Source organism: Carassius auratus, chromosome 12, assembly GCF_003368295.1.
Source record: "Carassius auratus strain Wakin chromosome 12, ASM336829v1, whole genome shotgun sequence".
In the NCBI taxonomy this organism is placed as follows: domain Eukaryota; kingdom Metazoa; phylum Chordata; class Actinopteri; order Cypriniformes; family Cyprinidae; genus Carassius; species Carassius auratus.
In genome coordinates, this window is record NC_039254.1 from 13,546,820 (window position 1) to 13,820,265 (window position 273,446).

At 36.6% G+C, this 273,446-nt stretch overlaps 13 protein-coding genes across 22 annotated transcripts; 8 read left to right on the forward strand and 5 right to left on the reverse strand.

The window, feature by feature from the left end:
* The first annotated feature begins 17,216 nt into the window (after positions 1–17,216).
* On the forward strand, positions 17,217–25,803 carry LOC113111891 (arginase-1). Its single transcript, XM_026277075.1, has 8 exons — positions 17,217–17,468; positions 17,615–17,687; positions 19,542–19,716; positions 19,792–19,951; positions 23,708–23,802; positions 23,892–23,996; positions 24,072–24,208; positions 25,337–25,803. Exons 1-8 carry the CDS (start codon positions 17,352–17,354, stop codon positions 25,498–25,500), a joined length of 1,026 nt encoding a protein of 341 aa, XP_026132860.1. The 5' UTR covers positions 17,217–17,351; the 3' UTR covers positions 25,501–25,803.
* Positions 25,804–26,717: 914 nt separating this feature from the next.
* On the reverse strand, positions 26,718–49,289 carry LOC113111890 (prolyl 4-hydroxylase subunit alpha-1-like). Of its 2 annotated transcripts, none has more exons than XM_026277073.1 (15): positions 49,143–49,289; positions 45,417–45,524; positions 45,103–45,199; positions 43,167–43,318; positions 34,442–34,579; positions 34,103–34,354; positions 33,489–33,682; positions 32,836–33,012; positions 32,186–32,256; positions 29,473–29,572; positions 29,335–29,388; positions 29,164–29,229; positions 29,007–29,075; positions 28,642–28,738; positions 26,718–27,216 (listed from the first exon to the last, which is right to left on the reverse strand). In XM_026277073.1, the coding sequence occupies exons 2-15, from the start codon at positions 45,508–45,510 to the stop codon at positions 27,146–27,148; spliced, it is 1,632 nt and encodes a 543-aa protein (XP_026132858.1). In that variant the 5' UTR covers positions 45,511–45,524; positions 49,143–49,289; the 3' UTR covers positions 26,718–27,145. The 2 variants fall into 2 exon arrangements, with proteins under 2 accessions (XP_026132858.1, XP_026132859.1); XM_026277074.1 differs by lacking the exon at positions 32,186–32,256 and adding an exon at positions 31,362–31,432 and having other exon boundaries at positions 49,143–49,276.
* Positions 49,290–50,257: 968 nt separating this feature from the next.
* Positions 50,258–58,435, forward strand: nudt13 (nudix (nucleoside diphosphate linked moiety X)-type motif 13). Of its 4 annotated transcripts, XM_026277077.1 has the most exons (13): positions 50,258–50,442; positions 50,535–50,589; positions 50,696–50,791; positions 51,141–51,286; positions 51,381–51,488; positions 51,908–52,014; positions 52,512–52,637; positions 54,026–54,137; positions 54,223–54,377; positions 54,964–55,958; positions 56,049–56,208; positions 57,427–57,633; positions 57,981–58,435. In XM_026277077.1, the coding sequence occupies exons 3-10, from the start codon at positions 50,712–50,714 to the stop codon at positions 55,150–55,152; spliced, it is 1,023 nt and encodes a 340-aa protein (XP_026132862.1). In that variant the 5' UTR covers positions 50,258–50,442; positions 50,535–50,589; positions 50,696–50,711; the 3' UTR covers positions 55,153–55,958; positions 56,049–56,208; positions 57,427–57,633; positions 57,981–58,435. The 4 variants fall into 4 exon arrangements, with proteins under 4 accessions (XP_026132862.1, XP_026132861.1, XP_026132863.1 ...); XM_026277076.1 differs by lacking the exon at positions 57,427–57,633; XM_026277078.1 differs by lacking the exons at positions 50,258–50,442; positions 50,535–50,589; positions 50,696–50,791; positions 51,141–51,286; positions 57,427–57,633 and having other exon boundaries at positions 51,379–51,484.
* Positions 58,436–58,522: 87 nt separating this feature from the next.
* On the reverse strand, positions 58,523–62,411 carry LOC113111894 (dnaJ homolog subfamily C member 9-like). Of its 4 annotated transcripts, none has more exons than XM_026277084.1 (6): positions 62,209–62,411; positions 61,737–61,915; positions 60,260–60,400; positions 59,917–60,171; positions 59,743–59,826; positions 58,523–58,971 (listed from the first exon to the last, which is right to left on the reverse strand). In XM_026277084.1, exons 2-6 carry the CDS (start codon positions 61,908–61,910, stop codon positions 58,867–58,869), a joined length of 759 nt encoding a protein of 252 aa, XP_026132869.1. In that variant the 5' UTR covers positions 61,911–61,915; positions 62,209–62,411; the 3' UTR covers positions 58,523–58,866. The 4 variants fall into 4 exon arrangements, with proteins under 4 accessions (XP_026132869.1, XP_026132868.1, XP_026132866.1 ...); XM_026277083.1 differs by having other exon boundaries at positions 62,171–62,410; XM_026277081.1 differs by having other exon boundaries at positions 61,737–61,912; positions 62,171–62,408.
* A 5,312-nt stretch (positions 62,412–67,723) lies between these two features.
* Positions 67,724–81,083, forward strand: LOC113111895 (post-GPI attachment to proteins factor 3). The gene is made up of 8 exons (XM_026277085.1): positions 67,724–68,152; positions 69,291–69,388; positions 69,507–69,659; positions 72,781–72,843; positions 72,982–73,043; positions 73,139–73,275; positions 73,599–73,803; positions 75,966–81,083. The coding sequence occupies exons 1-8, from the start codon at positions 67,972–67,974 to the stop codon at positions 76,027–76,029; spliced, it is 963 nt and encodes a 320-aa protein (XP_026132870.1). The 5' UTR covers positions 67,724–67,971; the 3' UTR covers positions 76,030–81,083.
* Positions 81,084–85,035: 3,952 nt separating this feature from the next.
* LOC113111896 (receptor tyrosine-protein kinase erbB-2-like) lies at positions 85,036–117,176 on the forward strand. The gene is made up of 27 exons (XM_026277086.1): positions 85,036–85,304; positions 96,919–97,070; positions 98,879–99,068; positions 99,830–99,958; positions 100,050–100,121; positions 100,446–100,561; positions 100,646–100,787; positions 100,903–101,031; positions 101,202–101,328; positions 102,177–102,250; positions 102,355–102,445; positions 102,970–103,172; positions 104,589–104,721; positions 104,931–105,021; positions 105,935–106,089; positions 106,197–106,241; positions 106,462–106,600; positions 107,281–107,403; positions 109,537–109,635; positions 109,789–109,974; positions 110,668–110,823; positions 110,936–111,011; positions 111,104–111,250; positions 111,588–111,685; positions 112,602–112,790; positions 113,836–114,187; positions 116,082–117,176. The coding sequence occupies exons 1-27, from the start codon at positions 85,226–85,228 to the stop codon at positions 116,408–116,410; spliced, it is 3,822 nt and encodes a 1,273-aa protein (XP_026132871.1). The 5' UTR covers positions 85,036–85,225; the 3' UTR covers positions 116,411–117,176.
* A 2,928-nt stretch (positions 117,177–120,104) lies between these two features.
* Positions 120,105–139,130, reverse strand: LOC113111897 (potassium voltage-gated channel subfamily H member 6-like; the record flags this gene model as incomplete). The annotated part of the gene is made up of 11 exons (XM_026277087.1): positions 120,105–122,030; positions 122,916–123,123; positions 123,346–123,517; positions 127,076–127,354; positions 127,629–127,725; positions 128,174–128,367; positions 128,492–128,744; positions 128,879–129,078; positions 132,584–132,980; positions 135,952–136,377; positions 138,945–139,130. Coding segments are annotated over 11 exons (2,682 nt in total), but the record flags the coding sequence as incomplete, so codon positions are not given.
* Positions 139,131–141,862: 2,732 nt separating this feature from the next.
* Positions 141,863–147,695, reverse strand: taco1 (translational activator of mitochondrially encoded cytochrome c oxidase I). The gene is made up of 6 exons (XM_026277088.1): positions 147,478–147,695; positions 147,163–147,398; positions 146,886–146,992; positions 144,059–144,189; positions 143,808–143,970; positions 141,863–142,270 (listed from the first exon to the last, which is right to left on the reverse strand). The coding sequence occupies exons 2-6, from the start codon at positions 147,383–147,385 to the stop codon at positions 142,061–142,063; spliced, it is 834 nt and encodes a 277-aa protein (XP_026132873.1). The 5' UTR covers positions 147,386–147,398; positions 147,478–147,695; the 3' UTR covers positions 141,863–142,060.
* Positions 147,696–150,585: 2,890 nt separating this feature from the next.
* Positions 150,586–167,469, forward strand: LOC113111900 (parathyroid hormone/parathyroid hormone-related peptide receptor-like). Its single transcript, XM_026277089.1, has 14 exons — positions 150,586–150,725; positions 150,892–151,112; positions 157,375–157,480; positions 158,164–158,274; positions 158,949–159,070; positions 159,474–159,568; positions 160,030–160,183; positions 160,271–160,424; positions 160,540–160,600; positions 162,007–162,073; positions 162,270–162,364; positions 162,460–162,601; positions 163,110–163,151; positions 165,355–167,469. The coding sequence occupies exons 2-14, from the start codon at positions 151,047–151,049 to the stop codon at positions 165,787–165,789; spliced, it is 1,650 nt and encodes a 549-aa protein (XP_026132874.1). The 5' UTR covers positions 150,586–150,725; positions 150,892–151,046; the 3' UTR covers positions 165,790–167,469.
* A 585-nt stretch (positions 167,470–168,054) lies between these two features.
* LOC113111901 (RUN domain-containing protein 3A) lies at positions 168,055–184,106 on the forward strand. The gene is made up of 12 exons (XM_026277090.1): positions 168,055–168,277; positions 168,453–168,575; positions 170,844–170,959; positions 171,058–171,185; positions 172,138–172,223; positions 172,430–172,519; positions 173,596–173,676; positions 174,745–174,907; positions 175,029–175,186; positions 179,048–179,167; positions 179,326–179,420; positions 182,841–184,106. Exons 1-12 carry the CDS (start codon positions 168,270–168,272, stop codon positions 182,981–182,983), a joined length of 1,311 nt encoding a protein of 436 aa, XP_026132875.1. The 5' UTR covers positions 168,055–168,269; the 3' UTR covers positions 182,984–184,106.
* A 1,934-nt stretch (positions 184,107–186,040) lies between these two features.
* On the forward strand, positions 186,041–195,287 carry LOC113111902 (protein FAM117A-like). Of its 2 annotated transcripts, none has more exons than XM_026277091.1 (8): positions 186,041–186,402; positions 187,249–187,388; positions 187,996–188,115; positions 188,278–188,367; positions 193,425–193,553; positions 193,662–193,809; positions 194,844–194,988; positions 195,091–195,287. In XM_026277091.1, the coding sequence occupies exons 1-8, from the start codon at positions 186,246–186,248 to the stop codon at positions 195,269–195,271; spliced, it is 1,110 nt and encodes a 369-aa protein (XP_026132876.1). In that variant the 5' UTR covers positions 186,041–186,245; the 3' UTR covers positions 195,272–195,287. The 2 variants fall into 2 exon arrangements, with proteins under 2 accessions (XP_026132876.1, XP_026132878.1); XM_026277093.1 differs by having other exon boundaries at positions 194,868–194,988.
* A 2,194-nt stretch (positions 195,288–197,481) lies between these two features.
* On the forward strand, positions 197,482–199,541 carry LOC113112237 (cytochrome c oxidase subunit NDUFA4). Its single transcript, XM_026277667.1, has 4 exons — positions 197,482–197,644; positions 198,777–198,865; positions 198,965–199,025; positions 199,197–199,541. Exons 1-4 carry the CDS (start codon positions 197,603–197,605, stop codon positions 199,251–199,253), a joined length of 249 nt encoding a protein of 82 aa, XP_026133452.1. The 5' UTR covers positions 197,482–197,602; the 3' UTR covers positions 199,254–199,541.
* Positions 199,542–231,694: 32,153 nt separating this feature from the next.
* On the reverse strand, positions 231,695–272,473 carry LOC113111904 (tumor necrosis factor receptor superfamily member 16-like). 2 transcript variants are annotated; one of them, XM_026277097.1, is made up of 6 exons: positions 272,160–272,473; positions 266,754–266,895; positions 260,257–260,616; positions 237,708–237,876; positions 236,888–237,048; positions 231,695–235,407 (listed from the first exon to the last, which is right to left on the reverse strand). In XM_026277097.1, the coding sequence occupies exons 1-6, from the start codon at positions 272,190–272,192 to the stop codon at positions 235,079–235,081; spliced, it is 1,194 nt and encodes a 397-aa protein (XP_026132882.1). In that variant the 5' UTR covers positions 272,193–272,473; the 3' UTR covers positions 231,695–235,078. The 2 variants fall into 2 exon arrangements, with proteins under 2 accessions (XP_026132882.1, XP_026132881.1); XM_026277096.1 differs by having other exon boundaries at positions 237,708–237,984.
* Positions 272,474–273,446: the final 973 nt, after the last annotated feature.

Sequence of the window (273,446 nt, forward strand, 5' to 3'; positions counted from 1 at the left end):
GCAATAAACTAGCATAGCATAGCATAACATGTCCCACATTAGTGTTCTGACTAGTGTTTGTGACAATATTTTTATAGGTGGAACCCAGGCACAAGTAAATATTTTTTTAATCACTTGTTTTACACTACAGCTACATTTCTCCTATATATATATACTATATAACTTGTTACTTTTAATTTAATTTTACATACTTAGGATTTTATTCAAACACACTGCAGTTTATGAATCCCAGTTTGGGAAACCTTAATGTTTAATGCACTTCATGTTGTTAATTACAACTAATGGAATAGTCTATATTTCCTTACAGTTTGTATTGTTATATCAATATGTTACAAGATTGTCTTACTTAAATTATTTTGATAAATGAAATAGGTCAAAAGTCATCTAAAAGTAATAAAAATAGTAGTTTGATTATATTACCTAAAATCTGTAATGTAATGGATTACGTTGCTAATGAGAATTTTGTAATTTGGCATCAGTAACGGATTAAAATTTGGAAGTAATCTACCGATCTCTCACTCTCTCTCTCTCTCTCTCTCTCTCTCTCTCACACACACACACACACACACACACACACACAAACACACACACACTCTCTCTCTATGTGCTACCACCATTTGCCACATATTAAGAATCATTGTTGATATGGGTTAATATTGTTATTTTAAAGATGACAGTTGAAACTGTGGATAGGATATTGAATGTTACAATTCCAAAATAATAGAAAAATAAAGATTTGACAATTAAAAAAAAAAACGTTCCTATATAAAACTATTAAGATAGCAAAGCTATTTGTGTTAAATATGAACGACAATTTAGTAAAATGTATAATTATAGCTTCTGTTTTGCTTGCATGACGCTGTTTTTGTGGGGTTTTAAAATATTTTCTGCTCGCGTTTAATTTACTACTAATCATCCGAGGCACTAGGTGGCAGTATAGCATCAATTGGTTGAGCTGTTACCGAAGGCAGAACAGGGAGGAAAATTGCATTAGGAGACATCTCAGTTACTTATGTAACCATGGTTCCCTGAATAGGGAACGAGATGCTGCGGTGACGTCACCACGTATGGGAACACCTCTGCTGTTACGAATGTCTGAAGCCCTATACAGCATCTCGTTCCCTATTCAGGGAACCATGGTTACATACGTAACCGAGATGTTCCCTATCATAGGTCACTTCGATGCTGCGGTGACGTCACCACGTATGGGAACGATATACCAAAACGCCTGACGTACCTGATAACTGAGATCCGAGGAAGCATCTGCTCAAGCGGAGAGAACCCAGGAGCCAGGAGCCATCCTCACATCTAGACTGTAGGACTTGATAAAAGTGCTCGGTGAGGACCATCCTGCCGCAGCACAGATATCATCCATAGAAGATCCACTGAGAAAAGCTTGAGAAGAAGCCACAGCTCGAGTGGAATGAGCTTTAACTCCTAAGGGCGAAGCGAGTCCGCGCGCCTCATAGGCCAAAGAAATTGCCTCCACCAGCCAATGGGACATGCACTGCTTTGTAACCGCATGGCCCTTACTTTTATGTCCAAAACAGACAAACAGCTGGTCAGATTCACGCCAAGGGGCTGTACGATCCACATAAGTCTTTAAAGCTCTAAAAGGGCAAAGACTTAGATCTCCTGACCCAGCCTCAGCAGGTGAAAAAGCTTCCAGGACCACTTGCTGAAAGCGAAAGGGGTTAGATGCGACCTTAGGAACATAGTTAGGCCTGGGCCGCAGCAGCACCTTCACAGAGCCCGGTGCAAATTCCATGCATGAGGGTGAAACAGAGAGAGCCTGTAAATCCCCAACTCTCTTGAGGGAGGATAAAGCCATGAGAAGAAGTGTCTTCAGTGTCAAGAATTTATCCGATACGGTCTCCAAGGGCTCAAACGGATGCCCTGATAAACCTAGCAACACAATGGATAAATCCCATGAAGGAACTCGCACAGGGCGGAAAGGCCTCAGCCGTCGCGCACCCTGTATGAAACGAGAAACTAGTGGATGACGCCCCACAGAGGCACCGCCTATGTATTCGTGGTAAGCTGAAATGGCTGCCACGTAAACCTTTAAAGTGGCTGGTGTAACGCCATCCGAAAAACGCTCCTGGAGGAACTCCAGCACTGAAGCCACTGGGCAGTAAACTGGATCCACATTATGATTGCCACACCAGGCTGTAAACAGTCTCCACTTGAAAGCATATAAGCGTCTCGTAGAAGCTGCTCTAGAATTCAATATAGTCTCAGTGGTTTCAACAGAAAGACCGGGACATACTAATGCACTCCGCTCAGCGGCCACGCCCACAGTTTCCACAGATCTGGCCTCGGGTGCCAAATCAGCCCCTGTGCTTGTGATAACAAATCCTGTCTGAGGGGAATCTCCCACGGAGAGCCCGCTAGCAGACTGATCAGATCCGCAAACCACGGCTGCGTGTGCCATCGCGGAGCCACCAGCAGCAGCTGTTCCACTCTGTCCAGCCGTATTCTGCATAATACCGCAGGGATCAAATGAATCGGAGGAAAAGCATACAGACTGGTCCTGGGCCAGCTGTGAGCTAACGCATCCACGCCCAGGGGCGATGGGGAGCGTAGGGAGAACCATAGCGGGCAATGCGTAGTCATGCTCGACGCGAATAAATCCACTTTCGCTTTGCCGAATATCCGCCATAAAAGATTCACCGTCTGGGGGTGTAATCGCCATTCTCCCTGTTCCAGAGCCTGTCTGGATAGCAAGTCCGCTCCGAAATTCAATCGTCCGGGGACATGAATGGCCCGGATCGACAGAAATTTGTCCCGAGACCACAGAAGAACATGCCTCGCCAGCCTGCACAGGGGGCGAGAGTGCAATCCTACTTGATGGTTCAGGTAAGACACAACCGCTGTGTTGTCTGATCTGAGCAGCACATGACGGCCGATCAGCAGATCCGTGAAATACTGGAGAGCCAGAAAAACTGGCAGTAATTCCAGTCTGTTTATGTGCCAGCCGCGCTGAGCCGCTGTCCATACTCCGTGGGCTGGGCGCCCTCGACACACAGCTCCCCAACCAGTCAAAGACGCGTCCGTCGTGACAGTCTCTCGGAAAGCATAAATTCCCAGTCGAACTCCTGACAGGAGAAATTCGGTTGACATCCATAATTTTAGCGACATCACACACCGCCGTGTCACCGAAATCGTTCGATGCGGAAGACAACGGGGTGAAATATTCCGCCTTTTTGTCCACCACTGAAAGGGGCGCATGTGAAGCAATCCCAGACGAATCACGGGGGATGCTGCTGCCATTAGACCTAAGAGCCTGAGGCACAATCTCACTGTCACCGTGCGACCCGCTTTGAAGTGCCGCACGCATGACGCAATCGACTGAGCGCACGGGAGAGAAAGCTTTGCTGTCATCGCGCGAGAGTCCAGATCTATTCCCAGAAAAGTTATCCGTTGAGAGGGAGTTAAAACACTTTTCTTGAAATTTGTGCGTAAGCCCAGGTTGTTTAAATGATTCAGCACAAGATCTCGGTGAGAGTGTGCCTGAGTCTGCGATTGCGCTAGCACCAGCCAATCGTCCAAATAATTCAACACACGAACGCCCTGGAGCCGCAACGGGGCCAGAGCTGCGTCCATGCATTTGGAGAAAGTACGGGGCGCTAAAGCCAAGCCAAAGGGAAGAACGCGGTACTGATACGCTTTGCCCTCTAAAGCGAATCTGAGGAACTTCCTGTGTCTCTGGACGATCTGAATATGGAAATACGCATCCTTCAGATCGATCGTAATAAACCAATCGTTTGGTCGGATCTGAGACAGAATAGATTTTACCGTCAACATCTTGAATTTGCTCGGCCTGAGTGCAAGATTCAGACGGCGTAAATCCAGAATGGGCCGTAATCCGCCGTCTTTTTTAGGTACCACGAAATAACGGCTGTAAAAACCTGTCTCCATCTGAGAGGGGTGTACTTCTTCTATAGCTTTCGAAACTGAATGGTGTATCCGTGACAAACCGTGCGTAACACCCATTGAGAAATGCCGGGCAAGCATTCCCACGCGGCCCGAAACAATATTAGCGGTTTCAAAACTTCAACCTCAAGCACCGCCTGTGCGTGATGTAGACCAAGACACACTACGCACCTGTCATGAGTGTCCCCCGCCGTGATGTACCTGGTACATGGCTCCTTGCATTGCGAAAACTCATCGCGTCCGCGAAGAGGAGTTAACACTGCTCGAAGAGATCGCTGGAGAACGCGAGATGATAGGGCACAGATGATTCGCTATTCCTGAAGGAATGAAATCTGAGCGAAATGGCACGCTGCACCCAGGTATATCATGCGTGCGCATGCGTAGGGTGGTGCTATGCGCCATTTGGCCAATAGGATTGGCAGGATGGTATAGGGCTTCAGACATTCGTCACACCGGAGGTGTTCCCATACGTGGTGACGTCACCGCAGCATCGAAGTGACCTATGATAGGGAACATTTGTTTTTGAAAGTTTATGCGAGACTCCACGTGGAAACTGGTGTGATATCTTCAATTAAAGGTATGGGAATATATATATATATATATATAAATATATATATTTATATATATATATATATATATATATATATATATATATATATATATATATATATATATATATATATTTATATATATATATATATATATATATATATATATATATATATATATATATATATATATATATATATATATATATATATATATATATATATATTAGGGGTGTAACGGTTCACAAAATTCACGGTTCGGTTCAATACGATACACTGATGTCACGGTTCGGTTCGGTTCGGTTCGATACGTTTTAGATACAGCAAAATGTAAAAACATCTCAACTTTTCAGAATGCCGCAAGCGCACCGCGGGTCATGTGACAAGAACCAACCAATCAGCTTCATCCTTTCCCGTAACAACGTTGAGAGCTCAGCCAAGATGAAGGATCAGCTGATCATAGTTGTATATGGATTGCAATTTTGAAATAAATTTAGTAGCAGAGCTACTGCAAGCGATTTTTAGAGCTGCAAATCCATTTATCCTTCGCTGAAATTTCCGCGTCTCATGGAGAGAGCACGTCATTGTTGCTTAGCAAAGACAGACGCCTCATGAGCGCTTCTGCCCGAGCGCTTTGGAAAGGAGGAGAAAGACGCGCTTAGCGTTTTCCATGCGTTTTTAGGCACGATATGTGAACGGCCCCTAAGGCGCTCGCTCACTCAGCACGCGCTGAAGGCTCGTTGCAAAATGTCGAATGCATTTAACAGACCAGAAATATAAGATCCTAAAATAACCAACAGGTCTGGTGTTTGGGTTGGATTCCCTGTAAGCTATAGTGTCTAAATGCTGCAGGGATAGTTTGCTGCGTGCATGTTTCTCCTTTTTTTTTCGTCTTTTCCCAGCTAGTACTGACGCATATATCCCAGATATTCCCGCTGGTGTTTTTTTTTTTTTTTTTTTTATTCCCGCTGGTGTACCCTGTCATGTTGCAGATGCGACATACCGTTGTTTTTTTATCCACCACTCTCTTGCCATCACCATTATAGCTTAAAGGGAATCCAAAGTGCACCCAAACACCAGACCTGTTGGTTATTGGAGGATCTTCTCATTTCTAGTCTGTTAAACGCATTGGCTATTTTGCAACGAGCCTTCAGCGCGTACTGAGTGAGCGAGCGCCTGCTGAGTAGCCTAACATAAACATATAAGATGGTGTTTTTTTCTTCTTCGGGAGTGTCAGGGGCGTTGCCTGTTACGTTGTTTGGGTTATTGGGCTACCTTGTTGAACGCATATCATTATATTTCTCTCTCTCTCTTTTTTTTTTTTTTTTTCAAATATAATTAAATACTCCAACGAACCGTTCGGTATACATAATGCGTACCGCGTACCGAACCGAAAGCGTCGTACCAAACGGTTCAATACGAATACGCGTATCGTTACACCCCTAATATATATATATATATATATATATATATATATATATATATATATATATATATATATATATATATATATATATATAGGATCCACCACGTATGCAGACTTTATGTAACGTTTTTCCACGAAATCTGTCAAATCACGTTTTTACCAAAATAATTCAAAATAAACATTTTCAGACTGGTTGTCACTCAATATTGTATTAGTAATGAAGGAATCTAATGAGAACCAAATTTACATTAATAAATGTTAATAAAAAACCTGAAGTAGTGACATTTTTAAAAAAGAGTAACGTTAAATGCGGTATGTTTTTTCTCATGAAAACAATTCATTTATCTTTCAACTACATTTCTTAATGTAAAATGGCATTTATTTTGTGGTCAAATCTGCACAATGGTTAATTGTGAATGAAAACAGTAATTCTCATATGATTATGTTATGTCTCTAGATGACATCATTAGCTGGCTCTGCCGCAGAATGACTCCAGTCTGCTCAGCCAGAGAGTGGTGGCCTCTGTGCTATTTGACCCTAATAAAGATGCTGCCAGCATGGACCGCAGCACCTTCTAAGCACTGGTTAAGTCACATGTCTTCTAGAGCTTTTCCTCCTTTTTTCCTTAAGACACACTGCTCTGTTGAACTTGAACAAGAGATTGTTCCATTGAAAATGCCAAATAATTAATGCACGATTCATAAATGACTTTTGATTTTGTGCAATTATGTTTGCTTTATAATAGCCAAAAAAAGTTACCACTGAAGTGGGTGTGCAATAATAAACAGGTTTTTATACAGGAACCGCCTGTGTGCACAATATCATTTCTGCAGTGTTTTATTTGGTGCAAGCTCATTTGTGTGCATGTATTACTTGCTTCAGTATAAAAAATTGTATGTTGTAGGCAGAATGGCTCATTTTTGTCATTCACAGTGCTTTATGGAAATGATTTGTTGCTGCTGAGCACTTTGTTACAATTTTTATTCCCATGTTAACAGAGACATTTCTAATATAGTGACAACAGTTGGGATGTAAAAAGTCCATTTATTTTATGATTTATAACAATAAATATGATTTTTAACAAAAAACACATTTACCTTTTAAAGACAGTCTTACCAAAAGTTCAGTTTAATCATTCATATATGCATATAATTTTCAACTTATCTTTAAGATATTCATGCAAAAAGCGCTTGCTGGGACCACCCACTCCCATGAAGCACCGCAAAATACATAATTGACTTAGTCTTGCTATGCTTTTAAAATATGTAAATACTTATAAATGTTTGTGTATTTTGAATGTGTATAAACTAGAAATATAGGTAATTGTTTTAGTAGAAATAATCAACAACATTTAATGAAGTCATGTAATGTCATGTTCATTGCTTCATGGCATTGTAGTTTTTTTTTCTTAACTGTGTTTTTTGGATTTTCAAAAACATTTCTGCGTTCAATAAAAGTTTGTAATTTTGTTATTCGCCTTGTTAATATCTGGTTTGTTATATTGCTTAAAATGCTTTAACAAAGACTGTAAATAAAATGGATGAAGAATATGACAAATTTTACTTTTGTAACCAAACTGTTTCTTTCTGGTTAACGCTGACATACAGTTTATTAAAAAATAGATCATGTTGAGCTGTTCATAGGTTGGGTTCGACTTGCAGTCATTGTTTCAAATTGACATTTTTAATTGGTTAGCTTTTACCAGAAGATTTACTTTAATCATTCACCTGTATATAATCATTCATTGCAATGAGTAGTAATAGTCATTTAATATAAATGTCTACTGTTATTGATTATTCTGAACATGCTACACAGGACTTGAGTACTGATGGGTATTGATCCAGCATTCAATGAGTTTCAAGAGACTCTGTCTAGTCAAGCCTCTTTGACTTTAGAGCACAGTGTTCAGACCAAAGAGGTCAACAAGAAGAAACTGGACAAGAGTTTCTCACTCGACTGTTAACTTACTTTCTGCTCAAGCCTGCTCTGAAATGCATTTATTGGCTAATACACAGGTAATCTTAAATAGATTTGCTGTTGTCTCAGATCAGCTGTGTGTCTGAAATTCACTATTTCAGTTTTCAGACTACAGTTTTAGATTGTGATGAACTCATACACCTTATATATTGTAGCGTGGAAACAGTCTTCACTGATACAAGATGGATTTCAGATTCCACATTCATCTGTACAACCAAGACAGCCTGATTGCTTGTGTTTTACCATATCATGAGACTTAAGTGTTGCACTGTGCTTTATAGAAACCTGGTGTTCCCCTGGCCCAAGGAACTCTGCTCACACACTGCTATAAAGATTCAGGCTTCATTGATTTAATTTGTTCTTTGGTCACAGATTCAGTAAAGGTAAGAAACTCTGGGTTTGTCCGGGATTCGAACTGTCCGCAGCTGCATGTGATTTTCTCTTTCTATGCATCCACCATTGTTTCTGTGCTTGATGCATTGAAGAAGATAACTAACTCTATTATTGCCAAACTGCTTCCGTTAGTACAACTGGTAAGACAATAATTCAGTGACATAATGCAGATGTGGTTAAGTTTATAAATGGGAAGTCGTGACCTAGTGGTTAGAGAGTATGATTCCTAACCCTAGGGATGTGGGTTCGAGTCCTGGGCCAGCAATACCATGCCATGACATTAAATCCCAATTAAGTTTTATATTCAGGTTGTAGCCATATTATGAATATGATGTTTATGCATACAGGCATCAGAATATTGATGTATACATTGTTTTGTAGGCATGCTTTTCTATAAATGTTTTTCCTTTCCCAGTTGTTTCTCAGCAGATTGAAGATGTTGCCATACTTTATGCTCATTTGTTATTTTTATTGCTACTTTCCACATTTTAAATTTAATTATCCTTTTCAAATTCAAAAATGCCACACTTCCACTAAATAGTAAAGTTCAGACACTCTGTTCTGAATGAGGGGTTTGAATGCAACAGATTAAAACAGGCTTATTCTAGGGGTGAAAATTGAAATTTGTGGAAACAGAATATTGTCTTATACAGAATATGGCAATCAAATATGGTGTTTACATTAGAGCCCGACAAATATGTTTATGTTGGGGCTGTTATTAGAGAGTAAAAAAAGATATTGATATATCGGCCGATAATCACTCAAATGTGGTGATCAAACACTTATAATGACTTGACAGAGATATGAAATGGAGGCAGGGCATTTAACAATTTAAAAATAAACTTTATGATCCAAAATGAGTCTGACATCAGTGCACTAAACAGTTAAGTTGAAGTTTATTTTAATTCAGTTCTATTCAACTTTATTTCATTTAAGTTTTTTTTTTTTTTTTTTACTTCATTTTTTTTTCATTTTTTTTTTCAGAACATTCATTCACGGATTTGTGCTCCTTTGTCTTCACCCACAGACCAAACTTTCTTGAGAAGTGTAACATAAAATACCTCTGGAAATAAATACAATATAAATTCAACGTCTCGTGCACCACTAATGCCCTTTGAATGTAATGTGTGCATTCCCTTGAAACTGGAATCATGATGGATTTTCATGTGAAGTCCACTTTGCAGGGCACTTGCGGTCGAATAAGACAGCGCTTGAATGCTGCCTGAAAAAGAGACCTCCTTAATGATGTGAAAATTTGGATTGGTATCACTGTCTTGCAAACGCGCCGGTGAATCTCTACAAAATTCAGGGGATACCTTCAGCTAGAGAAGCCACCCTTTTAAGCGTATCAGTAGCCCCCCAGGATTGCTAGATCAGCCAGCACCAGACTGCGAATTTAACCACCCATAACCCCCGAACCACTGGAGACTACTGATGCAGGGGTGATCTCATTCAAAAGAGGGCCTCTAGACATGCACTCGATTTGCGTTCAAGAGGGTTCCTTGAGCTGAAAGAATCCCCCGAATTCGGTGTGGATTCGTAGCACTGTTACGGAGATATGGCTGTTCAAAGTTTCAGTGGTTTTTTTCATAGACTTAAGCTTTAAAGTGTTTCATCCAGGTCGCCAGTAGCAAAAAATGGAGTGGGCCCTGCTGGAAAAATTAAGTAATTACGCTATTTCAAGCATTTTATCTGCATTGTATGTTCTGTAAAAAATATCTTAAGCATATTCGCCAATACCGATATTTCGGCGACAGGCTCATATCAGCCGATAATATTGGAAAACCGATATATTGATCGGGCTTTAGTTTATATGACTAAAAAATGTTACCAAGATTCCATTTAATATAAGACTTTTGCTCTTCATGTAAACATAGTCAATGACTGTGCCCAGTATATCTACAAGTAAACCTAAATAAGTTTCAGATTTTTCCTTCCCGTAATCAGGGCCTGAAATCTAACATTTTAGACTATGAGGCTGCCACTTACATGATCCTGTGTCAGATGACAGTGAAGGTGGTAATGGAGGCTCAGCTGGTGGACTGCGCAGTTGTGCAAATGTCTACGTCGAAGACCTCAGTTGTCCAAAGAGGGATTGAGCTGCATTATCATCCTCTTGCAGAACCAAAAAGAAGGTGTAGTTGGTCCAAAGTGAGTTTTAGTGATTTTAGTTGAATTAGTAGTTATATAAGATGTGTTCCCCAACGTCTTGTTTAGTATGTTTTCTCTCAGATTTTCTGCATTTAAAATGCTATATTGTCTTGTGCCTTTTCCCATTATGGCATTTGGGTACTGTGTGCTATCCTCACTCTGGTGTCCACTCTCCAGAGTATAGCAACAGTCCATGACAAAAGTCCCCTTCTGCGTTATCTGCTACCCCATCTTATTCATTCTGTGAAAACCAAGGATGGTTAGTGTCTATTTGTGAACATTTAAATTCGGTTTATTACAAATTATTTATCTGTGTTCGTTTTTGAAAAAAGAATATGTTGTCTTGTTACATTTAATCACAACAATCCAATCAATTACAAATGGACAAAATCAGGTCCTGCTATACGTTTTATCTCGTTTGAGAATCCATTTCAATAAAGATTTTTATAAAATTATATAATAAAATGAAAACGGAAAGAATAGAAAAAGAATAGAGCAAGCTAGTGTTAGAGGCCTTTTTGCTTTTGTTAACTGTATAATAAATAAAAAGAAAACAAACAGATAGAATACAAAAGGTTTTGAAAAGCTACTGGTAGGTGTTTGTCCAAAAGTCATGTACTGTGTTCCAGGTCTAAGTTTAAATGTCACTTCTCTAAACATTGAAAATAGTTGTAATCAACAACAAATTTCTAATCTGACTCTTATGTAACTCTTTAATGCTGAAATCATTCATGCCTAATAACACAGTGGCAATCGTAGTAAAATTGCTGATATCACATGGTTAATTGCTTTATTTATTGTGTCCCTGTAGATGAGCAGCAGGATGAAAGTTTGTCAGACAGCACTGGTCTATTACACTCCGTGTTTCAGGACCTTCAACTCTCCAGCAACTTGGAGAACACTGCAGCCAAGTAAGTGTGGTTTATATGAGTGAATCTTCACTTTATCCTGCACATTATGTATGATGATCTGATCATGGGTTAGATTTTGAATCTTCTAAAATAATTATTTTGAGCAGGCTACTTCTTTAGGAGTATGTTTCCTGCAGCATTGAGCTTCCCTCAGATAGGATTTCAGCTCTTAATCAGAAAATTCAATCTACTGTACGCCAGTTTGAATCCAGGTAGGTTCTCTTAAGCACATTAGTGCTATAGTATAGCTCTTAAAATGTTATTTCAAGTGTTTTTTTTTTTCATTTTGTTTTATCTTAAAGTGTTCATTTTACTCATAGGCATCCATGTGCACTGGATGTAGCATTGAAAAATCATGTCAAAAATTACCATGAAAAAACCGTGCTTCATCAGTTCATCTCTCTAACTATGAGCTGTGGAAAGTATCAAGTAGGTCTATAAGGTATTTTATTGCTTTAAACAGCTAGTCATTGTTTTAAAGGTGACAAATAATCTACAATATTTACGGTCAGCTAACCTTTATCACAAAATATATTCTGACATAATAATCAGAAGCTGATGTAAAGCTGGAATGAGTGAACATGTGAAACTGGCACAGATGTGTGGTACATCACTTGCCCGTTTCAACGACTGTGAAAAAATGTGCTAATGTAATTGAAGTATTTATTTTATTTGGGTTGTTGTAGTTGTATTAATTACCATTCACATCTATCAATGCCCAAAACAAGACTTTATAATGTTGTTCTTATATGCAGATCCTGCCAGATTCAGACACCTCTTTGATGCTCAGTCTGAATCATCCACTACCTTCTATGAGAAATATGGCTGTAGACTACTTAAAGGAGATCCTCCCCTCAGAACATGTGTATATCGTTTGTGTTCTCTTTTAAATGTTAGCTTATTATTTTCCCCTTTTCATCCGAGAGCGCCACATTAATGATGCTGGTTGTCCATCTGACTGTATATTTTATGGAGCAGAATGGCTTTGATGAGGTCTTTCTGAACACTTCCCACAGTCTGCACATATCAATATGTTTGTATGAAGTTCTGAATAAAAAGAAAAACCCTTCTTGGATTCAGATGATGAGGAGGAAGAGGATTCTGATGATGATGATGATGAAGACAATGTGACAAAGAGCAGCCTGCTACTGCATCATGTTTTGGACTGCCTCCATAAAATCTTCTTCTATGACACACAGCGCTTCCTCAGTAAGGAGAGGGCTGATGCACTCCTAGGCCCCCTGGTGGATCAGGTCAGTATGGCACATGTGTCAAGAACTGCAGTCTATTCCACTCATGTAATTCATGTGCAATAAATTATTACATAAGCAAAGTTATGGGATAATGTGTTAACATATTTTTTAATTCCGATTGAGGATTTCAAGTAAAAAAAAAAAAGACGATGGTGCCGCTTTCCTGAGATCATTAAACGTTAAAAGAAATTGTTAAAAATATATTTTCTTACTAAAGTAATATAGTAGTTTTCCTTGGCAATAAGAAAGTAGAGGTCAGGGCAGTGTGACCAAATGTTTCTCAACCTTGTTCCTGGAGGCACACCAAAAGCTCACATATTGGATGTCTTCCTAATCAAACACACATGATTTATCTCATTAGTAGATATGCCAAAACTTGAAATGGGTCAGGGAGACAATCAAAATGCCTACTGTAAGTGTGCTTCAAGGCCCGGAGTTGGTGTAAACTGGTATAACCAACATGCAGGAACTTGGGGTTGAACAAGTCAATAAGCTTATCTTTTTGTGCAATTTAAAACACAATATTGCATTAAACAATCACTTGTCAAAACTGCCATTATAACAAGAGATAAACTTTAAAACACTTCAGTCACTGTATTAATTAAATATACACTTATTCTTACTTAAGCCACTAGTTCACCCAAAAATGAAAATTAGCCTGTGATTTACTCACCCTTGAGGCATCCTAGGCAGTAGTGGACTGAGACAGTAAATCAGGCCGGGAATCTGACTCCAACCCAGGCCACCTCTGTTGCTGCAGTCACCACCACCCAATTCATGTGTCCACCAGACTGATAAACTCTTTGGTTCTTTCAGTTGTTTGAATTAGGTTATACTTAAAAATAAATCAAAATCCTTAGACTGTGGACGGGCAAAATAATCAAAATAAGTATCAAGAAGTATCAAGGCATTCACTGTCTCTATCATCTTTCCCTTAATCCCCCTCTCTCTCACTCTGCACATTGAGTTTCTCTGTAATATGAAATAAGCACTTTCAATAATCTATATTAATTATGCAGCCATCAATTGTATGTCCCAATGATCACAGTCCTACTACTGATGATCTTATAAATCATAAAAGCACATATTTTTCTAAGAGTATAGCCAGCATGTTTAGTTTTGCTTATAGCTTAAACTTTACTTGAAGGTTTCCTGCTCTAACTCAAAAGCTGAACTGTCCACCCCCTCTTGTTCCACAGCAGGAGCACTGGCAGCACTAGTGCTAAGTAACACTAGTGCTACTGTTGCTTCCTTCGTCACCTTCAAAATAAATAAGCATGTACACTAGGCTACATATTGTAGACAATAAATAGAAAATACATTTCTGGTAAATTTTGGAACTAAAAAAAATTTAAGATGCTCTTTTAAAATACCTATCATTATATACATTTGTTGTATAAATATATAGATATATAGATATAGATATATAGACCAAACATTTGGACACACCTTCTCATTCAAAGAGTTTTCTTTATTTTCATGACTATAAAAATTGCAGAGTCACACTGAAGGCATCAAGGGCTATTTGACCAAGAAGGAGAGTGAAGGGGTGCTGCGCCAGATGACCTGGCCTCCACAGTCACCGGACCTGAACCCAATCGAGATGGTTTAGGGGTGAGCTGGACCGCAGACAGAAGGCAAAAGGGCCAACAAGTGCTAAGCATCTCTCGGGGAACCCCTTCAAGACTGTTGAAGACCATTTCAGGTGACTACCTCTTGAAGCTCATCAAGAGAATGCCAAGAGTGAGCAAAGCAGTAATCAAAGCAAAAGGTGGCTACTTTGAAGAACCTGCAATATGACATATTTTCAGTTGTTTCACACTTTTTTGTTATGTATATAATTCCACATGTGTTAATTCATAGTTTTGATGCCTTCAGTGTGAATCTACAATTTTCATAGTCATGAAGATAAAGAAAACTCTTTGAATGAGAAGGCGTGTCTAAACAAATTAGAATATGGTGACATGCCAATCAGTTAATCATCTCAAAACACCTGCAAAGTTTTCCTGAGCCTTCAAAATGGTCTCGGACAATCACTGACACCCTTCACAAGGAGTGTAAGTAACAAAAATGTATTGCCAATAAGCTGGATGTTCACAGAGTGCTGTATCCAAGCATGTTAACAGAAAGTTGAGTGGAACAAAAAAATTGTGGAAGAAAAAGATACACAACCAACCGAGAGAACTGCTGCCTTATGAGGATTGTCAAGCAAACTGGATTCAAGAATTTTAGAGAATTTCTCAAATAATGGACTGAGTCTGGGGTCAAGGCATCAATGGCCACCACACACAGAAATGTCAAGGAATTTGGCTACAGTTGTTGTATTCCTCTTGTGAAGCCACTCCTGTACCACAGATAGCGTCAAAGATATCTTACGTGGGCTAAGGAGAAAAATAACTGTTTTTTTGCCCAGTGGTCCAAAGTCCTCTTTTCAGATGAGAGCAAGTTTTGTATTTCATTTGGAAACCAAGGTCCTAGAGTCTGGAGGAAGGGTGGAGAAGCTCATAGACCAAGTTTCTTGAAGTCCAGTGTTAAGTTTCCACAGTCTGTGATGATATGGCGTGTAATGTCATCTGCTGGTGTTTGGTCCATTGTGTTTTTTGAAAACCAAAGTCACTGCACCCGTTTACCAATAAATCTTTGAGCACTTCAGGCTTCCTTCTGCTGACTAGCATTTTGAAGATGCTGATTTAATTTTCCAGCAGGATTTGGCACCTGCCCACACTGCCAGAAGTTGGTTAAATGACCATGGTGTTGGTGTGCTTGACTGGCCAGCAAACTCACCAGACCTGAACCCCGTACCTGAACCTGAACTTACAAATTTTTTATTTTTTTAGAGGTCTTATGAAGTATTCTAATTTGTTGAGTGAATTGGTGGGTTTTTGTTAAATGTGTTATATCATCACAATTATAATAACCAAAGACTTAAACTACTTCAGTGTACATTGAATTTATTTACGTTTCACAATTTGAGTTGAATTACTGAAATAACTCCTCAACATTGTAATTTATTGAGAAGCACCTGTACTCTACTGGGTGGTTGCCCTGCATGCTTAATAAACAAACTCCAGTGTAAAATGCAGCAGCAAGAGTTCTCACTAGAACCAGAACATATGACCATATAAGCCCAGTTCTGATAACACATTTTTGGCACCCTATTGAGCATTGCCTAAATATTAAAATCTTTTGAATTACTAACAAATATTTAAACGGTTTATCTCCTCGGTACTTTAGCAAACTGTTATCGCATTGCAGTCCTTCACTTTTCATTGTCAAAATTCTGTCCAGTTGATAAAACCTACAATATCAAAATCATCTGTAGGTGGTAGATCTTTTTCCTGTTGAGCACCAGATTAGATAGTGGACCTGCACCTATTGATGACCACAACAGCCCTGAATTTCAGCGCAGACTATTATTGATTAGTTTGGCACACTTCCTTTTTCAGCAATATTATTAAATTAAAACGACTGTACTTACATTATTCAATAAGAACTGAAGTGAGGTGGATGATGACATTACAAATCTGCTTTACAGCTTAATTTATCTAATTTCATAACTGATCTTACACAAATCTACAATGAACAATTTCTCTCTGTTTGCATCATTGAATCAATTTTTCCTTTTTATCCTTGTAAAGCTGGTTTGAAATTGTGTAATGTTAAATTGCTATGTAAATAAATGTGACTTGACTTCACATGTATCAAAAGTGTGATTGTTCAACCAAGTATTGAGTAAAGAGTAATGAACAAACTTATTTGCCCAAATTTAACAAATAAAATAGTGGGCATGTTTTTGTGACATATCGGGACACAACTCTGTATAATGACATGGGTATGACACAGGTATTGCAGGGAGAGGGTGACTTATGAGGAGATAACCCATGTCCCCATTTTTAAAAACGCTTATAAATAATACAGATTTTTTTTTTTTTTTTTTTTTCTTTGAGAAAGTTGCACAAAGTTTCCTGTGAGGGTTAGGGTTAGATGTAGGGTTGGTGTAGTGCGATAGAATACACAGTTATACAGTATAAAAACCATTACACCTATGGGATGTCCCCACTTTTCACAAAAACGGACAAGAGCGTGCGTGCGTGTGTGTGTGTATATATATATATATATATATAGATAGATAGATAGATAGATAGATAGATAGATAGATAGATAGATAGGGTTTTTACAGTTAACTAAAACCATAACCATAAAATGCAGTTTGTCACTTTAAAGTGAAATAAACCTTAACTGAAATATAAAAATATAAAATCCTTAAACTTATTTTAATTTCAGCTCGTTGCCAAGACATTTCTCATTTTTATTTTTTACACGATGTACTAAAATAACATGAAAATAAACTAAACAAAAATAAAATAAAAATAAAAACCGAAAATATATTAAGAAAAATATACCTAAATATAAATATAATAAAGAGTAAAAAATGGCGAATTAAAGACGAATTAAATATCATATTAGCCTATATAATATAAATATGTATAATTTATTGATCCTTACTAGAAGTTTATATTTTCATACGCTCTTTTTATGATAATTAACCATTTCGTATGCAAATTAGACGATGGCGTCAACTAAAATCAGTTCTTCCCCATTTACTTTTCTTGAACAAAACCGAAAAGAAATCGCAGGTTAAGACAGAAGAGCGCGAGCAATCCAATGACCGTCAGCGGTGCGCGTGTCGTCAGACGTCCTGTAATCTGCTTTGATTTTAGAGCCGCTTACTCCATAGGCTACTGCTGCTGGATTAATGATAACAGTGATGAAGAGCTTCAGCGGATTACGAGCCGCTTTTCACATATTCACAAGAGACCTCCATCATCATCACTGTGTGGGAATAATAGGTGCACCTTTTTCTAAAGGACAGGTGAGATATAAACTCCCTAAGAAACGTCCTATTCTCATTTGAAATACTGAATACAAATATTTAAAAAAGAATATGTTTGTATATAAATCCATACATGGTGCAGTATGGTAGTGGTCCAGTGCTCATGTTATTGACTGTCACTGCAGCAGAGAGATGGTGTGCAGAGAGGAGCAGACCTCATTCGAGCTGCTGGATTGGTGCAGAAACTTAAAGGGCAAGGTACCACTGCTACACCTCCTGATATTTACACCGCTTTTATCAGTGTTTGAGTACAGTATATTCCTTCTAAACTACACTTTATTTTAATTAATCTGGGTCACTGTGTAGTTATAAATTTAAGTACAGAATAAAATATTTATTAATGTTAGGTTAGGTTTATAATTAGGATCTGGTTTAGGGTTGCATATAATTATGTATTATTTCTTGCTATTACTGTAGTAGGTATGTGTAACAAAGACATTGTAAAATAAAGTGTTACTTCATTTATAAAATGGGGTATGGGATGTTTGCATTTTAAAAAGTCGAAATGTAATTAAATGCCTTTTAAAATTGATAAAAAAAAAAAAGTTAAATTGTGACTATGGTTATAGCATGTAAAAAAATATAGACTGTGCTGTATATAAATTCATTTAAACTTTAACCTAAATCTTGACGTAAGAATGGTAATGTGTTATTTGTCAACTAGTCATTATACAATACCTCCAATGGCTGAGGTTTATTTTCAGGTCAGGTGTTGCGCAATCATTACTTATCATTGCCACTTTCGTAAAAAAGTGTCTAGATCTGATCTGATCTGTCTGTTGTTTCACAAATGTTTTATAGAGTAACTTTAAACAAACGGCTAGAGGCACTGATGCCATGCAAGGACCAGTGCTGCCATGTGCGGTTTTTATTTATTTACCAACTGACGTTGCACTAGTCCCCTTATTTTTTGGATCGAGTTCTGTTACTGAATAAGAGTCGAGCGTGTATTTGCACATTTGAACTCAAACAAACCCAGTAATGTTTAAAAACGTGAGCTGTTGGTAGAAGAGAGAACTCTGCAGGTCTGAAAGCTAAACCTGGGACAGACTGTCTAAAATGAGTGACTTATTTAAATATTAATTCCAAGATTTTTACACATTTGAAGGATGCTTTCAACAGTATTCATTTAGTAACAATATAGCACACTTCTGAAACTTCCTTAAGTGAATGTTCAGTCTCCAGCCTTATAGTTACCAGTTTACCTTTGAAATAATATAATTTTTTCTTCTTCACTCAGAGATAATGAATAAAGAAGTGAGATAGAAACACTTTTGCAAACTTTGTGCCCTACTTTTCCAGTTCAGAAGAAATGGATGAAATTAATAATAATAATAATAATAATAATAATAACCTTACTCTAATTATATCATCTGTGTTATTGTAATATGATATTTCATTTTCTTTATATTTTTGGTGTAATAATGCTTAGGCAATATTGTATGTGCACACAACACACAATCATGCCAATAAGTTATTATATTAAAAAGGGAATGGAAACATAATTGGTGACTCAAACCTGACACTGTGCATCAAAACAATATGTTTTCAGTGAATGACTTGACAGCTGAATCTGGTTTTTCAGGATTCTTTGACGAATAGAACGATCCAAAGATCAGCATTTATCTGAAATAAACAGCTTTTGTAACATTATTACACACTATACCGTTTAAAATTTGGAGTCAGTGTGTGTGTGCATATATAAAGGGATGATGAAGACATTTATAATGTTACAAAAGATTTCTGTTTCAGATAAATGCTGCTCTTCCGAACTTTCTTTTCATCAAAATAACCTGAAAACAATCTACTCAGCTGTTTTCAACCTAATGACAGTAAATGTTTTTTTTGAGCAGCTTATCAGAATATTAGAATGATTTCTGAAGGATCATGGGACTGTATGCCAGTCCAATGATGCCAAAAATCAGATAAAAAATCTAGATGGATGGATGGATAGATAGATAGGCCAGTACACTTTTCCTTTTGTGTGTTAAAGCTACAAAATCAAATCAGTTACATGTAAATGATAATAGAAAGCCCTTTGTCCCTCACCAGGTTGTGTAGTGAAGGATTATGGGAATCTGACTTTTGAGGACATCCCCAATGATGAGCCAGTTGGCAGACTGAAGACTCCGAGAGCAGTCGGCCGTGCCAATGAGCTGCTCGCAGGAGCTGTGCAGAAGATCAAGAGCGATGGCAACACTTGTGTGATGCTGGGAGGAGACCACAGGTCATTGTGTGCTTCCAGTTCTGCTCAGTTTAATGTTCGAGCCTATTCTCAGCAAATGTTTGCTGTTTTTTACAGCTTGGCGATTGGTTCGATCTCTGGTCATGCTGCCTCAAGACATGAGCTGAGTGTTTTATGGGTGGATGCACACGCAGATATCAACACACCTTTAACCACACCAACTGGAAACATTCACGGACAACCGCTGTCGTACCTCATCCATGAACTGCACTCAAAGGTGAACGATGGTCTTTAATCATTTCAGCACCTTTGTTAAAGTTTGTGTAATATGTTACACAGTCATTGTGTTACTGTCAGTCTAATCACAGAAAACCTTAAGAGATGTTCGACTTTAACTTCCTGACCATGGCTGACGTGCATTTGTCAGTATCTTTGTCTTTAGCTCACTCATAACTAATAAACATTAACAGCTACCTTAGTGGATAGTTCATAGAAAATTTGATAAAACTCTCAGAAAAACATGTTTATGTCCTTTTTTAGAAAACCATTAGGACTGTTTTGTATTGTGACATTACTGGTGTGCACAAATAACACAAAAAATATTTCTCCTGAAACTCCCATTGACATTAAGTGACATTAGCAGTAATTGCAGTAATTCATGATTCTCATTTTTATTCTAGTGAAGTATATATACAGTATTGTTCAAAATAATAGCAGTACAATGTGACTAACCAGAATAATCAAGGTTTTTCGTATATTTTTTTATTGCTACGTGGCAAACAAGTTACCAGTAGGTTCAGTAGATTCTCAGAAAACAAATGAGACCCAGCATTCATGATATGCACGCTCTTAAGGCTGTGCAATTGGGCAATTAGTTGAATTAGTTGAAAGGGGTGTGTTCAAAAAAATAGCAGTGTGGCATTCAATCACTGAGGTCATCAATTTTGTGAAGAAACAGGTGTGAATCAGGTGGCCCCTATTTAAGGATGAAGCCAACACTTGTTGAACATGCATTTGAAAGCTGAGGAAAATGGGTCGTTCAAGACATTGTTCAGAAGAACAGCGTACTTTGATTAAAAAGTTGATTAGAGAGGGGAAAACCTATAAAGAGGTGCAAAAAATGATAGGCTGTTCAGCTAAAATGATCTCCAATGCCTTAAAATGGAGAGCAAAACCAGAGAGACGTGGAAGAAAACGGAAGACAACCATCAAAATGGATAGAAGAATAACCAGAATGGCAAAGGCTCAGCCAATGATCACCTCCAGGATGATCAAAGACAGTCTGGAGTTACCTGTAAGTACTGTGACAGTTAGAAGACGTCTGTGTGAAGCTAATCTATTTTCAAGAATCCCCCGCAAAGTCCCTCTGTTAAAAAAAAGGCATGTGCAGAAGAGGTTACAATTTGCCAAAGAACACATCAACTGGCCTAAAGAGAAATGGAGGAACATTTTGTGGACTGATGAGAGTAAAATTGTTCTTTTTGGGTCCAAGGGCCACAGGCAGTTTGTGAGACGACCCCCAAACTCTGAATTCAAGCCACAGTACACAGTGAAGACAGTGAAGCATGGAGGTGCAAGCATCATGATATGGGCATGTTTCTCCTACTATGGTGTTGGGCCTATTTATCGCATACCAGGGATCATGGATCAGTTTGCATATGTTAAAATACTTGAAGAGGTCATGTTGCCCTATGCTGAAGAGGACATGCCCTTGAAATGGTTGTTTCAACAAGACAATGACCCAAAACACACTAGTAAACGGGCAAAGTCTTGGTTCCAAACCAACAAAATTAATGTTATGGAGTGGCCAGCCCAATCTCCAGACCTTAATCCAATTGAGAACTTGTGGGGTGATATCAAAAATGCTGTTTCTGAAGCAAAACCAAGAAATGTGAATGAATTGTGGAATGTTGTTAAAGAATCATGGAGTGGAATAACAGCTGAGAGGTGCCACAAGTTGGTTGACTCCATGCCACACAGATGTCAAGCAGTTTTAAAAAACTGTGGTCATACAACTAAATATTAGTTTAGTGATTCACAGGATTGCTAAATCCCAGAAAAAAAAAATTTTGTACAAAATAATTTTGAGTTTGTACAGTCAAAGGTAGACACTGCTATTTTTTTGAACACACCCCTTTCAACTAATTCAACTAATTGCCCAATTGCACAGCCTTAAGAGCGTGCATATCATGAATGCTGGGTCTTGTTTGTTTTCTGACAATCTACTGAACCTACTGGTAACTTGTTTGCCACGTAGCAATAAAAAATATACTAAAAACCTTGATTATTCTGGTTAGTCACATTGTACTGCTATTATTTTGAACAATACTGTACATACATACATATGCATGTTTGCTATATATACACAGTACATTTATATTTAGACACTTAGCAGACATTTTTATCTGTATAGCATGTGTGTAAGACTTAAATTAATTATAATACAACCAAATAATACAAGATCATGCCAAATCATCAACAATCAAATCCAGCTAACTGAGTTAGCGACGTACGAAGAACGGGCCCCTGGTCAGGAGCAGGCTAACTGAATAAAAAGAATAAATAATAGAAATCAGACTCAATCAATTTTAACTGATGTTTTTATTTTTGGACTAAGAATAAAGTCAATTAATTGCATGTGAGACAGTGGTAATATTGATGCGTTCCTATTGGTCAGTGTTAGAGGAGCTCAGCTTAAGTTGCCACAGTGTCTGAGTCTGAGCTATTGTAATTTTGCTTTCAGAAACCAAATCAAGTGGCAATAAGTCAGACTAACTGAAATAAGCCTGGCTTATTTGCTAAACCTGTTTTATGAAACAGCCCCCTGGTCATTTCAGTAGCAGAGGGGGTTGTTAATCAGTTTTAGCTTCTTTGGTGTTAATGAAATTAACAACAGGTGCACTAGATGGGCAACAAAGAGACAACACTCAAAACTAAAATACTAAAAAGAATGGTTTTACAGGTGGAGGCCACTGACAGTTTTCCCCACTCCCCCCTACTCTATTCTGACTGTTTTTCACTAGTTTTGCATTTGGCTAGCTAGGGTCAGTGTCACTACTGGTAGCATGAGGTGATACCTGGACCATACAGAATGACCTCCAGCAGGCAACTGGTGTGAATGTCTCTGACCAATCAGAAACAGACTTCATGAGGGTGGTCTGAGGGCCAGACGTCCTCTAGTGAGCTCTGTGCTCACTGCCCAGCACCGTGGAGCTCGATTGGTATTTGGCACTGAACACCAGAATTGGCAGGTCTGCCACTGGCACCCTGTGCTTTTTACAGAAGACAGCAGGTTAACACATGAGCACATGTGACAGACATGAAAGAGTCTGGAGAGGCCTTGGAGAATGTTACGCTGCCTGTAACATCGTTCAGGATGACTGGTTTGTTGGTGGGTCAGTGATTGTCTGGGGAGTCATATCTATGGAGGGACACACAGACCTCTACAGGCTAGACAATGGCACCCTGACTGCCATTAAGTATCGGGATGAAATCACTGGACCCATTGTCAGATCTGGTGCTGGTGCAGTGGGTCCTGGGTTCCTCCTGGTGCATGACAATGCCCGACCTTGTGTAGCCAGAGTATGCAGGCAGATCCTGGAGGATGAAGGAATTGATACCATTGAACGGCCCCGCCGTTGTCAGACATACATACAAGCACAAGGGTACCATTATGGGTTGCTGCAATGAAAATTCAGCTAAATGGATTACCATGCTACATCATTTTTACACTTTGATTTTCAGGGTGTTTTTGAATTCAGCAATCTGTAGGTTGGTCATTTTCATTTCCATCAAACGATGTGGCATCATTTAGTTCCAAACACATTAACCAGTCCATATCAGTATAGATATCCAGCATGATATTTTTCCCCATTGAGATCTGAGGTGTTTTCAAAGTGTTTCTTAATTTTTTTTTTTTTATTCCTGTTTGAGATTTAAGTGAAATACTACTATTAATAGGGTCCACTCCTTTAGGTTTATTTGAGATGACATTTATGATTTAAAACATTGAAAATTTTGTAATCTTTCTTAGATTCCCATAATTCCAAATTTCTCATGGATAAAGCCTTGTGTCGCAGCTAAGGACATTGTCTACATTGGACTCAGAGATGTGGACCCAGAAGAACAGTAAGTCTATAGATTCTACAAAATAATTCATGCATCATATCACCATTTCATGATTCGTTATGAAGTCCAAATCTCACTTGCATCATCAGTTATATCCTGAAGCACCTTGGAATCAAAACGTTCTCCATGACAGAGGTTGATCGGCTTGGAATAGCAAAAGTAATGGAGCAGACGTGTGATCACATGTTTTCAAAGTAAGTGTGTGACTTATTTTCTAATTTTCATAAGAGTCCATATGTATTGAAGCTTTGCTACTCTTTCTGTATCAGGGTGAAAAAACCCATCCACCTCAGTTTTGACATTGATGCACTGGACCCATCGGTCTCACCTGCAACAGGCACACCTGCAGCGGGAGGACTGACCTACAGAGAGGGCATTTACATCACTGAACACATCTGTCAGACAGGTGAGAACCTGAGGATATCTCGATCTCTAAATTGTAAGAGATTTCTAAAACTTCCAAGCCAACAAACTGGCAGCAATCTGGCTTTTCTGAAATGATAAACAAAAATCCAAGCACACTTGTCTGATGAACAAATGATTTAGCTCCCCCTTGTGTCAGTTTCAAAACAACAGCCCAGTCAATGAATAAATTCATAACATTCTACGTTTTAAAACACACGATTTCACCCAATCTCATATTAATCTTGAGTACCCACAGAGTAGTACTGCATCCTTTATATCTCAAAAAAGTTTTTTTTTTGTCATATTTATAAAATAAAGATAAAAAAATAAAGCTTTATGATTCTCTCTGAAAAAAGCTCCTGGAGGCATGGTGTGGGCGGAGCTAAAGAGTACCAAGCACTTGAGCACCGATTGCCAACAAAACACAGAAATTTGATGCAGTTTCACTTTCCGTCTGCAGTTCTGAATCATGACCGGATCTTTTATAGCTGGGACCACTCCATCTTTTAAGTATCAAATGATGTGTAGATCCAACGCCGAACTGGGCCTTGTTTATAAAAACGTTTGTCAACAAACACACTTGCGAAACTCCATTGCTGCTCCTGAAAACAAACTGCATCCGCTGTTTACATAATGCTTTGTTCTTAGGGAAGCTGAACTAGGTTATCTTTCCCTTACAACCAAAAACACATCTTTTTAGAGACATTCTTCCCGAGTGAGCCCCGTGCAGTGCTGCTGAATGAAGTGCAATGATGGGCACGCTCTTGCTCTCGTTCTGGTCGAGGAGAAATGCCCATTTAAGGAGTTCCACCCTTCATGATGTCAATGTAGAGCCACAATTGAAAAAAACTTTCCGAAACTTGTAAGAAAACCGCACGTGTGTATTTTGCACATAAATTCTCTGTTATAAATCCAAAATCATTTTTTCTTTTATGTTTTCTTTTTTTACTTTGGCCAAGTTAAGCATGAGCATCCAACTCTTTAACAGTGTAAAATCTGAATGCATGAAACAGCATTGAAACCCCCCAACATTTTTCTGCTTAGCTATTGCTAAATGAGCAATTTCATTAACATTCTTGATCTTTCTTTGGCATGTTGAGATGAATGTATGTTTTTGATTTCCCTCCAGGTCTTCTCTCTGCTGTAGACATGGTGGAAGTGAACCCAAAGCAGGGTAAAACAGAGGAGGAAATTAAATCAACAGTAAACGCTGCAGTGGATCTGTTACTGGGCTGCTTCGGACGGGTCCGCGAGGGGTCTCATGAGCCTGATTACCAAATTCCAAATCCATAAATCACAGGCTTTATTTGTTTTTATTTTTATTTTTACTTATTGGCATCATTATTTAGGCCATCTTGCCATTTAAATTGAATTTAAAATGGTAATTTCCATTTATTTTATTCCTGTATAAGTGAATTCCAAAGATATATGCAAATTATACCACAGTATATATATATATGCAGAATTTAAAAAGCTGTATCTGAATATGATTGTTGTTGTTTTTTCAAAGGCAACATAATTTTAACAAAAAAAAAAACATTGTTGCCAGGTTAACCATGTTTAATGCAAGAAATAAAATAATTTTATTGAAAAATATTTTGCTAGTTATGTGTGACATTATAATAAACAGTTACTTTTCTATTATATTGAAAATTGTGTCTCTGACACTCTCGGAGTCACTTGATACCTCCTCAGCTGTCAATCAATCAATGCACTAAAACAAGAGTTTTATATTTTGTTGATTATGTATTGCTTATGTATTAAAAAAAAAAAATTATTGGATAAGCCCCGTCATATGTTCATAACCAAGACTAGCACAGAACATCTTTGGATGGTCTGATATCAACATGTAGTAACACGGTTCAGTTAATGTAGGAACCTGACTAACAATGAGCAGTGTTGGAAAGTGTAATAGGTTACAGATTACAATATACCATATTTAAGATGTAACATTTGTGCAACTATTTCATTTACTTTATTAAAGTAATTAACTGATTACATATGATTACTTTTCTAAATTTCTAACAAATGTTTTCATTTGTTAATCACTGAAACATTTAAAGCAGGCAGGGCTAACCTTAGTACTCAACACTTATTACTGTCAGACTTTCAAAATCCTACTTCATTTGAAATTAACATACTAATAATTTAATTGTAAAGCACAGCCACCACCAAAAAGAATAATAATAACAATAATAATTCTGCGATTAATACAGATTCCAAATCATAACAAGAAACCATTTAATAGCTATATTATTTGAATCAATGTTTTGCATAGCTATGACAGGAAACACTGGCATCTAACAATGGCCTTAAAAAAAATATATTGTAAAATAAAGTGTATACATAAACCGAAAACCAATAAACCGAGAAGAGGAGTGGTTACATCACCAAGAAGCTTCAAGAAACCTACCTGAAAAATTATGACCTGGTGAAAATACTAGTGTTCTAATCATTTTGACTAAAAATGTTAAATAATAAAGGAGAAGGGCAATAGTGAAATAAAAAGATTCATTTTGGAAAAATCATTTTTTATTAGACTTTCCCCTATCATTTTGTGAACATTGCAAACAAGCAGTTTATGTTCTTTCTCATGTTTGTCACTTTGGTCTGGCTGTCAGTCAGAGTAAGTGTTGAAGATATGCTGATATGATGCCATTATACAGCTCAACGGTTAAAGGCCTGTTTGTAAAGGAGTGTTGTCAGGGCTCCATTTTTGAAGCCCTGGTGTGCAATGACAAAAGGCACTAACAGTGGTAATGTAACTGTAGGCTGGCTCACCCACACACACACACGCACACACTCTTCAGTTAAAAATAAATGTGACAGGTCACATGTTGGCTGCTGTGGACACAGTGGACATGAACAGCATGGAGGGTACCGTTCATGTTTTCAGAGTCCAGGAGGAGTGCATGAGGAAGATGGTGGAGGTGTTTGATCAATCTGCCTCTTTCAGGCCACAGGGTCTCCTGAATTCCTGCCCTCTCTCGTGGATCCATTTATTTGACACTAACGGACAAAAAGAGAGAATGTAAAAAACATCAGACAGATTGATTTTTTTAATTTCTATTAAAATCCATTGTGCCATCTCAAGCCAAGTAAAGGCATGGTGAAGCTGCCTTCAGAAAACAAACAGGGTTGAAAATTCATAAAGTCACAGAAGCTTTAGAAGTTAGCATGGATAGTTCAAACAGACATTACTAACTATAAACCAATTAATGAATAAAATAAAAAAATTGATGCAATGATAGCAACAGTTGAGGATTTAAGATTGCGACAAACCAAACACAATAGATATGATAAAGTCATTAAAAATCAGAAGACTTTTATGTGCTCACGTCCTGAAAGGATGATGAAAGTATATACATTTTTTTTGATGGAAAAACTTCATTATTTTTTATAAACAATAATGGTAGCTGTGGCGAGTGGGGCGGGGCTGAGGGACGTGGGAACAAGTGAGGCCGGTGGAGTGATTGGAGATGAGCGACACCTGCGACACTCACAGGTCTCGAGTCCCACGGAGGAGATGGAGGGATATAAAACAGGAGGGACGAAAGTGACGGACGAGAGAGGACCAGGCCTGGGTTTTAATTTATGTTATGGTTTTTATTTGTGCGCATCAGTCGTCCGTGAGGGGCTGGTGCGCTGTTTTGTGTTTATTTTGGATTATTAAAGTTTCATTTTGATTGTCCGCCGGTTCTCGCCTCCTTCTTCCCGATGATTATGGAGTTTTTATTATTACAGTAGCACTTTATTTTACAGTCCTGTTCCTCATGTACATACTATAACTATGTAATAAATAGGTACTAACCCTGAACCAACCTCTAAACCTAACCCTACCCCATGTAGTTACCTTGTATTACCAGAACTTTCTTAGATAAATACACTGCAAGTACACTATAAGTACATGGTGGTAACAGGGGTGACATGATATGCTTTCAAGATGCAAGATGATTTTAAATGCAAGATTCAACTAAAATGTGCTTGCTTGTTAATACAGCAGGAAATACTCAAATAGCACTAAAAGAAAAAAGGGTTGAGCGTTTAATTTAAATACTTGCTCAATTGCATGAATTATTGGAAAAGAAATGTAAAGCATGGTTGACAATTTAAGATGATATATCTAAAACTTTTAATATATTAATCTTAATTTAATATAAATTTTAATATATTAATATTATTAATTTGCTTTTTATTATTTAAGTTATTATTTATGGAATAACAGGTTATTTTCAAGAAGGTATATTTATAATTGTAATGGAGTAATGGGGAAAATAATAATAATTAGTTAAAACTATTGTCAGATAATTGATGTTAAAATCAGTCTGTATACACATTAGGAGGAACACATACAAAGCCATTTTTCATAGAAATACATAACTACTCAAACAAGCATGATACATTCAGAGCGTAAAGAAAATCTGAGACACTCACCCCACTTGTTACCCAACAGTACTGGACAAGCTGCATGTCTCGTGCTGTAATCTCCCTCTCCACTGGGAAACAGATTGTACCAGAATACAGCTGAACCCTGAACACAGACACAAAAAGTGCCAATTATTAATAGAAAAGGCAGCCATGTCATTCAGTCCACACTTAAGAATATTCTTATTCTTTCCACAAGTACTTCGTTTGAAAAGTATGTTAAGGTATACTCCTTTATCATAAATCTTTAGCAAAAAATGTTTCTGTAAAAAAAAAAAATATATATATATATATATATATATATATATATATATATATGATTAATAGAATGATGTACCATTTTTATAAAACCCTCAAACATAAACAAGCAGCACCTTCATTGGCTTTACTGCAGCTCCAACTTCTGTAAAGACTGTGGCGCCCCCTGCAGCTACATCACTCATCTGAAATAAAGCCCATGTTTTCCAGTGAATGAAGTGAGGATGAGAGGAGAAGAACCAATCCTGGCAGGACAGATCAAATTCTACTCACATAGAAGAGCCAGGTTGCAATCCGATTTCCTGTGCCCAGCTCTTTAAAGGCATCTGGTTCATCTTTCTGGTAGAAAAATGTAAAAATGACAGGTTATGAATAAACTGCATGTGTGTGAAAACCCTGCATTCTCGATGTAACAGGGTAACGATTAAAGAACTTTGTATTTACCCGTCCAAAGTCAAAGTGAGGCTCATATTGTCCACCAACACCATAATTTGCCACCTACGGGAGAAAGAAAGTATCAATTTAAAAAAAACGAACCTAACTATTCCCAGTCTTCTGCATTAAATGCCTCATGAACCTTACCTGTAGCTCTTCTGCTGTTTTGACATCGAGGCCTGTGATGTCTTCTATGCGCTGGTTTATGCGATCCACAACTGGATGCTCATAAGCCGCCAACCATGCACTGAGAGAAGAGACAATAACAACATAAGAGTTTCATGTTCCTACTGACATTTTCTTTTCTTTGAATCTGTATAACATTTTATAATGTTTCAAAACAGAACAACACCAGCTGCAGAATTAGACTTCAGCAATAAAGTAAAGTGATGTTTAGTATGTGATTGAACTTTTAGTATTGTTAGTATGCAAACATTCAGGTGATAGATTTAGACAGACTGTGCCCGTGGAGAAGCATCCTTTGAATTAGGTTGATTAGATCAGTCTGTGAGTAAGTGACAGAAACGAGTGTTTGGTTGGTTTCGAACAGGTACGTTTGTGATGAGATGGCCAAGGTTATAGAAATGCTATAAATAATTTACAAAGGTAGCATGACTTTAAATAGTAAAACTGAATTTCTGTCATGAGAGGCATCCGTGCAGTCGCTAGTAATCATTTCAGAAGTTAGGCATGTATCATGAGTTTTATCAAATTTTGCATCAGCGTGTGAAAGCATCCTCATTTTTAATATTTTTAATGCCCGTTTGAAATTTGGTCTCATATTTACATCACATAGTTAAGAAAGTGCAATATCACACGAGTGCAAATGTGATACTCGTCTCATACAACAGTTCATTAAGAAGTTAATTTAATATTGTGTTATTTTAAACTGTTTTGCTCAGTTTTGCCAAACAAGATATCAAGACAAATAAGAACTGTTTATCCCCAAGCAATCCAAAGTAGCATTTCATTTCTTAATCCACGTTTTGAACGAACTAGGTGAACCATTTGGTGCGCTGAACCATTGGTATAGTGCGTTATTTTTCTCCATAATTAATCAATCTAATTAACGCGTTAAATTACCAGCCTATATTAAATATATATATATATATATATATATATATATATATATATATATATATATATATATATATATATAGTGCTGTCAATCAATAAAAAAATTAACTAATCAATCACACATTTTTTTTTCATGAAATTAATCACAATGAATCTCACTTAACATTAAAGTTTTTAAATATGCTTTTATATTGCAATAATTTCCCATTCAATCTTCAAATGAATGATGAAACAACATAAAAAAAGTATATTTTAAATATTTGTTATCACTAAATAAAAGTTATCACCGACACCAATATTACTTAAGTCTCTAGGAAATATATATTTTTCTAATATTAAGCGATCGACTATAGCAATCCAACACTTACAGTATAACTTCTCATTTAAGTGACCTAAAATAATTTTCAGATACAGTAAAGCCATTATTTACCAATGCTCTTCAGCAAGTAGGAACTATACAGAAACTGAATAAAGTCATCAAACACTAAAAACTAAATTAAATGTAGATGATTCCTTAAATCATCATTAAAACGTTATTGATTTCCTCTTTTTTTCTTTTGTTCTTTGATTAAGATAGATCACAGCAGCTTGTTAAGTTATTTGACTGCTATTACTTTCGCCGCAGCTGAAAGTTGCACAGATCTGACAAGTCGTAAACTCATAGTTTCATTCACACTTTAATATGAAATGATACAGGCTACAGGAAGCACCGCCACAATTTTGTGTGTTACAGAGGCACATGTGCTACCAGACCAGTATAATGGCTGACGGGAAGGGAAAAACCATTTTTCTGACATAAGGCCGGACCACATCTCATCTGACTGTTGTTCTACTGTAGTACTAGATTCTAAGAAAATATAACCCTTTTTTTTTGTCTGAAGGACACCAAACTGATATTTGAACATCTGTTTAACAGACTGAGGAGATTTGACCTCTGCCCTTCATCCTTGACCCCTTACCTCTTGGAGACTCTGTACTGGGCAGTGGTGAGTTTGCCAGTTTGTGGGTCATGCACGGTGGCACGCCTGAGCTATAGAGCCAGCACCGAGAAAAAGAGAGGAGATAGAAAGAGTGAGGTGAAAGGTGCTGACACTATTTTCTTTTGTTATACTGAACTACTCCAACTGTGGACTTTGACTGCACATCGGATAGCTTCTGCCAGGGTTGAACTGCTACTGCTACCGAGTTCACCGATTCTGTACCTGTTGTGTGTAAAGAAGTAGTGGAAAAGCAACATTCCCAAGAACAGCAAAACAAATAGGGATATCTATTTATTATGCATATGGGCTGGTGGTTGGTGTGTACTTTGCAATAACAGTAGAATTATGTTGATTATGTCAAAGTATATACAAAAAAAGTATTATTATTAATTACTTATTATTATCAGTGTTTATAAATCGATTTTGCTGCTTAATATTTTTGTGGAAAGCAAATCACCATATTAGAATGGCTTCTAAAAGATAGTGTGACAATGCAGAATGTAATGACTGCTGAAAATTCAAAGAATATTTTTATTTCTCACAATACGGTATATTAAAATAGAAAACAGTTATTTTAATTTGTATTATTATTTTACAGTTTAACTGTTATACTGTATTTTTATCAAATACATGGAAGTCAGCATAAGCGACATCTTTCATTATTCCAACCTTTTGACTTTGGACCACCCACCCATACTATGCATGTGATATAAATCCCCTTTGTCTGGGCTCTAGTTGCTTTTCCAGCATGCAGCAGGGGAAACTGCTGGGTTGGCTGTGCTACAGACCAACAGGAGCCTTACCTTTTACTGATGCGATACTGGGCAGTCTCTAGAACACCAGTTATGGGGTTGGAGATGGTGGCTCTGCGCAGCTGTTGAGCCAACCGGCCGAGAGTACATGAGTTACACAGCAGCTGTAGTGTCAGTGACCGACTACAGACCAACACACTCTTTCTGTTTGTCATGATATCCAACTAACTTGAGCACCAGCATTCAAACTCTAAATGAGCCTTTGATTACACTCTGGAATAACTTTGAATGATGGCCTCTGAATGATGACAGGTCAGAGGCTGTGATACTCTGTGAAGTATTTTTTTAATTGCTTTTTTTAACAAAATTATCCTTATTGATAAACTAATACCAAACAGCTTAAAATGTTGGAACTGGTAAGTTTACACTAGTATAACTTACAATTCAAATTAATTCATCTTCGTCTCATGGGTGGACATCATTTTAAACACATTTGTCCGATTTTAAGAGATGAAAATTTGTTACAGTGGAAAAATACTTGCACACTTTCACTTTCTCTAAAAGTCAATTTGAGCTTCCTCTTCATTATATTTGATATGCTCTATGTATGTGCCTTGATCAGTGTTTATATTCAAATATATCTGTTCATTTTATAAAGTGATCATGTCTCTTCAGGAGACTTGACTACAAGTTGAACTCACCCTTGGTTTGGCCAACTCCTTGACCTTCTCCATTTCTTTCTCTGTTATAATATCATGGTAACGGATGATACGTGGACGATCCCATTCATCCTCTTGTTTCACTGGGCCGATTATGTAAAAAGGATGTCTGTTACTGTTGTAGTAACGGCAGTGCAAACGTCTCTGTCTGCGAGGGCTCTGTAAGATTGAGAATATATATTGGGCATGACAAATAATTAAATAAAATCGTTGGTATTTCATGCTCTTTCACAGCATTACAAGTTGGATTCAATATGATGAACCAGGTAGGTACTATCATGAAAAAAACGAATGTATTGAGCTTTGCTCGACTGAATGGACAAAAATAGAGCTTTGTTTTATGCCAGTATTACCACCTTGGGTGTGCATAAATAATTCAAAATCCTGTCTTTAATAATAAATTACCTAACATACATAAACCACTACTTTATAAATAAGTCAAGTTACATCAATGCAAGGTATTAAAAAAAAAAACTAAAAAAACAACAACTGAAATGGCTGAATTACGAGGCTGAGGAGCTAGATGCACTGAAATATTAAAAATGAATCAGCTAATGCATCAGCATTTAATGCTTAATGTGACATTCTAGTGGATATTTATTTAAATGCAGCCATTACAGTATTTTATTATTTACCATTCTGACTCCATGTCCTCTACATAGCTGCTCATATTTCCTCTTTTCAGGGAGATAGCCGCCGTTCCCAGCTTTCTTTTCTGGTTCTTTCTTGCTCTCTTCCTTGACACTCTGCTCTTTCTCAGCCTCCTTCTGTTTGGCTAGCTGGTAGTCAAAATACTTTAGGTTCCCGAGTGCTCGCTGGTGCTCAGGATCTGTTCAGAAGAGATAAATGTGCTAAACATTTTGTAATAGTTTGGACATCTGTTGAATGTCTCAAATATCTCTAATGGTCAACATTTAGGCAGCAGCCAAGGCACAGTCAATTCCACAGGTATGATATTTTGGTCTCTTTTCTTCAATTGCATGTGCAAACTGTGTTTAAATTAGGGATGCATGACACTGTGAAAAAATCGGACATGTTTTGATAATTCATTTTTCTGTCAAATATATTGGAACTAATTTTTAATGAATTTTTCTGTCAAATATATCGGAATGTGAAAAATGCACCAGATTATTTGAACAGATGTATTTAGAAAAGCATATATTATATAAATCACAGTCTGCCTGATTTGACAGTCACACTAAGACATATTGTGGTAAGATTTACATTGAGTATTGTAGATCAGACTAACCCACACTCAGCAGTCTCTTGGTGTGGTCCAGAGCTCTTTCCAGCTCCCCCTGCTGGTAGACTGAGTAGCTGAGGTAGTCCAGCACTGTCACAACTTCAACGCTGGATTCTTCTCCTTCATCCAGTTGCTTTAGTGCCTGGGCCATCCATAACTCCGTATGGTAGTAGTCTGCATCAGAGTAGGCGATTTTTCCCAGCTCAAAACAATCCTCTACCGTCATGGTGCTTTTAAACGGCAAGCCTTTAGTAACACCTGCAAGAAAACGTGCAATGGGATGTCATACAAATGCAAAAAAGGTATATCTGAAGTATGTTTGGAAAGAGGAGAGTTCATTCTCACCAGGCAAGTCTCCAGAAGAGATGGTCTGTGTGTCCAGTTGATAGGTGTCCTGCAGTCGGAGGAGAGCTTTGGCTGCACCGGTCTGGTCTTCATTATTAGGGAAATACTGACGTTGAATTGTCAGGTTTGAGATAAAACCTAGAAGGAAATATGGTTATCTTTTAATAAGAAAAAAATATATAATAAAAAAGAACATCTTGACTTACAGTCACTATAGGACACATTTCTCAATACATATGTCACATATGTCACTAAAACTCAAACAACTTTAAGCTCGACACAACAAAATATTTTGCATCTAAACTGCACTAAAACTACCATACATGTTTCAAATCAACTCATTCTTCCATAAAACTAGCAAAAAATGTACCTTACAAACACACTTTGTTGATATATATTATACAATGTTTTATTTTTTGTATTTTTTCACAAAACAAGAATGACAGCTATCCGCAGTGTATGTTACTATGGTCCATGTATACATTACAGAATAAAATAATTTCACCCCTTTTTTATTGATGGTTATGAAAGATCACCATCTGTGTAGGTGTTCGTCTACACCTAATCATTTTCACAGTATCTTATTTTTCGATTTGGAATATCTTTAATGTGGTAGAAATGTAGAAAATGTTTTATTATGTTCTAAGTTTTAAACTTGAAAAGTGACATAAGTGCTGAGAAATGAGTGATAGTTGATAGAAATTGTCATCATGTACTCACTCTTGTATTATTTAAAACATTTTGGACTTTTCCATGCAATAAAACTGTATATAAGTGCATGTACAATGACTTCCGGCTTTGCTGGCAGTTCAGCAGATCAGCACAGTGCTCAAACAACAGATTTTTGGCACAAACGCTAAAACTAAAAACATTGGGACTGGATTAATACTACAAAAAGAAGACTTTGTTACTTTCTGGACTTCCAAAACAGACGGAACACTCAGCAGACCGTCGTCGTGAACCCCCTTAGCAAACAGCCAGTGAGTCCCATGAATCTTCTGAATCTCAACAGTTTATACCAAGTGTAGAGGAACAAGCCGAAACTGATCGCCACACTAATCGTTGGCACAAACAGGGAGCGAGACCCAAAGGAACACGAGATATCAGATTGTCACGAGTTTCTCGTATTGCTGCCATAGCTTCCTCTACACCAGATTCGACTATGACAAGGCTTGTAAATACTGGTATTCTACCACCCCCTATACATCTGGAGAACAGATTTGAAGCATTAATAAATGTGGGTGAGGAATCCCCAAATGTGATTAAACATTGACCAGATCAGCCAGCAGCTAACACGGCTACTAACAGACGCTCAAGGACGAGCAGACAGCGGCTTTCAGCTCAGAGGACAGCCGAGCCAAGGACTCTGATAGTGAGTGACTCTGTTATCAGAAACATCCGTAGCAGGACTACAACAAAATGCTGCCTTCCTCAAGCAACAGTCTCTGATGTTGAACAAGGAACTTCAGAACATTCTGATGAAGCACAAGACTGCAAACAAATCATCATCCATGTGGGGAAGAATGATATTCGGAAAGAGCAGTCAGAACTCCTTAAGAAGGACTTCATTGAACTCTTTGAAACACTTTGAAGACTCAAAGTTCAGTCGTTCATCAGTGGACCACTCCCAGCAGGGGGAACAAATATGTTTTCACGGTTGCTTGGGCTGAACACATGGCTACAAAGATCTTGTAATATAAAAGGAGTAAATTTCATCGACAACTTCAATCTTTTCTGGGGCCATAGACAATTGTTTAAACCGGATGGCCTCCACCCAAACAAACTTGGTGCAATTGTTTAAGGACAATATCTACGTCTCCCTTTGTCATCCTTCAGCAGAGTGTGTCAATCCATTCAGCACACACACACCGGGTCCGAGTCTTCATGTGGTTGACATATCCCACAAGGACACTGATAACACCATGCTGCCAAAACAATCACTGCTGATAGACACTATCCCTGCTGAGCCCTGCTCACAGAGCTCCTCACAGACTGACTGTGATGTATCAAAACCGCTACAAGATTCACCACCCAAGTACAACTTTCTGGAAAACAGCCAGGGCATCCAGGACAACACATCACAGCCACCGGAAACACCAGAGACACAGCCTATCTCACCAGACACTTTATCCCTCTCTCCAGCATCTCCACTTCTGTGCTTCTCACAGAAAATGGAGGAATTGGTGTATGTTGGAACTAAACTCTCCCACTCATTTGCTGCTAGCCCGCAGATATCAACAAAAAACCGGCGGGCCCCCCAACCACCAAAGCCTGTGGGCCCTGTTCCTATGAGAGCTCTCCGACCGCTGCCACAACGCCAGGGCCCAAACCCTCTATCTGCTGAAGGTGAACCAAAAACAACTGATAGCAGCTCTCAGTGATATGTGTCGGGTCCCTGCTATAATAGCAGAAACATTCACAAATGCTTACTGAACAAGTGGGAACCCAGTGTGCCTGTAGCTTTCTCTATTTCAGTTTTATCACGTGATAGAAAGTCTAAGGCCTACTCAAGCCGAAGGGCAAACTCATCTAATCTGCGGCCTATTATGCATCAAAATAAGATTGATGTAAAGACACAAAGCACTGCCATCAAGTTATCACTTTTAAACATTCGCTCACTAAAAAATAAATCATTTCTAATCAATGACTTAATAACCACAAACAATCTGGATTTTATGTTTCTAAATGAAACATGGCTAGAAGACAGCTGCAGTGCAACAATCCTAAATGAAGCAACCCCTCCTTACTTCACTTACTTGGATTAAGTCTTTTAATGACCACTATTTGTCTGTTTTAAACATGGTTGCTCCGCTAAAAAGTAAACGCACCTTCCCTAAAAACCCCTGCCCTTGGATAAATGAGGAAATCTTATCTTGCAGGAGAAACTGTCGTAAAATAGAATGTTTGTGGAAATGCACAAGTTTGGAAGTCCACAGACTGCACCTGAAGGACCTCATCGTGTCACTAAATGATAAAATAAAACAGGCCAGATCTGCCTATTTCTCTAATCTTGTTGTTCTGAACAAGAAAAATCCTAAAGTCCTGTTTGACACAATATCAAGAATTGTCTCTCCTTCAGCTCCTCATGTACCAGTCCACTCAAAATCTGACTGCAACAGGTTTTTACATTCCTTTGTGAACAAGGTGCATGATATAAGAGCCTCTATAAACCCATCATCTGTCAACACATCTTGGGGTTTATCTCCTCAGAGCTCTTGGTCCACCTTCTCAAACAACTACAGGCCAATCTCTAAATTGCCTTTTTTATCTAAAACCTTGGAGAGAGTGGTGGCGGAGCAGCTGACTGCGTTTCTTAATGAAAATAATTTTATAGATAAATTTCAGTCAGGCTTCCGAAAATGTCATTCAACTGAGACTGCCCTGCTGAAGATTTCAAGTGACATTATGATGGCGGCTGACTCTGGGCAGTACTCTGTCTTGATCCTACTGGATTTATCGTCTGCTTTTGATACTCTGGACCATAATGTATTGTTAAAGCGTCTGCAAAATGAAACGGGTTTCTCTGGATCAGTTCTAAAGTGGTTTTCTTCCTACCTGAGTGACAGATCATTTTGTGTCTCTATTAACAATATTCTGTCTGAAGTGACCCCTCTGTCATATGGAGTTCCTCAAGGCTCAGTCCTAGGTCCTCTTTTATTTTTATTGTACATTCACCCTCTTGGTGAAATAATTCACCGTTTTAAAAATGTGTCTTATCACTTTTATGCTGATGACATTCAGTTGTACTGTTCTTTTAAAGACTCTGAGTTTCATAAACTTAATGATTTGTTGGACTGCTTGTCTTGCATAAAGAACTGGTTATACAATAACTACCTACAGCTGAATACAAAAAAGACTGAAACTTTAATCTTTGCACCAGACCAAAAAATACCTCAAATCAAACAACACCTTGGTTCCCTGGGTTCTTCCATCCAGTCGAGCCTCAGAAACCTTGGTGTTCTGTTTGACCAATCGATGTCTCTGGACAGTCATTCTAGACAGTTGGTCAAAAACTGTTTTTATCATTTGAGAAATATTTCTAAATTGAGAGTGTTATTGTCTAAAACTGACTTGGAGATGATTATTCATGCTTTTATTTCTACTCGTCTTGATTACTGTAATTCTCTTTTTACTTGTTTGAACAAATTGTCTCTGAGTCGACTACAAATGGTGCAAAATGCTGCAGCCAGGCTTTTAACTGGAACCAACAGAAGGGCGCACATTTCCCCGGTTTTATCTTCATTACATTGGCTTCCAGTCAAATTCAGAATTGATTTTAAAATTTTAGTCTTGACTTTTAGAGCCCTGCATGGACAGGCCCCCCAGTACATCACTGACCTGCTGACCCCTTACTCCTCCTCCCGCGCTCTTCGGTCTTCTGGTCAGAACCTTCTAACGGTCCCCAAAACCCGCTTTAAAACTCGGGGAGACCGGTCTTTCCAAGCAGTCGCCCCTAGACTCTGGAACGCCCTGCCCCTGTCACTGCGAGTGGACGTTTCTGTTGATTCTTTTAAAAAGCAGCTGAAGACACTTTTATTTAAACAAGCTTTTAGTTGATTGGGCTTTTATGTTTTATGTTTTTAATATTTTGTGGTTTTAATTTTTATTCTCTTAGTTTTATTGTTCTTTTATTGCACTTTGTAAAGCACTTTGTGATTTATATCTTTGAAAGGTGTTATATAAATAAAATTTACTTACTACTTACTTACATGAGTGTTTGCAGGACTGTTAGGAGAGGTGGGGGTGTAGCTGCTATATTTAATGATATCATCAATGCAAGCAAGTGTCATTTGGTCAGTACTTGTCTTTCGAATATCTAGGGTTTGTGCTGAAAGGTGCCCCACGCATTCTGTTTATTATTATTTACAGGCATCCAAAATACTCTCCAGCCTTTGTTGAAGAGGTCACAGAAATGTTATCAATAATTTCCTCAGAGTTTGACTGTTTTGCAATTGCAGGAGATTTTAATATTCACAGAGATAATGCAGAAAACAAAACTACAAAAGAAATGATAACGGTTCTAAACACTTTTGACCTGATTCAGCATGTGCATGGACCCACACACAAAGGTGGACACACTCTGGATCTAATCATCAGTAGGGGTCTAAACATTTCATCCATTGTTATTAAGGACGTAGCACTATCTGATCACTTCTGTATTTTCTTTGATATATTGATCTCTGCTACCACTGAATCTAGATCGGTCTCTGTCAGAAGGAGATGCATAAACGAGAACACAAGTGTACTATTTATGGAGGCTATATCTTTAACACCAAGCATTTCTGCAGACTCTGTTGATATTCTCCTTGATTCCTTGAACTCAAAAGTTAAGAATGTTATTGATGATATTGCACCAATAATAGTCAGTAAGAAAACAAACAGACAGAAATCAGTTTGGAGAAGATCAACAGCAGTTCAAACTATGAAAAGACAATGCAGAAAAGCCGAGCGGATGTGGAGGAAGACGAAACTTGAAATTCACTATAGCATCTATAAAGACAGCCTTCATGATTTTAATGTGAAACTAGCCACAGCTAGACAGAACTTCTTCTCAAACCTTATAAACAGTAAACTTAAAGGGGGGGTGAAATGCTCGTTTTCACTCAATATCCTGTTAATCTTGAGTACCTATAGAGTAGTACTGCATCCTTCATAACTCCAAAAAGTCTTTAGTTTTATTATATTCATAAGAGAAAGATAGTCTGTACCGATTTTTCCCGGAAAAACACGACCGGCTGGAGGCGTGACGTGTGGGCGGAGCTAAAGAATCACGAGCGCCAATAGGCTTTTGCGTTGAGAGCGTTTGGAAGTTGTGACATTACCGAGAGGAAAAAAAACCATCATCCAAAACAATCCATGGCTAACAGTCAGATTCAGCGTATATTTATGATCCAGAATCAGATCCCGAGGCTGAAACTGAACGAGAGCAGCAGCAGCAACGACTCGCTCCGAGCGGGGCTCGAACCCGGGTCTCCGGCATGGGCGGACGCACTAATAAGGAGGCAGAGATATTTTAAGCAGTTTTACTCACCGCCTGCGGTTCCAACACACGATCGTGACCCTTTTTCGTTGGGATTGCATCATCCTTAAGAAATAAACGATACGCAAATCCATCGTCAAACTGGGCCTTGTTTGTAAAACAAGCATCTTCGAGATGCAGGGAACAAACAAAAACACTTGCACAACTCCGTTGATGCTCTGTAAAAATAAACTCCATCCACTGGTCCCTTAATGCTGTTTGTTTTTTTGGTAATCTGTGCAGGGTTGTCTTGCCCTGGCAACCAAAAACACACTTCTTTTGTGACTTTTCGCAACGCTCTCGCTCTGATCATGGAAATAAATGTCTGTGCTCAGCCTCTCAGCGCTCTGCTATACGGGAGCACGCGCTCTTCTGGCAGACGTGCCCTTAGCACCCATATAAGGAAATTCCGCTCCATCTAACGTCACACAGAGCCATACTCGAAAAAAACTTTCCGAAACTTGTGACAAACCGGAAGGAGTATTTCTGGAAGACATAGTGCAGCAACTAAAATTTTTATTGTCTTGACACACTTCCCACATCTTTTTTCAAAAGTGTGCTTGACTGCTTAAAAGCAGATCTCTTAGAAGTGGTGAATGCCTCACTTCTTTCTGGGACATTTCCAAACTCCCTAAAAACTGCAGTTGTAAAGCCCCTCCTGAAAAAGACCAATCTTGATAACACAATTTTGAGCAATTTTAGACCAATATCTAATCTTCCTTTTATAGGCAAAATTATAGAAAAGGTAGTTTTTAATCAGCTGAACAAATACTTAAACTCGAATGGAGATCTAGACAATTTTCAATCTGGTTTCCGACCGCATCACAGCACAGAGACAGCACTCATTAAGATAATAAATTGTATTCGCTTAAATTGTGACTCTGGCAAAATATCGGTGCTGGTATTGCTAGATCTCAGTGCTGCATTTGACACTGTCGATCATAACATACTACTAGAGAGACTGGAAAACTGGGTTGGGCTTTCTGGGATGGTACTCAAATGGTTCAGATCATACTTAGAAGGGAGAGGCTATTATGGGAGTATAGGAGAGCATAAGTCTAAGTGGACGTCCATGAAATGCGGAGTCCCACAAGGGTCAATTCTTGCACCGCTCTTGTTTAGCCTGTATATACTTCCACTAAGTCAAATCATGAGAAAGAACCAAATTGCCTATCACAGCTATGCTGATGATACCCAGATTTACCTAGCCTTATCTCCAAATGACTACAGCCCCATTGACTCCCTTTGCCAATGCATTGATGAAATTAATAGTTGGATGTGCCAGAACTTTCTTCAGTTAAACAAGGAAAAAACTGAAGTAATTGCATTTGGAAACAAAGATGAAGTCTTCAAGGTGAATGCATACCTTGACTCTAGGGGTCAAACAGCTAAAAATCAAGTAAGGAATGTTGGTGTGATTCTGGAGACAGACCTTAGTTTCAGTAGTCATGTCAAAGCAGTAACTAAATCAGCATACTATCATTTAAAAAACATTGCAATAATTAGATGTTTTGTTTCCAGTCAAGACTTGGAGAAACTTGTTCATGCCTTTATCACCAGCAGGGTGAACTATTGTAATGGGCTCCTCACTGGCCTTCCCAAAAAGACCATTAGACAGCTGCAGCTTATCCAGAACACTGCTGCCAGGATTCTGACTAGAACCAGAAAATCTGAACATATCACACCAGTCCTCAGGTCCTTACACTGGCTTCCAGTTACATTTAGGATTGATTTTAAAGTACTTTTACTTGTATATAAGTCACTAAATGACCTAGGACCGAAATATATTGCAGATATGTTCACTGAATATAAACCTAACGGAGCACTCAGATCACTAGGATCAAGTCAGTTAGAAATACCAAGGGTTCACACAAAACAAGGGGAGTCTGCCTTTAGTTACTATGCCGCCTGCAGTTGGAATCAGCTTCCAGAAGAGATCAGATGTGCTAAAACACTAGTCACATTTAAATCTAGACTCAAAACGCATCTTTTTAGCTGTGCATTTATTGAATGAGCACTGTGCAATGTCCGAACTGATTGCACTATATTTTCACTGTTTTATTTTTTTTTTTATTTTTTTTTTTTAAATGTTTTAATCATTTTAAAAGTTTTAAAATTGCTTGTTTTATTTTGTTATTATTTTTCTTCATGATTATTTTATTTTCTTTTATGTAAAGCACTTTGAATTACCATTGTGTATGAAATGTGCTATATAAATAAACTTGCCTTGCCTTGCCTTGCCTAAATATAAAGTTTGATGGGAAAAAACAGTGATGTTGACTTAAACAAAATAGTTTAAAAGCTTTCAAAAATGCAGAGAAATGCCAGTAAAAACACAATCCAGGCCATATTAAACCACTTCAGACCGCATTAAACCTCAGTAGTAAAGAAACCACATTAACTACTTCAGACTCTATTATGAGACCCCCTGCCACACCACTCCACCCAGAAAATCAGAAATCAGAAAACCTCATTAGACGTCTCAAGAAGTCTTTTATTGTTTGTAATGAACATTGCAAGGCATTACTTGAATGTTTTTAACATGTTGATTGGTGTTAGAATTTTCTATTATTTTCAGTATTTCTGGGAATAGTCACCTAATTTGGTATTTAAAAGTAAATATCTCATACTATTAATAACAAGTGTATCAGTTGTAAATGCTGAATAAACAGATGTTAGTATGGGTTGAATTACAGTGAAACTAACCGTCAGACATGTCTTTGAGCACGAGGTCCTCCACTTCACCCCACTCCGTGTTTAGTCTCTTCATGAGCTTAAAGGCATTGACAGGGTGACCCAAAAACCCCTCTGGGTCCTGTGTGGCTGTCGCTGTTAAAGCATCCAGTTTCTCAGCCCACCTGACAACACACAGTGTCAGAATGCCTTTACATACAGCTTGTACACAGTAAAACGAAATGTTGCTCCAGGATCATGGTGCTACATATAACAATGCCACATTACAAATGGGGGGGGGGGGCAAAATTTGTCTTGATTAATCACACAAAAAGGGTGCGATTAATTGCATACTCATCATGAAATTAAACATATACCATTTATCTTGCTTAATACGTTTATTTGGTCATTATTTACTATATAACAAAAGGATTGGAGGGTGAATCTCACAAAAAACTCTTCTGTTAACTTACTTAAACATAAATGTCGACATATATTTAAAAAAAGGACACTTGGGGGACTCCAAAAGGACACCAAAGGACCAAATGATATAAAAAGTTTATATAATTGATACATTTGTGCACACTGAATAAACAAAGCAACATACACAACACAAATCAAAACCTTATCCTGAATGTGTGTGGAAACCACGAGACGTGACTTTTCCTTGACTGCAATCCTCAACCATCAAAACTCAAACATCAATAGAAGCTGGTTTGCATATCATACAGTGGTGGGATGTTTTGATGTTACGTTTAGTCTGTAAAGACTAAGACTTCAAGTTCATCTGTAAAGCACATAAAGCTATCATTTGAGTTTATAAACTTCTATTTCATGCATGATTCGTATGGATCTGCTAACTGAATGCAAAGTGTGAGTTCTAGAAGAATGTTTGTGTCTTGATGAGCATGTATCGCTCACTAGGAGACGCTAAATGAACAGCTGCTTGTTTTTTTTTATTATTATTATTTTTTCAACGGAGGATCAGTTGCCTTTATAGTTTAAAATCCCCAAAATGTTTACTTAAGTATTAAATAATAAATGACATCAAAAAAGAGCCGTTTGCGTTATGATGTGGTGGCCCCTATCCAAAAAGCACAATCAGTTGTATTAATAATGTTATCCTGAGTGTGAAGCGTTACCAGAATTTGTTTTAATTAAGGTGAAAAATAAAAGTTTTGTGTTTAATGTATTTGTGTTGATGTTGAAATGGATTTAAAACATATGATATCGAAAAAAGTATCGTTAGGAACCGGTATCGAAACTGAGGTATCGAAATTGGCACCGGATCGAAAGATTTTGAACAATACCCAGTCCTACCCTAACTTAACTTCTGGTAGACTTCCAAATAAAATCAATAACAACAGCCAAGTCCCTCTAAGAGTAGATATTTTTTTGATAACAAACTAAATATGTTTGCTGCATAAATCAGGTGAACTTTGCCAGCAGGAGAGGCTTTAAAGCGCGAGAAATAGATGTTTCCCCAGTAACAGCTGTAAACAAAGCAGAGCTACGCTCACAAACGCTGCTTTATCAGTCTTCCTTCAGAAATACAGTGATATAAAAACATCCGTGCCTCGTTTTGATATTTAAACATGTAAATGTAAGGAATTATTATTATTATAGTATTAAACGTGCAGTACATGCTCATGTTTATTCAACGAAGCCTTTTGGAAAATCGTTTAGTTTTAAAATCGTGGCGAGTCTCCACAAATAAATAAATGTATGGGAAACACATCCCACATCACAACCACCTGAGCCCAACTACAACTGCATTTGTAGACGGCACCGCAGCCAGAACGATATACACAACACAGACCGGAAGATAACTTAGGGCCAGACGTGTGAACCTGATGAAACCATCTATAAATATCTGATTTTTGTTCTGATTAAAAAAAATAATAATACAGATACCAGTTATACATGTTATTTGCATAATGCTGATACTGTATCAACAGATAATACTCACTGTTTCACTTGCTCCAGTTTGCTCTCCTCGGCTTTGATGTAATCTTTCAGTGACGTCACCAGGTCTTTTTCCGTGTTCAGCAAATCTGTCATGTGACCTGCCGGGACAGAACACATGCTCAAATGAGCATCAGCTATTAGTGAATGACTGGTCTAGTTCTCCACAACACCTGTCAGCTGCATCTTCTAATGTTCTGTTAGTGTATAATCAGTAGCAAACATTCATGAACATGGGCTTGGAGGCTTATGTTACCTGCTCGAACCTGCAGGAACATTTCAAACATACATTTACAAAAAGGTGAAAAGGTTGCATACCAATAGATGTGAAGAAGTCATTGTGAGCAGAGGAAGACTTTAGCAGAGAAACCAGTAAAATACAGCATACACTCCTAACTCCCATCTTCACCATTTTCAACAAACAACCTAAAAGAGAAAAACTTTGGTTTAGATTATAAAATTATACATCGCTCTCTACAATACATTGCACTGTTGCAGGGTTATAAATAAAGCTTAGAACTGAATACACTTTGTTCATAAAAAATGTTGCCTTTGCAACTAACTGAAGTAATCACTAAATGACCAACTAAAAAACAAATAAAAACTAAAAATTAAATAAAAATTAAACAAATTTTTTTTTTATTCAAAAAAATTAAAAATAAATTCTGTTTGTACAGGTGGATCAGCATCTGTGCAGCATCATCGCTCTAGGCTTTTTTTTTATTATGCTGTCTTTGTATTAAGTATACGGTGTTTGTTGTTTTATTGTTTGATTTGTTTGCTCTCTTTAGTAAGAGTATTTAAAAGAATGCTTTAAAATATAATAATGCATTGCAAAAAATACAAATGTATTACTGTGTGTGTCAGTAACATATAACCAGAAGAAGTTAGTTCACTTAGATCAGTCGATCAACTCTAGTTGAATAGCAGATTCCCTCAGAAAAATCCTGGCTATGGAAATGGTTAATAGTTTATGTAAATCATGGGCACATTGCATCTGAATGAAGAATCAAAATCATTAAATCTAGATTAAAAATATTAGAGCTGTAAAGTCAAATGTACACACAGCTACAAACACACACCATACCAAAATCAATGTAAATCAGAAAGTGATAAACAAAGTATATCGAGTTCAACAAATCATTTTCTCAAAAAAGGAAGTTTATAACCCACGTTTAAGTTCAACCAAAAATGAAAGTTGATCTCATTTCAAATGTACTGTATTTCTTTCTTCTGCAGGAATAACAGTTTTTAAAGAAAGTTGGGAACCAAAAAGCTCTGACTTCCACTGTCAGGCATGACGAGTAGTTCAGAGCCAGACAGATGTCCACTCAAAACAAATGTTCCCACTGGCACTGTGAAACAAGAAGGAAGCCATCAGCTTGACTGCATTCAGTTAGACTCTAGCTTCAGTTTATAAATAGAGCAGAACTACTGAGCAGATTGCACAAGCTTCTCCCTTCCCTAATGTATTAATGCTAAAGTAAAATAATTCTATAAATTACTATGTTTATACACCAAGGATGCGTTACAAATTGATCATAATTATAAAGAAAATAATAATAGAATAATTTGTAATAATATCTTACATTGTTATTTTTGTTTTACTGTACTTTTTGACTGAACAAATGTAGCCCTTGTCAGCATAAGACTTCTTAAACTTTTGAACAAAACCCTAATTTTAAGTGTAACTCATCCTAGCATCATATGGCTAAGTTAAGATTGCTCATATATTTCAGTTTCGGTTTATCTGGCTAATTTAACATGATCTCTATTCACTTTTGTTTATAAGTGGCTTCAAGGTCAATAGAAACTGCAGCAGTGTATTTAGAACAATTCATTGTGTTTTAGTAGGTTACTCGTACAATGGGTGTCTGGTTAGGTTGAGAGTCACTCATTTTACCTATTCAAAAAACCCCAAAGAGAAACTAGAACCGAACAGCTTTATGTTTCTGATCGTGGGACTATAAGAATACGTGCTTCTTTAAACTTCTTTAAGCCAAAGTTATTGACCGATACAAGGCAAAACAGCTGTTCCTCAATCATTAAAATGCAATCTGGAAAAACTGTGTTCTGACCGTCGCTTGACCTAAACTTCACTTCAGCTTTCTTGGAGTTAGAAAAACTCAAACAGGTTAAAAATGCATTCCCCAGCCGTTTCCATAAACTCAACCATTTGTTAGGAGCAAAAACAGCTGCTAAAACAAGCACTACAGGAAAGTGCACAAGCACAAATATCCCCTGAAAACAGTAGCAAACAAACCGCTTTAGATGCCTCCTGTGAAAACAAGTGCCTGTTAAAAAAAGTTATGCTTCCTAACTCAAAAAGACAAGAATGTGATCAGAACATGTGACTTGACTAAACCTTTGAGGAACTAGTGTTAACTTGCAGAAAAGGCTTGCCTAAAATCCTGCAGTGAATACACTAAAAAAGCAATAGCCTGGGGTGAAGTCAGGCTACTGGATGTGGTCAGCATAACAGAAAAGGACTACACCTTTTGTAGTAAGGCCAATCCTAGCAAGGATTCAGTAAAACCTAACTGGTAAGTGGTTATCATGGAACAATTGTGAAATCTAGTGAAAAATAAACATACTAAAATACTGTGCAATTTTTTTAATCATACTAATCTGGTAAATTGGAACAACTAACTTTGTATTTAATGCACTTTAATTGTGCAGAAGTATTGCTTAAGTCCAACTACAGATTAACTTAAGTATATCTGATTGTGCTAAAGTGGAACTTCAAAGATCATACAATCCTCATCAACAGTGATATTAAAACACATTTTAGGCTTAATATTAAGACATTTTGCACAAGTGATACTCCAAATAAAGTTGAATTACAATTTGTATATCAGTAAGTATTGAGCGATATTTCAGTAAATGTGAATCGATTTAAACTATACTTAGTATGAAATAAATTTATTTTTAATATATTACTCTTTTTCTGGGATATACACCTTGCTTTACATTTGGAATATCATATTGGATTTGATTACTGTGCACTGGAGAAAAAAAAAACTACTTGTTATATAAGATTAAACATGCCTACATGTGGTACAACTAAATTTTCAGTCAGAAATAGGCCTATCATTAAATATGACTGGGTATGCAAACTAACAAATTGACTTTTAGGGCCTAATTTTAAAGGTCAGTCAGACAGAAATACAGTGTCCATAACACTAATAAAAAATTAAAATACAAATATATGTATGTTGTGTTTTGGTCAGTTTTTTTATAATATATAATAAAGTAAAGTAAGTGTACTTGTTAAAACAGAATAGTCTGCTCTGATGTTAACCCGAGTAACAAAAATCTTAACATTATTATAACAACTGTTATTATTACACTGATTTACAGTTAACGGGATATTTGTGAACGGAGGAGGATTGAGTGCCACGTCCATTCCCCTCCCCCAGAACATCTCCTAACACTGTTTCTGTAACTTCTGTACCAACTTCTTACTTCATTGTTAAAGTAAACGTGTTTTTCTGTATCTTTTCACCGCTGCAAATAATATATGAATATATTTAGTCTGTTCATATTATCATAACAGATACAAAGAGAAAAACTCTTGTTTTCTTAAAACCAGTTCATTCTCAAATTAAGCCATAATTAACATTGGTACAATGATTAAAAAAAAAACAACAACACTATATTACATATTGTAAATATCAGTTTATATGTTACACTGCCGTAACAAACAACTATTCTAAAACAATCCGGAATCTAATGTAATGTAATGTTATACCGCAATGTTTTTTTTTTGTTTTTTTTTTGTAAATCAGAACGCAAACTGGTTTTAACAACTGATAAATTCAACGCCCCAAAATCCACCAGACAAAAAAAAAAAATATTTAAGAAAATGTGCTAACAACCCAGCATTTTACACGGAAGGCGAGCAATAGTAACGTTAGCACACGGAACGGGAAAACTATGGAAATATGCGGGGAAATTTCTAGAGTGTCTCGAGTCCGTGATAGTGAGAAGTATGCAAACAACTCTAGATATATTTACTGAAGCGTAATAAACAGGTCAACTTACTGTCCCTCCCTGGAATGCGTCGATATTGCAAAATCGGAAAACGTTGTTTGGTTAGCTCCTCTCTTGCTCCTCAGCGGCTCGTTTGGATCAGAGCTGTGTAGATCATCGCTGCTGAACTGTGGCTAGAGCTTCAGAGCACAAATGATTGAGCTGCAGCGCCATCTACTGACCATCAAGACAAACTGCACTACAGTCTACCAACATGTACTGTACGCTTTTATTACTTTTACCATTGGAACAAATGGTCTCTCGGGTCTATTTAGAAATAATGCTTTTGGTTAACTTAACCCTGTTTGAGGCAAAGATAAAAAATAAAAAAAAGAAGTAATTCATTAAAGTCATTAAAAATCTTAGAGATATTTATTGTATGTGGTACACTGATGATAACTATCATGCCATAAAACGTTGATAAACTTGCGCTTTTGAGTTGAATAATTGTTGATATTATATGCAGTGTACTGTAAGGCTATTTGCACATTTCAAGGTGCTTTCTGTGAATACCAATTAAATGGCCAAAAGGTATATTTTGCATATTAATACTTATCCCTTGTGAAAAAATAGTACACTTTAGCTTATTTAATATATCCGAACTGAATGCTTTCATAGGGTTAACTGCAATTCCATTTAAATATTTATAAAATGTACCCTAAATATAAGTGAATAACATTTAAAAATAATATGAACAGCTAAAATTGTGCTTTTGTGCGTAAGTCAGAACATCAAAATAGCATAAGTGTACTTCTTTCAAGCAAGACAAGAGATTATGACTTAATTACACTTTAAAATAAAACTTCTGATTTAAGATTATTTCAAATACGCTTTTTAAAAAGTGTTCTTAAGTGTGTTTTCATAATCATGAAAGTGTGCTTACTTTATGTAGCATACATTTACGTGCCCTTTTATTGATATTACCTTATCTACAAGCAGCTCACATTTGTTTTTAAATTTGCCTATAAAAAATATGTAAAAACTACAAGTGCACAAATACAATTAAGCACACTTCTTTCAAAAGGACTATACAAAGGCATATCCAAAAAGCAGGTGCTTTTAGTACCATTTGTTAGTGTAATGATGTACAGACATCGCCACTTACAGGAACTACAGCCGCTCTTGATGACGTAGTGACGTCGTGCGTGTTACGCGCAGGCGTCGTTTGCAGGAGTATAAAAACAATCATATTTATTTATGACAGTATATTACTTAGGGTGCTATATGTTATGTAAACTGAAAGCTTGCTGGAGTGGAGAGCGACACAGTTTTACGAAACTCTGAATTATTTGCGGTGTAGTAGCCTACGACGGTATGTTCTGTTATAAAAATATGCTAATAGGCCTGACGTTATGTGTTTTTGTGTCATTCGCCTGACAGTGCCAAATAAACTCTTATTTACAGGAAACCCTGACACTAAAAGAAGCTACTGCACTGCCAGTTTACGTTTGTTTCAAGGGCAAGTTCTCTCTTTCACCGTTCATGACTGTTGAACTATTTAAAGTTCCGTTCAGGTCGATCAAATGTGAATGTTAATGTTAAAACCTTTTGTATTGAACATACAGGCATTACCTTTAAGATATGCTGCAGTCATTCAAGCCTATATTCAGCTGTAACCTGGTGCTATCACGCTCCTTCTCTGGATATGTTTCTCGAATGAGGTCTGTCTTCTTCTTCAAAGTACATGAATTTATAATAAAAAATAAAATACCACTGGAGCATGTCTTATTCAAAGTACATGAATTTATAAATAAAAAAAATAAAATACCACTGGAGTAGGCTGGAAATATTATTTACTAAAGCACTGTAAATCTCTCGAAACCTCTCAAGATCATGTCCAGGTCCTATAAAAACATTTTTTGGAAACATACATTTTTATTATTATTATTATTAATTGATAATAAAAAAGTTGTTATTATTAAGTGTTATCTGTAGTAGTTCCTAGCGCCAACTTTGTACAATTCAAGTGTTTTTCTTTTTTACTTTTTATAATATAATATTTCTGTTTAGGTACCTCATGAGATTAAAGGAGGACGATGAAGCATGTCGAGAGGCGCTGAAGTCTGGGAAGGTTCTACTGTATCATAAGCTTTCTCCTCTTCTGCGAAAGACTAGCAGTGGCAGTGGATACAAATTGGCTTCTCTAAAAACCTCAGGTTTCAATACAGCCTCATTTAAATTCTTCCATTACATAAACACAAAGATTTTGTAAATCATTTTTTTTTTATAATTGTATACTTATTTCTCTAGATTTGGAGCAAATATTGGAAAAGGTTGGAAAGGACAAACACATTGTTAATGAATCTTTTCTTCTGGAATGCACTGACAAGGATGAACCACAGTTCTCACTGGAAGTAGGTCAGTTAATATATCCATTTCTCTACGGTACTATGAAGAAAATGTAGTTTAAAAACAAACATTCTACAGCTGGAAAATGCATCATTATGAAATCTCATTCATACAAACAGTATGGCAAACGCTTTTATCCAGAGCGACCTACATTGTATTCATTGACAGAATTACAGTATTCATTGTTTTGGTGTTGCCATGTCTGTGCTGTACTGTTTGAGCTACAGGAACGTTATAGGAATGGGATATGTGAGAGGTGTTTAATTGTTTCTGGAATGTCTATGACATTTGAAGTTTTGATTCATTTCCAGGAAAACAGTGTTCATATTTCCAGGTGACCATGGGAACCCATACTGTACTACACTGGAAACTGTATATTACTTTATGCACTATATATGTCAGCTCATGGAGATCTTTTCTCACTGTAGGTGATTTAGACCGCAGTGCATTGGAGCAGGAGTGTGGAGGCATGTTTGTGGACCTCAGGAAAGCTTTCTTCATGATACCTGGACCAGAGTCTCCTCTTGCTGCTAAAGTATGTACTTAAGGTTTCTAAATGAATAGCCAAGCTAGTGCATTGTAATCGCTTTGAAATTACATGTTGATTTTGTGCCCAGTTATAACTGATTTAGAAAAACATGCTGTAAGTAAACAGGTTGCGTGTTCATAACATTTAATGAAAGTGATCGATTTTCTACATGCATATTAATGATTAACTGGACCTTCTGGTGAATTGACCGACTTCTTCAGTCATTTGCTTAAACTCCACCACTTTCTTACAACTGGCTGCAAGCTTGCATTCAGATCTGCCTTCATCCAATCAACAGCTGATGCAAAGAACCCAGTCGTTTTTTAAGTAATTAATTTCACTTGGTTGTATATCATAATAAGAAATAAATAATCTGTTGCTGCTTCTGTCACAAAAGAAAAAGCAAAAGTTCTGTTCTATGAATACAGTTGGAGCCGTTTGTATGTAGACCATCTCTAAGAAGTTATTAGTGTAAAAACGGTTTAATTTGGTGTTTGTTTTAGGGACAAGCTCTCCTTCGATGGCATCAGACCAATAGCTTTTGCAGTGCCACGGGGCAGCCTACCGTCAGGAACCAGTCAGGAAGTTACAGAGTGTGTCACAGCAGTGGCATCACATACTACCCCAAAGTAAGCAGGTTCTTCTCACCATGTCAGACACATGCAAGGCATTTGAGAAAGAAAGCATTGTCTGATTTTTTTAAATACTGTATTTCCTTTAATAATTATTTCACTAGTAGCAATTTGTTTAAAGGGGGGGGTAAAATGCTCGTTTTCACTCAATATCCTGTTAATCTTGAGTACCTATAGAGTAGTACTGCATCCTTCATAACTCCAAAAAGTCTTTATTTTTATTATATTTATAAGAGAAAGATAGTCTGTACCGTTTTTTCCCGGAAAAACCGAGCGACTGGAGGCGTGACGTGTGGGCGGAGCTAAAGAATCACGAGCGCGAGTAGGCTTTTGCGTTGAGAGCGTTTGGAAGCTGTGACATTTCCGTTTGGGAAAAAACATCAGCCAGATGAGCAGCAGCGGCAAAGACTACATCAGGACGTCTCTTATGTAGTATGTATTGAAACTGTATATATTTGCTTTAACAGTTTTGGAAAATGACTAAATTCCACTTTATGTCATTTTTTATTTTTTTTTAAGCTGTACATGTGGAAAGTGCAGTTTGATGACAACATTGCATGTTGTTTACTTGATGTGCTTACGCACCGATAGCTAAGTTAACAACACAGAGATATTTGAAGCAGTTTTACTCACCACCTGCGGTTCCAACACACGATCGTGACCCTTTATCGTTGGGACTGCATTATCCTTAAGAAATAAACGATGTGCAAATCCGGCGTCAAACTGGGCCTTGTTTGTAAAACAAGCATCTTCGAAATACAGGGAACAAACACAAACACTTGCACAACTCCGTTGATGCTCTGTACAAATAAACTCCATCCACTGGTCCCTTAATGCTGTTTTTTTTTGGTAATCTGTGCAGGGTTGTCTTGCCCTGGCAACCAAAAACAGACTTCTTTTGTGACTTTTCGCGACGCTCTCGCTCTGATCAGTGAATGTCTGTTGTGCTCTCTCTGCTCTGCTATACGGGAGCGTGCGCTCTTCCGGCAGACGTGCCCTTAGGACCCATATAAGGAAATTCCGCTCCATCTAACGTCACACAGAGCCATACTCGAAAAAAACTTTCCGAAACTTGTGACAAACCGGAAAGAGTATTTTGGGAACAAAAATACTCCTTCAAACGTACAACTTAATTTTTGAAACTTTGTCCATGTTTATCATGGGAATCCAACTCTGTAACAGTGTAAAAAACTCAGTATGCATGAAATAGCATTTCACCCCCCCTTTAATAAATAATGTGATGTTCTACTCAGAAAAATGTGTTAAATAATGGTATATTTCCATTTTCTCGTTGAATATCCTGTTTTGGAGTACAGTTAATTGTGAACTTAAATTACTGTACACTGTGAAAACATTAGTATGAGCTGTTTGTCCTCCACTTGCAGATGGCACCTGTTGTGATCGTGCTGGTGTCTGATGGGAGCCGATGTCTGCTGGCACGCCAGGCCATGTTTCCTAAAGGCATGTACAGCGCGCTCTCTGGCTTCTGTGACATGGGTGAGTCACACTTTATTACAAACTGCTGTGCACACCATATCACCTGAGTTACCTAACAATTTGGCTCTATCAAAACATTGTGCAGGAGAGTCAGTGGAGGAAGCCCTGCTCAGAGAGGTGGCAGAAGAGGTGGGTCTGGAGGTGGAGGACCTTCAGTACTCGGGATCACAGCACTGGCCATTCCCACAAAGCTCCTTTATGTTAGCCTGCCACGCAACTGTAAACCCAGACAAAACACAGGTGAGACTTGGATGATCCCTTAAACTACTTACTATAATAAGACTCTAGAGATTAAAGACTTCAATTACATTATTAAAGAGAACTGTTTGTACACTTGTCAAGCAGGTTTCCAGGTGATTTTTCATTGTAAAATCAAAAGAAAAAATGGTGACTTTTAGTTTAGTGAAAGAAAATAAATGCTATTTTAGCATGTGTATCATTTCTGGGAAATTTCATCAGTTCATATAGTGTTATTTATATGATGTATTTATACATCTTTGTGTTACATTTGTATTGCCTTATAATTTCTGAATATATGATAAAAGTAGTGTAATTTTACCCTATGGGTATTTTTTTTACTGGAAGAAAAGAACGCTTTTGCTTTGACGATCAAATTTTCTTTTCAATACCTTTTAATTAATTTGAACAAATGTATCTACAGTATTTCTCTGTCATTTACAGAATGTGGATGAGAATTGGTTCAGTTATTAAAATGTGAAATAAACCATTGAAGGCATATCAAAATATAGTAATTTTAGCCAATGGCAGCACGATAGAGGCATTGCTGTTGCTACAGCTTTTAATTGCTTTACCTGTTCATGGACAGGTGAATATTGACAAGGCAGAACTTGAAGATGCGCGCTGGTTCACTTATGAAGAAATAACAGAAGCACTACAGAATATGCCACGTGACCCTAGAAGAGAGCCGCCTGTGTTCTGGGTCCCACCTTCTTACGCCATAGCCAATCAGCTCATTCAGGAATGGGCCAATCATCAGCAGCTATCAAGAAAATGACATGGACTCAAATAATCATGCATCTGTTTGCAGTGGGTTACCATTAATATAGGAACCTAAAGATCAAATAGACACGAAAACCTGAACAATATCAGAATACACAAGAAGTGGACTACTTTTGAAGGGATCTACAATGATATTCAAAGCAGGACTTTTATTATACTTGGAGTATGCTTGGACTGGGAAATAAATGTGATTAATTATAATTAAGTGTTGATGGATTGCATCAAGAAGCATTTGAACATTCTTCTCTACCTCAAATAGTACTAATCAACCAGTACACTATTGCATTTGTTGAAGAAATCATTTTAATAAACATATGTTTTTAAAAAAATATATATTTTTAATCATCTTACAATAAAAACAATACCAAGAAACAGTTGTTTAAAATGTTTGTGTTGTTTTGTAAGGATTTACTGTTTCTTTTTTTTTAAACGTATGGCTTCATATTTAATAAAAATGTACATTTGTCATTTACATTCATACTTTGTGTAAGATGAATATATAATATATTTTTAGTTTTTGGTTAGTTGACTGAGGAAACACTCACCGACCAATCAGATTCAGGCCTTTCCTTTCCGTAACCAATCCCGCCTCTCCTCCACACTTGGTGGCGCCGAAGCGCTAAATCCTTTGCTAACGTTAGGTCGTTAGAAGAAGAATGGTAGTCAAGATGGACGCGGAGCTGTTGTTGTTTTTGGTTTCTGAGAACAAGGAGTTATTTGATAAAAACCACAGCGAGTACAAAAACACGAAGCGGAAAGAAGTTCTCTGGCAAGGAATAGCAGACAAAATGGGAGTCGATGGTGAGTTTTATCGGTGTCGCTTGTTGTGTAGCGTTACTGTAAGCGCGCCTCACCACCATCATCAACGTCTGTGTGTTTGTGTAACGTTAGTGGAAGAGGTGAAAGCTAAATGGAAAAATCTAAGAGACACATACACCAGGAAAAAGCGACTGGAGCAGGACGGGAATCGGAGTGGAAGGGCAGCAAAAAAAAAGCAATGGAAATATATGCGAGTGATGGACTTTCTCGATCCCCCCACGGAGCACAGAAGGTATTCGAGTGTGTTTTATTTAAGCCTTTCTATAGATACAAAAAGTTGTACTATTATAACATTGCTTGCAAAATTTAAGAGTTTGAGAAAAAAAAAAATCCCATTTTGATTTCACTGAATATTTGCCATTCAAATTCAACTGACAGCGGTGACGTCATTTGCAACATTTTGTACAAGTGATAATGGTCCTTTAAATTAATATATTTTTAAAACTTTTTTTTTCTTTTTCTGTAAGTTGTAAACCAAGTTATGTGTTTCATTACCTTTTGAGATATTTCTATAAGTTGTGTTCAAAATAGCATATGACCATACTACTAAACTTTTTATGAATCCAATTGACTCGAGCTCCCATTTCTTGTGGGATATATTTTACTAGTTTATTATTTGATTGGGCAGGTAAGTATTAAGACTTTTTTGTATAAAATTTGATTCAATGTTAATAAAAAAATATATTTTTATTTTGGAGATAACAACCGCTGCAGCGAGTAGTTCTCCCAAAAATGAAAATCTAAGGCCATGCAAGATGTAGATGAGTTGGTTCTTCATTGAAACAGATTTAGACAAATTTAGCAGTACATCAATTGCTTATCAATGGATACTCTGTATTCAATGAGTGCTGTCAAAATGAGAGTCCAAACTTCTAATAAAACATCAGAATAATTAAAAAAATAATCGGCGCGACTCCAGTCAATCAGTTAAAAGCCTTGTGGAGTATAAATCTGTTTATGTGTGAGTAATCCATTAAAGGGATAGTTCACCCAAAAATTAACATTTTATCTTTAATTGCTCACCCTCATGTCGTTCCAAACCTGTAAGACCTTAGTTCATGTTCAGAACACAAATCAAGATTTTTTTTGATGCAGTTTTTGATAGAGCTCTCATTTTCGGAACCTTGATCGTGTCTGTGGGGGGGTCAGAGAGAGCTCTTGGAATGCATCAGATATTCTTAATTTGTGTTCCGAAGATGAACAAAGGTCTTACAAGTTTGAAACGACTTGAGGGTGAGTAATTAATGACAGAATTGTCATTTTTGGGTGAACTGCCCCTTTAAGGCATTTTAATATTTAAAACTCGATTCTGTTTAAAATATCTTTAACACTTCATCCTGTGAAAAAGTTGTCCTCTCACTTTAAAGTCCCCTTGCATGTTTGTTAGAACTGTTCTGGACTGTTTTCACTTGTAAACCATGCTTTATCTGTGATTTCTCTCCTGATTCAGACAAGGTGACTGAGACAAGAAAGCAATGTTATGGATAGAGGACTCATTTTAGCAGGAAGCACTGGTTTCAGGTTAAAAACAATGGAATTATTTATTTTACAAACAAGCTGCTTTTTGCTCCACAAGTCTTTAATTGATGGACTAGAGTCGTGTGGATTGTGATGTTTTTCATTCTGACGGCACCCATTCACTGCAGATGATCCATTGGTGAGCAAGTGATGTAAATTTCCAACAGATTTTCATTTAACACAAAATGTTTTGTGTATTGCAACTTGACATTAAACAAAGTGTTTATGTGAACAGATTTTCATTTGATTTTAATCACACCAGTTCCTTTACACCTGCTGCCATGTGCTCATTTTTGTGATATACCAATAAAATTGAAATCTTCTTTAACATTAATCAGGTAGCATCATTTAGTCTTTTTGTAACATAGTGGGAAACTATAATTTCATTTTATATAGATTTTAGCAATAAGTTGTATTATTTATCTGTGCTGTAATAAAGCATATTGAAGCTACTGGTTATTCACAATGGTTTTTATTGTTGTACAGTGTTATATTGGACAGTGTTCCTGGCAAAATCGAGGATGATGAGCCAGATGAAGACAGCGGGGCTGAACCAGCCAGCACCAGTATGGGAACATCCATGACAAGTCCAGGAGTGATCCGGTCTGACATTGTAAAGAGAAGGCGATCAGAGACACTAGAGCTGTTGGAGAGGTATCTGGCATCTAAAGATGTGAGAGACAAAGAGAAAGACGAACAGCAAGATGAAGTCGATTTATTTCTTCGGAGCTTAGCACCTGCATTAAGACGCTTACCTGCTTCAAAGCAGTCTTTGGTGAAGCTTCAGATCCAAAAAATACTTCACGACGCAGAGTTCGGACAGCCCAGCTTTCCTCAGATATCCTCAGTGTCACCGAGTAATCAGTTGTTACTACAGTGTAGTGTTGTAAAACCCAGTTGAAATGCTTTTTTTATTGAAAATAAATGTGACTTTAAAAGAAGTGACTTTGTGCTGGTTGTATTATTTTAAATGGTGAGTGTTCTACAATTTTTATGACCAAAAATAAGTATAAACCACAACTTGCATATTTATTGAATCCAGTTTATTATTAGTCAGAAGCCCATGAATAATACATAAAATAAGGAAACCGGAAAACATATATACAAAAAACTGTTAAACATTTAAAATGTTCTTTTTGCATTTGATCCACAAGCTGGTCTGAACAAGAGCACAGGAAGCAGATTCATACGAATCCATTGTAATAAATGCACGAGAGAGGATGTGTGTCACCTGTTATTAGTCATGTGTCCTTAAACTGGTGTTCTATGCCTAAGGAAGGGTCAGTATCCATTATAAAGCATTCTTTTGATTACTATTCACAAGATGAATTCTATAACATTTGGTAGGAATAGCCCAGTCTGGTGAATCGGTCTACTTTTTCTTGCCCTTTTTTCCAGCTGCTGGTTTCTTGCAATATTTCGCCTCTAGATCCGAGATGAGGGAGTTGAATCCATTTTCTTTGGACTTTTGTCTTTGCTAAATAATAAACAAGAGGCATAAAAAGAAAATTAAGGCTTTTCTGGAAGTGATGACTTGAATGCATCTGATAAAAGCAGAAATAATAATTACCCAAATAAAATGTATTAACAACATTTATGGTAAGAATTTTCCTAATTTGAATGAGATGAGTCTGGCCCACTGATATCTATCTATCTCTCTCTCTCTCTCTCTCTATATATATATATATATATATATATATATATATATATATATATATATATATATATATATAATTTATATTATAGTTAAAATTTATATTTGATAATAATTACAATTATATATATAATTTCTTATTATAGATCAGCGGTCTGGACCCTTTTATTTAAGAAAATACATTAGTTATTAAAAACATTAATTGCCTTTTTGTAAGCAACTTACGGTTATATGCTGATTTCTAATAACAATAAGTTAATGTAGGTCACCTGTCATAACTGTGAATCAATAACTCAAATATTCAAAAAACTTAATCCCATCCAAACTTTTCTGTACATATCTGCAGGCACTACTTTTCAAGGTCAGATTTTAATGCTTCAATTATGTAAAGATGCATTAAATTGATCAAAAGTGCCAGGAAAGCCATTCATATAAAGTTACAAAATTATTTATATTAAAAATAACTGCCTGGAGTAATAGCTGCTGAAAATGTAGCTTTGCCATCACAGGAATAAACTACATTTGAAAATATTTTCAAACGCAACACACATTTGGCAGATTAATACAAGCTCTGTTACATCTTAATGTTTTTACCTTTATCATAGCTACCAGGCTGTCCTCACTGTTCAAGCCCATCTCTTTCTCCATTTCCTCTGCCTCCTTACGCTCTCTGTCCGCCTTGAAAATCAGGGCAATTCATAAAAAAGGCTTGAACCCTATTTTAAAATATATTACATCATATCAAAACAGGATCAAATGAATCGTCACCTTTCTTTTGCGGTTGTTCTTCTTCTTAGCAGTCTCATGAGTGAAGGCTTTGTAGGCCGGCACCTCTTCAGCATCAATGGCTTTCTGAAGTATGTCTTTGACACGAGGCTCATCTTCATGGGTACAGCACAGCGCAGACTCCATGATCAGATCCATGTCACCTTCATGTTGTAGGTACAGTCTCTTCAAGTCTTCCACCTCTTCATCAGAGCCTTTATACTGCTTCTCAAACTCCAAGATGTCTTGCAATGTGATCTAAAGCAGAGACGTTAATTTTAGCAACTACCTTTGAAAAAAACAACATAGGAGAAAAAAAAAAGACATGAAATAAAAAAAATAAAACCTTGGGAAACAATCTTCTCCAGTGCTCTTCCCAATTGCGGTCTTGATCAAGAGTGTCTGACTCTTCGTCCACTATTCCCTGTTCATCATAGACTGCCCTTTGGTCCTTGTCAGCCAACACTGCATAAGCCTTTCCCAGGACCTGTGGACATACTGAAACTTTTAAGTTTAAGAATGTATGTGTATTCAAGTTTTTTGTTTAATGATTTAATCATTTTAAATATAACCCTCTGGTAATCCTTAGGTCACTTCTGCTGTGTGAACACACAAAAATGGCTATGATTCAAAAAGGCTTAAAAAATGTTTTTTAAAACTTTACATTTTACTTCCTGTGGTCAAACATGATTGCTATTGGAAATGAATGGGGTACACAAAATCACAGAACTCCTCTAGTGGTTACTCCATCGAATTATCAGTGTATTTTTCTCCTGCCACCAAATGGATCTTATTTGCCTCTTTGCAATGAGAATTTTTTAAACCTTTTTTACGTCTCTTTTTAACCTTAAAAACTTTTAATTTAAAAATGTATTACATGGAAATAAATAGTAAACAAATATGTAGTTGCATAAAATCCCTTTTAAAATAAAATATTATTGAGCTAAAATATAGTACAATATTTCTCAGTAGCAACCTCTGTTTGTGTTGCTTCAAGACAGCAACCATACTTTTTTTGTGCTAAATTAATTACAATAATTAAATTACTTAGCCTAATCACAAGTTATGTTATTAAATTATTATGTACATGCCCTGCGGTGCGTGTTGTTTAATCTTAGTATTAGTAAAAGGATAAGTTCATCCGAGAATTTCTCCATTTCTCCATATTTTTAATTTTACAGGACAATGTGGGGAAGCAATTATTTTCCATTTCTATTGCTTTGGTATAGTAACATTTGCTGGATTAGTACTGAAGTCCACTCTGGACAAACAAAACCAGCTCAGATTAACCTATAAACCCTGCAGTTATAATAATAATCATTGCCCTGTCTTCTGCTGTCAGATTTCCTTTATCAGCCTTTCAGGCTAACAGAAGGTACAATTTTGGGCACCAGACAAAATACCGTCTCTGTTTGAATCTGGGTATCAGTCAAGACTTGCTGTTAACTACATTAGTCAACATTTGAAGTGGATCAAAACCTTTCATGAAAGTTGTCCTACAACCAAAGTGCGTTCTTGCCTTAGGACAACTTTGATGAACCTTTGATCCACTTCTAACGTTCACTACATTAGCTTTGGATACCAGACAAAGTGGAAACTGGTAAAGAGACTGGATCCAATATTCCTGGTATGCAGATCCAAGCAGTCACTTTGTACTGCTTAGTACAAATGTAACCCATAAGTTATATGTACTTGGGAGGTTAACATTGATTTTGGCTTCATTCAAATTTATTTTGGACCCTTCACCATTAGACAACACCAGACCATTCAAGAAGGTTCTGAAACATGCAGTGTTAGTGTTGCATTAGAAATGCAGTGGTCACCTGGAACTTGGTGGTGGCTAACTCATCACCAGGAGCTCTATCTGGATGAACCTGCAGAGAGACTTTATAATATCCACGTCTGATCTCAGAGTCAGATGCTCCTTTACAAACACCCAGAACTTCATACAGGTCAGAGGTCTTGAAGAGCTCCTCACACTGCTCCAGTAAACCCATGACTGCTTGAGGGAGAAGAAAAAAACACCCAATCATCTATTAATATATTAATTAAAACAACAGAATGCTCAACGTTTAAAACAATGTTTGTCAAAACTGCATTTGATTCTAGCTCTCATATTTATTTATTTTTAATAAACCTTAAATGTTTCGAATACGAATACAGACATAAACAAACTCTCGTACATCTAACGTTAACTTTGCACAAATAACAAGGTTAGTTCATTAACAATGTAATTAAGGTTTATTTACGATCTTACCAGAGAGATATAAACTAAAGATGACAAATGACACTGACCAGAAATTGTTCAAATATGCTTAAACAGAAAATAACATCCCAACGCTTTCAGCACACAACAGCATAGGCTTCCCTTGATGTTAACAGGTCGCGCCAAAAATTTGGCGCTTTGTGTACACGTCACGACCTAGGACAGATGTTAGTTAAATTTAATATTTATAAACATTTTTTTTTAACAAAACGTCCACTTTTTCTGTTGTTCACGAAGTAATTTGAATTTACATTTAGATTATAATTGTAAACTACACTGTACAAAAATAGACAACAATGCACTTTTATTATGCATTCTAGGACCCGGATTATAATTGACGCACGCTGTTTTTCTTCCGTTTGTTGCAACCCACTGTTTCCTGAAGTTTTCTTTTACTGTCTATGGTTTAGCGTCGTGTGCACACTTTAATGAGCTCTCAATGCGGAGTTTTAGTTTTAATTAAATACAGGACAACAGCGTGGTGTGAGTTTTATCTGAGTTGCGTTACGTTACAGACGCATCTATCACCTGGAGTGGAGGCGTTAGTTTATAGTTAGCTGAGTGTGCACATACTAACCATAAAGATCAGTGCGCAGGTGTGAACGCTGCCGCTGCCAAGATAACTTCTTCCACAGTGACAGAATCAATCATTTCTTTTTTAACCTTGCTTTATACACAAAGGCATTGTCATGTTAAAATAGAAAAGGGTCCTGTCCAAACTGTTGTTATAAAATTAGAACCACAGAATTCCCTGTTTATTAGAAGGGGGAGCCACAATACTTTTGGCAAGGTTAGTGTATCAAATATAATTTGTGCTTGATTTTTTTAAAAGCCAACATAGATAATGTAATTTAATAAAAGCAAATAAGAATAAAGTTGGGACTAAATGTAATATTCTTTTCCACAACATTTACTTGAAATCCACTGACCAAGATGTGAAAGATTTTGAAACTTACAAAAGATGAAATGAACTTACCAATAATCTTGAAATTACCACACAAGTGCCTGATTTAGCAACTGGTGTAAGGGTCCAAAACAAGTCATTTGTGATTATTTATTGTTTCAGAAGCAGTTTGCATCCATCTTGGAGGTACTGGCCATTGAGGCTCTTGGGAAAATAATCAAGTTTGTTGATGAAACCAAATTTCTGTTGGATATGGAGTGCAAAACATTTTCAGGCAAGAGATGTGATACTTCAGAAATCATTCTAGTATGATTCTTTGATGCTTAAAAAGGATTTCTTATTACTAGCAAAGTTGAAAACTGTTTTTCCTGGGTAATATGTTTTGTGGAAACTGCGATACACTTTCATTTAAAAGTTTGAGCTTAGTTAACAAAAAGAATGAGCTTAGTAAAAAAATAATTAAAGGAAAGAAAAAAAAATAATGTTTATTCAGCAAAGATATGTTCAGTTAATCAAAAGTGGCAGTAAATATGTTAAAAATGTTACAAAAGATTTATATTTCAAATAAATGCTGTTCTTTGGAACTTTCTATTTATCGAAGAATGTATCAAGATCAAGAAATTAGGTAAAATGTGCAGAATGTACATATATGCCATTAAAGAGCCACACAGATGGGAAATCAAAAATTACCTGTATTACAGTGTATGATGTAGCTGTCCATCAGTGTAAACAATGTGCAAAGTAATTAACCCAAAAAGTACACGATTTATAAAGTTATTGGCTTCTAAAGTAAGGAGTCGACTCTGAATCGCTGAGTACAGTGGGATTTTCAAAGTGTTTGGCCATAAAAGAGGGTTCATTACCAACTTTATTTAGACCAACAAGCATCTCCGAATCACAACGCGAAGTATGATTATGAAGTTATGTGTTTGTTTTCTCCCGAGCGTCTTATCAGTATGTGTGCTGTCTGCAGCCTTTGTCTGCGCTGATTTTCATTTACAAACACGTCATTAAAATTAAGTGTAACAAGTGCTGCTAACAGATATTTTGTGATAAAGTAATCCATATGAAAACAACGCGATGTCCGTTTTTCACGTCTCCCTTCACTATATCTAATGTGACCACACCCCCGCATTGAACGCGCTATTCAGATTCAAACTGAAGCGAGCGGCTTGAATACACCCACACAGAAGAAAAAGCAGCGAGACTGTTCAAGTTTTTTATTTTACTGTTTGCTTCGCGATGAGAGGAATGAGACATACTTCACCCCAAAAAGATGCTAACGCATCGTTTACCGTGGAGGTGTGTGCGGAACAACCAATCAAACCTGACTATGTTAGTTGACCAATCAGAACACAGTATGCTACCGAAAGGTGGGGTTTAAGGAAACTGAATCTTTTGAACAGCTTCGCGCGAACCGTTTGGGGATCTCTGAGAATTGAAGTAATTTTAAAATGATATTTTGCCAAAATGACAATGTTTTTTAACCTTGGATGGATTTAAACCTATTGTACAGGACTTATAAACAGTGATAGGAAGCTTAGAATTTTAATCTTACTGGCTCTTTAAGTTTTATTAAAAATAGGTCCAAATGTAAAAATAAGGGCAAGTGGGTAAGTGAGAATGTGTACTGGGATAGAGTATAATATTTATTCATCTGTGTTTATAGATAAGATTTTTATTAGTCATAAAAAAAACATTTACATTTAACAGGAAATTCAACAAAAAATGTATTAATTAATTTATACCACGGCATTACAGATGATTTTCAACCTCAGTTCAAAGAATTTTAAATACTTTTGCACTATTTTTAACTCGAATAATTAATTAATTGAAAATTATATAAATTATATAATTATATAACCTTTTATTTTATTTATTTAATTTTAAACAGTAAATTGTTCATAATTTAGATATGAATAATAATTAGTACCTAAATACATTTAAAATGCTAAATATAAAAAGAAATTAAATAGTAAATTCATTTCACAAAAATACATTGTGTACACTATTATGGACTCTGGTCTGTTTTGGCCAGTGACAAATCCCAAATAAACAATACCAGAGTTCTACAATGTTGCAGAAGACCTCTATTCCACATAAATTCTGTTATTTTGATCTATCTATTCATATTTCATACACACCTATATATTTTCAATTTATCACTGTTTCCACAAAAATATTAAGCGGCAAATCTGCTTGCAACATTGAAAATATTAAAAACCATTATTCATATTTGAGCACCAAATCAGAACAGCATTGTAGGAATACTCTTGAAAATTCCACTTTTCCATCACAACTATAACATTTTATAATACTGTTCATAAAAGGTGCTGTATGTAAGAGAAATAAAAATACCAGAATATGTTTGCAGATATTTAAGAAACATGGTAAGTTAACATACTTGTTTATCTGAAAAACATTGCTTCAGTAAGTTATTCTCCTTTGAAAATGTGTGTTCCGGGCCGGAATGTCTGTCTCTGTTTTGGTTTGTGAAACCCGCCAACTGCCAAGTTACCCAATTTTATTTCAGCACCCTGGGTTGGCAGTTGACGGAAAACACAGCGTATGTCATTTAATTAATCATCAAGTTCATTTGTTCCTTTTTTGTTTCCATCAATCTGGCAACCATACATGTGTGTCAAGTTAAGGAGGAGGGGCCGGTTGAAAAAAAAACCCTCTCCAATATTTTGAACTTGGACTGCAATACCTAGATCAACCACTCTGTGTAAATCCTACGTACAGCCCCTTTAAAAATTGTAAATATTTTTTACAGAAATACTTTGGCCTTGGTTAGCATAAAATATTTTTTTAAATATGAAAAACATTTTAAAAAAAAAACATGGTCAAATTCCACACTTCTGACCAGTAGAAATAGTCTATGTAAAATAAAGCCAATAAATTGTTTGGCTATTTGATGATTAATTATGTAATTCCTTTATGCCTGCAGTCTGATGGGGCTTCAGAAGACTGTGCAGAATCCCCACTAGTGCTGGATGTGTCGATCAGAGATGAACTTGGAAATGTGAACTTGAATTCCATCACTGCTGGTTTGTGAATGCAATATTAAATTACAAATGAATGACTTTCATGAATCGATCCAAAAGACAAGTTGCAAGTGTACAGAATTTCATGCTGAATCCATCAGAACTTCTGGGAAAGTCCCAAAAGATTTTTTCTGTAATAAACAGAGAATTATTTAATTGCTCTCCTGTCTCTCCTGCTCACCCATTTTTTCCTAGGACTGTTTTGTAAAAGTTACTAGTAATCCATGATGGTGATATGTTTTGATTGATGATGCTATGCTTTGTACCTTTCTTTATTAGTGTGGATTCATGGAAGAGATCATTGTACGACTTTATATATGTTTAATATAACACAAGATAGTTATAAGAAAACAGTATTGCCATAGAGAGTTGGTTTGATATTTAAAATATTGATAGGCATTGATATGATCAAATATTTTATTATTTTTCTTGCCCTGGTTTCTGTCAAAACATTAATATTTGATTTGTATTTGACTGATTTGTACAGTTTGCAATAAAGCATTGTTCTTGTTGTCTGATTATATTAATCTGCTTTAAATGATAAATTATAATACATTGTTACGAGGAGTACAAAAACAGGATATATTTGAAGTGCATTGCCACACTATTACTGTGCATGTTCTGCAACGTTTTTTTGGTATGCATGGAATATGTTTCTGCTATAGTACATTTGCACATATTTTGATTTTGGGCTTATTTGGTGTCATTAAGCACATAAAAAGTTTGACATATTTTCTTATACAGAAATATAATATTTATTTTAAGGTTGTTCAACATGAGGTGTCCTTTCCACGATCCTTTCTTGTGAAAAGAAGTTTTCAAAGATTGCAACCCATATGCTAAGAAAGAGCATTGTTCTGCTATGAAGAAACAATACTGCTATCATCCATCATTTTTCCATTACATTTGTTCTATTTATGAGGGCTTGAAGGCAGTATGAATGTATACATCCACTAGGAAATTCATTTTAAATGCTCCTGCAGTGTGACAAATGTCTGTTTAAAATGCAAATGTTGTGTGTAGTCTCTGTTCATTTAAGATTATAAAGTGCAACCAACCAGCAGTACTGGGTAATTAATTTAATTACTGTTCCCTTGAAAAAGTAAAGTAAGGGATTACTCTTATTTTTTCTGTCATTTAATTTCAGTTACTCGGGATGTAATTGTATTAAATACTGTTTAAACCGTAGAACAAATCTATATGAAACAATAGTGGATTTAAAGTGAAAATGTAACATCTAATGTTAAAATGTATGGTTTTACATGTAACCTTCTCCCTTTAAATACTTTGGCCAGTTCAGTTAAAAAAGTAATTGAGCAATTCAATTCTTTGAAAAACTAGTTAGTTCAGTAATCTGATTACACTGTTGAAGATGTAATAAGATGCACTGTACTTTACCAAGCGCTGCCAAACAATAGGTAGCTAGTAATTTTTTTTCAGCAGAGATACACAATACTATATATTCGATATATAAACAGTTTTTGCATTTATAATAAAGACAGTTTAAAATAACGTAATACTTAGCAATTGGCTTATTCATTCATTCAATTGTGTGTGTTTGTGTGGAAAGAGAAAGCGAGATACGTGCGCATGCGCGCTACGTACATTTACACTTCCGGGTTTTTTGAAATGTATCATTTCGCTTGTGATGTATCGATGAAACTTGTTGCCCGGGCAGAGAATAAAGAGGCGCCTGGCTGTAATTAAAGCGACACTTTGTTTAAATGCAAAAGAAACAGCGGCGGTGAATACTGTCATGCTGTGCGAATGAGACTCTCACTGGACTCGCTCTGATGGACTGATGTTGCTCTGTTGTGCCTCATGACCGGACGAACAGCAGCATGACGCGCCTGATGTTTCTAGCGGCCGCGGTGCTTCTTCTGTCCGCTCCTGCGAGCGCCTCTCAGGGGGACAAAGAGCCCGTCTATCGCGACTGCGTCAAACAATGCGTCCGGACCAACTGCACAGGGGCCCGACTGCGCGGATTCCAGTCCTCTCAGCCTCCATACATGGCACTCACTGGTACTGTACTAACCTATTTGTGCTAGAAACACTACTAACCTAGTATATCATTATGCAAACTGATTTATTTCACAGCTGGCAATAGAGAATATGACCTAATATTATTATCAAATAAATTATTAGGAGAACAAATTTTTTATTTTATTTTAATTTTGATGTACATAGGCTATTAACGAGTATTTATAAAAATTAAGACAAAAATGCAAAGACCTGCACACAAACTTTTTTGTTTATACACTGACATTCATTGTAAAAATATCAACATTATATATTAAATTGATGTCATACATCACTTGCCATAATAACAGCATTGTTTCTTTAAGGTCTTGTTCCTTAAATTTTATCATGAACATTGAACTTTTTTTTTTTTTTTTTTTGGCGTAATATAGTAATTCATTCCGTTTTTGTTTGAAGCAGGCCTGGATGCCATGTTAAATGAATACAGCAATCACTTGATGTGTCATGCTATATACAATTTTATTACATCACCTTGCCATGGTACCATAACAGTACTTTAATATATATATTTAAAGCATTACTTAAACAAAACCCAAGCCCTGCTGAAAAAAGTTCTGAAAGAAAAATTCTCAAAAAAAAAAATCCTTTCTTACAGTATCTGACTTGGCTTGTTTGGTTTGGTGGTTTTAGAGGGGTTTTGGTCACTTTTCAGATTTGGGGAACAGCTGGCCAACCTGCTAAACCAGCTAAACACCAGATACTGGTTAAACCAGCTGACCACCATAGATTGGTTTCACAATGTCACATATGGAAGGATGAAATAATGAATATTCTGGCTTTAGTATCAATGAAACTAAATTGACAGCATTTGTGACTCATCCTTTGTGTTCGAACAGAGGTAAAATTGAGCCATTTTCACTGTAGATTCTCTAAAAACAACTTTAAAAAGTGCATTGAAAGATATTGGACTCCTGTTTGCAGTTTTTCTTTTACTTTCCTTTCTTACAAACAAATAATGAAATTTGTATAGAAATTCACACGTAGACACAACATATATTTAAGCATAAATTCTTTTAATTCTGTGTGAGATTTGGTTAGTATTATAGGTATATTTGCTTTATCAGTGTCAATTAATTTCATAATTTTTGCAATCGATTGTTTGAAATCTGTGATCTTTCAGGCTGGACATGTCGTGATGACTGCAGATATCAGTGCATGTGGACCACCGTGGGTCTGTACCAGGCGGAGGGCTACAGCATACCACAGTTTCATGGGAAGGTTAGTCTTAAACAATGGGGAAAAAGAGACATATTGTAATGAGCATCATCACTTTAGACATTGATGTATTTTCAAACCTGATTCTACATCTTTTTTTTCTATTACTGATTTTGTGTAGTGGCCGTTTGCTCGTTTCCTGTGTTTTGAGGAGCCTGCGTCTGCGCTGGCGTCTCTGCTCAACGGTCTGGCTTGCCTGCTGATGCTGCTGAGATACCGCAGCGCCGTCCCTCGACAGAGCCCCATGTACCATACCATCACCGCCTTCTCACTGGTGAGACAGTGTCTGTCTGCTGTAGTACTGACAACCATTCTTATTCATAACTAGTGTTCTCTTTAAAAAAACAAAAATGCTAGTTTACTTGCAGAGTTGTGGCATATAGCACAAGTTGCCTCATAGGACATTAACTGGCTGTATTAAATGTAACAAGCAGAACAGCTCAATTAAGATTGTTATATTCAAAAAAAATTTTTTCGTGTTTTGAGGTCATGAGTGATTTTTGCAGTGCAGAGGGAGCAAGTGTGCATGGGATTGATTAAGAGAAGCTCTGACTAGGGAAATTTTGTAGAAGTTCAAGCCTAATAGTTCATAGAGGCTTAATGCAAGATAACAGATAAATGTTAAATGAAGAACAAAACAAAACAAAACAGCAGGCCAATATTGCAGACAATTATGCTTAATTAACTGAGAGAAGTATAAATCATGTTTAAGTATGATTAATCGTGCAGCCCTAATACGATTGTACACACACACACACACACACACACATATATATATAATATTTATAATGTTTCTTGCTATTGCAATGTTCTCACTAATTGCACACAAGCAGGGTAATCACAATGGACCACAAAACCAGTCTTAAGTGTAATTTTTTCAAAATTCAGATTTATAAATGATCTGAAAGCTGACTAAATAAGCTTTCCATTGATGTATGTTTTTTTTGTCCGAGATACAACTATTTGAAAATCTGGAATATGAGGGTGCAAAAAAATCTAAATATTGAGAAAATCACCTTTAAATTGTCCAAATTAAGTTCTTAGCAATGTATATTACTAATCACAAATTAAGTTTTTATATATTTACGGTAGGAAATTTACAAAATATATTCAAAGAACATGATCTTTACTTAAAGGGGGGGTGAAATGCTATCTCATGCATACTGAGTTTTTTACACTGTTAAATAGTTGGATTCCCATGCTAAACATGGACAAAGTTTCAAAAATTAAGTTGTACGTTTGAAGGAGTATTTTTTGTTCCAAAAATACCTCTTCCGGTTTGTCACAAGTTTTGGAAAGTTTTTTTCGAGTATGGCTCTGTGTGACATTAGATGGAGCGGAATTTCCTTATATGGGTGCTAAGGGCACTTCTCCCGGAAGAGCGTGCGCTCCCGTATAGCAGCGCACTGAGAGCACAGACATTCACTGATCAGAGCGAGAGCAAAATGTCACAAAAGGAGTGTGTTTTTGGTTGCCAGGGCAAGACAACCCTGCACAGATTACCAAAAAAAAAGACAGTGAATGGAGTTTATTTTTACAGAGCATCAACGGAGTTGTGCAAGTGTTTTTGTTTGTTCCCTGCATTTCGAAGATGCTTGTTTTACAAACAAGGCCCAGTTTGATGCCGGATTTGCACATCGTTTATTTCTTAAGTATAATGCAGTCCCAATGAAAAAGGGTCACGATCGTGTGTTGGAACCGCAGGCGGTGAGTAAAACTGCTTCAAATATCTCTGTGTTGTTAACTTAGCTATCGGTGCGTAAGCACGTCAAGTAAACAACATGCGATGTTGTCATCAAACTGCACTTTCCACATGTACAGCTTAAAAAAATAAAATAATAAATAAATAAAAAAAGATGACATAAAGTGGAACTTAGTCATTTCCCAAAACGGCTAAGCAAATATATACAGTTTCAGTACATACCACATAGAGACTTTGTTGCTGATGCTGCTCTTGTTAAATTTCAGCCTCTGGATCTGATTCTGGATCATAAATATACGGCTGAATCTGACTGTTAGCCATGGTTTGTTTTGGATGATGTTTTTTCACTCACGGTAATGTCACAGCTTCCAAACGCTCTCAACGCAAAAGCCTACTCGCGCTCGTGATTCTTTAGCTCCGCCCACACGTCACACGCCTACAGCCGCTCGTACAGACTATCTTTCTCTTATAAATATAATAAAACTAAATACTTTTTGGAGTTATGAATGTACTGAGTACTACTGCAGTACTACTGTATAGGTACTCAAGATTAACAGGATATTGAGTGAAAACGAGCATTTCACACCTCCCCCCCCCCCTAATATCCTTATGATTCTTGGCATAAAAGATAAAACAATAATTTTGACCCATTTAATGTATTTTTGGCTATTCCTAAAAATATACCCCAGTGACTTAAGACTGGTTTTGTGGTCCAGGATCACATTTGTTCTTCTGCGTTGGATCAATTAATAGGTCATAATGACTTAAATTAAATTAAATGTATGCATTTAGCAGAAGCTTTTATCCAAAGTGACTTACAGTGCATTCAGGCTATCAATTTTTACCGATCATGTGTTCCCAGGGAATCAAACCCCCAACCTTGCGCTAGCTTGCTTGCTAACGCAATGCTCTTCCAGTTGAGCTACAGGAACACTAATAATAAACACTTAATTATCTGGCCTCATGTCAACATCAGTAACTTCGTGGGCAGTGCTTTGACATCATCCTGGCTCGTGGACCTTTCCCGTTCAGTTGTGTCTCATAGAGTTGGACTTGTAACCAGAAGGTTGTGGGTTCGAGTCTCAGGTCCGACATCCAGCACTCTCTCCACCCTCAATACCATAACTGAGTTGAGACCCTTGAGCAAGGCACCGAACCCCCAACTGCTCCCTGGGTGCCACAGCATTGCCTGCCCACTAATCTGGGTGTCTTCACGGTTTGTATGTGTTCACACACAAATTCAGAATATGGGTCACACGTCACTTCACTTTCACTTTCAACATTCTGAAATCATGCTGGATCACATGATCGTCAGTTTTGTTCATAGCATTTCATAGCAAAAAGTTACAAACTACATACTAAGACATTCAGCCGGCAGCCATAACACCCTGCAGGCCAAAACTGGTCGCCTACTGAAACTAAGCAGGGTTGAGCCTGGTCAGTACCTGGATGGGAGACCTCCTGGGAAAACTAGGTTGCTCCTGGAAGAGGAGCTAGTGAGACCAACAGGGGGTCATCTGTGTGGGTCCCATCATCCAGGTGGATGCTGCACACTGGTGGGGGATGAGGAGACCCCCCTCCCCCCCACACACACATACAATGTAAATTGCTTTGAGTGCTTAGAAAAGCGCTATATAAATGTAATTAAGTGTAAATGTAGTTTGTGCTCAAACACATTTGCATCTCTCTGCAGGTTTCCCTGAATGCATGGTTCTGGTCGACAGTGTTTCACACGAGAGACACCTATCTAACAGAGGTAACCTTTCAACCGATAATTCAGAGACAAATTCTAAACATTTTCTTATGTAGTTCTTGGATAAAGAGGAATGATTGTCATGGCAAAAAAAAATGTGACATCAAAATTGTTGATCGAGATTTTCTCTTTGTTTTATAGAAGATGGACTACTTCTGTGCATCAGCAGTCATTCTTTACTCGATCTACTTGTGCTGTGTCAGGTACGTGAACAGGAAATCCTCATAAATTGACCATATATAGTGCTTGTTAAATGTTGTTTATGGTGATGATTTGGGGATTAATATTTGTGTTTCAGGACATTGGGCTTGCGTAGGCCTGCAATCTCCAGTATGATGGGAGCTCTGCTCATTCTGGCCTTCACGTCTCATGTGTCTTATCTGACCTTTGTCAGTTTTGACTATGGGTACAACATGACTGCCAATGCCACCATAGGTAAGAGTTGTGAATATAGCAGTGTGTTTACACACAGTGCCTATGATAATCTGATAATGTGTAAGTTCATGTCAAAATGCCCTAAAAGTTGCTGTATTTACAGTATGAGTATGATTGTATTTACTTAATATTTTTTTAATTCATGTATTTATTTTAATCAGTTTCTGGGTTTCTTATTGTGTAAATTGCATGCATTATTTCAGATAAAAACTGAATTGGTTTCAAAGTCTACTGCAAAAATAAGTCTGACTCTAGAGTTGAATGTCCAATTTTCTAAATCCATCAGATTGTTCCTAATCTGATCTTGGTCATCTCTGTTACAGGCATGATAAACCTGTTGTGGTGGTTGTGCTGGTGTTGGCTGAACCGCAGGATTTTGCCGTACTGGTGGAAGTGTGGGATGGTGGTGCTCTTACTGCATGGCCTTGCCTTGCTGGAGCTGCTGGATTTCCCTCCTCTCTTCTGGGTCCTAGACGCTCATGCCGTCTGGCACCTCAGCACCGTGCCCGTCCACTTCCTCTTTTACAGGTACACATGCACTATATATTTCTATATCTTGTGTCTGCAGCATGTAAATTGGACATATTAATTTAGTTTTTTAGTTTTTACATATTTCTCAATACTTGGGATACATTTTCAAAACTCTTCACACAGTTCTTGTTACTAATTTTCAGCTTGGCACAGCAGGACATTTCACGTCCAAACTGCATTAAAATAATCAAAACACTTTTGTTTCAAATCAGTTCCTTCTGACATAACACATAGCAAGGATTGTCACCAAATAAACACACTTTGTCGCTCAATAAAACAATGACTAACATGTAGCATTATACAGTGTTTTCTTTTGAAAATTCCTTTATAAAACAAGAATGACAGCTCTTTGCTGTTTAGAATTCAGTTTGTTACATGGCCCATGTTTACATTGCAGAACAAAACTATGCTAAAGTTGTCTCCTTTTGTGTAGATAGGCACAAAATTGAAAAAATGAATAATTTTAATATTAAATATTTAGATTTGAAATATATTTAATTACTTTAGAAATGTGAATTCATGCTATATGAAAAATATATATACACACATACTGTGGCCATGAATTGAGATTACTTTCCCTCTTTTGTTTAAATCATGGCTACGATATACTAATTCGTTCCTCAAACAAGGGAAAGAATTAATACAATGCTGCCACGATTTCAATAAAATGAGTGAACAAATTGGAATAATTTAGTTCCTTGTGGGAACGAGTTCATAAAGGGTTACTTTTAACCCTTAATTTTGCCATTAATCACTTACCCCCATGTCATTCCAAACCCATAAAAGCTTTGTTTGTCTTCGGAACACAATTTAAGATATTTTGGATGAAAACCAGGAGGCTTATGACTATCCCATTGATTGGCAAGTAAATTACACTGTCAAGGTCTAGAAAAGTATGAAAGACATCGTCAGAACAGTCCATCTGCCTTCAGTGGTTCAATCTGAATTTTATGAAAGCAACAAGAATACTTTTTGAACGCGAAGAAAACAAAAAATAATGACTTTATTCAACAATTCATCTCCAACGCTGCCTGCATTCAGAGTAAGTTCTCCAGAATGGTACTATGATGAATAAAGTTGTTATTTTTGTTTTCTTCACGTATAAAAAGTATTCTCGTTGTTTCATAAAATTCAGATTGAACCACTGAAGCCAGATGGACTTTTCTGATGATTTATTTTATACTTTTCTGGATCTTGAGAGTATAAAGCCCCTTTCAAACTGCACGTTTGAAACTCAGGAATGAACTCGGAAAATTGCCGGAACATTGCCGGGTCGCCTTCTGTGTGAAAGCAAACACGTCCCGGAATTGATCCCGGGTCGGGGACCTAGTAACATTGCCGGGTTCAGTCCCGGAACGAGCGATGTGTGAACTAAAGCCTGAACTAATGCCGTAAATGCTTTGTCGTAGTGATCACGTTATCACTTGACTTTTTTACCAGGTGTTTTGAAGGCAGATCAACGTTTGGGACAAAAAAATATGGGCAAACTGTAATGAAGCAGAGATCAGTTAGTTCCTAACTTTCTGCGTTGAAGCTGAGATCGTTCGCCAGCTCAAGTGAAATTAATGTGCCTAGTGTTTTCGACTCATACATTACACATCACGTCTTGATGTCCGGTTAATCACAGGCAGTGTGAAAGTGCTAAATCTAGCTACCAGTGAACAATTACCGGGACACATTACCTGTGTATTTTCCGGAATCACAGTGTGAAAGTTTCTTGGCAGTCAATACGACAGTCACAAGCCTCCCGGTTTTCATCCAAAATATCTCAAAATTGTGTTCTGAAGATGAAAGAAGCTTTTGCAGGTTTGGAATGACTCGAGGATAAGTGATTAATGACAAAATTTTCATTTTGGGATGGAGTATTCTTTAATTTGTGGCCACATTATTACATTTTTCTACCACGTGTCATGTGCAAGGTTCCATAGAAATAGAAATTCTGGCACTTGTATTAAAAACTGAAATTTGAATATGATAAATTGGTGTAGGATTTAATTTTAAACCATTTTCCTTAAGAAATTGCTGTTAAATTTCAAATGATTACATAAATAGCATATAACCCATGAAATAAACATGACATTTTTAAATAGAAATCGTCTTTTACAACGTAAAAAAATATTTTGACATTTGTATGTTTTCCTTGCTTTTTTCTCTTATAGTTTTCTGATAGATGACAGCCTTCACCTCCTCAACACAGAGAAGCCTGGAGTGAAACTGGACTAGGAGGAAACCGTCTCAGAACCTCAACCCCTCCTCTGATATCCTTCCCATGTGGGCAAGTGCGAGCCGGACTGAGCCATGTCTCAACCGCAGTGGCTTCCGGCACATGTCCTGGGGCTGAAGTTCAGAATATCATTGTTTTCTTTGTTTTTACAGTTTATTTTTACCATAACTTTTTATTTTTGCATTGTACAGAAAGGGTTGTTGTTTGGGCTGATTTTAAAGATGTGCCACTGTACTGTAGTAGAAACCTGATAGATGTTTGCATTCACTTGAGCTTTGCCTTCAATTAAGAAGTGAATCAGCCTTTATCATCACAGCACTCTTTTAAAAAGGTGCACTGAATAATAACCATCTTTGCAGATGAATATCTTCACATAAGTTGTTCATATCTCCCATTCATATCCGTCTACATTTGTGGTGCTTGATTTAGTGTCCCTGAAGTGAATATATCTCAGAGATATAAGTAGATTGAGCTTTAGTTTTAAACACCCGTTCACTATAAGCGTGCTGAACGTCAAGAGGGGTTATGAGAGAGCAGTGTGCTCGGTTTCTGAGACCTATGGCGGTTACCTCACTAGGGTCAACACCAGTGGCTACCAGCAGAGGGAACGCTTCCATACTGCGGGAAGTCACTTTTCGTTCGCTGTTCTGTGAATTCCCATCATAGATTTGTAATGGATTGAATGCTTTGTTGTTGTAGCAGTACATAATCAAGTTACCCATTTTTCCATAGCCATCACTCACTTTAAAAACTGTATATAGAAATAGTCCACACACAAATGAAAATTAGAGTTGAAAATTAATATAAGGAAAAGTTTAGTAGAATGTTCATATAATAAAAATAAAAGGTGATCATTGACCGACAAGCTTTAAAAATGACAAAAAGTACCATTATATGTGCTCTATAGGCCTATTCACATCAAGAACGATAACTATGAAGTTTGAAAATGTTCTAATTCTGTTAGAATAAGGAAGTTTCCATCATTATAACAATGATGACACAGGAATGATATCATTGGAATCACTTTCATTTGTTTTGATGAAAACATTGACGGCCAATCAGAATTCATCTTGCTTTAAAGCGCTCAAGCATTTTATTGAAAATCAAGTTTTTAATGTTGTTTACATGTCTATCAGGTGTTTTTTATATGCCAAACCATGTGCAAACTCATCAGTCAACACCATTGCAGATCATTTTTTCCTTAAAACTGCGGTGTACCAAAGAAAAATGCAGTCAAAAACATGTAACCAATCCAGTCATCTTGTGGCTTTTTATATTATTATAAAAGCTGTTTTTACCTAAAGATGTAGATTTTAGAATGTAGCTGTCTAAGACGGTGAACAGGAGTGTGGTTTGTGTAACATTAGCGACATTTTATTAACTGTTTGATCATGTAGTCGGATCATAGGCTAATGATATATACTGTTACATGTCTGATGTTTTAGAATGATATGCATAAAATGCATTACCATTCTGATACAGTGTCTTATAAACGGCCCTGTATAATTCATTCTTCCTCCTCTTCTGTGGAATCAGTTTTTGGTTCAGACATATGGCCGAATTAATCCAATATCACTACTGGCCATCGTTTAGCATTTAGAACTTCAGTTAATTGAGTAAAAGTAGAACAGGTATTCAAAAATCATGTGATTGAGTGGAGGTGGGGTCTAATTTGCATATTCTCGGATCCGCATATATTAAATGAGATAAAGGTAGAGTTATGTTCAAGACATTTTAAGTTATGAAGAGAAAATATTTCATGTTATCATTATAGTTATATTTCTTGGTGTGAACAGACCTTATTTCAAGTCTCTGGACCAGATTTACTAACAGCTTGTGTCAGCGCAAACCATCTTTTTGGTGTTTACATAGTACTGTCAGGATTTACTTAAGACGCACAGTGACAAATTAGCACTGAAAAGGCGTGGATGCAGTTATTTTTACACCTTAACTTATTTAATATGCATTTGGATGAGTTTCCCTTTCAGACGCAAAATTGATGGGTGGAAAGTATTCAAATAAATCAAGCAACACGATTTACTAACAATTGCGCTCGTCAAGTTACTGGTATTTGTGCAATTATTTAACACTCCAAAAAGATTGTCTTCAATTATTTTGTGCTTAAAAATGGCTGCAATTGTTGTTGCAAGGAGGAGCCCTCGCAGAGAAGGGAGAGGAGTTTTTTTCCACACATTAATTTATTTGGAATTCCAGAAGAAAATGTTGTCATACATATCGTTTGCAAAGCCATGTTATTTTTTATTTTCTTCAGGAAATTAAAGACAACTTGGAATCCTCAACTAGGAGTCCCACAATACCAGCTCTATCAAATCTTCTTGCAACCCTTAATTTTTTGGCCTATGCTTCTTTTCAACGTACCGTGGCTTCTTTATTTCTTTATTCGTTATTTGTGACTTCACTAATTTGCGCTGCACTTGGTATATTCCGTTGGTCGATGTGTAAATTAGATGATGTGTCTGTTTTCTGTCATTTGCGCATTGTTAGTTAATCACCCACAGAAATTTTCACACCCATCTGCGCTGTTTTGAAATTGCGCTAACACTTTAATTTTCCCTGTTTAGTAAAACCAAAAATTAAAACGTTATTTATCAATAATATTCTACTCAATCTCTTGTCACATGACATGGAAAGTATGATGATAAATGGTGCTTTTACTTTTGGTCACTCTGTGCTTCCATTTCATAGAAAAATACAGCATGAACATTCTGCTAAACTTCTCCTTTTGCATTCCATGAAGGAAAATCTTGAGTAAATGATATTTGGGTCAACTATTAATTTAACGACTCTACTTGGAATGTCTAGTATCAGCACCACAGAGCTACTCATTGCCTGAATATAAATATAAAATACTGAATTGATTCTTATGACATAAAGAGTTAAAGAGTGGCATGATATGTGATAGCTAAGAACTTAATTTTCCTTTTGACTAGGATTTTATATAGCATGTTTTTTTTTCTCTGTTGCTGCTTTATCTTTGGTTTTAACTTCCTTGAACCTTTTGTATATCTGATCACTTTGCGCTTTATTTTGATGTCATTTCCGTTTGATTATTTTCACCAAGAATGCCTTTGCAGTGAAAATATTACAGAGAATTGAGTTTCCACAGAAGGTAATGGAAAAGGGATAAAAAAAAGGATTTGTGTGTGTGTGCGCGTGTGTGTTTAGTTTGTGCAATTTGAGCCGGTAGTGCATCACATTTACACACATTTATTACTATAGCAACCTGACAGCTACCACAGCTTATATCTTTATTAATGTTACTAAGCCCTTTCTCTTCAGAACGCTTGTATTTCTTTGCCTTACATTTTTTAATCTTTTTATTGTTCATACAAGGCTTCTCCATGTGCGAGTATTCACAAATATCTCACCATCCACAAACTCTTATTCACTTGTGCCAGAATATTTCTTGTTTAATTTGAAAGCGAATCCACACTTTTACAGATTCTAGAGTTATTGTGACTTGAGCCAAAATTATATTTGATTGCCTGATATGTCTTTGCTCCATATCATCACTTGTGCACTTTATGTGTGTGTGTGTGTGTGTGTGTGTGTGTGAGAACAAGAGTGCAAGCATGATCAGCCTGGAGGGTAAATATAGCCATTTAGAAAGGCTAAAAGCGGTGTAGAGGGGGAGGGGGCAACAAGGGTATCCAGAACGGTGATGGCGTGGGCCGCTGATCAGACTCAACAATTCACTGCATCTGTCTATTGAGAGTCTTAATGAGCAGAAAGTCAATACTACAGTATTTATATAGCTATGAGGGAGTTTAACCACTAACTACAACTTTTTAAGCTTGTTAATTTAAAACTGTGATCAAACTGAAGAAGTGACCGATATTTCTAATGTGGCGTACATCTGAGTTCAGTGGATTATAGAAAAACGAAAATAAAGTGGGACTTGGTTCTGTTTTTTGGTTGTTGATTGGAATTTGAGATGTGGGTATTGCATTCAACAGTGGAGGCAGATAAATATGAGCTTGGGGTTTAATCGTACTATTATAATAACATTTTCTTCGAAGGTCCATTTTAAAAAAAAATGTAGACGTATGCATGGATTAATATTCATAACACAATCTATAACATGCATTTGAAAAACAGATAGGATGACTTTACAAATTATGCTTTAAAGGAAACTTATATACAGCTCTATAACCAGCATCTGTGGCAAGATGTCCATTACCACAGAAAATGCAACAAATTTCCAAGAGAAATTTCGACATGTAGTATGGTTTGTAAAAACTAAAACATGATGGAAATGTTGATGAAAAATCCCCATAGAGTAGTTGGACTTTTACAATTGACATCTATGGGGTCTCATTGTGCCAAATGCATTTCAAAATATCTAACTCTCGACACAAATTTTGTCTTTGTTTATACAAATTGAGGAAGGAGATAATTTTATTTTTATTTATTTATTTTTTTTGCTTTGGTGATTGACAGATGCTTCTTGAATATTCCAGAAAGTTAATACAATATAACTTTTTCATGGATCACCTGTACTAACTTATTGCTTTTCACCTTCCCTTTTTCTTTGTTTTTAAAGCAGAATGCATCAAAGCATCAAATTAAAACTGTAAAATAACCTGCATGCTGAATGTATACTTGACCGTTTTTTTCATGTTTGAAAACATGAAACTTAAAAGAAAGGGAATGAGATTTACTGTATGCCTGGACTGGAAAATGGTTGTTTTCTGAAGAGCATTTCTTTATTTCTTTTTTGACACTGTTGTCTGTATGTAATGTAACAGAAGGCCAAACACCAGAGGTGACTTCTGGGTATTCTAATTGTTAATGTCCCACAGGATTTCCCTCTTCTTCAGTGGCCAGTTTGACTGTGGCCATCCACAGGCTCAACAAAGACTTGCCCTGTGTATCTCTCTTACCAACAATTTCTCTTCTCACTCTATCTGTCCCTTTCTCTTGCTCTCTTTCTTTGTCTTGGTATTGTATTGCACCTTTCTCCACCAATTGTACACAGGTCCAAATGTGTATAAAGAAACCTCAAAGAAATGAATAAACTGTTGTATATTAACTCTTTTACTGGTTCTTTTACAGAAACTCTTTGGTTGCCAATATTTTTCAAAATATCTTCTCTTTTGTGCTAAGACGAAGAAAGAAACAACGTGTATGAGTAAATTGTGACAATTTTCATTTTTGGGTGAATTACCTCCTTACCATTATTGTCCCGCTAGAAAAGGACTTGGATTCTATTATTATATGGTATTCCCTGCTGTGTGCTCTACTGTATGCTGCAAATTTTGTCAACTTAGCAAAAATAATATTAGTGCAAAAATAATATGGTATATGACATTCTGAGCCTGATGGCCTACTAAAGGAGAATTATAAAGGTGTTTTTCTCATAATCTAGAAACAGCTTTGGTATTAACAAAGTCCCAGTGAGTACATGAAATATTTAGCTATTTGATCACCAGGGAAGTCGTGGCCTAGAGGTTAGAGAGTTTGACTCCTAACCCTAGGGTTGTGGGTTTGAATCTTGGGCTGGCAATACCATGACTGAGGTGCCCTTGAGCAAGGCACCAAACCCCCAACTGCTCCCTGGGCACTGCAGCATAAATGGCTGCCCACTGCTCCAGGTGTGTGTTCATTGCTGTGTGTGTGTGGACTTTGGATGGGTTAAAGGCAGAGCACGAATTCTGAGTATGGGTCACCATACTTGGCTGAATGTCACTTTCACTTTCATATTGAATAAGGTTTACTTAAAAGAAGGCATGCAGGTGACACAATGCTGGATAGTTCTGAATGAAAGAGGTGTATTCTTCCTCCAACTCTTTTTGCCAGTGCCTCCATCTCAGACTCTGAGCCTGGGGTACAAACATGCTCACTATCAATGTGAGAAAAACAGAAACTTTTGGCAATGCATGCCATTCTCTGGAATTGTGCCCAAGTCTATTGACTTTTGAGCCATTTGTAGAGATAACAAAAAAACTCCCCAGATAGCAGTTTGTGAAGAAAAAAAAGAAAAAAACTGAGTTTAATACCCGTCTCGAGAGCCTTTGCCGGTCCCACTCCACTCTCCTTACCTGATTCTTTCCTGCCTGCTCTCTACTATACTAACAAGAAAAGGTCCAAAAATATAACTTTAAAGAAAGAGTTGAAACACCACAAAATGGACTAAATTCGTGAATGAAAATCTGCATGTTTGTAATAAACTAATTCATAATTAAGATTTTCAACTTCAAACTGATACTTTAGTTGTGTGGATTACTGTCATGATTTATCAGCTGTTTGGACTTTCATTCTGATGACATCCATTCACTGCAGATGATTAACCTTCCTGCAAACTTCAGTTACAACAATTAAAATTCAACTTTAAGCTTTTCAAAGCTATTCCAAACCTTCAGACAAGGCTTTCACAAGCCAACTTCAAAGTTCGTCTGCGAACTGTACTTATGTAGTTTCATTGTATAATTGTTTCGTAATTGTTCACATTTTGTTAAAGGGGGGGTGAAATGCTCGTTTTCACTCAATATCCTGTTAATCTTGAGTACCTATAGAGTAGTACTGCATCCTTCATAACTCCAAAAAGTCTTTAGTTTTATTATATTCATAAGAGAAAGATAGTCTGTACCGATTTTTCCCGGAAAAACACGACCGGCTGGAGGCGTGACGTGTGGGCGGAGCTAAAGAATCACGAGCGCCAGTAGGCTTTTGCGTTGAGAGCGTTTGGAAGCTTGAGGACAAAACCAACCAAAACAAACCATCGCTAACAGTCAGATTCAGCGTATATTTGTGATCCAGAATCAGATCCAGAGGCTGAAATTTAACAAGAGCAGCATCAGCAACAACAACAAGTCTCTATGTGGTATGTACTGAAACTGTATATATTTGCTTAGCGGTTTTGGAAAATGACTAAGTTCCACTTTGTCGTCTTTTTTTTTTTTTTAAGCTGTACATGTGGAAAGTGCAGTTTGATGACAACATCGCATGTTGTTTACTTGATGTGCTTACGCGCCGATAGCTAAGTTAACAACACAGAGATATTTGAAGCAGTTTTACTCACCGCATGCGGTTCCAACACACGATCATGACCCTTTTTCGTTGGGACTGCATTATCCTTAAGAAATAAACTATGTGCAAATCCGGCGTCAAACTGGGCCTTGTTTGTAAAACAAGCATCTTCGAAATGCAGGGAACAAACAAAAACACTTGCACAACTCTGTTGATGCTCTGTAAAAATAAACTCCATCCACTGGTCCCTTAATGCTGTTTCTCTTTTGGTAATCTGTGCAGGGTTGTCTTGCCCTGGCAACCAAAAACACACTCCTTTTGTGACATTTCGCGACGCTCTAGCTCTGATCAGTGAATGTCTGTTGTGCTCTCAGTGCTGTGCTATACGGGAGCGCGCGCTCTTCCGGTAGACGTGCCCTCAGGACCCATATAAGGAAATTCCGCTCCATCTAACGTCACACAGAGCCATACTCGAAAAAAACTTTCCGAAACTTGTGACAAAACGGAAGGAGTATTTTTGGAACAGAAATACTCATTCAAACGTACAACTTAATTTTTTTAAACTTTGTCCATGTTTAGCATGGGAATCCAACTCTTTAACAGTGTAAAAAACTCAGTATGCATGAAATAGCATTTCACCCCCCCCCCTTTAAAAAAAAAACTAGGCCTATATCCTTTTTATTTACTAATAGGTTCCTATTGTTCCAACTTACCCCATATAGTAAACAACATGACCCGCACGTGTCTCCACGCTCAAAACAATGGACTTTAGGAGAAACTCGCCCGCACTCCCCCCACTCACCATCATGAACAGCACTGTAACAGTGGAGTCATTCAGGTTCTTGGGCACAACCATCTCTCAGGACCTTAAGTGGGACATAGACTCCATTGCTAAAAAGGCTCAGCAGAGGTTGTACTTCCTTCGCCAGCTGAGGAAATTTAACCTGCCACAGGAGCTCAGCCATCACTGAGTCTGTGCTGTGTTCATAACTGTCTGGTTTGGTTCAGCTACCAAATCAGTGCCCGTACATATTATTTGTAAACATTTAAATTATGATATAAACAGTATTTCAACCGACAGTTTAAATTTGTATTACATGTGTTTTTTACTGTCCCAATTAACCTGAACATGTTAGATAAATTAAATTAAATTAAATTTAAGTTAATAAAAAGATAATACATTGCTTAATATGACACATTATTTTATTTTACAAAAATAAATGTCAATAAACTGTTAGCTGAAGATAGATAAAGAAGAATAGAAATGAGGGAATATTATGTTTTTTTTAAGTGCACTTACTAAACATACAAATATGAAAGCATGTGTTACACAAATACAACATGAGCATGCAAATATGAAAGCATGTGTTAAACACACACATACACACAGTTGGATACAAAAAGTACACACACAGGAACAGGCATAACATTCTTTCAAAAAAAAAAAAATTGTGTTGGTGGAATAGATTTATTTGTATTTAATACAGTTTACCAAAAGTGACCCAATTTTGCTGACTTCACCCTATCTGGACATTCATTTAAACAATGACAAATTTTTCCTTCTACACTTCTTCTTCTGTAGATTATTTAATTATTTATTTTTCTGTTTTTCTTATAGCCTATTAGTATTATATTCCATTTCTACTGTGTTATTCCTGTATGTTTGCTCTATGTCCGTACTTTCTTCTGCACTGGAAGCTTCAGTCGTAAAGTCAGATACCTCCTCCTTAATAAAATCTATTCTGATTCTGATTCAGTGAACAGTATATATTTTTTCTAGGGCTGGAAATGCTTTTTGGTTATCAAGACTTTGAATGTAAATAGGAGAAATATTAACTTCAAAGTCAAAAAGTAAAAAAATATGACAGCTAGCGTTGGTCTTGCCCTTGTTAAAACTGCTCCCGACTCCATAATTGGACTTCATGAATGTTGCAGTAGAGCCGCTGTACTGCTGGAGTCAATCTGTACTGCCACTCCTCCGCGGGAGCGCGCGTATTATGGCACACACACACGCACACACACACACACACTGACTGGAGAGTCAGGCGCACTCCCTCCTGCCAGGAAGTTGTTGGTATTCGGGAAATAACAAAGAGACGAAACCAGGTATTTTAAACGCATCGAAACTACACGAGGGTGGTCCGTGTAACGTATACGGGGTTCTGGTATGAACTGGAGGACTATTAACTAATGGAGGACTAATCGATGGAGGCGGACAGAAGTTTTGGGCTCGTCTGGGTCCTGCTGCTGCTGTTGGGTATTACAGCCACTTCAGGGAGAGAAGGTAGGTCATCTCCACACATTCCCACATGATCCCCAAACTCCCGTATGGTATTACATACCACGTTAATGTGAAGTGACGGACCAGATAGAGAGTTTAACACCGACAACAGCAGCTGAACACATTCTTGTGCAGAAACTCAAGTGGTTGACACCCCATTTACTCGGTTAAATTCGCGACGCGACCGGCGCGCGGGGCCCACTGCATTTTTACGGGACTGTTTCGAGCGTTTGGTTTTGCCACTTTTAATGTTGACGAAATGTGAACCATACGTTGTTTTTATTATAGTAAACAGCTTTACCATTTAAACCTGTATTCGTGTACCTAATTTGGACTAATATAATGTGGATAAATTCAGAAAATCCCATCGGAAAGTTTTTTTTTTCTCACACCGTTGGCGCATTAATCGTAGGTGAAGTATGTCACACAAACTTGATTTGCAACTTCTGCATGACAATAGCGCTGAAACCTGACAGCCCAGAGTTCAGAAGTTTAACAGGCACAACTCCTGATATCTTAGTAAAAATACATAAAAAAAGAGTTTTTAAATGTAATATTAATGACACCAAAATGTGATTCAAAATGTACTACACCCACAACTGTAATAATATGCATCAATCAGACAGTATTAACATTTAACTGGGTCATGATCACAGAACAACAACAAAAACGATAATGACTATGATGCACATGTTGTTATTTAAATACATATTTCATAATATAAAGCATGAATTGGGTCATGAATGCAGGACGACAACAACATAATAATAATAATATGATGATGATGATAATAATATTAATAATATAAGGCAGTTTCAGATATATAATGAGTAATAACCATTCACATGGGACTATAAGTGAGAGAATTACATGATGCTACCATGGAACATGCTCAAAAACACTATACATGAAACATGTTATTTATTATGCATGTTATTAATTTAGTACCAATCCAAAACACCATTGTACCATAGTAATAATATTGTGTTATTATTATATAACATTTGATATATAGGCCTAAAATATGGCAGACACATCAGTATGTAAAACGGTGGACTCAGTGATCTCACAGATTTACAAAATTGTGTTCAACATTTAATTGCTGTTATATTCCAGGGTAAGGGTTTTTTTTTTTTTTTTTTGCATAACACACACACACACACACACACACACAAAATCACTATGTCGTATACAATAATTAGTTTTTGTTCAGGTTTGCAAATTTATACAATTTCTTTTCACTGTTCTGTGTGTACAGTGCATGCACTTATTTGGAGGAAGAATTCATGTTCTTAGAAAATCAAACACTTCTTCCTGCTCGCCGAATGAAGTTATTCCAAAGGTCGTTTCTCTCAAAGTTCTGTGTAACTGTCAGCATCAGATTACACACGTAGCAAAACGAATGTGTCTGAGTGTTTGATGTTTTCATGTCCCCTAAATATTTTCAGCAAACAGTCTGTTGTCTTAAGCATTCTTGATGCTCTCATATTGTCAACAGCCTGGAGGTGCATTCAGTCTTGTTGACAAACAGGATCCATAACCAAAGGCATTGAGACATTTGCATGGGACATTGTTGACATGGGACCTCTATAATGTGACTGCATCTCCCATTCTCAAAACTAATCAAGATCAGTCCCTGCCAGTTTTGCCATCTGACTCTCTATGTGCATAAGTACATGTCATGTGTCCAAATAGTAAACTAACAGTCATTTCATTGCTGTGCTCAGTGGGCTTGTCTTTGTTATCAGTGGGTGCGGGTGTGCAAAGCTGTCTTAGATATGCTTTACATGTTTCATTGTTGAGTGTTTCGGAGCTGGTAATGGTTGCTTTTAGCAATGCTGTTAGGTGAAAGTGTCACCACACGTTTGCAGGTCCTCAGTCTCACATGGAGTATGGACATTTAGTATCAGAGTAGAGGCCTATTCACATCAAAGATAACAACTACAGCTAAAAAGTTTTAATAACTGTTCTAATTCTCTGAGAATAGAGACGTCCACACCACAGTTATAATGATAACAATAACTTGAACATTCTTGGTGGGAATATCCATCTCATCTGCTCGATGAATTGAAGGATACAATGGTAATAACATTAACAGGGACCCTATGACATTTAGTTTTCAGTGACAACAACATTTTATGGGGATTGATATTGTTTTAGAATATGCCTATTATAGAGGTAGGTTATATTATTGGCAAAGAATAAAGAGTTGTGATTAGCTTGCTAAGTTAACCATTTCTTGTATTTTGCTTGTTCACTCTAGCTAGACTATAGTTTTCCATAGCAAACCAAAATATCCCCTTTCCTTTACCTCAAGAAACCGTAGCTAAAGGTAAGCAGGTAATCAACAACAACGTACAATTTCACTCTGTATCACAACATTTACCAATCTTCCTATCACCATTAGCGTGTGTATCGGTGTGTGTGTGTGGGCGGCAGGGTGCATAGCGAGTTCAGACCAAACTGGAGTAACGACGAGACGAGATGAATCCTCCAGTTACTTGCAGCGCTCTGAAAGCTGCTAGTTCACACCAATGCAACGAGACGGTGCGGTGCATCATCTTGATAGCACAATGACTCTTTGTACTTCTGTCCAACTTCTGACTTTTCAGCTATTTTTTGTTGCTGGATATATATCATTTGTTGCGTCTAAATATGAATGAGGATACGGTTGTTGAAAAATCAAATTGTTATTGTTGTTCTTATTATCATTTAGGGGGGCTTAGGAACATTTTGGGATAGCTTCAGCCCCCCTAAAATAGGCCTAATGACGTTTAACTTTTGTTACAGGTTCCCCAGTGGTTCTTAACTAAGGTGGCCTTAGCTTAACTTTCAAGGGGGCCTTAAGATAACTTGAAATTATTTAAAATAAGACAAATTAAGAAATAAGATAAGGTTAAACAACTATACTGTAGATCAATAGATTTCTTTATTTTAATATACTGCCTCAACAATTGTTTTTTTTCTATGAAAAATCAGCATTCACATTAAAGATATTCATTATAACCGGTTAACTGTGAACCGAGAATTTTTGGTCGATTAATACAATCACTTAAATGGTTTAAAATGTTTTTTTTTTTCAGTCATTTATTAAAATATTTAAAAAAGTTTGCTACATGGTTAAAATACGCAACACATAGCATATATAGCAAAAACCGTTGCGTATGAGTCACATTTTATTATTTCATTCAGAAATATGCCTAATGCTGACACAAAATGTTTATAAACATTATAATAAACACTGTAAACATAGCTAGGCTATATATTAGTTCTCCTTACTCAACAACAAAACCTTAAAAAAATAACAGTAGCCTATTTAGAAAAGAACAAGAATTAAAAATGTAAGAAGCTATAAACGACAAGCCAAAACAAATTAATTTAGGCTAAAATGAAACTGAAACCAATGTTGGGTCTCTCATTCGATACAAAATCAAATGTTTCCGTATTCTCAATGTATTTGAATACCAAAATATTATTTATTATGTAGCCTACTTCAATCTCCAATATATATAATTTTTTTTCATATGTTTGACTGACTGTATTTTATTTTGCTAATGAACAGCATTATTGTCAAGGAATATTAATTTTCCTGTCTTGTCAGCCAATATACAGTGCAAGCACAAATGCGGCTGCACACACTGTATACCATTTCATATTAATGCGAAACAGAAATTATGAGCATGAAATGTTGTAGTTTTGTCATCAGTTAAGTCATGAAGTTTTAACAAAGGCGATTAAAACCTAAATATGTAAATATTTGTTATATGTAAATCAGATTTAAGAAGTTTTCCAAACTGTTCGAGAGTACCACAGCACTGTTTCCCTCATATAACATACCCGATTCAACTGCCCAGCCTATTAGTAAAGACTTTAATACCTGAAGGGGATCAAAAATGTGTAGAGTTCTGAGAAAATATGATGCTTATAGGATCTGTGTCATGTTCAGCTACAGCAGCTCTTGAAGTAATAGCAGCAACAACAACAAAAAAACGTATAACCCAACTGCTGTGATGTCTTTTAATCAAAGAACAAAATAAAAAACAGGAAATCAATAACTTTTTAAAATGTTGGGTGGAATTAATCGCCATTAATTACAGAAAAATGGGTGATTTATCTGTTGTTGTTGTTTTATTGATTGACAGCACTACTCTGAACGCATTTGACTTTTTGTCTTTTGTGGAACAGAAAAGAAGATGTTTAGCAGAATGTTCAAGCTGCTCTTTACAATACAATGAAAGTGAATGGTAAATACAGGCTGGTAAGCTACAAAAATGACAAAAAAGCACCATAAAAGTGTCTAAATCTGGAGATGTAATCATTATGGCAGGATCCTGAAAATTAGTGTGATGTGTAATTACAGGATTACTTTATTTGTTTTTATTTGTCTTTATAGAACTCCCATGGACATTCCAAGACAGTTTACAGTCAATATAGACACTCAAGAATGAACCTGGGTAATACTACTGTTATGGACCAGTAATGGAGAATGGTCCCCCAGATGCTTTGGATCAAAAATAATTTCTTCAGTTTTCTTAGTGTTAACAATGAGATGATGGTCTTCACACCACTGTACAAAGTTTTTACATTTACATTTAGTCATTTAGCAGATGCTTTTATCCAAAGCGACTTACAAATGAGGACAATGGAAGCAATCATATATAAGTGCTATAACAAGTCTCAGTTAGCTTAAACACAGTACATGGCTTTTAATTAATATAATAAATAAAAAGAAAACAGATAGAATAAAAAAAGAATAGAGAAAGCTAGTGTTAGAGGTCTGTATATATATATATATATATATATATATATATATATATATATATATATATATATATATATATATATATATATATATATATATATATATATATATATATATATATATATATATATATATTAGATTTGTGAAAAAAAGAGGGGGGGGGGGTGTTTAGAAACATTTTAATTCATAAAAATAAATCATGAGAACATGAACTAAATGAAGTCATGTGCTAATTAGCATATTTATGTCGAAGTGCGTAGTATTGTATTGCCTCCCTATGCTCACATACTGCAATTTAATTTAATTCTCAATAAAACTGTTTTTATTACTATATTTTAATTTTTCTTTTTTCAGACAACGGAATTAATATTATAATAACTGAAACGTGATCCATTAAGACTACATAACCAGCTCTCAAACATTAATTTACACTAATGAAATCAAATACCCATATGATAAAGTCAGTGGTTCTGCTGTGACTGATGTCGGCTATACTGTACTTGCTTGTAAAATAGAGCTAGAAGCAACAGAATATCTTTTTTTTTTTAACTGAAAGTGCTGTTCCTCTCTGCACTCGCTGAACACAACAGAAGCAGAGAGAGAGGCTAGCGCTAGGAAAAAGACCCTTGCGCTCGTGCGGCAGCACCAGGGAGTCTTAGAGACTAAATAATGATTGCCCAAAAAATCGTTAGATTTGTCGCTAGTCACTTTTTTTGTGAAAAAAAGTCACCAAGTTAGCAACTCCACTGCCCAGCAGACCGGCTTCAACCGTCTCGCAAGAGTTGATAGGCTACTCGTGAGGTGTAACCAAACAGATAGCGCCGTGGGCGGGACATTGAGAAAGTCTGACTCTGCAGAGTGGTAAATACAGAGAGGCTGTGCGGCAGACCCAGCCAAAGTAGCGCATTTTAAAATAAAATTGACTTTAATCAAACAACGGATCCGTGATGAGTTTTGTGACCCGTCTCGCCACTAGTGTAGTAGCACTGATCACTTTGAGGGGGGATAAATTTATCCCCACCTGGGGATAAAAATAATTAAGCAGAGGCAGGGATACATTGACCAGAAAGGGGGAACTCCCATGTATATATATATATATATATATATATATATATACACACACATATATATATTATAAATAAATTAATAATTTATTATTCTTATTATTATTTATTTTATTTTTTTTACCTCCAAAAGAAAACTATAAATGTCCATATACATAAGTCCTAAGAAGGCAGTGTCTTTAGAAAACTTAACAATAAAAGTGGTGGGATAACTACTCGTACAATCATTTGTATATAATGTAAACAAAATAGGAGCACTCACACATCCTTGTGGAACACCTGTATTCACAACTTTAGACTCAGATAATGCCTGATTCACTCTGACCTGCTGGGTCTTAGTGATACCACTTCATGATGTATGGATTCACAGACATCTGCCTAAGTTTACTGAGAAGGATGTGTGGCTGCAGAGGGTTAAAGGCAGAGCTGAAGTCCACAAACAGCAGTCTAGCATAGGCCTTGTTTTTTTTTTTTAAGATGTTGTAAAATACAGTGTGTTATAGTTAATAAAGCATTGTCTGTTCCCCGATTGTCTTTGTAGGCAAAATGATACAGATCTAGCTGTCCCTTTATGTTTGACTTCAACTTCCCCACCATTAACTTTTCCAGATATTTAATTATAGTAGAAGTCAGGCTACTGGTCTATAATTATTATTTTCCAGAGGAGTATTATTGCCTTTTTCCAGAGAGATGAAACTGTATATGAATCAACAGACCTTTGAAAGACAGGGACCCAGGCTGATGTGATCCGCTGCGCATGTCTTCAAAAGGAAAGCTGAGACCCCATCAGGGCCAGTTGCCTTATTAATGTTTGCTCTTTTAAAAAGTCTTGTGACTTCCCTGGGACTTATGGTGTTAATGACATTGTCCCGTTCTATCGAGAAGTCACGTGACTCAAACCTACTATAGAAATAATTCAAATAATTTGCCATAATATTATCATCTGTTGTGTGCAGTGTTTTTCTGGTGGGAATCATATTAGTTATAGATTTCATGGGAGCCCACGGTTTCTTTGTAATATTTACATGAAATGCAACAAACAAAGACATGCTTTTAAGGAGACACCACCGGTAAATACAGTATATATTTATTACACATCTGATATTAGGCTATTACATAAATACTATCCCTCACTTTTGATTTTCCCTTTCCCTCCAAAGTAATCACAAAAATAATCTATTAGACATTTCCAATACATTTGAATTGTGGATGTTACCTATAAATACAGATCAAATACAAAAGTACTTAAGCTCCATTAGACTGTCGACTATCACAGTAAATTGTTGATGCATATACTTTGATGACTTTATACTTTTAAAGATCACTATGTTTTCTATACCCATAAATATAAGTATTGAATGTTGCAACATTTTTAGACTTTAAAGAGCTTGAACATTAAAGCGGCAGATGGCATAACTGCAACAAATGCTTAGAATAAACAGAATGTTATTATCTGTTGATGTAGACACTTGCATAGTTATTGTTATAGTTATGGTATGAACACTGGAGGAACCTTTTCCATAGATCCTAGAACTATTGGCGGAAGTTCCCGCTTTTTGGTGTGTTAAGCTCACGCTTCAAAGTAGGGTCTAAAACAGTTCTATGGGAACCTCCAGTGATGTAAGTGCATGCTGATTGGCCAAACACATATGAAACACTGGCTACCTAGCATTTTTAAAAAGCCATGTAAAAATATTTACTCCATGAGCATGGAAAACAGCAATAATGGCTTGTACCTGTTGTCCACAGTGTTGTGTTCTTTTCTCAGCCTCCATGATAACACTGCTAGTTGCCACAGGAGATTTAGTCAGATTTTCACGCTCATTTAATCACATCAGTTGTGAAAGTGAAAGTCGTGACATTTGCCAAGTATGGTAACCCATATTTGGAATTGGTGCTCTGCATTTAACCCATTCAAGTGCACACACACAGCAGCAGTGAGAAGTGAACACACCGTGAACACACACCCAGAGCAGTGGACAGCTATATATCCAGCACCCAGGGATCAACTGGGGGTTCAGTGCCTTGCTCAATGGCAGTTTAGCCATGTGTATTCAGGGTGGAAGAGAGTGCTGTTCATTCACTCCTTCCCACATACAACTCCTGCCAGCACAGAGACTCGAACCTGCGGCCTTTGGTTAACTAGTCCAAGTCTCTAACCATTAGGCCACAGCTGCTCCTGGGCCTAATGGTTAATTGTGCATTTACATTCCATCTCTGTTATCACGAAACCAACGACACACAGATTTTTGATGTATTTACATTCACAGCTTCATGTGACTATAGTCTCTTTAGAAGCTCAAAACCTATAACTAGATTAATATTGAAACTTCAAAAATCCCTTTACCGAAAGGGTTTTACTGTGCAAACTGAACTGTTAAAGCATTGCTAATATCAAAACCCTATAAAAAAAATCTAGATAATCCAGTTGAACTCATTAATGCACTTTCGACTATGGTGCAAGCAATAAAGAATGGTGTAACTGTGGCTTTGCTTACCTGCGGGAAGGTTTCTATAAGTTAAGTATGTGCAAGTTCATTCTCCTGTCAGGAATGCTTGCATGCTTTACTCCAGCATATGCATGCGTGCATCCCATATGTATTAGGTATGCATGTAGCAGTGTGTCAGAACAGACTAATATACACTTCACAAACACAGAGACACAAGGTCTGGTCCAAATCCTGTTCTTCTTGTCGGTTGAGTAATTCTTGTTTGTTGTGTGACTATGTGCAAGAGAGCAAGAATAGAATTTGCACTGATATGTTTTGTTAAAAGCTGAGAAAAAAAGATTAAGTTTTTCTCTGCACCATATTTGTGACTAACACTATTTTGTTTATGCCCTTGATTCAGAAACTGAATTCAAAATCATTATGTGCACTTAAACGTTCCCTTTAGTTGAGTGTTCTTGTCATTACTTTGTTTGTTTTATTGATTTTAATGTACTGGCTAGTCCATTGAGCAGCATTTGAGGTCGTTGACTGAAGGACACAAGCTTAGAGATCCTGATTCTGTGGCCAGGATCATAAGGGACGTTTTTGCGACAAGCTTTGGTGTTTCTCTTATTATAGCTGAGGTCAGGAGTTGGTAGGCAGCACTTGATCTTTGGTCGCCGTAAACGTTCAGCTTCTACTCTGTTGTTTGTATTGTTGTCTGTGAGATCAGTCTCCCTGGCAGCAGCGGTTAACAGAATTTGGCAGCTGAAAACCTATTAAAAGTACATGCTAGCGAAGTACACACTCCACTTCCTGTCTGGCCGCACACCAAGAGTAGGTGTGGTGAATTTGCTCACAGCACAGGTAAAGAGCACTGATTTATATTCAGTCTGTCTCTCCTGTGCTGTGCCTTGTGACACAACAAGTTTCCAATGACACAAGGAATGTCTCTATACTGGTGTGTAAACGATGGTCTCTTGTTTTACTACTACACACATATGGCTCTATGAAATCCTTTTATTTTTTACCCCATATTTTGTTTTATTTTTTTCACATTTTCCTTTTTTTTTCTCTACAACATGAAATATTAGTACTTTAATTTTACAGTTGTACTGAAACAAAGTTATTATTATTACTTTTTTGTCCTGTTTGTAATGACCAAAGGATGTATAATTAACTGAAATAATATAACGGATAACGTGTAACAATAGTTTATTAAAATTTTTAACAAAAATAACATTTAGGGCCCTAAGAAATCTGTTTAATCTTACCCAAATTCCATGTTTTCCATTATCCCATCAGGATTTGTTGACTGATTTTATTACATATATATAGACTTGTAATAAATGTCTATAAATTACATTTATAGACATTTTATAGGAGAACTTTTAATTAACTGAACTTCGCATGTATGCCACATGATGTGTGTCATTGTTGATATCAGTCATATTGAAAGTTCAATGTAGATTTGTATATGTGTGTATACATGCCTTGAACAGACAGGTTTTTTTGTTTGAAGATACACTTAATCTGCAGTCTAAAACCTTTCTGTTAACGCAAAGGATGATTGACAGGGACAGGCTTTCAATCAAGTCTCATTTTGTTAATAGTTTCTATTTGTTTGTAGTTTGTTTTATAACCCTGTTGCAGGGCAGTTAATTGTATATATTTGTAACCAATTAATATATATTTATTACCTATATTCTTAAAGCGTCAAAGAAATGATGTATATTTGAATCAATGAGATTATTTTATCTAGGGCTGCACGATTAATCAGAATAAAACTGAAATCATAATATTAAGTGGAATTAGCAGATTTCAAAGGCTGTGAATGCCAATGTGTAATTATATAGTAAATCCGCTGTGTCTTTCAAAGTGTAGCGCAACACTATGTTCTTTTACACACAAGCAGCTCATGATCCAGTTTTCAGAGTCTCGGAGTGACTCGCATCACATATAATGCTGCTTTACTTTTTTTGTAGATTCTTGGTGTTTTTATGTTGTCTTGTCCCTCTGTTTGTTGTTTATTGTTAAGAATGTCCATGCAGAAGTCTGTTTATAAGACAAGAATTAAAATAACCATATCAGCCAGTTAAATGGCCTGGGTAATATATTGATTTAAACAATTGCATGGAAAAAAATCGAGCAAAATAAGAGGTACTCAGAGCGAGTGTCTGTGTGTGTGTGTGTGTGTGTAAACCTGTTGGTTTGGATGTTATTGGCAATACATTGAGGTGTAAAACAACTGCATTTCAACCAGTCTCAGTCAGGTGCAAGCAGGAGTTAAAAAAAAGATTATGTAGAAACAGAAGTACAATGAGCCAGAAAGAGAAATAGAAAGAGAAAGGGCCCACAGAGACATGGACTAATAGAGTTGTTTTCTAACCATAACCTCCAGCCGCCCCTCACACACTCATGCACACAGATGAGGAATAGTTAGGCTGATGAAAGAGGACCAACGGAACTTGGATAGGAAATGTGAACTGGAGAAAACAGTGACTTGTTATTCAGTCTCCATTTATATGCATTAATATATCGCTTCTGTTAGTAGACAAAAACAGCTCTTTCAGTAATGCTTCAACACGTTAAGGCAATAGCTTATTTAAAATAAAATAAAAAACACACTTATTTGCACTTTTTAATCAGTGCAGCTCTGACATTAAAGAAACATTTCAAATCTGTGTAATAATGTGTGCAGATTCATCAATTATGTACAGGATATCCTGGCATTCACTGACTTTTGTGAAATGTTATCAAACAATCAACAAATGAAGAGTTCAGATTGAGTGCTGTCTGAAACTTTGTTCTAAAATTAGCTCCTATATTTATGTTAAGTTATTTCACTTTAATTGCGTAGAAATGACCTATATTTTGCCATTAGAGTAAAAATACTGAACATAGAAGCCTGACAAGATGCTAATTTCCAGAGAAATTACAGATGGCACTTAGAGGTTTTTGCATCTAAACTCTTCAAACAGACCAGTGAATCTATAGAGAGAATTTGAGAAGTTTTGGTTTACAGTCCAGTACAGTCAAATGTTACCCTGCAGTTTACAGTGCCTTACTTTATAGGCAGTACTCTGAGTTTGATTTCCATTCTTTTATTTTATAGAACACAAGGGGTCAGGAATTAGGGCTGCAACTAGCAGTTATTTTAAAATTTTAACTAATGAAATGTTTATAAACCAAATATTTATGTTCAAATTGGTAACTGGAAACATTTGTGTAATGTTGCTTCTGCACTGCTAGATGTCAGCATGTCTAAGATACCTTCCATATAGGTCAGTGTGACAATAACAAATAATCCATATCATTTTATCCATCCATGCTGATGTGTACATCTTTGTTTTATTTTTCAGTATGTGTTGGGACTGATATGAAGTTGGCTTTACCCTCCAGTCTTGAGAATCATTATGAAATGCTCAGGCTGCTGTACACGGGCTGCCAGGTGGTTCATGGTAACCTGGAGATCACACACCTGCAGGGAAATCCCGATCTCTCCTTCCTGCAGGTACGGGTCTGTTGTGTGTATCTCTACTAGTGTTGGGCGATATGCTCAATTTTCATATCAACATATCATCAACATGTGAGATTGCGATACATTATATTATTGTGCCAATTTATTTAATTATTTATTTCTTAGTTTCATTGCCGGAAAGTGAACCTACTCTAGCATAAGGCTGTCCTCCAGCGTCAGTCATCCTATGACTGGATTTGTATTTAAAGGGTTAGTTCACCCAAAAATGAAAATTAGCCCATAAATTACTCACCCAAAAGTCATTATAGGTGTGACTTTCTTTTTTCAGACAAATACAGTAGGGAGTTATATAAAAAATTGTCCTTGATCTTTCAAGCTGTATCATTGCACTCAGTGGGTGTTGCATGCATCAGTCCAAAAGAAGTTAAATAAAAAGCACCCATCCATAAAAAAAAGTGTTTCACACGGCTCTGAACCAAGGACTTCTATAGCGAATCGATGTGTTTTTGTAAGAAAACTATATAAATATTCAAAATGTAATAATCACTTTAATATAGCTTGCCTTACTGTTGTAAATGGAAGCAGTTCCCGGCAAATGACGTATGAGGTCGGATTTGCACATGTGACGCTCAGAAGTGACGCACACGGAAGCACAGGGGAGAGATCAAATCAACACAACTCACTAATTAGAAGTACATAATGTGTATTTGTAAAGAAGAATGTCGGAAGATTTCAATGTAAGCCAAGAAGAGACTAGTTTTGCTTTGCTTAAGTAAGGAAACTTTGCTTCCTTTGCTCCTGTTAACAAATGTTGGTTTTCATGAGACTTAGCAGCACATGCGCAAAGCCGACCTCATACGTCATCTTCCCGGAGCTGCTTCCTTGTACAACTGTTGGCGCAAGCTAGATTAAAGTGATTATTACGTTTTGAATATGGATATTATTCTTACAAAAATGCATTGATTCGCTACAGGAGACTTTTGTTTACCCCCCCCCCAGAGCCATATGAGACACTTTTTTTAATGGATGGGTGCATTTTATATAACTTCTTTTGGAATGATGCACTGCAACACCCAGTTAATGGATGAGGATGACTTGAGGGTAAGTAATTTATGGGCTAATTTTCATTTTTGGGTGAACTAAACCTTTAACATGATAACAAATTAACAGAAACATTGTAAGTTAAGCTACTAATCATAATGCTTACATTTCCTCGGTTATTCAAAAAGTAGCTACAGAAAACGAGCAAAAGACATCATCATAAGCTCAGTGTAGTGCGAGTTTATGCATTTTAAAAACACTCCAGTTATAATCAGTATAAGCTACACTATATATGATGAATAAATCTCTTATACTTACATCGCACCTACATCTTCACTTTGTTCTTAATGATGAGAGAATTCATGAGTCTGTCTATCATCAATACACGATACTATTGTCTGTTGGCACAACCCTAATCTCTACAGTGCTTTTTATTACACAGCAGATGTAAATTGGAGCAAAACCCTTTCTACATTCCTGTTCAATTTCTTTGCTACTGTGTAAATAATCACAATGTAATTAATAATGTGTATGTGCAAGTTTCTTAAAGTCTACAATACTGTTTAATATAGATGCTTTAAATTATACAGGCACAATAGTATTTTAAAGCTCAAAGGGTTGTGCATTACATGAATGACCCATCTTAACATAGGCCTACTACTTCAAGTAAAAAAACAAAACAAAAACAGATCGGAATAATAGATTGCTATTTATTTAATGAAGTTTCTCGCTTATAATGAGTCTCAATTTCAATCAGATTTTAAAATGAAAATATGTGCTTGTATTTTGTTGGTCTGTAGGGGATTGTGGAGGTTCAGGGGTATGTGCTGATAGCTCACGTCTCAGTGCGTTCAGTTCCTCTGGACAATCTGCGGATAATACGAGGCAGTCAGCTTTATAACTCCAGCTATGCTCTCGCTGTACATAACAACATCCACCACAGTCAGACGGACCTCGGCCTGACACAACTACGCCTTAAGAGTCTTACAGGTAAGGAGTTTGGGTCAAATTTATATTCATTTCAATTTATAGGCTTATACATTTTTTTATATTGCTTACTACTTTAATTTCTTAAGTCACTTGAGATTAAATGGATGATCTAGATGGTCTAGTTATGGGATGCCACAGATAAGTTTGTTTTCTCTGTAAATGAATAAAAAAATTAAGTCATGAAAATTTCAGTTGTGAATATACACTTTTATGGTCAGCTTTAAAAATTAGCTCTTTGTGAGTACTTGTGTATTTAGTAAATCCAGCTCAAATGATATCATCAGACTGTCAGATGAGAGTATCTGCTAGTGTGATTCACTGGGTGACAAATGCTACTAGGTAATAACTACAGAGCACAAAGTGGTGGAAAATTCTCACATTTTCTGTAAGATCTTGTGGGCCAAATGGACCATTGTCTATTGTTAATGATGTAGTGAGGCATGAAGAACTGCTCACGAAGTGGTAACTTTTAAACAAGCAGTTTTATTTTGGTCAAACAGTGAATTTGCTTGACCAAATTGACCCTAATTTGTAATGTACAATGGGAATATTTCCTCCTCACTCAAAACTTCCTATTGCAGATCTTCCAATTGAAATGACTGGATTTAAAATGTGAATTTTCGCAAAGCGAATATAAATGTGAACACACTTTTATGCTCTGTTTAAAAATATTTCAAAATTGAAATTGCTCTTTGTGTGTGCATTTGCTGTTAAATAATTTTAAAAACGTTATGAGTAAAACGATTGCTTATGTTTCACAGAAATCCTGCTTGGCGGGGTTTATATTTGGGGAAATCCTCAACTGTGCTTTCCTCAGAAAATTAACTGGGAAGACACTGTAACTAAAACTGAAAACAAACTACTGCACCTGCAAGAAACGCCAAAGAACTGTGAGTTCACTTCTAGAGAACTATACCACCATACAGTACATCAGAAAAAATGCATCACTGTTATTTCTCAATAATTCTTATCTTTTTTTAGGTCCTAGTTGTTCTCTAGCTTGTCCTCAAGGCCGTGGATGCTGGGGAGAAACGGATCAGGACTGCCAAACATGTGAGTGTCACTGGCATATCAGCATGTTTTTTGAGTTTGTTAACAAAAAATTAGCTTAGAATTGATTCAGTTAAAGTCAATCTTAAATTCTCATATTATATTTTATAAATTAACTTCCATGTCACTGAATTACATAATCATATAATTTTTTCAATATTATAAGTATTTTTTTAGTAGTTAATGAGCATTTTTTAGTGATACATGGCAAAACTAATATCTGTTTTGACTACTGTGTTAATTATTTTGACAATATTACATCTAGTTTATCTGAAATGTAATGAAATTATTTTTTTGTGACAATTACGTGTGCCTCTTTCTCTACAGTGACCTTTGTGCTTTGCTCATCTGGCTGTTTGCGCTGTAAGGGTCCGAAACCCAGCGATTGCTGTCATGTGCAGTGTGCCGCTGGGTGCACGGGGCCAAAAGACACAGACTGTCTGGTGAAAAGATCACAATTATTGCATTATATCATTCATATGTAACTGAAATGAAATAATATCTGTTTTGCCCCATTGCATCTTTAGGCCTGTCGTCACTTCAATGACAGTGGGACATGTAAAGACAACTGCCCCCCACCCACCATCTATGACCCCAACACATTTCAGTCCAAACCCAACAAGGACAAAAAGTTCAACTTTGGAGCCACTTGTGTTAAACAGTGTCCTCGTATGTAAAACTTTTCATTTACTAACAAACTATCACGCTGTAGTGTATGACCACAGGCCTTGATTTTTCTTTCTCTGTGTGTGTATGATATATGTTGCACTTTCTACATCTTTAGATAACTATTTGGCAATGGAAGTGGCGTGTACAATGGTTTGTCCCAAAGCGAACAAAGAAGCCATTACTGTTGAGCCAGATGGCAGTGAAACACAGAAATGTGAAAAATGTGAAGGAGAGTGTCCAAAAGGTTTGTATGTATGAGTGTGCATATGCTTCTACATGATGCTAATGTTCAAGCTGCAATTTAGAATGTGTTATTGAGTTCATAACAGTTAATGTATATATCTTTGCATATGTTAGCATCCTTTCTTCTATACTTATTTTATAATGTTAATTAACATATGTGATGTCTGTTAGTGTGTTATGGACTAGGAATGGGAAACCTTCAAGGGGTGTCAGTGGTGGATGCCACCAACATTGGCATGTTCTTAGGTTGTGAGAAAATCTACGGCAGTTTGGCTTTTCTATCGGACTCCTTCAAAGTGTAAGCAAGGATAGTTGTTCCCCTTAAAATTCCAATACTGGTTCCCATGTTGCTTCTGTGGAACACAAAAGGAAGTTATTAAGAACATTTAGCTACACAAAAAAATACATTCACATGATACATGAACTATATTCATATGATAGATTTGTGTTTGAAACGGACTGAAATGTAAACGTTTTCCCTTCAGCTTTAGCTCTCAAACTGTCGATCTCTTTTATTCGACAAGGAAATGTGCATAAACTCGCCGAAGCATTTACAGAATAAATTGCAAAAAAAACTCACATGACCTTGCCTCGAGATCATGTGATTGAGTAACTGGCCTAACCAGCAGATCAATCCATTGCACACCATCTATTGTTGTCACCATGAAATGCATGAGCCACAGTGATCAAAATGATATCATTATGTCCCAGAACTGTCTCTCATGATTGTGTCACAAAATCAGGCGTTTGCCTTTGAAGGCAAGATAACCTAACAGCATTTGTTATTGCGTTTCGTCTGGTGTGCTCTGAGGTGAAAGTATTGTTTAAGAGTCACAGGCTTACCTGGTTGCAAGATCTTTTTTTATTATTTTATTACTCGTGATTTGTGCCAGATTCCCAGGAAGTGAAGATTTTGTTCTCTTAAACACATCGGATGGAAACAGTGCAATGTGTAAATGTTTGATGCAATGTTCCTTTTGTGTTTCACAGAAGAAATAAAGTCATATGGGTGTGCAATGACATGAGGGGGAATAACTAGCTGACTTTAAATAATTTATTCTAATCTAAATATTTCTATTCATGAGTGTTGTAGTGTTATACCTATTGTTACACTTATTTTATTAAAATCTCGTGTTGTTAATGCAGAAATGCAGCTACCAATTCATCTGGACTTCAGCGGAGCGACCTGGAAAAGTTAAAGACAATAGAAGAAATCACAGGTGAAAATCAGAGTTCATATGGACTTGCATCATAAAGATATAGGTGTTCCAGTCAATCATTAAATGAAATTAGCATTTGTAATAACTATATATTTGTATTTCAGGATATCTGTACATAGATACATGGCCAGATTATTTGCTTGATCTGAATGTTTTTGAGAACTTGAAGGTGATCAGAGGAAGAATGCTTTACAAGCAAGTATATGTGGTTCTTACTCGAAATGTATCTCTTTTTTTGCTTTTTGTTCCTAATTTCCGATTTCCTAATTCTGCCTTCAAACATATGTGACTTGCTAGACTATTTACCCACTTTTCTTTGTTTGTCTAATGTCTAGTTAGACTTTTCAAACCTGCTCTTTCCTGATAGTTGTAAAAGTTAATGATTATCCTGTACACCTGCTGCACGTTTTACCAGGTTTTTTTCCCTTTCATTGCTTCAAGTCAATTCTAACCACAAAGACTGAAAAGGGAATGTATTTAGTTAATTTATGAGAGTGTAGGTCATTTTTCACACTTACTCAAAATAAAGATTGACACACACAAATGAGGCTATGATAGATTAGTAGCTTTACAAACTAAAACCCACCCAGATCAATTCAGCATTATAGCAATTACATTTGCACAAGCAAACTAGTCAGTTTTTCTGCTTCAGTGTATAAATCTAGTAATCTAGTTGGTGATTTAGTTCATGTATTTAAATAATCTTTCTCTCTCTGCAGGGGTGTTTTCTCTTTGGGAGTTCAGTCTTTGCAGATCGAGTCTCTTGGGCTGCGTTCCTTGCGCAGCGTCAGTGGAGGCATAGTACTGATTCATAATAACTCCAGACTGTGCTACACCTCCTCTCTGCCCTGGAACTCACTGCTCCACCCCACACAGGGACCCAACCTCATCAGCAACAACAACCAAGACCAGCAAACATGTGGTTAGAGCCCATTCTTGTGTTTGTCTGACTGGAGCGAGGCATGCTGTACAATACAGTCATTTTAAATACAGTCATGAATACTGTGCATCTTTAAGCATGACACATAGCAGAGCGACTATATGCACATCAGGGCGTTGAGTACCTTGTCGTTTTTTCAAAACAGTTAATAAATAAAATTATTAAATAACATAATTAAAATACTATGTACGCAAATTTCCATTAAATTGTAACCCTGCAATTCCTACTGTATCTAACCAAGGCCTCTGAATGAACTATTATCACGGAAAAACATTGTATACAGTCTTCTACATGCCTTCTGCCACCTTTTGGTACAACTAAATACGCCACCTTCTGGTTGTGTTTTTTTGCAGTATTTCATTTCTCTGTGAAATTTCATTTAATTTAATTTGAATTTTTTTTAAGGAAACGTAAGAATAGCTTTTATATTGTTATAAATATTTTAAAATGAACACTTACTGGGCTGAAGCAGCTTAGGTTTACTTGATTTCCATACATAGTTTTTAGATAAACATCAGGCGATGGTTTAGCGATGTCTAATTATTGGGGGGACTAGCCCCCATCAATGTCTACGTCAATTATCGCCCTGATCAGACATATGCTGTGGCACTATCATCCAGTCTGTAATGATATGACGCTAGCAAATATTAGTGATTTTTTGCTAACATGTCTTTGAGTAACATGACCATTAATATGAACTCAAAATTGAATGTAACATAAAACAAATGATTACTTTTCGTTAAAATCTTTATTTATGCCAAAAAACCCTACATTTATGTGTCTTTTTGTTCGCTGTAGCAGCCATGTTGCAGAGATAATTCATACCCCTTAGTTTGAAGTGTGGTCCTGAAAAATCTTCTTTTGAAGGGCTATCTGGCCCTTCCCCTTTCCTAGGGGAAAGGGGAAGGGCTAAGGGGTAGAATTGGGATTGGGCCTTAGTTTACAACATCAAAACTGTACTAAAATGTTTTTGAAATATGTTTATTTCATGCTAAATATACTACAAATGTATTTACATATTTACGTAATAAATAAAAAAAACTCTGTTCTTAAGGTATATATACAAATATATATACATAATCCCAATATAAGGTTTAATTATATATATTTTTATTAAATTTTATATAGTTTAATTATATTTCTTTTTTATATCTGTAAGTCTTGAGAGATATGTAAGTGAATATGTTCATAGATTTGAACTACTGTATACTTAGTATGAAATACATTTATTTTAAATATATTACTTTTTTACTAGGGTATGCATTGTCTGAATTAATTTTTCAACTTATGTTAAAAAATGTGTTTGTTCCTACTCTTACATTTTCCCATAATGAGTGATATTCCATTACATACTTCACTATGGAATCAAACACAGGACATTCTTCTCTCTGTGTGTAGTTTCAGAGGGGAGAGTATGTGACCCCCTGTGTGCAGATGCAGTCTGCTGGGGGCCGGGACCCAGTCAGTGTGTGTCATGTGTGAATTACAAACGTGGGACGGAGTGTGTGCAGCAGTGTAATGTCCTACAGGGGTGAGTACTGTATGAATAAGCAGATTTTGTTGTGTTTACTTACTAAAGTACATATAATGAACAGGGCTCTTCCATTCAGACTTACATATCAATAACTGCTAATGTCAAACAATAGAAGGATTCATATGCTGTTGTGGTTTTTAAACTCAACTGTTTACTGTTTACTCTACTGTTTACTGTTTTCTGTACTTCAAATGCATTTCCCACAGGTCAGTGCGGGAGTTTGAGGATGGATTAAACTGTGTCCCTTGCCATTCAGAGTGTAAACCAGTCAACGACTCTGCCTCCTGTACAGGCCCAGTAAGATGTTAATGCAGAAACAAATATATTACCCTAACCCTACCTCTAAACCTACCCCTCACACAAAACGTTCTGCATTTTTAAATGTTCAGAAAACATTTAGTATGATTTATAATCTTTTTTCCTCATGGGGACCCAAAAAATGTCCCCACATTTGGTCCCCATAATGTAGGTAATACTAGATAGACACACACACATACACTCACACATATATTTTAAATAATATATAATATGTCACCAAAAATACAAATTTATTTAAATACAAATATATGCATTATATTACTCACCTTAATGTTGTAAAAATAACAAAAAAGTACCATAAATTAAACAAAAATCAAATGTATTGTGATTCGTTGTACAAACCAAATATTATTCAGACACCAGATATCATTTTATATGTATATATATATATATATTACTACTGGGTGGAGGACACTATAGTTAATTTATCTAAGTGAGGAAAAATAAACCGTAATGTATAAAAATTTGAGAGCAAAAATTATTAAGACACTTTGACCGGACCATGTTTTGCTTAAGTGTTTTTTCTTTAAATGCCAATGTTACCTTTTTACACCACAGACTGATTTTGTATAATTTTGCCAGAAAAAGATTAAGAATTTGTATCATTTGTTAATGTAAAATATATTGTGTAATTTAACTTGTGTTTGATTGTTTGCTGGTTTTTAATGTATTTGTTGTACTTAAAAATGCTGAAAGTGTCTGCATAAATTTTGGTTTGTGTATATATTCTTTGGTGTTGCGTTGGAAGATATAGTCATACAGGTAGAACCACATGTAGTTGAGTAAATAATGAATTAGAATTTTTAGCATGTGTTATTTTGACATATAGATTTTTTATATCTTATTTTAACAACTTCTATTAATTAAGGTTTCAATTGTGTTTCTTGTGCAGGGTCCAGAACACTGTAAGGAGTGTTTGCACTTTCAAGATGGAGACGTGTGTGTCGAGCGCTGTCCCAGTGGAGTGAAAGAGGACCAGCACACTGTGTGGAAGTACTCCAATGCTACGAGACACTGTTTGCCATGTGAGACCAACTGCACCATCTCGTGAGTCCCTCGCTGAGCCCATGGACTGTGATCCCAACTTTAAATATCAGCTCATGTGCAACAATTTAAGATTTGATATTAATTTTCTGTTTTGTGTTTACCGTCAGATGTCCACTGGATGATCGAGGGTGCCCCATCCAAAAGAAAACTGGGTAAGCCTTGACTATCACCCACAACTCTAGCAACAATATACAAATCCAACCTCCTAAAACATTTTAGACTTGATGTGATGCACAGGCAAACACCATTCAGATTGCGAAAAAGTCTAGTTAGTAATCTACTGTACTAGTACTGTAGTAAAGTACAGTATATATTTAGCTATACACTGCACAGTCTTGCTTAAATTGAATTGTTTGTTGCAAAACCCTGCAGGCCTGGGACAACAGTCGCGATCACAGTTGGTGGATTATTCCTTTTTCTTATTTTGCTGGCACTTCTGGCATTTTACCTTCGACGACAGAAAAACCACAAAAGGAAAGAAACCAACAGGAGAATTCTACAGGAGCATGAGGTCAGAGCTCTGCAGTGTTTCATTTGCATGTATATTGCTTTTCAATCCTTGTTTTTAAACTAAGAAAACATACTCTTAACTTTATTTAAGCATCTATTGAAACTAAGCGGCAAAAATCACTCATTTTGAACTTGTCCAACTTTCTTTTGTCAAGCAGATCAATGCATTAGGATTTGTCTGCCACCATTTGCACAGCAAAGGGCCTGTTCTATGTTTAGAAACACAGCTGTCTTTGAGTTTGAAGTCAGCATGTTGCAAGCTATCAACTCAATCCTCTAATAGGCATAAATGTAGCACATGCAAATACTGTGTAAAATAGTGCAACTTAATAAGATATTTTTTTGGACAATGGAAATATGGAATTTCCTTTTCATCTAAAGAATGGAAATGGCCAAATAAGACATCTTCCAAGGCAGCAAAATTATGCTGCTTACCCTTTACCCTTTGCAAAATGCCTATGATTTGATAAAAGCCTACAGGACGTGGACTAGGATGTGGGATCTAAAAAATAAGTGTAAGAGTAAAATGTTGAACGGTCTGTCAAACTTTGCAGTTTTCCTGGCCCTATTAAATAAAGTGAATTTTGATTGGTTATTTCTTATGTTTATGCAGTCTGTTTGATTTGACTGCTTCACATGTTGAGTACCATAGTCTTAAGGCATCTTATTTTTTTCCTGAAGCTGGTGGAGCCTCTGACCCCAAGTGGAGCAATGCCAAACCAGGCTCAGATGCGTATTCTCAAGGAGACTGAACTGAAGAAACTCAGAGTGCTGGGTTCTGGAGCCTTCGGCACAGTCTATAAGGTCAGTTATCTGTTACCATTCCTCAACATCTCAATATTAGTTGTTCAGCTGGCACTCATACACCCCGGAAATATGTGACCAGCCTACTGCTATCTTAGCTCATAAACACATTTTTTATCCAGTCACCTGAGCAAAGAATGCAATTTGACTAATGCCTCTGGAGCTGCAGGAAAATGACTTTCATGACAGTGCTGACTGGCTGATGGCACCACAGAAACTCATAGTCTGAATGCTAGTGCATATATAAAGCGGCAGATGGGGAAAATATTAATACTTTTATTCCAAGTTCAACCTCAAATTATCAGTTGTTCCCAAATGTTTTTGTTAGCTTTTTTTAAATAATTTTCACCCGATATTTTCATCTGAACAAATAAGTAAGAAGTCTGCTACTTTTGTTCTGACCAACTGAGGAAAAAGGCATGTTTACAAGATGTGATGTAATGACACAGCAGCATGCTTGAATTTCCTGTGAAAAACTACCAGTACCACTCAAATGAGAAAACATTATTGTAAGATTATCGTTGTGAATCAGGCTTAGGTAAGGATATAGTTTTGAACACTGGTTGGTTATGTACTTGCTAAAATTTATTTCAGAAAATGTTTAACCAAATGAAAGTTACTGATTGCAGCTTTAGCAACACATTTACATGTTCATAGTCCTTTAATGGTGGTTAATGGTCACATGACATGCAAGTAGCTAGATCAAATGTAAAAAAAGTTTAGTAAGGGTTTTAATTTGACTTTGTTGGCAGACTTTAACATGGACTCAAACATATTTTAGTTGTGATAGTGTCTTTGTTTTATTTGATTGTGTTTAATTATTATTATTATTATTATTATTAGTATAACTCTTATGTTAAAAATGACAAGAAGAAGTGATTTGCTGTTTTAAATGACTAGTTTAAAATACTTTAAAATAAAACATGATTTTTACATTAAATTAGTGTTGTCAGGGTACCAAAATTTCAGGATTTGGTACCGATACCAGTGAAAATCCACGGTTCCCGGTACCAATTTCCGTACCAAAGCAAAACACAAAAATATGCTAATTAATTTTTTTATAATTAAAGTAATTTACATACATACATACATAAACAATTGTGTTTAAGGTTTTTCTACAAATAATTTAATTATGAAAAACAGTAAACAAGTTTCACCCAAACTTAATTGGTCATTTTTGTTTTTCATTTTTTAATTAATGAAATTTAAACACATTTTATTTTTTGGTAAATAAAGGGATTTGCTACTAAAATTAAAACATGGAAGCAATGTTGTGTGATTTATTTCATTCAAAAATAAAGTTATACATTTTTATAACCTTTATGTAAAAATTAGCTTTTATTTTGAAGGATTGCTAAGAATACCTTTAAATTGACACTGGTTTTACTCAAATGAAACTGTAAAATGCCTGTGAAGTGACTCAGAACAGTTCTGGTGATGTTGTTTATGTATTTATGTCCTCAATGTCATTGAGACAGCAGATACTGAAATTACTGCAAGTGTCACGTGCTTCAGTCTATGTAGTAAACAAGCCCGCACGTCTCTTTCATTCATTCATTCATTCATTCACACAGAGCATCACATTCCTGCAGATCATGCAGGATTCATATTTCAACCAACTTTTGCGGTTTAACATTTACAGATACTGGTCCATATGGAGATTTGATTTAATTTATCAACAAATTCCGTGACTGTTCATATTAAAATATAAGTCATAAATCATTTTCATGACTGGATTTTGAAATTCCGTCCGCGTTTTCAGCTTCGTTGAAATCATAGCGCTGTATGCGTCAAGAAGCGGGTTGAGCGGGTACTCTGTACCACCGGTGCTTAAAGAAACCTTGTACCGTGACATTTTCATTACTATCGACTTGGTACCGAAGTACCGGGTCTTTTGACAACACTACATTATATAATAAACATTATAATCATTTTTTTATTATTTGCCTGGACACTAAAAAACACTGGATTGTAAGCTTGTAACATTTGTTATAATTAATAATTAGCTTCTCATCAACTTAACAAACCCCCTGCAACTCCTTTTGTGCACCCCTGTCTGGGAAACCTTGCTCTACATTATCATTCTTAATGTAGTTTAACCGCATTCATGCAGAGTTTCTCTCACTTCACCAGGGTATCTGGGCACCTGATGGAGAGAATGTCAAGATCCCAGTGGCCATCAAAGTTTTGCGTGAGAACACCTCACCCAAAGCCAACAAAGAAATCTTGGATGTTAGTGTTCCTTACGTTCCCATATTTTACTGTAATACTAATCTCTTTTAACATTTACAAAGATTAAGAGGACTCTTCTTCCTAATGATAATAAGTGTTTATTGCATATGAGGATATGTGTGACTTTTTCTGTATATGTGCATCTCTCCACAGGAGGCATATGTGATGGCGGGTGTAGTGAGCCCATATGTTTGCCGTTTGTTGGGTATCTGTCTAACATCAACAGTTCAGCTGGTTACTCAGCTCATGCCGTATGGATGCTTATTGGAGTATGTCAGAGAGAACAAAGACCGCATTGGCTCTCAGTACCTTCTCAACTGGTGTGTACAGATTGCTAAGGTAAGAATGTCACCTGTGCTTATTACGGCAGACTATACTTACCGTATTTTCCGGACTATAAGTCACACTTTTTTTCATAGTTTGGCTGGTCCTGCGACTTATAGTCAGGTGCAACTTATTTATCAAAATTAATTTGACAAGAACCAATAGAAATGAACCAAGAGAAAACATTACCTTCTCCAGCCAGAGAGATGGCGCTCTATGCTGCTCAGTGCTCCTGTAGTCTACCACTGTAGACGATAATGTTTTCTCTCAGTTCTTGGTTCTAAATAAATGCGACTTATAGTCCAGTGCGACTTATGTTTTTTTTTCCTCATCATGACGTATTTTTGGACTGATGCGACTTATACTCAGGTGCAACTTAATGTCCGAAAAATATGGTATTTAATTCACAGATTTTTGCAGTTTAATATACAACCTAAGCCACATCACGATTTCAGTTTTAAATGGGTTGACAGATGCTTAGCCAAATAAATGACACAAAATAAAACATTACACATACACATCCTTATTTCTTTTTTTTTTTTTTTGAGAAGTGTAAAAATATTTTAGGATTCAGTATGAAAGACTGTGAGGACATAATCTAAAAATTCATGGGAAACACTGCAATTACTCATATTCATTTGCAGGCTCTTCTCAACTAGATGTCCATTTTGTGCTCCTGTTCTCATTTCTGTTTCTTTGCGTACCCAGGGAATGAGTTATCTTGAAGATGTCAGGCTGGTTCACAGAGACCTTGCAGCTAGGAATGTTCTGGTCAAAAACCCGAACCATGTGAAGATCACAGACTTTGGGCTTGCTAGATTGCTGGACATAGATGAGAAGGAGTACCACGCTGATGGGGGAAAGGTGTGTCTATATGTTGCTTTGGTTGAACTGTTGAAAGTGAACTTGAAAACGGTGTCTGGAAATCCACTACCCAGCGTTTATTGAGATTGTGATTATGTGTATGTGTTAATAGGTGCCAATCAAATGGATGGCGCTTGAGTCCATATTACACCGGAAGTTTACACACCAAAGTGACGTATGGAGCTACGGTCTGTATCCACATGGGTTTACAGTTTCTCTGCTGTAATTGATAACCCTCTGGTTTAAAATAACCTTTGAGGCTTGGCTCTTTCCATATCAGGGGTGACTGTGTGGGAGTTGATGACCTCTGGCATGAAGCCATATGACCTCATACCAGCGCGGGAAATTCCAGACCTACTGGAGAGGGGAGAAAGACTCCCCCAGCCGCTCATCTGTACCGAGGATGTATACATGATCATGGTCAAATGTTAGTGTTAATTTCTAACGATAAAAAGGATTAGCATAGGCATTTGTATGTATATTTGATCCAAAGTTGTGATTCAAAGTTTTCCTTTTACTTCTCCGTGTCAAACTGTCGATAACCACAAAATAATCTTGACACGTTTCAGTTTAAACTTTCCCCAAAAAGTTTAAATACTGTGGCACTTTCAGGAAATTGCTGTTGAGTGTCTCAACATCATAACTTTTTTTTACACAAGTCAGTATAATTTTCTGTGTTAACTGACAAGATGTCACAGAAGCTTTTCTTAGGGTTGAATATATATTGAGTAGGGAACTTTTTTGACCATATGAAACTATGCCAGGTTGGATGATCGATCCTGACAGTCGCCCACGATTTAAGGAGCTGGTGGAGGAGTTCAGCATCATGACACGTGATCCCCCACGTTATGTAGTCATTGTGGTGCGTGCATTTTTTATATTTTGCCTTTATGAACAATCAGAATAATTTAGGGCTGCAACTAACAACTACATAAATAAATAAATATATATATATATATATATATGTAATTTGTATATAATTATAAATATTCTGTTGATTTATATTTTAGAAACACTTGATATTTCACATCTTGCCCAATGATCCCATTTAAAAAAATATATAAATAAGGAAATAATTGTATATATAATGTATGCTGTCCAAAAAGGGTTTAAAAAAGTATTTTCTCAAGCATATCCTAGTAAAAATAACCTATGCCGTAATTTATTTAAAATACATTTATTTTATACTGAGTAAACTTCAGATTTATTGACATATCACTTAAGACTTAATGATATAAAATTATGATTAAACATTATTCAGATTATTTTTCTATTGCACAATAATTCTTAAACTTATGTCTAAAATGTGCTTTAATATCACTAAGGACTTGTTAATAAGGACTGTATGATCTCTGATTGTATGAAAACATGTCTTTAAATGTATGATATTCAAAGTGTACCTATGGCATAATTGCAATAGTTCCACTTTAGCACAATCAAATGTACTTCAGTGTATCTTTAGTTGGACCTCAGCACTACTTCCATGCTACTATAAGGGCATTAAGCACAAAATTAGTAGCTCCAATTTAGTAGACTTCAAGTGTAACAAAAGTACAATTGTAGGGTATTTTTATTAGACACATAGATATGTAAATGTATTTATTTTTAGTATACTTAAAATACATTTTAGTATATTTTTTCCACTAGGGTAGTGCAAACTGAGTAATAATGAGGTTTGTAGTTGATAATTTGTATTTAATAATCCTGTCCTTTTGCAGTGATGTTTAGACAAAGACATAGATTGTCGTGGTTTTCATTTTTTTCCCTGCTTTTTTCAGAATGATGATCAAATGAGTTTGTCGAGTCCTGTCGATAGTGAGTTCTTCCGTACACTGCTGGCAGAAGAAGGGGGGAATGTGAAAGAGTTACTGGATGCAGAAGAATATCTGGTGCCTCAGCCCGGTGGCATCTTCAACACACAAGGAGAAATGAGAGCCAACGGACCCAGCAGACACCACTCTCATCGGGTCAGAGATGATTAATGGAATTATAATATATAATAATAGATCATAATTATGAATGCTCTCGTATTGTTTCAAACTCATTTTTCTTCTGTGGAACACAAAATGAGAAGGTTTAAAGAATGTTCATGCTGCTCTCTGTAATGACCAGGGGCTTAAAATGGGGAATCAGTAGTAGAAATTGTTTCGGAAAATTATAATATTAAAATAGAACTACATTGATATGATTTAAACAACATGTATATCTTGACAAATATCAAATGTGTTATAAAACTGATTACCCACAGATTTTAGCCTTATAAATGACTATGTATGTTAAATGTGAAAAGGAAGACGGGCTAAACGTCTAAACAAAAATGTAAATTGACTCTCTAACAGTAGGTGGCGCTTATGGAAAAGCAGAAATACAGTTTTAACAGTCATTACTCCTTTACACAAAGTAGTGCTGCACTTATAAACACTACACTGGGTGTCATACGGATATAAATTGAAAGAAAATGTAATCAGACTTTTCTGAAGACAGTTACTTGCAGATATCCATACATATAACCCCCAAAAATGATCAATTTAAAAGTTGCCAAAGCTCATGCTGTTTTCAGCTGTATGTTTCATCTGCAACTATACATATAAAGAGTGTTTAAAGTGGATTCAGATGTACATTTAAGATACATTTTTGTATTTCTGTGGTGTAATGTTTCCTTTAAATGTGTGAGCCCTTAAACAAGAAATTTTATTCAGGCAAATAGAAATAAAAACAAACAAAAAAAAAATTATTTAATCACTAAGATTCTCATGAAAGCAGTTCATGACAGTAGTTGACCTGAGAAAGAAACTGACAGTAGAAGAGTTTGTATAATTGTCTTTTATAGTGTCTTTTGTGCCAGCACTGAATATATTCAGCAGTATATATTTTGTGTGACAGATTTCTAAATGCAATGGACTTGTGTAGCTAGAAGCATTGGCATTTGTGTATTTCTGTAGTGTATGCTTCAGGTCAAGCAGTCCCTCATCTGCTTTAACAATAATTTAACTTTTTTTTTTTCTTATCCAGAGTACAGATCAAGTCTTAGAAGTAGATGGTATGCCAAATGGGAGGGAATTGTACTCTTCTGTCAGCACGCTGGGGCAAAGTCAGTACTCAACTGTGAGGGCATCAGCCAGTGGCATGTGGTCTGGTACACAATACCCATCTCTGGTACGGAGCATATCCCACCGTTCAACTGGAGGCCAATCAGACTCAGTTTTTTTGGACGGTTATGTGGAGGACAATGGCCCTCCATACAGTCCTTGTCGCTATTCTAAAGACCCCACCGTCCCCAATGGCATCGATGGAGAGCTGGAGACTGGTGGTCCTAACAGTTTCCTGTCACACACACTGCCACGTGGAGCACACACACAACCTGGTGAGTGAAATATATAATTTGCAGTAAAGGCAACTCATTTTACTTCCAATAGTGACATATTTCTGATTAAAATAGTATTTTATCATCCAAATAAAAGAGTAATTTCAAGGGAAATCAAGTTTTGATTAAATATTATAATGGCATATATATACAGGTTTCTTTTGCATATTAAAATTAATGAAAATTTATCTCAGTGACCAATAACCAATAAATGGCAGATGTTAAAATTCGAAATATTATTATACTTATTTTTATTACTAATAAATTCATAATATAATAATATAACATGTATTTATTTTTAATAATACGTAATACTTAAGATAAAACTATATTATATTAGGTTATAATATATTTTCTACAGTGTTAGGGAGTAACTAGTTGCATGTAACGGAATTACATAATTTAATTATTAATAAATGTAACTGTAATGTTACACTTTCTGAGGAAATTCGTAATTCAGTTTCTTATGAAAATTTCAAAGGGGGTTACATTTGAATATTTCAAACACACACACACACACACACAGAAAAATCCTTTATTTAAGTAAATCCATATAAAAACACGAGAACCAACTTAACATAGATGAGAACAGACAAAAGGCTAAGGTTCTAACTGAGGGTTCAAGTAGAGGAGCAAACTAAGGAGCTAACAAGTAAATTAATTGTACACAGGTGTACAGAAAGGTAATCAGGAACTTAAGGAAAACTAGGACACAGGGGAACAGTTCAACAGAAAACAATGAAAACTAAACATAACCCTGACACACACACACACACAGATTTATTTGATTTCTTTCCCAAATTGCATTGACTTCTTTTACTCATACTTATTCAATAACCATTTTATTTCCGTGTCGGGTTCATGTATATGCTTTATTTTTTTTAAGATTATCTTTTTTTTCCGAAGCATTGTTAGATGCCAGTAGCTATGTTTCCATCCACCTATTTTTATGCACATTTTGGGATATCGCATAAAAAAAAACAATGGATGGAAATGCCAAGGTGCGTATACATTCTAAAAATGTGCATAAAAATGTATACACTCAATTAAGTAGGATCAATTTCTTATCCTGTAAGAAAACATGTTCATAAACTACAATGGAAACACTTTTACGGAATAAATTTCTACATTTATCAAAAAAGACATGTGACTTTGCGATGGGACAGCATAAAACTGGACCAACCATTGGACCGATCTCATTGCACAGCATTTGAAATACTTGAGCAAAGTCACGTCAAAAGTGCTTTCTTATAGTTAACTCCAAGAACTGTGTTCCCAAACAGCAGACTCTGAGGATCATAATTTATTGTATACACAAATTATTATATACAGTGCTTTGTCCTACTTCAGCAAATTTAGTTTTTCTTTGTTATATTTAGGGCAAATTGATCAGTTTAACTCCCTGGATGGAAATGGTGGTTTATTCGCAAATGTTTTACGTAATATTCCAATTTTGCACATGCGTTTTATTCGTAACTTTGGATGCAAACACAGCCAGTGTTTTCTGTCATAGCTATGCAAAAAAAATTTCTGCTATGCAAAAACATTCATTAGACATTTTGAAAAGTAATCCAAAAGTAATCAGTTACATTACTTTAATAAAGTAATTGGAATAGTAACACAATAGTTACTTTTCCAAAGTAACGTACCCAACAATGATTGTCTAAATTTAAAAACGAATACTCTAAATGTCTATTATCAGCCGTTCACGGAAAAGGTACAAATATATTGTACATTTCAACAATTTTAGCGAATACTTAATAGGGAAATAGGATATTCACCAACAACAATGTGAAGTGGGACTTAATTTAATTAAGTACATTACATTAGAGAAGTAAAAGCTGCCATATTTTGATTTCAGTGCAGTGTCTTTAAATATTCTCTTTGATTGCAGAGTATGTGAACCAGGACGTCCCATGTGAGCGTCCCAGCACCCTTCCGCGCAAAGCGAGCGAGAGGAGATTCATTAACGGTCTTTATTCAGGGAACAGTGTGGAGAACCCAGAGTACCTGGTGCCAGTGCATAACATCTCCCACATTTCACCCGCCTTCGACAACCCCTACTATCATGATATCGCAGCTAAAGCTCAGGCAGTGGCCAGAGCCTCCATAAACGGGGGTATGACTCACAGGCAGCCCAATGGCTACATGACCCCCACAGCAGAGAACCCAGAGTACCTGGGCTTAGCAGAGACATGGAGCGGTCAGACGGAGTATACTTGAGAGAAAGCATTCGGTACAGTTTGAGTGCGAGCGTGAGCGATGAGGTTGTGTGCATGAACGAACGAGTGAGTAAAAGACATATTTTGTGAAGGAAATGGTTTCTCATGGCTTTCGTACTAAATCATTATAACTATGTAGCATTCAGTACTGGAGTTGGAACTTGAGGATGGATGCATTTCCAGTCTGTGCCAAAAAGTCAGCCTTCTGGCAAAAACATGGTACCTTTTTTTAAGACTGCTTTAATGATGTTAACACTGGATAATGTACACTACACTAAGGACTTTATTGGGATTTTTGCTTTTGGTCATTTCGTAAAAATATGACTTTTTCTGGAGATTCAGTTCAATTCCAAGCCAGGACCATACACACTGCTTTCCAGAGCACTGCGTGAGAGCAGGACGGGAGCTGGACACAATCAAAGCCGCTCTGTTCTGTGTGTAAAGACCCTGGGTGAGCAGCTATAGTGCCAGTGAATGAAAGACTGACATTATTGCCATACGAAATGGGCGTCATGTGTTCAGCAACGACACTGGCTCTGAAGATTCATCAACATTTATTTTCTGTGACATATCCAGGTTTTCTCATGTGTTTGGGTATTTTTGAAATTCATTGTGTTTGAGCATCGACTATCTTCATTATGGGCTGGGTAACAGTTGTACAGATGTATGTAGAACAACAGGTGTCTAGGTCATATTGCACCCTGATTTTAAATATTGTCCATACACAAAATTCTAATGCCTATGTTAAGATGTTTGCTTAAGATTATTTTTATTATAATTAATTGCATTTTCTCCCCATAATCTAGTTAGTGTGCATATGAACTGTTGTTCAAAAGTTTGGATTAATACTTTTATTCAGCATTTTATTAATTTATACTATAAAAAAGTAATTGTAGAGACTATTTAGTATGTTTAAAATAAATGCTGCTCTTTTGAACTTTCTATTCATCAAATAAATGTGAAAATGCATCATGGATTCCTCAAAAATATTAAGCAAGAAAAACGACATTGTTAATTATTAAAAAAAAGTTTTTTGGAGCAGGAAATCAGCATATTAGAATGATTTCTGCAGGATCATGTGAGACTGAAGACTGCGGAAATGGCTTCTGAAAATTCAATGTTACCATCAAAGGAATAAATTACATTTAAGAAATTAGTGCTGTTAAATTATTAATCGCGATTAATCCCATACAAAATAAAAGTTTTTGTTTGCATATAAAATGTTATGTGTATATTTATTATACCTATATAAGTACACACATATAGTATACATTTCTAAAAATATTTACGCCTATATTTATATTCATATAATTTATATTATAAATATATTTAATATAAACAAAATATGTTTTCTGAATTATATACATGCATGTGTGTGTATTTATATATACATAAATATATACAGCACACATACATATATTATGTACACAAAAACATTTATTTTGGATGCGATTAATTTCGATTAATTGTTTGGCAGGACTAATTGAAACAGAACACAGTTCTTTTAAATTGTAATAATATTTCACAATATTATTCACATATGTACACTGTATTTTGATCAAATTATTATATTATTCCAAACCTTTGAACAGCAGTGTTTGTATATATATACAGTAACATGCGTGAATGGAGGAGCTCTTAATTAAAATAAATGTCATGATGCAAAACGTCTCACTGGTACTGGAAGAATTACATTTCTTTCGTTTTGTTTTGGTCCTTTTGATTTTGTGTTGAAATTTGACCTGGATATATCTTGAGGTAAATATGATTATCTCCCTGTATGTTTTTTTTTTTTATTATGATGTTATCTAATGGAATTTCTTCTTTGTTGTGATGAATACAATGTGGTATTAACTGATGTGAAGGGGCCCTTGCTATCAGAACGACGGTTTATTTGTAATAAGATGTTGAAATCAAAGTTTAACCCCAGATATGATCATTTGAAGTACATAATGTCTATTGTGATTATTTTATAAGAGCTTCTTTTAAGCACGACACATCCTACTCATTTAAATTAGCCTCACATGTACACAGAAAGACGGCTAACACTTGTGTTGTGTGGAGTAAATACTTCATGTTTAAGAATGTGGTCTGATTTCCATATAGCAGCGGTGGCCTCCGGCTGGACGAACACCCCTTCAATGCCTCCATTGTTCCAAATGACAACGTGTGCCTTTTGTTAACTACCCGACTCTAGCATCCAGTTAATATGTCACTTCTTTGAGGAAAGACGTGAATGTTCTGTCCTTGCCATGTCAATACCAATTCTTTGGTGCCATTTAATACATTATGCAGTTATTTTCACTAAACCAAATCTTAAATTTCAGATATTTGAAAATCTATCAGGCTCTAACAGTTGAACTGTTGATTTTCCTGAATACGGAATGAGAAACTTGGCTTTGGGAGTATGTGAAGCAGTAGTCACAGATGATGAACTGGGGTGAGAGAGTGATATAATGTGTGCTAATGGCACTCCAGTGTGTTTCCACGTCAGCTCAAACAATGACGGGATTGTTTTTCACAGTAAGAGATGGGGAATTTCTTCCTTGTTTCGGCTTAGCCAACACAGTCTGCATAGTTTTTTGGTCCAGGCTATTGGTTCAGTTAGAAAAATTTGTAGAAATAGATACAAAATCATATAGGAGCAACCATTTTGAACTTCCTGAGCAATGGGGAGCTTTTATACTTTTCCAATCAACTTTTTTTTAGCAATTACGTTTGATGCCACTACTGATGCAGAAATAACAAACCTCCCCGTTTGACTTCTTTCAGTTGCCTTCTTTTGCTTTGTGATGCTAAACTGGCATGTTTATTCTTCCCAAGAACAATAAGAAGATTTTTAATATTTTCATTTTAGATGTAAAACTCAAATTTATGGCAAGTCACAGAGTTTTAGATCCAGCTCTTTTTGTAATGCCAGATATCAGCATTGATGGCAGCCAATATGACTTCAGGATCCAAAGTCTATGCAAAAACATCGAAGGAACTTTAAAATCTGTTATTGCTATGATTTTAACAAAATATACACACTTTGAATATTTAATGTTGTACCTTTTATATAATTGTTCAAATCTCAGCTTGTGGTTGAATGGTAGAATAATTTTTTTATGTAATATTGCTATTTTTCTCGTGAGCCAACACGATTTATTGTAAATATACTGTATACAATAATTGACTTGATGCACTGTGATCTGTGCACTCTAGTTGAGTATTTACAAAAATCTTGTGAGAGATATTTTAAACAGTGCTTCTGGGTAACATAAGTGGCTTATTAGTGGTTTCTATATTACTGGTAAGGAGGTACATTTTGATGCTTATAACTAGGCTGAATAATCTCATCTACTCTTTTATTTTACAAAAAGTATTTTGAGAGATAATGCAATTTAATGAAATCAGAGACAAACTCCAATCCATGCAATTTCATGGCAGCTGTAGACAGGATGCATTTAAGAAGTTTGAATCAATGAATTAACTTCAGTATAACCCCTTCATAAGCTATATTCATTCTTCTGTCAGTGTTATATGTGCTTAGTAAGCATAAACTTACGTTTTCATAAGATTATGGTTCATAAATTGGCAGTTCTACATACATATTATCTTGTGTTAAAAATTTACTTAAATTTCTTTACAGATAAATATACAGAAGAATATACATATGCGATATCAAATCTAAAAAGTCCAAAAATAGCCTTTATTGATCTGACTTCTCGATCTCGATCTGAAATCTGTGACCTGTGATGAATACATGAACACGTGGTCATGGAGTCACATAATGAGGAAGTAGAGACGAGAAGATAATGTTCAGTTGTATATCATCAGCAAACAGTGCCACACAGAGGACAGTGTTCAATACTGAAATCATCAAATCATATTCCTGAAAAAATGTTTTTATAAAAAAAAAAATGTAAAGCTTAAAAATAGTTTTGCGGATAAATGTAGATTTAAATCTTGCATATGAATTGATTTACTTTTACTGAATGCTGCTTTAGTTTAATGCCAGTGAAATAATCAGAATATGTCATGATAATACCATTTTTAAGGGTGTGATCAGATCAAGGTGCTACTATCCAAAACAACTTAGAAACCATATAACAGCACCCTAGCAACCATATACAACATGCTAGCAACCGCTTAGCATTCACCCAGAACACCCTAGCAACCACCCAGAACACCTTAACATGTAGCAATGCATAACAAAAACCTTAGCAATCACCCAGAACATCAAAGCAACTACTAAATACAACAGTCTACCAACTGACAAACAACAATCCAGAACACCCTAGCAACATCATAGCAACTCCTTATCAACCAACTGGAACACCCTAACACCTTAGCAACCACACAGAACACCCATGTAATAATGCTATGTAACAATGCATAGCAACATCTTAGTGACCACCCTAACAAGAAGCAACTGCATAACAATAACTTAGCAACCACCCAGAACACCCAAGCAACAGCATAACACCCTAGCAACCAGACAGAACACTCCAACAAGTAGCAACTGCATAACAATAACTTAGCAACCACCCAGAACACCCCATCAAGTAGCAACTGCATAGCAACATTTTAGCAACCACCCAGATTAACTAAAACTACTTGAAATTCGAAACATTCAAACCTTTTCAGAAAAGATTGTCTACATTTTTTATATATATATATATATATATATATTATCTGATAAACCAATAAATCTGGTGGATCTTTAAAGAACAGCACCCTAAATAGTCTTATTTCTCTTTTAATTTGAAGCGTTTTCAGTCAATTAAAGCAACATGGTGAAAATACTCAAATATCTTAACCGCTATTCTAAAAGCATATTTATATTCCTGCTAATTATTCTCTTTTGGACTTTTTAAAACACTTTCTGTAAAGACAAAATTCTTGACTACAAAAAAGGGATTGAACATAGTTTTAATTACAGCACATACACAGAATACTGCAGACATAAAGAGGCATTATTTGGTTAGGTTTACTGTATCATTTCAAAACATTATCAGCTACTGTACTGTGACTGTTTCCTGAGTCTCACTGCATGGTCAACATGCCATCAATGGTCACTGACATTCGTCTTGAGGTTTGAGATGCTTATGTTGTGGCTTTTGTAGGATATTGTCCTGTAGTGTTTGTATTTAAATGTTTGTTATCTGTCTTTGATTGCTGAGAAGCTTGAGTTTTTTTGCTGGTTTAAGGTTGTCCTAACTGATGGGCAGCAACACATGGTTAACCAAGATGGTCAATTTGCATGGTCTTAACATCCACAACAGAATAAAGCTGGGTTGACCGTGACTGTGTCTGGATGTGTTCTCATTGTTATGTTACGATAATCCGATTGATGGTGTGTTGTGATTTTAGCTGACTGGTAAGGCAGGGTCAGACATGTGTTTGGGAATTTCTTCCAGGTGTGACGAAGTGTCCAGGTTGCCAGGCAATGAGGGAAAGTGGAGGGACGAACAGAGGCGTGGTGCATCAATCAAAATGGGCTGAAGGGCTGGGGCTGAAACAGCATTCGTTTCCAGTTTATCGGGTACACAATCGTCTGACGCAGCTCCCATGTGAACACCACTGGACAGAGAACCCTGGGAATTTGACTTGAATATGGAATCTGGCTGGGCTGAACTCTGGAAACAGAGAGTTAATGATAGTTATAAACCAATAACACTGTTGATTGTCATCAGTTTAGTGAATACAGCTAAAGCTAAAGGTTAGTATTTAGTATCAGGATGGTTTTGTAATGACAAATTAAAAGTTCTGTTAGTAAGCAACCCTTTTTAAAAAGAAGTACACTTGAGCATACTTTTAAAAGTATGTAATAATATACTTAAAAATATATACACGGTTGGTGCTGATAGCTGACATGCAGTTCTGTTTCATTACGGGCGACCCAAGTTCAAATCCTGCTTCGAGGACCTTTCCTAATCCCTCCCCTCTCTTTCTCCCACCATATATTTATATATACATATACAAACTTCTATTTTATATACACTTGCTATTAAAATTCAGTTACAGTTTATTGTATTAATTTAAATTTACATTAAATATCATTATTTGAACTTAAGAGGATATATTTGATCTACTTCAGTAGGTAACTTCATAATATGTAACTTTACAATTATTCTAATATCTTTAAATTATGGTACTGACAAGCATTTACAGCGAACTTAAATATATATATTTTTCTTTGCATTTGTGCTTTAGTACTACACAACACATAAAAATGTGTACTTCTTTAAAGCATGACAAAATATTAAAATAATGATTTTAATTTAACTTTTAATTGTAATAATTATAATGAATTAAATTGTAACAATTTGACTATTTAAAAGTGTACTTATGTGAGTTAAGGGTTAAGGTCATACAAACCATAAAAAAAAAAACATTATCTGCAAATACAGTATAAAAAAAAAAATTAAGATATGAAGTACACTACAAAAGCACATTCAGTGTAATAACACAGGTCTTTTTGTGTGGCATTGAAAAGCACCTTTACTGGACAGCATTTTCACCTGAATAGTGGCATTTCTACTGTCCAGCTGAATGTTTGGGATCGGGTACATGCTGTGAAGTACTGGGCTGCCTCTTCCATACAGTACAGCAGGGTCAGGAGGGTGCTTCCCAGGTAATACAGTGCTATATGCTGGGGGCACTGGAGCAATCTGTCGCTGGAGAAGCTGAAGGATCACGCTGATGTCTGCTGTCATTCTGGTCTCCAGTCTGGGAGAATCAGAGCAGGACACTGCAGCATTTAAGTAGCTATTTACTAGATACCTTCATCCATTCAAATATCATTAAGTGACAGCACCTGGTAGCTGTATGTGTCAATGAAATGAAGAGAGCATCGTAAACAAAACGTTCTTCATTCTCGTTTCTTATGATGGGCAATAAATGACAACAGAACTGTCAGTTTTATTTAGTTAAAGTGTTTGCACCATCTACCTATTGAGTTGGGTCTGCAGTAGCTCCAGTCTGGACTCAAGTTCACTGGGTTGATGCTCAAATAGCGGTGATGGGAATGAGGTCCGTACAGATAGGGGGCGCCGAGTCTGTTCAGTGAAATGAGCTGCCTGGTGGTCAGGCCAGTAATGGTACAATCCAGATGGAGGAGGAGCTTGTGTCAAAAGGAGATATTGAATAATAACATTCCAACAAATAAAGAAAGGCATCTGGATTTACAGTATTCCAGTTAAAGTTCAGGTCTGTTAGATTTTAAAGATGCACACTTTCATCTGTCAAAATGTTATTACTAAACAGTAGTTGCAATGACCTAAAATGACCCAGTTCTCCATTCCAGTGCTGCAGTAATGTATTTTTTAGGCCAACCTAGAAATTTGCATCACCTATTTTTTTTCACCGGCTTTTGAATTATTGTAGAAACTGAGCTCTGTGACCAACAAGAGTTTGATTCGTCTGTTCACCATGAATGTAAAATTTAAGCAAAAATAAAGGCTGTAAATGAACTACATGATCACATGACGTCAACATCATCACGATTAAGCTTTCAAAAACTCTTTCAGACGTTATAAAAACATTTTCCATGAAAGCAAAAAATGAAATTAACAAGGGTGATTTACTGATATATTTTATGTTGTAGAATAAAATGCAAAGATTTCTTGAGCTTGTGTTAACAAAGGACCTTTGAGTTCAGGATGACGGAATTGGAAGTACTAAAATGCTACCTTGTTTCTGGGTTCCTCTTCAGGAACTCGAGCTGCATCGAACAATGCTTTGGGGAACGCACTTAGCGTGAGCGACTCTGAATATCGTGTGTAATCAGTCCAATGGAAGAGTGTGACGTCACAGGCAGGGTGACGTAAGCGACCAGGAATAAAAGCAGGTGCCGTGCAGCTGGCGTCAGCTTCGCGTCTTTCAGCAAGCGCACAGTGTGTGTGTTTGTCTTGTGAGTCTTATATACTGCTGTCTGTCCAGTTAAAGCTCTAACTGAAATCTAAGCATAGTGATGGCGATTCCACGTTATAGGTTGTGTGTTCCTCCCTGCTCGCGATATATAACGGGTGGGGATACACACAGCTTTCGTGTGGTTTGCCTGGGAGCAAAGCATGCTGAATCGGCTCTTGAGGGGGCCGACTACCCGCACAGTGAGCATATGTCAGTGCAGCTGCTTCGTTCCCGGAGGGCCCTCTTTGAGGAGGGGGCCTTCGCCAGCGTTCCCCTGGAAGAAACCTTGGTTCTTGAATCAGGGCCCGGTGCTGGGAGCTCCTTGTCGCCGTGTAATACTAGCGACGGATGCATCTCTCACCGGCTGGGGTGCAGTCATGAGTGGCCACCCTGCCCGTGGTCTGTGGAGCGGTCGCCATCTAACATGGCATATCAATTGTCTAGAAATGCTAGCAGTTTATCGTGCACTGAAGCACTTCCTCCCAGACCTAAGGGGTCACCATGTGTTGGTGCGCATCGACAAAACATTGGTGGTCTCTTACATCAACCACCAGGGAGGTCTGCATTTGCGCCCTTTGTACAAGCTGGTGCACCAGATCATGGTGTGGTCCGAGAGCAAACTCCTCTCATTAAGAGCAGTATATATTCCTGGGAAACTAAATATGGGAGCAGACATACTGTCGAGGCAGGGGCCGAGGCCAGAGGAATGGAGGCTTCACCCAGAGGTGGTGAAGCAGATATGGAGAGTGTTTGGCAGGGCTCAAGTAGACCTTTTTGCGACTCAAGAGACATCACAATGTCCCCTTTGGTTCTCTCTAGTTCATCCAGCTCCTCTGGGACTGGACGCTATGGTACAGACCTGGCCGAGGCTTGGTCTGTACGCCTTTCCCCCTATTGCTCTGCTCCCGGGAGTTCTGGCGAGAGTACGCCGGGACGGGGTCCGTCTGTTATTAGTAGCCCTGTTCTGGCCGGGCCGAGTATGGTTCGCAGACCTGGTCTCACTCCTCGACGGCTCTCCATAGGAGATACCGATCAGGACAGACCTACTCTTACAGGCGCAGGGCACGATAATTCACCCTCGCCCAGAGTTGTGGAAGCTGTGGGTGTGGCCCCTGAGGGGGCACAACTATTAGCAGCTGATCTCTCAACCGAGGTTCTTGAGACCATCCTCCAATCCAGAGCTCCCTCAACGAGGAAACTGTTCGCCCTGAGGTGGAAACTCTTCACCTCATGGTGCAGAGACCGCCAGCTAGACCCAGCAAACTGCCCAGTTGGTACAGTTCTGGAGTTTCTACAGGCCAGGCTCTCTGAAGGTTTGCCTCCTCCATGTTGAAGGTTTACGTGGCGGCCATTGTGGCCTACCACGCCCTTCTCGATGTCCAGTCTTTGGGAAGACACCCCCTAGTTACACGTTTCCTCCACGGTGCGCTGAGGCTGAGACCTCCAGTATGGTCCCGTATTCCCCTGTGAGACTTGGTTGTGGTTTTAGAGACAATGTACAAACCCCCGTTTGAACCCATTCAAGATATTTCAGACAGACATCTTACACTTAAAACCTCCTTTCTGTTGGCTATCACCTCTCTGCGGAAAGTAGGAGATCTCCAGGGCCCTCTCTGTGGCCCCCAATTATCTTCAGTTTGCACCTGGTATGACCAAAGCGTTCATATACCCTCGAGCAGGATATGTTCCTAATGTTCCCTCTGTTACACCACGACCTGTAGTGCTGCAGGCCTTCTGTCCTGCTCCCTTTCGGGAGCTCAACCAAGCGTAGCTAAATTGTATGTGTCCAGTTAGAGCGCTGGACGCATATGTCCACAGAGCTGCCCTGTGGAGAAAAACTGACCAATTGCTTGTATGCTACGGTCCCCCCAAGAGGGGTTCTCCTGCTTCTAAGCAGACTATTAGTCGTTGGATAGTCGAAGCTATCAACGCCACCTATGAGTCCACTGGTCGTCCCTCAATGTCGGGAGCCAAGGCTCACTCTACTCGGGGTATGGCGGCCTCCAAGGCCTTCCTAGCAGGTGTATCCATGCTGGACAATGCTGCGGGGTGGTCCACGCCTTCTACGTTTGTTAAATTCTATGGCCTAGACATGCCAGTCACTCCAGGCGCTTCTGTCCTCTCGTCCTAAGCTGTGCTCTTCGGATACACACTAGGCAGGGGTTTGGTAGTCTGGCGGCATTGGTACTCGTTCCCCAAAGCGTTGTTCGATGCAGCTCAAGTTCCTGAAGAGGAACGTCTCTAGGTTACGTATGTAACCCTAGTTCCTCGAGGGAACGAGACGCCACGTCTCGGAGCCATACCCCCGGCACTTGCTGGTACTCAAAGCTGACGCCAGCTGCACAGCACGTGCTTTTATAGCTTCCTGGTCGCTTACATCACCCCGTCTGTGATGTCACGCTCTTCCATTGGACTGATTACATATGATATTCAGAGTCGCTCACACTAAGCGCGTTCCCCAAAGCGTTGTTCGACGCAGTGTCTCGTTCCCTCGAGGAACTAGGGTTACATAATTAACCTAGAGACGTTTTGGACTATAGCAACATGTCTCCTTGCAGCACACCATGGTTTGGCTTTGGGATTTAGATTTGACATTGTTGTAATGCTGGAGTCACACCAATAGATAATCAGTATAATGTCCAAGACCAGAGCAAAATGCAAAAAAATAAACAAATAAAAAACCCTACACAGTGCACCTTTAAATATTAAATATCTCTTGAGGCTTTTGAGCACCTTAATGCTAATATTTAAATAAATACTGTATACCCACCCAAATGCCCCATATGCATGCCAGGCTCTCTGCTGACCCCAGAAGCACCTCGCAGTGGTATTAGTCTCACAACAGAAGAGGGGTAGTCCAGATGATCTGCATCTGAGGTGTACAGCTCACAGGGGCTGATGGGAGACTTGCTGAGGTTTTCACTGGACTGCAGTGTAGAGCTTCCACAGCTCCACAGCTCCTCCCAGTGCATGTGAGCGGTTGGAGAATGATGGTGACCCAGGGCCAAACACATCTGAGATGGGTACGAGTCATTCTGGTCCATTCCATCTTGAATAGCAAGACAAGTGCAATTTTTAGGTAAAAAGTCGTGTGCTCTCATGATCTATTTCCTGAATTCATCCTTTTTCAACTAAATTAACTGCTTTAGCTTTAACACGATCTTTAATATTTTCTCTGCAAATTCAATATATGTCCTGTAGTGAAGCATAGATGTGAACTATGGCAAACTGTGCATTAAATTATGCTGAAATATGTAATGTTTCAGTTTTTTGCTATATACAGTTAAGGTCCTTTTACCTTAACAATTGAATGTTCTACTCACCTGGCCTGTTGCGTCTGTCTAGTGAGTTTTGGTGGTGTCGTATGCCATTCATATGGTATCCACAGTCCAGATTTTCACTGGTCATCATCTGTTCAGCCTGATTACATATCAGTTAAAACAATGGTTACTGAACAAAGAGCTTGAACTTGTTAATCACATAAGCTGACATTTGTTATGGTGACTAGAATGTGTGATTCTTGAGATGCAGAACTCAATGGTTTGGATTTGAACACTTGAATGCTCTTCATCTAAATGCATTCACTTTATTTGATCAAAACCAACCTATCAGATAACTTCACATGAATTGAAATGTACATTAATTAGATGCTAAATTACCTTTAAAACAAACATTACTCCAAAAGTATTGTGCTGTCAAATGTTAGATATCAGACAATACTGCACCTCTGAACATATTTAGCATTAATTAATTCAAATTAATAATTAATTAAGGCAATTTCTTGATACATAAAGGTCTATTTTATCTCAGTATTCAATAATCAGTGAGGGATATGTATAAATGTGTGTGGGGTGTGAAGTTTACACACGTCTCGTAGGTTAAAGGTGATTTCTAGGTTCCTCCGAAAGCTCTCGCCAAACGCAGGGTACATGTCCAGCACCTCTAGAAGGTCATCTCTTTGGATACGGTGAAGGTCACAGTAGGTGAGTGCAGTAACATCAGCGTTACTGTGACCAGGATCTGTGTAAAGATTTATAGGCTCGCCAAAGACATCATTCTTCCCTGTATGTGAAACAGGAAGTCGTTTTTATTAGCCTTTAAAAAAGACAAATCAATCTTAAAAATAAAATAAAATAAAACTCAGTCAGTGGATCAGTGGTTTGCTGAGGTTTAATTTTGATCTCACCCAAGATAGCCAGCACAATGTTATGTTGAGACACTTGAATGGAACCACGGGAGATGAAGTGGAGGGCTTTGATCACGTCGCCGTGGTGATAGAGGGTGTCACCAGGTGGCGAGTGAGTGGTTTTGAAGCGCATAGCAAGAGCTCTCAGACATGCTTTACTCACCCCCTGGAATACCTTACAGTTCTGCAGCAGACTACGATTCAGATGCAAGCAAATATCAGCTTGCAAACACTCAGGAAAACCTTTCAGGACCTGCAATTAGAAAAAAAGAAGTACTATACTACACACGTACAGTACGTTCCTTTTATACAGATCTATCTATAATATAGACAGGAATGATATTGGAGTTATGACTTGACTCATTTCGGCTCAGGTATGTGACCTACTGCATTCATATCAATGCCACTGGTGTAGGACCAGGCGTGTTGAAAATATTCCTCCAGTCTCTGCCTCAGTTCTCCAGGTATCTGATGGAAGCGGATAAACTCTGTAACCCGCAGCATCTGGGTGTGATAGCGCGTTGTTCCCGAATAAAGCCTCTGAATTATTGCAGAGACATTCCCGAATATGCTGGCATACATAAGAGCTAAGACAAAATCAATAGAAAATATTTTGTCAACAGCAGAATTTTTTGACATAGAGGTAAGAGGATTATTATTATTAATTAAAAGTAAAATGAAGTAAAACTTTTATTTATGTATTTATTTTTCAGCTAGTAGCCAAGATATAATATAGAATCTTTTATTTAAAACATTTTTAAAAAATGTATCATTTCATTGGATAATAAGAATTTAAAATGGGGGAAAATATCATTATGAAATAAATGTTTTTCTCTAATACACATTGTCCACAATTAATGGCCCCCTTTTATTCAACACTTTTTGAAACCTCCATTTGCCAGTTTAATTAACAGGTCTAAATTTTCTCCTATAATGCCTGATGAGGTTAGAAAACACCTCACAAGAGATCAGAGACCATTCCTTCATCCAGAATCACTTCCCAGCTCCATGTTGGTGCTTCTCTTCTTCAGTTCACCACACTGATTTTCTGTAGGGTTCAGGTCAGAGGACTGGAATGGCTATCGCAGAAGCTTGGTTTTGAGGTCAGTGACCCATTTCTGTTTTGTTTTTGAGGTTTGTGTTATTGTACAGTTGGAGGATCCAAACATGGCCCATTATAAGATTTGTAACAGAGTCAGTCACTTACTGATTTTTTTATCTGTTGGTATTTGATAGAAACCATGATGCCATATGTCTTAACAAGATGTCCATCTGGCCCAAGAAGCCAGTCCCATTTGAAGTTCCAGTAATGTCTGATAACTGAATATGCTTTAGTTTGTTTTTGGACAATCTAGGATAATTTTTCTTGTAATAATTATTTGAAATATGTTTATATGTACTATGTAATCATATGTACAACATTTGGTGAGCTTGATATTTCAAGCTCTTCATCAAATGAAGTAGATATGATTTTAGATTTTTAGATATTAGATCCAGCATGTGTTTTACTTTGCCATAAACATCACTATGGCTAAAATTAAAAAAAGTTCACAAAACAGAAACGACTAGGCTAAGATTATAAGAGAATAGTTCAGATCCTCCTCAACTCTGGGTAGGTCACCGACATTAGCTTTTTAGATCTTTGAGGTCTAAATGTTACTAGCCAGAATGATTAGTGGGAATGTTCAGGACAGTAGCACAAAATACAAAATACATATTAAATATTATATATATATTCGATATTATTTCAGCCTTTCTATTTTAATAGGAAAACGTCTCGGTTAAACATGTAACCCTCATTCCCTGAAGCAGCAAATGGATATGTAACGTTGACAGATGATAAGGGTGTCACTCTGGAACCCCAATCACCTCTGAACTTTAGAAGAAAAGGCCAATGAGAATTGGTGAGTTGAATTTGCATGCCAAGCCACTCCCCATTACCTACGTATATATAAGATGGCGGCGTGCAGCCACTCATTCAGATTTGTGCTGAGGAGCCAAGACGCATCCCGGCATTTAGCGCAGTTCGATGTTGTTGCATGATGGATGTAACATCTTCGTACCCTCCTTCAGGGAACAAGGGTAACATATGTAACTGAGACATTCCCTTTCAGTCAGTCACGTTCGACGTTAGGGGTCCCTATGGAAAACTTCATAACCCGATCTCGGTTATGTCATTTGAGGATACAAATGCATGTCAGTACAAATATATCTCAAATCGTAACCTTCCCAACGCACTGTCAGCCAGATAAGGGGGCCCAACAACCTAATTGTCAACCGTTGGGGAGAGCACAATGACAAAAAAGTAAGATCATGTGAAAAACTTGAATGAAGGAATTAAAGGGAACATGGTGGAATCAAGCCTTGGCAGAATCTGAAACATCAATGCCAGATACAGAGAGAAGAACTCTCTTCCGGACGCAGTAACAGAGTTCTCTGCCAAGTCTGTAACTGCAGAGCAACGGAGGTCCCAGAGTCCACCGGCGAAGAACAACTGGGAAAAGTGCACGTATCCTAACTTGGAATGGTGCCGCAAGCTAAACACTGAGCCTGCCTCCTGCAAATTACCTGATATTACCCAACTCGCCGGAGGACACAGGCTCCACCTGAAGATTATAGAATCTTGCAAAAGCATTAGGTGTTGCCCAACCTGCAGCCCTACAGATGTCTGCAAGACAGGTGCCATGCGTCAACGCCCAGGAGGAGGCAACATTCTGAGTGGAATGAGACCTCACTCCCAGGGGGCATGGCTCACCTTGGAACTGGTATGCCAAGGTGATGGCATCCACCAACCAATGAGCCAACCTCTTTTTGGAGAGAGCAGTCCACTTCTGATGTCTAAAACTCTGGGTGCGTTTTATGTAAATGCACAAGGTGTGGACAGGACACAGCAACGCAAGGGCAATGTCTGCTTCATCCTAGGGCAGATTTTGTAGGCTCACAACCTAGTCACAAAAGGGAGTGGTGTGAACCTTGGGTACATAACTAGGCTGGGGTCTCAAGATAACATGATAATTAGCTGGACCAAACTCAAGGCACAATTTGTTAACAGAATGCCCAGCTCGAAGGTGGAGAGTCAACCTCCAGCCCGATGCTCTTGGCCACCTGGAGGAGCAAGGCCATCAACTAAGCCTTGAACTCCGACTGAGCATCTGATCAGGAGAATCTTCAGCTTCCAAAGACACGTTTACTATTTAAACTGAACTGAGCTGGATGATGACCACATCACTGAATTCAATGATGAACTGCCTTTAACTGAAAAAATTTACTATTGTCATTTTGGATTATTGATATAGATCACTATTTTCCTAATTAATGCTGTACAGTTGCTTTGACAAAATCTGTATTGTAAAAAGCGCTATATAAATAAAGGTGACTTGACTTGATAACCCCTCCTCTGATGCAGCGCTAGACATCTTATCCTCCGTGAGTTGAACCGGCGCCATCTTCCAGGAGCTTAACAGGGTTACACTGAGAGGGGCTGGACATTCATCGTGTTTGGCCCGATGGACCATTCCTGACCATGATCTTCAGGTCACCCTTGTCCCTAACCAACACAGCCCCAGAATCTTCAGGACCCTACAAACTGGGCTGGGTATAGCCAGAGGGAAGCCTCATTATGAAGAGAGACGTGACCTTAGTGTAGCCATGAACACGCACTCACAATGTGGGCTTAAGCCATACAGGAATGCCGTCTGAACATGCTTACAGCCCTGACACGCGAGACAGCGATTGTGACCATCATCAGAGGTAAGGAAATTACCGCACTAGCAGAGGGTTGGAAAAACATCTCAAAAGACACTCTCAACAATCATCCATGCTGTAGGAAACTGCTCTTTTAGCTGGTGTGCCCAGAGGAGGACCATAGCACAACAGGGCGATCTCTCCACTGAAATGCATGGGGGGGGGCACCATCTTATATACCCGTATGTATGGCAGAGTGACTTGGCATGTAAATTCCACTTGCCAATTCTCACTGGCCTTTTCTTCTAAAGCTCAGCAGTGATTGGAGCTCTCGAGTGAGACCCCTAACGTCAGTCGAAGTAACGTTGAACGTGACTGAAAGAGAACAAGCTTTATGCAGTAACTTACAGCCAATGAGCATGACACAGATCGAAAAAATCTTCTCCGAGTTGGTGTTTGGAGAGATGTTCCCAAAGCCCACGCTGGTCAGACTACTAAAGGTAAAATATAGTGCAGTGACGTATTTATCCTGAACGGAGGGTCCCGAGCTGGCATCACTGTCATTGTAATGCTTCCCCAGTTGGTCGGCCAGGTTATCCAGCCAGCCTGTCTTCATGTAAGGCCTCTCCAAATGACCAATGGCATACCAGATACACGCCAACCAATGAGCAATCAGCACAAAGGTGCACATGAGCAAGAAGAGGACTGCAGCTCCATACTCTGAGTATCTATCTAATTTTCTGGCTACCCGGACCAAGCGCAGCAGACGAGCTGTCTTCAGTAGGCCAATGAGAGTGGCTGTCGTCTGCAAATTGGATGATGGGAGGACAAGGGAAGAATATTATCAGATACGTTTCAGTCTGATATGGTCAGTTTTTAAAGGGATAGTTCACCCAAATAGCAAAATTATGTCATTAATAACTTACCTTCATGTTGTTCCAAACCCGTAAGACCTCCATTTATCTTTGGAACACAGTTTAAGATATTTTAGATTTAGTCCGAGAGCTCTCAGTCGCTCCATTGAAACTGTGTGTACGGTATACTGTCCATGTCCGGAAAAGTAAGAAAAACATCATCAAAGTAGTTCATGTGACATCAGAGGGTCAGTTAGAATTTTTTGAAGCATCGAAAATACATTTTGGTCCAAAAATAGCAAAAACTACGACTTTATTCAGCATTGTCTTCTCTTCCGTGTCTGTTGTGAGAGAGTTCAAAACAAAGCAGTTTGTGTTATCCGGTTCGCAAACGAATCACTCGAACTCTCCAAAAGAAGTATTGGTGATCCGAAAACCAATGCAACCGATTCTTGACTCATGAACGAGTTCGTTATCTGGCTCGGCTCGGTTTTCATCTTCAGTTCTCTTCACAGCAGTTCAATCAGTGTACTGTTTGAGTGCATGCATTACTCCGGGATATTGGTTTGTTTGAACTCAGAGGGAGTGTCAGCCACATTAAGTCATTTGTGGATTAATGCGTATTGGAGACGCGAACCGTTTAAAACGATTCAGTTCGATTTGGTGAACTGGTTCAAAAAGATCCTGTTACATCGAATGATTCGTTCGCAAACCGGATATCACAAACTATTTTGTTTTGAACTCTCTCACAACAGACACGGAAGAGAAGACAATGCTGAATAAAGTCATAATTTTTGCTATTTTTGGACCAAAATGTATTTTCGATGCCTCAAAAAATTCTAACTGACCCTCTGATGTCACATGGACTACTTTGATGATGTTTTTCTTACCATTCTGGACATTGACAGTATACCGTACACACGGCTTCAATGGAGGGACTGAGAGCTCTCGGACTAAATCTAAAATATCTTAAACTGTGTTCCGAAGATAAACGGAGGTCTCACGGGTTTGGAACAACATGAGGACAAGTTATTAATCACATAATTTTGCTATTGGGTGAACTATCCCTTTAAATTAATATTAAACCCTGTATTATACAAAAAATCTGTTTTAAGTCTTAAAGGGGTCATATGAGGTTTCAAAAAAGAACATCATTTTGTGCATTTGGTGTAATGAAATGTGTTTATGCAGTTTAAGCTTACAAAGACATTATCACATACTGTACATTATTGTTTCTCCTCTATGCCCCGCCTTTCTGAAATGCATTGTTTTTTCTACAAAGCTCATCGGTCTGAAAAGTGAGGTGTGGTTTGATTGGCCAGCTATCCAGTGCTTTGTGATTTGCCAAATACCTCAAGCGTGTGACGGAAATGTTATGACCCTTGCCTTACTGTGATGCATGACTTGGTCAAAACACTGGCGACAAGACAAAAACAATAAAACCCATTACAAACAAGCCATTTGTTGCATCCAGTGGGGACATAATTATGGATTATGACTTATACTGTGTTTTTATGCATTGCATCGCGCCTTGTAAACATAAAACCATGTCTGCATTTGTGATCAAAGATGAGAAAAAAAAGCACTACTGCTCAAAACTCGTTTGAATCATCAGTGGCAAATCTACATATGTAAACGTACTTACAGACTTGAGTCAGAACAGCCGGCATTGTAGTCCTCTCTCCCAGGATCAGGAAACGGTCCTCCATAAAATGTGTTGCATACATCTAAATATTTGGGTTGATCTGTTCTTGGAAGGCCAAACAAAGTATTTTCAATACTTTGAAACAGCGTCTTCATGACATGGCACTGGCGGCAACAGCGAGAATCAAATGTTAAACCTCCTTTCTCTGCGTGAACATTTGGGTGACATTATTCAAATCTTCCCAAATTGTGACGTAGACATGTGGAAGTGCTTTTAAACAAGGCATTTTAGGAGGGCATGGACAAGTCTTAACTTAAATAAAGAATATCTCTTTGGGTTTGAGACTTTAGTCTTTGCAACTTTACAAATCTTCTTTATGCACCAACACTCCAAAGAGAAAGCAAAACTTGAAATCACATCATATGACCCCTTTAATAAATTTCATTAAGCAAAATTCATACACTTGAATACATGCAGATTAAAACTGGACGATAATATAGCTTACATTTTGCAACAATTCAAGCAATTAAGATATGCTATATAGTACTGTATATACACGGTGTATATTGCCATGAGTATACTGTATGTATGCAGATAAAGTTGAACATTTGATACAAATAAAGAGTTCAGATGCAAAAGCCTCTAAGTGCCATTTGAAAGTTTCTAAAATTAGCATTTTTCTCAGGCTCCTATGTTTAGGTCTAGTTATTTCATTTGAAATGACAACGAAAAAGAACCTATATGTTGGTTCAGTAATCTCACGTTAATGGCAATACGTAGGTTATTTTCATTGTTATTAAAAAGGAGTCTGATAAATGGCTAATTTTAGAAGATATTTCAAATGGCACTTAAAGGCTTTGGTATCTAAACTTTTCAAATACAAAAAAGGGAGACATTTTAACTTGTCCTTGAAGATCTCACTTCTTGAAAAATTCTGGATGATACCATTATCATGCGGAAGCTTCTTTTCATCACGGAATAAAAAAGGGGGTAATTGCAGCATCTGTCACAATTCTGACTACTCACAATTCTGATTTTAGCACAATTAAGACTTTTTCTTGAAATTCTGATGTAAATTTGCAATTTTCAGGAAAAGTTGGAACTGATAAATAACTTTTGCGAAAGTCAGAATTGAGAAAAAGAGATCTTTTATCTTTTCTATTTTGTATTCTGGTGCAGACACAAAGCTAAAGAATTGGGAGATGTAAACAATTCTGTTATTAATAGCCACAATTAATAGCCACATAGTCTAAAGAAGGGTCTGTAGTTCATTATACCTCATCTGATCCAGACCTGAAGATGAGCAGATCAAATGGAATCGCGGCCACCATGTCGATGAGAAACCAGCCTTTGATATAGTGGATGGCGATGAGCTTGGGATGGGTCACCACTTCATCGTTATGATTCACGTATGTCGTCCTGAAGGTAATAACGATATCTATGATGAACAGAATGTCCACAATCACGTCTACTACATTTAAGGGGTTACAAGTGTAACCACAGATTTTTCTCTTCTCCTGCTCCAGCTCATTGAGGAGGAAAGCTGCAGAGTACGGAGTGAAGACTGCTGTGTAGAGCACTAGCAGAAGAATGATCCAGTCCCACATGGCCTTGAAAGGACTGTAGTGCAGCATGATCCACTTGTGGATGTCTGGAGCCTGGAGCTTGTACTCGGGCAAAACATCTGCACCTAGAGACAGGACCTGGTCATGGAAAGAGATAATTAGCAAGAATTTGTAACAAATGGAGATAGATCAGGTGCTTTTGCTCTAAGCTAAACAAGAAAGAACAAGGTGGGATTTCATGTAGTTTTAAAGGAATATATCAGGTATAGCCACAAGGCAAAAAAGAAGCAAGTTAATATGTTTTTTAGGTTGGAAAAAGCAACTTTATCATTTTCTTACTCTTTCTGTTTAAAGTTATATCCAAAATCCAAACGTTGTTGCTAAACAATGCACAGTAAATGCGCGTCACATTTAATGTAGTTCTGCAAAATTTAGAGGCGAGTTCAATAGGAATCCAAGGACAAATAAAAAAAGCTCCCCATGCAAGTTTCACTCAAGTCAGTCAAGCAAAATTGCTGCTCTGACCGATAGAAAACTGCTTGGTTTGAAAGTGGCTATTGTGTGAGCAGTGTTTAATAAGTCACTACACTACTGACAATGGAAAAGGAACTGCTTTCTGCCCATGAAATTCCACAAATGTGACCACACCTTAAAGGGATACTTCATCAAAAATCTAAATTATGTCATTAATAACTCACCCTCATGTCATTCCAAACCCGTGAGACCTCCATTTTTTCTTCGGAACACTGTCCGAGAGCTCTCAGTCCCTCCATTGAAGCTGTGTGTACGGTATACTGTCCATGTCCAGAAAGGTAAGAAAAACATCATCAAAGTAGTCCATGTGACATCAGAGGGTCAGTTAGAATTTTTTGAAGCATCAAAAATACATTTTTGGTCCAAAAACTACCACTTTATTCAGCATTGTCTTCTCTTGTGTCTGTTGTGAGAGAGTTCAAAACAAAGCAGTTTGTGATATCCGGTTCGCGAACGAATCATTCGATGTAACCGTTTTTTTTTACCTTTCTGGACATGGACAGTATACCGTGCACACAGCTTCAGTGGAGGGACTGAGAGCTCTCGCACTAAATCTAAAATATCTTAAACTGTTTTCCGAAGATGGGTCTCACGGGTTTGGAACGACATGAGGGTGAGTTATTAATGATATAATTTTGATTTTTCGATGAACTAACCCTTTAACACTATAGAACCCTAATGCTTAAAGATACACCATGTAACTATTATTGAAAAACAATTAATGACAGAGCAAAAAATCTTCCAAACCATATCTTCAACCAAATTACACTTTGGTAAACCTATAATAATGGTTTATATTTTAGAGATATCTGGACAGATTTTGCAAGAAATTGCATACATACATGTAGAAGAGCATAAGTCACAGTGTAGCTTTAAAATGAATTAAAAATAGATTTGTTAACAGTTTTACAGCTCAAAAATACAGTTTTAACATATATAAAGTTGGCATGAAACAAAGGTCATTAAGGGTAATTGCCCAACCCTTGCTCTGATGGATTGAACTCAACTGACATGTGAAGTGAAGTGACATTCACTTCATTCCATTCAAGTATGGTGACCCATACTCAGAATTTGTGCTCTGCATTTAACCATCTGAAATGCACACACACACAGAGCAGTGAACACACACACACACACACACACACACACACACACACACACACACACACACACACACACACACACACACACACACACACACACACACACACACACACACACACACACACACACACACACACACACACACACACACACACACACACACACACACACACACACACACACACCCAGAGCAGTGGACAGCGGGGGTTCGATGCCTTGCTCAAGGGCACCTAAGTCGTGGTATTGAAGGTGGAGAGAGAGCTGTTCATGCACTCCCCCCACCCACAATTCCGTCCAGCCCGAGACTAGAACTCACAACCCTTTGATTGGGAGTCCGACGCTCTAACCATTAGGCCACGACTTCTCCCCATGGAGTAAAATCACACAAATTAACATTAACTTTATGTGATGTTTTCAATTTTTCAAGAACAGAAGGGAAACTTACTACAATCTATGCATGTGCAGTGTCTTTATATTATTATCAGATAAAAGACAAAAAGGTGAAATTGTCAACTGAACACTTGGAAATGTGACCGGTTAACAGACAGGAAGATAAGTGATGATTAGGGTAAGGTGCTTAGAGTTTGGGTAGACTGGCACATTAAGCTTTCCCGAAATAACCATCAAAACAACATGTGGTGTGTATAATGACACTCCACAGTTTTGGACCAAGGGCCACAGGGGTTATGGATTTTTGGCATTGCACTGAGGGTTCATGTCTCTGTCTTAACGATCTTTCCATGAGTTTTTGGCCACATTTTTATTTTTCCATGTGACACCTGCCATGATTATTCCAACATCCACTTTCAAGCGCACAGTATGATTCTTTTAATATTTTATTTTTTACAACTTTTGGATGTGTGAGGACCTGAATTATTATTTTGTTTTTTTTAACAGTACAATAGCTGGAAGTTTTCACAAAAATGAAGGAACAATTTAACACAAACAAAATTATTTGTGGTTATACTTATATTTTTATACCACTTTACATAATATTAAGCTAAACTACAGAATGTAATCCAGCCACAAATCTACATCCAAAATGGAAGCCGAACAATGAATCTTACCTGCGTGACCTTCTCTGTCACTTTTTGTGTGCGCTCCTTCACCCTTGGAGTAACAAGCTCGATGTTGCAGGCTGCTGTTGAGTTATTGGATGGCCTGGGTCGACGCAGGTTTAGTTCGAATGAAGAAAAAGCTTTCATCCGCTCAGATCTGGAGGTAGAGTTCCACAAACTGGACTTCAATTCTTTATGATAAAAGAAAAAAATTGATTACAAACCAGATCATTTTTTTAATGGATTGCATTTTATTACGTTCATTTAAGTATCATATGTGTCTCAGATGTTTCTCCAGAAGTAACAATACAATAGACATATGGGTTAATTGTTATACACCTCTACAGTACATTAATGTAGATTGCATGGCTCAGATAATATGATATTTTTAACGATTTGATGAGACATGTTTGAAATCTCTGACTTTTGTTCTTAGGCTTTGGTATCTTGGCAATCTAAGCACATTTTGACAAGTTATTACAACCTTCTGAAAATGTACTGGATACACATGTGATTACTGGGGTCTTAGGGAAAACATCTGAGAAGCAGGAGAATTTTCTGAAAGCAGTTTGCATTCTTTTTAATCTCATTACTGCCTAGGAGAGACAATTAAGATATTATGGAGATATCTTAGTGATTTTTATTTCCTAAAGATGACCTGTAGACACATAAATAATTTTCCTCATTCATATGAAGATCCATTCTGCTCCTCTTTACCAAAGAGATTCTGCACTGCTTTGGAACCCAAATAGTTGCTTTTTGTCCAGAATAGTGTTATGTAATAGCACCTTCTCATCTAATAATATTAGAATGATAACATCCTCCTTTTATGTTCCTGTGGCTCAAGTGGTAAAGCATTATGTAAGCAGCGCAAGGTTGTGGGTTCGATTCCCAGGGAACACATGTTAGGTAAAAAATATTAGCCTGAATAAGTCGCTAACCGTCTGCTAAATGCATTAATTTAATTTAATCCTCCACTAATGAAAGCAAATCCTTTAATGCAAATTCCTGATTTCCAAAACATGAAGTAGCTTCCAGCATCCAACCAGAAAAAACAACGACACAATCATTTTACGGACAAAATTATTTAAAAACCGAATATCATGTGAACTTTCAACAGTTTCTGTGGCTTGTAACTCCAGGCAAAAATACGTTTTTTTGTAAATATCCTGATGTGATTCAAATTCCTTGTGTAGTCTTGATGCAGATCTTTGCCCAAATGAATGTTTGTCGCTTTTATTCACCAATTTCTATGTCCACTTATTGCAGATTTCCTATTTATGGTCATCGTATCAATGTTCTGCAGATTTCTTGCTATACATTTTCAAAACATACCTAAAATCCACTGTAAATCCTTTAAAGAAACATTGTCTTGATGTGTGGAAGCTTCTCTTACGTCACTGTTGATGTCTCCATCCTTGCTTTTGTTCTACATCTGACCTTATCTGAGAGACACTGCACACTACAGTATAAACTCTCTCTTACCATGCAAGTGCTGCATTCTGTCCGTTCCCGCCGAGTTACCGCTGAGTTATGTTACTGGCCCGGCTTTATATGGTACATAATCCAAATGCCCTTCCATGTACAAACACTTTGAAATGTCTGATAGGGTCATCCTCTAATGACTCGACCCAGAACATTGACAAACAAAGTCTCACGTGGACAAAACCCTGTCAGTGTGAACCAGACAGCTGCCACAGTGAAATAAACTCTTAGAAACAAATCAATTACATGAAGGCACAATTATTTCTTATTGGCGTTTTCAGACTGTTGAATCAACAGAGTACTTTTGCCCTCAGGACTAACCTTTTAATGAAAAGATTGAATATGTCAGTGGATCAATGTTCACACCACATATAGACTGAACTCCAGGCCTGTACATAGAATTATGATTAATTATCCATAGGTCAGTGATTAAAGACAGGAAGTGGGCTTGATCTATGAAACAGGCTTTTATGAGAACTGACCTAAAACCATGACATTGGCTATGTATGTGCAAATATAGTACTATTTGCATTAAAAGACAAAAGTCATAATGGTTTGTTAATAGTGAGAATTGGACCTTAAATTTTTTTTACCTTAATTTAATTTAAACATATCTCAAAGACATGCTCCTGTTTATGGGCTTAGAGAAAGTTCTATGTTTTCCATTTGTAATTACACATTGTGCTGTTAATTTGCATTCAATTTGTAAATACGATCTTTATGACACACTTGAACACAGTATTAGCATCGGTGAGTTCTTTTAAAACAAAGCTGGTATGTAAATTTATTTTATTTGTATTTTTTTTTTAGATAAGGAGTAATATTTGATTGTTAATTACTTAAATTATTTCAAATAATATAAACAACTAGAACAATTATGTCTGACAAATAATGAAACTAACATTGAAAAAAAAAAGTTGCTGGAAAAAAAATATAACGGTAAGCGATCTGCTAGAATCGAAATAATTGCCTGCTGATAATGTTAGGTTTTTATTTAAATTTAAAAACATTTATTCCGAGGGTTTTTTCTCCCCTACGTTCAATGGTTTTAGAGTTTTTATGTAAAGCTCATCAAAAACCAATTAATATTAATTATACATTCTAGAAATTACATATTCCTACATTGTCTGGTAAATTCATAACTAGACAGGCCAATAATATAATGAAATATATCAAATGTTTAAAAGAGTAATTCAACCTGGGGACATTTTTCCCCCACACTTATATCCGGCTTTTTTTTTTTTTTTTTTTACTTTCGGTGTCCTTTTTGCTCTTAAACAATGAATACCTAACCGTGACTCGCACTGTTCACTAAACATTTACACTGAGCAGCTATATATATATTTTTTTCAGAATGTGGGAAAAAGTCCAGATCTGCATAAAAAAGGTGTTTATGATCACAACATTCAGTGCAGAATGCTAATCAAAGTGATACACATCTATGAATATCTTCTTTATTGCCACGATGAAGATACAGTATATCATTATTTATTTACCATCACACAAAAAAATCCAAGTGAAGTCCAATAAAATTTTGGCCAAGTGGTCCATTTCTTTTAGTTGCTCTTAAGGCATGTAGATCACTAATTAGTCCATCTATCTGTGTGTTCTTCCATTTGTCAGTTGACTTATTGTGAACTCTAGGTCTGTGTATGGATGTTATCCCAAACCCGGACCACATCAGGACAGTCACTAAGAGCCTCCAGCAGTGAGGACGCGGTCTCTAGCTGAGCCTGAGTCAGGAGAGACGGGGTGTGAGAAACAAACTCCAGCCCGGATGAAAGTGTGGGTACCCCCAGACTTTCTAGAGCGCTCCGCACAGCCTTCATGGACGCAATGTCACAGATAAACTGAAAGGGAGAGAAGGGTTAACAATTGAGAGTATTTCTTAAAATCGATTCTACAAGTTAAATTAAAAGTAAAAAACACCTTCTACACTGTTAAACCTACCTATCTGCCATCTTACCTTAAATATTCTTTCCTCTCTTCTATTCCATAATTGAGCACGTATCCCGTGGTGCGTGAGCGTTGTGTATGCCTTAACATCTCTCACTAGCTGTATCCAAAGTCACCCCGTACCCTCACTCACTACTCCCTACATTAGTTACTACTTCAGTTCATGTTAAGGAGTGAATGAAAACGATGTGAGTGGATTCAGACCCTGAGTGGACTGCCGCTTATGCATGATTTGTGCTGTTTAATAATCATTTGAAACTGGCAGCTCCGGTAGGAGGATCTATCTTAAACTCTTTCATGGAAATTATGTATGAACCCTAGCTAAACCATTTTAATAATACATTTACAATTCATTTATACCTCTATTGCATTACGCTGTGGATGAGCACTTTGTAAAATGAATAGGTGGATGATGCAGCTGAGGGCGCCATTTGGTCCAAAATGTAACCCTTCATATGCACTTGTGCTCTTACGGACTTACAATGGCTGCTGCGTGCGCGTTTGTTAACGAGACAGTAGTCTGTCCCAATCGTCATTTAGCTTTCTGAAGGGTGCCCATGAGAGCCCCATTTGCGGCTGGTATGCGCCCTTGAGCCACACTTCTTCGAGGTCCGCAGCAGATTTCTACCCGACAGTCAAGCGGCATAACGTCACGAAAGTGCAGACTCAGAGGAAGTGCACTTTTTAACTGCAAAATATGGCATTACCATTTTTTGTATTCTAGAGGGGGCTGTACACTGTATTTTTTTTTGCCTGTGAGAAACACATGCTCAGTTGAATGTCATTTAAGAGTGTGATATAATTAAATTAACATATTTTCCGGACTATAATTCACACTTTTTTTTCATAGTTTGGCTGGTCCTGCGACTAATAGTCAGGTGCAACTTAAATTTATTTGACATGAACCAAGAGAAATGAACCAAGAGAAATCATTACCGTCTCCAGCCACGAGAGGGCGCTCTGTGCTGCTCAGTGCTCCTGTAGTCTACACTGAAAACATAGAGCGCCCTCTCGCAGCTGGAGACGGTAATGTTTTCTCTTGGTTCTAAATGAATGCGACTTACAGTCCAGTCTGACTTATGTATGTTTTTTTCCTCATCATGACGTATTTTTGGACTGATGCGACATATACTCAGGTGCGACTTATAGTCCAAAAAAATACGGTAATAGTATATTTCAGTATTTTGATCATATACCCCCCTCTGTAAAAAAAAAAAATCTGTATAATAATTAGTCAAAATCATTGACAATAATTTTTGTTACAAAACTACAAAATATGAAATTTGAGCAAAATTCACTTTAAGTTGCATGCTTTCAGAGCATGTTTGCCAAGTCAACTCAAACTCATACTCTGAAAACTAAAAGGCTTAATAAAATGCTTATACAGTATTTGGAATTTTGCATGATCCCACTAAGAGAGAGTGCTCAGACCTGTAGTATGGGTCGTTCCTCCTCATCCTCTATCTCCTGCACATCTTCAGCTCCTGCCTCAATGGCCAGCTCTAGAGCTCTCTCAGAGGAGATCCCATCTCTGGATGCGGCCACAACACCCTTCCTGTCAAAGTTCCGGCGTGCTCCTTCACACAGCGCCCCACTGTGGACAAACAGAGAAAAGTTGTACACTAAGTAGTGCCTAAATACTATTACATCTTGACCTTGATCTAGTAAATAACAGTACGAACCCATGTTTCATCAAGATCCGTTTGATTTCTTGATGGGACCGGGTGTTGTTATCAGTCAAAACCTCAATGAGCAGCGTGCACCCGCCCGGTCCCGCGGCCTCATAAACATACTGTACTCCTGGCTTTGACTTCTGTTATACATAAAAAAGAGTGTTATTATTAATAATTATATGTCATCAATAGTCCAAGATTTTTTCAGTGATGGTTTATGGTGACCTGTCAAGCTGAAAAATGACATATCAATATTTAAGGATTAACAAAAGTCATATGTCTTCAAACATCTTCTGAAATCATATGATATGAGTGTGTAAGTGTTGAGAAGACATATATATATATATAATAACACACATCTATCTTCCGTCCACTGATATACAATTTGTATGGACTGCAAACTACTGGCGATATATATATATATATATATATATATATATATATAAAAAACACTGTATGCAGGTGAGTGAATAATGACAGTCTTCAGTGTTACACAATCCCTCAGAAATCATTCAGATTTATTACCAACATGCTTATTATCAAAGTCGGAAACAGTTAATATTTTTTTGAGAATTTTTTTTTTTCAGGATTCTTAAATGAAAAAAAAAAAAAAGTTAAAAAGAACAGCATTTATTCATAATACAAATCTCTTCTAACAATATAAGTGTTTAATATCATTAATATTACACATCTTTGCTAAATAAAAGTATAAATTTCTTTCAAATATATATATATACTGCCCCCAAACTTTTGAAGGGTAGTGCATATTTTTTCAAAGAATTTCTATTTTAATAGAAATAAATACCTTTCTTTTTTTTACTTCAAAGAATCCTGAAAAAGTTCCAAAGAATTAAGCAGCACAACTATTTTTTTTTTTTTTTTACATTGATAATACATTTGCATATTAGAATGATCTTGAGGATTATGTGACGGTGAAGACTGGAATAATGGCAGCTTTGCCCCACAGAAATAAATAACCTTTTAAAGTCTATTAAAATAGAAAATCATTATTTTAATTATTTTAGTTATAATTGTATATTTTATATATTTTAGTTATAATATTATATATTGTATATTTTATATATTTTTGTTATAATTGTAATAATATTTCACATTACTGTTTTTTTCCTGTATTTTTTTTTTTTATCAAATAAATGCAGCGTTGATGAGTATAAGAAGTTTATTTATTAAAAAAAAAAAAATCTTCCTGATCCCAAACTTTTGAAAGGCAGTGTGCACAGTGCCTTGCGAAAGTCACTCATGTTGAAGTATTTTAAAATATTTTTTTTCCTCCACAATCTACACTCCATATACCATATACCATAATTACAAAGGAGAAAAACTTAGCAAATTTATAAAAAAAACTGGAAACAGTACATTGCATAAGTATTCATACCCTTAACTCAGTAGTTGAAGCACCTTTCAAGCCTCAAGACTTTTTGTGTATGATGCAACAAGTTTCCATATCTGCGATTGGCAATTATCTCACATTCTTCTCCTCATCTCTTCACCTCTTAAGCTCTGTCATGTCAGAAGAAGACCGACAGAAAGTTTCAGCTTTCTCCAAAAATGTTTGATTGGGTTCAAGCCCAGACTATCAAGGACATCACAGAGTTGTCCATAAACTGACTATCTCTGTGTACATACTGCTGCATTGAGCTTTCCTTTTTCTCTGAAGAGTCCCTTCTGTAAGTTTCACCCATCCTCATATATGATCATGGAGCTCACCTGAAGTGACCTTCAGCTTTTTGGTCACCCCTCTAACTAGTAACTCCTAAGCAACTTCTCCATTGATTGCTCTGTTTGGCCAGGAGGCCGGCTCTAGGAGGAGTCCTGGTTATTCCAAACATCTTTCATTAAAGATAATTCTTTCCTAGATCTGTCTTTCACAATCCTGTCTCTGAGCTCTACAAGCAGTTCTTTTGATCTCCCCCTCCATGTTTTTTTGTTTGCTTGGTTTTTACTCCGATATGCATTTTCAGCGGTTAGGCCTTTTGTGGAGAGGTGTGTGGATGAGATCAGATCTCTGTGTGCAGCACTGGCCCTTTACAGACTCCTTGTGCAAACAGAAATCGTACTGGATTATGACATTTAATGGCAAAAAGAAAAGTTTGTAAATGTAAACTGATATTTCCTACTGACACACTACAGCAAAAGTCATTTTTAGTTGACTAATATTAATACAAAAAATACTAACTAGGAGCATGCTAAAATTATTCAGGAAAATAAAAAAATGTATTATCAAGGAAATAAAATGTTATGTTAAAAAATTAGTAGGCTTAAACCTTGTTATAAAATAAGATAACATTTTTTTGGTGCAAGCTGGAAGGCAATTTTTCTCAACATGCAGGCATGTTGACAAAAATATTTAAATATTAAATTCTTGACAATTAAAAGTTTTACCAAGCCCACTGAATCATTCACAGACATAATGCTGGAATATAACCATTTTAGAGGACATTCAAAGTACAAGAAATATAATGTTTGTTGAATTGAATCAAGGGTGTACTCATTTCTGCAACCCTTCATTTGAACAAAATTGGCTAATTTTCTTATTTTAGAAATATTACTGACATATTTTCTATATCGTTATTTAACATATGTTTGATATATTTCAATCCTCTCTAACTGATGGAATGTGAAATCAGTGGAGATTGGCCACCAGGCAGGCCGTTCATGTACAAGTGTAAACCTCCAGCACTATACTGGCACGCGTTTCGGTTTCATTTTCCAAGCCCTGTATGTCTGTGTATCAATTTAAGCATGTAGAGTAAGTCCATTGTTAATTCTGTAAAAAATGACAGTTTCATTAGCAATAGATGGGCTATAAACTTACGGCTCCTTTTATAGCTCCTTCTACAGTGGCTTTGGGTACATTCTTGTTCCGACACTGCTCTAGAACTTGTGCCAAAGCAACATTAAATTCTGGATTGGGTCCTCCCTCTGAAACATACGCACAAGGTCACAGGGTATCAGATGTTTAACATAGTAAATACTTTGTTGTTTTTCATGGTACATGTTTTTTTTTTTTTTTTTTTTACCATGGTACATATTTGATGGTTAGTACAAGATCGGATAATCTCACTTCTTTCAGTCAGATTTTATGCATTCACCTCTTACTGCAATCCTGATCATCATGGTGTACTTGACAATCATTCGGGATCGAGCAGCATCTTTGGGGATTTTAATGTCCTTCACTTTGGACCATTTGTTGTGTCCAGCCCAGAGCGCAGAGCTGGAGTGCAGTGCTCTGTGTGAATGGAGAGCTGGACACTGAACCACTGCAGACACTCTCACTGTCAGTCTGAAAGCCCTCAGAATCATGTCTCCTAACATTGCGCGACCCTTACTAAACAGATAAGTAGCTATGCAAGTAACCAAAGCAAATGACTTTGGTCAAATGTTAAAATGTCATGTCTTTGACTTACGTTACAAGTCTTAACTTTCTAGCATGCACGTTTCAATCGGATTGTTTCAAGAACACGTTTACGACCATGATTCAATATAATCCGTGATTGTTACCTGTGAAAATGAACAACGACAAAAAAAAAGTCAATTTATACCGTAGTTATTTTGCAATGCAGCGCTAATTTATGACACACGAGCCCAAGAAGCAGCAACACTATAAACGTCACTACCGCTGACCAAACGAATGCCAAAATAAAAGTCCTTAGGCGGATGGGTCTGAAGTTTTGAATGTATTTTGAATTATTTTATCTCTGTTCAGTAAAATTTTCAGTATTTTGTATTTTCTGCAACATGTTGAAAATCTATAATATAATATAATATAATATAATATAATATAATATAATATAATATAATATAATATAATATAATATAATATAATATAATATAATATAATATAATATAATATAATATAATATAATATAATCAAAAACAGCATGATGACGATGATAATGATAATAAAATGTTCAGTTTCATGTGAAATATATGAAAATAATAAGGTTCAAGAAAAATGGTATATGATTAACGGGCCGTGGCATAGGCAGACCATTTTGCGCTCCTACACCCACATATTAAGGAAATAATTTCTGACAAATAACAAAATTTTAGTACTGCTCGATCGTCGAACTGATTAAAATAATTGTTAGAATAAAATAAAATAGACATAAGCGAAAAAGAATACGATTTGACGTCATGTTGGTATAATTTAAACCCTTTCTGTGTCATGACATAGACTAATTATAATAGGTACATCCTCATATATATTGCTCATATTTCTCTATGTTGTAATAAGTACTTCTCATGGTCATAGTTGTGAGAGTAGTTCATTGGTCTCTGCAATAGGCTATTTCAACAGATTCACTCATAAAATACCACTTGAACATCTCAATTTATTTATTATCACAATTTATTTACTACTTTTTATGTTAATACTTATCAGTATTTATGTTTTATTATAATAAAGTTTTGACAAATCTGCATTCTCAGAATTTTATTAGGTGGGGGCACCAAAAGTGGATACATACAGATATATACATACACTCAGGGCTCGAACTGAGGTGGGATGAGGGGAATGGCATCCCCCTGGTTAAAGAAATAGACAAAAGCATCCCTTCAGTAAAACCAAACACGTCTTGAGAGTCCAAAAGCATTTTTTGCTCGATGAAGCCTATTAGAAGAATAACCTTATAATACAAGCAATTAAATAAAAAATACCCACTTATGAATTTGTTTTTATATTCATCGCACAAGCAATGTACTTTTCTGAATATCAGTAGGCCTACATGCGCGAGCACAAATGGCCTATTAATTTTATACAACAGTGCATTGTAACACAGTGTTTTGTTCCTTTAATTAATCAAGTGAGCCAGTGATTCAACGGCACATTCAGATGGACACTTTCCCTGCGTCCCAGTGTGCATACTATCTAGCCTATCTGCACTAAATAGTATTGAAAATTATTAATATTACGATTCAATAAATAATTTATCAAAAAAGGGGCTTGCTGCCACCTACTGGTGGTTTTATTGTCATCATTATTTATCCATGACAGTCCAAAACCAACCCAGGTTTCACCACAAAAGCACATTTAGCAAAATATAGTTTAATTATCAGTATTAACCGAAATTTCCTCCATTTCAGGCCCAAAAAAAAAAAAAAAAAAAGTTTATAAATAATAGTTAATTTAATAAGGCAAATTTTTCCGCCACCCCAATATATATATTCTGGACTACAAAAGTGGACTTAATTTATTATGTGTTTAATTCAATGCTAGCTTACTATTATTATACACAGTATATTGTGTTCCAGGGTTATAACAGATGAAAAAAAAAAAGATAATACAAATACAAATATATATACATACATATATATATATATATATATATATATATATATATATATATATATATATATATATATATATATATATATATATATATATATATATATATATATATATATATATATATATATATGTATATGTATATGTATATGTATACATAATGTTTATATGTTTTAATGTTTAATGATTTTTAATGTCTTTTACAGGAGTTTCTTGTGCTCATCAAGGCTGCATTTATTTGATAAAAATACAGGACAAAATATTATATTGTGAAATATTGTTACAATGTTAAATAGCGTTTTTCTATTTTAATATACATTAAAATCAAATTCATTCCCATTACATAAAGCTGATTATTTGATGAATAAAAGTTTTTAAAAAATCATAAATAATGAAAATATAGATATTTTATAACAACACCTGTTAAAAAGTTTGAGGTCAGTCATTTTTACTTTCTTTTTTGAAAGAAATTAAAACTTTTATTCAGCAAGGATGTGTTAAACTGATAAAACATGATAGCAAAGATTTATATTGTTAGAAATGATTTATATTTATATTCTTTTAAACTTTTTACTAATTAAAAAATCCTGAAAAAAGTATCACAGTTTCCAAAAAAGTATTTGCATGGCAGCACAACTGTTGCCAATATTGATAATTCTAATAATGAATCGCCATGTTAGAATGATTTTATAAGAATCATGTGAGTCTTAAGACTGGAGTAATGGCTGATGGAAATTCAGCATTGCATCACAGAAAAAAATTATATTTTAAAGTATATTAAAATAGAAACCATTGTTTTATATTGTAATAACATTTTGCAAGATAACTGTTTTTGTGTCTGTATTTTCCATCAAATAAATGCAGCCTCAATGAGCATAAGAGACTTCTTTAAAAAACATTACAAGTCTTACTGTTCCCAAACTTTTGAATGGTAGCGTATATATCTGGTTTCATGTGTCAAACTGTTTTTCCTGCTTATTACACTGCAGCATATACCAAATACATACATAGATGTTCATGAAATCGAACTGAATTTGTGGCGTTTGTATTATGTGTGCATGAACAGGCTTAGAAAAATAGCAATTCTGCAAAAGAGGTTTGTCAGGGCTGTGTCTTCTCATGACAATGAAGGGTTAACATTTTTCATGTCCACCCCACATTAACAGTGGTGTAGCCCAACAGCCAAGGGCCGATGATGACCACCACGCTATTAACCTCACTGAACACTCTCACACACCGGAGATCATGTCTCTACAATGACAGATGAGTCTCTCCTTAACAGGTCTCCGAATGGATCAACAAGTTTCATCTTCAGTCAAGGATAAGAGACCAAGAATCGGAGTAATGGAAGAATATCATCTGTGATGGGTAAAGAATATTCAATCGTCATCTTTCCCTTCTTCATTTTTTACTTTAAACATTAAGAAGTGGATTTTACTCTTTTGAAATATGTCAATATATTCAAATGGAAGTGTATCCAGGTAGTCCGTAAATTAACCTCAGCTAAAACAAACTATTGATCACACGCCAACAGATGAATGGCTGGTGGATGCAACGACATCCGAATAACAACAGCTTTAACCACAAGTCACTTCTCTGCACCTCAATTAGACCACCATGTCCTGAAGAGAAACAGGAGCTCTCTGGTGAGCTGAAGTTCTGGAAAAGGTCAAAGGTCTTGGGTTAAGCATGGTGTCAGTGGAGGTCTCCGTGGCTTTTGTGTTGTGCTGTGTGCTGATGAAAGCCAGAGCTCTGGTGAGTATTTGACTACTGGCATGAACTTACTTCCCAGCGTTAACATTAATCCAGACTTAACCTTGTGAAAAAGAGTTAACTGAGTCAAGTGTGCATGTGAAGATACAAATACTTAAATGAAGAAGGATTTTCTAGACTAGTAAAATTGTCTTGTTTTCAGAAAAAAAATAAGTCAAAATTAAGTTAGTTTTTGCTTTAACAAGCAAAATAACCTGCCAGTGGGGTAAACAAAATAATCTTATTTCAGACAGAAAACAAGATTATTTTTCTTACCCCACTGGCATTATTATGCTTGTTTCATGCAAAAACTCATTTAATGTTGACTTGTTTTTCTGAAATTTTGTCTGGAAACAAGACAAAATCTTATCTTGAAGAGCATTTTTTTTGCAGTGTATTGCTTCATATATTACTACATTCAGATAATATATTGCTTAAATAAAAGGCCACTTTAAAGAGAGTACACTAATGTACACGTTTAAAAAGAGCATTGTGTAATGTCACATATTTATAAAAGCTTTACTTTAAAAAAACATTACTCTCTAACTAAAAAATATTTTTTTATATATTCTATTTGCTTTTTTCTTTTTACTCATTATATAAAGCAATGACCCTACAAGACAGCATTTTCTATTCTTTTTTTCTATTCTATCTACTTGTTTCTTTTTATACATTATAAGGAAAAAAACCTGCTACGCATACTGTATTAGACTAACTTGGACTTGTCAAGCAACTTGCATAATATTGCTCTTTTGTTGTTTTGATTGCTTCTATTGTCCTCATTTCTAAATTGATTTGGATAAAATCATCAAAATTACTAAATGTAAAAGTATATTTGAAAGACAGTAGGATACGGAAATTATAAAACTGTACTTAAAGCTATAGTGGGTAAAACACTGACATTTTGCGATTATATTCTTATAAAGTATATACGTTTTGTAGTAATTACTCTCTTTAAATCTATGCAGAAGTCTACTTGTTTTTCATAAGGGCTGTATAATGTTGTCTGCTGCTTTGCCTCCTCATGCAAGATTATAAATTAATACCTGACTGTATGAAATAGTTGTTTATTTGGTTAAGATATAGTTAGTTTAATGGCTCCTTCCTATTTGTTCTTGTCTTTATCAATAGTTAACAGTTTTGCTTCACAGAATTGCCTAAAAATACTTTAAGTATATACATTTGTGTGAAATTAATTATATTTGAATGAGACCAAATTAAGTGCAAATATACTGTGAATATGCAAACACTTACCTAAACTATTAGATCAGCATAAATTAATATATATATATATATATATATATATATATATATATATATATATATATATATATATATATCAATCAACAATGCTCTTTTAGAGGTATCTCTAGTGCTTTTAATCTTCTGTATTGTGACTAAAATGTAAATGGATTTTTACTTTAAATCCAGCTTTGAATCCAGTTTAGAATCCAGTGTCATTGACTGGTTGAACACAGATGATCATCTTCAGTTGATCAGTTTTCCCAATTGAATCGATGGCTTATCAGCCACATACATATTTGATTGGTCCATGAGACCGACAGGACTGTGTGTGTGTGTGTGTGTGTGTGTGTGTAAGATTGCCCAGCTAAGAAATCACTCGGGCAAAGGGAAAATGGAAAACTCTTTTCACCTTTCATTCTTTCATTCTCTCATTTTTGTTAGGGATTATACTGTAGGTAGAAAGTATCTTAGTCTTTTGCTTAAATTGGTATCAGCAAACTACAAATTTAGCCAGGGCTGTAGCTGGGGGTTGCAGGGCCCTGGTGCAGGTTGTACCCATGGCCCTGTTTGATATTGTGTAAATAGCACAAATAAACAAATAGAACAAAAGCAAAAAAAAAAAGGAAACCCAAATTCTGGGTTCAGCCTGTTGGATCATTTTGTTGGGTTGTTTTTAAATATTTTTACCCAGATGCTGCTGGTTAGTTTATCTGTAACTAAGTTGCTCATTTTTTATGCTTTTCGACCCAAACTACTGGGTTGCGCCGAGCTGACTCCAATGAAACAACCCAGCTGCTGAGTTACAGTCAGATCGCAGGCTCTTTGCATCCTTTACAGAAGAGAGCGGTTCTCAGCGCTAATGATTAAGTGCACTTCTTCAGCAAAATAAAGGTTTGTATGCATTTTATATCATTCATAAAGACTTTACTGTGCTGTAAATTGTTTTATTTTATGCAACATAACATAAGGATGAGATATCAGTCAGCTGCTTCCACTGCTTTTGCCTGGCATATCATAAATGGATTCTATTCGTTATAATACTGAGTTTAATTTAATTTGATGTTAAAATATGTTCTCTAATCTCAGTATTGTTTGTTTATGGGCAGGTTATGGAGTCATTTATGGCATCTTTCAGTTTCAAGTGAAACATGAGGCCGCGGTCTGAAGCTCTGATTTCGGTGACACACTGGCGTGCAAATAAATGCTTTTTTTGTAAAATGTGATTACAGAGACCAGTGGATTACACTTAAATTAAAATGCTACTTTTAAATTTGACAGTTTTTTTATCTTTTTATTTTTATTTTATTTTTTGTATAGCACTTTTTACAATACAAATCATTACAAAGCAACTTTACAGAAAATTACGTTTCTACAATATTTAGTAGTGGCTTATAAGTGGTGACTGTCAGTTTGAGCACGTATGACAGGATTTTTCAGAAAAATTAATACAAGGCGTAGTCAGCCAGATGATGAACACTATTAACAGCAATTATTATATGATATAAGTTTAAATGTATGCAGTTGTAAACTGAATGTGAATTCACTTGAATAAATTCATTAAATGTCTTATATTTTGTCCATGTGTTCTTGCTTAAAGTCACCATGAAATTAAAATTGAAAATTCTTATTTTTAATGGAATACTGTAGTGTTTTTTTTTTAATAAATAATTTATCCGTGAACTTCATTATTATTCTTTTTTAATTCATGCTCCCTCTTAATCTTTAATCAAAAACGTTCCCAAGCTCCCCAAGCCCTCAGAACGACTCATCTTTCTCTTCCGATCACGAGCTATGGCGCAAGGGCAGAGCTAGTGACGTGAGGGGTAAACGCTCGGGGAAAACTGAAGCTGATTCTTCACTTTATAGAAATCAATGCATTGACCAGTGCTGACGCAAGCCATATGGGAACAGACTACTGGTGAAAATTTACCACATTACCCAACGCTGGGTTGCCAAATAACCCAAGTCGGGTTCTTTTTAACCCAGCATTTTTAGAGTGTAGGTGTCAAGGTACAGAAAACTGAATAATCAAATGTAAAAAAAAAAAAAAAAAAAAAAACATTGCATCATCTTTACTGTATAAATTAAATATAGATAGTTACTGTTAAAACTACAAAGTAATTCAGTAAAGAGCAGTGAGTGATTTTCTCCCATTTATTTATTTTTTGGTTAACATTAAGGTAGGGTGACCATATTTTAGTTTTCCAAAAATGAGGACTAATTAACATAAGTTTTTTTTTATAAATAAAAAGAAAATAAGTAGAAAGAATAGACAATGTTAGTGTTAAAGGCTATTTTCTTTTTAAATAAAACCAGTACTTAGAATAGAAATAGAAATAGAATAGAGAGTACTAGAGTTAGAGGGTCAAGGGAAGATGAAAGAGATGCATTTTCAGCCGTTTCTTAAAAATGATTAATTAAGGATTCAGCTGCTGGGATTGAGCTGGGACAGAGTGCACGTGATCATGAAATCTAAAGTGAACGCTCATTCCAAAATGATTTAAATACTCTGCATACAGAGAGCATCCCTGATGCATCAAAATTATATACAATATAAGAATGTTGGAACACGTGTTGTGGGAGCAGGCAGCAAGTCAGAAATTCAGTGGAAGCGGGATAAAGAAAACAGCCGAATCCAGGACATTTTGGTCGATTAAGAAATCCTGGCCAGGCACATTTTTTAGGCCAAAAAGAGGACACGTCCAGGGAAAAGATGGTGTATGGTCACCCTGCATTAAGGACACCTACAGCAGCTAGTCAATTATATGCATGGTCACTTTAAGAGACCATATATAGCCCAATGATATACATTTGAATTAAAATACATGGAAGTTTACATTTTCCTGATAACGCGAACCCCCTCTTCCACAGCCGAGGTCCTTTCACCTCGATTCTTAAAAAAAAAAAAACATTTAGATTGGTTGCAAAGAAATTCATATATTTTTAAGGGTTGTGCATATGTCTGGCTATTGAGGAAATGAAAGTGTCTCTTTGTTTGTCCTGTCAATCTCAGAGAGAATTACTGGTTAATGCATGCACATGTTCAATGAAGCAGAAAATGAGTCTGTCAGAGAGAGATGAATGCTCGATAAACAGACAGTTTAAAAACGGTATTAACATGACCCCGAGAAGCACTATTGATCAAGCACACTGCCATTCCCCTGATTACACCTTCACTGGAGAAGAAACATCCTAGTGAAATGATTTTCAGAATTACTCTGATGTCTTTAGATTATTCGGCAAGTTCAGAAGTTTACTTTGCTACTGAAACAGAATAACCCTCTTCCAACATGAATTAAATGTGTAATGAAATAAACATGCACTCATAGCCTATCTATCAGATGACATCCTTACAACTGTTTTAACACTGGACAGTCACACAACCAATTATTACGAATCAATGGCATTAGATTGTGTGAGAGTGTGGTTCATTAATGCCTATGTCTTCAAGGGGAAAAAAACACAAATCAAATGAGACAGATGGTTAATTGACTTTTTGCAGTTTTAGTTTAAGTCCCTTAATGACTAATGTGAACTGTAATGACGATGCTGTGATTACAATGTTATCTCTGTGTGTGTATGAAATTGTAAAGCATTTAAATAATGCATTTATAATTTCATTTTTATTATAATTTTTGTGATGCTATTACAGAACAAAAACAAAAAAAGTACGTTTTATAAATACATTCACAATGTAGTATTTTATACTAATTATCAATATATTGATTATAATTAAATGCAAGCATTACTTTTACTATTGCTTAAATTAAAGGTTAGAGATCTAAACAACCCCAAATGATAAATTTTTGGCTAGTAACGCTTTCCCAATCCTCTGTGCTACTGTGAAAAGTTCTTGAAATCATGTGGCTTGTTCAGGGATGATATTCTATTGATTGTCTAAGTGACCAGACAATTTGGTGGAAAGCATAAACATTATAAACAAGTCATAGAGACCCAAATATCATAAAGAATCGGATTTCTTTCTTTCTTTCTTTCTTTCTTCTCATGGTCAGTGTGTGAGTTTGTAGTTTTGTTCGGTGGTTGTGAATATATTCAGGGCACAAATCCTTCTGTGTTTCTCTACTCGTGAGGACCCAGAGATAGGGGCTGATAATGTGGGACAGTGAGGGATAGCCATGGGTGTGGGGTGTGTAAAGTTGGATATACTTTCTCATCCTGAAGGCTGAAGAGAGCTCGTCACATACCACAGGACTGTGCTAATATTTCACAACAATGAGAGACAGCACATCAGCCTAAAAGAAGGTGCGCTAGATAGATGGATGATATGTCAATGATTTCACCTGAGATTGTGGAAAACCATAAACCATATGGATGGAAACTAAGGGAGGTTTTTGTTAGTCTTTTGTAATCTCAAGTGTAGATGAAATGGTAAACAACCATTGTTTTTCAACATATTTATGTATATTATTGCATTCTTTGATGACATATTTAAAAATGTGAAATAGATTTTACTTTAAAGCACAACTTTTGATTTCACATTATTACAAATTGGACTAAAGTGGATAATAAACTGTATCTTTTATTGAATGAATATTAAATTATCTGCAATTAAAGTTTATATATATATATATATATATATATATATATATATATATATATATATATATATATATATATATATATATATATATATATATTTTTTTTACATTTTAAAGATTTTAAGAACATTACATATGCGCATTCAGTACAGTTAAATGCACTTGCTTTGGGGATAACAAAAAGAAAACCACACCACGGGACAAAATGTGTAATAATGTAAATAAATAATGCAAAATATAACTTTATCTACCATGTAATTGCAATTGCACAATAAGCTATCTAGCAATTGCACAGTAACATTAAGGAAAAAAAATACCACTATCTTTCAGAATCAATATTCATTATATGTTGATTATGATGATACTGTGCTGTTGGTGAGGTGTCTAGAATTGTGTCAGTTGAAAAAATGTGAAAGGGAGCGAGTAATGTTCTGTCTTTTTCTGTATTGCTGTTCTTACAGATTGATTCTGATGATGTCATCACCAGAGATGAACAGATCTATCTTCTGATTGATGCACGGGCGAGGTGTGAGAGAAGCATTCGTGCACAATTAGATGGTGTCAGAGGTATTATAGTGTATTTCATTCGATTTGTGCACTTTATTGTACGATAGATTCAGTGAGAAATGTGCATGTAATTATTGTGTGAATAAATGACTGTTCAACAATGTCAATTCAGAAACACCCCTAACACTTATTAACAAACAACATCACATAAAACATCAAACTTATGATTTTCACTTGATAGACGATAGAACAGAAAAAAAAATCCTCATATATGCTGATATCTACAGTACAATCTCTGTCTATTTAAATTAAATGTGTAATTTGGCATAATATAAAGCTAACAAGAATTGTTGTGGCAAATGGACAACTATACTGAAAGCAATCAAAAGATGGTATCTTCCTACCCCCACAGATCCAATTTCCTGAAGACAGCGAGATCTATGATTATGGCAAATTAGACTGTGGCCCTGTTTATATGAAGATTTTAAGATAAGATATATTGATTTGAGCTCAGGTTCCTTTGTTATACATAGTGATGAGTCACTTCATGGCAGGATATAGAATTGCAGATCCACTATTGTTGGGTTATTTCAAAAATATACCGGATTTACTACAGTACATGTTGAGGAGATTAATTTGACTTCACCTTCACAGATTTTGTACTTTAAATGCATGTTATAGTTAAATATAGATGTATTTCATGTTATACTTTTGATAAAGAAATTATACTTGTGTATTGCCAGAGGATCACTGTGTTCCTGAATGGGATGGGATAATCTGCTGGCCCATGGGAAAGCCTGATCAGACGGTTGCAGTTCTCTGTCCTGAGTACATCTATGACTTCAACCACAAAGGTCTGCTAAACCCCCCAGAACAAAATGAAATTAAACCTGAAGTACTGTATGTAATTTCTCCAGTTTCAAGAAAATGAACCTTATGAATGCCTTATATTATTCTGTGTTTTAAGCTGGGAGAGTAAAATGTGTTTTAAAGAGAAGTTGAAAAAAGAGGAAAACTGAATATTTCTAGAATGCCATACCCCCTCTCCAGGGGCTCGTTTAACAGCGTTACCACTTGCAATGCTGTGGAGCTGTTGAGCAAAGCTACTAAATAATAATACTTTGCGTTATCTGCAGTGATGTCTCACAGGGTGAATTGTGCTTATGCCTGGGCAAACTATGCCATGGCTTGCTGTTGCCAAAATTCTCTTGTAACTTGAGAGCAACTGCGCTGGCCTTCATCTTGTCAAACCACAGCAACAAAAATCTCTGTAAATGTCCAAGAGTATTGAGGTCACTACATATAGGTATTTGTGCAATTAAATGAACACAGACAACATTAAAATTGGATGAAAAGCTGTGAACTGGCTATTGCGTTTATGAACTTTGGTGGAAACCCCCCTACCACAGGCAACTAAACATCCTTCAAGGGGAAACATATCAAGCACTGAATGTGAATTCTGTCACATTTTTAAGTGTATTCACTATATACTTAAGTATTTAGCATTACGGTTTTATGTGCATTTTAGGATATGCATATCGCCACTGTGATGCGTCAGGTAACTGGGAACAGGTATCCACTATAAACCGGACATGGGCTAACTACACAGAATGCACCACGTACCTACACACTAACCACAGCGATCAGGAGGTGAGTATTTTTCATAGCACACAGGCAGCTATTATCCAATTTATGGCATGCATTACATTTCTATTGCTCATATTATACTACATATTGCTCATATTCATACTATATAATTTTAAGAATGTTTGTTCAAAATGGTTAAAAATTCCATATTAAAAATTCAATAGATTAAACTGGATGAGCCACCTGAACCATTTCTTTAGACCAGAATATCATAGATAGTTTTATATCTAGTCTTTTTAAATGGTTCAGTCACCATCTATAGCAACCACACAGAAGCATCAGCATAGTAAAACACAAAATATATTTATTTTTTGTCCAAAACTTATAAAATAAAAGCATAGACTAAAATATACAGTCATGTACATACATTCAATAATATGTGTACTATTTTGCTGTGTTTATTTAGGAGGTCTTTGAGCGACTTTATCTAATGTACACTATTGGATACTCCATATCATTGGCGGCATTACTCGTGGCTGTCTTTATCCTTTGCTATTTTAAGTAAGTGCAAAATTAATACAGGAAATAACCATTAGACAAGATACATATCAAGTTTTTAATGTACGAGTAGCACTGAATATGATATCCATGTGTTCAGATACAGACTTATGAGATATCTTTGCTCTGATTTGACCAGACAGTCAGCAGGTCCTCTGCTCACGGAGGAAGTTGTGATTTATAATTTGTATATTTCACACTAGTAATTAATAACAAGAATCAAGTAATTATAAAATTTCTTATGAAGATGTACTTATGCCATAATTTAAGTGGGTCAGAAACACCCGTATGTTCAATTAATTGCACTTAAAAAGTTATTCAAATTCATCATGAATGCAATCTGGATGTACTGCATTTGCATTGTCATGTGACCTACAGTATGAGACAATGAAATTAATCATTTTGCACAACTACTTCAAAGCCATTTTGATTATTCTCCTTTCTCTGTTTCTTTTTTTCTATAGACGTCTCCATTGCACCCGTAACTACATCCACATCCACCTCTTCACCTCATTCATATGCCGAGCAATCAGTATATTTGTGAAAGACGCCGTTCTTTCTACCATCACAGATGAAGGCAAACTAGAAGATGGGTCCATTGGACAAAGACCCTACATGGTACTCACAAAAACACATTTGCAGATGAATACATAAATAACACAAAGTGTCTGCAGAACCCAGCATTGGTTTTATTGTTTTGAACAGGTGGGCTGCAAGGTTGCTGTGACCCTCTTCCTGTATCTCTTGGCAACCAATCATTATTGGATACTGGTGGAGGGTCTGTATTTGCATAGTCTGATCTTCATGGCCTTCCTGTCTGATAAAAACTGTCTGTGGGCTTTAACAATCATAGGCTGGGGTGAGTTGTCACTCACATTTTTTAAAGCAATACATTATTGCATTGAGGGTGGAAAATGTAGATAGTATTCTCCTTTAACATCCTGCTTCAGTCTCTCTTGCTTCCTCTTACATAGGAATACCTGCAGTGTTTGTATCCATATGGGTCAGTGCCCGGGTGTCTCTGGCAGACACACAGTAGGTTTACACACACACAAACAGGTGGCACACATGCATGCAGTGCCTACATGCTAATATTTCTGTTAAAGCTCTAAATGTTAACACTTTGGAATATGATCTACTGATTTGCTTGTCTTCGGCCTGAGACTATGGGACTGGCCCTAACATCCCCACAACCCTACATAGGTCATGCAGTTTGGAGAATAAATGTATTATCTTCTGGGTGTTGAGATTTGTTTGGCTTTAACTTGAATTTTTAGGCCAAACAGGTCCCATCAAACCACAAAACTTGTTTCCAAAAGGTTTAGGTTTTGTCACATAGTCTTTAGCAAATTCCAGGCAAGACCTAATGTTTGCCTTTCTAAAAAAAATTCTCTGGCTAAACCTGTGAAGTCCAGATATTTATGGTGTGGTCAAGCAGTTGTTTATAGTTCATGTTTTTATTCATGTATTTATTCATTGTCTATATTAAACATTGGTGTTCTGCAGGGTTCTATTCTTGGATCAATGTTATTTTCAATGTATATGTTTCCACTAGTTTACTTTTTTTTTTTTTTCTTAATCTATATTTCATATAATTTATATGCTGATGATACGCAACTTTAAATTATACTCATTCCAAGTGATTATTCATTATTTAGTTTCTTAGTAGGGCCTATATTGTTTAGGTAAGATTAAAGCCTGGATGTCTAGTAATTTCCACCATATTAACAAAAATAAGGCTTTTCCTAGTTAAGAATTTTGGTAACACTTTACACTTTACAATTTGTTAAAATCAGTTATCTATATTAGTTAACATAAACAATAGTTTTATAAAAGTTGTATCTTTTACTATTAGTTAATGCACTGTGAATTAATAACTAATAACATTAATATAATTTGTATTAGCTAACATAACAAAGTATAAATTATTTTATATTTTATTAATAATAATATATTATTAATTGTTAGTTCATGTAATGGAAGGCATTAACTAATGTTAATAAATCTTATTAATAAACCTAACCTTATTGTAAATGGTTACAAGAATTGTTTTATATTACCACACTTTTTTGTTGGAAGATTAATGTGCAAATGGTAGATTAGTGTAGTCCAAAAAAAAAAAAACACACAAATGGAGGAGTGCTGAGATAAAATATCCTCAGTCACAGACATTTGCATTCGGAAGGGATTTGATTTCTCAAAGGACCATCGAGTTTGTTGAAAAAGTAGGTAATGTTCTCTGGACTTTTTACAGAGGATTTGTGAGGAAAATATTCAAGAAAATCTTTTGAATTTTGTTTCACCCTGAATTTTGTAATGAGTGTCCCTGTGTTAAAAAAAGTTTTAAATAATTAAATATTAATTTCACACAATAAAATACAGATAATAGATGATTGACAGTGCTTTCTAAAACATTGAATGCTGGATTTCTTCATCTCTAGGTGCTGGGATATTAGTGCCGGCAATCTCAAATGGATCTATCAAGTACCTATCCTGGCAGCCATTGTTGTGAGAAAATATATATTTTTCTCAAATAAATACTAATAATAATTCAAATCTTTAAAGTAAACATAGCCTATGCAATAACACAAATATGTACTTTATAAAACTGGAAATATATTATCCATATTTTATAAACACTAAATGCTTCCTATCAGAAAATCCCTACTGAAAAGTCACTTATTTTTGTGTTTTATTTATCTAGGTAAACTTCTTTCTCTTCCTCAATATCATCAGGGTTCTTGCCTCTAAGTTGTGGGAAACAAACACTGGAAAACTAGATCCTAGACAGCAGTACAGGTCATAAATTACTACACACACAAACACACACACACATGCATGCGTTTACTCATGTAAACACATATGTGACTGGTAGTGATTTCTTTGCTGTATAGGAAACTGCTGAAGTCAACCCTGGTGTTAATGCCACTGTTTGGAGTTCATTACATGCTGTTCATGGCTCTTCCATACACTGAGGTCACAGGTCTGCTGTGGCAAATTCAGATGCATTATGAGATGTTCTTCAACTCTTCACAGGTATAGTCTAGTTTAAAAAAAAGAAGAAGACATTTTTAAACCTATAATATGTGAGTAATAGATATGAAGGAAATTACTTTGGGATTCAATGGCTAAAAATGGAATAGTCTTTGAAACAGTTATGTTCAAAGTGACAATGATTTATATTTTCCATAAAAGCTTTATTAATTTATTGATTTGCAATAAGAATTGATGAATTAAGATGACAGGGTTACACTTTACATGCATTAATTGACATTAACTAACAATTAATTGCTTATGGTTTTTATTAATATTTGTTTACATTAGTCGATAAAATTAAACTTTTTACTGTTACTGTAGATTCATGGTAACTAAGGTTCTTAAAATAAAATTAACAGATGCAACATACAAATGACTTGTCAATGGAGCTTTTTCTGTTGCTTTAATTTAGTTAAAGTTAGTTAAAGTATACATGGTTGCTGCCCTGAAAAATTGCAGGCTTTTTGTGGTTATGATTTCATTGGATATTTTCATTTCATTTCCACAGGGTTTCTTTGTGGCATTTATTTACTGCTTCTGCAATGGGGAGGTGAGTGTTTCACACTTTAGATTTATATGTGTGTACTTACTGTATTTACCCAGTGTGACTTGATAGTGTGAACTTGAACAGTTCAACAAGCTTTCTTTGAAAAATGCATGTATAAATGATTAGTTCACTTCCAGAATAAAAGTTTCCTAATAGTTTACTCACCCCCCATGCCATCCAAGATCTTCATGTCTTACTTTCTTCAGTTGAAAAGAAATTAGTTTTTTTACTTTTCTGAGGAATACATTCCAGGATTTTTCTCCATTTAGTGGTTTCAATGCAATTTCAAAAGGCTCTAGTCTACACCATCCCACCCGAGATGTAAGGGTCTTATCTAGTGAAGCGATCAGTCAAATTAAATGTATATACATTTTAACCACAAATTCTCATATTGGACTATCCTAACTACATGCATTACGTAATTACTTTGGAAAGGTCTCACATGTACCCAGCAAGTGTTTACAAAGTGAAACTCTCTTCACTCTCTGAGGCAGAAGTCTCAAAACTCATCTTTTCTAAGCACCCTACAACTTGCCCGCTTGATCCTATTCCATCTCATCTCCTTCAAGCCATTTCTCCTGCAGTTGTACCTGCACTCACTCACATCATCAACACTACCCTCCACACTGGTGTTTTTCCCTCATCATTTAGGCAGGCACATATAACTCCACTACTTAAGAAACCCAACCTCAACCCATCTCTTTTAGACAACTACAGACCAGTTTCCCTTCTTCCTTTTATTGCAAAAACACTTGAACGAGCTGTGTTCAAACAAGTCTCTACATTTCTCACACACAACAATCTCCTTGACAGCAACCAATCTGGCTTCAGAAGTGGACATTCTACTGAGACGGCGTTGCTCTCAGTTATTGAAGCTCTAAGACTGGCAAGAGCAGAATCCAAATCTTCAGTACTTATCTTGCTTGATCTGTCCGGTGCTTTTGATACGGTTAACCACCAGATCCTCCTATCAACCCTACTGGCAAATGGCATCTCAGGAACCACACTTCAATGGTTTGAGTCATACCCATCAGATAGGTCCTTCAAAGTATCTTGGAGAGGTGAGGTGTCCAAGTCTCAACATCTAACTTCTGGGGTGCCTCAGGGCTCAGTTCTTGGACCACTTCTCTTCTCTGTCTACATGGCATCATTAGGTTCTGTCATTCAGAAACATAGCTTTTCATACCACTGCTATGCTGATGACAATCAACTCTACCTCTCATTCCATCCTGATGATCCGACTGTAGCTATTCGCGTCTCAGCTTGTCTAACAGACATTTCTTCCTGGATGATGGACCATCACCTTCAACTCAACCTTGCCAAGGCAGAACTGCTTGTGATTCCCGCAAACCCATCGTTCCATCACAATTTCACCATCAAGTTAGGCACATAAACCATAACTCCTTCAAAAACAGCTAAAAGCCTTGGAGTTATGATTGATGATCAGCTGACTTTCTCAGACCACATTGCTAAAACTGTCCGATCCTGCAGATTTGCTTTATTCAACATCAAGAAGATCAAACCCTTTCTTTCGGATCATGCTGCACAACTCCTTGTTCAAGCTCTTGTTCTGTCCAGGCTGGACTATTGCAATGCCCTCTTGGCAGGTCTTCCAAGATTAATTTTTAATGAGCCAAAAAGAATACACGTCACACCTCTGTTTATCAATTTGCACTGGCTTCCAATAGCTGCTCGCATAAAATTCAAGGCATTGATGTTTGCCTACAAAACTACCACTGGCTCTGCACCCATTTACCTAAATTTGTTACTTCAGACTTATGTGCCCTCTAGAAACTTGCGTTCTGCAAATGAACATCGCGTTCTTTAAAAAAAATCTAACTACCTTTCTAATCTTTTTGTATTCTATTTTCTTTTCATTTATTATGCAATTATATATATGTGTATATGTGTAAAGACCTCTAACTAACTTGCTCTATTCTTTTTTTATTTATTTTAATTTTTTTATTCTTTCACTGTCTTCATCTGTAAGTCGCTTTGGATAAAAAGTCGCTCAATGAATAAATATATAACATACAAAGAAAGTCAAACGACCTATACAAGAAAAGGTAAAACAATGATGTCGGACAGTTTTAGAGAGAGAGAGATAGAGAGAGAGAGGAAACCATATATCACCTTTAAATTTGTGTGTGCCAGTGTCTTAACCCTTTTTCTTAGTCTCTTTTTTTTATCCCTCCATCATTAACAGGTGCAGGCAGAGGTAAAGAAGGCTTGGCTGAGGCGCAGTCTTGCAATAGACCTGAAGCAGAAAGCTCGTGTCAACAGCAGCGCGGGATGTGGGAGCAGCTACTATGGAGGCATGATGTCACACACCACAACGCAGAGCGTGTGTCTCAGTGTCAGCGGCACTAAAGGCCTGCCTCTGGCCACTATGGGGGCCAGAGGACAAACGCGTCTCCACCATTCAGGAAATTTAGGTCATGTGCCTCACGACACAGAGACTGTGTTTTCTAAAGTGCGGCAGCATGAGCTGGTTCTGAGGCAGAATGATGGGAAAAGGTCTCCATGCAAGCAGACCAGCAGGAATGCAGAGGAAAGTGAGCATAATTTTGAGCCATATTTTGTAGCAGATGATGAACATTCAGGTTCCATGTCTTGGAAAGAACTGGAAACAATGCTCTGATGGTCTCCTGGCTGAATATTAGTGTGCTTACTATGGTTAGAAGCCCTTAGTATTAAATAGTCTAGAATTAAATACAAATTAAGCTCAGTTAACAGCACTTGTGGCATATTGTCGACCACAGGAATTTCAACTCAGTTCTCATTTTCTTAAAAAATGAAAGAAAGAATGATATCTAGAGGTGGAATCATGGAGGAGTGCAATTTTGACGTGGGCCCATCTAGCAACATCCTAGAAAAAAACATTTAGAAAACAATGTAGTAACCAACCCAGCACACTAACATTGTAGCATTGTAGAATTTGAGCACCACTCATTTTCTTGAGAATTTTTTTCGTTTTTAGTATTGTAATTATAGATGTCTGAATCTGAGATGTCAAGCCAATTTTTATATTTGTCTGTCATGCATATAGAGAAAATGTTTTATGATACAGGATTTTACTGGATATCACTAGAAAGGTTGATTTCCTCCTTATACTTTCCTAAGTTGAATGGTTTGTACATAACTTAAAGATTGATGTGGATTTAAAGGGGTAGATGGGTCATTTAAGTATTTCTTTTTAGTTCCTGTGTCATTCCTTTGTGAGTCTGAAAATGAAACCTTTAATAAGTCAAGTTATGAACCTGTAGGCCACTAGAAATTTGCATGATAAAAGCTTCACATTTGAAATGAACTTTAAAAAAGAATGCTGACTATCAGTTGTCTCTCTTTATCATTTCAAATATTTGTTTAGTTAATATTCAGAGTCTCAAAATAAAGTCCTGCATTAAAAACCTGCATCAGTTTTTGTGAGACAGTCCATGTTGTGCCATCTCTTCACATTTCTGCCAAAGCCTTTAGGATATTATGATGCTTCCTTTAATCTGCATTTAGAATATGAGCTCTAATTTCGGAGATATTTTGTTTTATTGCACAGCAAAATGTATTATTTACCAAAATCATAAGATTGTTATGGTTATTATGATAATGATATTTTGTGACCATGTGGTGTTTAATGTAAAACTATTATTTTTTTGATGTGTGGTGAATAAAATCTGTACCGTCTGTAACAAGTTTAAAACTTATTAAATATGTGTCACTGGAATATGTGCTTCATTAATGGCAGTGAACACAGTAAACTTCACCAGGTTTCAGCAGGGCACTAGAAACCAGCACTTACTTTAAAAAGATATTAGTTTTCCTAAAAATGTTTGATGTAAGGTTTAAAAAATGGATGTGAAAGAATGCATGGGTTTGTGTTTGACTGGCAGATATTTTTACTGCTATCAAACATTTTCCCCTTCTGTTGTGGATCCGCTCTTTCCCTCAGTCTTTCTTCTAAAACGATATATTTCACATTCTTTCAGCAGCCTGCCCTAGATGCCCTCTCACTGCAGTCAGGAATTTCACAGCAGAGCTTCAGGTCTAAACCTAGCTCTGGACATAGACAGTCTCTTCCTGCTTCACATACAAATGCGCAAGACCATTAAACTAAACATTAGCATTGTCTGTTATATTTTTGCCATTATGAATCTCCATTACATATCAAGTGTGCACAGTGTTCATAGTGCAACAAAATAAGAATAGTTTGTTGCATACTTGCATGTCTTACCAATTTCGAATGATGCTGCCAAAATTAACTCTATAGTGGATATATGGGTAACTGCATATTAAAGTTTTTCTTATGGAAAACATGTGGGTTATGTATTGCTATGATTAATAGAAACAGCTCACCCAAAAATGAAAAATCGCTGGAAATTTACTCACTCTTAGGCTTGCCAAGACAAGATGTAGATGAGTTTGTTTCCTCATTGGAACATATTTTGAGATATTTTTTTATAACATCACTTGTTCACCAATGGATCTTATGCAGTGAATGGGGACCGTGAGAATTAGATTCTTAACAGCTGATAAAAATCATCACAATAATCTACAAGTAATTCACACAACTCCAGTATAAGTCTTGTGAAGCAAAAAGATAGCCTATGTGTTGTAATAAAGAAATCTATTATTAAGGCTTTTCAACATTTTGAACCATTTTTTCTGGCCAATATACCAGCTATAATCCAAAATAAAGCTTCCCTCAGTAAAAAAAAAGACTAGATTATTTTTTTCAATAGACAAAGCAATATTATGGTTTGAGGACTCAAAGAGAAAGATCCTTTAGGTGAGTGTATGTTATGTTACTGTTCTTGTTTATGCTGTTTTATACACAAAAAAAAGAAAGAAAGAAAGAAAGAAAGAGAGAGGGAGAGCCGATATTCCAAACAAGCAGCAGGATAGTAGCAGGGTTTCAGAACCTATTGACTGAAGCCCTCTAGCGGCCGCTTTGCTTCACTGCGTCCCCAGCGGCACTGGAAATGTCTGTGCGTCCTTCATGCGCATCTCACCCACCTGGAATAACATTTCCACGTAACTTATCTTATTAATTTGACCTCATAGTTGTTCCACATGAAGGGCTGGGAGTTGAAAGAAACGTGAACCATCCTGAAGCTGACCCGGTGAATGCTGAGGTCAGTATAGAGGAGGGGTGCAGACGGTCGCCATCAGTGTCTCTTTAACAGCGCTCAAGGAGAAAGCCTCAGTTCGTCTGCACTTTAACAGTGGAGAATGGCGTTTTCAATTCGACTATCTTCACCTGTCGTGCCTCGTCTCTGAATGCGGTTGTGTGTGTATTTGTGGCGTAAGGGAGGGGTCCAGTGGGATGGAGCACAGTTTCATGCAGTCCGCGATGGCTATGGGTGCACAGTCCAAGAAAGGCTTCTCCAGGAGCATCGCCGTGGAGAGAAAAAACCTCATCACGGTTTGTAGGTGAGTGAGAAGCCTTCAGAAGCCACATAACGTTATCGTTACGTATGTTAATGTTTATGGCCTTCAGCGGAGTCATAAACAGGGACGCGTCCGAAAATATCATTTGCTATTTTATTTCATTCAGGAAACGCGGAACGTGTGTACTGTATGAACAGCCTTGCTGAAAACAAATGTGACGTTTTCACCATCATCTTACAGAAATCTGTAGATTCGGAGTTCGTCAGGTCCGTGGCTGACATACATCGTAAACAACGGATTGCTAAAGATCATTCGTTTTGTTCACTTCGTTGTGTGTGTGTGTGTGTGTAAAAGCTCATTCTTACTTATTAAGGGTGTTTTAACAAATGTGTGTACACAAATTGGTTTTGAAACCGTATATTTGACGCACTGTGATGTGTCTTCGTTCCCCGGAAGATGTGGTTGCTGCCTCCCGCGAGGGACGCCGGGAATCTGCTGTGCTCCACAGAGAACAGGACTCACGATGGTCCAAATATAAAATTAATACTTATTATTAAAATACTGACGAAATTTAAATACATGCATGCAATTCAAATTTGTAATTTTATTTCTGTAGTTACATATATTTACACTGTAATACAATAGCAGCAAAGACTTTTCAGTACAATATGTAGCCTTTACAAGTACTCTTTTTTTTGTGATATAAGTGGTAGTTAAGGCACCTAATAAAGTTTGACCAAGGTTTTTCTCTCCAGCTTCTGGCTGTCATGTCATACTCTGCCTATTGTACTCCAGTGGAGGGCTGTACTGAAAGACTCATTGTTGTGATGGTGAAGTCACTGCTGGTTTGGTATCGGCAGGAATAACGTTGCTCCATGTACGACTATGCCATATTACGTGTTAAATGAAATTATATTATGTGTACAGTAGTTTTGCATGGACACTGTAAATGGTAAAGTATATCTTCTTTCTAAAAAAAATGGCAACAGAATACATTAAATATTATTAATTCAATATGATTATGTTTGGACGTCACCTGTACAGTGTATTTCAGACACTGGATTATGTTCAAGCATTCCCATGACCATAAGCAGAAGATTAGAATTTAGCACTGCGTATTTAAACAAAGAAATAAGAAAATATATCTGTTTATAATTTGTTAATTGGAATTAAAGGGGTCATGAACTGAGAAACCAAAATTGTCTTTTGACATGTAAGAGGTCATCAAAACACCTGACCACTGTATATGAGCATATGATATGCAAACTACAGCTCTCAGCTGGATAAATCAGCCCAATGTCATGCTAGTAAGGTTTTGATAGATGACAATTGTAATCAAGGTAAAGACGATTACAGTGACGTACAAGAGTCATACAGTACGTAGGCGTGTTTATCTGTTATTTTTGATGCACAACCAAACCGTGCAATGCTATTTGCTATCTCGGGGCACTGATCGCTAAAACATCATGTTTCTGCTTGAACACAGTTCGTTATACTAATGTAGTTGTAAAAGTAATGTACAGTGAGTGTTTTATAATGGATGCTCACCAAACAGGCATGTTTTGGTTCCAGTGGTGTTTATGTTACGCAGGCAGGTTGACTTGTGCTTATTTGTTAGTTACTTTATACTTGAGCTTTAGGTACTTTTAAGTACTTTTAAGTTAATGAATGCCTGCAGTGACATTTTTTCAAAGTATGCTAAAAAGAAAACTTGAATATTTAAATCTATCTTGTATTTAATTTTCGTGAATACTTAAATGGAATTGAAAAGTAGTAACACAAGAATGCAATGGTTTTTGTGGTTCAGTAATCTTTATTATTAGTTGTCCAACATACTAAAGCACATGTTATTATATGTTATGTTATTTGATAGTACATTTAAAGTTAATAAAGTATGTTGTTAATGTACTAAATTGTAACTTCATCATAAAAATATGTCATTACAAAGGTATAGTTAATTGGGTCAAAAACACACCTAAGTTCAACTAATATACTTTTTTACAAAACCCAATTGTAAATAACATGCAGTTAAGTGTCTGAAAATATTTTTAAAAAGTCATACTTTTTAGAAGCATGCTAAAGTGTACTTCTTTTCACTTGAGATTTCAGTCATGGTCCACAATAAATACAATATACTGTACAGTAGAACTTATTGAAATATTGGATACAGAGGAAATCAACTGGAAAAACAAGTAGAGAAAGAAAAAAATAATATGGAATCAGTGGTGTTCTCTAGGTATTGAAGCAAAATGGAAAGCAGGTATTTTTTCCATACTGAAGTAGATTGTATTGTTTGTGTTTGTATGGCAGGTTTTCAGTGAAGACACTGCTAGAGAAGTACACAGCAGAGCCCATCGATGACTCGTCTGAGGAGTTCATGAACTTTGCTGCTATTCTGGAACACATCCTCAGCCACCGCTTTAAAGGTAAGAAAGCATTGCATTTTAACTGTAGAAGAACACTAGGAACATATTTAAGCCAGTGATATAAATGAAGGCCATCTCCCACATCATGTGTTTTGCAGGCTCTGGCAGCTGGTTTGATGGTCAGCGCAGTTTTTGGGACTTCATCCGAATGGCCTGCAGTAAAGTGCCCAATAACTGCATAAGCAGCATTGAGAACATGGAGAACATCACCTCCTCACGAGCAAAGGTGGGAACACAAATATCGGTTACACTTTATTTTACAGTACGTGTACTAACATGTACTTATAGTGTACTTACAGTGTATTTATCTAAGAAAGTTCTGGTAACACAAGGTAACTAGATGGGGTAGGGTTAGGTTTAGAAGTAGGTTCAGGGTTAGTACCTAGTTATTACATAGTTATTGTAATTACTATAATAAGTACATAGTATGTACATGAGGAACAGGACTGTAAAATAAAGTGCTACCCAAATATCTGTACCTAGTTAAAGTAGAATTGGTAAATAATACCATAATCATTCAAGCTTTGATTTAATACACAAACAAAAAATCCATTGTACATTTTTGTGCCACAGTTATGGTAAGATACAAGTATATTGGAATACATTCAGTAAGGTTCATACTCAAAGAGATAGTTCACTAAAAAATGAAAAATCTGTCTTCATTTACATTTTGTTCAAAATCTGTACGAAATATCTTTAATATGTTTTTTTTTTTACAGAAACGAAATGACATGAATGTGAATAGATAATGACAGAATCAACTTTTGAATGGAATTTATTTATTTATTTTTTGTGGATGAAATACCTTTTAGGAATCAATTAATTTAATTATTTTTTTGATGTTTGGGATAAAAAAGCATGATGTACATACAAAAACGTAATCTAACATGCAGAGCTCAAACTAGTCTCTTATTTGTTGAAATAAAGCAACAACAAAAAATTAAACCGTTATGAACTTACAATTGAGATAAAGAGATTGCTGTGAAATACTAAAATATGATTGTTTTTGGAAATTTTCATTTTGGTGGATTGTAAAATTGTTGGGTTTTCTTCATAAAATATGATTTTGGTATGTTTTATTCTCATTATTTACAAATATTCTTTAATGTTTCTCTGCAGTAAATGCATATAGATGTTTGATATGGTTCGTATGATGAAGCTTGCCTTGCCGTCTCTAGGGCAGAGCATGGCTACGGGTTGCACTGATGGAGAAACGCCTGTCTGAATACATCGCCACAGCTTTGCGAGATAGCCGCACCACCAGGTCAGACTGAAAGAGAAAAAACTCAATATTAATCAAACTACCAATATGATCCTTTTATGCAGTCAAACGCAGTCATCAATGCACATATCCAGTGTAAGCATAACAACTGAGACCGGCATTACACTACTGCACTATCGAATACATAAAATGGTGCGTCTATATGATGTAACTGTGTTCATGTATTGCATGTGTGTGTTTGTCTACAGGCGGTTCTATGATGAAGGTGCCATAATTTTGCGAGAAGAAGCAACTGTTTTGACCGGAATGCTCATTGGACTTGGAGCAATTGACTTCAGGTAAGGCCTGGTTCACACGGGACGATTTTAAAATTGTCGGCCGATTTTCCAAACCTGAGAGACCCCACACACGGCGATAAAAAATAACGGGTCTAACAGTTTTGGTCGTTCCGTGTGTGGTTGTGCAGCCACACGGCAATATCAACACATCACACACGAACCGATTTGACTCCCGAGCATTGCCAGGTCAGACGGGAAATCTCGCAAAATTCCACGAGATCAAACGTGACTTTAGAGTAAACAATCATGGCGGACGAAGAGGATGCAGTGGCCATAGTTTGTGCTTTGTTTTTAACGGAAAAAAACATAAGAAAAACAAGAAAAGGCGATGGTCAAAGAGGTGGAGAAAACGCGAGCATGGACTATACTTGCTATATCATGATATGGAGATAATTTGTTGTTTTATCTCATAGAAATGTTGTTACGTACTACACAGATTAATAACCGTTGAAATAAACGTTCATATATTCGTTTCCATTTACTCTGGTGGACTGCAGTTGTGGATGTAGTTATGCCCATCGACTTTATTTGTTATATACGCCGGCTGTTTTGATTTTGTTTCCTGGTACTTCCTCACCGCCTTGTCACCTCCCTTTCTGATTGGCTACACGCCACAGTCCAGAGGCTGCGTGATTGTTTGTCCTCGGGGGACACCACACACGAGAAGAAATCGGGCCAAATAAATCCAACATGTTGGATATCCCCGATTTGAGATCGGAGCGGTCCCGACATTCTTCCGAGCAGAGGAGAGCAGTCTTAACACACCACACACGGCAGGAATATTTGATCAGATTATTTTACGATAATCGGAGCATCCTAAAATTGTCGGAAGGGCTGAATCGGGGCTAAAATCGGCCCAATTATTCTGCCGTGTGAACCAGCCTTAAGAGAAGGGTAATAGAAGGGGTAGTAGCACACAAGCTATGATTCAAAACAAACTGAAATGGAACCGTATAATTGATTGATGTGGAATGTTTTTAAATAGGCAGAAACTCTGCACACCATACTCATGTAATGCATATGATACTTTAATGCAGGTTTTGGAACTGAGCTATAATGTTACGCAATGTTGTCAGTTTCTGTTTGAAAGGGGAGGCTCTGGATGGGAAGTCTGAGGCTGTTATTGACTACACTCCTTATCTGAAATTTACACAGAGGTGAGAAACAGTCATTTCTTATAGTATAATACAGGGGATCTTTCAGGGAATGGTGTGGGCTTTGATGTTTAGACATCTCTTTATTCTAGTGCTGCTATTATTCTAGTGATTAATCAAATTTTAAACAGATGTGACCCTGGACCACTAAGTCTTAATTCACTGGGGTATATTTTTATATACTATAGCCAAAACAACATTGTATGGGTCAAAATTATAAATTTTTATTTTATTCACAAAATCATTAGGATATTAAGTAAAGATGTTCCAACAAGATATTTTGTAAATTTCCTACAATAAATAGGTCAAAACTTAATTTTTGATTAGTAATATGCATTGCTAAGAATTAATTTGGACCGCTTTAAAGGTGATTTTCTTAGTATTTAGATTTTTTTTGCACCCTCAGATTCCAGATTTTCAAATATTGTATGGTCCTAATAAAACATACATCAATAGAAGGCATATTTATTCAGCTTTCAGATGACATATAACTCTCAATTAAAAAAACTGACACTTAAGGTTTTGTGGTCCAGGGTCACATATTATTGTACTCATTTGACATTTCCTTTAACCTTTAACCTGTGTTGTTAGCATGCTACCACATGATTGTGGTTGCCAGATATTATGAGTTAAATCCCTTAATTTATCTTCCCATTCTTCCAATAGATGTTTGAGAGAAGCCTCTTACACAGTTTATATACTCATTTTTTATAATGTAGAGAGTGTAGAGAGTCCGTTATAACCATTATTGTGCTGTCCTACTGTAAACTAACAGAATGCTTGATATTTATATGGTTTCCTGAAAGAAAGAAATATTTTCTGTTGCTGCTAATACTGCATTGTAGTTAACGGTCAACTGATATCAAATCTGATCACACTGGAATATTAATACTATTTTATTATATAAAAAATGGTTCAAATGTATTAAATACAATATTCACTCAATATTTTGACTTGATGACTTGATTGATTCTTTTGTCCTGGTCAGTGCTTGTCAAATTAACCAAAATCAAGAATTGCTGCTGCTCTGTTTCCATTTCAATGATATGTTGTGTTGTGTGTGTGGTTCAGTTATGATTATCTTAGTGATGATGAGGACGGTCAGAGCGTGGACAGCAGTAACAGTGATGACAGTGTTGAGCATCCGTACATCCCTCTGGTCACAGATGAGGAGAGCTGGAGGAACAAGTGCCGCAAGATGGAGCAGAGGTTCAAGATCATCAATGCGCAAAAGGTTAAGCACAAACACACACACACACATACAGGACAATACAAGATTTCCGTTACTGGTTATGTAACTCTTTAATGAATATGTCATGTGCTGAAGTTTGTGCATTTGTATTATTTGTGTTCAGGGGTACCTTGAGGAGCTGGTAAGGCTGCGGGAATCTCAGCTGAAGAACGTGGAGATGGAGAATAAGAAACTAACAGCTGGACTAGAAGAACTGCAGCTGCAGAGCCAGAAAGAGAAGAGAGAACTGGAGAACATCATTCTGGAGCTGCAGGAACAACTGTGAGAGAAATACACCCACACACCACTGATTCTTGAGACATGGGAAGTTTATGGAATTATTTTAGATTAAACTGTTCAGACGTAGTCAGTTGGTGAAACATTCTGCTTCTTCCATTTTCCCTATGAATTATTCAGTATGTATCAAAACTGTCTGATTCAAAAACATGTACTGTCATAGATTTTCACTTAGCTTCATCTATAATGTTAACTTTTTTGTTAACTATTTGTGTGAAAGAATTTCAGTAACATTATAGGGTTAAAGGCAACATCGAATGCCAATTTTCCACAAGCTGGTATGATTCTTTTGGGTCTTCATGAATAGTCTATAACATACTTTTGTTAAAATTCCTAAATGTTAGTTTACCTTGTCAAAAATTGCTCCGTTCACAGCGACCCATTTCGGTGAATGTCCCTTTAGGAACCGCCACCAGCCAAACGCGGTTGATTATGTGTTGTGGCGGGTAAACTCGTTTCACCTACAGGCCACCGTGGCTGGTAAATAAAAATAGCATACTGTTTCACCCGGCCAGTGGACAAAAAAGTTAATTTCCATCCCTGGTGTGTGTACAACACGCAATAGAGTGTAATATCATCAGAAGCAGCTCCGTGGAGAAACGCGGTGTAAACCGGGCTCAAAACGGCGGCGTTGTTCCCAGTACAGTGTTTGCAGCTGAAGTTAGTGTATTATGGAGTATTATATTTGTTGGTTATTTACTGTTAGTTTTATAGCATGCGCTCACAATACACAAGATCGCGTGAAGACTTGAATTTGTTATCGCGCACAAATTTCCGCATACTGTCACGTCTCTGTCAGACCCCGGTAAGTTCATTCTCCTTTAGCATTCTGCAACATTTTAGATTATATGGACAGTTTGTGTTTATCTTATTGTTTTTAACGGCATAATAAGCAAACTAACAAACAGTATTATCGTCGCGTGTCTAATAACTGCTGTCCGGGGATGCATCTTATTTCCAGTCTTCAAGTACTTTTTCAGAAGTTAGCTCTGTGGCTAATAAGTTGTTATGTAGAAACAACATTGTATGGCTACACATGTTTGACAGCTCTGGCATGATGAGACACGTAAAAACAATGTTTTAAAAACGCTGTGTGTTCGTTTGTCGATGGCATAAAATTTTGCGAGCCGAGATTTCCTTCAGTGAAACAGTGTTGAACGGGACTCAAAAAAATACACCAAAAAAATAATAATACACTTATACTGGTGAATCCTTTCCTTTGGAATTAAATACAACATTATTAATGCGTAAGAAAACTGTTTAGAATATCGCAAAAATGTTTCCGTGCATCAAAAAAGTTCAGTGCAGTGTCATCCAGGTGGGCTGCGGAGCTACTTCAGCAAGGGTCGTTTTAGAGCATCACTGAAAGAGAAAATGTCAGTTTTTCATTGAGACTTGAGATTAAATAAACTGCTTAAGTATTGTAGATCTTGTAGTATTAATTTTAAATATGCAGTTACACACTGTCAGTTAAAAACAAGAAAGTGGCTGGTAAAAACATTGAGTGGCTGGTAGATTTTGAAATCCACCAGCCACAGTGGCCGGTGGACAAAAAAGTTAATTTCCATCCCTGAGCTACTGCTCACCCCACCCCTCTATTCTGTTCTTGCATTAGTCACCATTATTTTTCATGCAGTTATAACTCCTCAAAATGATTTAAAATACATTTGTATAAAATACATTAGTAAAAAAAAAAAAAAAAAGAAAAATACATTTGTAAATGACTTATTAGTTATTAAAGTGCCCCTATTATGGGTAATGAAAGGTTCATACTTTGGTTTTGGGAGTCCCCAACAACAGGTTGATATGAATGCAAGGTCAAAAAACACTTTCATTGTCTTTATAATACAAGTTTATATTTGCCTTACTTGATCAACGACTCCCAAACGATTCGCTCAATGAATTATTTTTCCAAACCCCTCCTTTGCATGATTTTAATTGGCATTGATTAAAATCGATTGGTCTCATTTTCATTTCATCATGCCTGCCTGATAAAGCAGCGTTTGTGAGCGCAGTGCTGCTTTGTGTACAGTGTTAAAGAGGAAACTATTTTTACTACTCCAAAAGCATAACCTAGTGGCAAAGAATGAATTTGCAACTGATTTTCATGAGACCAATGCAAAAAAAAAAAAAGTGGCCGGGCAATATGCTAATTTTTCATGTTGACGTCAACATGAAATGGCTTGGGATTCTTTTTAAAAACGACTTGTTTCAATGATTCAGAGTCTACTCTTTCTTTTGAGGGACAATAACTTTATACTCGGTGCACTGTCAGATTTAAATCTTTCCAGGATGTTTTCATTCACTTAAAGCTGTGTTACACACTGCATGAAAGGTCATTTCACTTTAACAAATGCCTTTATAAACCCTCTATAAAGGTAGTTTTACCATGTTATTTCAGGAGAAGAGTATTGAGCAGAGTGGAGTGGCCATGGCCCTGTCCCACATGGCACTCTAAACTCTCATGGTCTTCCGAACTTTCATGATGTAATGCCGCTTTGACTGTTGGGTATAAGTCTGCTGCTGAGCTCGCCCCAGTGCGAGATTGGCAGAAGTGTGGATCGAGGGCGCAAACGGCCGCAAAGGGGGCCCTGACGAGAATCCTTCTGAATGCTAAAATGATAAATGGGACATTATGGTGACATGGACTTAACTGACACGCGCACAACCGCAGCCATTGTTAATCGGTAAGACCGCAAGTGCACATGAAGTGATCCATTTGGGACAGGGCCAATTTTACCTCGGCGCTCCGAGCTTTTAATAATCACTCCGATCTAGCCCCGCTCATGGTTAACCGTTTCCGCTCCACTCCTTGTTCACTGATATCAGAAACACTGCTCTGCCTTTGCTCCGCGGCTAAAGTATTTCAGTATGTTTGATATATCACAGTTCTGTTCATAAATGTATTTTAAAAGAAAAAAAAAAAATAACAGGAAGGTTTCAAAGAGGCTTATTGGAACTTTTCCCCTACCACATGCTAAGCTAATAACATGATTGTCAGCATTAAAAGTAATAATTTTGTAGAGTGCAAATGATGAAAATAACAGTATGTTTTTTTTTTTTACCTACAGATCGCTGAATTTCTTACATATACTGTATCTGTATCTTTATTCGAAATCAGAAACAGATGAAGTAACACAATAAATCTGGCTAAATATTCAGTTATATTATAGGCCGTTGGCATGGATTGTACTCATGATGGAGCGGTGGTGGAGCACTCTTGGAGCGAGTGTACCTAAATGTAACAACTACCTTACTATTAATGCCAATTAATGCAATGCAAATTAGGAGTTTATGGAGGCAGAAGTCATAGTTAATAGTGAGAATTGGTCCCCAAACTAAAATGTGATTCAAAATTTCTTGACTGTTTGCGATTCATAATAAAATTTTAATACTACTATAAATATCACCTGAGCCTTGCTGAATTCAGAATAAGTTAAAGTTTAGAAAGAGCAGATTCTGATCATGTTTAACTAAAAAAATGGTTTGTTTTAAAGATTTATTTGTAAATATTTTAATTATTTAATTATATGACATATTGTTTCATGGTCTGAGAACAGATGATTTTAGGGATTGTGTAGGATGATTTAATGCCGTACTTGTAATAAAATAAGAATAAATACAGTAGACTGGATATGTAGAAATAACTCTTTACAGTAACAGATGCAGGTTGGCACTACATTTTGCATTTAGAACATTCTAGTGATAACCTTGAATTCATTCAAGTGTTGCTATTCGTAATAGTATTGGCTGCTAAAAACTGTGACACATACAGTATCGAAGAATCTGTGACCTACACTTACCCACTAAGAACATACAATGTTTTTGTCTTTAACTGTATCACAGGACAAGTCTGATTCCAGGCGAATCACATCCACTCTCTAAGGATTTGTCAATCCCTCTTGTTAACCAATGGCCATCACTCCAAAACTACAACAACCAGGAGGACAGGAAACTGTACCACAGGTGAAGAGAGGCTCTCTTTTATGTGGCCCAACAATTTACTCAAAATCCCACGCATTAGCCCAACAGCTTGCTTTTTGAAGTCTGTATTGCATCTAGAATGTGACACAAATTCAACTGCAAGATAGACTTATGCCTTTGGGTCTGTTGTTGTCTTTCAGGGGTAGTTTCCCCAGCCCGGAGCCACATATAAGTTTAAACACAGATTCTCAGAGGATGGAAAGGAAACGGAATTTAAAAGCCTGGTGCACAGCAGGTACATCTTAAAACCCACCTACAATAAGTTTAATGTGGTACTGTAGCTTTGTTTTGACTTAGCTGTCTAGTCCAAGCTGGTTTTGGTGGCTGATCAATTGAACTTCTGGTTGTTAGATGGTTAAGCAGGTTTTTGAAGCATTTTGAAGTTTTCCCAAAAGTCTTAATGTTAACAGACTTTTGACTATCAGTATGAGGTGTGGTCCTCCTTACATCTTATTTTGAAAGGAATTATTTAGACAGGAGGAAACTGACAGACCATATTAGACCTACCGTAGGGAAGTATGCTATTGTAGATGCAGTCCTCTTCTCCTCTCTCATGACTCCGGTACGCTGGTGTGAGGGCTGGTCTGTAGTTATTCCTTCTCAGCAATAATAAATGACGATACACCAATGATCCAATCAATTCTCAATGGACCACAGCCATTTCATTCTTACATACATAACATTAGAGAAAAGATAATTGCAGCTTCTGTTTCATTTTGACTCTAGTTCACCGAACAAACAAAGAAAACAAATTGCTTAATTTACTAATATTTGACCATTTACTTATGTGCCGTGAATGTCATTTCAAACCTGTTTGAGTTCCTTTTCTATGTGGAACATAACACAGATGACATTTTGGGAAATATATGTAATTTTTTAGTCCATATGATGGAGGTCAGTGTTAACCAAAATAATCTGGTTACCAACATTCTTCAAAAGATCTTCTTTTATGTTCTGCAAAAAAAAAAAAAAAAAGACATGGAGAGTAAATTTTTTTTTTTTTTAAAGGGGTCATACGATGCTTTTTTTAAAATCATTATGTTGTGTACAGAATATGTTAACATGCTTTAATGTTATGTAAAAAACAAAAAAAAAACAACGTATTTTTCAAATACTATACAGTATTGCAGGTCGTCTATGCCCCGCCTCTCTGAAAAGTGTCATTTAAAACAAATTCCCTCCTTCCAACAAACGCAGTCTGCTCTGATTGGCCAACTGACCTAGTGCATTCTGATTGGCCGAACACTGCAAGCACTCGTCGGAAATGTAACGCCCCTTTCCATAATCGTAAGCTTCTTCTTTCAAAATAAATGTAAAGACAGTTAATAATTAGATTAGATTAGATTAGATTCAACTTTATTGTCACTGCACATGTAGGTACAAGGCAACGAAATGCAGTTAGCATCTAACCAGAAGTGCAATAAGCAGTAAGTACAGAATAAACTCTATAATATGTACAATAACTATACAGGTAAGTATTATGGACATAATTTACAGATATTAAATACTATAAGCACGATATACAGATAGGTGTACTATGAACATACTATACAGATGGGCTATGTAAAAGTGTATGTACACTATAGGCAGAACTATGAACATAATTTACAGTATTGCAATGGACAGTAGCAGCAGCAAGTGCATAGAAAATATTACAATGTGCAAATGGATTATACAGTGTTCCTGGATGAACAGACAGTAGTGCAAGTAATAACAAGTTACTGTTTTTTTGCTTGTTGTGAATAAATAAATAAATCAGAGTGTTGAAGAGGGGGAGGAGTCTATGTGTGATGTGGGGGGTGTTGAGGGGTGTCAGAGGGCAGAGTTCAGCAAGGAGACAGCTTTAGGGAAAAAGCTGTTCCTGAATCTTGTGGTCCTTGTTCGGAGGCTCCTGAAACGCCTCCCGGAGGGGAGGAGGTTAAACAATTCGTGGTCAGGGTGAGAGGAGTCCTTGAGAATGTTGCGAGCTCGACGTAGACAGCGTTTCCTCTGGATGTCCTCAAGAGCAGGAAGTGGTGTCCCTGTGATGCGCTGGGCAGTTTTCACCACCCTCTGCAGTGCCTTGCGGTCAGCCACTGAACAGTTCCCATACCAGACTGTGATGCAACTAGTGAGGATGCTCTCGATCGCACACCGGTAGAAGTTCACCAGGATGGATGAAGACAGCTGGTTCTTCTTTAGTGTCCTGAGGAAGAAAAGGCACTGGTGAGCCTTCTTGACCAGGCTGGAGGTGTTTGTGGCCCAGGACAGTTCCTCTGAGATGGTGGTTCCCAGGAACTTGAAGCTGGAAACACGTTCTACAGCCAGCCCGTTAATGTGGATGGGGTCATGCGTGCTTCCATTCTTCTTCCTGAAGTCCACAATGAGCTCCTTGGTCTTATTGGTGTTAAGGAGCAGGTTATTGTCAGCGCACCATGTGGCCAGGTGCTGTACCTCTTCCCTGTAGGCAGTCTCATCGTTGTCACTGATGAGGCCAATCACCGTGGTGTCATCTGCAAACTTAATGATGGAGTTGGATCCATGCACAGGCTTGCAGTCGTGGGTGTAAAGGGAGTAGAGGAATGGGCTCAGCACACAGCCCTGTGGTACGCCAGTGTTAAGTGTGATGGTGGTGGAGTGGTTGTGGCCTGACCGAACATGCTGAGGCCTGTTGGTCAGAAAGTCCATAATCCAGTTGCAGAGTGAGGTGTTGATGTCCAGGTCTCCAAGTTTTGTGGTCAGCTTGGAGGGAATGACGGTGTTAAATGCTGAACTGAAGTCAACAAACAACATCCTAACATACGTGTTGTTATTGTCCAGGTGTGTGAGTGCAGAGTGCAGCACTGTGCATACTGCATCCTCTGTGCTCCTATTTCTGCGGTAGGAAAATTGGTGTGGGTCCAGTGTGGGTGGGAGGCAGTCTTTGAGGTGTGCTAGGACCAGTCGCTCGAAGCACTTCAAATAATGTCCTTAGTTTTACCATCAGTTCAAGCCCAAAAGAGGAACAAAGAGGCATGACAGACACAGTGACGAAGCTCCTATGTGTTTGCAGAACACAAGCCACAGACTGTTAAGACAGCTGACTCCACTGTGTGAACCTGTCTCTCTCTCTCTCTCTCTCTCTCTCTCTCACACACACACACACACAAACACACAATGCGCAAAACTCTACATTTGAACAGTCAATAGGAAATACTTTAATAACAAAACGTTCTTACAGTAGCTGATTCAGAAGCATCAGATTGTCGTAGCAAAGTTAGAATAACCTCTCCTCCTAGGATCACGAAACGGTCATCCATAAAATACATTGCTGTTCTGTTGTAAGTAATCTTAAACATTCCTAAATGTATCTAATTTCGGAAGGACAAATGAAGTGCGTTTGCTTTCTCCTTGATACACACAGCATTTCCCTGACATGACTGCTTCAACACTAACTGCGGTTACTGAAACCATGCCTTCTTTCTTTGCGTGAACATTTGAGCGGCATTACGCAAATATTTCCACATAGTGATGTAGACATGTGGGGTGTGTTTGAATGAGCTGTTTTAGGGGGGTAATGAAGAATATCTCTTTGGATTTGAGACTTTAGTCATTTTTTCAATTAGTTTTTTTCCCAGCAGGAAAAGCTATTATTGGTGTTTAACAATAATCCCTATTTCTTCCGTTTTCATTTCAGAAAAAGAATACACTCCCTCTATGTTAGGTCTGTGTGGTTCTCTGTCCTCTTTACCCAGCTGTAAGTCCCTGCCAAGCCTGAGGTCGACAGAGTGCCTGGTAAACATCAGCGCAGAGCCCAGTCCTGCTCTAACCCCCAGCTAGGGACCACCAAATGAGACCAAGCAGAGAGAAACTGCACAGTCAGCTAAGACATCCAAAAGATACCATGGCTCGACTACAGCCTGTGTATTACCTGTTACACTAATTCTCATGAAAGCATCATTGATAAGATATAGCTACACCTCTGTAGTTATGACAAGAGATATTTTCTCACAGATTTACCTTCAGAACTCTTCAGATGCGGGAATCTTTGAATGTCTTTGCTGGTCAAACCTTTCTCCTGACTTGTTGTTATATGCAGTGAAGGCAAAGTGTGGACTATGCACTGAAAGACTTGAGTCCTGAAACCAGTTTTCACTACAGCTTCATGTGTCAAAGCCCAACACAGCTTTCCCACATCGCTTGCCCTTTAAAATCACTTATGGGAACACACATACTGTACTTACAGAACACATATAAACAAAACTGGTCAGACACATAAAGCCAGAAATTAACCATGAAAATTTGTGAAAGAAAGTGTATTAGTATTTTTACATAATCATCACTTATTTTTTTCAATTCTCACATTTCAGTCATCTAAACATCCCTCCTCGGCCAAACGTCATGCAAGAACTAAACAGATAAACAAGAAGATGTGTCTTTATGTCTGCTGTATAATTACAGGGGTAATAAAATGACATTTCTGTAATTGCTGCCTTATTCCTCTTTTCTTGCCTCTTGAAGTAAGTCTGAAGATGGGATTGCTATGTACATGATGGCAGTATAATATTGCTGAATGACAGTGAGTGAAGTAAACATATGGACCAGTGTATATCTGCATACTGTGGTATAGTACTGTATGTTTAAAATCTATTTGGCATCTGTTATTGCATTTTTACAATATGTCTGCAATGTGTGGGTCATTTGCAGTATATTAGCAGCAGATTTGAAACCTTGCATTGATTTGAATCATATTAGCAAGCTAGATTCCCTCCCTCCATCGTCAGTGTAATTGAAAGTCTACTTGTTTGAGAATGTGTGTGTTGTGTTAGACAGCTATTCACCTTCAATTAGCGTTAAATAATTGTTTTTAATTCATTGCTCATTATTTCTTTGTTTAAAAAGCCATTGGAAACTATGCTGTTTGTCACTTAAAATCGCAATAAAACTGCCTTTTTTGTCCTAATGTTTTTCATTGAGTCATGTTTGTTCACTGTTTATTTGTCTCTTCTGTTCCACTGAACAGCCCCTCTTTTCTTGTTTTTAGGACTGTAACTTGACAAACGCTTGATCCAAATCAAGCTGTGTAGTTCACTTCAAACAAACATGAACAAATAGCTTCAGTGTAATTTTTATATAGTCTTTTAAAATCTAATTTTATTTTACATGACAAGGCAAATCAATTTGGTTAACCGCTCCTTATGCACTATGCCAGCCAGGCCAGTAGATGGCGATGTCACTTTGTGCAGAAACAGCTATTTGGCATAGGCCAATTTGTGTTTTTGTTCTTATTACATAGACGATAATGGGAACAATTTTAAAACGTTGCAATTTTAAACTTGTTTTTTGCACTTGTAATTTAAAACATTTTTTTTTGTTTCAGGCCCCCAAAAGAACCATTGTCTAAAACTATTTTTATTTTTATTTTTTGCTGAAAATTGTGTTTTGTAAACGCCCTCTTAATGTAAACCATCAAACCATTTTATCAAACCATTTTAAGTCAAAAGTATTCAAAGGGCCCAATGATATGAAATCTCATAACCGCATAACATTCTGTAGTCTCACGTGGACTGAACTCATAATTGTAATATATTTCAAACTTGTGCCTCCTCCAGATGTCACAGTGGAACTCGTTACAAATTGACTTGAATTTAACGTCACCACGACCCAGGGGTCAAGCAAAGAACAAATGTCAATTATGGGTCAAAGGTCAGCATCATTTGTTCACTTTGGACTGCTGCAGTAAAAGGACCTAAAAGAGGTGTCTAAATGCAAAATTGGGACCAGTAGCTGAAAATTTGCTCGCTAAAAAGATGGGACTATTGATTGATTTGACAGCATGCAGCAAAGTGAAGTGAAAGAATGACTTTTGAACTTCAAACTGACTCAATTCTAAAAGGTTTACAAAAGACAAAGGGCAAAACAAAAACCCTTCCTGTCGGATGTGGATGGGGTCAAAGAAAGGATATTTTCCTCAAGTGAAACTCGGACAAATAATACAATTAAAAAAAGCATTCTTGGATCTCTTTATATCACTCTGTATCAAAACATTCTTTGAATGGTCAAAATGTCTCTCAGTATTTCTATTTCTAGAACACTCTGCAACCCCAAACCATGAAAAAAAAGCAAATACAGTAGGCCTAGCCTATATGTAAACCATAGATAACAAAAGATCAATAAAAGTGTACTTTTCAAACAAACATATGACAAATATAAGTGTCAGAACACTGACCACAAAACAGCTCTTCTGCTGAAATGACTTAAGATAACAATTAATTTACAAATTCAGAAGGTGTTATCTCACACAAACTCCACCCTACACAAACTACCACTGATGGAAGTTTATCTCCAACAATAAATGCTGAAGACACCCACAGGGACGTGACTGTTACACCCGTGGAAGAAATACCACATCTACTGTACATATAGATATGAAATATGTCAAATAATTTGCTTAACTTACAGTTAAGTAATAATTAACCCCAGGGTGCCCGTTCCGATACTGATGTCCAGCCATTGCTTAACTGTAGCATCTACTGTATTTGCACTTGTACACATTCGTTTAAATTTTATTATTTCAACTTTTGCTAATTTGTCTGTGGGAGTACTTACATTACATTGATTCATTTAAAACTAAAAGGTACGCATCTCCGTTTTTGGTTTCATGGGGTTTCTTAGTACAATACTGCACACTATTAGGGAATAGGCCAAATATTAACATACTTAAAAGTATTAGACTCTTTAGAATTGTGTGTGTGTGTGTGTGTGCGTGCAAATTAGTAGTTCATTAAATTAGTTTGGGATGAAGCCAAAAAAAGTTCACGTTATTTCTGGATTGATGTCTTATTACCCAATTACCTTAACGCAGCTATTTCTTTTAGCCAATCAAAAGGCGAATTGTACATGGATCCGCCTACTTCCTAAAATGAATGAAAGCTCCTACACATACTAGCGTTTTGAGAGGTAGAGATCAGTCTGAGCAGCAAGTAGCTCTCTTAACTGTTATAATAGTTTACTTGAAAGCGATTAAATAAGTATATCTTCTAGTCATCGGTCTAGTTAAGAAACTAGAATAAACACATTCAGAATGGCTAGATAGCTGGAAATGGCCAGTTGGAAAAGGACAAAAACCGCTCACGACGCCAGAGTCCGTGTTTGTGGAGAGATGAAGATGTCCAGGAGCGGATCAGGTCTCCAGCCTCTCAAAGCTACTGTTCCCTACACGCTGCACAAACCAGCTTCCGCCACAAATATCACTCCAGGTGAAGTATATCATACACATCAGTAACTATCACGATCTGAGCCACTGGATGTCCTTCTTGAAGATCAACAGGAAATGTTATGTGAATTTTTGCAACTGCATTAGTACTTTAATATGTTTCTTCCTGTGCTATAAGGATCTAAACACATACATTATTTCATTGATCTTAAAATGTATGTGCTTTTAATCTATATTCAGTTTTCTTTCAGAATTAATTGGTGCATATCAAACAACACATTTTCATCATCACTTTCATAATTAATTAATATTTTAATTATAAACAGCGGATGTATATTTACTTATATTTATATTTACAATTAACTTATGCTTGTAAGATGACTGGTTTCATTGGCATACTGTATACTGTAGGGGCTAAATAACAAATCTGGAATTCCAAAGGAGGAAATAAAGATTGAATGAAGAAGAAAAATTTCAGTAATCAAATAATACAATTTGGGACACTGATCATGTGAGTTGCTTTGTTTTAAAGGTTGCATTTCCTTGCATCCATTGAAGCACAAGGTGTTCTTTGAAACATCCCAAGTCATGCTAGAAGACATGATCATCTAGTTTTGTTCATATCAGACAATCTGAATACTAATATATCATCAAATCATGTTAAACTTTACAGCTCAAATTGGTATTCATACGATCTAATTTATATAAATAATATTATAATGAATAATAATTAGAAGCATTTTATGATCTAGACCAGTGAATCGAAAGATTTAAAACAAAATATGATATTGAAGTGTATTTCATAAAAATTGCACTACACACATGTATTTAAAAACGTTGTTTCTTAGTAGTTTATTCCGCATTGAAGTTTACTTTCTTGTTTCTTCAGGTGAACGGACCAAAGCAGAGTGGCGTTTGCAGACTCCGATCCAGCGCACAGTATCTCTGGATGCGATTGTGGGGCCGTACTTGCAAGGCCAATGGCCCAAAGAGGACGACAGACATGGCAGGGAAGACAAATCCACACAGGTGAAAGGATGCAAGATCCATAATCAATTCTTAATAAAAGTTCAGCTGACTCACCCAGGACAGATGTTAATATCAGTGTAAACAGGGCCATGCAGTACCATGGTATGTATACCAAAAGTCTTTGGTACACTGCACCATGGTTTGCTCATCACATCCTATGATTTACTGCAGTCCTAATGAACTTTAACCCTAAGCTCAGATGTGAAGGGAATTGGGTGCATCAGCTTTTCTCATTTTTGAAATATCATCTGTTTTCTGTTCCTCATTACCTAAGTCAAAATTTCACTCTTTCTTTCATATAATCAGATACTCTTTATTTCATATAATGACTCAAGCTTAAGTTTTAGCCATTTACTTGTGAAATTGCCTTATATTGCACTTGTAGCTGGTTTATAGCTAAATATCTAGTTGTACTAGTTCACTAAAACATTGTCAACTTTGTGAGTAAAACAAGGATGTAACTAAATGGGATGAATTGAGTTTCCATGAAAGTAGTCTGTGTGACTAGTGCAGTATTCAGTCATGAGGAACAGATGACAATGTGTTCTAAACAAGAGTCTTAAGTTGTAGTTTTATGTGATGTTAATGTTGATATTTTTTGTAAAAGACACCACACACATGGTTAGGTGGAGATGAAACAACAGCTGTTGGATTTCACAAGCGTTCGGCATCATGGGGGAATTCAGAACGTCTCCAGGATGGAAGTGACGTGTGTGCAGATTCATCTGTAAGTCTCATTGCACAATAAATAAGATTGCAAACTGCATGAAACTATAGTTCTTGTGTGGTTGCTTGTACTGGGTCATGTAAGATTTCATATATCTACATCACACTACATGCATCTCTGTTTTTTCCTCTCTTTTCTATCCTTACTCTTTATGTTTCTAAGAGTTTTAAGCTGAAACAACAACAACTACAACAGAAGAAAAGGTCAGGCGTTCTGGTTGGCAATCAAGAGAAACTGCACAACCAACGTCAGGTACTAATATACACACATATGTCATTCTCTTTTTCAAACACTTCTATACTCCCTGGTTCCTCATTCCCAATCCTCATTTCCTTTTTCAACCTAAACAGATCAAATGGAGCTATTTGCAATTATGGCCAAATGCAATTAAAGAGTATGCTGTAAAAAAGTATGCCATTTATGCACTACTAGCTTCGCTTGCAGAATTACAAAAATCAAGCTTAATTAAAAAAATGAAGCATATTTGCAAACACCCCTTACACTCATCAAGGCCTTATGGATATACTTATCTATACAACAATCAATTGGGAGAGATAAACCCATGGATGGTGTAGTCAATGAACAATAAACTGGGTTAAGAGAATGTACGTTGACATAAAAACGACTTACAAACACAAATTGGTGCTTTTTATGCTGTCAAGATAGCAGTATTTTGCACTACGTAAGTGTTAATAGTGGCATAGATAGAGTACTGTAGTGCACTTGCATGGAAATCTACATCATTGAATGTCATGTATCCAAATGTTGCAAAATATTATTGTAAAATTAGACTATAATTCTGGTTCGTGTTATAGTTTAGGAAAGCACATTCTCGGTTGCACCAAAAGCTTCTTGACAATTCAAATGACTTCAGTGGTCTGTGGGTGAAGCCTTCAAGTACACTAAAGTGCCATATTCTGACACATGTACGTACACAAATGTTAGAGGAAGTGTGGAGGATTGCAAAAAGTAACAGGAAGAGTGCTTGTATCAAAAACCCTTCTGCTTTAAACATATGCTGGCTAGCTGCAAACACTTCCTATAGTTATTATAGTTTCTCAGTTTTATTACAGTTGCTTGATTATTTCATAATTTGATAATTCCAGTTTAGTTTTAGGTAGATATAATGGTATTTTGTTATGCCTGTTGTTTTTGTTAGTTTTAATGCATCACAACATACTGTTGCACCAAATTATAGACCGACAATCTACAACATCACACACGTAGCACTTTATCAGATATGTACTGTTAGTTTGGTATTTAAACAAACTTCAAAGTTTTATTAGTCCCGTGTATAAGAGTGCAGCATACTGCAGTACTCGCTGTCCATCAAATGTGATAAATATTTGCCTTAAAATTAGCCTTTTTTGGCTATATTTACCAGTGTTTGTAACATCCTTTATTCATATCCAGGACGTTTATAGTTCAACAGCATAGATTGGATGCACACTGGTTCATTTTCGTGATTGTGTCAGTTTTGTGTGCCTGTGATGGGCTGTTTTATACAGTACAGTATGTTGATAAAGCTCATGCTTTCTGTGTGATTTTGTTAAATATATAAATTAATACCTGGGAGATCATTTAATCCGACTATTCAGCGTGGATTGAAAATATAAAAAAGCTTCTTTGTGTTTTTCTTTAGTTTTTGTCTCATGCTAACATATTCTTGAAGTGTTAGCATTTAATGAAGTGTAATATGATATGTGCTAATTTTAGCGTTTTTAAAATGCACTGCAAGGTTTTTAAAAGTGTGTGTTTGTGGTTCACTTACATTACAGGCAGGGTTTGACATTAACTTTTTTGCTCACCAGCCAACGTGGCTAGTGGTTTTCCAAATTTACTAGCCGATCAGCATTTTCACTGACCACAATCTTGTTGTTGGTAAATTACATTTAAATGACTGAAATTACCACATACTAAAATATATTTAAATTGATTTCCAGGTTATTTAAAAAATATATTGTTATATAATGTTATAAGCTTGCTATATATATAAATATTTTTGCCACTACAAAAGCATAAAAATACCATAATATGTATGTTTGCAGATTAAGAAACATGTTTAACAAGTTAACATACTTGTTTATCTGAAAAACAATGCTACAGTAAGAAAATTTGCGTTCCGGTTCGGAATGTCAGTTTCTATTTTTGGTTTGTGAAACCATCCCACTCTCAGTTTACCCAATTTATTTCGGCACCTCAGTTGGCAGAAACCACAGCGGCAACCTGTGTGTACATTAAGTCTGAGGAGGAGGAGCTGGGTGAAAAAAAAAAAAAAAAAAAACCTCCAAAAATTTTATTTGGACTGCAATACCTAGTTCAACCACTCTGTGTCAACCCTACATGCAGTACATCACCTTTAAGATCTAGTTTGACCAACTAGCAGTTAACCAAAGGGTAATCAATCTTATATTTTGGATTCAGCCTAGACTAATCTATGTTTTTATGTAATGAATTAAATGAATTAAAAGTATTAAAGAATAAAGTTAGATTTTCTAAGATTTTTTTTAAAGCCTAGTCTGTCTTTTATGCATCCGGCTCCCTGTCTTTACGAATGGATCACGGAATCATTGACTCAAATCATTCAGTAACGTTTTGCTCAGAGATGTGCAGCTGTTCAACTTTGATCTTTGTAACTATTTTCGTTAACCAAATCAAGCAAAAACTGTCAACATTGACAGTATTGTAAAAAAACAAACAAAAAAAAGTCAATAGTGTACTAAAATATATATAACCTACTTGTTTGAACTCTTGTATAAAATCAATGTCAAATTTGCAATTGTGGTTTTCAAGGAAAACGTAACTCTCTTGGTCATGTCCTGTTCCTTAATTAAGCTATATGTTAAAAATATACAATTTACATTAAATTTTTACCGCAGTATGCTCTTCTGTGTGCAGTTACGTTCATTTATTTTGATTTCTCAACGAGATTGTTTCACATACAGACAGACTACACAAGCCTCAACTGACCCGACCTTGTTAGTTGATTACTTTGCTGATTAGGTTGGCCTTGATTATCAATTATCAATTGCCGTTTAAACCAAATGTAATAAAATCAGAAGCATTCTCACCCAAATTTCAGTGCATCCCTAACTAGTTGTTTTATACACATCAAATGTTCGGTTAGGCAAGTAAAATTCTTTCACTCACCCATTAAATAAAATGCACTTGTCTCATACAAGCATTAATGTTAAGTTCTATTACTGTAGGGTATATAAAATTCAACCCACCAAAGTGGGTAGTGGGAATGACCATATTACCCCCCACTGCTGATACCCACCCGCATTTGGTGGGTGTAAATGTCAAGCCCTAATTTGGCACATATATACATATATATGAGGGGCCGTACCAGCCATTATTCATTCTGGCACTCTCACACACTTACATTCTCCTTTCACATACATATATTAGATGAGGCAGCCACAGAAGTATTTCAGCAAGCTATGTGGGTTTTAAAAATAAATAAATTAATAAATATTATCATTGTGAAATGCCTCGTCCTTTGAGCGAGTTGTGATTGAGGTTGCGGGCTCAGCCTCAGTCGTGTTGCCAGATACATCTATTATAAGCATCTATGGATTTTTATTTATTTGTATATTTCTCCACCTCATTTAGGAAGTGAATAAAGAGGGCGGTTGCAAGTTAGGGATAGCGATATATTTATATTATTTCCATAACTCAAGATTTGGACTTATTGCGTGTTTATTTTTTTTCTTCTTTTTGTAATACCTGGCAACGCTAAGATTAAAAGCGGTGCAAGGGAAATTGGTAACACAGAGTTGTGATCTTCATGATGTATTATCTTTAACACAGATCCACTAAAGACAGACACAAAGAGGAGAGACTAGTCACACAAGCAGAGAAAATACTGTATCAGACCAAACAAATTCATTAATATACTGAAAGAAAACCATAATTATGGAATTAGGGTGGGGGTGAATATTGGATGTATTTCTGAGGAGAACTGACCGTCTTCAGAAAGGTTTCAATGGCATTTTCTTTTTCCTCTTACAGTCGTTAAATACATATTAAATGAGTGTTAATTAGCGCAGCGCTGTGTACAGCAATAACCCAGGAAACACTGCTAGTGTTCTGTAAGCGCCACCTGCTGTCAGAGATTGAATTAGCATTTTCATCAGAATCAGAAAGAGCTTTATTGCCATGTGTGTTTAACACACAAGGGATTCATCTGGTTGTCAGGAGCATCCAGTACAGGAAGTACAAACATAGTGCAGATACAGACATGTATATAATTAAGGTCATAAAACACTAATAATAATAAAAAAAGAGTAATAATAAAATATTCATTCAGCCTGTCTGTTGTTTTTGTTTTGTGCAGTTGCTTTGTGTTGCATGTTTGCTCAAGGTTAGTTTGGCCATTAAAAGAACAAAATAAAAATAAAATATATAAAAAAGTAAAAGTAATAAAAACCGAATTCTGTAAATTGGCAACAAGTATGGGAATCTGTTCATTTGTTTGAAAATAAATAAATAAATAAAATCAGCAATTGGAATAGGTCACGAAAATCAGTGCATCCTTAACTGGAATAGAGTTAGACCTACCTGAAAGACCTGAAAAAGCACTATTATCATTGAACTATTGTACCTATTAGTACAAAATGGTTATCATTTATTACAATACAATGTTAGTCAACAATGAAAGTCTTATTTATTGATTGATTGATCGTGGCAAGGCCATTAAAATTTTTGCCAGGGCAAGTAAAAAATGTTAACCACTGGCCAAACCAGTCAGTCAATATGATCTAAATCAGTATCATAACACTTTTACACAGATCTGTTGAACACATAGGTTACAAAATGATATGGTAAAGTTAAAAACTGTAAATATGTATAGTACATGAAAATATAGCATTACTGTACAATTGTGAGGAAGAGCTGAGCAAGTCTTGCACATATATTTCCTGGTCTGAGAGTGACTTCCTGCTTAAGGAAGTAATGGATACTGAGAAATTAAAAAATTTCTTAAAAGTTTCTTTCTTTTAATTTCTCTAAAAGAAATTAAAATGTATGTGTAAGGAGAATGTGTATGTGTGAGAGAGAGTAGAAATGTATGTGTGCGAAAACAAAAATATATGTATGTGAAAGGAGAATGTAAGTGTGTGAGCGTACAAATGTATGTATGTGAAAGGATAATATAAGTGTGTGAGAGTGCCAGACTGAATTATGGCTTGTACGGCCCCTCATACATGTATGCGTTGGAAAGCCTTCAAGTAAAAATATTATTAGATAATGAAAAAGCCATTGTAATAATACTAATACCGATATGTTTGTGTTTCTTCTATTCTCAGTCCCCTGCTCTATTAATCCCATCTGTGTCATTGACTCGACTGCCGTCACGTCTGCGTCAAAGTGAAGAGAGACTAGATCAAGAGTTGGAGAAAGTATTCACACATCACTCATCAGTTCACCACTGTGGAGTATGTCTAACACTTTTCACCATTTTAACTGATTGTGAAGGCCGATATCGTGCAAAGTTGCATATTGAAACTTGCATGACTGGATGTAACAGTTTATTTTTTTTTTAGCTATATGAGGTTCCTGATGGCCACAGGGCTCCTGTTCCTCACCTGAGCTCCAAGAGGGGATTTCAGATTGGTTCTTCCTGTGTAGCTTCTCCCTCTTCTTCTTCCCCATCCACATCTTGCTCTCCACAGCGCCCTCTAGATTTCGAGAGTAGGTCTCTTTTTTTACTCTTGTTAATACATAAACCACCATATTATTCCTGTCAAAAACTTAACTATATATTAGGATGTCCATGTTTTCTGGACACAGTTTGGTTTTTGGTGTCCTGTGACTGGAAATATACCGTTTTTTTTTTTCCAGCACATTCAAAACACCCTTTAAATACCCTGCAAAAATTCCTGACCAGCATACCCTGCTGGTTACCAGAGCAATCTTGTAGTTAGAGGGCTGCATTTTACACTGATTACATTCATGTAACATTGTTTTACTGTTTGTATGAACTATATAACAGGGCCTGTGATTGTTTGGCATGCTATTTTAAAATGTTCCTAAATGGTCTGCTCTCACAACACCGTAATCTTAAAGGGACAGTTCACCCAAAAACTCATCCAATAATTTTTTCCATCATATACTTGCCTTGATATTTTGAAGAATGTGGTAACCAGGCCACTGACTTCCATTGGATTTCTTTTCTTTCTCCATAATATGGACGTCGTTGGCTACCAGCAACTGTTTAGTTACAAACATTCATCAGAATATCTTCTGTGGTGTTCGACAGAAGAAAGAATCTCAGAAACTTGCAGATGTTTGAACAACTTACGGGTGACTAAATTATGAATGAAGAAATAATTTTTTGGGGTGAACTATCCCTTCAACTATATTACATGGTGAAAGTACACCTCTATATTAATAAATCAATACAAATTCCACCATTATTAACATTGTAAATCTACCAATAGCTTTTGTTTTCTAAAAATGTTACATAAATTTTAGTGCTATACTTTGAATCTCAGATATATGGAAAGGGTCCATTACGCTAGCAGCAATTCAGTTTGCAAAAATGCTCTCAAAATGATCTTAAACTGCAAAATAATGATCCTAATTAGGGTTAATAAAATCCATTTTTAAAAAGCATTTGAAAACAACATTTGAAAAGTTAAAAAGGTGTAATTATTATCAATTGTCAATTGATATTTCAATTATATTTTGACTGCTGAAGTCCTATGTATCTGTAATTTGAACAGACTGTGATACGGCTCTGTCCTCAGTTGAAGAGGTCAACTCGTGTATTGTGACGGTGTCCTCATCACCACGGCCCAATAACAGCTACAGCTTTCAGAGAGATCCACCAGAAGGTTGTGAAAGAATCCGAGTGTGTGTAGAGAATATGTAAGTAGGCATACCATTCTAGAGTGTTGCTACCTGTGTGTGGTTCTGTACATTTATAAAGCTATGGTTAACTCCGTATTGACATTGTGCATCTACTATCAGCCTTCCATGTTTGGATCAAGTGTATGTGTCCTCCTGTCCTGACCCCAACAAAGTGAACTTCACCACACACACAGGCTCAGCCTTCTGCCCTGTCAATCTCCCCAAGCCCCTTATACCTCCAGTGGACTTCCTGATCTGCAGCCTCTCAGTTTCTCCAGGGTCCTGCTGGGTGGGACAGTGATGAGTCAGTAAAAAAACCCCCGGTGAAATCAGCATCTGCGTGGGAGAAATGGAATGTGATTCTCTTTAAAAACAATCAGTTCTTTGGTGTTTAATGTTGAATTTTGCTAATTGTAATAAGAGAATACCGGATTTCTTTGTGGCTCAGTGAGCATGCTGAACATTGGCCGATTTGATAGATTTATGATTTAATAATTTGGGGGGTTTTATAATGAAAAGTATGTCATTTATAGACAGTGAATGATAAATAGGGCTATATATATATATGTATATGTATATATATATATTAGAAAGAAAATGAATGGTACTATTAGGCAAAGTTTGTATTTTAAATCTGCATTTTTACCACCTACTTCAAAAAAAATGGCGAATGTATTATTTTTTAATATATATATACTTTAGTTATGTTTTGTTTTGATTATTGAAAGTTTATTGAAGAAATTATGTGGGTGGATTATTACAGTCATATACCATTTCAGTAGGTACTGTATATTCGTGTTCTTTGATTTTAGGTAAATGTCACAGTCATGCTTTAATGGTACATTGACATTCACCATTTTTATTTTTTCAGAAATTAGTTTTTTTTTCTCTTTCTAATGAATGTTTACATTGTATACCTTGAACCTAAGAATGTTTTTATATTTGTATAGATTAATCTGTACATGAATGTAAGATTAGCTGGCAAGTCTGTACTGTTTGCACTTTTTTTTATTACATTTTTTCCCTGCTAAAGATAAGCTATAGAATGTAAATGGTGACATTATCTGACTTTAAAGTGTTTCTTCATTCAATGTGCACATGATATTTGTTATTTTAGGGTTTGGTTAAAATGCTTTATGTTCAAATAAGTTAGTTTGGAATAGTTGCCTTGCCGTTGAAAAGTACTTGGGGAAACTACACATATTGTTTGATTATTTTCTTTCTATAGATCACTTAAATTCTTCCATGTCTCTACTATGTTTTGACACCAATAAAGTAGAATTGAGCATAACTGAATGCCTGTTCTGTTTGACTAAATTACAAGCGAGTGATATTATGAGAAACAACATAACCTACTGTGATTTTGACGGTCATGATTATTAAAAGAAGTGCTAATCTCGTGTTATCAAGTAATGTTATTTATAGTACACTATATGCAGCAAACGATATGTTTTTAAAATTCTGTTATATCAGATGTTCATTTTCATACCTGCTGCTCCTTGTTCCTTGTCAGGTTTAATATTTTCATTACATGACACGATATCATTCATGAATCGTTGCCCAGCACTTTTAAAGCCATTTAAATTAGGAGCTTACTAAAAATAATTTCGAATAACGTATGATTCATATTAAAATAAAGGTAGCTATCACCGAGCATTTTGCTAAATAGTTATATACTGTATACCACCGGTGGTTCAACCAACTCTGCTTTACTTTGGTTTGGCCACAAGAGTAGGCTACTTCAATTGTGTTACCTCAATTGTGTCCCTCCACAGAGCTTAAGTAATTTAGTTATTTAGGCATCCATAGGCGGAGGGTGAACCAACTTCCGGGTAAGGTTAAAAGCAGCCAAATTAAACATCATAAACCAGTCTTTTTAGGCAACAACCAGAGATGGGCGTCATGTAGTCTAATAACATATGTTTAATGGAACTGAGTTTGTATTTAATGTTATTACAATTTAATAATAAAAAATTATTTATATAACGTTTACTTTCCACGGTTATTTAAACAGCGAATAAATTATATATAGATAGTGACATTATCACTAACTTTGATCTATCGTTTAAGCACTCTCAAAAAAATAATAATAATTATATATATATATATATATATATATATATATATATATAATCAATGGAGCTGTTAACGTGCATCTGTGTTGTGTTATAATTTTTGCTAGAGAATTCGCGGAATTCAATCAGGGAACGTGCGCGCGCTCAAAACAGATGAGTTTCAGCGATGTCTAATCTAAACGCTTCTGATTAGCCAATGCGTTCCTAAGATCAACAGAACTGTGTGTGATTGGTTAAAATGCGCAACACTTTAAAAACGCCTAACATAAAATACGGTGACCAGATCTTAATTTGATGCCACAGTCGACACTGTCAGTTCACTTACACTTTGTTAGCAGCAGACGTAATAGATTTCATTTGTTTGTGCAGAGGCATTATTTTCCAATTTAGTGGCATTTTTGCCCCAAGTCCCCATGGCCACACCCTCCGCCTATGCATCCCATCACACTGCGCTCCAGAAACACACAGCAGTGAGTGTACGAACACCGTCAGACCTCTCATTAATCCTGTTCTCTCTCTCTCTATATATATATATATGTATATTTCGGGAGTTTGACATGCTGAGTACCGTACTGAAACAATTGAAAAGCCACCCGGCTGTAAGTATTTTAGATCTCTTACTGCTGATGCATCTGTGTGTTAATAATGATGATTCATTCATTCTCAAATAATGCCACAGAATCGTTTCAGGCTTTGGCTCTGTCGTAAATACATCCTGATCCGCTGCTCGAGGGGTATATTTAATACAGATATGTTTGATTTAAAAGGCAACCCGTATATTAAATTGTCGCAGTGGGGAGAAACATTGATTTCATGTTATTTAATTCACAGTAGCGAGATATCGTGGTCATTCTATGATATGGTGAGGATATTGGCATTGATCAAATGGTTTTCAGTCTATACATTGTGTACGTGATTTCACCATATTCCCGCAGTGGCTGAGCACGTAAGCCGGCTGTAGGTCGCGTTATCTGTCATATATGGCTGTGTTACAGTGTAGTGTTCAGCAGCTGTCAAGGACATTGAGGTGAAATCAATTGTACTTCTTTTAAGTCATTTACCATAACAGCTTTCTATCGGGATTTACAAGACTTAACCCTAAAACACTAGGCTATAGAATATATTCATAGATCTATGCGAAGGAATTCAGACAATTTTGAAAAAGCCCTGTGGTTAATCGGAAAAAAAAAGTCATGTCACGCAGTAGTACTGGATTTGTAATACTCTAAATATCAAAGAAATTTGCTTTCCGCTTGTAGATGATCGGAATCAACATAAAAACTGTTGTTATTTCCCTCAGATAAGGATGGCAAGGTCTTAAAACCTAGTGAACTGCCTAAATGGACTGTATTAAATGGGTCATTCTTGGAAACACACCTTTCCCGGTTTGATAAAGTGATTCAAGAAAAAAAAAAAAAAAAAAACTTCATGTACGTGTGTATGTATACGCAGGCTTATATCTCATGCTAAATCACAAAACTATTGACAGTCATTTACAGGTTTGATATTAACAGATTTTTAGCAAGAGAATTGAATGCTGACATTTGTAAACATGATTATTTATATATTTTAATTGAATATTATTTAACTGAATAAACAAATATGATGTTAACAGGTTTGACCCCTACAATATATTTGGCCTTTTATTTTATGGACTGCATTACAGAGAGGTTATTGGCTATTCAGCTATTCAGTTTAGCCATTGATTAATAATTCTGTCTCTCTTTGAAGTTGATTCCTCTCTTCGTCTTCATCGGTGGTGGAGCGACCATGTCTATGCTTTACCTGGGCCGCCTTGCACTGAAGAACCCTGACTGCTCGTGAGTAGCCAACCCTTTTTCATTACATTATCAAACAGGCAGCAATCTTTAGATTCCAATATAATTCAGAGTATTTGACTGACTGTAATCTGTCAACAGATGGGATCGCAAGAACAACCCAGAGCCTTGGAACAAACTGGGGCCAAATGACCAGTATAAGGTGAAAACAACATTCATGTAGACTTTTTGTGTCCATCTTAGTATGTCCATCTATGTTTAGCTAATATAGTCAGTTAAGCCTATAATAACCTTACAAAATTCCAATTTGGCACATTCTGCTACTGTAATAATATGTTATAATATAATTTAACCCATAACCTGTTTCCCACAGCTCTTCGCTGTCAACATGGACTACTCCAAACTGAAGAAGGACAGGCCTGACTTCTGAGCAGAGCCCAGTGAATCAGCTGTGTGTTAAACGCTGCACTTTCAAGTCTAACACATCATCAGACAGCAGATCTTATCTTGTGAATGTGAATCCCCATTTTAAATTATTAAAGAACCTGAAAGGGAGCACATACGCAAGCTGTATTACCTGAATGTCTATCTTTTGACGGAAATAATATTCTGTACAGATACAAATACTGTCACATCAAGGGAAACAGCATCATGAAACCTGTATCAATATCATCTGTGCTGAACTTACTGTTATCCAAATAAACATGACAGACAGCAATAAATAGAAGTGTTTTGTTTGTGTGAAGCAGTTTTAAAAATCCCCTATGAGTAAAATACTTAAGAATATATAAGTAATGGCTATAAATGGCTATAACTGTGCAAGCTTCCTTTCTTTTCGCAACTTACTGTATTCTACAGAATTTAAGTATACAGTTTTGAGTTGCAAGAGATGTGTTTGAAGAGTAGAAAATTTTGAAGCTGCTGAAAAAAAAAAACTGTAAGCAGCAAAACTAATATCACACCACTCAGAATCTCTGAATGATATAAAAAGGAGCACAGGTGATTTGGAAAATGAATCCTAGTGGGAGACAAAAAGGCAGAGGAGGGGAAAAGAAAATGAAGGCTCTCTGACCCTCCATAGACAGTAACACATCTGAAATGTACAGATGCACAAACGTAGCTAGGACATCGGTAAAACAGTCCATATAACACACACACATGTATACATATACATACACACACACACAAACACGTTTGTTTTTGTGAAAATTGGGGACATCCCATAGGCGTAATGAATTTTATACTGTACAAACTGTATATTCTGTGGCCCTACACCAACCCTACATCTAACCCTAATCCTCACAGGAAACTTTGTGCATATTTACTTAAAAAAAAAAAAAAAACTAATTTTGTATGATTTATAAGCGTTTTGAAAAATGGGGACATGGGTTATGTACTCATAAGTCACCTTGTAATACCTGTGTCATACCCATGTCATTATACAGAGTTGTGTACTGATATGTCACAAAAACAAGAGCACATATACATATGCATATACACACACACACACACACACACACACACAAATATATATTCCTCTTTTGTGTATTTATATTTTGGTGTCTGGGCCAGCATCACCATTTGGAACTGCTCTATGTTAATCATGAGTGAATCTCTGTGTTAAATTAATATTTCAAGTGAATGAATACTTTTTTGCTCTGAATTATATCTTTACATTTACATTTACATATACATTTAGTCATTAAGCAAGTGCTTTTATCAAAAGCAACTTACAAATGAGGACAATAGAAACAATCAAAACCAACAAAAGAGTAAGTGCTTTGGCAAGTTTTATATATATATATATATATATATATATATATATATATATATATATATATATATATATATATATATATATATATATATATATAGCATTGTCAAGAACAAGAGCTTGAACAAGGAGTTGTGTTGTATGTTCTGAAAGAAAGGGCCTGATCTTCCTAATATTCTATAAAGCAAATATTCAGGACCAGACAGTTTTAGCAATGTGGTCTGAGAAATTCAGCTGATCATTAATAACAATTCCAAGGTTTCTGGCTGTCTTTGAAGGAGTTATGGTTGATGCGCCTAGCTGGATGGTGAAATTGTGATAAAGTGATAGATTTGTTGAAACCAGGTGAAAGGTTGAGTTGAAGGTAATGGTCCATCATCCAGCAAAAAATGTCTGTTGAAGTGTGGCTCTAGCTAATGATAAAATCTTTTTATTAGTGAATGCAAAAACCTGCAAACAGTATTACTATAAAGTGAAAGTTTGGTTTACCCAGATTAAAGCATGATCTACCTCTGGACTGTTTGCTTATCGTAACCCAATAAGGTATTTTTTTTGTTGTATATCAAATATTTTATCCAAAAATAAAACGCCTTATTACTTTTATTTTGTTCAATATCCATATGACTTACAAAATGACAGAATATTGTGTAATTCAGTTACTTTTTCATATAACTAGTTAAACAGTGAATGATAATGTCATCTGTCATCACATTTTGTGTGTCAAATATACTGTATTAATTTGTATTGTAAAAATTTTAAAAAGCTAAGTAGACAGTCTATAGCCTTACAATAGATGGCGCTGTTTACTTAAAAATGATTTTGGTAATTCCTTGATCCAAACCTGTTTGGCTTTCTAATGAGAACAGCACGTTAGTAGGTTTGTTATCAGGGATTCCTATCAGCGGTCCTTTAGAATATTAAAGTCAGTTTTATTTTTCATTTTTTTTTAAACGGTCATAAATATCCTAAACAAAATATGGTAAAAAAGTGACATTCTTACCTCAACATCATTTAGTATCTCTCTCTCTCTCTCTATATAGTATAATTTAGTATCTTTCGCTCTCTTTCTATATATATATATATATATATATATATATATATATATATATATATGTATATATATATAATATTTACAGGCTTTACAACCATTCAAATAAGATAAGATAGAGAGAGACATGTTTTGGAATGATGCAATAACCCAGGGACCATGTATAGCAGGAAGAATGATGAGATATCACCTGTAAGATAACTTCACAACACAATGATATTCTCCCCTTAATTATCTAAGTGTACTGGAAGTATTTATCAACCTGCATCAATTATATTCAAGGAAATCACGTTTGTCAGGTAATCATTGAAATTATAACAATTATTGTATTATTGTGGTTTTTGTCTAATAATTTATGATGTACAAATAATCAAGTTACTTCAAAGTGAAGTGATCAATTTTGAGGCCTTACTAATTCAAAGGGTCTCAAAGGTAATGCTGTAAGGTTTAAAGATGGAATGTGGGTCATGCAATACCACGTGCTTTTGGAAGGGGGCGAGATTTGACAAGCTTACTGTCATTGTTGCAGATGAAAATACATAAATATACATAATTAAAGCTCTGTAACCTCTTATAATAATGAAATGTTAATGTCAGCTTTTAAATATACAGTAACAAAGAATGGTTATGTAATAATTGCATTGTAATAAAAATGGTATTTGTAATAATAAGCTTATTTCAGAGATGTGATGGATTAAAAAAAGTTCAATGTCAAGACATATTTTTGCTTATATGGCATTTTGGTATACATCAAAACTAGATTACATGTAAACTATCAAACTAAAGGAATGACTAATGTTTACAATACAACGTTGTGGTTTTGCTTCCGAACCCTGAGGTGTATTATTACATGCGTCTCTAACATGGGGGAGATTGCTTGAAAGAGTCTGGTGGTGTAAACTTACTCTATTAAGTTTCTCTCCATTGTTAATAACATAAAGAGGACATAAAAGAGCTCCCCAAACATTCTTCTCCTTGAGCTGAGTGATGTCCTGATCTTTCCTGTTAGAAGCTGCTAACATGACAGAAATGGGTCTTAATCTCGGCCATGAAAACAGACATGAGGCTCTCATAACAGATCTATTACCCAAGAGTCTCTGTAGAGTAGGTTTGTAAGTGGGTGTGGGAACTTTGAGGTTTTTGTGAGGTTTGAAAGTGTTTCCACTAGGTGATGACAGGAAATGGTCTCAATATAGTCTGCGATTAGATGAACAAATAGTTCTTTATAAACTTGATCCAGATAGAAATTATTATAGCAGTAATAATTTCACTAAAGCAATATGACTTTCAGTAAAAACTTCTGGTAATACTGATCAGAATGATAATGTTTGCTACAGGTTTCGTGTTCTTTGTCTGCCAGTTGACCTGGGTGATATTTTTTCAATACTAGATTCTCATATACTAGGCGTTCTGGCTTGTTTAGATAAAGAGCCAGTTTTCATCACTTGTAAAGCCATTAAGATTTCAGCACAGCCCCATTCTGCTCCTGTAGGGAGATGGTCAGTGAGGTGATGATTAAAATTTGAAACTAATATTGACCGGGAAGGAGGTCCAAGGCTGGGATTATGCCCTGAGCTCTTACTGCTGAAGGAAAAACATGATCAGGAATGATATGTGTGAGTAGAGGGTTCATTGCAGATGGTGTAATCTGTCATTAGCAAATATTTTGTTGCAAATGTCGACCTTCAAGCTTCACTAAGTGTGAGGTAATGTGTTAAAAGGATATTTCCCAAAAGGATGGCTCCAAAAGTTCATACTAACTAGCTGGTAGATCTGCATGGCCTTTGTTGCACTCTAAGGTGAATAGGGTAATAATAATAATAATAATAATAATAATAATAATACCATACTTTTCTGGTTTATTAAAGGGGTCATATGATGCGATTTCAATTTTTCCTTTCTCTTTGGAGTGTTACAAGCTCTTGGTGCATTAAGAAGATCTATAAAGTTGCAAAGACTAAAGTCTCAAATCCAAAGATTCTTCATTACCCCCCTAAAACAGCTCATTCAAACACGCCCCACATGTCTACATCACTATGTGGAAATATTTGCGTAATGCCTCCCAAATGTTCATGCAAAGAAAGAAGGCATGGTTTCAGTAACTGCAGTTAGTGTTGAAGCAGTCATGTCATGGAGATGCTGTGTGTTTCTAGGCGCTTCATTTGTCCTTCCGAAAGTAGACGCATTTAGGAATCGTTAAGATTACTTACAACAGAACAGCAACGCATTTTATGAACGACCATTTCTAAAACCTAGGAGAGGAGGTATTTCTGACTTTGATACTACAATCTGGTGCATCTGAATAAGTTACTGGAAATATGTTTTGTTTTTAGTTAAAGTATTTGCTAGTGAATGTTCAAATGCTGAGTTTTGTGCATCGCGTGTGTGACAGAGAGAGAGAGAGAGGGTCACACAGTGGAGTCAGCTGTCTTAACGGTCTATGGCTTGTGAACTGCAAAAACATACAAGCTTCATTAATGTGTCTATCACGCCACTCTGTTCCCCTTTCAGGCTTGAACTGATGGTAAAACTGTTTATTAACTCTTTACATTTATTTTGAAAGATGAAGCTCATAATTGAAAGGGGCGTTTTTTTTATATTCTATAAATTATATTTGCATACATTTCCAGTACATAAATCTGAATATTAGATAAAGCCAGGTTCAAAATGTTCATTTTGTTCATTTGTCAGAGTGAAATGTTTATACAGAGGGGAATTTGGATCTCTCTTTTTATTAATTAATACCAGAAATTGGTATTTTTATCCATGCTAGGCTGCATGGATGCACATGAAGTTCTTACCTTGAACAGAACCATACCGAACCATACCAGTATGCTAATTGTCAGTCATCTTTGACGATTGTGGTCCTGACAGAAATCAAAAGATATATGAAAAAACATTCAGAATACAAATAGGACTAAAACTTTCAAATTTAATTTATGTAAGTGCTACTGAAGTGGAGATTTTCGGGCAAAAATATTTTGAGAAAACTGTCTTAAAAGATTGTATTGTATTGTCATTTAAATCTACAGTTGCAAAAATATAACTTGTAATATAATTTGTGTAATAAATGTGCATTTTGGATGTTTTCCTTCCACTAGTTAGGTTGGTAAATAGTCCAAAATATGGGGTCCAAAATAGTCCCAGTATATGGGGAAAGAAAAATTGTTTTGCTTGTAATAAGTTGTCTCCATCTTTCTCAACCTACTTTTTTTGTTATGAAATAGTGTCCCTATTACCTGAGAGGTATCAATAAAATTGTTTTGAGGAGTCACACTTGTCGTTGTGACAGAAAGCAGGATAACTGGCCCACTTAAAACTATTTTAGTACTAAATTAAAGGAATATTCTGGGCTCAATACAAGTTTGACAGCAATTTTATTATCACAATTTTAGTAATGTAATAGGCCTACTGTTCATTTTTGCATTCATGCTTTGTGGCAATGCTATTATTCTATGTATAAGATTCTATTATGTTCTTTCTATTATGTTTTTAACAATTAGTGCCATTGATGTAAATTTGGGAAGAGACATAAATGCTGCGTGTGGCAGGGAAATTACACACTGTACCTTTAAATAATACAGTATGGTTCAGCTCATCCAAATCTTCAGGCAGCTGGATGTCAAGATGTTCTATTTAAAATAATCCAGCCGGCTATGGAAATGATCAAGGTGCATAAATCTCATTTCCTGTCACTTTTGTATTTCATGCCTTTAGGCTTTTTAACATCACTGCCTGTCATTATCCAATGTGTGGAGACTGTTGCTCTTTCAAAGGTGTATGTCTGTGCTAAGTTGTTACTGCTAATATTGGGCATATTGTAGGCAACATAGCTCTAACTGTTGTGAATGATGTGTATTGAATTCATTTTTTTTTTAAATCCCCAAAAGTATTCTGTAAAAAGCAATGACAGTAAACAGTAGTTTAACAGTTTTAAAAACAATATGTAAATGTGTGCAAAATGGGCCCCAGATACATAGTTTTTTTAGCATTTGAGTTTGAGTTATTGCTGAATGTGGTACTTCAGTGCATAGAGCGAACTGCAGTTTAATCTAATGTTGTTCTGAAAATCTGTTTAGTTTATTAGATTTTAAAGAAAACCGAGATTCTTCAAACATCCTTAGTACATGTGTATTTACTTACAGCGGTCCAAAAAAGTATTTGGACACTTAAGCTTAAAGGAATATTTCACCCAAAAATTTTAATTCTGTCATTAATTGCTCACCCTTGTGTCGTTCCAAACCCATAAGACCTTCTTTGGAACACAAATAAAGATATTTTGCTTTCATCATGGTACTTTACATAATGGTGCCAGGGTGTTAATATTTCTCTTGACATTTCTTCCAAACAAAATACATGCAAAAAAATCTGCTCGCTCCCAAAAATCTAACTGGTCTGCACTCCTTCTTTAATCTCATGTTGCGCCTGTGAGTCAGTACAAGTACAAGCACAAATGTTAAATAAAAAAATAATTCTACCAGAAAGACTCGGGAGATGGAGGAATGTACGAAGCATACATTTATTGACAGCTCAGCGAGCACAATTATAAATTTCTTTGGCGGAAGGCCCCGTCCATGGTTCGTAATCCGAGGGTAGCGAATCTGCATTTCCTGCCTGAAGACGAAGGCAGGGGCGCAGCAGACCCCCCGGGAAGGTAAGGACAGGACCATCCTGGTGGTGGTGGGGAGGGTGGAGGTTGTTGTCGCGTCGGCATCTGCGAACTCAAACATGTGTAAGTACGATCTTTTATACAGGAGTATAAAGATGTGATTGGATAATGATGAAGGTAATTAGTGACGAAGTGATTGAGTCTTCCTGGCAGTACTTAGGCTAAAGCTTCCAAGGGTGGGCCTATTGATATATTGATACTGGCGCGAGTATATCAATACTAAAAAAAAATATCGATATTAAGGTTTGTTTTATTTACCAGTGTTTTTGTGTATTTAACAAAAAAAAAATTGTTTACAATATGCATTAAATTGGACAAATAACCTATGTTAGTGAATAATTGTGTTAGTGAATTTGAACACATGCAAATGTTGCAAAACCAATCAATCACAGAGAGCATTAATTCACTCATTTCTGACAGGGCTGCACTTCATCATATGTATCATAATAAGCTGAAGCTTTCGGGAACGAAGAGGACAGAAAAATCTGATATGTATGAGTTACTTCACAATAAACAAATTGAAATTGTAGCCTGGATAGTTTGTGCAATTATATTTAATTAAATAGAATGTTAAAAGTTAATATTGATCATGTTCTCTTCTGTAATGTTAATATTAATCATTCGTTTATAAGTTTAATTTTTATGCAGACAACAGCCAAACTGACCGTAGTTCAACTATAGTATTTGTAGATGGTTACCACTATAATAGATATATTGGAACCATGTGTAAACAATTAAGGCGTATTGAATGTTAAAATAGCCTACTGGCTTTGCAAAGTATCGGTATCGTATCGAAAACAAAATAAAGTGGAATCGCCCATCCCTAACAAAAAATACATTTTAAGAAATATATTTTAAGGAAGATTAAATACACTACTTATATACAATAAAAACAAACACAATAAACAAATGTAAGGCTCCTACAGTTATTATCAGCACAAAAACTGTACAGCAGAAGTTTCATGGAATAGGTTTCTATGGGCTAGTAGCTGCATGCAAGCATCAGTGCCAAGCATCAGATGGAGTGATGTAAAGCATGCTGCCACTGTAATGAAACATGTTATGTGGAGTGGTGATTCACACTTCTCTGTTTGACAGTCTGATGAGTGAATCTGGGTTTGGCAGATACCAGGAGAATTTTACCTGCCTGACTACATTGTGCCACAAATGGCTGAATAGGCAAAAATTTCCTCTCGTGGAAAGGCCTTCCAGAAAAGTGGAAGATGAGCAGTTATAGCTGCGAAGGGGGGACCAACTTCATATTAATGTCTATGTATTTAGAATGCAATGTCCTTAAAGTTCTTGTTGTTGTAATGGTCAGGTGTCTCAATAGTTTTTTTTCTGTATTGGGTCAAAAGGTTACTTTGCTAAGAGACCTGTTAAAATGTGACAAGCATATTAAAGTATAACTTCATGAAGTTTTACAATGAACTGCTTAACGATGACCCGTGGAATGTTACATATTATTTTTGAAATATTTTTCTGTAAAGCTGCTTTGGAACAATGTGCAGTGTGTAAATAATGATATTAATAAATCTAACTAGACTTTTTAAGACACCTGTGTGAAGAGGGACTGACTTCATAGTACTTCCACATAAAACATCTTGACACCAGCTGATTTATTGTGAAAATGATGTGAAAATGAGAAGTTAATTTTAAGAAAAAACTAGTATAACTTTTTTTTCACATAAAAAAAAACTGAATTAAAGGGTTAGTTAACACAAAAAATTAAAATTTATTCTTAGTTACTCACCTTTCTCATTCCAAACCCAATATTTTCTTCAAAGCAAAATAAAAGACTGAGTTACACCTGTTCATCATATAAAACAATTATATCTCTTCTTAGATTAAACCACTAAATTCATATGGAATCACCCACTTTCAGAGAGACCAATTTTTGATGCTTTATAATTTTGATAAATGGATTAGATAATTAAAGAACATTACAAATATCTCCATTTGTGTTCCAAAGATGAATGGAAATCGTATTGGTTTGTAATGACACGAGGGTGAACTTTTTAAAGTGCATTTAAGTGTACAAAAAGTTTTTGGGGTCTCCCAATACTGTACAAGGTCTTAGTCATATGGATTCACTCTACCCCTTGCTGTTTTACTCTCTATACAGTCACAGCAAAAGTAAAACATTCAAAGGAAAAAGCAGGACACGAAGAGGTCATCTAATGAAGTATGAGACCTTAAGAGAATAAAGGACAGTATACACACGCTTCACATGCACTTAATGTCTGACCCCTGATTTGTTCTGCCTTCCTGAAGAAATATCATAATAAATCACACTGTGTGCATACTCCTAGACTTTCACTCCTAACCATATACACATGCACAGACTCACACCATGCAAACAGGCAAATAATGATCACTCAAGAGGTTCAAAAACATCTCAGATTCCCAAGAGATCTCGTACCTCTTGGAGAAGCACTCTGTTCTGACATACACACCGCTCTTCACAACTGCCAGGATAAAAGAATTCACATTTTGGTAAAGAAAGTGTTACACTTTATATTAGATTTATCATGTAATTACTCTGATGTCACACAGCAGCGTCCAGTAAGTTAGGCTTTACACACAAATTGTGGTTGGTGTCTAATGTTACACTTTATATTAAGTGGACAGTTCCTGAGGAGTTACCTTGTAAGTACACTGGTATTACAGTGGTGCACCAACTCCAACTCAAGATCCAACTCCTTCCACTTTTCATATCCTTAAACCTTCAGCCATCTGGATCAAATGGTTCCAATAACTTGTATACATATTGTTAGAAAATGTAGTTATATATATGTCCTGTTACACATTTGTACTTACACGAACCATCCTGGGGGTTGTTACATGTGTATAGTTTATATTATATTTAGAAATATTACAGCTGTAGATACTATGTACCAATGTATACTTGCACTGTGGTTACATACTATGTTTACATGTACTTACTTTGTAAGTACACAGGTATAAGGGACAAAATATAAAGTGGGATCAAGCAACTTGTCCAGGTTGACTGTGCAAATATTTATAAAGGCTGTAGTCTTACTGATGTCACACCCATGAATATAGTCAGAAAGATGAATTATTTTTTAAAGAGATCAAATGTCACAGCATTGCAGGATTGAACAGAAAGTGCATTTAAATTGAAAGTAGGATAGACTGTTTTTTTTCTGTCTCTATCTGTCTTTTGAAACATTTTATTTTACTTACAGTCCTCTAGTGTCTGTTTTTCACTGCTGGAACTAACCAAATGAAGTATGCTAGACTGGATTACTGTATTGTCATCCGTTCTTACTGTCCTACAGAAACACAATCTCCAGAAGTGATACCACAAGCTTTCACTGGACCAGATATTCAATTGAGTTGTCTTGTACCTTTTCTTTTTCTGATTAATTGTTGAACATTAGACTCCTGAGAACAGCCTGATGAAAGGCACATAAAGCTTTTGAACTGATTAAACTTTCCATGAGAGCAAAATAAATTAAGTACAGCAGAACAAACATTGGGTTGCATTTGACATACTGTATTTACAAATAACTTCAAGAGGTCCTGTTATGCACCTTTTTACAAGATGTAATGCCTGTGAAGTTTCAGCTCAAAAAATGCCCATGTTTATTATTCCATATTGTAAATGCCTTCTTTTGGGAGGAGGCAAAAACGTGCTGTTTTCAGAATATCTGCTTTGGTTTTATGTCAACAGTGTTGCATTGGTATGACTACACAAAAAAACAAAACAATAACAGCAACAGTTTGCAATACAGATGCTGCACTGTTTTATTACATCTTATGAAGCAGCTGTCATGCCTCTGGACTGTCTGTGTGTGTTTTTCTCCCCATGTGCTCCCCGTAATCCCATTACTGTCTCTCGTTGATTAGATTGTATGATTTGGTTCAGGTGTGTTTTGGCAATTACCCTCATTACCCCATGTATTTTAGATCCCATGAAACAGCCCCTCTTATCTTTACTTTTATAAGTCTCTTGTACTGGCACTAAAATAAGTCAAATAAATGAAACATAAATTCATAAATTAAAGCTATGACCTGTTTATTTGAACTCTGCTTCAGCCCTTGCAATACATTCATGTCAGACTGATATTTTATGGCAAAGTTCATTTTTTAGCTCAATATATAAATTACGATAAAAAAATGCTAACACATTATAATGAAATATAATGTAAAGGAAACGGTGCTGAGGTTCGCTTCGTTTGAACCAGATACTGAAGCAGTCATGTGGTTTTCAGGCGAATGATGCTTTGGACATCATAGATCATGTGCTTTTCTCAAAACGATCAAGCTCTGATATTCTGCTTCAATGTGAAATGTGTTGTTGTTTTTGTGATTTCTTCAGAGTTTGACTGTCTTGCTTTTGCAGGAAATGTTAATATTCACAAAGATAATGCAGAAATCAAAACTACAAATTAAATTATAAACACTTTTGACCTGATCGAGCATTTGCATGTATTTTCTTTGATGTATTGAAATCGGCTACTGTCTCTGTCAGAAAGAGATGCATTATCAGGAACTCTACTGTGCTATTTATGAAGCCTACATCTTTAACACCGATCATTTCTGCGGACTCTGTTGTTTCTCCTTGATTCCTTTAACTCAGAAGTTAAAGGTACAGGTTGTAGGACCTGCCACTAGAGGGCGCACTATCAAAAAAATAAAAAACATGTGGCTTGGTGACGGAGCGTGGAATGATGGGATATGTTGTCTTCTTTGTTGATCGTTATAATAGCATACGTTTTCTGTAAAGATACGAACCAAAACAACTCACATATCGAGTAAAACACAAGCGAGATCGGCATCTCTTTCTAGTTGAAGTTTGTCGCGAAGCTACTTCCGCATTTGTCCACAACACTGTTGTCATGTGGTTTCTACATCAGTAATGGCGGTAACAATGGGGTAACTAATGTCATTGACAGGCGACTGCACTGCCCCGTGTCACTGTTTAGAATGGGAATTTTCTCATGATTTACAAGTAGTTGAAAACATTAGAGATATTGTTAGTAATCAGCTGGACAAAATATATAACACTAGCCTAGTGGTTTTTGGATATTTTACTGCAAATATCTTACAAATTGCACCTTTAAGAATGTCATTGACACTTAAACAACCCTCTCACTCTTTTTGCTACTGTTAAGAGGCTGACAAACCCCCCAAGTAAGATTCTGTCACGCTGTCTAGTCTCTGTTTCCCTGGGTGTCCACTATGAGCTCACTTCCCCTTAGGCACTTCACCGTAGGCACTAGAATTCCTCTAGTCTGGTCCTGTCTTCACAGTAATTGCACTCATGTTAATTGCACCAGGTGCAGGAAATCTATTGTCATTAGCCTCCCTATATATTCCTGTCTTTTCCTGTTGTTTGTAGGGAGTCCTTACCGTTCATATGTATCCAGCCTTCTCGTTCACCGAGATTCTTCCTTCCTCATATTCTGAGTTCCCGTTCCGTTCCGTCCCCTTTTCCTATTCCTTTCTTGTTTGTTTATTTTTGTTTGTACTGCATTCTGGTTTTGACCCTGGCGTGTTTGACAACGATTTTGGATTACCCTTATTGAATAAAAGTCTTACCTGCATTTGGATCTCTCCCTCTCCCTGTGTTTCTCTAGTCGCGAATCGTTACAGAAGAACTCCATCAACAGAGATCCAGCGGTATGTCTACTCCAAGATGCAAGATGCAAGATGGCCACCAGCTCAGCGCCAACGCCCAAGATGGCCGCTGAGACGTTTTTGTATTATTTCTCCATGCTGTCTAAGATCTTAGAGATTCCCAAAACTGTTCACGTCACGTCTGCTGAGCCAGCAGCACAGTACAAGATGGCCACCAATCCAGCAACACTGCACAAGATGGCCGCCAGCCCGGAGCCACTGCAGAGGATGGCAGCTACAGTGGGTTTTTCTGAGTTGAGTCAGGTTCCCGTTGACCCTCCTGAATCAAGTCAGATTCCTGTTGACCTTCCAGAGTCGAGTAAGGTGCCTGTTGACTTTCCAGAGTTGAGTCAGGTTCCGGTTGACCCTCCAAAGTCGAGTCAGGTGTTCATGGAGCCTTCAGAGTCAGGGTTAGTCACTGTCGACCTTCCAGAGTCAGGGTTAGTTACCGTTGACCTTCCAAAGTCAGGGCTAGTTCCTGTTGACCTTCCAGAGTCGAGTCAAATTCCAGTTTACTATCCAGAGTCGAGTCAGGCTCCTGTTGACCATCCAGAGTCGAGTCACGTTCCAGTTAATTCTCCTGAATCAAGTCAGATTCCTGTTGACTTTCCAGAGTCGAGTCAGGTGCCCGTTGACTTTCCAGAGTTGAGTCAGGTTCCGGTTGAGCCTCCAAAGTCGAGTCAGGTGCTCATGGAAGGGTTAGTCACCGTCGACCTTCCAGAGTCAGGGTTAGTCACCGTCGACCTTCCAGAGTCAGGGTTAGTCACCGTCAACCTTCCAGAGTCAGGGTTAGTCACCGTTGATCTTCCAGAGTCAGGGCTAGTTCCTATTGACCTTCCAGAGTCAAGTCAGGTGCCCGTTGAATTTTCAGAGTTGAGTCAGGTTCCGGTTGACCCTCCTGAGTGGAGGCAGGTGCTCATGCACCCTCCAGAGTCGAGTCAGGTGCTCATGGACCCTCCAGAGTCAGGGTTAGTCACCGTTGACCTTCCAGAGTCAGGGTTAGTCACTGTCGACCTTCCTGAGTCAAGGCTAGTCACCATTGACCATCCAGAGTCAGGGCTAGTTACCATGGACTTTCCAGAGTCAAGGCTAGTCACTGTTGACCTTCCAGAGTCAAGTCAAGTCACTGGTGATCTTCAAGGACAGACTCAAGTCACTGGTGATCTTCAAGGACAGAGTCAAGTCACTGGTGATCTTCAAGGACAGTGTCAAGTCACTGGTGATCTTCATGAACAAATGCAAGTCACCAATAATCTTCATGAGCAGAGACAAGTCAGCAACGATCTTCTGGAATCCAGTATAAACACCATGGGATTACCAGAGTTTCGTCACTTCTCTGTGGAAATACTCGAGCCTCTGCACGGCTCTGATGAACTACCAGAGTCTCTCCTCGCCTCTGTGGAACTTCCAGAGACTCATCATGTCTCAGTAGAACTCTTTGAGCACCCTACTGTTCCGTTTGTGGCCTGTATTTCTTTGTGTTATTACTAGTTTCTGATGCTTGTTTTCATTGTGTTGTTCTAATTTTATTGTGTTGTGCTAATTTCGTGGTGTTGAGGCTACCCCTAACATGTTCATGTCTTAAGTTGCAGACTTGCCCAACCAGACTTTACCTCCCGTTGGCACGGCCGCACGGATGTGGTGGTCTTCTGCTCCGCCCTGGGGGTTTTCTGCATCGACCACAAGGATGTGGTGGTCTTCTGCGCTACCCTGGGGTACTCCGATCTCGACCACACGGACGTGGTGGTCTTCTGATCTGCCCTGGGGGGCACCCATTCCGACCACACGGTTGTGGTGGTCTTCTACTCTGCCCTGGGGGGCATCTGTCCCAAACACACGGACAGAGGTGGTGGTCTTCTGCTCCGCCCTGGGGGCTATCTGCCTCGACCACAAGGATGTGGTGGTCTTCTGCTCCGCCCTGGGGGTTTCCGCCCTTACCACATGGTTGTGGTGGTCTTCTGCTCCACCATGGGGGACTCCGGCCTCGACCACAAGGATGTGGTGGTCTTTTGTTCCGCCCTGGGGGGCATCCGTCCCGACCACACGGAGGTGGTGGTCTTTTGCTCCGCCGTGGGGGGCTTCCACCCTGACCACACAGTTGTGGTGGTCTTCTGCTCCGCCCTGGTGGGCGTCACGTTGTGTCCTTCATGGACTTATGTTTTTGACCTTACCGTTCATATGTATCCAGCCTTCTCGTTCCCCGAGATTCTTCCTTCCTCATATTCTGAGTTCCCGTTCCATTCCGTCCCCTTTTCCTATTCCTTTCTTGTTTGTTTGGACTGCATTCTGGTCATGACCCTGGCTTGTTTGACAACAATTTTGGATTACCCTTATTGAATAAAAGATCTTACCTGCATTTGGATCTCTCCCTCTCCCTGTGTTTCTCTAGTCGCGAATCATTACAGATTCCCAGTGAAATGCAATGAGTTTGGTTTCTTCTTTTCTGAGAAGATCAATAATATCAGAAAGGTGATTGGCACATCCTCTAGTTATGCAGTGGTCCGCAATTTCAAAAATAATTTACTATGTCTGTTTTTTTATTTAGACACACTTCCCACATCTTTTTTCAAAAGTCTGCTTAACCTTCTAGAAACAGATCTCTTAGAAGCGGTGGATGCCTCACTTCTTTCTGGGATTTTTCCAAACTCCTTGAAAACTGCAGTTGTTAAGCCCCTTCTGAGCAAGAGCAATCTTGATAATACCATATTGAGCAGCTATAGACCAATATCAAATCTTCATTTTATAGGCAAGGTTAATGAAAAGGTAGTTTTTATCAGCTGAACAACTACTTAAACTCAAATGGATACAGGGACAATTTTGAATCTGGTTTCCAACCGCATCACAGCACAGAGACAGCACTTATAAAGATAATAGATGATGCTTGCTTTAATTCTGATTCTGGCTAAATTTAAGTACTGGTACTACTAGATCTTAGTGGTGTCTTTGAAAGTGAAAGTTACATGTGGTCAAGTATGGTTACCCATACTCAGAATCCGTGCTCTGCATTCAACCCATCCTAAGTGCACGCACACACACACACACACCGAGAACACACAACCGAAGCAGTGGGCAGCCATTTATGCACTGTTTGCACTGTTGATCATAATGTACTTGGTCTGGCTTTCGGGGATGGTACTCAGATGGTTCAGGTCATACTTAGAAGGGATAGGTTATTATGTGGGTATAAGAGAGTCTAAATGGATGTCCATGACATGCTGAGTCCCACAGGGCTCAATTCTTGGACCCCTCTTGTTTAGCCTGTATATGCTCCCACTAAGTCCAATAATGAGAAAGAACAAAATTGCCTATCAAAGCTATGCTGATGATACCCAGATTTATCAAATGATGGAAAGCCCGAGCCTGCCACGACCAATGATCTATAGCTGCAAGGAGCTACAGACCTTAGGATCGGCATTGAGCCGGAGCTACTTGTTATGTCAGACCAAGTGCGAGAGCCGGCTACCATGCCCGCCACGAGGCAAAAGGCCATGGACAGCGAGATTGCAGAGAGGAGCTCCTCCCACTGCACCATGGCTGATGGTGAGCTTATTGTGGATCTGGGACTGTGGAACTCTGAAGGAGAGTTTATGGATTTATGCGCCAACCTGCCCCCTCTCCTCCCTCTTTTGTTGGAGCCCTCTGTCAGTTCTGTTCCAAATCTGGCCCAGGGAAGGCCTCAGATCCCAAGTCTAGCCCAGAGAGTGCTGCTGTTCCCACGTCTAGCCCAGAGAGAGCTCCTGTTACTATGTCTAGTCCAGAGATGACTCCTATTTCCATGTCCAGCCCAGAGAGGGCCCCTGTTTGCAAGTTCAGCCCAGAGAGAGCTTCTTTTTCCACATCAAGCCCAGCGAGGGCTCCCGTTCTTGAGTATAGCCCAGCGAGGAACTCGGTTCCCAAATCTGGCCCAGAGAGGTTTTCTCCCCACAAGTCCAGCCCAGGGAGGGCATGGCTCCTCCCTCCATTGACTCCACCGTGGGTTTCCTTTACGGGTGTGGTCTGGGTCCCACCTTTCTCAGCCTGCTCCAACCACTTCCTTTTTCCAGCAGGTCAGCCCTGGTTCCTCCTTTCTCTTCACTGGCACCTCCCCCTGCCATCTCAACCTTGAACTCTGTCTGCCGGCCCCCTCCCAGTTGTCCATCCTTGTTCCGATCTTCCTCCCAAGTACCCACCCATCCTTCCCTCTGTTGTTTCTATGCCGCGATGATGTGCCTTTCAGGAGGGGGCGATATGTCACACTTCTGGAATGTCTGTGTGTATTTTTCTTCCGATGTGCTCCCTGTGACTCAGTTTCTGTCTCTCGTTGATTGTATGATTTGATTAAGGTGTGTCTTGGCAATTACCCTCATTACACCATGTATTTTAGTCAGTCAATGCTGTAAGTCTTTGTCTGTTCTAAAACATCTTGTTTGTGTGTCAACCACCTTACCTGTATGAATTACCCTGCGTACTGGATTCTACAGGTGCTGGTCATATAATTAGAATATCATCAAAAAGTTGATTTATTTCACTAATTCCATTCAAAAAGTGAAACTTGTATATTATATTGATTCATTAAACACAGACTAATATATTTCTAATGTTTATTTCTTTTAATTTGGATGATTATAACTGACAACTAAGGAAAATCTCAAATTCAGTATATCAGAAAATTAGAATATTGTGAAAAGGTTCAATATTGATGACACCTGGTGCCACACTCTAATCAGATAATTAAGTCAAAACACCTGCAAAGCCTTTAAATGGTCTCTCACAATCATGGGGAGGACTGCTGATTTGACAGTTGTCCAAAAGACGACCATTGATACCGACCAAGATACAAAAGGTCATTGCAGAAGAGGCTGGCTGTTCACAGAGCTCTGTGTCTAAACACGTTAATAGAAAGGCGAAGGGAAGGAAAAGATGTGGTAGAAAAAAGTGTACAAGCAATAGGGATAACCGCACCTTGGAGAGGATTGTGAAACAAAACCCATTCAAAAATGTGGGGGAGATTCACAAAGAGTGGACTGCAGCTGGAGTCAGTGCTTCAAGAAACACTACGCACAGACATATGCAAGAAATTGGCTTCAGCTGTTGCATTCCTTGTGTCAAGCCACTCTTGAACAACAGACTGCGTCAGAAGCATCTCGCTTCAAAAAGGACTGGACTGCTGCTGAGTGGTCCAAAGTTATGTTCTCTGATGAAAGTAAATGTTGCATTTCATTTGGATATCAGGGTCCCAGAGTCTGGAGGAAGAGAAGAGAGGCACACAATCCACATTGCTTGAGGTCCAGTGTAAAGTTTCCACAGTCAGTGATGGTTTGCAGTGCCATGTGATCTGCTGGTGTTGGTCAACTGTATTTTTGAGGTCCAAGGTCAACACAGCCATATACCAGGAAGTTTTTGGAGATGCAGATTTCATTTTCCAACAGGATTTGGCACCTGCACACAGTGCCAAAGCTACCAGTACCTGGTTTAAGGACCATGGTATCCCTGTTCTTAATTGGCCAGCAAACTCGCCTGCCCTTAACCCCATAAAAAATCATTGGGGTATTGGGAAGAGGAAGATGTGGCAGCAGCAGCAGAAACTTAGGAAGTAGGTATGAGCAGCTTTATTCCATGCTTTATTCTGCCATGTAAAACATAAATGCATGAGACATTGTTTGTTTAAAAATGTCTGAACACATCCAGCGTGTTTACATTTTACATATACTGTATGGTGGCTAAGTAGTGCACAACAAAATTAATCACCACAACAACAATGTTTCCATTGTGTTGTGCTATTTTCGTTGTGCTGTCGCTTGTTTCCATGTGTTGTGGCTTGTTTCCGTTGTGTTGTGCTAATTTAGTTTTGGCGCTGCTTGTTTCTGCTATGTTGTGACTTTTTTCTGTTATGTTGTGTCTTGTTTTCATTGTGTTGTGCTTATTTCTTTGTGTTATGACTAGTTTCTGATGCTTGTTTTCATAGTGTTGTTCAAATTTTATCATGTTGTGCTAATTTCGTGGTGTTGTGGCTTGTTTCAATTGTAGAGCTGGGGTACTCTGACTCATACTCGAACTCGAGTCCAGACTGAAGTACAACTTTTAGCAGACTTTGACTTGCCATTTACTCGATGCATTTTTACTCGGACTTGACTCGGACTCGAGCATTTGGAAGTCCAGAGACAGTTGATGGAAATGTCAAGACTTGATACATTATCACAAAGAGTTATTGTTTATTTGCATGTGTTTTGCAAGTCTTGTCTAGTACTTGACAGCCGATGGGTTTCTGTGCGTACATTCAACATCTTATGTACATAACATGAAAAGTTAAGTCAAAATGCCCATCTTGGAGACTGTGTGTGAGGTCTTAAAGCAACATTAGTGTAATTCTTCTGCTGCCAACTTTTTTATCCCTTTGCTTGTAATTAATAATTCGTTTCAGACTTTGTTCCATGTCTCTTGTTGTGTTTTCCACCCCCATGTACTCCATTGTGTAATGTTTATGCCCATATTTGTTTTTTCTTGTTCCCGTTTTTCATTGTTCCATTTAGTTCTATTGATCCCAAGTGTTTCCCATTAGTTTCTGATTATTTAAAGTGTATTCTGCCCCTCGTTTCCTGTCCGCTGTCAAATGTAATTTCGTGTTCTCAGTGTTTCAGTTGTTCCTGTATTCCCAGCTTTTTTATTATTATTAAATACTTTGGATTTTTGTTTCACTCCTTGTCTTCTCGCTCCATCGTTCCTGTGCTCCCAGTGTGTGTGTCGTGACAATTAGACTGTTTAGTTACTTTCAGTAATACTGAGAACCTTTTACTTTGTTATGATGTGGTTTGTATCCATTGTGTTGTAGAGATTTCATTGTGCACTACTGGGCCACCATAAGAAATATAATGCACAATCCAAACCGAGTGGGTTTTCAAAAATGTGATTTAAACAGGATTTCAAACCACATATTTTTGTTGCTTGAGACAGATTTAGAAAAATCTTATAGATTTTTGCCATTTACATTTGCTAAATATGATCAGGTTGCAATTGGAAATATCTGTAAAATTTTGAATGCCGTCTGAACAAGGCATTACTGTGAAATGGCACCTCTTGGAAAATGTGGAAATAAACTAATAATACAACTCAACCAGGCATTGCTCTTTCTCTCTCTCTCTTTTTTATGCCTTGGGAATTATTTAAATGAGGAATGTTGTGATGCGTATGTTCTCAGAAGAAAACTCAGGACTACAGTTGCAGATCAAATTTGCTGGTCTTTTTTATGCTCAAACAGCAACATATGCACTAAAGGAAGCTGAAGATGTAAAAAAGTATAATGGGACCCCTTTCAAATGAATTGCAGAGGGAAATAGCAGAAGCATCATATTTTATTAAAATTGTCTTCTCTCATCAGATACTAATGCACTGCAGTGAGTGTTTGTGCTTCATTTAATAAGGGTACAGAGCATATCAGTTCATATCTCAGAGACAAATGACTTTCGCAAAAATATATTTCCAGACACTATGCACACTGTAACATTGACTTTTATAAGCCTGGTTATGGAATTTACAGACAAAATATGTAAAAACTGTAATACAATATGTCAAAACTTTTATGAAAATAAAGAATGAATATTGCGTAGGTGATGCATTACTTCCTACTGTATTGGGGTCAAATAAAGTTCCCTCTGGTCTCCGCCCTCCTTCCATCTTTCTTCATAAGGATTGAAATTAAATCTGATTTGAAGAGATTTATGGAGGAAAAGATCATCTAGTCATTACTAACCTGATTTTGTTTCTCAGTCAGAATTATGCTTGAAAGCATCACTCTCATTTCTGAGACAATCATAATGCTCTTTTAAATATTCACTTACAGTTCTAATAGAGTTCATCAATGCCCGCCCACTTTTTCAGCAGCTTTGGTTTTGGAAATATTTTTCCCTTTAAAATTTCTCCTTGGGGAATTTTTTTTTTTTATGTCTTCATTTAAGAGTTATAAACCATGAACCAAACCAACCAGCTATGAGGTGAATCACAACATAAACTTTGATTTGATCTGCATGAGTGGTTGCCAAAAAGTTATTTTGACCTTTTCTGCCTATTGCACTCTGTTACTGACCTCAGAATGTTGCAAATGACAAATCAAGTGCAAATGTAATAACATTGGTGAACCATCTTTTAGTTCACAATAAGTCTGTCTCTAAAGATTTATAAGTTATCATTAAAATCAGTTCTGCTACGGAGAAAATGACTGGGATTTTTACAATGTTAGATGAGTAAAAATTATATTTGCATAATTGCGCAAATAATTTTTACCTGACCGTTACACTCTGATGTTTTTTTTTTCTTTTTTCGACAGAGTTCATAATCAAGATTAAACATGTTCAACAAGTCACAGTTATGCAAATATAATTTTATTTCGACAAGAGTTCATAATCAAGATTAAACATGTTCAACAAGTCACAGTTATGCAAATATAAATATGCCACAATCTCTTTTATTTTCAATAACTGTTATTGTAATCATATTCAATAAATAATGGTGTGTGCTGTCAAGCATACATTTTTATTATTTGCCTATATTTAGGATTAGAAAAACAACCCATAACAATAAATAATAAACTCTCCCACATAACTCGTCTAACATTGTTTGTGCTACAGACATGAATGACACCTCAAATCATGCAGCCTGTAGAGGTGAAGTGATGTAAACTTTCCAAAATAGCACATTAAAGTAAATTAAGAAAGCCCATCATTTTTAGCCTCTGTTCCAAGAATGTCAAGTCCCTAACTGCATTGTGATTGAGAATGGAAATGAATAGAGGCAAGTTTTTCATTTCCACTCTTGAGTCCAGCTCTGTGTCTTTTAACAGCACGGCTTTGATGTCGCTCCATCCCTGATAACCGATACCACAGCTAAACCCGACACCATTGTGGTACTCCAGCGGGATTCAGACACAGAACAGCAGAGGAGAGATATAAGGACAGTGGAATACAGTAAGGGATAACTGTAGCCTGTTGGTCTTGTTTGGCGTAAAGATTTTTGTACTATGCTAATCATGTGGTGAAGAGGGTGAACAGGATTGTTGTACTCATTCTAATACATTTCTATTATCTGCTCCATGAGTGGACGTCAGATACACAATACTCTTCTATGTGCATTACAGTATCTTGGGAGAAGTACTGTACTGTATATGATGTGAATCTGCTGATTTTGTTTAAACAGTTTCAAAGGCAAGATGTCAGAGAGCATCGTTTAACTTACTTTTTTATTATAGTTTATATATATATATATATATATTATTACTATTATTATTATTATTATTATTATGAAAAAATGACCTCTTTTTGATGTACAACTGGGTGAGTCTTAATTACTATAACACCCAGCTAGCAAAATTTGAAAAATGGTTACACTTTATTTTATTGTGTCCTTGTTACAGTGTAATTCAGCAATACGGTGTAGGGTTTGCCTTAGGGTTACTTCTATGTTATTATGCATAATTTATTGTTATTATAATAGTAAGTACATGTAACGTGTAACAAGGACAATGCGTAAGGTGTAATGGAATGTGTTTATGTGGTTTAAGGTTCGTAAAACACATTATTTTCCACATAATGTACATAATTGTTGTTTCTCTATGCCCCACCTTTCTGAAACGCGTTGATTTTTACAAAGCTCATCAGTCTGAAACGCGAGGTATACGCTGATTGGCCAGTTATCCTGTGCGTTGTGACTGGCCGAATAAATCAAGCCTGTGATGGAAATGTTACACCTCTTACCACTGTGATGGCGTATGTCCAGCTGTGCAATGAGACAAAACCAATAAAACTCATTACAGACGAGGCATATGTTGCATCCAGTGGGGACATAATTACTGATTATAATGTCTTATACTGTGTTTTAAGTGTTTGCATTGCGTTTCGTGCTGCGTAAACACAACGAAACACAGCGTCCCCACAACATGGCAGCAATAACAATGCTACTGCAAGAATAAAAGTTGCACCTTCTTTCTTTGCATGAACATTTGGGCGGTGTTATGCAAATCTTCCCACATGGTGACATAGAGATGTGGGTGCGTTTTGTAACATGGTGTTTTAGGAGGGCGTGGACAAGTCTTAACTTTTATAAAGAATATTTCTTTGGATTTGAGACTTTAGTCTTTGCAACTTTACAGATCTTCTTTATGCACCAAGAGCTTGTAAAACTCCAAAGAGAAAGGAAAAACTTTAATCGCATCATATGACCCCTTTAAAATAAAGTGTTACCAAAATGAAAAACTGACAAAAAAAAGAAAAAAAAAGAAAAGAAAAATGAGGGCGAGGGTAAATAACCTTTTGTGGCAATCAACATTATGCCACAAATGCTGTTGAACTTGTACTTTACTCTGAATACTAATAAGCAACATCAATTTGCTTGTGCAGTGATTCTTTATTTGACACATCCTCAAACTAAGTCAGGACTTAAAGAGTTTCCTGCAGGCAATTATGAAATTATGTTGTCATTCACATGCACTCATTTGATAACATGATAATATCTTCATGACTTAAAGGCAGCTAAACAAGCTGTAAAACTACCAAATCATGATTATACAGCTGTCTATGAGCATTTCTGTCCATCTCAATGGTATTTACAGCAATGCAAGTATGCAAACTGGATGCTGCCATCTGTGCTTCACGGGCACGCATATTCATAAACATTCATCTTTCTCTTTTTTTCATTTTTTTTCATTAATTTTCAAAGATCATGTTTGAAAAATATATTATTGTTGACTTTCTCATTTTACTTTTCGTCTTTTAATTGCATGAGTCATTCTCAGCTTCAAGAAAGTCATTACAGATGTGATTTTCTAATGACTTTCTTGAAGCTGAGAATGACTCAATTAAAAGACAAAAAGTAAAATGAGAAAGACAACAATAATATATATACTATATATATACATGGCCTCAAATGTTCTTTGTGGTCGGTCGGAAATGAAAGAGATGTTTTAAAAGGAAAATGTATGAAATATGAGCCTATAGAAGATGTTTTAGCTGGAGGGAAACTATTGAGTCATTATCTTGAGTGTGATTGGTCTGACATCTATCTGTAGGTGGTTAACAGCCTTGTGTCTTGTGGTAGATTATAAGCTTTGTAATGGATTCACTAGAGACCTAAGGGGAGGCCAGGCCTTACATGTGGCAGGTGTGCAGTTTGGACTGAATGACTTATGAATGATATTTAACTGTATGGGGCTTTGCTTATGCTCAGGTGTCAACTGAGGCTAACGGGTTACATAGTGTATATTATTGTTACAAAGAACATATATATATATATGTAATACAATAAAAAAATAATGTAATTATTCTTTCAAATGCAGATTTATTCACTTGAAACTCTGTATTTCATTATAGCCAAACAGGGCTCAGTTCAATACAAAGACTCACATTACACTATTTGATATCAGACTCTTCTCGCACACACATACAAAATCCAGGAGTTCTTTGATCATTCAGCTATAGAGGAATGAACAAACCACTGGAAAGTAACAAAACCTCTTTCGGGACAGTTAGTTTACATGGCCATGAAGATCCTATAGTGCATCAGTCTGAAATGGAGTATAACAATATGACATCATGTTTTTTATTTTCAGGAGATATCAGAAATGTCTTCATGGATATTGTTCCAATCCAGTAAAGGGCAGTACAGTGAAAAGTAGGGGAGATTTGTAACAATTTTGCTTTAATATATTAAACTCTTTGTACTTTGTAGTACACACACACGCACACACACACACATATATATATATATATGTGTGCCAAATGAATGAAAATGTGTTACAGTTAAATTGACATGAAATGCAGTTAGTTGAACTTAGTTGAACTCATCTTTATATGCAATTTTAAAATGTGAAGTACTTAAATGTACATAAAGAGAGTAAACTTTCATGAATATTTAAGAAAAATAGTCATGAAAGTGTACTTAAGTGACCTTTTATTTCAAGGGGGGGTGAAATGCTCGTTTTCACTCAATATCCTGTTTATCTTGAGTACCTATAGAGTAGTACTGCATCCTTCATAACTCCAAAAAGTCTTTAGTTTTATTATATTCATAAGAGAAAGATAGTCTGTACCGATTTTTCCCGGAAAAACACGACCGGCTGGAGGCGTGACGTGTGGGCGGAGCTAAAGAATCACGAGCGCGAGTAGGCTTTTGCGTTGAGAGCATGTGGAAGCTGTGACACAGATCCAGAGGCTGAAATTTAACAAGAGCAGCATCAGCAACAACGTCTCTATGTGGTATGTACTGAAACTGTATATATTTGCTTAGCGGTTTTGGAAAATGACTAAGTTCCACTTTGTCGTCTTTTTTTTTTTTTTTTTAAGCTGTACATGTGGAAAGTGCAGTTTGATGACAACATCGCATGTTGCTTACTTGATGTGCTTACGCGCCGATAGCTAAGTTAACAACACAGAGATATTTGAAGCAGTTTTACTCACCGCATGCGGTTCCAACACACGATCGTGACCCTTTTTCGTTGGGACTGCATTATCCTTAAGAAATAAACGATATGCAAATCCGGCGTCAAACTAGGCCTTGTTTGTAAAACAAGCATCTTCGAAATACAGGGAACAAACACAAACACTTGCACAACTCTGCTGATGCTCTGTAAAAATAAACTCCATCCACTGGTCCCTTAATGCTGTTTTTTTTTTTTGGTAATCGGTGCAGGGTTGTCTTGCCCTGGCAACCAAAAACACACTTCTTTTGTGACATTTCGCGACGCTCTCGCTCTGATCAGTGAAGTCTGTTGTGCTCTCAGTGCTGTGCTATATGGGAGCGCGCGCTCTTCCGGCAGACGTGCCCTTAGCACCCATATAAGGAAATTCCGCTCCATCTAACGTCACACAGAGCCATACTCGAAAAAAACTTTCCGAAACTTGTGACAAACCGGAAGGAGTATTTTTGGAACAGATATACTCCTTCAAACGTACAACTTAATTTTTGAAACTTTGTCCATGTTTAGCATGGGAATCCCTTTCAGTAATATTATATTATCTCCATGTACAGATTTTACAAATATACTTGAGGATATGAAGTGCAAGTGCATATTCAATACAATTAAGTACAATTCTTTTCGTGTGTTATTCAGTACAGATTTGGAGAAATTTAGTATTACAGTACTTGCTCACCAATCGATCCTCTGCAGTGAATGGGTGCCGTCAGAATGAGCGCCTAAACAGCTGATAAAAACATTACAATAATCCACACGTACTTAACTTCAAATTACTGTTTCCAGCTAAAATACAATTTCTCTATAAAGTACATAGTATTGCTTTTTTAAAAATGTTGTTTTGTTTGAATCAGGAGAGAAATATGCACAGTGATGCATGACATAATTAATGGACGGAGTTTGTGTGGGTTACTTGTATGGATTATTGTGACGTTTTTATCAGCTCTTTGCACTCTCATTTTGATGGCAGCATTTCACTGGAGAGAGGATCAATCGGCCAGCAAGTGATGTAATAAAAAGTTCCTCTGAATCTGTTCTGATGATGAAACAAACTCATTTCACATCTTTCATTCACATCTCGGGCCTGACGATGAGTTAGTTTTCATATCTGTATGAACTATTCTTTTAACCAAAATTTGATTCTTATCAAATGTGTTCTGATGTTGATTAGATCTAACTGTTTTTTTTTACTAACATAGCGAGTACAGTAAACAGATGAGAGAGTAAACAAGAGACATGTGATCAATAACAGGTCGTTCACTCCTCACACATACTGATAATGTTGCACATTCAGGCTCAGTCACGTTCTTTGTCTCTACTGGCTGTACTTGTTCTGAGCTCATGTGACGCAAAGAGCTGTCACAAAGATACACACATAGGCAAACGTTAATTCAGTAATCTATTATGCAACTTTACATTGTTGTGTTGAATTTGTGTATGTTTTCAGTTGCTGTCAGGAGTGGCATGACAGGACAAGCAAACTGAATGTTTATGCAGCTAGTTCCTGACAGCTGCAGTGCCATAACAGTCGTCGCTTGAATAAGAAAAACAAAGTAAAACAGACTGAGAAAATATATCAAGGTGCAGCAATACATCAAACTACACCTCAAAGTTGCTATCACATGAATGACAAATTCTTGGAAAGTGATATTAATAATAAGTCCTTTATGCAAACAGACAAGGGCCGTTTAAGCCCTGTCACACTTTTCTTGAAAGTTTATAGGTGTCAACTGGTTGAGTGAGTTTCTTGTGAGGGTGGAGTACAGTAAATACCAGAGGAAGGGGTTATGACATTTTTTTTCCCCATTTAGGGGATCCAGTTATCTGACTTAATTACATTCATAGGCTCTAAAAACAAATATGAGGTATTTCGAAGTTTATCACTATGTAGTAAAATTCTTTAACTCAAATATCATTTTGGAATGTTGATCTGTTATGTTACTAAAACGTGATATGATATGATATATGATATTATATTATATGATACAATATGACATGATAGGATAGAATATATTATATGATACAATAGGATATATGATATGATATGATATGATATGATAGGATATATGATATGATATGATATGATATGATATGATATGATATGATATGATATGATATGATATGATATGATATGATATGATATGATATGGTATGATATGATAAGATAGAATATATTATATGATAGGATAGGATAGGATAGGATATATGATATGATATGATATGATATGATATGATAGGATATATGATAGTTTATGATTTGATAGGATATATGATATGATATGATATGATATGATATGATATGATATGATATGATATGATATGATATGAAATGAAATGATAGGATAGAATATATTATTTGATATGATATGATATGATATGATAGGATAGGATATATGAAATGAAATGAAATGAGATGATATGATATGATATGATAGGATATAATAAGTGATATGATATGATATGATATGATATGATATGATAGGATAGGATATATGATATAATATGATAGGATATGATTTAAGCATGATACTGAATTTAAGTAATTTGAGTTGTTGTTTTTTTTTACTTGGCATGTCCCCAAAATTGCCCTCTATCTATACATTTGCTTTTATTTAAAATAAAATATAATGTTTACACTTTCATTTTTTGAAAAATTGCAGAAGTCAAGAAATTTAGCATTACATCACTTGCTCACCAATGGATTCTCTGCAGTGAATGGGTGCCATCAGAATAAGAGCCCAAACAGCTTATAAATACATCACAGTAATCTACAAATCCAGTCCATCAATTAAGGTCTTTAAGTGAAAATGTGTTATCAAATGAAACAAATTCCACCAATATATTTTAACATTAAACCATGGCTTCAGGCCAAATTACATTGGGCACACAAGTGCATAATTCATTATAACTCCTCCTCCAGTGAAAAAGCCAGTCCCTGTTTGCCCTGTCATATAAAAATCCATCAACATATTTGTTCAGCACTATTTTGGACTGATTTTTCTTGTAAGCGGTACATGATCTGTGATCGTGATGGAACCACTCAGCAAAGAGATAACCACAAATGAAGAAAACTGAATCTTGAAATCTGGAAGGCTATAAAAAGAATTCTAAGTGCTTCCTGCATGCAGTTTCCACAGACTAAAATGAAATTTTGAAATTGAAGTTAAGGGGAACTTACAGTAAAAGACTATAAAAATAAATTAAACACTTCCTGATTGCAGCTTCCATGGTTTGAAATGTCAGTAAGAACTGGAAGTCAAGGGAAACTTAAAGATGAACAGACCATTTACAAAATAAATACATTTAAAAAATAACATATCCCTGCAGATGGAATCTTCAGATGGCACAAGAGGAGAGGTCTGCTGGTTCCGAGCAAGAAAATAATGTTTTCTGGCTACAGGTTGTCATTTTACCAAATTAATATTGCAAAACACTGACTGATTGTGTTTTGTCTCCCATACATTCTCATACATTCCACCTGGTTCCAGTTCATCAAATAAATAGTAATCATTCATTTATATTTGCACAAGATCTTTGTTGCAAGTAGTATGTGATTGTTTTATAAAGTAAACAGACAATTAAAGAAGCACATACAGTAATTTGCCAAATTTATCCCCCATTACAGCTTTATTTCATTTGACTTCAGTCATCATTAGAATATTCCTCACTGATATTATTGAATCAAGGAACATTTTATGAGGCCAGAAATGGAGCAAACACTGCTTGGAGGAGCAGAAAATTCAGAGGGTTAATGCACACTTTTTTATTGTTTGGTCTGTAACCACATTCATTTAATTGGACTTCAGAACCATTTGACTGCACATGCACTGCGGCAGGAGCCATGAGAGCCAGATTATTTTGTTCAATAGGAACGAGAAGTATGAGAGAAAAAAACACAAACACACACATTCCTCTCCCATAAATGCCTTCCACAGCACTTGGTGGCAGGGGTACCGCATGTTTATTTGTCTGTTTTTGTCTGCGAAGCAAAAATAAAAATAAAAGTAATATGGAGCTTGGTGGGAGATTCAGTCGACCAAGTATGAGAAAGACTCAAAAAAGTCTAATTTATCCAGGCTTTTGACTATCAGCAGAGTCTGGTCTGCACTGTAGTTTATTCCATTTAGACAAGAGTACACTATTTAACCAATATGTTTAAAAAAAAAAAAAGAAAGAAAATTAATGATGAGTGCCTGAATGGTTCTAGAGTGCAAAAGGAGACAATGTAAACACACTTCAAGAAATATAAGTACATGTTTATTCACTGCCAATGGCCTACTTTAATGGTGCTTTTCATAATTGTTATATTTCATAATTTCTATAAAAACTGCACTTGCAGAATATATCATATTGATGAAATAAAAGGCTACTTAGTAATAATGTTCAATTAAAAAGTTTATAGTAATTTTTTTTTAATATAATTCTATTCATAATAATGCCACGCTTTAAAGAAATACACTTATTTAAATGTGTTAACGGACATACTGTATGAAGTACTTTATTGTCATTTTTAACTGTAGTGTGATATTTGATATTAAATTTAAGATTAATATATTTTGAATGTACTAAATTGCAACTTTATTATAGCCTTATAGGCTCATTTTAATACATGACATACAAGTTTCAATAGAAATGACAGAAAGGTTTTGTTTTTTTTGTAGTTCACTAAATACTTGTCAGTATTGGCAGTTTAAACATATTTCATATACAGTATAAGTAATTATAAAAATGTGTGCTTGTCAATGATTAATCGGATCCAAAATAAACATTTTGTGTACATAATATATGTACTGTCTATACACATATATATTGTATGTATGTATGTGTATGTATATGTAAATATAAAGACACACACATAAAGTATATATTTAAAAAATATCAACATGTATATAATTATATTCATATAATTTTTATTATACAGAAATAAATTTAATATATAAACAATATTTTCTTACATATATACATGCATGTGTGTTCATTTATATTTACATAATAAATACACACAGTACACATACAGTACATATGTTAAGTACACACATTTTTATTTTTATTTTGGATGTGATTAATCACAATTAATCGTTGCTCTAATAAAAATGCATGCCTGTTAAGATTAAGATGTACTTAGTTTGTTATGTGGGTCACAGAAGATTCTTAAATTTAATCAGATTTCATTTAAATTTAAACTACTGTAGACATTTGCATTCTATTGAAAATAACATACAATTAAGTGTCTACATTCAGTTCACACTTAAGCATATTCTTTTAAAGTATATTTTTTCCATAATATTTATTTTTGTATTTTTTATGGGTACACACGCACACGCACACACACACACACACACACACACACACACACAGAGAAGAATGCTGGCTTCGATGACCATTTGCTTAAAAAAGTCATCAGTTGTGTCTACACTTTTACTATACTAATACCCAAAAAGTTTGTGCAGATGTAAGAACTATAGGTCAAACAGCAGGAGACCTGAAACATATAATCAGATTTAATCTTAAATTGATGGATTTGTTTCCTAAATAAATCCCAATGAGTCCACGGTGATCTGATATGTATAAACTTACAGCACGACCAAGCCACTGCAGTGAGATTCATCCATATTTTTGACAATACATTTTAAGCAAATGTTTATATAAATTTGCAATTTCAGTCAAGTGTTTCTCAGTCACTTTTCAGATCAAAATTCTCTAAACTAGTTGTTCAACCTCCACATCATCAACTCACTTGTGCAGATCATAAAAGCAATTTATTATCCTTTTGAACAAACTGCTAATGCTTTGGTACATTCAATGAATTGTGCATTGCCTGCTTTTTCTTTCAGGTGCATCTAAAAAATGGAAAATCTCTTTATTTTTTGTAATTTAATAAAACATTCTTACGTTCTTGATTCATTATTTAGTTTTAATTCTGATGGTTACAACTAACATGCTAAGGAAAATATATATAAAAAAATTAATATTCAATTTTGAGCCTGATTAGTTTGATTCATTTTGAGTATAAATTTGGGGTACCTCTTGGGCTAGTTTAGACCATGCAACCACAATTATGGGAAAGGCTACTGACTTCACAGTTGCCCAGAAGACAGAATCCATTGTGTTTTATCAAGTCCAAAGTCAATGCAGCCATCTACCAGGAGATTTGGGAGCACATTATGCTTCCATCTGCTGACAAGCTTTATGGAGATGCTGATTTCATTTTCCAGCAGAACTTTAGCACCTTCCCACACTACCAAAACCACTTCCAAGTGGTTTGCTAACCATGATATTACGGTGCTTGATTGGCCAGCCAACTCACCTGATGTTACGTTCTAGCTCCCCAAAGGGAGGGTAGCCTGACAACCCACTGTTCGGGCCCACCGATGCCAACAAAGGAGGTATGGAGTTGCGGTGTGAGAAAAAGCACATAAACATCAAATACAGTATAAAAAACAAAGATTTTATTTAACCACGGTAATATAATGGAAATTAAACATTGTAAATAATAAACAATAATATTCTGGGAAAAGGGGAGGACTGGACGGACCAAAGCAAAGAAATAAACAAAGGACCCCACCCGTAACCTATACTAAATCAGAAATAATAAATGCAATCCCTATCTGGCACACGATCAAGGCGCCCTAACCAAACTTACAGCTGGTGGTCCGCCCAGGTATAGATTTAATAACACACAGAAATAGTTTAAAACTATTCTCAAACATTTCACTCAAAAATCAAGTCAGAACACACACACACACACACAGTAAAAACTGATCCAAGACTGAGCTTTTTTAAAGAGATTATTTTTTTTTTAGATGCACCTGTAAATCAAATTTCTATTATAATTTTTTTTTCTGTAAATGTGTTTATGTGACAGTTACTACTTTATTGTAGTATACATTTACTATGTCTGTAGAAACTAATATGCAATATTTATAAATCTGAAGTTAATGTACCTTTGTCCAAAATGAAAATGCATGCAGTTCATAAAACTAATTTTGTCCTTTAACTTCTTTTTCTTCTTATTTCTAATATCCCATAAACAATAATGTGCAAATTTATACCTTTAAGATTGATATATGTCATATTTTTTGCATTTTTTCCCAGGTAATTTTTTGGTCCCCATGAGGAAAACAGAATATACAGAAAGTTTTCTGAAAGTCTAAAAATGCAGAATGTTTTGGGTGAGCGGTAGGATTAGGGAGAGAAAATATAATTTGTAAATCACAAAAACCATTTTGTCTATGGAATGTCCCCATAAAATGTGTGTGTGTGTGTGTGTGTGTGTGTGTTAAAAAAGCATCAGACAAATGTACAGTTGCAATCTTAAGTTTATTTCTTATTTGTAATAGTAAGTAACTGCATTAAACCTACTTTATGAATTCTAGTAAATTCACATTTATATGATACAGTGTACATAACAGTAAATACATATAACATTCAGTATTGTTTTCTTCCTACAGAACCTGTGTCCAAATAAACCCAACAAAACACCAGCTCACCATCTCATGCTCCTCATACTCATCTCACAAAGCTCATCTACCAAAGAGCAAGATTCAGTCTCTGGGTGTTAATGTTTTCTGAACATCTCCATGTCTAATAACTGCACAAGTGTGATTGTCAGAGAGTAATGTGCCACGTTAGTACATGCGATACGTGCTCTGATATTGTGTGTAACAGTACAAAAATAGTCTACAAATAAATTCAAACCGAAGTGGCAAATTTAAATTTAAAAAGGATAACATATATGAAAAAACAGCAAAATAGTATAAAGGTTGAAGAACAGTGGCAAATCACGTGACTTTCTTTTAGTTTGTTGGGTTTATAGTTTCAGGATTGTTTTGTTTGACCTCCAGAGCATTAAAAATCAATTATCACAAACACAGGAAAATTATGTACATACTGAACAGAGGTAAAAAAAACAACAACAATACATATCTGATATTAATCTAAGGTATTTGTTATACAAAATGTATATTATGGTTTGTAAGTGCTACACTCTAATCTTTAAAAAACCCATCCAGAAATGGAGAATGCCTTCATTTTAAGATACAAATTACAGTGTGTTTGCATTGTTCCAAAAAATGTATGGCCATAAAGTTTAAAAGTGTCTTTCTCAGTATTTAGGATAACTGTCATATTCAAATATATTAATAATGTACGCTGCTGCTTTATTTTTCGAACTGAGTGAACGTCACAAGAATTTATGAATACTGACAATAATGCAGTTAGAGAATTTTAATGTTGTTTTATATCTTTTGCATAAGGACATTAAACATCTCTCCCTTTTCTGCCCGTATTCCATCCTAGAAAAAAAAAAAAAAAAAACTTGTTGGGTCCAAAAGTCTGTGCTGAAGTTCAGAAGATCAGCTAGTGCTTCCTGCAACCTCCATTATAACACTTCATTATAAGGCCACTGATATACTGGGAATATATGATATACTGAAATAATAGGGAATAGTGATAGATGGGCATATCTCCACACAAACCCTGAGACATTATAAAGCCCTGGAGATGTCTTTTGAATTAATTGAATTAACAGCTGTATCCTACACCAATGTCAGTATTTGAACCAAATATATCAGTTGCACAAATTGTTACATCGGATCATTTGAGTTTTTGGTACTATATCCATTAACGTGCTGCTGAATCTTAGAGTCTAACATTACGATAAGCACAAAATGTTTTAATTGTTTGAGATTCTCTTCTCGTTTTGGCCAGCGAACGTCCAATCAATCTTAAAATACCCTGAAATATCCAGGTTTTCCATGACTGTGGGAACCCTGTATTGTGCAAAAGAATCACTTTTAATCACCCTAAATGCTCGTATCAGTCACCAGGTAATTTTATGGGGAAGCTTGTTTCTTTGGTCTTGTGTCTTTAACATTTGTCTATCTGGGTCCCAGACTGCATGGCCAAGCGATTTTGTCATGGTGATGACCTGAGCCAGGTAGTGACCAGTGTCACATTACCCCTGTAATAAAGAAAAAAGTAAAAAGGCAGAAAAGGAAACTGCTATCATCTTTCAGCCGGACCACCAGGATAACAAAACCTCCTGTTTATTAATTCCATCTAGAATGTTTTCTGAGTCACCTGCCCAGATGCAGACAGAACGAACACTGATAAAAACAACATTAAGTCTCTGCCATTTCTAATAATATTGCTCTAGGTTTAGGGGTCTGAACAAACTTGGTTGAAGATTATACATCAATTACAATTTTTGCTTGAATTTTTCTCCAAATTTGGACAAGCCACACGACTACAATGTCAAAGAGGTTTTGATTTTGGCTCTTTTAACTTGTAAATAAACCAATAAACCACCACCCATTGGAAAATTAACTGCAAAACTAGATTTTAATTACAGAAGTAGATAAGTTGTAAAAATACTATTTTGACACTCATTAAGTAACATGTTGGCTTGAACTGACTTTAATTGAATTAATTGATTGAGAATGGTATGATATTAATAATAGCTAGAATGTTTTTGTATTTGGGAAAAATTATTTTAATTAAGTCTGAACCAAACCATAAATAATTTTGGCTGTAACAAACTGGCTGTAACAATTTCTAATGTGTTTTTTTTTTTTTTTCACCATTGCATGTTAAAAATAAATACAATAAATTGACAATGTCTACATGACAACTCTTACTGAAACATTCCTCTCTTGTTACTGACACAGCAAAAGATGAGATAGGGAGATGCTAGACATGAAACCAAGAAATGCAGTTGATTACTCATATCAGGGTAGCTTTAAAGACCCATGAATACTTTTAGTTCATCTATATGCCATTATTCTTCTAAGTATACACAATTTTTGGTCCAATCCAATGCCCTCTTTGATGAAAATGTCCCTCTCCCTAATACCAGTTTAGTTTAAAATCAAATAAGCATAAATCTGACAATAATGGCATCGTAAATCTAGGTTCTTTAGTTAACATGACAAAAAAAAAATTTTTTTACAGTCTTCATATAAAGTGTTATGACTTCTTTTATTCATTTGTCATATGTCTACTCATACTGTATCTGGTTGAATTTAAAGCACAGAATCACAAAATCGACTGTGTACATGAGAGGTCAGGGGTCAAACTCTTACAGGATATAATCAGTGGATATGGTTGGTGGTTATGGTACACTCAATGCATAGACAATGACTGAACTGGCCACATTTGACATATAATTAGCATATGCATTAGGGTATGCATTACGGATGTAACATAGAGGTTTCCGTACAGAGACAGACAAATGGATTAAAGAATGCTAAAAACATATATGTATTTTATTACTTATACTTAAACGTAATAATCGATGTGCTAAAGGTGGATGTGGTGTGTAGTTTGTTTAGTTGCTGAAATATGTTAAACATAAAATGTATGATTTTGATTTGATGAGTCATTTATGAGTAATTTATGGTGAATTTCTTCAGTAAAGACACAAATATCCGACATGAGTCCGTATGGCTTTCTTCAAATTAAAGGAACATGCAAACAATATTTACGAAATTGTGCATTCTTTGCACACAATTTGGCCATTTTCAAGGGTAAAGGGAAATGACACTTGAGTTTACAGCCTAAAGTTAAGGATATAGTGATACATCAACTTCACAGGTGACACATCAACATCGAAGTATGCTGAAGGCAATGTAAGGTGTGTATTTGAGCGCTAGGGAGAATGTGTGTGTTTGCAAGCACATGTTTTCTCATACGGTGGATGTAGCAGTTGGTTTTACTGTGATGCTTTGCGCAATATCCTCCCTATTGATCTTCTTCAGTGCTGTGCAAAGCGTATCAATATTAGCCGACTCCTGGCTCGCCCAATGAGACAGAAGGGCTTGGATGGGCCTTTCTTCCTGCTTGAAATTAGCAATGTGTTCTTCTTTGTATCCAAGTAGACCTGCCAGGCTGCACCAGTCGGTTTCCTCATTGGCTTCTGACTCCTCCCCTTCACAGGTACGATTTAGCAGTTTCTCAACCTCCTCCCGTGTGTGTAATGGCAAGGACAGTGCCGAACCTCCATCTATCTTGACCACTAAAACAAAAAGACTACATTTAGCATAATAAATTACATAAATTAGGCACGGTCATTTAAAGAGACAATGCATCCATTATAATGATACACATCCACTTTCTTTCTTAACTGTTTACTATCACTTAAGACATAACTGACAGTTTTTCCAAAAACAACTTTCAAAGATGGGTATTTTAACATATTTTGTATGTATTTGTCAGTACACAAGCAAGAAGAGGCAGATTCGGTGTTTAAGCATTTTTCCAGGGAGCAGTTGGGGTTTTGATGCCTTGCTCAAGGGCACCTCAGTCATGGTATTGCCGACCAGAGATTCAAACACACAACCCTAGGGTTAGGAGTCAAACTCTCTAACCACTAAGCCACGAATTCCCTTTTAGGCTGGCCTCAGCCCTCGCTGGGCAACCCCCCCCCCCCCTTAGCAGTGTTTGGAATAACGGCGTTTAAAAGAACGGCGTTAGGTAACGACGTTATTTTTTCAGTAAATAACGGGGATAATCTAACGAATTACTTTTCCCGTCGTTACAACGACGTTAATGTTACTGAACGTTAAATGTGGTGCGTTACTATGCATTGATTTAATAAACTATGCAATCCGAACGCACCCCTGGCTCACACAGCGAGTGAGCAGGTGGGTTAATAACGAGATAAGCGATTATGATTGGCTAAGGCAGAGTCACGTGTTTCATGGTAGCCAATCAGAGACAGTGTTTTTACACACATGCCGGCACACGCGGCTACGCCAGCGGTGCCAAACACACACACACAACAGCTACACAGAGATTCGCAGCAGAGATGGCGAGTCAGGAGCAATCCGATGAAACGTTGGCATTTTCAAGGTCAAGATATAAGCGCTACTTCAAATTCATTGTGGTCAAAGGCAAGAAAGTGCATGTAATGTGTACATGTAATGTGTGACACGCATCTACAAAGCTAGTGGCCAAAAACACTTTTCTTACAAAGATAATACTTGAAGTGCAGAATAAAACTCTTGCTGTCTGTTGACGTGCAATAAATATTGAAAGTTATGTACCTGTCTGTTCTACATTTATGTACCTGTCTTTTCTACTCATTTCAACTGACTTGTGAAAACTGCAACAAAAAAAAAAAGAAAAAAAAGTACAAATTCTCTGACATGTAGCAACTTTTTTTTTCTTTTTTTTTTTTCTTTTTTTTTACAGTATCGCAAATAGTTACTGTAACGAGGTAACGAGTCCCTGGTAACGAGTTACTTTTATTATAGAGTAATTCAGTTACTAACTCAGTTACTTTTTGGAACAAGTAGTGAGTAACTATAACTAATTACTTTTTTTAAAGTAACGTTCCCAACACTGCCCCTTAGCCATAGGCCCCTATAATTGCCACCACCATTGCCACCATTGCCGCTCTATTATTGGCTCCCTTCTTGCAGAATATGCAAATATGTAAAATATATATATATATATATATATATATATACAGTATATGATTTAAAGAGTTTTACCTGTATGTGGAGCCCCCTGGCCCTCCTGTAAGCTCTGAATGTCCACTGAGATGCCACTGTCACTGTGGAGTTTCTCTCCCTCAGGAGAAGGGGTCTGACTAGGGTTTGCACTGCACGCTCTATTATTGGCTCCTTGCTTGTTCTGCTTACAACTGTTCCACCTGAAAGATATCCAAGAAAGCATCAGAACAATTTATTAGAAAATCAGTATTTATTTCTAACCTAAAACTGAAGTGTGAAGTTCCTGCACCACTCTTCCTCACCCTGCCATTGCTCAGACAATCACCCTATTGATTTAGCCAGAAATGGAGGTGTTGGACCACTCAAACAAGAAATGATTTGAAAGCACCAGGACATTCACACCCTGGAGCAACCAAAGCGGGTCAAAATTATGCCCTCCAGCTGTGATTGTAATATTTTACATAGCGCTTACCCCCACAACCTCCATCTGTGTCTGCTCAGAAAACTATCTGCCTTATTTGAATTTCATTCTACATTGTTATCAGTCAGTAAAAACATATTTGCATATGCGGTCTTGATTATTATATTTCCAGATTTGCTTAAGGCTTTAAATCAGAAATGAAAATTATGTTTTTAATCTAATCTGAGATCAGTGTCTCTGTTTTACTCCACATATTAAACAATGTGCTTGTAATGGATCAGATGGAAGAACAGCCTATAGCATTTTTTTTTTTTTTTTTTTTTTTTTTTTTTTTTTTAGTTTATAAATATGGCTGAACTGAAGCCTACATAGCTGTACAATTCTTTGTGAGTTGAGATGAAAACAGCTCAGGGAGAGAATGAATATGGTCCTCCTCACCGTTTAAAGATGATGAAGGCCACCAGGCCCAACAGCACTGCAGCCAGTATAGAGGTGTAGATGGGAATGAGGTTGTCACTCAGCACATGGAGTCTCTTCAGCCCAGGGTCAGCCGTGGTCACGCTCTCCGTAGGACTGTCAGGAGGAGACTTGACTGTATACAAGACATCTGATGGAGCACGAGAAGAAGAATAAGAGGGAGAAGAAAAAGGAAGAGGAGAAGGTGTAGCATATGGAAGAGGAAAAGGAAAGTTTGAGCTGTTGGGAGGATCTATATCTGTTGGAGGAAAGGGACAAAGACAAAGAAAAAGACAAAATCTGTCAGTTGCTAAAAAGAAGGAATTGGCATGAAAAAGTAAAAAATGCATAAATCATGCAGTGATTACAGTATATGAAAGGAAACACAAGAACGACACTTTGCTTGTTTTTTGTACAATTTAAATAAAACTAGTTATAAATGTTTTACACATATTTTTACTGCAACAGCTGCAATAATATTTTTTGTGCAAATCATTCATAAAACCATTTTCATGTAAATTATGGTACTGAGACCAAAAAAGAGCACACAGATTAATTCTGCTTGAATAAGGTCAGGTGTGTTTAATTTCTTTATTTACTCATCCTCATATTGGTCCCATTGACTTTCATCGTAGGGATGCAAGCAGTTGAAACATTCTTCAGAATTCCACAGAACAACAGAAAAAAAAGTCATACAGGTTTGGAATGAAGGGAAGGTGACTTAATTATGACAGATTTTTTGGGCAACTTTTAATAAAAGATCAAGTTAGTTACAACATTAGCAGACCTTGACATGGAATTTGGATCTACAAAAAAAGCTAATATCCGTTGAAAAACAGTGGAAAAAGTTACCAGATTCCATCTAGGTCTCTAGTCATTAGTTTCTAAAACAATTCCAAAATTAAAGACACAAAAACAGCACAGTGAACATTTTAAAATTGAGTAAAAGCACATTAGTACTGAGACTAGCTTTGTCTTGGCCCTGTGAACTCTGTTCGCCGACAAGCTAAAAAAATGATTCTTTTGATTTGATTATCTTTGATTCAATTGGGGGCCGTAATAAACAGGCTTTGTCCTGACTCAAACCTAATGGACACTCAGCTAGTGCAGGAGACTGTGATTAGATTGGAGAGGTAGGAGCTCGGCCCAAGTAGCACAGGGATCACCCCAGGCTACTGTGTGTGTGTGTGTGTGTGCTCTTGTATTTGTGACATATCTGGACACAACTCTGTATAATGACATGGGTATGACACAGATATTACAACGAGAGGGTGACTTATGAGGACATAACCCATGTCCCCATTTTTCAAAACACTTATAAATCATACAGAATGAGTTTTTTTTTTTTGAGAAAGTAAAAATGCACAAAGTTTCCTGTGAGGGCTAGGGTTAGGTGTAGGGTTGGAGAAGGCCGATAGAATATACAGTTTCTACAGTATAAAAACCATTACGCCTATGGGATGTCCCCACTGTGTGTGTGTGTGTGTGAATGGGTGGTGTAAGTTATACCATAGACAGATGGAAAGACACATTGAAAATCATCAGATATTCTGGCTGTAGTGGGATGGGTGGGGTGGTCATTGGGGGTTTGGTTTTGGGGAAGGGCTAAGCTTCAGTGAATGTTGAGTATGGATTTATTGATCAAAGTACTGCAGCATGAAACATTTTGGATGGAGTTTTGGGCATGTGAGCTAGTTCTGTGGCACGCTTAATAATTTAACTTAAGCAGAGGAAATTTCTGAAATAGTATTGTTGCTTGAATTTGACAATTTATTAATTATTTTTTAGAATCAGTTTAAAAAGAGATTGTGCTTAATGAATCTGAATGAATATGAGTGTTATTACCCATGCAAAAGTCACTACCACAGTGGTGTTGATGGTTGCAAGGTGCTGCTAGGATGAAATTTATCTTAATGTTAATATTTCGTTTTAATGTTTTGAGACAGTATGCAGTTGCCAGGATTCAGGGTGGTTGTTCAGGCATTGGTGTTTATAGGTTGTTCTAGGAGGTTGTCAAATATGGTTTTAGGACATTTCTGTAACCTTGATTGCAGAAGTATGTTTTCCATTCATTTTTATTTTGAAAGGAATCTTTAAAAGGTATTTGTTAAAGAGTTGTAATCCAAGAACCAAACCAACCAGCGATGAGGTGAATCAAATATTACAAACTTTAAATTTGAAGCAATACATACATACCTACATTACAATAAACTGCATTTTAAAAAAATAGAACAATCAAAACAATTTGAAATAAGACAAAAATACAAAAAGAACTAAAATCCCATAAAGCTTTGTGAATGAAATATTTGGTTTTAAAACAATGGAGAGGTATAAAACTATTAATAAAGATGTTGGTTACCCTGTGTGTAGCTGTAATATTATCAAGTTGATGAAACAGACCTGGCAAACGCTCCACTGCGTATTTGTGTTTGCACTCTAGGGAGCATCAAAGGTTTCTTTTTACAACATGTTTTTGCATTGTTGAGCAATGTAACCAATCACAGACATATCAGTTCATTTCTGTTGATGTCATGACAAAAGATACATTTTAGTCAGAATCCACTCAATATGGCTCAAAACGCATGAGTTTATTGTTCAGTGTGGAGTTTTGAGTGCTCCTTTCACTATAATAAAGTGTATACACATAAGAGATTTATTGTGTAGTGTAGAGAGCTTATATAAGGTAACAGTGTGACAGATTTAAGTGGTTATGCATAATGCATAATTTGAAATATTGAAAAGTTTTATTTTTTATGCTGCTAAGAGGACCAATGGCCACACACTGCTAATTTATCTGTATATGTAAATGTGGGACTCACTATTGAAATTGCATTGATTGACATAGCAATAGCCAATTTTACTGTGATTGCACTGGATGTATTATTGGCACAGTTTTTTAGGCTTAATTTAGAATGATCTTGTTTCCTTCTGATTAACTGTAATGAAGCAAAACATCTATTTTTAATGTATAAAGTGACTCAACTTCCTTAAGTTCAGGAAACCCAAACCCGATGGTAAACCATTACTTCAAATATGATGCACACCGGATAAAAAGCACAACATCCCATCATCTAGTCACCAAATCTAATCAGGCAAAAACTTTGTTTTAAGAATGAACATAATGACATTGATGAGTTATGCTGTAAGACACTGCAAACGGAATGAGCAATCAATATTATTACATTATATCTCTCTATATGAAGCATAAACCTTATTCAGTCCATAGTAAGACAAATGTATTGAATCATGGGAAATGTAGTTTCTCACCAGGATCTGCACTGCTAAACATGGTGATTTAAAAATCCGATTAAATACAGTAGCAGCTTCATTGCTCACAGTACTGTAGGTCTGTCTTTAAAGTTTATGAGTTAACGTTAAAAACTAATGTGATTTTAAATCTCTATAATTAATATATTGGTCTCTAATTTCAGGTCCCTTTTCAGTGTAAGAATATGAATATTTTTATGAGCTTGTTCAAATCACTGACCTTAACAGACAGCACTAGTAATTATCTTGAAAACAATATTTAAGTTTCTTGATGATATTTGAATTGTGTTTGCAGGTATACTGCCCGGAAATTAAAATTTTCAATTCACATCCACTCCCTTTTCCTTGTGCAGTCTCTAAATAACATGCCAGTCCATAAGCACACACACACACACACACACACTCAATCACACACACAGTGAATCATTGGACAAGGGACACCAGACACCATCATGGACAGAGATGTTCTTTGTCAAGAATCAATCCCCCCACCAAACCCCTATTCCTCTGTAACTCCTTTGCCTCTCCGTATTGCTTTCTTTCTTTTCCATTATCTCTCCATCACATCTCTCTCATGCATGGTTGACCTTTAGTCGGGCGGTTATCCTCCGTTTCTTAAAGACAGAACTCACTCATCTACACAGTACTGTCTTTTCCTTTCTAATGCTCTGCTTCCTGCTTATTTTTCCTTCTCAGAATTTATTGTTCTTTTGATGTTTCTATGTATCATATTGTTTCTTTTGAATATTTTTCTTGCACACAGATACAGATGATCAGTGGTGTGAAAGTTCAAGGGAAGGGCAATATGAAGTGTCACATAACATGAGAGAGGGCAGTGTCACTGTCAATGTGACAGGCTAGCATCTCAACAAGACCCAAGCTTTTATGATTTTAAACAGTCCATAAATCAACCTAGGGTGCATTTTGTGCATTACTGTATTATGTCTTTATTGGTTTAATGCTAGTTCTGAGCTGTTCAGTATTCTGGGATATTCCCGCTGCTTTCATCATCTTGTATATGCAGTTAAAAATGTTCCATTTCTTTCCTTGCGTTCCCTCCTACGCATTTAACAGGAGTTTCATTTAACTTTACAACACACAATACCCCAATTATCCACCGTTTTTCATAACTTGAGAGAGAATAATGGTCCTAACATTAGTAACTGTAAAAAAATGTCTAAGTAAGCTTGAACCTCATACTATATATTTGTCAAACACCAGTTAAAATATGACAGTTCTCTCTCTATCATAAACTATAACAATTGCATACAACTACAATGATGAATCTAATAGTGTCCACACAAATAAGTGAAAACATTATGTTCATTGTCAAGTGTTTTACTGCAGTTATATTCTCGCAGCAAGATTTAAAGTAAGGTGTACTGTATAGACCAAAATCTGTGTGAAGAAACCTACTGAAAAAACATCTGTAGCAACATTTAGAAATTTAACAAATTTACAGTAAAACTCCATAATTTACTGTTTGTAACTAGCTTGATTGACAGGCGATCTGACCAATCATAATGTCAGAATGTCCAGAAGCCACAGCTGTTTCCCTTCTAGCCTTAACCACAAATCAGACAGTAGAGTACATTAACTTTTCTGGACTTAAACTAGAAAAAAATGGTGCATTCCACACTTGAAATAATACTTTCTGATGTTCATTCATGTTCATTTTGTGCTTTAAGTACATAGGAAAAGAGGATTGGTTCACGTGAGGCAATACAGTGATCTTTCATTAAGAGCCACAAAGCAGTATTTATTGTTTGTATTTCTTTAAAAATTACCAAATTCTGAAGGACAATTTAAGGAGGGCGGGTCTTTGCAAAGGGTCAAGCAATTAACTGCTTTTTGTAATAGCATTTTTACAGACTTTCAGTCTTTAATTGTTAAAATGACAATCATTTTAAAGGGAGGATTCTGATGTTTTTATTGTTACTGTTTTATAATTATTGAATAAGTTGTGTTGTGGACTCCATGAGTGATTTTTTTTTAAACTTCATGTTTTTTATTAAAAGTCAATATTTTTTGTTATATTTTATTATCTTTATTACAATAGGACAGTATGTAGACAGGAAGGACATACTGTAGATGGCAGGATCAGGAAAGGTCCATCAGCCGGGACTCAAACTCGGGACACCTGAAGTGCAACAGCGCTGTACAGTATGTTAGAGCACTTCCTATGAGGCTACTGATGCTGACTATAACTTCAGGTTCATTGTCATTATTTAAGTTTTTGTTCTTGGAGTGAGTGGGCCTTTAGACTGTCGTACACTGGCACTAATTATGTAGTTAATTTACATTAAAGCTGCATTCATAGTGTTACAAATCATCATACTGTACAACACAGTATGAGCAACAGAAGCGGACAGGCCTGGACAACCACAGTCTCCTTTCTAACACATTTTATGGCATAATGGTCCATATGCATGCATTACTTTAATCATGTATGCCTGTAAAAAAAAAATATAATAATAATATTTCTCACAATCAAAGCTGTTTGATTCTTCAGTGCAAAGGTGACTAGCTGCCTCATAATAGTCTAAAATGAGAGATGGTTTGGAGAAAGTATTTCCTGTAAGCAAGATCTGACTGTGTCATTATGTTTATTGGCAATATACAGTACACCAAGGACATGCCTTGTCATGCTGGAGAAGAGAGCAGAATATGTAGCATGTTGTTCACGTGCATGCATGTTCTCTGTGCCAAAATGTGATATCGCCCACTAAAGGTCAATGCGAGTAACCTGAGATCACAGTGGAAAAAACTCCATCTCTATTATCGACCACAAACGCTTCTGTACATGTGCTTTCTCCCTCTCGCCACTAAATCTGTTCCTGATACACATCTGTCTGTTCTTTTGCATTTCTGTTTTCAGTTCTCTTTTGTTTTCTTTCTTACTTTCAGATCTTTCAGCTACGGCTCTTTCCTTTCCTGTTCAAATCCTTTTTTCTTTATCAAGTCTTGTTACAATAGTAAGCCAGCAAATCTGTATAATCTGTATTGTGTCAACAGAGTCAAACTGAGAGCCCCTCTAATCACTGAGTTAGTCTAGGGTAAGTCAGAACTCACTGGCGGGGGAAATCTGATCTTCAATCAGTACTTCCTACTACCTGATTTAATTAAGTGCTAATGCATAAATGCTGTTCTGCCCATGATCTTTAGGGCAACCTGTCAGTTATAAGGACAAAAATATTTCATTTTCTAAAACAGATTTCACTGTAAAACTTAATAAAAAAAGAAAAGAAAAAAAAAACCTATTCACAGTTTCTTCTAAATATTAAATTTAATTCAACATTTCTTTGTTAAAGTTTTTAAAAAATGTACTTGCTATTTCTGAATGAAAATTATTTCTATACCACATTATAAGTGTAGTTAGTGGTATTTAGGCTTCAATACGCAATATATACAAATAAATATATTATTTAATCTTTTTTGGGAGAAAACAATAACATGTTTTTATGTTATTAGGATCCCGGCCTTTTGGTATTGCAAAATCTGTATTGTGACTTAATGTTAACAAGTTAACACTTTATATTAAGATGACATGGTTACAAACATTCTATAGTAACAACAGTAAAGTCTGCATATTTAAAAGTAACTAGCCATAAATGAAACACTTACTCTAATCTTTATTTGAAAAGGGTCATATGATGTGATTTTAAGTTTTACTTTCTCAAGCTCTTGGTGCATAAAGCTCTTTTTACAAACTCTTGGTGCATAAAGAAGATCTGTAGTTGCAAAGACTAAAGTCTCAAACTAAAAGAGATATTCTTTATAAAAGTTAAGAGTTTACATTTACATTTACATTTATTCATTTAGCACACACTTTTATCCAAAGAGTTAAGAGTTAACCACACACCCCTAAAATGGCTCGTTCTAACACACCCCCACGTCTACGTCACTATGTGGGAAAATTTGCATAACACCAACCAAATGTTCATGCAAAGAAAGAAGGGTAACTTTGATTATTTCTGTTGCTGCCACTGCCATGTTCTGGAGATGCTGTTTTATCAACCTGTCCTCCAACCAATACGCTTGTATAGGTCGTTTGTCCAATTCCCTGAAATATGACCCATCAGAGCGTATACTACAATTGCGCCCCTATAGGCAAAAGGTCATTTTCATATTAATGTTTTGTACTCTTTTATTTGCCCTCTGGTTTGTGTTTTGTGTAGCTCAGTTAGTAGATTATTGCGTTATACCTTGATATGTAATCATGCTATCGTGGGTTCGATCCCAGGAATGGACGTGCATGAAAATGTATGCTCAATAAATCATAATTTAGCATGATTTCTGTGAGGGTTAGGTTTAGGGGTGGGGTTAGGTGTGGTCATTCGAACGAATAAGCCACCTACAGTAGTAAAGTATGTAGGAAATACTGTGAGATCGGTGTAAAACCCCCACACATTGCATTTAAATAAATGTGCATTTTGATTGGTAATGACGTTACACGTCAATTCATGATGACAGACGCAACACGATACTGGCATTATTTTTACGCCCGCTAGAGGGCGCTTGACTTTAAAACGTAAATATAGGTCGTAATAAGGTGCTTGCACAAACAACCTATATTTACGACACTGGTTAAGTTGTATCCAGAACAGTTCAACCCAAATATTTAGTGCGCAGCCCATTTTATGTAGGACTGTTTCCTGATCCTGGGAGAGAAGACTACAATGCCGGCTGTTCTAACTCAGCCTGTAAGTACATTTACATATGTAAAGGATTTGCCACTGATGATTCAAACGCGAGTTTTAAGCCGTGTGGAGCAATGTTTCTCAATTCCAGTCCTCGCACCTCCCTTCTCTGCACATTTTGTATGTTTCTCTTATGGCTTCATACGTTAGTTCTATTCGAACACAAGTGCCCTGCGAAGTGGACTTTCCAGGATATTCCACCATGATTCCAATTTGAAGCGTATATATTCCATTCAAAGTGCATTGAAGTGTGCGAGACGTGAATTTAAATTGTATTTTTTTACAGAGGTATGTGATGTACCACTTGTCCATGATTGAAGACGTTAAATGATTGTTCTGAAGTGAGGTAAACTTCTGCAGATTTCCCCTGCTCAGAAACTAGGGAGCAATGAACACTGTGTAGGGACCACATCAATGGGAACACAGTTCATGCATGAAGCTCACTTCTAACGAGCTGGTTATCTGAATCAGGTGTGTTAACAAAAAAAGATGAGTGAAATATTCAGAGCTGGGGTGTGCAAGGACTGGAATTGAGTACTGCTGGGTTAGTAGAGTTTGTTTGTCGTTTCTCTGATCACAAATGCAGACATGGTTTAATGTTTACATGGTGCGATGCAACGCACCGCATAAAAACAGAGTATAAATCATTATAATCCATAATTATGCCCCCACTGGATGCAACAAATAGCTAGTTTATAATGAGTTTTATTGTTTTTGTCTTGTCTTTCTGGTGTTTTGACCGGGAAACGAATCACAGTAAGGCAAGTGGCGTTACATTTCCACACACTTAAAGCATTCTGCAAAACACAAAGCACTGCATAGCTGGCCAATCATAGCACACCTCGCTTTTCAGAAAGATGAGCTTTGCAGAAAAAAAAAGCTTTTCAGAAAGGCAGGGCATAGAGGAGAAACAATAATGTACAGCATGTGGAAAATAATGTTTTTTAACCTTAAACTGCATAAACACATTTCATTACACCAAATGCACAAAATAATGTTATTTTTAACATCATCATATGACCCTTTTAAGATGTTCTTGATACAGTGAAATTATAACTTTATGTACTGAGTAATATTAACTACTTACTATATGTTTAGGGTTAGAATTGGGGTTTATTTTAGGGTTACTTGCATGTAATTATGCATAATTTATTGTTCTCATAATAGTAAGCACATGTAACACATGTAACAAGGACACCATAAAATAAAGTGTAACCAAACATTTTGCCTGTTTTTTATTATATTTATGCCATATCATTTTAAAATGTTATGTTATGTTATATAATGTTATGTTATGTTATGTTAACATAAAAATCCATTGTATTTTATGTAAAAAAAACACACACAAACAAAAAAACACAAAGCTAAAGTCAAACATATAATTTATAATGTGCATATTTTTTCATAACTTGCTAAAATGACAGTATTATTAAAATATTGATGATTTTAAAAGTCATCCTTAAATTAGCATTACATGATGGTAAAATAAATTACAGTAATACTTTAGTTTAAGGACCAATTCACAGTTGCTTTTTAACATGCATATTACTAGCATATTAATTGTTCGTTTACTAGTACTTATAAAGACTATGTCTTAGATCCCTTGCTAACTATTAATAAGCAGCAAATTCACAGCTGGATGAGGTAAAAGTTGTAGTTCATCGCTTGCACTGGTCCCCAAGCTAAAGTGTGACCAAAAAGACTGTAAAATAAGAAGACAGCATTACAGTGGGCAACCCCTGAATAATCAGTAACATGTAATGATCGATTTGTCAGGCATTTTTATTCATTATGTTTGTTTTGGTTTAAGAATATTTGATTATCTTCTTGCTTAAAAGTATAACATAATCGGGGCCATAAAAGATCTGAGCCTGTCCTGCACCTCCAATCCTGGTTAACAGTCTAAAACCATCAATGCTCATTAACTTCACCAGCCAACGAACTTCCATGCTTGAATGTCAGTGATTTCATCCGAACACACTCTTGCCGCACAATTTCATGGGTGAACCTTGACATTGGGGCTGTAAAGGGGAAGATTGTGAGATAAAAGAATAGATGTAAACTGTTCTCAACTGAAAGGATTCTCTTGGAAACTTTTGGCTCAAAAAATCTTCGTAAAAAGCTTAGATTCCACAATGGGCATCTTGGAATTTTAATGATGTGAATCCAGCCACAATCACAGCTATATCCCAGAGGGAAAGTAGGAGAAAACCACTGGCTAAATTTTTTTGAAATCCATTAGAAAACTGGCTTCATATGGGGTGACAGAAGCTCAGGCACACGCCGGATCATCACCCTGAAACCTCACATCAGGGCACAGCGTTACATTACCCCAGAAAACAGCTCATTGCTCCATCCACTAATGTCATAGGGCACATGCCAGGCAAGTGCAGACAGCTGGGGGATGAGCAGTTGTCATGAATGGACACACTTCATTGTCGCAGGATGGGGAGGGTGGAGCAAACAGAGGGAGAGATTGATTATTCCTGTCCAGCTCAGACAGGCATCTCGGTTTCAAGGCATTCATTGTACTCGGCAGAAAGAGAGGTCAAAGTTAAAAAGTCAATATGAGTGATGATAAATCTTTAGCTTTGGATGGGAGGGATATTGACCAATAAAGCTCTTTTATGTGCTTCCACACATTCACTGTTGAAAAAAGCCCTCCACTGTCTCATGGCCACTTACAAATAATGAATCACAAGAAAATTGAACTATGAAGTTTCATTTTTAAAGTTTTTAGACTTTAAAACTTATCATAATAATACCTCATAATTCTATCAAAAAGTATACAACATTTATTTAAATTATTCATTTAAATATATTTTTAATTTATTGGTTTAGTTTAATCAAGTTTTATTCGATTCCCCTTAGATTTCAATTCTAAAACTGTAACTGTAACTGTAAATGAAAAAATTTAACAAAACATTTAAAAATGTAATTGTTTAAAAACAATTAAGCCTATTTCCACAGTGCAAAAATTTACATTGCCGTAATGACTGTAAATTAAACATCATGTTGTATTTGTGGTATTGCCTTTATACTTATTAAAAATAATTGTATAACAGTAATGTGAATCAAATTATAATCACCTTCAACAGTGTTATTAACTTATTTGTGTTTTTACAGATTCACTTAAAGTGAGATGATGGAAAGTGAAATCACTGACAAAAAATAAATATAACAGCAGGCAAACCATAATCTATTTTTTTTTTTATTAATGTTACTTGTTCAATCAATTTGTACTCTGTTTAGGTTTGATAATCTTTGATTATCTTCTTGTTTTAAAAGTATAATGTTGTAGTGTAACTATATAAATGATAATTCTTTTTTTTTTTTTTTTTTTTTGGGTGAGTTAATTTTTATTCCCTCGCATCAGTTTACTTTTGATTTCAGTTCTAAAATTATAACATTATTTTTACAATGTCATTTCAATAATGAACAAAAATCTGTCATTACTACAATGTTAACAAAAAATCATCATATTTCAATCAATCATATTTTCTTTGTATATTATATTTCATTATGATAGCATTTGTGGTGTTGCATTTATACTCATGATGATTAATGAGAATCATCAAAAAAATAAAAAATAAAATAAAACTACATCCCAATGTTATAAAAACAGTAACAAGGCTTTGGTTTCTTTGCCAAAATATCTTTTTTTTTGCAGGTGAAATGTGACCTGTGCCGTGAAACGTGACTGGTCCCTGGTATGTTGAGATTGATGGGGCTCTTTGACACAGCACACATCAACACAACGTCATGCTTTTTAATGAAATTACATGCCATTTTCATGCTGCCTGTTCCCACACATGACTAATTTCCCATTAGAGCAGGAGAAAGACAACTAATGTCTCAAATCTGTTTTTTTTCACACTTTTCAAGGGTCTAAGAGCAGTTTGCTGGATTTTTGGATCAAATGTGAACAATCCAAATTTTCTCAGACCCTTATAAAGTAAATGTTGTGCACTGCATTGCATTGTGTTGTGTTTTAGGGTTCAAGTAAACCTTAACTTGTCCATAAACTGAACGGAAAATGTTCTGATAGAAAACTGGCAGTATCTTTTCTGATGTAAAAATCTTGGTGGCAGTAAGGGGTTTTACAGTGGAAGTGAATGGGGTTAAAGTGTGGTCGGTTTAAGTCACACATCTTGCACAGTATTGCTGTACTGAGCACTGAAGTGGACTTGTCTGAAAAAGCAACAGTATGTGGATTCAAAGATGCCTGAAACCATATTCATGGACCAAAAAAAGGATCATTTTTAATACATCTGCATCATATGTAATCTGGTAAATTCCTGATACATAAGAACATTCTTTATCTGAAACAGATGCCTCACTTCCTTGTTGCAGAGAACACCACATTTTATTTACTTTCTTCTGGAGATTTCCATGTTAACAAAACCCAGGACAAACTGAAATCAGTAGCTACCCATGACCTATGACCTCACCTTCATGTTAAGACCCCAGCAAAAGGTCAGACGGGGTCAGAAAAAAATCTCACGTTGATCATTAACAGATAAACATCACTAAAACACACACGTCTTGGCAGTCGTACAAACTGATCCAAACCAGATTATTAAAGTTTAATATTTGCTGATGAGCTATTGACAATGGGAATAATAATCTTTGTTTAAAACAATTATGTGTCAAAGACAATCCAGAACCACACATATTTAAACTAATTAGAAATAAATGAACTGAAGTGGTGGTGTGCTTTTGCCAACTTTAGATTTTTGCTAAGTTTATGGGTTATACCTAAGTTTATGGATTTTAAGAAACCTTGCCCTGTAAGGTTTAAGTAATCAAACTTAGTGTGGAACGAGTTTGGACGATTATTTTGTACTAATATGCCAATGTCTGAAATTGTGTGAAACTGTTGTATTATTTTCCTAAGTGATAAGATTAGTAATTTTCATTTTCATTTTTTATTAGATGCGGTCTATCTCTATACTGTACACACACACATTGCACATAATGATTAAAATTACATCATATATTGTCTGTGTACTGCCATAATGAGAATACATTAAGAAATTGAAAATCCATTTATGGACCCTGCTGCACTTAGTATGATTTCCTTTGATAGCTGATAACTTGGGCTGTGTACAAAGCCTCTTTCTCTGATCCTCTTCTGAAAACTTGTTTGCGGCAAGACACAGAACAAAGCCTGTAATGTTGACTGCAGAACTTTGAATGTGATCCTTTGCTCAAGATACTGATAATTTTATTCACAGCTAAGCTCAGCTCAGCAATAAGATGGCAAATATTAAGCTTCCGGCTATGCCAAGAGCATCTGACATTATAAAGAGGGTTCAGTGAGCTGGGCACACAAAAAGTGTTTTGGGCTTTCTCAGTTTTAAATCATACTGCTTGTCTGTTTTTCATACCACATAACACATCTACACACAAATACAACAGTGAACTGAGAATGATACAGTAATCATTAGCAAATCTCATTCATTAATTTATCCAGGATGTGCAACTGTATATATATAAATATATATATATATATATATATATATATATATATATATATATATATATATATATATATATATATATATATATATATATATATATATATATATATATATATATATATATATATATATATTTATGGGTCATTCCTGTTATACAGTGACTTTTATGTCCCAATGATTTATTTCATCATATTTTCTCTAAAATTAGTCACATATTTATAAGATATGGCTTAAATTGTATATTTAGGTCTTCTTTATAACTTAAATAGGGATAATAGAAATTATAAATACAATTTTTTATTTTACACACCTTTTCATTGATACTGTACATGCATTCAATTTTAGTATGTCCTCAGTGCAAAGTAATCAACTTCCACAAGAAATATAAACCATAAAATGATTAAAAAAAAAAAAAAAACTCAAAATTTGTTTTAATTATGTTATAGATTAGGCTAAACTGGCTCTAATCATACATATAACTCATGTGAAAATATAGTAATTTTTTGCAATTTTCTTCAATAACCGTGTCCCTGAAGTAATTTTCCACCCTGTTAGTACATACTTTCTCGCCTTTCAAAACCGACTGCAATTTCATTGAGACCATTTTATAGAAGTGACATAGAAGTCATTTTATAGAAGTCTCACTGGTATTCATCTGTAAAAAATGAGGTAAGCTGCAACTCTCACTACTAACTTTTTTTTTTTTTTTTAAATGAATGGTTAGTTCCCCCAATAATCAAAATTATGTAATTAATAACTAACCCTCATGTCGTTCCAAACCTGTAAGACCTCCGTTTATCTTCGGAACACAGTTTAAGATATTTTAGATTTAGTCCGAGAGCTCTCAGTCCCTCCATTGAAACTGTGCATGGTCTACTGTCCATGTCCAGAAATGTAAGAAAAACATCATCAAAGTAGTCCATGTGGCATCAGAGGGTCGGTTAGAATTTTTTGAAGCATCGAAAATACATTTTGCTCCAAAAATAGCAAAAACTATTACTTTATTCAGCATTGTCTTCTATTCCGTTTCTGTTGTGAGAAAGTTCAAAACAAAGCAGTTTGTGATATCTGGTTCGCAAACGAATCATTCGATGTAACCGGATCTTTTTGAACCAGTTCACCAAATCGAACTGAATCGTTTTAAACGGTTTGCGTCTCCAATACGCATTAATCCACGAATGACTTAAGATGTTAACTTTTTTTAATGTGGCTGACACTCCCTCTGAGTTCAAACAAACCAATATCCCAGAGTAATTCATTTACTCAAACAGTACACTGACTGAACTGCTGTGAAGAGAGAACTGAAGATGAACACCGAGCCGAGCCAGATAAGGAACAAAACACTGACTTGTTCTCAGTTCCACCGTGTTAGGCTAGATTATGGAGAATGTTTGTCCTATCAAAAAAATAACAAATCTGACATAGTTATAAAAGTTCTGTGAATCTGTAAAAGGTTATCTAGCTGTCACGCTGTCTAGTCTCTGTTTCCCTGGGTGTCCACTAGTGGCCTCACTTCCCCTTAGGCACTTCACCGTAGGCACTAGAATTCCTATAGTCTGGTCCTGTGTTCACAGTAATTGCACTCCTGTTAATTGCACCAGGTACAGTCACTTTATTGTCATTAGCCTCACTATAAATACTAGTCTTTCCCTGTTGTTTGTATGGAGTCCTTACCTTTCGTCTGTCCAGCTTTCTCGTCCCCCGAGATTCTTCCTGTCTGCTCGTCCTCCGAGTCATCTCGCATTCTGAGTTCCCTTTTCCTGTCCCTTTCCTTTGTTTTTTTTGTTTGGACTGTGTTTTTGGTTTTGACCTTGGCTGTATTCGACTACGATTTGTATTACCATATATTAAAATACCTACAATTGGATCTCTCGCTCTCCCTGTGTCTCTTTGGGTACACGAAACGTCACAGAAGGACTCCATCCAAAAGAGATCCTGCAGTATGTCTATTCATATTTCCTCCCCAGTCACCAAGCGTGTGAGGAATGGTTTCAAGGGTACTCACCTGGTCGTGTTTCGTGGGACCAGGGGAGGTCGCTCAGGAGTGAGGGGTTGAGAGGAGGTCTGGCATCACTCTCCAATATGGCCCCCCGTCGACCCAGAATTCGAATGGGAACCGCCGTCACACCATTGTGGACGGAGAGGGGAAAGGAGGCGCAAGTCTGCAGAGCCAGCGCCGCTACACAAGATGGCCACCAGTCCAGTGCCGCTGCACAAGATGGCCGCCAGCTCAGCGCCACGAGGCAAGATGGACGCCAGCCCAGCGCCAGAGCACAAGATGGCCGCCAGCCCAGAGCCACTGCGCACAATGGTCGCCGGCCCAGCACCACTGCCCATGATGGCTGCAGGTCCAGTGACACTGCACAAGATGGCCGTCATCCCAGCGCCATGAGGCAAGATGGACGCCAGCACAGCGCCACAGCACAAAGTGGTCACCAGCCTAGTGCCACTGTGCAAGATGGCCACCAGCCCGGAGCCACTGCAGAGGATGGCAGCTACAGTGGGCTTTCCAGAGTTGAGTCATATTCCCGTTGACCCTCCAGAGTTGAATCAGGTTCCTGTTGACCCTCCAGAGTTGAGTCAGGTTCCGGTTGACCTTCCAGAGTCGAGTCATATTCCCGTTGACCCTCCAGAGATGAGTCAGGTTCCAGTTGAATATCCAGATTCGAGTCAGATTCCTGTTGACCCTCCAGAGTCGAGTCACGTTCCAGTTGATTCTCCAGAATCAAATCAGATTCCTGTTGACCTTCCAGAGTCGAGTCAGGTGCCCGTTGACTTTCCAGAGTTGAGTCAGGTTCCGGTTGACCCTCCAAAGTGGAGTCAGGTGCTCATGGACCCTCCAGAGTCAGGGTTAGGCCCAGTTGACCTTCTAGAGTCAGGGTTAGTCACAGTCGACCTTTTAGAGTCAGGGTTAGTCACCGTTGACCTTCCAGAGTCAGGCCTAGTTCCAGTTGACCTTCCAGAGTTGAGTCAGGTGCCCGTTGAATTTCCGGAGTTGAGTCAGGTTCTAGTTGACCCTCCTAAGTCGAGTCAGATGCTCGTGGACCCTCCGGAGTCGAGTCAGGTGCTTGTGGACCCTCCAGAGTCAGGGTTAGTCACCGTCGACCTTCCAGAGTCAGGGCTAGTCACCATAGATTTTTCAGAGTCAGGGTCAGTCACTGTTGATCTTTCAGGGTCAGGGTTAGTTCCTGTTGACCTTCCAGAGTTGAGTCAGGGACTCGTGGACCCTCCAGAGTCAGGGTTAGTCACCATTGACCTTCCAGAGTCAGGGTTAGTCACCTTTGACCTTCCAGAATCAGGGCTAGTCACTGTTGACCTTCCAGAGTCAGAACTAGTCACCATTGACCTTCCAGAGTCAGAGCTATTTATGGTGGACCTTCCAGATTCAAGGCTAGTCACCGTTGATCTTCAAGGACAGAGTCAAGTCACTGGTATTCTTCAAGGACAAAGTCAAGTCACTGGTGATCTTCAAGGACAGAGTCAAGTCACTGGTGATCTTCAAGGACAGAGTCAAGTCACTGGTGATCTTCAAGGACAGAGTCAAGTCACTGGTGATCTTCAAGGACCAAGTCAAGTCACTGGTGTCACCGTTGACCGTTGACCTTCCAGAGTCAGGGCTAGTTCCAGTTGACCTTCCAGAGTTGAGTCAGGTTCTAGTTGACCCTCCTAAGTCGAGTCAGATGCTCGGGGACCCTCCAGAGTCGAGTCAGGTGCTCGTGGACCCTCCAGAGTCAAGGTTAGTCACCGTTGACCTTCCAGAGTCAGGGCTAGTCACCATCGACTTTCCAGAGTGAGGGTCAGTCACTGCTGACCTTTCAGAGTCAGGGTTAGTTCCTGTTGACCTTCCAGAGTTGAGTCAGGGACTCGTGGACCCTCCAGAGTCGAGTCAGGTGTTCGTGGACCCTCCAGAGTCAGGGTTAGTCACCATTGACCTTCCAGAGTCAGGGTTAGTGACCTTTGACCTTCCAGAATCAGGGCTAGTCACCGTTGACCTTCCAGAGTCAAGGCTAGTCACAGTTGATCTTCAAGGACAGAGTCAAGTCACTGGTGATCTTCAAGGACAGAGTCAAGTCACTGGTGATCTTCAAGGACAGAGTCAAGTCACTGGTGATCTTCAAGGACCGAGTCAAGTCACTGGTGATCTTCAAGGACCGAGTCAAGTCACTGGGGTTCTTCATGGGAGAATTCAAGTCACCATTGATCTTCATGAACAAATACAAGTCACCAATGATCTTCATGAACAAATGCAAGTCACCAATAATCTTCATGAGCAGAGTCAAGTCAGCACCGATCTTCTGGAATCCAGTATAAACACCATAGGATTACCAGAGTCTCGTCACTTCTCTGTGGAACTACCAGAGCCTCTCCACGTCTCTGATGAACTACCAGAGCCTCTCCACATCTCTGCTGAACTATCAGAGCTTCTCCACGTCTCTGATGAACTACCAGAACTGTTCCATGTCTCTGCTGAACTACTAGAGTCTCTCCTCACCTCTGTGGAACATCCAGAGACTTGTCATGTCTCAGTCGAACTCTCTGAGCACCCGACTGTTCCTGTTGTGACCACGGAGGCTACCCTTAACATGTTCATGTTCTATGTTTCAGACTTTCCAAACCAGACTTGTCCTCCTGTTGGTCCGTCCACAAGTATGTCGTGGTCTTCTGCTCCGCCCTGGGGGGCTTCCGCCCTGACCAAACGGTTGTGGTGGTCTTCTGCTCTGCCCTGGGGGGCGTCCGTCCCGACCACAAGGTTATGGTGGTCTTCTGCTCCGCCCTGGTGGGCGCCACGTGTTGTCCTTCTTGGACTTGTGTTTTTGTGTTTATTTTTTGTTGTTCTTCTGTCTGTGTCTTTCTTTCTGTTTCCTCCTATGGACCTGGCCCTCCGTCCCTCCCCCTGATCCTCCGCCGGTCCACATCCCTCCTGGGTTTCTTGTCTGTGTCTTTCATTCTGTTTCCCTCTAAGGACCTGGCCCTCGGTCCCTCCCCCTGATCCTCGCCGGCCCACCACCCTCCTGGACTCGTTGTTTTGTGTTGTACTTCTCTTGTCTCTGTGTTCCAATTTTACCTGGTCGTCTCGTCTCTGTTTTCCCATTTTACCTGGTCGTCTTGTCTCTGTTTCCCCATTCTACCTGGTCCTCTTGTCTCTGTTTTCCCCATTTTACCTGGCCTTCCGTCCCTCCCCCTAGTCCTCCGCCGCTCCACCTCCCTCCTGGTCTCTTTGTGTTTTTGGTTTTCCCTTGGGTTCAGGTGGAGCATCTGGCAGCTGCTCCATGGAGGAGGGGGTAATGTCACGCTGTCTAGTCTCTGTTTCCCTGGGTGTCCACTAGTGGGCTCACTTCCCCTTGGGCACTTCACCGTAGGCATTAGAATTCCTCTAATATGGTCCTGTCTTCACAGTAATTGCACTCCTGTTAATCGCACCAGGTGCAGTCACTTTATTGTCATTAGCCTCCCTATAAATACTATTCTTTCCCTGTTGTTTGTATGGAGTCCTTATCCTTCGTGTGTCCAGCTTTCTCATCCCCCAAGATTCTTCCTGTCTGCTCGTCCTCCGAGTCATCTCGCATTCCGAGCTCCCTTTTCCTGTCCCTTTCCTTTGTTTGTTTTGTTTGGACTGTCTTTTTGGTTTTGACCTTGGCTGTTTTCGACTACGATTTGGATAACCATATATTAAAATACCTGCAATTGGATCTCTCACTCTCCCTGTCTCTCTCTGGGTACACGATCGTCAACACTAGCTAAATGTTGATCACTTAATGAGCTATGGCTAATTAAGCTCAAAATTTTCCACCCTGTTAGATTCCACCCTGTAAGGTCTATAAACCTAACAGGGTGGAATGTGCAACTAACAGGGTGGAATGTGCAACTAACAGGGTGGAAATTCTAATAGAATAAATAGTATTTAGTGTATATATATATATATATATATATATATATATATATATATATATATATATATATATATATATATAAATATATATATATATATATATATATATATAAATATATATATAAGTGTGTGTGTGTATATATATATATATATATATATATATATATATATATATATATATATATATATATATATATATATATATTAGTCATCTGAACAGATAATAATTTTGCGATCATGATTGAGTGTGATAAGGAACCACATAGCTATTTTTTGTGTCCCTCCCCCAAAATAAAATCTGGATTATTATTTTGTATAATTAAAAAAAAATATTATAGGGGTGCAGTTCCACACATTACAGGTAGGAAAACATGCAGGACAATGACGGAAAGCTTGTTCATCGTTAACGAACCTGTTAACACTGGTGTTCCACCCTGTTATGCTCCTTTCCACCCTGTTACAAAAGTCATTTTAAATAATAATTTCTTAGCAACGTTAAATGTTTGGCATACTTTTGTCTTATTTTGTGAGGTGAGGAGCACTGACAGCATATATATGTTTCTGAGCAATTTTTTATTATTATTTACATCCCTATTGGCACAACAACAAAAAAGTGGCACAAAAAGTACCTGTTCTTTATTATTAAGACATATTCTATTCATCAATAATTTTTTTGTTAATGTTTTTCAATAAAAATTATAATAGGACATAAGGGACATATACCATCCAAAGCTTATTATTGTTTAACATTTCAATTATTAACATGTTGTGATAACTATCTATATGTCCCTTAACAGGGTGGAATATTTTCATGGCCTTGGTCTGAACAATCTACCCATAATTATTATTTTTATTATTATTATTAATATATATATATTAATTCATCATAGTTTTTTTACATAAATAACCTTTACATAAATATTTTCATGTTTGATGTTTTATTATTTTTATTTAATTTTAACTTTTAAAAAGTATAAACATGAACACTATTGGGCAAAAGTTTGGAATTATTAAACAATATTTTATGCTTTTAAAAAAGTCTCTTAATCACACCAAGGCTGAAATTATTTGATTTAAAATAACTGTTTTCTATTTGAATATATTTTAAAATGTATTTTATTCCTGTGATGGAAAAGCTGAATTTTCAGCAGCCATTATTCCAGTCTTCAGTGTCACATGCTAATGCAAATTTTTTTCTTCTACAGGGTTCATTGGCAAATAGAATGTTCAAAAGAACAGTGTTATTTTAATAGATCATTTTTGTAATATTATAAGTGTTTTTACTGTCACTTTTGATCAATTTATTGCACCCTTGTTGAATAGAAGTAGAAATTTCTTACAACATTTTTTTTTTAGACTTTTGAATGGTGGGTTATCCTGGTTTTTAACATTGATGATGATGTAACAGTATTTCACAATGTTACTGTTTTTACAGTATATTAAAAAATGCAGCCTTGGTGTGCATAAGAAGCTTCTATCGAAAACAGTACAAATTGTAAACAGTTAGTAAATATAACAAAATATAAATATAAACTATAACGATTAAAAAGTATTAAACATATAAAGATGTATCAAGATAAATACAGCATGTGAAAACGTTCTTGTTTTGAAACAAGATCTTGAAATACCAAATACTGGATATACAACATAGTTTAAGAAGCACTTTTGCTGTGAAGAACATTTATGCTAATACATTAAGTGAAGGAAGAAAAAAAAAAAATTTACATCAATACAGCATATAGATGGTTTCAACGGCAACAACATAAACAAACGTTACTGCACATGAGCGCTTTTGTGGACCTAACTTAACTTCCGGTAGACTTCCAAATAGAATCAATAACAACAGCCAAGTCCCTCTAGAGTAGATATTTTTTGATAACAAACAAAATGTTTGCTGCGTGGATCAGGCGGACTTAATGAAAATGCAATTCATTATTTGCCAACAGTAGAGGTTTTAAAGCATAGACATAAAGCGCGAGAAATAGAGGTTTCCCCAGTAACAGCTGTGAACAAAGCAGAGCTGGTACGCTCATACGCTGCTATCAGGCATATAAAATGCAAGTCTTCCTTCAGAAATACAGTGATATAAAAACACCTGTGCCTCGCTTTGATATTTAAAGGGGGGGTGAAATGCTATTTCATGCATACTGAGTTTTTTACACTGTTAAAGAGTTGGATTCACGATCGTGTGTTGGAACCGCATGTGGTGAGTAAAACTGCTTAAAATATCTCTGCCTCCTTGTTAGTGCGTCCCCTTCCCCTCCCGGAGACCCGGGTTCGAGCCCCGCTCGGAGCGAGTCGTTGCTGCTGCTGCTCTCGTTCAGTTTCAGCCTTCACAGCTGTCACAGCTTCCAAACGCTCTCAACACAAAAGCCTACTGGCGCTCGTGATTCTTTAGCTCCGCCCACACGTCACGCCTCCAGCCTGTCGTGTTTTTCCGGGAAAAATCGGTACAGACTATCTTTCTCTTATGAATATAATAAAACTAAAGACTTTTTGGAGTTATGAAGGATGCAGTACTACTCTATAGGTAGTCAAGATTAGCAGGATATTGAGTGAAAACAAGCATTTCACCTCCCCTTTAAACATATAAATGTAAGGAATTATTATTATTAAACGTGCAGTACTTAACGTTACTCAATGAAGCCTTTTGGGGAAAAAAATCAGTTTTAAAATTGTGGTGAGTCTCCAAAAATAAATAAATGTATGGGAAACACATCCCACAGCACAACTTCAGTCTACTCATCACCTTGCCTTTAACTGCGTTTGTAGAAGGCACTGCAGCCAGACCGATATAAACAACACAGACCGGAAGTTAACTTAGGTCCAGGCGCGTGAGCCCGATGAAACCGTCTATAAAAAATTGTGGTAGAAAGTTACTGACCACCTAGAAATGCCTTAGCAACCACCCAGTTCCCCCTAGCAACCACTCAGAAACACACACAATAAATACATAAATATATAAAAACCAGTTAACTAGTATTGTAGTGGTTATTTAAAAATCGAATTGTCATGATTAGCTTGTCTTCAACTGTCATCTCAAGAGAACAGAGTCGTTGAGGGAAATCTCTTGACCCATGATTTTAAAACCAAGCAACAAGCCGAGTAACAGAAATCTGTTTGTCTCACTGTGTCATGATAACCCACCTATTTACAACTTCTATTAGATTTTTTATTCTCGATTCTCCTACCTTGGCAGACAGTGTCACTGACAGCCGTGCAGCTTTTCAACTCCATCTCAGGCTGATCGCAGACGGTGCAGGGCATGCAGGGGTCAAAAGAGGTCTCCTGATCTGAATACGTGTCATCCATGCACTCCTCGCACGTCGTGTCACGGTCAAATTTACAGCGCATCAGCACACCCTGGCCCACAGGGCACACCGTGCAGGCCTCACAGCGGCTCGTCTCTTTGTTGAAGAAGAACCCATAGTCACAGACACACACCGCGTCGTTAGCATCAGTGCAGGGCGTCAGCATGCGTGTGAGTTCAGAACATGGTGTACACTGCTTGCATTGCTCTTTGTGGCTGAAGTTCTCTGAGAATGTCTCACCTGAAGACAGAAGGAGAACATAAGGAACATAAGAGGAACATAAAAAGATATATTGTGCATTTCAGAGTTATTATTATTACCTAACTATAAATGTTTCAATATCTGAAATAAAATAAAAAAGCTGAAATAAAATAAAATATCTTACCAAAATTAAATAAATAAAAATTCAGTAGGTTTCCATTTAAAAAAAATATTATTTTCATTCAAAAACTAAAATAAAACTTAGTAAAAGCTATTACAAAACACAACAAAATGACAAACATTTTATTAAATTAAAACATAAAAGATATAAAAAAGTAAATCAAAACATTAACAAATCAATTAAAAAGTAAATTCATAGTATATTGTAGCAATGTACAAACTTCATAATCATCGGGAAGAAGCACCTGCACCGTGCGCTTTACACTTTGCATTCAGATCGTTAAAATAGGACCCTAAAGAGGACAAGGACCACCCAAGTTGTTATCAGCGTTCAGTTCAGAAGCCTGCATCTCTGATGGTATGGGGTTGCATGAGTGCATGTGGCATGGGCAGCTTAAACATCTGGAAAGGCACCATCAATGCTGGAAGTTATATCCAAGTTCTAGAACAAAATATGCTCCCATCCAGATGTTGCCTCTTTCAGGGAATACCTTGCATTTTCCAACATAACAATGCCAGACCACATACTGCATCAATTACAACATCATGGCTGCGTAGAAGAAGGATCCGGGTACTGAAATGGCCAGCCTGCAGTCTAGATCTTTCACCCATAAAAAACATTTGGCGCATTATAAAGAGGAAGATGTGACAAAGAAGACCTAAGACAGTTGAGCAACTAGAAACCTGTATTAGACAAGAATGGGACAACATTCCTATTCATAAACTTGAGCAACTTGTCTCCTCAGTCCCCAGACGTTTTTTGAGATGTGTTGATGTCATGAACTTTAAAATCAACTTATTTTTCCCTTACAATTATACATTTTCTCAGTTAAAAGGCTGAGAAAATGTTGTATTCTGTATAAAATATTGAAACTTCCACATCATTGCATTCTGTTTTTATTCACAATTTGTACAGTGTACCAACTTTTTTTGAAATCGGGTTTGTATTTTTAAAAAAAATATGATGTATGATTGATGATGAAACTAATATAAAATTTTAAAAACTAGTAATAATGTAACAATATTGGTACCTTCCGTGGATGCATGAAGCCACAACTATATAATTGAGGGGGAAAAACATTAATGTTGACTGCTAATCTGAATATTAGTGGCCTCCAATATCAATGCAGTTATGGACCTAGCAGTTTGGAGCTGAGCTGGAAAAATATGATTTCTAAATCTGCTTTCTGAAATACTAAATGGCACCATTTCATAGAATGGCACCGCTTCTCGAAAATGGGCTATATTAAAAATACTTTTTTAGTTTAAGGAAAAGGGGTAAAAAAAAAAAAATGAAAGTAATGCCTTATATTTTGACCACATGTATTCTCATAGGTACCTGGATTCTACAGGAAGCTAGAAGAAATTAGGATGTCAGTATTGCAAACAGTGGAAAGCAAAGATCTAATGCTGCATGGTTATGGTATTGTATTCCCATCCTCCATCCTATTCAGATATATTAGTGGATAAAGGTCTAGCTATCACTAAATTATTCAGGAAGCTATTTTGTCTGTATATATGTGTGTGTGAGACAGCACAACTCTTGTGGCTAGTCCCTCTTTAGGGCACCATTGCCTCAGTGTCCTATACCATATCAAGTGTTTCAGTACATGCCAGAGGCAGGATATTCATGGAAGCAGTGACCAGACAATGGCACAGAGAAAGATAACATGCTAATGCCATAGTTATCTTTACATCTATCCATCAGAGAGGATGAAATGCTATTGTGTCTTTGTGCTGGACAAACAGAGTTGCACATTATGGGTTCCCCTGTGTGTTGGAGCTGCTAATGGCCCTAATGATAACGGGGTAATGTGTTAGCTTCTGGGGGCCAGTTATTGGGGCTGTATTTAGGAGACTGTGATGGGTAGTCTTTGCATTTCCTGCAGATGAAATTCCGTCCACTCAGCCGTTTTCCCTCTGAGTCTACTCTTCTCCTGATCTCTACCCTTTGAGATGCATTAGCATAATGCTTGCCATCAATAATGCATGTTTATGTATTATGACAAATGGCCAATGTGTGGGGGTGTTCTCAACCATACAATTCAAGGAGTTTATGTGTATGTGTCAATTAAGGACTATGAAGTGCCAAGGTAACATTCTGTCAATAACTTCTGATTATCAGTTGCAAAAAAGGACACCAACCCTGCAGTACATAATTCACTATTTTAGTATTAAGTGCTAGAGAACTAAGTAACAAGAATGGCTGATCATACTCATGTCTTTAGATTCAAAACAACAGATATGAGACAGAAGATACTTTGTATATAGTGTTAAACTGATAAGGGCTATTAATGGTTGATGCGATACAGATATTTGAAGAGCATTGGCAAATGGTCAATATAAAGCCAAAATATAAATTATTAGCTTAAAGAGCTGCTTCTACTTGATCTTACCCATAACATTTGTTTTGCTGGTTGTAACTGGATGTGTTATGGATTGATTCCATAATTTTAAATATTTTTGACTTGTTATTGACCAATGCCAATATTGGCCAAATATGTTCTGGTTATTCAGCCTGGCTGATATATTGGGTTAATAATAAAAGTTGACGCCCTGAGGTATGACATGATATTCTTCATTTAAAACTATTGTTTATTAATATAACATATTATATTATTATGCGAGCAGCTTGTATGAACTCATATTCATTGAGAGCATTTTTGTACTTTCACTAAATGTGTTAATGAGCCAACTTTCCTTTTACTGCTCAGCAAATAGAAACAACAGCTTCATTCTACTGTTGAGCTTAAAATCATACTACATACTACAGCTGAGCTTAAAATCAAATACTTTACATATGCTTTATTATGTTAGTCAGCACACTAAAATAAGTGCATTTCTTTAAAGAGTGATACAAGAATACTAAAATACAATTATTTAAAATATACTGTAATGTAAAATGTTTTATGTGACATGACATTAATTTTAAAAGTGTATTTAAGTGTGTTAAGAAAGTGTAGTACTCTAAGTACATTTAAAGGGATAGTTGACCCTAAAATCTAAATTATGTCATTAAGAACTCACCCTCATGTCATTCCAAACCAGTAAGACCTCAAAGCAAAACAAAGCAGTCTGTCATATCCAGTTCATCGAATGATTCGTTCGCGAACCGGATATGACAAACTGCTTTGTTTTGAACTCTCTCACAACAGACACTAAAGAGAAGACAATGCTGAATAAAGTCGTAGTTTTTGCTATTTTTGTACCAAAATGTATTTTCATGCTTCAAAATATTCTAACTGACCCTCTGATGTCACATGGACTACTTTGATGATGTTTTTCTTACCTTTCTGGACATGGACACTAGACCATACACACAGTTTCAATGGAGGGACTGAGAGCTCTCGGACTGAATCTAAAATATCTTAAACTGTGTTCCAAAGATAAATGGAGGTCTTACAGGTTTGGAACAACGTGAGGGTGAGTTACTAATAATGTTTTTTTCATTTTTGGGTGAACTATCCCTTTAATTGGCCCTTTATTTCAGTAATATTACATTATTTGCAAGTAAAATTATTTAAAGATAATTTTACCATTTGAAGTACTATTAATTGTTCATTTAGCACAATGAAGTAAGCTTCTTTTTCACAAGTGAACCCAAAATATACTTTAATCTTAAATGTCTTATCTTATTTACATTTTAGGGTATAAAATCACTGTATCAGAGCATTAGACAATGAATGATCAATACAAGTTTGCTAAATACTGAAGCTAAAGAGTCATGAATTCATCTAAGGTCCAATGATGGGAGCCTGAAGTGACAACTGCAAGTAAACGTTAGGCAGATGAAGGTTAACTTTACAATCTGCTTGCGGGCAACATGTGGTAGTTAACGTTAACTAGTAGGTAACTGGGTGATGTCATACGCTGTACACACTCACCTATAAACATTGTGAATACTGCTATTGTGCTGTTGTGCTGATAGTTACATCCCAAACTCGCATCATTGGTTAAGCATATGTTGCTGTGTTGGGCTTGTTGGGACACATACCCCCCCCCCCCCCCCCCCCCACCCGACCCCACCCCTTGATAGAAAAGGTCAATTGTGGAGTTGACTGGTGAATATACACACCTGGTTCTTTGACATTACAAAGCACTTATGTGTCAGGAATTAATACGAGCCAGTTAACTTAAATGATCACTTCTTAAACAGCTGTTTTCATTCCAGTACCATCCCAAATGCTTCTTTTACATGTCAACACATTATTGCTGAAATGTTGTGAAGCAGCATTTGGTGACTTATGAGGCTGTGAAAGGAACAGTTTGGGGTTTTCAGCATGTAATGGTTAAGTTGATTGATGAGGAACGCAGATCCCAGCACAGGCCCTCAGGGAAGGCCTGACATAGAGATGGGAATTACAGAAGGAAGAATGTTTGGGGTTGTAGTGAATGACAAGGGGTCTTGGTGGACATGCTTTTCTGTGACCTTCACCCAAGGCTACAAAACATTAACAAAAAACGAATATGCTCAGGATTAGGTCAGTTTAAGTTGTCAATCTGCTTGTGTGATTATGTTGAAAGGACATTTACACAATTTTATACTATATGAAAAAAAAATCACAAATTAAATCTCTTTAATATGTCCTAGACATCAGTAGATGCACAGCACATACAGATTTTTCTGAAGTCTCCAACTCCTGAGAAAAAGATCCCAGTAGCTTCTCTCGTCTGTCATCTAGAGTCTCTCAATAATTTCTTAAATGTTCTCATTCTCATTTCAGACCAGATGATCTGAGTTATGCTATCTGTAATTATTTTATAGCTCTATACTCTTAATGTATGTTGACAAGTGTTTCATTAGTGTCTGTTCTTATTTCTCCTAATGCATTTTAGAAGAAACATCCATACAGCAGTCCAAAGTCTGACTGCATTCCTTTTTTTTTTTTTTATTTAATACAGCATTTACAAAAATATATAATCAGCACAACAATTTGTGTGAAAAGCTTCATTTAAAAACACCAAGAATTGCAGAATGTCCAGAGAACCAGATTATATACGTCTTTGTACGTTGTGTCTTTTTGACATAACTTTAAGATGTGTCAAAACGCTATATATTTCTGTTTATGTGAAAAAAATTACATACACTCATGCAAAATATGTTTAAATTAAACAATTCTGAATTGTTATTAGACTTTTGGCCATTTTACTCCATTTTAATTATCCATATATAAATAAATTAAACATAAGACTCTGAGCTATGAAATAGATATTAAATTATGACTATATTTAAGTACACTATTAAAAAAGTGCACTTCATAATAATGTCGAATTTTTATGCTTTGATAATCTTTTATAGTATATTTTAAAGAACGTTGTGTTGTGTTCTTACATAGTAGAGCACATATAAAGATTATGATTTAATTGTACTGTGTTATATAATATTAAACATACACCTATCATTTATTATATATTGTTTATAATTATTAATTCGTATATTTATTTTGTTGTTTAAGGGAGTATGAAACTCTACATAAATACTGTAAGAACTAAAGGATGACTATTTTTGGTCACATTTCTGGTTACTTTCTGGTTACTACTCTTATTTCCATTAATCTCTCTGCTGGGTCATCCAAGCAGACATGTGGGAGATGGTGGGACTCTTGGAAGTGGTGGGATTCTGGCAGGCTCTAGCCTAAGACTTGGCTCAGGACCAGACTCTGTAAATGAAAAACTCTAGCCCCCAGACCTTGGTACAAACACTCTGTTACGTGACCCTGCCAGTACAACAAATGCATGTGCCACTGGATTTTGGTTTAATTAATCTCACTTAGAGCTCACTGAAAACTCTCAGATTGGTCTCTGAGCTCTCCAGACAATGTTTTGTCAAGTCTCATTTCCTAAAAGCATTTCCCCTTTAGCTACTAATTACCGTTCACTGCTCAAAAGCCCTTGGCCTCCCCTCAAGTGAGAGTTCAGCACAGGAAACGGCATTTTAAATAAGGCAGCTGCTTCATTTTAGCAACGCCACGGGCAACATCTCTGTGGATACTCACTGTCAAGACACGGTTCACACACTGTCTGTGTCTCTCCGCAGGGCGTCACCATCCCTTCCCCGGGTTGGCATTGTTTGCAGCACTCCCCACTGGTGGTGAATGCTCCTGAAGCACATGAATTCTGTGTAGACAAGACTCTGCCCTACAGAGATAAAGGGGGAAATTAGGAAAAATTCAGATGAGAGAATCATCCACGTATTACTGTATACATAACATATCCACTCTGATCTACATCACAATATGGAAGAAAATATCTGTTTCATTAAGACTTCAATTAAGACAGATTTTGAGAAAGTACAGAAATACCAAATAAAAATATTTAAAATCTATTCACACTAATGATGTCACTTGCACTTAGGGGTGTTTCCAAATTTTCATCCATTGAAATGCCCCAGAGGTAGAGTCACATTTACCTTTGTATGGTGAAGTTTAGTGACCATGGAGTACACATTGGATTCTTGTTCGTTAATCTTTTAAATTGTTCTATTGAATATTAAATTAATATATCGCAGCTGTAAATTTATTCATACAATTCCTAACTTTTAGACTTTATATGCCATAATGTGACGATATCTTGCAATTGTGACTTTTTGTCTCACAACGGCAACTTTATATTTTAAAATGTGACTTCCTTTGAAGTTCATTTTAGTTATTTTCATTTATTTATTTGACTTTTTCAGTGATACAGTTACTACATTATCATACAATTTCCTGGATTTACCAATGTAAAGCTGCTTAGTTTGGAAATATTGCATTATGAATTGCTGCGCTATTGACAATAGACTATACATCTACTTTGCCTTTGAAATCTCACCAAAGTTTTACTAAAGTGACTGTACCTTAACACTGTACAACCTGCCTCTGACCACCAATAGCATATTACATTGCTGTAACATCAACTAAAGTTTATTGGCACATTTTTTTAAAAGGAAAATGTAAATTATACATATATATTTGGCATCTGAAAAAAAAATGTATTGCTGCTGATGGCACGGAAATGATTTCAGCTTTAAATGTTAAAACTATATTGGTAGAAGTTAGCATTATGAGCTGACATATTACAGCTTTACACATTGAAAGAAATAAACCAACTAAACCATATTTTCAAACATTTTGAAAAAGTCTGCAGATGTAGATATAGATGTGAAACCATTGACTGTTCCCAGTCCTGTGTCTTTGCTTTGGTTGAGTCTGTCTCCAGGGTATGCAATCCCAGATACCGGCAACTTCCCACACAAACTCTGAGCCAAAAATACTATTTGTGTAACAAGTTACATTATTTAGTCCTGATAATGTCTGATGATGCCTATCAACAGCATTGCTTTGGAGAGGTTCAGAGAGCTTCAAAGATAAATAAATGCGTTTTACCAGACTGTATCTGCATATACAGTAAATCTTCATGGTATGTTTAACCAGGGGCAGCTGTGGCCTAATGGTCAGAGAGTTGGACTTGTAACCTGAAGGTCACAGGTTCGAGTCTCTGTGCTGGCAGGAGTTGTGGATCGAGGAAGAGTTAATGAACAGTGCTCTCTTCCACCCTCAATACCCATGACTGAAGTGCTCTTGAGCAAGGCACTCAACCCCCAGTTGCTCCCTGGGCACTGGATCTGGAACACACCGGGTGTGTGTTCACTTCTCACTGCTGTGTGTGTGCATTTGGATGAATTAAATGCAGAGCACCAATTCCAAGTATGGGTTACCATACTTGGCAAATGTCATGACTTTCACTATCTTGAATTCAACTCTCTGACAGCAGCCTTTCATTTGAACATCTGTCTAACTGAAAGACTGACAGGTATGCCCTAAAAATGCCGGATGAACAAAATTGCAACTTTGTATCTTCTGATTGCAATTTTAGTTTTTCATAAATGTTACTTAATGTTTTGCTTTACATCACACAATTGCAACGTTTTCGGATTTAAGTCATTCTTAAAAGTGCTTTAATCAAAAAATTGCATCTATGACATGATTGTGTTGTGACTTTGGCTGAAATAAAATTTATTTGAAATCTTTCTATTTATTTTTCTTACTGATAAATATAGGAAGTGTTCTGTAAAATTAATGTGCAATAAATAAATAAATTACAGGCCTCATTCTTGAAATAGGAGTATAACTATTTTTTGTTGTAATAATTTGTAAAAAAAAAAAAAATTAATAAAAATAACAATAATAAAAACAATTATTGTAACTGTAAATTAGAGAACATTTTATTCAGTCGACATGTTTAATGCCTCAGCATAAAAAAATATACATTTTCTGTCTTGCAGCTATATTTTTATGTCATTTTTACTTTTTAGTCAGGGTTAAATAGTCATGTATTTAAAAAAAACTATTTATACATAATTCAGGAATGCATTTTATTATTCTTATGATGAGAAATTATTGTTTACTACTTCTAAAGCTGATATTGTCATGCTATTCCCATAAATGTGATTTTTCCAACATACCTTACAAGCACCATAAGCCTTATACTAAAGCAGCTGATTTGTGAGTGTGTAACACGAATGCAAGAAGCTGATTGGCTGCATGAGTGGCTGTCAGAATAACAACGTTTGATACAGGTGTAAGGAATGACGTTTAGAAGAGTGAGATGACAGACAGATATAAAGAGTGACGGAAAGACAGATTAGAAGATAACCTCATGGTGTTTGTAAGTCAGCTGGAGAACTGACAGAGCTGAGCGAGAAGAAGAGGAGGTTGGAAAAGCACCAATTACCATTCCATCGTTTTACCTGTCCCTCACATAACTCCCTGGCATTGGGCAACCTCCTTCTCCACACACGCTTACATAAAAACACAAACACTCCCCTACAGGAGCATTCCAGCTCAGGTACACTCCGAAAAAGTTCAGCAGCCCATGACTCAAATGGGCTCAAATAGATTTAGCCACACAGCATTTGTGCGCAATTATGTGGTTGCTGATTACCGTGATTGAAGAAATGTGTGTAGGTCACAAACAACGATGCATGTCATAGAACCTGTTTGCAGTTACATTCATCCCGACAGCAGGCCAAGCTGTGTAAGCAGATACAACCAGTAGCGAGAAAGTCAGTATAACATTTCAGAACATGTTGACTTTCATCTATCATACTCTTAAGAATGAATGGTCCTAATTAAATGCATTTATCAGCAACATTTGTCTGGAGATCAAAAACTATCAAGTTTCAGTGTAGTAGTCTTTTACACTTTCTAAAGAGAAGTGAGTGGTGCTTGCACTGCAAAAATCACCAATATGTGGTGAGTGGTTTTTGGCACTTTGCAATGTGATCGCTAACACCCTCAGACGCAAGATACAGCTCCAGTAAGGTATTTTCAGTTCATTTTATTTGACTATTTTTTTTATAAATTTTTTTGTATAATATGCACATGATAATTTAATAAATAACCAAAAACAAAAAAACAAAATTATATAAATATATATTACTGATCAAAAGTTTTGAATAATTAAGATTTTAAGAATGAACCCATATCATGCAAATGTATTAGTCAGCCTGCAGAATGTTCCTCCCTCTCATTCTATCTGTCACAAAGCCAACCTGATGTTTGAGAGCTGCTGTTTGTGTGCTTGAATGCACTTAACTCTTAACCCTTCTAGCCTGCTGGCGCAATGTCAACATTTCAAAGCTGTCTACTGTTCTGGTAAAGCTGATTCTCACTAATGAGGACAGTGGTGCTAATGGAGCTCTTTCTCTCTTGTTTGCTTTAGTTTGTAATTTAATGCTACATGATTTACAGCATTTTCCAGAAGCAATGAGACTAGAGGACAATTTTCCCAACCACATTTAGTGTCGATTTCTTAAACTCCTAGTTACGGACAAAAACCTCACCGAGAATTTTTGAAGTTGGACCAGTAAGCGACAACTTCATATTGACCACCCAGAACACCTTTGCTTTGTGGATGAAACTTTTGCAAGGGCAAGGGAATTTTCTTCATTTATTGCAAAGTCTGTGTTTGTGTGTCTAAGAAAAATTCATGTTTCATGTCATATAAAAATTGCATGATATGGGGACAGCAGACAGTCTGTGGGTCTTGAGATTTGAACATCGATTGAATGAACATTGAACTAATAGATTCTCATAATGTTTGTTTGTTTTTTAATATGTCTACATGTACTTTTTTTCTCAAAACATCCAGAAAAATCAGCTGTATTACCTATAAAGTGTTTGTTTACTTCTTTTATGGAAGAAAAACATACTACTGTACAGTAATTGAGCTAGCAGTAATATGACACTAATATGAAGGATGCATGTTGACTGCCACATACAGTAGTTATTGGCCACATGCCCATTATGCCGTTCAGATGGGTGTAACTCCAGCTTCAGTTCAAAAACAAAACAAGGCATGTGACCACAATGCATGTCTCTATTGGGAAATTGGTACAAAGACAAAAAATAAAGCAGTTAAGCTCACAAATGTCCCTGCAGTTATGTGGTGTGATTCATGAATTATCTATCATTATTGATACTGCTTCTGCTTCAATACACACACACCCCTCATTCAACCCACCCATGCAAACTAAATAACAATTAGCCTTATAAATAACTGCATTTTAGCTGGTAAGAAAAGTGAAAGAACACAATGTGTGTCTGTCAAAGAGGGCGTGACGAGATCAGCGTTATCCATCATACTAAAAAAAAAGAACAGAACTTGAAGCCTCATTGTATGATGCATTAGATAATAAAAGTATTCATAATGCCTTATTATACACTTCATGGTGTATTTGATGATTTCATAAACAAGTCTAAAGCATTTCAACATGCCTGAATTAATGCATTATAATACTGTATATAATGTTTGATCATTTATCGTAATGCATTATTACAATTGATTATAATTCATTATTGAATATAGTGGTAATAAACTATAATGGCATAGACTATATTTATTTTAAACATTAAAGCATGCTGTGATGTATAGTATATAAATCATGTATGTTTGTTTTTTCGGTTCTGCAGTAATTTCAAACTGCATTGTTTGATTAATTAATTTGGTTCAATTAACTAATAATGTCTAAAAACAAGGTCAGCTAACTAACACAATAAAACACAATAAAGACATAACAATAAGACAAAAAACATGATTTATAAAAAATGAATAAAAATGGAGTTATCTGTTTTTGCTAATAAAGTCTGCATATATGTGAAGACATGTTACAAAAGAATCAAATTAAGTATTTCAACGAGTCAAAATCACTCACTCATCGGAATGAACAAGCAGGTTATTCCAATAATATTCTGAAACAACTTCCACAGTCAGAAGACACAAAAAATCATATAATTCTTTAGACTTCATTTTACATTGACGGTCTTTATTCACTGATAGTCTGCTATATCAATGATGATTCTCAAGTGTGACAAGATCAAGAAAAAGTACTAGAACTGCATACTGAGTGACTGTGTACTCACCACGAGAAGAAATACTACTGTCAGAGTGAGCATGCTGGATGAAGGGCGTCCTGAAAGAAGTAGACTGCGGATGGACTGTTCACTTTTTACATGCGCTCTGAAAAAATAAGGTAAGCATCATAGTTCCTTCACAGACTCAAAGCCAGAAATCGCTCTGTTCCTCATGCGTGTCCGCTGAAGTTTCAGAAGTGAGCGTGCAGCATTATTGAGCAATCGTGGAACTAAGCGCGGTTTTACTAGATTAATTATTTTATATAGAGTCTCTTCATATATGAGACGCAACTGCAACCTGTGCAAGTGCGCGTGAACACTGATACAGCTTTGAAAAGAGAGAAGGATTCACCCCCCCCCCTCCTCTCTCTCTCTCTCTCTCTCTCTCTCTCATATGTCAGTTTTCCCCTCCCATCCGCATTCACAATTCACAGTGGCACAAAAAATCAGTAGGCTACATTACAACAAAACTAATATGCACGCAATATTGTATGAAACAGGTCTAGCCACGAATGAGTTTGGCGTTGGTGTGAGACGAAAACATGTTATCTCTATATCTTATAAGTATCTTAAGCATAACATAATTTAAAAATAGCACTAAACTTTTTGTCATCATTTGGACTTGTACTGCAGATTTGTGCTTTTGTGGGATAAATTATGCACTCATTATAAAGTATGGCAAGCTAGGTGATTGTAGCATCATCGTAAGAGGCTCAAATGTCACGTGGACTGACAGTTTACGACGCATTAGACTTTCATAAACCATTTAACTGTACCAATGTAAAAAGATACATCCTCTCCTCATAATCAAGCTAAAGTTTCTCCGCTAGAGGGCGCGGACACACTATATAGACGCGTCAGACTTGTAACTTTTCTCCTTCATGCGGTTAATTTCACAGGAGTATATTACATTTTAAAATAGAGAACAGTTATTTTAAATTGTAATTATATATTACGAGATTACTTTGTATTTTTATTCAAATAAAAACAATTAACTATTTACAGCAAATCATGAATACATTTCTAATAAATTTAATAGCATGCCAAGCATTTTGTGTGTCCTTTCTTTCATGTTATCCTTGCATAGTATCCACCATGGTTTGCTGTGCTGAATGTATGTCTTCCCAGCTGACATAGAGAGGAGAAAATAATGGTTGGCTCAAGTCAGCAAGAGCAATCTAAATATAAATAAAAATTACAACAACAAAAAATTGCAAAAGCCTTGCAAAACCCAGGGAGCTGAGACTCAGGGTGAGACATTGCAGGGAATCATCAGTGTTACCTATAACTGTGCAT

What these genes read in the sequence shown, in the direction of transcription:
- LOC113111891 (XM_026277075.1), top strand. Translation starts at nt 17,352, where the DNA reads ATGATAACAGTGATGAAGAGCTTCAGCGGATTACGAGCCGCTTTTCAC. An exon ending in TCCATGAACTGCACTCAAAG is followed by an intron (nt 19,952 to 23,707) that starts GTGAACGATGGT and finishes AATCTTTCTTAG; the next exon opens with ATTCCCATAATTCCAAATTT. An exon ending in TGAACACATCTGTCAGACAG is followed by an intron (nt 24,209 to 25,336) that starts GTGAGAACCTGA and finishes ATTTCCCTCCAG; the next exon opens with GTCTTCTCTCTGCTGTAGAC.
- LOC113111890 (XM_026277073.1), bottom strand. Translation starts at nt 45,510, where the DNA reads ATGGTGAAGATGGGAGTTAGGAGTGTATGCTGTATTTTACTGGTTTCT. An exon ending in TGACTTCTTCACATCTATTG is followed by an intron (nt 45,200 to 45,416) that starts GTATGCAACCTT and finishes CTGTCCCGGCAG; the next exon opens with GTCACATGACAGATTTGCTG. An exon ending in AAACTGGAGCAAGTGAAACA is followed by an intron (nt 43,319 to 45,102) that starts GTGAGTATTATC and finishes GTGTGTTGTCAG; the next exon opens with GTGGGCTGAGAAACTGGATG.
- nudt13 (XM_026277077.1), top strand. Translation starts at nt 50,712, where the DNA reads ATGCTGCAGTCATTCAAGCCTATATTCAGCTGTAACCTGGTGCTATCA. An exon ending in GGATATGTTTCTCGAATGAG is followed by an intron (nt 50,792 to 51,140) that starts GTCTGTCTTCTT and finishes ATTTCTGTTTAG; the next exon opens with GTACCTCATGAGATTAAAGG. An exon ending in GGCTTCTCTAAAAACCTCAG is followed by an intron (nt 51,287 to 51,380) that starts GTTTCAATACAG and finishes TTATTTCTCTAG; the next exon opens with ATTTGGAGCAAATATTGGAA.
- LOC113111894 (XM_026277084.1), bottom strand. Translation starts at nt 61,910, where the DNA reads ATGGGTTTACTGGAGCAGTGTGAGGAGCTCTTCAAGACCTCTGACCTG. An exon ending in GGAGAAGATTGTTTCCCAAG is followed by an intron (nt 60,172 to 60,259) that starts GTTTTATTTTTT and finishes TCTCTGCTTTAG; the next exon opens with ATCACATTGCAAGACATCTT. An exon ending in GCCTGGTAGCTATGATAAAG is followed by an intron (nt 58,972 to 59,742) that starts GTAAAAACATTA and finishes TTTATTATTTAG; the next exon opens with CAAAGACAAAAGTCCAAAGA.
- LOC113111895 (XM_026277085.1), top strand. Translation starts at nt 67,972, where the DNA reads ATGACGCGCCTGATGTTTCTAGCGGCCGCGGTGCTTCTTCTGTCCGCT. An exon ending in CCATCACCGCCTTCTCACTG is followed by an intron (nt 69,660 to 72,780) that starts GTGAGACAGTGT and finishes ATCTCTCTGCAG; the next exon opens with GTTTCCCTGAATGCATGGTT. An exon ending in GACTGCCAATGCCACCATAG is followed by an intron (nt 73,276 to 73,598) that starts GTAAGAGTTGTG and finishes TCTCTGTTACAG; the next exon opens with GCATGATAAACCTGTTGTGG.
- LOC113111896 (XM_026277086.1), top strand. Translation starts at nt 85,226, where the DNA reads ATGGAGGCGGACAGAAGTTTTGGGCTCGTCTGGGTCCTGCTGCTGCTG. An exon ending in TGAAGGAGAGTGTCCAAAAG is followed by an intron (nt 101,032 to 101,201) that starts GTTTGTATGTAT and finishes GATGTCTGTTAG; the next exon opens with TGTGTTATGGACTAGGAATG. An exon ending in GGTGTGTACAGATTGCTAAG is followed by an intron (nt 109,975 to 110,667) that starts GTAAGAATGTCA and finishes TTGCGTACCCAG; the next exon opens with GGAATGAGTTATCTTGAAGA.
- taco1 (XM_026277088.1), bottom strand. Translation starts at nt 147,385, where the DNA reads ATGTTAGGAGACATGATTCTGAGGGCTTTCAGACTGACAGTGAGAGTG. An exon ending in GATCAGGATTGCAGTAAGAG is followed by an intron (nt 146,993 to 147,162) that starts GTGAATGCATAA and finishes CGTATGTTTCAG; the next exon opens with AGGGAGGACCCAATCCAGAA. An exon ending in AAGGAGCTATAAAAGGAGCC is followed by an intron (nt 144,190 to 146,885) that starts GTAAGTTTATAG and finishes TATGTATAACAG; the next exon opens with AAGTCAAAGCCAGGAGTACA.
- LOC113111900 (XM_026277089.1), top strand. Translation starts at nt 151,047, where the DNA reads ATGGTGTCAGTGGAGGTCTCCGTGGCTTTTGTGTTGTGCTGTGTGCTG. An exon ending in TGATGAAAGCCAGAGCTCTG is followed by an intron (nt 151,113 to 157,374) that starts GTGAGTATTTGA and finishes CTGTTCTTACAG; the next exon opens with ATTGATTCTGATGATGTCAT. An exon ending in CTAACCACAGCGATCAGGAG is followed by an intron (nt 159,071 to 159,473) that starts GTGAGTATTTTT and finishes GTGTTTATTTAG; the next exon opens with GAGGTCTTTGAGCGACTTTA.
- LOC113111901 (XM_026277090.1), top strand. An exon ending in CCTCAGCCACCGCTTTAAAG is followed by an intron (nt 170,960 to 171,057) that starts GTAAGAAAGCAT and finishes TGTGTTTTGCAG; the next exon opens with GCTCTGGCAGCTGGTTTGAT. An exon ending in CTGGAGCTGCAGGAACAACT is followed by an intron (nt 175,187 to 179,047) that starts GTGAGAGAAATA and finishes ACTGTATCACAG; the next exon opens with GACAAGTCTGATTCCAGGCG.
- LOC113111902 (XM_026277091.1), top strand. Translation starts at nt 186,246, where the DNA reads ATGGCCAGTTGGAAAAGGACAAAAACCGCTCACGACGCCAGAGTCCGT. An exon ending in GGGAAGACAAATCCACACAG is followed by an intron (nt 187,389 to 187,995) that starts GTGAAAGGATGC and finishes TTTTTGTAAAAG; the next exon opens with ACACCACACACATGGTTAGG. An exon ending in CATCAGTTCACCACTGTGGA is followed by an intron (nt 193,554 to 193,661) that starts GTATGTCTAACA and finishes TTTTTTTTTTAG; the next exon opens with CTATATGAGGTTCCTGATGG.
- LOC113112237 (XM_026277667.1), top strand. Translation starts at nt 197,603, where the DNA reads ATGCTGAGTACCGTACTGAAACAATTGAAAAGCCACCCGGCT. An exon ending in AATTGAAAAGCCACCCGGCT is followed by an intron (nt 197,645 to 198,776) that starts GTAAGTATTTTA and finishes CTCTCTTTGAAG; the next exon opens with TTGATTCCTCTCTTCGTCTT. An exon ending in CTGAAGAACCCTGACTGCTC is followed by an intron (nt 198,866 to 198,964) that starts GTGAGTAGCCAA and finishes ATCTGTCAACAG; the next exon opens with ATGGGATCGCAAGAACAACC.
- LOC113111904 (XM_026277096.1), bottom strand. Translation starts at nt 272,192, where the DNA reads ATGCTCACTCTGACAGTAGTATTTCTTCTCGTG. An exon ending in GCCTTCATCATCTTTAAACG is followed by an intron (nt 237,049 to 237,707) that starts GTGAGGAGGACC and finishes GATATCTTTCAG; the next exon opens with GTGGAACAGTTGTAAGCAGA. An exon ending in CCAGGGGGCTCCACATACAG is followed by an intron (nt 235,408 to 236,887) that starts GTAAAACTCTTT and finishes TTTTTGTTTTAG; the next exon opens with TGGTCAAGATAGATGGAGGT.